Raw genomic sequence first — 268,484 nt, forward strand, 5'->3', positions numbered from 1 at the left:
AACAAAATTATCAAAATAGTTTTTACCCTTATTTTATCCCTTGTGCAAAGTGACAACTACTGTGTCAGAAGAGGAACTGTACTAAAGGGTTCCCATGAACTTGAGATCTTTTTGTCAGTTTCTGGGCTGTAACCTGTGAGTGAAGATGGTGACGCAGATTGCAAAGATGTATTGTGTCTTTAGCCTTTCAGCTACTCAAAGCCTTAGAAGAAAGAGTTTTTGCAGGCCACAACCGTTCAAAGTGGGTTTTTCCATCACCACCATCTTTCTGTGATTTTTCTTTAAAGGTTTGTACAAGGAAAGCTGCTTGGAGGATCTGCATCAAAGTATTTTAAGATATTTTTTGTTCTTGGCCTACTCTTGTTGCGTTTCTCTCAAACATGGTTTTCTTTCTTCTTTCTTTCTTTCTTCTATGTCTGCAGCCAAATGAAACGATTTGAATTCAGCTGTGTCATTTAATGTCAGCCAGAATTGTGTTAAATGGCAAAGTAAACATAACAGGAATGAAAATTCAGACACTGATGTCTATGAAGAGGTGCTACATATACACATTTGTCTTATGAGAAACAAGTGACTCAATGGTGAAAAATGCCTTTGCTGACTCCACAACTATTTGCATAAAAAATGAAATAGCAAGATGAAAACCTACCCAATTACACCACATAATTCATCCTATGTACATAATACTCAGACATTTAATTTTAGGTGAAAAGAAGAATTTGAGTGGGTTGGTTGTTCGTGGGAACTCCAGTGAAATGTCATGCCGCATATGAAACTTTCAAATAAGCTTGTCTCTGCAGGCAATTCAAATGAACTCCCCTCGCTGAGAGTTGTGTTTATGTTACCGTCCTCTAGTCTGATTTTTCCCAAAATGACCTGCTGTGAAAAAGCAGGTCCCCGTTTTAGTTTTCCCATACATCCTGAAACACCACAATCTCCATTTGTACACACAACTGGTTGAAACTTATTTGGACAGTTGTTGGTACTTAACCTTTCTAATCCATCTTGCAGTTGTTGTCTAGCATTCACAGATGTAAAGTGAGCAAATCACCAGGAGAAACGGCTCACTGCTCCCCACCGCTTCTAAAACAGAATTAATGAAATTCATAGAAACGCTGCGAACACAGAAACACGTTGAAAGACTCACAGCACACTATGAATGTTAAACTCTCACTGTACCTAAAAACAAAGTCAGGAAACTTGTGGAGGAAAAAAAAAAAAAAAAGTCTATGAAGAGTTGTTAAACCTAAAACACTAGGTCCAGCGGGGATAGGTCCTGAGCCGAGGCACAGTACGAGCAGAGGCAGCGGCGTGTTTACCCCGTGGTTACGCTCCCTCAGCAGCTGCCAGCAGCCGCCAGTCGATGCACGGCACTGGAGTGTACGTGTGTTTAGCCAAGTCCTGCTTCGGGAGGGAGGCGAGGATGTTCCCGAGGAGATGGCCGTGCTGCCGGTGATCCCTGCTATGGGGACGGACGGGCGTCCAGGGCCGCAGGAGAACGCAAGGACCGCCGAGAGCAGACGGCAGCAAGAGGAAGGGAAGGCGGCCGCCGCAGCACGCCTCGGGAGAGCGGCGGGAGCACAGGCGCGGTGAGCGGCCGCGCACGGCCGGCGCCCGGGCGGCTCGGCGGGGAGGGCAGTGCCGGGGCCGGGCCGCCCCCCGCAGCCCGTGCCCGGGGCGCCGCGGGGCCGGGCCGGGCCCGCTTCCTGTGCGTGTCACTCACGCGGGGGGAGGGGAAGCGCCGGGCGGCGGCGGCGGCGGCGGCGGCGGCGGATCCTCCGCGAGAGGCCGCGTTGGGCGTTCGCGGCCGCCCGCCCGTGCACCGCCCGGCCGCCGGCCGAGGCGCCGGGGGAGCCCGGGGGCGGCGCGGCGGGGCGGCCGGCGGAGGGAGGCGCTGCCGGGGCCGGGCCCGCGCGTCCCGCGGGAGGCGGCCATGTCTACCGGCGAGGCGGAGCGGCTGTCGGCGGACGCCGATGGGGCCGCCGGGGACGAGGAGGAGGAGTGGCTCTATGGCGGTACGGACCTTCCCCGACCCCCGTGCCCAGCCCGCCTCCCCGGCGGGCCGGCCCGGCGCCGCCGCGGCGGGGGGGCCGCGCGGGGGTGCGCAGGCCGCGCCGTGAGCCGCCTCGCCGGGCCGCTGAACGAGGCTCGCCGGTCCCGCCGCCCCCGTGGCTGCTCAGCCCCCTCTCTCCTCCCGACCGGCCCCCCGGTGGCGACGGCTCCCGGCCCCTTCCCTTCCCCGGCCTCCGCTGCCGGTGCCGCGGGCCCTCAGCCCGGGCCGCGCAGGCCGAGGCGGGCTGGGCCTCAGCGGCGAGAGCCCCGCGTGGTGTCCCTGCCCCACAGGCATCCCTGCGGGCGCCGAGCTCTCCCTGATGCTCTCCTGCCCGAGTTCCCGGCGTTGAAATACTGAAAGAGGCTTAACCTTTTGTTTATTAACTTTTTATACAACTTTAGGGGCTATCTTTACCTTCAGATATTAATGAAGCATATAAACTAAACCTTGTCCATGTGGTGGACCTGTCAGTGCAGAGCACTGTGAGCGCTCAGGGGTCTGCTCGACTGATTTCACAGCTGAAATGTTAATAACATATCTCAGTAGTCAATGTGTCTCTGAAGACTTGCCTAATATTCTGCATGCCAGGATAATCTGTTACAGTTGATACCCTAGGGATTTTATTCTCAGATATTGTGTTTCTTTTCTCTTATGGTAGATGAAAATGAAGCAGAGAGACCAGAGGAAGAAAAATCTAGGTGAGTATCCTGACAACTGGAAGCCATGACTGCACAAAACATGTGTTCACTACATTCTTCTTCCCAGCTCCTTGAAAGTTGGTAGGACCTGAACACGCTCTGGTGTCTTAGAAAATGTCCTTAAGATAGTATGTTTGGACTTTGCTTTTCTGTGAAATGACTGTACCTGTGAAATTGGGCCAGTTAAGTATGAAAGCTAGTTTAACTGTATGTAGCAATAACCCCTTACAAGGTGCCAACAGGTCTTTTATTTTTGTAATCATTCCCCTTTGTGGTCTTAATGATGGATCAGGACTCGTTTGAGATAATTTAGCAACTAAAAAACAGTTTGTCTCCCAAAGAGTTTGCAGTGTAGTTGCAGAAACAGGAATACAGGGAAGCAGTGGAAGATTACCAGGTAGTTTGATATACAGATCACATCTGCTTAGGCTTTCAGGGTTGGTTTGGGATGTGTTTACCAGTGAGACAATATTTGAAAGAAAGTTAGGAAAGCTTTGGAACTATTTGAGGGCAACCTGCTTGAGTTACAAAGAGCTGTATGAGGGCACAAAGATGCTCCCTTGAAAATCTAACAAAGATAATGGAGATTAGTAATGAAGACTGACTGGAAAAGGCAATCAGTCACTCGTGCTAATGAAGGAAATTCTCATAATTGGTAAAATACGAAAATTATTGATTGTCAAGGTATATTAAACAAAGGGAAAATCAGTATATAAAAATATACATTGTTATTTTCTGTAGATGTTTTCGATTTTTTCAGTAAGAACTCTTGCATTTGGTTAGCCTTGGTGGACTGCTTGCTCATAAGCTTGCTCAGTTGCTTTTTGAACTCATGTCAACTTCGAGAAGCACAGAATGACAAAACAGTAATGACCTCCATCACATGACTGTATATGATATCGTTGTGAAGCAGCTACTAGGTGTGATTGTTTGATTCCCATTATTTCTGTAGTAGAAGCAGCAGAGTTGTTTTCTTTCACTTTTTCCATGTCACTTAACAGGTTTTTAGACCTCTGTTGCATTTGACTTGAATCCCATCTCTCCCAGAACAAAGTAGTTGTTATATTTTTGCTCTTTATTTAGAAGCTATTCCATATCAGTTTATTCCTTATGTTCAGTTACCTTTTCTGGACCTGTCATGTTTGTCACTACTACTATTACTTAGGAAAATTACTTGCATGGAGGCCAAAATGATCTTTAGAAACAGTGTACTCCAGTTTTTGGTCAGTAGTGTCTAGCTTGGCATTTGGCTCTTGCAATGCATCGTTTTGGACAAAAAGCATAACAAATACTAACTTACCCATCTTAGGAGTTGTGTTTGGAACTGTGGAAGTATGGGGACAGTTCAGGTGTTACAAGTTTTGGTCTCTGGCCTCTCCGTTCTGGCATTGTTTGTATATACAGAAATGGTGATGTGTTATTCAGGTTCTCTACCTGGTCTGTCATTTTACCAGGTGATGAAGTGAAATGATCAAGCTTCAGTCCTGAGGCAATAGCTGGGCTGTACTGGGTGCAGCACTCATGGGTGTGTTGCCACCAGAGTATGGGGTTAGATTCATTCTACTCAATAAAAATTGGCAATTGCACACTCTGTTTCAATAAAAATTGGCAATTGCACACACTGTTTCAATAAAAAATGGCAATTGCACACTCTGTTTCAATAAAAATTGGCAATTGCACACTCTGTTTCAATAAAAATTGGCAATTGCACACTCTGTTTCAGAAATAGGATGCTTCAGTGTTGCAGCATCCTAACAGCTAATGGGGCTGTGGAAATTAAAATATGATTGTGTAGGAAACAGCTGTAGATAGGCTTAGTGAGACAGCTCATTTGCATGGATGTCACAGTACTCATCCTTTTAGATGTACCAGTAGTTTTAAAATTTTTATGGTTCTCAGTCTACAGTTAAAATATAATTGAATTAGTCATTGCATTGTAACTATTCCATATGGTAGAAGAAAATTTCACAATGCTGATGTGGGAATTCTGTTTCAGTGAAACTTTACCTGTGGGTGTTTAAATGTGGTTTTTTTTCTGTTATGTCTTTGAAAAGTGTCAGTCAGCAGGGGAAAAAAAACCAAACAACTTATTCTCCCTTCATATGTTACAAAGTATTTCAGTTTGATTTCAAAGGAAGGTCCAAGCATAATGCTTCATTGCTTCCAACTATTCTACAAACATCCAGTTAGTATGATTTATGATAGCTAAATATTGCTAATATAAAGTTATATTCCTCTAGTTGTTTTTTTTTTAATAAGTTGACTTTGGTTTTTAATTAATGCAGAAGACAACTGGAGCTTTGGCTTTTCATCTGGAATGATGTAGCAAAGCTTTTTTTCATCATTAGCTGATACCTGTGAAATAACGTGCATAAATACCTAGTTTCACCTTTTCCTATTTGTTTTTGTTCAAGTGCTCCACCCCCACCTGGAAGTGAAGAGGAAGCTGCAGAAAATGGCGTTGTGAAAACGGTAGTTTTAAACGTGTTTTTGAAATACTATTTTAATCTGTTTTGATTTAATGACTTAACGGAGAATTCATAATTTGACTAGGACTTATATTTAAATGAATTAATGCCTAAGTGTGCACCTTTTTTTTTTCTAAAATGTGTCTGTGATCTGCAGACATTACTAAATTAGGAAATCAAATTTCCAGCTAAGTCTACTTTTAAAATCTAATTTACAGAAAATAAATAAATAGTACTCCCAGGTTTTCTGGGGAGGACAGAAAGACGGTGCTTGAAGACACCTCTCTTTTCTCAGAGACATCCTTTGCAAAATGGTAGTTTGTTTTTTCTTAGTGATAAGAAAATAAAGTCCTCTGATAATTTTTCTTATTTTGCATATGACAGACAAGCAGGATTTGCAGAACTATGTGAAAATGTGAACCAAGAGATGAATCACATGTGCCTTTCAGAGGCAACATAACACTTGTTTTGTAGTAGTCAATGTTTAGTATGTCTGATAACATCAGTGTTCTTGCGATGAAGGAAAGGATGAAAAAATTAAATTTATAGTTGCTGTGTTGGTTAAAGGATTCAGGTTACTGTGAATAGAAAAAATTTAAGTATGAGAAGTTCTATAAGAAAACTGTAGTTTTATTTCAGTGGGACTTTTTAACATATCTTCCAAGAAATAACTTTAAGTGATGTAGAAACCATTATTGAGCTATTTCTGCGGGTTTCAAGAACTGGCCTCTTAGTGAAGTACTTTTGTTACAGTAACTCTAACACTTTATTTATTCATTGCATTTCAGTTTATTTAAAATTGGGGAAAAAGTTATTAAAACTTTAAAACTTATTTCAGTTGTTTAAACTGAAAAGCTACTTAAAGTTCATCAAAGGTTTTTGTATTTCTGGAAATCCTTATAGGCTCTGTTTTCTTGTACTTGTCTATTTTTTTTTTTGTCTATATAAAGCCTGGCATTGTTAGATTATCGTTAGAATATCTCCATAAAATTGAGAACTTAATGGTAAATGGTGTCTGTGAACGTTCAGCAGCAGCTTAGAAAAATGGGTGTTGTTCAAGTTGTTTGAATAGGAACAGGTGAATATTTCTGTGAGGAGGGAACTAAAAAAATCATTGATTATAAGTGAAGTGGGTTTTGATTGAAAAGGTACATTGTCCAGACAAAATTTTATTTCCTTTTTGATGCCTTTTTAATGGCATCTGTGGGTGTTGCCTGATGAATGATGAATTTGCACTTTTCAGCCATGTGGAACTGAAATACTGTTTTCAGCTGTCATTTACAGAATATCCATACTGATCTAGACTTGCCCCATCTTCACTACCCCAAGAATAGACTCTTCATCATTATGGAATTGTATTAATGTTGTGTAGCAAGGATGAACTGCACTCCAACATCTTATCTTCTAAGGAGCTGTTGATTTTTGTTGATTTTTTTATGTACAGGGCAACTTAATGGATGGTATAGTAGACAAGGGCTGGATCTCAGCTGTGCATGGATAACTGCAGGCTGCTAAGGCAGAATCAGCTTGGCTTCGATGAGTTCAGCCTCTTGCTGAAGGATTCCAATATGTGAATAAGGGTGATTTGGTTGGAAAAGTTCATTTGAATTCCACAAAGTTTTTGAAGAAGTTCCTCACCAAAGGATTTTTAAAAGCTATGCAGTAATAGAATGAGGCCTATGTGGATAACTGATTTCAGCTGGTTTGTAATAGATAGAAAACACTGGGTAGAAGTCAAGGTTCTGTTTTCACAGTAAAAGAAAGTCACCTCCAGGGAGGATTCCCTGGAATTTTATGCTTAACCTGTGCTGTTTAATGTATTTACTTGGAAAAGAGCTAAGTTGTGAAATCACAAGTTTTCTGAAGATACAAAGTTAATCAAGATAGTAAGATCAAGGTCTAACTGTGAAGAACTGACTGGTTAATACATGGTTACTGAATTCTGCAGAGGAAAAGGAGAGTGATGTTCATTGGGAGGAAAAAACCCAGATCTACAAATAAAATGGTCTGAAATGATCATTACTACTTAGGAGGGACAAGTTTAAATGCTTCTCCGGAGTCTAAAAATCTCAGTGTATCATACAGCATACCGTGTGCTCTTGTATCTGATCAGTCTGTTTGCTAAAATGTGTCAAGTATTTTATGTAGCTTACTTACGTTAGGAACTAAATAGTTTTCTCCAGTGTTCATCATCAACTGGAAAAACATTTACTTGAGTTATGCTGAATATATAATTGGTGATGGCAAGAAGCTAGTCTCCCATATCTTTTAGTCCTTTCCTGAATGACAAGGTAAGCATAGAACCAGTGTGTATGAGCTAGATAGAGGGAAGGAGGATATTAGATAGTGGAAACTCTTTTATGCTTGAGAAATTTAACCTAGTGTTAAAGACACTTCTCTACTTCGATCCAGATGTTTCAGATACTTGCTACCTCCTAAATTTGCTGTTAATGCTACTCAGTTCTAAAGTCTAGGAAGAGGAGAATTTTCTTCTTTCAAAAATTTCTAGAATGGATGGTTTTGTCTGGATTGTGTTTCCATTGTGAAGGTAAGTGACTGCTTTTTGTCTAAGCAATGACTTTTTCTTTTATAGAAGGTGGCAGAGGCTGAGGATGACAGTGATAGTGATAGTGATGATGATGAAGATGATGTTCAAGTCACCATAGGGGATATTAAGACAGGAGCTCCACAGTTTAGGTAAGCTATTTACAAACATTAACTGGGGAAGCTTTTGAGATTATATTTAATTATTAATGCAGTTTCTCTAATGCTTGCCATTTATTTGCCTTTTTTATATTTATTTTTTTAATATATTTTTTATCTTTGCCACATATTTGCCATTTAATACTTGCCAAAAATGTCAGATTGTGTGCACAATTACTGTCTATTAAGAACTTTATCAGCTCTTTAACAATGTTTATAATGATACAGTGGCTTGAAAACAAGTGAAACAAAATCAGTGGAGTACAAGGAAGAGTTCTATATGAGTTTAAGTTGTGTTTTCAGAGTTTCATTGTATTAAGTTTGTAAAGGAGTGAGTTGGTTTTTATTAGGGAATGGCTATGGTGTATAGCATTTTTGGGATTATTACTGTGACAGTGACATTTTGGTTGCAAAGGATAGAATGGCAAAAAGATGAGAAGTGTTTGTCCCTCTTCCTGTTTGTAGTGGATACACTTCTAATTACACCTCTGTCGTTTCAATCCCCATTGATGTTCTCAAATAAGATTTTAATGTACTTAAGGATGAAGCTGTGAGTCTCTGGAGATTATTTCTCAAGATCATTGTTTAGGTATTTATACTGACCTTGCTACTTTTATTGCCCCGTTTCCCTTCTGGTCTTGAAAAAGGACTTGTTTTCCCTGAACACTTTTGTACAGTGCTAATTTTACCCAAAATTATGAAATAATATTTTTCATTGCATGGAAGTTTTCTGAGGGACTTGGTTTGCTTGTTTTTCTTGGCAATCCTAATATTTTTATGCTTATTAGAACCAAAGTTACTAGGGTGCTATTTCTTAATTGAATTATGTCAGGTCTGGAGGTAGGTCTGACTCATGTATATCGTCTTTTTAACTTCAGAATGCAGATGATTTACTCTTGTTTGAAACATGGTATTTTTAAACTTTCAGTATTTCATGTTCTAAAATAATATGCAAACGAATGTCATAGAAAAAGAGCCAAGTCTTTCAGTTCTTTATTTTTCTGCTTTCAGTAACTTGCAGTATTCTTGGGATCTAGGCAGAGGCTTCAAACTTTGTGGCACTAAAGCAAAACTAGATTTATATTCTCAGTGAATTTGCTGATGCTCTTTCCATGTATGCAGCAAACAATGAGCAGATGATCCGAAATCTAATTAGAGTAGAAAGTTTTATATAGAAATGCCTGTCTTCTGAAAAATCTTATTTTCTGGGTGAATTAGACAGAAAGTTCACAGAAGGGCAGAAATCTAAAACAAACCGAACATTGTTGTACATTTTAACTGCAGTAGAACAGGTCTGTTTTATAGGATTAAACAGTTTTTCATATAGTAGTCAACTGCAATTAAAAAAACCTGACAGATTTATTTCACAAAATGATGCACAAATACAGCGTGGCAGATCAGAAGGTTAAATGTTTGTGTCAGTTTTATGCTGTTGTAGCACTTGAAAGAAAACTAGCACTGCATGGAAGTGAATACTGTAAACTATACCCTGACCTTCTAATTATATGCCAATCTCAGGAGGTATATGGGTTACCTGTGAGGATAAGTTACATTACACACAAATGGTAGGGAGAGCTAGCTCTTAATGTTACAAATGAACAATACTGTAATTCCTAAGGTAGTTAAATCTATTCAGTAGTTAGGTTTCCAAGTGCATTTTTATGAAGAAAGCTCTAAATTATTTTAGAAAGTGAAAAATTTCATACTTTTCTGTTGTTCCCAAGGATGGATGATTACTAGAAGTACATTGAAACAGCACTTCAGTAATTTTAGAGAAATGCTTGTATTTTCCACATCTGTACAGATAAAATGGAATGATTATGTAAAGAGAAAATGATCCATCTAAACACTTCATTTTTTAAATTTTGTTTTTACTCTAATCCCCACATTGTCATCTGTATCTCTAAATGAACTACATTTTTCCTTTCTCTCTCTTCTTCTGGTTCTGTCCATTCTTGTTTCTATCAAGGTCTTTATCCTTTCAACTCAGGAAGAGTGACTGGGACTTGCTTCACTACTGTTTATTAGTTGGAGAAGTTGCTACTGAGCATAGAAAGGTACTCTCTCTTCCTCCTAGGCTGATCTCTTTACTTTTACAGTTACCAGCTTGGAAAGCTAGAGATTCAGGATGGTGATTGAGCCTGGGTCCAATACGTTTCTGGATCTAGCTATTTCTTGTTTATTGTTTTCTTCTGGTTTAAAAGTTTTCTTTTTCTAATTCATTTTTTATTAATTTCTTGAAGTTATGGAGCAGCACCTGTGAATCTCAATATTAAGGCAGGAGGACGAGCTTATGGATCTTCTGGTAAGAAAATTTACACAGTAATATTAGTAAAAAAAAAAGCAAACTGGATTGTTTTGGATTAAGGAAATAATTGTTTCTTTTAAAACTTCTTGATAAATTTGTCTGGCTTTTAATTTGTTTTTTATTATTCTAAGTGTAATGCTACTGATAACATTCCATTTGGTAGAGACAGAAGGCTCTAACAAACTTTTCTTCACAGGTGCAAAGGTTAAAGGACTGGATCTAGATGCACCAGGGAGTATTAATGGTGTGCCACTTCTGGAAGTAGATTTAGATTCATTTGAAGATAAACCTTGGAGAAAGCCAGGTAATGTCTGGTTTATGTTAACGGCTTCATAGGTGTTCAGTAGATTATTTTAATAATGATTCCTGTTGACTGCATGCAGATGTCACCTTACCTATCCCACAGAGGTACTGTACAGCATAATTGGAAAAGCAACTATGTTACTTGTTGCCTTCCTGCTGTGCCACAGAGTGCTTGGGTGTGCTCTGTTTGTTAGTATACATCCCCATCACATGTCAGGAGAAAGAGATAGGCCATTTTTTTAATTCATATGTATCCAGAGCCCTCCTTGGAAATCTGTGTTCCTGTGGAGATTACTGCCATTGCTCTGTACCATGGAACACAAGATAAAGCAAAATGGAAAATAGTTCTGGCAGGTTTTAGCATGAGGAATGGTGAAACATAACTGCCTGTGCTAGGTTGTGTTCGTGCACAGACATCCATGAGGTTTGAATAAGAAACTGGGACTTTCCACGTGGACTTTCCATAAGTCTTCTCTGTATTGTCTCGTTGGCTCAAGTGATTTGTCCAGACTTTTCTAATTTTACCAGCATTGATTTGGTTTTTTAGTACCAGTAAATCTTGCTGCTGCATATAGGTTTTTTCTAGTGTTTGTATATTGCTGTGGTACAAATAGTGTCTGCAAAAATGGGAAAAAAAAGAAGCCTTTGATGATTATCTGGTGTTTGAAATGTTAGCTATATTACATATATTCTATGGATGTGAGTTACAACTGTTCTCTCTTACCCTAAAACTACTTCATGGCATCAAACGAAACCAGGAGCCAAAACAAGGTGAGAAGTCAAATACAGACCAAGCAAAACAAAAGGGACCGGTTCTTCACTGAACACAAAGCAAATCTATAGATCTTATATTTATCTTGTAAGGATATGGGAGATTATAATACCACATGATATTCTCTACTCTTGGTCCCCACTTCATGATGCTAGGCAAGTTACTGTTTCTGGCTAAATTTTAATGGGTTTACTATCTTAGCAATGAATACTCTGTCTGTTGATGAATTGTACATTTCAGTTATGCTTTTTAGATCAGTTATGCTTTTTAATCAGTTTTGATGCTCTAAGCAGAGGAGTATATATGTTTAGTGGAGGAAAGATGAACTTTGTAATGTCCTAAAATCCTATGCTTCTCTACTTAAAGGGGCTGATCTCTCAGATTATTTTAACTATGGCTTCAATGAAGATACCTGGAAAGCTTACTGTGAAAAACAAAAGAGGATACGAATGGGTCTTGAAATCTTGCCAGTTACCTCAACCACAAATAAAATTACGGTAAATAGTGCTTTTTTTGTATTGTACATGTTTTTTTCCCTGTAAAGCTGCTTGTGTGTCATAAGCTTGTTCTGCCCAGTTCTGTACATTTGTTAGTTTGCACCCGTCTCCCTTCCCTGAACCTTGAGTGTTACTGTGTTGCTTCACTGGCAGTTTGTGTGGATAGTGTGACAGACAGCTACAGCTAGACTGCATTTGTACTTTTATTGAGACTGTGGCCCATCATTTAAGAATTGTGTGGTATCTTAATGGGCAATGTGTTATTTAACTTAGGCTGAAGACAAAGCTATGGAAGTAAGACCAAGTGCAGAGATTCTCGATGGCAGATACCATCTTTTAAAGGTGAATTTTAGTAAAATTTTGTTGGTTGCTCTCATTTTTCTTGGGTATTGCTTCCCATGCCAGCGCAGACTGATAGAAGAACAACTGATATGGACACAGCCATTATTTCATACTCTCATCCTACATCAGTGACTTTCTGTTTATGTCACAAAATGTGGATTGAAAAGTGTTGCTTTGTTCATCACTTCTGCAAACATGTGAGTTAGTGGCTTGGTGAACTAACAAATTTCCCAATGAAATTAATTTTTCTTGATGTAATGGTTTATTTGTAGTTGTAGTGAGTTCGTTTGTGCGGATTAAAGAATTTGTGCAGATGTGGTGGGGAAGTTTCGTAGATTATGGCATGTTTGTTTTTCCTCTGGCATTGTAGCTCTTACTACAATGTTTTGTAACAGTTATCCTTGACAACTCTGATATGAAAATCAATCTTCCATATTTTTGTGTTGCCCTTCTGGGGTTAGATGACAATAAATCAAGTTATGTATAATAATTTTTTCCATTCAGAAATGCTGATTTTCAGGGACTAGAAAGACCTACATGACAGCATTTATTTTAAGATTGAGCTTTTTTCATCTTCTCAGTTTCTCATTTACTTGTTTGATACTAAGCTTAAAATTATAATACAAAGTTTATTTATTTTACCTATTCTTAATATGTAGTAATTTTTGTTCTTGAACTGTCTTTGAAGTGACTTGGAACGGTTTCTTTCTTCTGTGTTCTGTCAATTGTGGATACAGAACTGTCAGTTGCAGATGGGTGCTTTTCTCTTACGTGCTGCTTGAGGATATTCGGTTATTTTGATTTTACTTTAGCAAGAATGGATCAGAAGGTTTCTGGGGCTTTATACCTTTCTCAGTTATCATTTTAATAGTGCTGTGGGACAGTAGATATAGTGGACAGTAGGAGTTACAGTTTGCAACTGACTGTAATCTCAATCTTTTCTGAAATGTTCTGAAGGAAAAGAGGTAAATCGTCCAACCCAAAACTTCCCCTATTTCTAGCTCAGTACTGACCCTGGTGATCAAACAGTACAGGTAATAATGTTGTTGTAAGAGTTTGTCATGTTTTAAAAGGAGTTTACATGTAATTATTAATTTCATTAACTTCTTTTCCTTGTCTTCTGGAGCAGTCTCATGTAATTTCTGTTATATTTACTTGTAATTTATATTAATCTCCTGTAACTGGCAAGAATGTCTCCTACATTTCCCAATTGCTCATTAATTTGTAGAAGTCTTTTTCAGATAAATACTTTGACCTTTTCCCCTCATATTTCTGGATAGGAAACATTAATTCAATTTTTAATGAATTTTAACTACTTGCGTACATTTTTGTGGGTTTGGGAAACATGTGCCCATGTTTAAAAGTGAGGTTCTGCAGAAACATAGTAGTTCATTTACTTACAAGCTGTGAGATCACAGCTTATACAATGTTATAGTATGAGTAAACTATCTACATAGAGTGATGTAGCTGGTACAGTGGGAGTGAGTTTAAAACTGGAATCACTATATATTTGTCTTTAATACTAACCCATGCAGCTTTTTCTTTCACATATAACTGCTGCTGAAGTAAAACAATACTTGATGTACTTGCACCAAAGGTTTTGCATAGCTTTAATAAAAGAAGTGTCTGGAATTTTGCAGTACTTCAGCAACAGCAGGGTGTTTCTGAAGTATTCAGTCTGAACTATTGAAAAGTCTTTTGCAGTTTGCATAACCCCCAGAGTATGAGATGACTTACTGGTATGACTCAGAAATTAAGTGGTTACTAGATCTCATAATCAATGAGGCAGATGGAGAATCCATTCAAGTTTATTGTCTCCTGGTTTGCTGGTAGTTGATAGCAGGCTTGTTAGATATCTCTCTGAAGATTATGAAATTTTTTTAAGTGTCCTTCTTTTAAAAATCAAGATGTAATTTGGTTCATACAGGAAATTCTTCAAGAAAATCAGTTTGGTCTGTTCACATACAAATGAAATGCTTGGAAAATAAATATTTAAGCTGTCTAATCTTCTGTAAAAATGCATTCTCTGGCATATTGATTCTTATATATCTATCAAACACAGTACTTTAATAATACATCAGTACAAAATACATAATTTGCTAGCTGTGCAGAGGTGACAGTTTTTGAAATTCTGAATAGAGTTGGACTTACTTTCTTTTTGTGTTGGCTGTGTGTTTGTTGAGTGTTGGAGCTACTGCACTTGTGAGGGTAAACTAATCATGAAACATTATTTTGAAGGTACAGCAAGGCAGAACTGGAAATTTGGAGAAAGAGTTGGCAGTGCAGTCGACCAAACCTGATTTCACATCTCCTCCTGCCTTATTCAAATCAGGAATTCCAACAAGCAGGTCAGTTAGCTGTAACTCATGACCAGAAAACTCTTTTACTGTTACCTCTATGTCTTTGAAGTTTACGATTTTTGTAGGAAAAAAAAAGAAAATATGTTTCTGTAACAGGTAAAAAAGAAGGGTAGAGATATCCTAATCACATTTAGCATAATCACACATGAATACTGTGCTACCTTCTTGGCTATTTGGGAAAAAGTAGAAGAAAAGGGAAGAAGAACCAGCAGGACCAAGTAATAAGACAGTTACAAAAATTCAGCTGTTGATTTATGACACTGTGCTTTCAGTGTATAATTAAATTTGCCATAATAATATTTCTGGTTAGGGTCCTTATGAGTCTTAGGTAACTTATTTTTCTAGTTAAACAAGATGGAATCTGACAGCTACAACTTTAACAACTGGAGGAATTCCTGGAATTCCTAGTCTCTTTTCTGCAAGGCAGCTTTGGTTTCCCCATATTTGAGTATTTTATTATATTTTCTTCGAAATGAGAGAAACTATTTCCTTACTGAGTTCCTTCTCCCAGCCCCAGGCTTTAATAAGTTCTGTCTTCTGTATCTAAGCCACTGCTGTTTGGTATCTGGCTCTTGGCTTAGGGTGAATCCATGCTTCTGCTTTACTTTAATCATTTAATGATCCTGTTTAGAAGTTTTGGTTCTGTGCAAATTAAAAGCCCATCTATTACAAACAATGGTAAGAAAGGTAGAACAGGTTGTACGTTGGATACTTCTGTTGTCAGCCATTAAAGATGAGGGGCTGTGACCCATCTCTAGCGCTGCATCCCTAAGTACCTTGACTAATTTAGAGGCACTTGTGTTCAATTATTCCATCCTGTAAGAGTCAGTTCATCACCCAAAAGTATTTTTCTTGGGGGCAGGGTTGTGGGGACAGGAGAAAATCAATCATACCCTTGCCTGCACTTTTCTTTCACTTCTAGAATATTCCTTCTGGTATTTTTCTCTGAGCTATCAGTTTATGCTGCTCTGTGTTTAGTAGATTTTAGTTCTGTTTTTCTATTTTTCTTTTTCAAAGAAACGAGAAGAGTTTTCCAAACTTTGTGCTAACCTTGTAGCTGTTTTTAAAATTTTCTTTTCTGAATTGCTTTTAATGTATGATGTTCTTGTAACAGAGTTCTCAAACTGGAATGTATTTTTCACAGGGTAAGGATTCCAAATCTATATCTAGCATAGGTTTTGTTACAAGATTTCAATTCTTTGCTCATCTCAGTGGTGGACAGAAAACCCCTAAACTGCTTCCGGAAGTAGTGAATGACCAGGTTATTAAAATGTAGTGAAGTGTAAAGTTGTAGAAAAAATGTAGATTGTGTAGATTACGTGTGAAATTTGTAGATTATGTGTGAAATTTGCAGTTGTGGTGACTGTGTCACTTTGTGACATGTATTTTGATGTATCACTTTGTGACATATCACTTTGACAATTGTATCACTTGTGCATTCCAGTGGGTAGAATAGGTTTTGTATATATTTAGTGTGAATACTGTAAATGTAAGTTGTTACAATGACAAAACTGACATCTTCCATAATACATCTAGTATTTTGTGTTTCTAAGTGCCTGTATTAGTAACTTCTGTATAACCAGACAGGGTTTTATGGGGTTGGACTATTTTCTTTCTTTAGTTAAAGAGTTTATTTTAGGTAGACAGAAAATTTTCAGCAATGTAGCTCTTCAGTAATTTAAAATAATTGCCTTTATGCCATGTGGCATTTGCAATAGCCTTGTTGAGAAATTGCTGGAAGCATTTCTCATGTAGCAGTAAAACTCTGAACTTCTAGCAGTAGTTGATAGATTTTGTGAAAGGGAGAGAAAGCTGATACAATCTGATATAGCATCACGGAGGTGAGGATCAGTAAGAAAACAGAAAGACCTAGGCAGTTTACCTCACCAGAAGAAGCAGCAGCTCTTCTCAGTCACAGACAAACACTGCCTCCCAAAAAGCCAGTTCAGGCATCAGAAAGTGGTAGAAACAATACAGTAGCGACCACTCACGGGAATTAAGGTAAAGGGGGAAAACAATTCAGGACATGATGCTCATTTAACATTTTAGTTCCTCACTTACGAGTCAGGGCTTTAATATTGCTTCATGGATGATTTTACACATGGACATTACATACCGCTCTTCAGTTGCCAGGTTGGGGACAGATAGTGGTGTTTACTTCTTATTTCATTTGTTTGTAAACAAGCATTGAAGTAATTTTGTGCTTAGGTTTTTACCTTTTTGATGTGAGTCCGGTATGTGTTTGCATGTGATTGCAAATTGTCTCAAAAAAACCCAAAAAACCTCTGAGGTCTTGCAATAATATTGCTTGATACCGATGTGGAAGTTGTAGATGGTGGAATAGGAAGAGTATTACTGCTCACCAGCAAGTAATTGTTGCTAATTCGCTACAATTGCACCCTAAATGTGCTTGTTCATACAGTGTATCTCTGTGAAATTTTGCTTGAACAGTGACTGTCTTAATCATAGCTGAGCTATTAGTTGTTTAGAAATTACATTAGAATTTCTTGTCTTGATTCTGTGATATTTAGGGTTGTTGAGTAGCATAAAGTGTTGCGTTATCCTGAAGGAGGAGTTAGATCAAAATGGAAATAATTAAGTAAATGGACATTGTATACAAATAGTACGGTATAAAATAAAATCTTTATTCTCCAGAGAGAGTTAAAGGCTTACTGTGTGCATAGTCATAATTATGGTAAAAACCTGAAGGAACCTGTTTTGACTACAATGCTTTCCAGGCCATGAAGAGGACTTTGACATATTTCAAATGTGACCTTCCTAACCAACTATTTCATAAAAGTGTCTTGTTTCCAGACCAGTGTTTCCCTTATGTCATTTTTCAAGGACAATGAGATAGTTTTTCTTTAGTAATAGAGAAATAAGCATAGGTTTCATTTATAATCTGGCTGAAAAAGCTTGTATTTTCTCATTCAAGTAATACCTATTACAGCTTTCCATCACAATTTTTTTTTCTGTCAGAAGTTTTTTGGTTTTTAACCTCCATTTATGCTTTTACAGTTACTGAAGTGTACATTACCTTTAAATGGGCTTTTCTTTCAGAGAAATGTAATGGAAGTAATGGAAACTCAGATGTTATTTTGAAAAAAGTGGGTTTTTATAAAAATGGTTTCATTTTGCTATTTGGTTCTTATGCATATCAGTTAGTGGTGAGCTCAGCAAAGTTGAGGCTGTCCTCAAGAGGAGGAAAATAAAACATAAAATACATAAGCAAAACAAGAAAGAACAGAAAAATATTGAAGCATATTATAATTCCATATATATTAGACTATACAATAAGTCTACTGCACAAATGTGGCATCCCATAGTTAGTCTGATTCTGAAGAGTCATTTGGGGGTGTTCAAAAAACAGCTTATTTATTTTATCTGTGGTAAGGATAAGGATTTTTGAAGCTATAAACTTGGAAAATAACTGGGTTTCCCTTCTTTTTTCTTCTTTTTTCCCCCTCTTTCTCTTTGCTCTGTAGAATCTAAGCTGAGCTTGCCAAATGAGATTGAGTTATCTTTCTAAATTACTCTCCATGGAAGTGGTATTCTTAGTGCAAGTAGCTCATAAATAACCATTCTCTAATTAGAGTGAGATAACTCGGAGTTGCTGGAATGTTCCTTTCAAGCTACACTTTGTATGAACTCTGCTGTGGGCTCATGTGCATCCCACACGTGTGGATTGCCTTTTTATGTTTCACAGGATCCATTGAGAATGCATCTGTATCCCGCGTGCCTCGATCACGTAAGGGACAAACCACGCCCTTCTGTTCTTTGCTTAGGGCACTGAGACAGAAACTGAGTCTTGCCTGCTACTTACCGCGTGTCTAGATAATGTCTAGGGACTTGTGGAAATTTCTCCTTGTGCCAGCTTGCTGTGACTTAACGTGTGATTTAAAGTGTCATCTGCTGCTTCATTTGCAGCTGAATCTATGCTTTCTTTTGTTCAATTTTAAGCTCTTCTAGTGAAATTCTCAATGAAATCATTATTGCAATCTTGGAAATAGAGAATTTGTCAAGTGCAAGGTATGATGGCAAAATCCATCATTATGAAAAAATAATCTCTTGGCAGTTGTTGTGAAGAACAGTGGGCATAACACTATACAGCATTATTTAAATAGTAAGTACAAAGTATAATCTCAGTGAGATTGAGTGAGCATAGGTATACTCTTCAGAATCTAAAAAAAAAAATAAGTGAAAATGTTTATTTCAGTAAAATTGATGTCTAGGAACCAACTAATTGGTAGTCTGCATTTGCTTCATTTGATATTGCAGTGGTGTGTTTGGGCTGCTTCCCAAGCCAGAATTAATATTATTGTAATATAGTTGAGGCATGTATTGCTTTGATGCCTGGTACTCTTGCATTGGTGTCACTGTATGTGTTTTCAGTGCTGATTCTAAGAGTTGCTGGCAGTGTGCAAACAGTACAAGAGAGGAAGAGTCTTAATTCTGCTGTGTACATCATTCCCAAGTGGAAGCCCTGTAAATCAGTGGTGTGAGCCAGGCAGGGACCTTTTGTTGTAGAAGAGTGTCATCTGTTACACACAAGGACTAAAGCTAGGTAGAATGAGTTTTCTAGGGTATGGTTTAGATAATTAAGAGAAGATACCAGTGATAGAGGAGAATAAGCGTCCTAGAATTTTCAAACCACATGCACTGTCAGTGAAAACTGAGATAGTGAGAACAATTGTTTTAACAACTGTTTTATAATACCTATGTTCTCAATTCAGTTACTTAAAGGAAAATAATAATCCAGTGTAGCAATGCTGGAAGGCCATGCAAGACCACTGGGGAAGTTTAGAAAAGCAGGTGTTGATTATTGGAACAATCTAACTTCTAGAGTGGGGTATTAGAAGACCAGAAAATTTCTTAAACTTCTGTTATCATTGTATAGTATCTACTCTTTAATTGAAGGTATGTTCTCTACTCTTGTACCATTGCACTGGTTTTGTTCATTTTTTTTTAAACTCTAAACTGTAGTCTTTAATAAGCTTGCTTTTTAACATCCGGGAGGAAGCTCTAAACCCAGATACTGAAAAGCTCAGAGGACAGGCATTTGTATCACCCTCAGTATGCAGTCTGCTATGAAACTTCAGATTATCTCTGAGAGATCTAAGTGTTACTTCATGCTCTAGTGTCTGCTGTGTCTTTTTCAGTTGCATTGGAATCTAGGTATCTGAGCAATTGGAGTTCAAGTTATCAGTCTGGCAGAACTCTGAGCCTATAATTCCAATTTACAGTTGTTCTCCCTAATATTTGTATTTATGCGGTTAGTAGTACACTAGATGGAAAAAAGGCAAGAACCTGTCTTCTGAAACTAGACATATTTTTTTCTTTCTATGGATTTGTTTCTGGAAATTTCAGGAAGGTTTTTTTCCAATCTTTTACTGTTACATATCATGCTCTTGGTAAATATTATCAGTTTCATCTACTGTGGTTTCCCTTATAGGTGAAACCACAGATGAAAATGTATGTCTCTTTTAGGTGAGACACAGATTTTGTACCTTTGTTTTTCTTAGCCATTAGCACTGCAGTTTTATACCTCATTTTCTAACAAAGTTGACCTAGGTGAATCCTACTTTTTAACCTATTTTAGAAATCAACAGTGGCCTGCAGAGCAGGTAGAATCATAGAAGGTCAAGGGGTTGAATTGGACCTTAAGGATCATTTAGCCCAACCTCCCCTGCCATGTGCAGGGACATCTCCCCCTAGATCAGGTTGCTCAAGGCCTTAGTCCAAGGTGATTTTTATAACTCTTATGCAGATAGATTTTGTTATATCTGCATAAGAGTTATACATTTCTATAAACCTTGGTTTCTGGCATTTTACGGCTGCAAACAAAAAAGGTCACTATACTAGATTATTCCTCTCCTGAAAATAATGATTCCTGTTGTCACAAACATCAGGCTTTAGTTTTACTAGGTGACAGTCAGATACTTGCCATATTTTCTGGTCTGGTACCTGGAGTACTTCTTTTGTGTCAGTATATTCCTCTAAGGTTAATTTCCTGAAGATTTTGAGAGATTGATTATACTTCAAATTTTAGTGTTTATGTTTTATGCTAATGTTTTTCTTCTGCCTTACCTTTGTTTGATCTTCCATGGAATCCTTCATTATGGTTTCATACAATTTAGAAATTACTTCTAATTAATAGTTAATAGCTGGTGTATGTTAGATTTTTGAGAAAGTTCTGCATAATATATTCTTTTCTTACTGAAGTTTTTTGATCTTTTTGTTTGGGTTTTTTTTTGTAACAGAAAAGCAGACGTACTGTCTTTTATGAGGGGGAAGGAGACTGCCGTAGAGTCAGCTTTTGTCTTTGCTTTTCAAAGAAGTCTTTTTTGCTGCATTGTTTAGTTCTATACTCTTGCATAGTTCAGCAAATGCATCACCTTTAATGTTCTTCAGAAAGAGTCTTTTATGTTTTCTACAGAAGAAAGGATTTTTGCCATTTAGAATGAGAGCAGTCCATAAGGCTTTCTTCTCTCACTTTTTCTTTTTTTTCCCCTCCTTTTCTGATTCTGCTTGTTGATCCTGGTTTGTCCTGTGTTGCAGGCGGATATCTGGCACAATAGATGTGATTGGACAGACCATCACTATCAGCAGGGTGGAAGGACGACGGCGTGCTAATGAAAACAGCAACATACAGGTTTTACACTGCAGTTTTGCATTCTGTTTTTGACTAAAAGACATTTGTGCTTTCCCCATAGCTTCTGACTAAAGCATCGGTGTATATGAATGAGTAACACATAAGTAACTTTAAGTCCAGGAATAAAATTCTGGCAGTTTCCAAAATATATTAAGATGAAATATTTGATAAATTTCAAAAGAGAAATGTTTTGGTGTACCTCTTACTGAAAAGAAATGAGTGATGTTGCAGACGTACAATCCAGGAGACAGCATTGGCTCTGCTAGATCTGTGTGGGATTGTTTTGTTTATGGAGTGAAAAGATAAATATTTGAACTTTTGTCCCCCGTTTGTCCCCCTATTCCTGCCAGACACTAATGCTGTAAGTGAAAGCCCTCTTGTATGCAGTTTGAGAAATGCAGTCTTTTAAAAATAAGGTGTCAAGGAATAAACAGTTGGTTGTAGCTTGTTTTTAATTATATTGTAGTACTTTACCATAAATTGCAAGATTAGTCTTTATGGTTTTAATCAAGACTTTTATTATCCTGAGAAGGCAACTACATCTACACAGATGGAAAACACTTCTCTCCTGAAGAATCAGAGAGAAGAATCAGGGTTGCTTGGTACTCCAGTTGCATTTCCTTGCCAACTTAGATTGAGGTTAAATAGTGAATCGTAAGGGATTGTAGTGCTAATATTGAAAACACTACCATGTGTTTTTCATCTGATCTCAGAGTATTTAAGTAATTTATAGTCAAGGGTTGTTTTCTTGCTTTTCGTATTGATTTTAAAATGTTTTCCATTATACAAATTTAAGGTGCTCTTAGGCCTTGAAAGGTACTTGGCAAATATGGGACACTGAACATAGGTATGCAGGTGCAACTTACACCGTCTGAATATGGGTGAAGTAATGCTTTCCTGTTTTAGTAACTGAAAGAGAGGAAACCTGTCTTCTACTCTTTTCACATAGCAATTGTAACTAGAGTTTGATATTTTACAGGTTCTTTCAGAACGCTCTAATCCTGAAGTAGACAGTTTTACCAAGCCACCTCCATTTTTCCCTCCAGGAGCTCCACCTACTCACCTTCCACCACCTCCTTTCCTCCCACCCCCTCCAACTGTCAGTACTGCTCCACCTCTGATTCCCCCACCAGGTAAATATCCTGCACTACATAGGATGTGAATAATTAGAGATTTATTAACATCAAATTCTTGAGGTGTACTGTGCAGAATTTCAGAATTTTTTGTTCTGCTCTTTTCTTAAGTGCATCTGCAAGGCAAACCCAGAAACTTTTATTTTTACTCTCTCAGTAAGCATAATCCCAAGTAGTAATTAATTTCTTAAAGACTAACTGCTGGTTCTTTTGTTCTTGAAAATGTTTGAAGTGAGAAGCTGTATTCTGTAATTCAGTTACTGTTAATGCAATTGAGAGGTATATGTTAACACATCATTCTACAAACTTTTGAACTTATGTATGGCTTACCATGAACTTGTGTCACAAGTTGGATTCTCTGATGTCTAAGGTCAAGGCAGCAAGAGAAGTTCTAATTCTCCTTCTCTCACAGCATGTATAAATTCCCAAAAGTCTGATAAGTATTGTGTTTGCTCTGTGTCCTTTCTTCCAGTTAGAAGTCTTTTTAGTCCCTGATGTGTTTTTCCAGTGTTCTGTGTCAGTGAATCTTAGAGGAATCAAAGCTCTTTGAGAACTCACCCCACTATTAATCTGTTTCAAAATGTACTGATATTTACTGAACATTTATTGAAATGTGACATATATGGAAATTTCCTGGCAGAAGTCTCATGGGCTTTTACACAAATGGTACAGTGACCTGTACTTGTCATTTTAAGACATGAAGTTCAAAAGGATTTGACAAGAAACTAAGAAGAACTGTCTGTGAGAAATTAAAATTGATGGAGAACCTTTGTGGTGTATTTGAGTAGGAAAGTGAGGCATTTGTCTGCAGAGGAGACTGATTTAAAGTGGAGCCTCTTTCCTTATTTTCTCCTGTTCCTTGAATTCTTTGCTTAACTTGTTCTGAAAATCATGCTGAGCAGCTATTTTGCTTGCAGAGGGAATCTTTTAAAAGTTTCTCTGTTAATATTCTTATGTAGAAGCAAAGAAGTCACATTATTTGAGTGCAACTAGTATGAGCTTTTATAGAGTTTAAATCATCATAGAAGAAGTTGCTTCTTCAATTGCCCTTCCTAATTTTAAAACTTAACTCATTCTGCCTGGCAAGCTCTGGCTTACCTCTGTGATGGTCATACACAAAAATCACAACACATAGAAAATGAAGTAATTCTCTGCCTTTTTCCTTTTTTTTTTTCTTTTTCTTTTTAATATAAATAAAAAAAATCGAGTCTCTGAAGTGAGATTATGGTAATGCTCTGGTGATTTTGTGATGTTTCCTTACTGGGGAGGGGGAAGGACAGAAAGGGGAAAATAATGCTTCCTGTGGTTTCAAGCTTCATTTAAACCTTTATGATAAAACAATATATGTAATGCATTGCAACTTTATAAAAGTAATTATTTTAATTGCAGTTGGGTTCGGAAAAGGTGTTCTAAGTTGTGTATTTTCAAAAACATGAGAACCACCCCCAGAGACACCCCAGACACACTTGGTACAGGGATGTCACATACAGGTACTGGAGGGTTCTTATGAAACCCCTCACCCGTTGAGATTTTAAAGGTGAAGGAAGTCCACATGTGTTGCAGATCAAGCCAGCAGGTTTGGCTTTAGTCTCATGGTTTACAGGCAGGTTTATGACACGGGCTTGTTCAGAAGGTCTTCTGGAACATCCTTCAGTACTTCAAGTAGATTCGAAAATAATGATTAAGATCTGTGGATTTAGTTTCCTCAGGTCTGTGTTTTAATTGTGCTGTTGCCAGCTCTTTATCATCAAAGCTGTTCCAAAAATAGGTTCTGCCATCCCTCCTTGGTTCACTGGAGGAAAAGTTAAAAAACTACACTTACCCAATATTAAACTGGGACTACTTGCCAGAAAATTTAAGTATTCCAAATATAAAACATCCTCCAAAAGCGCCTTTGAAAAAGGATCTTGCTTTGAAGTTAGGTCTCTTGTTCTGTATTCATTCACTCTCGTGATTGAAATCTTTTTTGAGGACCAAGTCCTGGAACAATTCAGAGCACCAAATGTAGAAAATTCTCAAATAGTCCTTAGGAGATGATTGGCAGTGGCAAAATATGTGCTAGTTTCTGTTTGCTAGGTTTATTGCTATGTTGGTGTAATTTTCATCTAAAGCAAAATATGTATGCTTGTTACCAAGGCTTTAAAAGTTGGTTTATGTGCTTTGGTTTAAGTCTGTCGTTAAAAAATGTGACATGTATTTATGATTTAAGAAAAAAGAAATTTCTCTGAACTACTAAACTTCTGTTGCATAACTTCGCAATGTATACCAGGGTTTGGTGAGACTGCTCAGGCTCAGCATCCTAAGTGTGTACTTTTTATCTTTAGATACAGAGAATTTGACCTAATTTAGCCAGTGGCAAGAGAACCAAGTTGAGATACATTACATTTCTGAGGGCTGTGATGCAGTTCAGCTAATTCACAGTATGTTGTTAAACTCTGGCTGTGTTGTTCATGTTTGATTCCTTATTCCACAAGCAGAACATGTGTGGCATTGCTTTCCTTTAGTAAAACATACTTGATTTTCTGTAAATACTTACCAGCCCTGAGCAAGTAAGATGGTATACAATGTTCTGGAGGCAGTTTTGAGTGTGGTAGGTAAAATGGTGCACTAAAGACATTTGGGTTGCTTTTGACACACTAGTCTGAGTATTTAGGTTTATGCTGGATGTATTTTTATGGGAGTACAACAGTATTGTAGGGACATGACAAGGTCGATGCTAAGCCACAGTCTTGCACTGGTCCGATGTAGTCTCTTCTTCATTGCAAGAAAGGACAAAATATTTCCGTGTCCTTTCTCAGAAGTAGTAATTGGCTGGTGACACTACAAGTATATTTTCATACACTTAGAAGGCAAAGGAGTGAAGAGTTAAGAAATTATTTATTTTCCATTAACTGAAGCTTATGATTTTTTGTCTTGTTTTCTGTCATATTTGTGAATTAGTGAGGAAGGTGAGGAAGAACATTTGTTTAGATCTTTTTAGATTTTTTTGTCAATTTGGCACATAGAATCTTTCTTCCTTTGTGATGCCATCAAGTAAATTAGGTTCTCTTTTCAAATTATATAAGCATTAATCATGACTCTTTAAAAGTTCTTAAAGATTTTTGTGGGAAAGAATGCTTATGTGTTTTTTTTGTGTAATACCCTACATGAACAAATTCATTAAAACTATTTGGACATTTGGTCTCTAGATATTAGTTGTATTCAGTCTGTCTTAATTTAGTTTGAATGGTTCTTAAGTGAAATTTTTCATTTGGCTTTTAGTGGTATTTTAGTGATATTTTTACTTCTAATTCTGCACAAGATAACATTCTTGTAAATGAGGAATATTGATTAATACAAAATTTGTATTGCTTAATACAAAATTTTTCCTTTTTGTAAAGAGGAGTTAGGTGATGCATTTCCAGGCAGTTCTCTGCGTAGTGCTGAGTGCCATTTGCAGTGCTAACAATATACTGGTTTTAGTGCAGCAACTGAAATCTTTTTTAGTATAAGGTGGAGATAATAAATCACCTTGAGAGAATTTCTGGTATTTTTCTAGCTTATGTTCTTAACACTGCTATATTATAACAGTTATGTTATATATAATATATAACATATAATACATAATATATAATAGAACATAACATAATATATATATTATATTTATTATACTATATCATATATAATATATTGTATATAAAATATAAAAGATAAAATATATAATATGTTTTATATTATATATTATATAATATATAATATTATATATTATAATATTGTGTTTTATAATATATATATTATAATTATATAATATATATAATATATACTATATTATATATATGCTTACCATTTATTTATTGGTTTTTTTTCTATGTTTTAGGCTCATGAAGGATCTATTAAATAGAACAGTTAACCAAAAAAGATGAATAGTAAACACTTTGGCTGTGCAACAGTTTGAGTTCTTAGTCTTGATTTTCTTTCAGGAATTTTCATCTGGAGTGTTTGGTCTTTTAAATGTTACACTGTCAGAAATTTTATGGTGTGACACCCAGTGTTCTTAACAGTTGTAGTGCACATTGAAAGCTTGCGTGCTGTTGAAGAGAAAATGGCTCACGCAGTTCAGAAATTTGGCTGTTGGAGTTCACTGTCTCCTGATTTACATTTTGGCTAAGAGATCAGATTTTAAATCTTCTGGATTGGACAGAAACCTCAATTATATTTCACCATGTGTTTAATCCTATAGGATGAATGCTGTTAGGAATTAATGTCAGATAAATTGACAACAATTAGTGAACTGTGATATTGATCTCTGTTCCTCTGCTTGCATATTCCTTCATTCTGTCTTCTACCAAGGCAGTCTGGAAGCAGTTTGCATTTATAGATGTTACAAATATGTAGATTTATTAAGAGGTTGCTGCCATACAGTGGTCTTTTAATTTTAGTGTTGAACTAATGAGATAGATGTAAACTTTGTCATGCAGTGGCCACTAGTACTGTTCTGTGTGAATGTTTTTGCAGTTAAGTCACCACTGATGAAAGCACTTGCCAGAGTTTTCTGTACTCTCCCTCCCCAAAGTTTTGCCATGAGCTGTCAGATTTAACATACATACTTTTTAATGGAAGCAGAATTACTGATAACTAAAAGTGCTTTATGCCTGATGAAGTAGTGTATTTTCTGCCAGTATTGTTTTAGCCCAGTTTATTATATAGCAGTGTTATGTGTTTGGTTCAGGTAAAGCTAGTTCTTTACAAAGCATGGGAAGATAAGAACCTTTGAAGTGTGCAAATTATTTTTATCTTGTAATCATTCCTTTCATAATCAGTAAGATAGGTTTATATATTGATGGAGTATATTTTGTTAGGCTAGCTAATTTACTTGGGAACAAGTTTCTCAGCTTTTAGTTAGATTCATAACAGCTTAGCTAGATCTGAAAATCAGGTTAGAGTAATTCTTACACGTTTCTGTTAAAGGATGCTCCTTTCTCAGATAGTTACAACAAAATAGAGAAAAAAACAATTTTTTTCCCTCCATGTGGCAAATGAATGATGAACTGCAGTGTCATAGCATTGACTCATACATCTGTATTGCTTAATGCTGTCTGAATTCTTTGTTCATGTGGACCTACTGTTTCCTGTGCCAAGCTATTGAAGGTCAGAGGCCAATTGCATTCCTGTCCATCCAGCCATGGAATGTAAAGTAAAGATACTAAGCATTTTAGAATTATGAATTTAATTCTAACCTTGAGACCCAGAGTCACTCTTCACTGTTTTTGCCTCTAAATAAATAAGATCTTAAAGAATAGGAATTTAAATCAAAAGCTAGACTTCACAAGGCTTGTATAAAATTTTAACAATCAGTATTAATGTGAGATCTGAACCTGAGGACACAGAAAATATGTTGTCATTCTTCTTGATCATGTACGTAGTGAAAGCTCAATGTGGTTTTAGATCTACAGGTAATAAACTGTTACTATAACTGATATTTGTTGTCTTTTAGGTATACCAATAACAGTGCCACCACCAGGTAAATTTGCTTAGATTTTTTTTCCACATTTGGTTAAGAGATGAAAACTTTAACTGATGTGCAACTTACCAACTTCTTTCAGTTATACAGATAAAGGGTTATGTGTACTAAACTTTATGTGTATACGTAGGCTCAGTTATTTTGATGCTGGACAGAAGACAAATTGTATGAAAATGCTGTTGATTAGTGGACCTAATCAGCCAGTTTTCTAGATGAATAGTTTCTTATTTTCTTTAAAATCTTTTTTTTTTAGCTATGCAGTAAATAGTTTTGATTGTTGTTAATTAAGTATTGTTGGAATTTGCCCATGCCATTGTATTACCATATTTTTAAGAATGATAAAGTTTTTAATTTGAAGCACTGATAATACATGTTTAATGTTTTGTCTTTGTCAAGCTGAAAAGTAGTTCTTAGTCTTACAAAATGAGAACCCATTTACATGGAAACAATTTTTCATTGTTCTCTCTGGGATTTGTTTGCCATTGTATGCTTAGCCTAGTTCTTTCATGTGTTTATGGGTGATAGATTTTTATTTTCTCCCCTCCTTACCCCATTTCTTGTTACAGGTTTTCCACCACCACCTGGCGGTCCTCCACCTTCCCTCATACCCACAATAGACAGGTGATTATCTGGTTGAAATCTTACTAAGCAATCTATCAGTATTCTGTAACTGAAATAAATGAATAATACTCTTGCATTGCCCATTGTTTTATAGATTTACATCTGAGAAAGGGGAGACAGCTTCAGATTTTTACAGTAATTTTACAGAAATGTTACTAGTCTCACCTTTCAACATATTCTTTGAGTAGGTTACTTGGCCACTTACTAGTTTAGTTATGACACATTATCAAAATACCAAATTAGGTACGGTTTTGATAGTAAATCAATGCCAAAACCTAAGGGAATTATTATTAAAGTATTCTTTAGTAGTCTGAAGGCTTATTTATGTGATCTGTATACTTTTCAGCTATCATAGATGTACACAAGAACTTGAGCACCGATTCAAGCCCTCATAAACTATAAGTGCCAGAGTTCCACAGAATCCAAATTTGTATTTAAATTCTGTTCTAAGTGTCCAGCTGTAACAGGCCTAACCTGTTAGGATAGGAATTTTTCAATATCATTTTTATATGCATTTATATGTATACACATACATATATTTGTACATATAGATATAAATATATAAAAGTAGGAAAAAGGTTGGCCAGCACAGTCCTTGAAAAATATTTGTATTTTGCTGGAGGCCAAAACCAGGGTCATATGCAAAACTCGCCTAAGATGGTACAAGCCTCTTGTCAGTCCTCTGGATCTCACTGAAGGAAGATGCACACATCTGTTCCTTTGAAATTGAAAATTCTGTTAAAATACATGGTACAGGAGGATGATGGAAAATCTCCGAGAAAATCTTCATATGATTTAATTGAGAAGAAATCCTAACTTAAAACAGCATATGTGCATTTAAGTAAATTTATTGCTTTGTGCTGACAGTTGCTGTGAATGAGTGCTACTTCTGATTGTATATATTGTATATAATATATATTATATATATGCAGCTATTTATTGAAGGAGGTAGCTTTGTTGCTGAAGCTGAGTTTTAACGTGTATCTTCAACACGCTGAAACTGGTTTTGCATCTGTGTTCCACAGTGGACATTCTTCTGGCTATGATGGTCGTCCTGTTCGTGCATTTTCATATGGCAGTGGTAAGTAAGCAAGCTTGCTGGCTTTGGATTTGACCAGTGTTATATCAAATTGTTTGATACACTTACGAGGATTTTAGCTAGAAAACTAAACAGGTCCTGTCAGTATTTCATTATGAAAGCTCATTGTTGACCATTGTAAATAGATACATACTGGTGCAAATTTAACTACTATTAGTGAATACTATTATTTTACTTATTGATTTATAAACTGGATATCTTTTCCTGCTGCATTTGCAGAGCTGTGATTTTTGAAGCAATATATACCATAATATGGACTGCAAGTCAGGGAGAATTTTTCAAGGATTTAAAAGCAGGAGAACAAGTACTGCGGAGATAGCATCAGAATTTTAATTACTAAGAGCAATCATTCAGAAATCTTGATGATGCACCTCTCCTTTGAAAAAACCATTTGTCTAAGACACTATAACCTTCAGCTATCCTACTGCAAACTCTGTCTTTTCTTTTTCTAATTATTGTTATGGGAAAAAATCTGATGCTGGAAAACTTGACTTTGTGGGGTTTTTTTCAGTGAAAGCGAAATAAGAATGAACTAAAATAAAAACTTCACCATGTGCCACCAAATGGGCATCCACAGAATGTATGCTGAGTTTAGAACTGCTAGCACTGCTCTGCTTCTTGACCCAAAGGAGAAAATTAGAAGATAACGTAGATATAATTATAAAATTATTTGAGTTGGAAGGAATCGTCAAAGATTATCTATTTCAAGCCTCCCTGCCCTGGGCAAGGATACCTTTCACTAGATGAGTTTGCTCAAAGTCCTGTCCAACTGGGCCTTGAACACTTCTCTGGGCAACCCATGCCCCACCACCATCATCATAAAGAATTTCTCCCTTAGGTCCAATCTAAACCTACCATTTCTCAGAGTAAAACCATAGTCCCTTTTCCTGTCACTACAGGCCCTGGCCAAAGGTCTCTCTCCATCTTTCTTTCTTATAAGTCCCTTTGCAGTATTGAAAAGCCACAATAAGGTGTGCCTAGACCCTTCTCTCCTCCACGATGAGCAACCTGAACAACATAGGAGAGATGTTCCAGCTCCGATAACTTTTCATGTCCCTCCTCTGGACCTGCTCTTACATATCTTTGTTGTAGTGGGGTCCTAAGAGCTGGATGCAGTGCTCCAGGTGGTGTCTCACGAGGGCACATAAAGAATCACCTCCCTCAACCTGCTGGCCTCTCTTCCTTTTGATGCAGCCAGGATACAAGTGGCTTCCTGGGCTGCAAACTCACACTGCTGGCACGTGTTTAATTTTTGTCCCCCAGTATCCCCAGGTCCTTCTCTGCAGGGTTGCTTTGAATCAGTTCATCGCCGGTTTGTACCGACATTGAGGATTGCCCTCACCCAGATGCAGGACCTTGCATGTTGGCAGTCACTACCTCTGCCTTCAGTACATCTGCCATCCTGCCCTATGCCTAGTGCCTTTTCTTTCAGCTAAATTCTGTTGCCTTGCTCCTTGTTCCTTTGAACCCTAGCTGGTGAGAGGAGAAATTGTAGGGAAAGTTTTGTCTCTTTCTGAGGATGTGTGATGTTCAGCACAGATCAAATGTTCAGCAAATCTCTCTCCCAAATCTTCCGAAGTTTAAGCATGGGTATACAAAATGACATTTTGTAATGGCTCGCAATTTCTTGAATTTGTAGCAGTTCATGGAGTAACAAGCAGTACTTTGTTGACATTGTAAAGATCCTCATCAGTTATCAAATGTTTGCTTTCATGCATTGGAAGCTTGTTATGTTTTCAAGAATTCTTGAAAAAGAATTCATAAACATCGACTTTACACAGACTTGGTTTTTAGAAGTAATTTAATTGTGTTTTAGCAAAAAGGTAAAATCTGAGATGTACAACTAAAGCCATGCAGAGCATCATAAGGAAAGTAGTCTTACTAACACATACTAACATATGTATGTGGCAGTGTAGAATGTTTTTCACTTCGATGTCTCTTGTTAGAATTTTCTATTCTGGCAAATGTTGTCAGGGACATAAGAATATTTCCAAGTTTTATGTTGACCTTTAGAGATGATGGCATGCTTGTGTTGCAGCACTAGTTCTAGAGGATGACTGTTACCATGATCATGCCAACATTGAATTTGAACTTCTTCAGCAGGATTAAAATACTGTTTGCCTTTATATGATTATGGAGACCAAGGAGCACAGTCCACTCCTATCTTCCCAGTGTGCTTCCAGTGTATCTGGTATCCCTGTTGCAGCAAAAGCTTTCATATTTGCTGCCAAAGCAATTGTCTGTCTCAAAGCTGTCTGTGTCATAGGGATTTTTTGAATCCATAGAGACTCAGTGGCATTTTATCACCGTTGCTCATCTCTAAGTAAAAAATTTTTTCCTAGTCAGCATCATACCGTCACAGTCCTGGCTGTGCAGTGTGATCGCTGGTCAGTGTTTAGCAGTGTTCTCTGTGAATCGGAACTTGGGGACATCACGAGCTGCACAGCAGGATATGGATATTGCTGCGATTTACAGTCACTAAGTATATTTATTTAATAGTGGTTTGGATGATAGCACTGAGTCTCCAACCTGTTGTCTTCTTTGACAGTCTGTGCACTTCCTAGCTTTGTCAAAATTGCAGGGGAAGATGTGCAAATGGAACACGTTGTAAAAAGTACCAGTCTTGATTAAGGTACTAGCCCTTCTTCTGCCTGTTTAAATTCCTTAGCTCATGCTTTGGTGTCTCTTCTCTTGTGGTCAGTTGGGTTTTCCATTGCAGACCTTTAGGAAGGTTACATAGTAAAGTAATAACTTACAGCTTTAAGAATGTCTGTTTTGTTTTTGTGCTCTTCCACCACATCAATGTGGTTTAGTCAACTTGCACTTAAATCCTTTCACAATTCAGTGCTACCTCTGCCATCATATCTTTGGCTTTGCTTGAGGTGCATTTGATCAGCCACTGAAGTGCCTTCTGTCATAATGCTTTTTTGCTTTTTCCTCAAGTAGTTCTCTAGTCTGTGCTCTAAGTGTTCTTTAAATCTTAGGAACTTGCAAGACATTTAACATTACAGAAACAGTTTAAGAGTCAGTATTTTTTGAGGTACAAGGACGAAGCAATAAATAGTTTGCTTTATGCCGTGAAGCTTTAAGTTTTTAAAGTATCTCCAAAACTGGGCTCATGTCTCCAAAACAAGTAATTATTCAAAGCTCTCTTCCTGTTTTAAAAATAAAATCAGAGTTAAATTTTTGAAGTGTCTTCCTTCTTGTAGAAATTACTGGAATAATCCATGTAGAAATAACAGAAGTGACAAATTATTTCATTCAATGTAGTAAAAGCAGAACACCAGCTCATAATAGAAAGTAAGCTTCTTCTGTGTTGTGAATAATTCCTGGTGAAAATCTAGGTATAAAAATGTGCAGTGAGTTAAATTACTGTTTTATCTCATGTTACTGGGGAGAAATACTTCTGTCTGATGAGAATTACTCAAGATCTGATGGACTATCTCAAAAATTATTGTAAAAGTTGTACTACCATTAATAATTGGTTTGTAGTACACATTTAAAGTTAAGTTTAAGTTTAAACTTTAGATCAGAATACACTGACAGCCAATGTCTCATGTACCTTACATGTATTGTTGACATAGTGGCAAGTCAAGGAAATTAGCAGTCTTTTAAGTCCAGCTGGTTTTTTTGCTATTTCTGGCTGCTTTCCTTCTATGAATTTCAGGTCTTGGCAGCATAATGAGCAGCAGAATATTGTATTAGGACATTTTTATCTGTTAACCCTTCATTTTGCTTGTAGACCTGAAGTTAAACTGTGTCAAGCATTTTATTAGAGGCAAAATCTTGTATAAATGCTTTTTTTAGGAATTATAATACTTTTCATTGTAAATGTATTTTAACAATGAAGTGTTTTTTCCTGCTCCACTGCCTGCTCTTTTGTATTCCTCCTCTGGACGCTTGGCAAGCTGCTCTCTTAAGCTTCTGCCAAAGCTTTCTGAGGCAGGCATACCCCAGACGTTACAGGCAAGGCAGTCTGAACATAGCTATCAGCAGGAGCCACTGGTTTTATAAGTCAACAGTATTAAATACAGCACCAGTAACACACTTTGCATTGTTCAGTGGATATTTATGTTAATTGTACTGTTAATCTCTTTGTGACTCCATGAATTCGAGTAAATATTGTTCTCGTATTATAGATGATGAAGTGGAGCTCAAAACAAACGATTTATTGAAAGTTAGGAAAGCTAGCAAGGCAGATAAGCAGAAAGGGAGAAGTCCTCAGTACTGTAAGTCCGCTAGAGAGTGCTGTTTCCAGCTAAATACTCAGCCCTTGTTTTTCCTTTACAGGATGCGTTCACGGGACTTCTGGTGAGGGAGGGCAGGACAGAACAACTGGGGCATTAAAAGTAGCAGTTCTGTATTGCACTGAACTTGGCAAAAGCAGTGGAGAAGCATTCCTTCTCCCCATTGCTAGCTATCAAAAAAAGGTTGGGAGACAGTGTTAAAACTTCCTTCTCAACATCTTAACATGTCACTTCTAGATTAAGAGTATGCTTGCTTTTCTTAAACTGTTACATTTTAGTGGTATTAGCATTTGTGCTGAGTATTCATAAATTTTATCTTGCAGAGCACAAGTGGGAGCATTATTTCTTCTCCCCAGAGTGAATTTATTTCTTAAGCTCCTTTTACATCTGTAATCAGAAAAGTATGACAAAGTATAGTATAGAATATAAATCAGTGAATGAGAACTTCATAGCTAACATTGTATTTTAAATACAATGATTTTTAAGTACAAGAGATAAAAATAATAGCATTTAAATATAAGGCTGGAAGTGTCCTTTTTCTGAACTGTATTTTCAGAGCACCTGAGTTTCAAAGGCAGTTTTGTTTTCTGGTTGTTTTTGTTTTGTTGTTCCCCTAAAATAAAGGCATTTGACCACAAAGAATCAGATTATTTAAGTAATTATTTGCACATCTTTTTTTTTTCCCCATAAGTATTTAGACAGTCTTTGGGGTATGTACCCTGGTTCTGTACATCCTCATAAGAAGTATTTAAATGAGTGCCAGAAGCTTTTGTAATAATCATGGGAAAAATGCAGTGTTTGCGTAGCATTAAGTGAAAGGGGAAGCTTAAAAATGTCATTGGAGGAAACTGACAAATGTTTTTTCGTGCATTAGTTGCCATATGATATTTGAGTTTTGTTCTTTCTAATAAGTACATCTCTTTCTTTAGTCACCTTTCCACACCCTGCAGGTTCTGCACCCTCCTGGTCTAGTCTTTTGGACACCAGCAAACAGTGGGATTACTATGCACGAAGAGAGAAGGATAGGGAACGTGAGAGAGAGAGATCCCGAGATCGGGATCGTGACCGGGACCGAGACAGAGATCGAGACCGTACCAGAGACAGGGAAAGGGACCGAGATCACAGTCCGTCTTCAAGTGCGTTCAACAGGTCAGTGAAATGTCCTAAACGTGCTGTAACTCTGCTCAAAACCCTCGTCTCTGTTAAACAGTGTACTTCAGCATTGAAATGTAGTGTTTTGCTGATGTTCCAGAGGGCTGGGTGGTGTGGCTTCCTCGCCTTTGCCCTTTTATCTTGGAAACTAAAATTCTAAATTTCTACATGTAAAACAGGAGCAGAAAAAAAGGACAGTATACATCCAAATTGGTCATAATGCTTTAGAGGTTAAAGGTGATTTAAGTCTTAAGAGTGTCTGAAATATCTATCTCTTTTTGACATCAGTACGTCTAGAAAAAATCTACAGAAAAAATCTATAGAAGTATCAAATTAATATTAGTTGCCAATTCAGTTCTAAGAGCAACATGTTGCAATGTTTCATCTTAATTAATGGTATTAAATACCTGCTAAAATGGTTACTATGGTTATTAAAAATGGCTGGATAATAATCTCTCCTCTCTTATTTAAAACTATTATTTCAAGGTCAAGAACTTTAATTTTGATGTAGATGATGAAAATCATGTCAGAAAAATGTATTCAGCTTTCTAATTGCTTTTAAAAAAAAAGCTGTTCTGTGTTTCATGTGCTCAAGTACAAAGCACTTAATGTTGAGCTCACTATGGCTCCATAGAACACAGGTCTACTGGTTAGCCAGATTTTTCTAAATTTCCTCTGCTTGTTATCTGCTTTTTGGGGTAAATATCTGACACTTTTCTCAGTGTTCATTGTTAAGTTTAAATTTTTGCAGAATATATATGTTAGCTATTAGGCAGATTGCTTTTGCTAACGGTTTTAAGCTAAAGGCAGAGTACTGAGAGTCAACATTACTGGGATTGATTGAGAGATGACATTTTTGCATGCCGACTGTTAGCTGAAGACCCAAACTGGATGCAGGCTGGGGGATTTTCCATGTGTGCTGGTGTGGTGATGTCCTCTCCTGTGGGCATGTGCTTCGTTCCAGGGTCAGTTTCTGAGGACTGAAGACCTGTCTAAACATCTGTTTCTCAGACAGCTTGATTGAAGGCCAGAAAGAGCCCTGGTCATTCAAGGGTGCTTGAAATGAACCTTAATAGCTTCCAGGCCTCAAGAAATCTCTGTGCTGCTGCCAGAGTTATCTGTAAAGGAGGGGGAAGAGCAGGCCTCAACTTTTTTATGTGACTAAATTATCCACCATCTGTAGCAAAGCTGTTGCCACATGGCTGTATAAGAAAATGGGAGGCCCTTAACTGGGATAAGTTGGTTTGGGAATCACAGAAGATGTGAGAGAGGCTTAAGAAAGACCATGCAGATATAATATTTCTTAAGAAGGTTTATTTTCAATTCTGTGCACTTAGGAAAATAAAATGAATGGAACTGTGAGGAAGAGAACGTGAACTATTTTAAAGACTGCACAGATTTATAGCTTTTATTTATATTCCCTTTGTTTAAACTTTGATCAAGTGGTACTTTGGTGGGGTTTGTAGTAAGCATCAGGTTTAGTGTTTTACTGCTCAGAAATTACAGCTTTCAATGCTTTTAGCAGTGGTTTTCCAGATGGATAGCCTGTGTTTTTGCTACAACATTTCTTAAAAGTATAGGAAAATAGGATTATTTTTATTCTATTATAACCAAAATGTGGTTTAAAAATGAACTTTCAGCTGTCTTTATATTCTGTTCTGCGTTTACCCTGCTATCCTCAGAGAAAAGTGTGCATTTTTACAATGCATCTCACTCTGCCCCTTTGAGAAGATGCCATTATTTTTGGACTGTTTCCCATTTGCAAAGGCTGGGGCTTTATTTTGTTTGTTTGGGTGCATTTGTTTTGTTTTGTTTTGTTTTTATTTTGGTAGTTTCAAATCAATTAGTTACCACTAAAAATGTAGACATTGGAATTTGATTGATATGTTACTCTATTGTGGTTCTTCCTCAGCAATTTGAAAAATTAAAATAAAAAAACCCTCCAAAAAAAAAAAAAAAAACCAAACCCCAGCAACTGTATTTCTAAGGTCCTGGAACTTAATAATCTCATGCAGAAGAGCAGATGAGGGTCTGCCTGGCTGGATTGCAGCTTTACAGGGTTGGTGTCCTGGTGGTCAACAAACTGAATGAGCCTCCACGATCAGTGTGCGATAAAGGTCAAAAACATTGAGCAGCATTAGAGTGTTCCTGAAAGCTCCCAACACACTGGTCTTGGCAAACGGATTTTTTGCTTTACTTAGAGAAGCTGTTTATTTTCATCAGACACACTTACAAGCTGTCATGGTTCTTTAGTAGTTTGCCAAAATAAGGTTTAAAAGGGAGTATCAGTAATATTTTAACCTTTTCTAGAGTGTTATAAAATAACTGGGTGACAGAACAAATGCAGAGTGTGAGTTACCATTAAGGGCTTTGGATCTCATCTTTGAAACCAAGCTTTAAGTCTACAAGTAACCATCCTATTTGGCATGCAAGATTATCAGAAGCTAGTGGTAGGCATTCAAATTTTAACTTTTTAATTAGATACTGATCATCAAAATACTAGTTTTGTGAAGCAATATCAGTTATGACAGGAAACTACAGCTGCACAGAGAGGCTGAGGAGTCTCCATATCCATGGAGATACCCTGAAGCTGTCTGGACATGCTACTGGTCAGCTGGTCCTGATGGCCCTGTTTTAGCTGAGGTTTGGTCCTGATGACCTCCACTTGCACCTTCCAACCTCAGTTTTTGTGCCATTCGATCACAAATGTGCTTTTCAGGATTTGATCAGCTTACTCTCAGGTCTGAGGTTATAAATGCATTAGAAAATCAATGAAGTTGTATTACTCAGTGGCAAATCAGAATTTTGAGTTCAGTAGTTGCAGCTGTAGTTTTCCTGGTTTTGATGTGTGAATATTTTTTGTATCCCTTAGAAAAGCAGAATTTTCTATTGGGTGGCTAATGTTTCTCTACAGTGTCTTAATTACTAATTTCTGGCATTTTCTTAGTGATGTAATCATATGGGGTTTCATAAAAAGACTAGTGCTGTTGCTTCAGGTGTTCCCCCTTCTCACTGAGTTTTCATGCATAGCTGTAATAATCATTAATGTAATATCCTCACTTGGGAAATGGCCAGAGGATCCACGTTGTGGCAGATAAAATGGGTTTGATCTCAATTCTCACTGCTCCAGGACATGAGAAATCTCTTTAGGCTGGGGCTGTTCTCCCTCTGTGATCTGTCTGATCCATCCTGCTGCTGCAGGGGCCTCAGGAAGATACTTCTTTCGTGGTGAATGTCGGCAGAGACAGAAACACTTGCCTGTCATTAGGTCAACAGTATCTAACTTGTTACTGATTTTACTTCTATAGAACGACTGGTTACATGGTGCCTTTCTTTAGGACTTGGTGGGGGTCTCCCAAACTATGGTTAGAGAAGGCTTCATGTGATACATAAATAATTACACTAAGTTTATTTGTATTGAAGTTGCACTGTTAAATGATGCTGGGTAGCATTTTCTTAGTAGAGAAATGATGAAATGATCGTGTCTTTTTAAGCTATGCTAATGCACCATTTGAGTTGTGTCGGCTAACAATGAGTGTTCTTCTTATTTTCTTTTTTTTCTTTAGATTTCAGCAAACTCTAAGAACTGCCCTTTTTATCAAGTCAAAATATGAAAATATGTTTTTAATTAGAGCCTTTGAATTCTTGTCTAACCTGTGATATTTAGGGGTTTTTACCAACATTGTGGCAGGGCAGCATTTCATGGCAATCCAAGAGATAAGTGGAAGTAGAGTTAGCACCAGCGTTGGAGAAAAATTCATTTCAAAAGCAGCCCAAAACATTTAGTATATTTTACACTTTGTACTTAGTGTTTCCTTTTCTTGAAGCAAGTATAAGAAAATAGCTAACTGTACCAAAATCTAATTTTAATTTGCCTAAATTGTATAATAGTCCAAAAGTGTGCTGATAAGTGTTGAATATTTCAAACACTGATCCAAAAACATTACTGAAGTTTATGTAGGATTGTATTTCCTTCACAGTTAGATACAGGTTCAAGCTAACAGCTTGATAACTCCTATAAAAACTTAGTTGGGCACTGTTGTATTCTCTTTAATTTTTAATGAACAATTTCCTTTCAAAACTGCATTAACTGCACAAGTCTAGTGTATAACATGAAGAACTTTATTATCCTTTAAGCACTGGAACTCTTGTAGATACCAGAAGGAATATTAAGATTTTCCTGTCATTTAGCTTATTATTGTTGTACTCCTTGGTCTTACTGTCCTGAAAATCTCTTCTTTCTGCATCAGTGATGAAGAACGCTACAGATACAGAGACTATGCAGAGAGGGGCTACGACCGCCATAGGACAAGCAGAGAGAAAGAAGACAGACACAGAGACAGGAGACACAGAGAGAAAGAAGAGACTCGACACAAGTCATCTCGAAGGTTTGATTTCTCTTTTTTTAATAGGATATGAAAGACTTGCCCAGTTTAAAAAAAAAAAGTAAACTTTTGAAAGAACCCCAAACAAACAGGAGTTTTGTGGAAAGACTGTAAATACTTGAATGTGCTACTTGGAACAAGTCTGCCATATAAAATGTAGACAGATATGAAGCAATACTGACCCTGGGTAACCTTGTATTGAGTGATGTATGTGACAATCAGTATGTGAACAGAAATTAGGACATCGGGGAAAGAAGGGTAAAAATGTTGAGTCAGAAAGGGGTGGAATGAAGCTGACATTCAGCAGCATGAACAGAACAACTCAACAGTCATTCTCAGTAAGTAAAATAATCCTCACAGTCACTTGATAGAAATTGTTCTACCTGATTCATTTTAAGTTAGAAATAAAATTTAAGTCCAGAAAATGGGGTTAACAAGAATGTCAAATCATTAAGGAATGCCAACAGGTGCATGACATTGTTAAAAGTATTGCTATTAGAATATGTGTTACAAATGTGAAAAATCATTCCATTTTTCCCCCCAGAAGTACAGGATGGATAGATGTTTGTTCCATTCCAGGAAAAATTCAGTTCTGCACTGACATCCAAAAACCCTGAGTTGGGAGCAGATGCCAGTTTTCAAATACGAATGCAGAAGCTGGTTTTTTTTGGTACTTTGTAATGAAATAGGCCCTGAAGTGTCAAGTGTTTGAAGCATGTTTTCTCTCTGTTTAGTAACAGCAGACGTCGTCATGACAGTGAAGAAGGGGATAGCCACAGAAGGCACAAACACAAGAAGTCCAAAAGAAGCAAAGAAGGAAAGGAAGCCAGTGGTGAACCTGCTCCTGAACAGGAAAACACTGAAGCTGCCCCTGTGGAATAGGCTTGTGTGATTTTTTTGCCTACTTGCATATATATTAGTGCCAGAAATAGATTACTATAAATCTTGTTATTTTTCTGGGAATTATAATAATTTGCTCTTAATCTTGTTCTGGTAGTTTGAAATCAAAGGTTACTTTGGTTTTTTTTTGAAAATAAAAGAACGAATTTTTCATGTTAAGGTTCTTGGACTGACTTTGTCTTTTAAGAAACAGTGAAAAAAAATCTTACAGCTAGAGGCTTATGCTCTTACAATATAAGTAGGGCTTAAATTGTTTGTATTAATTTGTCTCCTTTTTTCATAAGCCAACGGGAAGGTCATTCTTTGACTGACTTTAGAAACAGTGTGCATTCATTTTATTATATACCCAACATCTGGAACAGTGTGGGTTTAGCATAGCTTTTGGAGTCATATTTGGAAAGGTCATCCTTTACTACAGGGACACACAAGAACTGCAGGCTCTTCAAAAACCTTGTAATAATGTGAAGCAAAAGAAACCTAGGGAAAGTGGGAAAGGTGCCGATTGTTCTTAGTTGAATGGAACACTGCTCATGGTGATGATACACTTGGTAATTACGTCGGGTTTGTGTGGGTGCATAAGGATGAATTAAGCTGGATAATCGTCCCTGCTGCTTTTCAGTGGCTTAAGAGAGAGTTCATTTTAGTCTTTGTTCTAGGGGAACAGCTGCCCTTAACATGATAAAGATTAACAAACATATCCTCTTCCCACTGCAAGCTTGTGAGTTAAAAACAAGACTGTGGAACATGAGTAATTTGCAGAGAAAGACAAAGGACTATTTTAAGAGACATATAAGACCATCATCACTTTCAGATTTACTTCATGCTGAACAGTATCAAGTGTGATTGATAAAGCAGTCCCACAAAAATTTTACTGCTATTCAAAAGACTTACTTGATGGTGTTAGCAGGGTGCAGTGTACTTCCTTAAAAGTAATATGCTATATAAAAATCCCAGATTTAATAGTATTAATCAGAACAAACCAGGGAAACGAGGTAATTTGGTTTTGGATAAAAATAATGTCTGTACAAGTACACAGTTACAATTATTTTTAATTATTTTAGAAATTTCATTCACAGTTTAACAGACTAACAAACAGTACTTGAAAGTCTCGAAAATACCAGCTTCATGCTGACCATGAAAAGGTACACATAAGCAAAGTGCTATTAACGTGTTGGATAAAAACCTTCACCTGATTATTGCAACTAGAAAAATTGCAAGAAATATTTCCATAAGTTATTCAAGGTTTTCTTCTTGTAAATCAAAATAAAGTGGGTGAGCAGAAGCTGTTGCTCCTTAAATTTCATTATTATTATTATAATGCATTAAATAGATATACAGGTATGTATAAAAAAACAACAAAAAACCCTTAAGAACACAGGGGAGGAAGGACTTAAGTCTGTAGCTTGGATCACTCTGAAGTGATTTTCTGACAGGTGTCACTGCTTTGCCTAAACTTGACTTTTCTTGACATGCAGGTTGAAATTTCACAAACCTTTTCTTTATAAATACATACTCTACTCCCCAAAAGAGCACTCTGGTGTTCCTTTTCTAAAATTTTTTTCTGCATGTTAAGATAGTTGTCATACTTTCTATGAAGACTTGTTTTATAAAAATGTGCCAGGCCAGGACACAATTGTGAGAGTAATTTTTCCTTTTAGTTCTTTGAGCATCCTTGCCAAGCAGGCATGCATCATTCCTGATGTGTTCCTGCCATTGACAGCAAGGAGGATGTCACCGCATCTGAAAAAATAAATGCAAAACAGCAATTAAACAAGGTGACTTTTGTGACTGTTTTCAAATGCCAAAGCGCATCCTTAAGCTGGGGAAAAGGGTAGAAATGAGTATTATGGTTCCCTCTCTGGCTACTGTTCTTGAATAAGGGAATAAAGCAGGTGAAAATACTTATCTTGATTGGGTTTGTTACAAATTTATAATTAATTAGACATATTTGAAAGAAAACATGATATAGTTCTTCTGACATTAATGCTGATGAATCATCATCACAGAATCATAGAAGGGCTTCAGTTGAAGGGACTTCAAAGCTAATCCAGTTCCAATCCTTGCTCTGGCCAGGGACACCTTCTACTAGACCAGGTTGATCAAAGCCCCAGTAAACCTGTCCTTGAATAAGGAGGAGGCATCCACAACTTCTCTGGGCAACCTGTTCCAGTGCCTCACCACCCTAACATTAAATAATTTGTTTGTAATATCTGGTCTAAAACTACTGCCTTTCAGTTTAAAGCCATTGTCCCTTATCCTAGCACGACATAGCCTTGTAAAAAGTCCCTTTCCAGCTTTCTTGTAGACCCTCTTTACATACTAGAATGATCTGTGTTCTGAACAACTGTACCTTTTAAGCCTTGTTAATTGATGTAAGTTTATGCCATGATTGTGCATTTACTGTTTTCAAGTGTATTGGTGTTTGCAGGGAAGGTGTTTGCTTGGGGTGTTTAGAACTATGTGGGAAACCTCTGTGCTGGCATGCTTTGAACCAGCCCAGAGATCAAATTGACTCTTAACTTACATACTGGTAGAGTGCTAGACATCTGAAAACATTCTGCTATGAAGGCAGATCTGTTAAACTTCAGGATACTTATGTCCTGTTTCCATATCTCCCAGAGTTAGTTCTGGATCAGTAAGTCCTTCCCCCGTCCCTGCCACTGCCTTAAAGAAAACATGTTTTTTAAAAACTCCCACAAGTTAGCCAGAAGAAGAACTTATTTAAATGCAACTTTTTTTAGATAGTAATCATTACCTGATTCTGCCATCATTATATGCTGGTGTTCCCCCAACAATGGATTTGATAAAGAATGGTTTGTTCCCAGTATGTTCTTCATAACCTCCTACGATGCTGAAGCCAAGACTTCCAGATGTATTTCTTCGTAATACAATTTCTTTGCAGCTGTACAAATACCTGAAATAAACCAGTTTAATTAAATGTCTTATAGTAACTTTAGATTCTGATGAACCACTAACAATGAATCGGCCTTTTCATGCACCCATAGAGTGTTTTTAAGAGTTAAAGTAGTGCCATATTTCCACTGTATTAAGCCCCCACACTTCTGTTCCTGTAGTACTGCTTTCCTGTTATAACCAGATAACCTGTTATCCCAAAAGTAAAATTAGTCTTGGACTTAGGTATTAAATAAGGTTTTTTAACAGGGTAGGAGTCTATGCAATTGATCTAGTTGGTGTGATGGAGAAAAGCACTTAAGCCTGGATTAAATGTTTGTAAATTAGCAATTCAAAAAGCTTTATTTATTCTACCTTGTACACCCCAATGACTTATCTTCCAGATATGAGCCTGTATGTGATTAATTATATCAAATTGCTCAGGCACTTACTACTGTGGTGCATGTCAAAGTGAAATAATTTTAAGGCCAATGGAATGAACTACAAAAATGACAGATGACACAAAGACAGGTATTGGTGTAATTAGGGATCCTGAGCTTTTCTTGTTGAGTAACCTGATAAGTTAGAGCATGGAAGATGAGAGAAACTTATCCATGTGAGCCAATGCTTTGGAGTACTGAGTCTGCTCTGAAGAAGATAGCTTGTCCTTATTGTAATGATTAACACAAGATTTTGTAGTAAGAGACCTGAAATCTGCTTCTCCCTCCATTTGTCTTCTTAATGTATTTTATGACACTGTATGTTATGCTCTTCAAAGATTAGGTTCCAAAAGTAGGGAGAGGGGAAAACAAGAATAGTGTTATTAGAGTCTTAAATGTTGCCTAATGCTCTGAGTACATTAATTTCTGTTTCCTTTTTTTAAAGGAAAAAAGAGAGTGAGTGATAAAAATTTCTGTCCATAGTACTTGACCATCTTACCATTAGTGGTGTCCCCAGGAATTACTGAAATTTCTGAATGACTAAAAATATATTTGCTACTCCAAATATTAAATTATAGGCTGACCTACAGCAGGCAACTGTTACAAGCTCTATTCAGAGACTTTTTAGGTTTCTAAGAAGCACCTGACACTTCTATAGGATGACAAATAGCCTTTATCTTAAAGACTGATATACCTAGTGTTTTAAAAAGTGTGTTTGCTGTCTTTCACAGCAGTAATACTAGATTAGTCCCCCAAGGCCTACAAATACTCACCTGCTGCCAGGATGGCACAAATGTAATATTTGCACAAGAATTCACTGGTTGCTAATGTAAGAAACAGGTGACATTTGCTTCTTCCTCAGCAGCCAGGCATTATTACTTTACCGTCTGTGGGCTTCAACAACGTGCAAAATCACTTAAACCCTTTGTGTTTAATGGTACTTATCAAGGTTATGACCAAGCAGTGCCAGGATTCAGCCATTAGTGCTATAATTCAGCATTGATTTTGGGGCAGAGGTCTCTGCTGCCCAGTGCTACACTCACTGCTCCTTCAGGAGCACATTCCTGAAATTGAAAGGTAATCAGCTAAATGCTAATGCCTTAGAAAAGTAGCAGGCAAGCAGGGAAAGACAGGAGGATAAAAGGCAGTGAAGCCAAACACACCGTGTGTGCATTCTATACATGCAGTCTGTAAGGTTATTAGTTGCATGGTCTCCCTCAGTCCAGAAAGCATAAATACATATGTGTTGTCAAAATGTATGACAAATTTGAGTAAAACAGACTCCGCACATTAGCATTAGGATTGTTCTGTCTGCGAGCAGAGAAAACACATGGAAACCAAGGAACAGCAGAGGGCAACCACTCTTGGGACTCCAAGCCCTGCGCTGCCCGTTGCCTCACCAAAGGGATTGGGCGTAACCTGCTGTGACAAGAAGACAGTGGAGACATGGAAGTCACGAGAAGTGTTGGTGAGATTGTCACTTTGGGAAACCCCCTTTTTCTCCCCTTTTCACAAAGTGTTTACAAGCTTGTGTTCTTTGGTTCCCAATACCCAAATCGGTAATTAAACGGTTTCAGTTCTGAAAGTCAAGTCTGCTTTGGTCACAACAATAACGAGTGAGGGATTTGCCTGTCTTTTGACCAATGAGTTTACTCGCTCTACCCCTTTTCACTCACCCTGCTGTGGGTGTTGGTGCAGGCAGGTCCGACCCATCACAACAGCCATAGCTAGAGACTGACTCTTAAAAGAATAGGAGTGTCTAAAATGCCTTTAATTCAATATTTTCTAATCTCCATCCTATGGGATAGAGCTATAAGCATGGCAGTGCATGAGTGCTGTTTGTCAGCACTGTCACAACTGTGAAAAGGATGCTGGCGGGCAAAGCTGAGCTGTATGTAATGCAGGTACTGCTTGTTCCAAAGAGTTCAGTGCCTAAGCAGAGATGCCTGCTCTGCCTAAGCCAAGAGCAGCCCAAAGGGAGTCCATTCTTTTAAGGGCTGTTTCATCATAAAGACAAGCTACAAAGTACCATAGAGAAATAATAAAATCATACGAAGATGGTGTTTAAGTAGCTCATATTTCTGTGATAATGAAAGCCCCAGTCTGGGTGTTTTGACCCAGTCAAGCTGCCATAACCCACTAAACTGCAACCAGTCTAAAGAGAACCACCTCCTTAAAAAGAGAGCTGTTCACAGTCTTCAGCCTTTATCACTAAATACTCCAGAAGATGAGGATAAGGAATAACTTACGTGTGAACCTGCCTCAGATACAAGATTTGGAGATATACAGTGTCTAGCCACAGGGTCCTATCCTGAGCAATACTACAACTAAGCATCAGTTACTGATGCATGAGGAATTTAAAAGTGCCTGTTTCCAAGCAGTGAAATGTACAATTCCCTGCTGATTTTCATAAAGCACAAGTAGCCTTATGCTCTAGGAATGATAACCAGCCCAACTGCAGGAGGATTTCAGCACTAAGCTATGAAAAGGATAACTCCCTCCTCCCTCACATTACAGTACACAAATGGCAGCCAAGTAAGCAATATTTGAGAATTGTTTCCACCAGTGTCCTACAGCCCAGACTGAGTTACTTTGGAGATGTTTCTGTCCTAATTTCATGTTTTACATCTTGTTCTACCCCAGGTTTGCAGAATGACTTTGGCCACCTTGTCTCTTTCTCATCTCACTTTACAGATGAAGAAAAGCACTTGTGTGAAGTACTAATGTTTGTAAATGTTATGACAGGACGATTTAAAAAGTTTTCTAAGTACTAGCTGAGGGAAGGAAATGTGAGGAGAGCAAAGAAAGGAGAGAAGGAAAACAAGCAAGGGTAGAAGCAGCATCACAGAGCTGGGGAAATGCTTTTCGCCAGCTGTTCCCCGTTATTTCCTTTGTGCATGCTTCACAACAACATGTCCCTCTACCAATAAAGAAGTTCTGTCTTCCTAAACAACAAACAATTAAATTAGCTACCCTGAAATAAGTCTTCGGGCGAGAATGCTTAAGGTCCTGCATCACTGTTTCCTCCCGCCGCCCAGCCCGCAGCCCCTCCACTTGCGTGCAGGCCAAGTTTTGACAGATGTCAGATGCACATGTGCACATATTTTATAGCCACCACATATTGGATCGTACTACAGAAAGAACAGAAGAGCTGTTTATGTATTATTAAGCCGTGCAAAAGTGGGAAAAACCAATTCTAAGATCTCACAAGAAAAGGACAAAATTTAAGTGAGATCCACAAATGTTAAATTAGCAAGATGGCTTTTCCAAGTCTTTGAGCTTTGCTGCAAGTGATCAGATAACTTGTCTCATTCTGCTGCTACCAGCTTCATCCAGGAAAATTATATAATTCCCTAATTCTCAATATTTGTGTCTCTTGTCTGTACCATCTCCACAATACGCATGCAGTTTCTGTGAAAGGAAGAGTTCTGTTCTAGTATTGAAAATCAGGCATTTACAGTAAGCTACTTTGAATCTTGTAGCTATTATTAATGTTAGCCTGTTTTCTACTTCATTGGTCATGGACAGAAGTCTGTAGACATGCTCTAGTGTTTAGTTCAATTCAGCACATTTTATGGTACCATTCACACGATTTTCCTCAAAATGTCATGGATTTGGAACAAAGAAGGAAAGACTCTCCTGCCCCCTCAGTTTCCTGAGCCTGAACATCCCACTCTAAGTTGTGTGGTGAAACTGCCTCTGAACACCACCCTTGCTTGCTGTGAAGAGACACACACTGCACTGCCAGGGCTTGTCTTGAGCCACATCTTTCCTTTCTCAAAAGAATTTAAATAATCTACTATCCAGCTTCCTCTTTTTTCAAACCATGCCTGTTCCTGGCCTACCAGTTTTACTGCCTTTTCTATTTGTTCAATTTTTCTTACATAGGTGTGCCCCTTCCTGCCCATCTTCCCCAGTACTTTGCATGATCCTGCATAATAATGATTTTGACATTTCTACTTTTCCATTAGTTATACCAAACATTCTTAGACTCACATATCTTGGAGCAGTCCTTCTAGTAAATTGTTGTAATTAAAGTAGGTAATTCTTCAACATTTTTCCCCATAACTGCACTTCAGGCACTTTTTCCAAGATGGACCTGTCAGACATCTATTTAGACAGAGTATCATTTTCTCTAACAGCCTGGAAAATGTCATGAGACTGATGACAATATCTTGGGACCTAGTGAGATGTGATCCTTGCCAAAAGCAAACTGAAAGTCAGAGAAAGGTTAAATGCTCAACCTGGAGCACAATGAGTTAACATGATACACATCCTTGTGAGAGAACTTGTTGAAGAACTTTCAGATATCTGATGCGGAGATCAGAACAGTAAGTGAGTGAGCACAGTTATGCTGGGGAAGACTGAGGGGTCTGCTAATGCCTAGTGAGCAATCCCAAACCTGATCCTCTTGTGCCCCTGCTCAGCCAGTCAGCTGCTAATAAGAAAACAGAGCACCTTTGTTGCTGTCACATCTGATGCGCAGGTCCCTGTCCCAGGCACTAGTCTGATGTCCAGAGCAGTGTCCCCACTCAGCATACCAATGTCCCCACGTCTCTTTGAAGGAGAAGGGCCGTGCTGTGCTCTGTGCACGGCCTCGCAGCTGGGGATAGAGTTACAATGAACTCTTGTCTTCAGCCTTGCCAACACTGGGGCTGATTTTCCTTCAGACGAAAAGAGCTGGAAAGCCTTCACACATGCAGCCTTCAGAGGAGGAAGGCTAAAGTGAGCTCAGAAACTGTTTCTAAAATGGGAAAACTCATTTTATTGCCAAACTGCAAAGTGGAACTGACTGATGTGGACTCTGAGTGCAAACCTGCAGTACTGTGGAGCTCTGTCCTTCATGTCCTCTACCATGCTCGGGTGGTGGGAACTTCAGGCAGCTGTGAGTAGAAGATGATGACCAGGCAGCTCAGGTTTTCTACACTGCCCAATGAAGGTGGCATAGGCAGGGTGTGATTGTTTCAGTCCATCTAGCAATGGATGGTGATAGAAGGCAAGACTCAGCACTGCAGATTGCAGCATCTGTGAGGCCTCTGGTCTGTTGCTGTCTCTTCACTGAGAGCATTACCCATGCTCTAGTACCCTCACCGTGGTGCTGGTCAAGCTCAGGAGTGCAGAAGAAGTTAGCAGGAATGAGGATCTCCCTGGGCCTGCCTGTCTTCAGAGACTGAGTGAGGAAAATTTACCATTGCCTGGGGTAGCAAGTTAAGGGGCATCCATTTACTGCATTTTCTTTTTACTGCTTTTCTTTCACAGGTATAAAGATCTAGTCCTCCCCACTGGAGGAGGAGAGGAGAGGACATTTTGCCTGCGGGTTACAGACGCACAGGCTGCCCTCTGCTCTTGCAGTGCTTCAGCACACGTCATTAGCATCAGACCAAGCCCTGAAAAACATCTGGCCCTCACAGCAGACCTTGCTGCAAGGTGAACGACCTCAAAATGGCTCCAGCTAGAAAGAGGGAAACCCTTTACGCAAGAGTGGCAAATGAAGAGTAGTCCTGAAACTGTGCCTAGAGAAAAGCCCACCTGTTCTGCAGACCATCTTTTCCTGCCGTCTTGAAAAAGAGACCCTGGACTGCTGTCAGAGTTAGGAGTACACTCAAGAGGAACTTATAAATTCTTCATTCCTTCAAACTGAGTATCAGTTTCAAGTCTGTGATCCCAGCTTTGCATATTGACAGATTCACAATGTGTCCTCATTTCATATTTTCTGGAATGTCATGGAAGCTGTAGGTATTATACCGTGCACACTGAGAGCTTAGTGACAGGCGATGTGGCTTTCATTATCCCTGCTGAAATGACAACACAGCTGCTTCCTGTGTGTGACAAATGGACTTCTTTCAGGCGGGGGTGGGGTTAAAAGAGGTGATTTGGAGATACTGGCCAACTGCACAAACTTTACAACATCTGGGTAAAGTCAAGCAAATCAGCTGGATTTGGCTAAGGAGAAGGGCTGTGCAGCTTGAATGTTGCAGCAGGGGTATCTGCCTTCTGCAGGGTGGTTGAGCCTAAACTACAGTTCAGCAAGCTCCTGTATCCCTTTAAGATTTTCCTTTCACTCCCTAAGTGCCAGATATGTTTTCAAGATTGAAACAATTCAGTATCCTATCCTCCCTCGCAGGGGGAACTGCGTGTCTATTTTGCCATGCACACATACCCATTTACTAAAGGGAGGTATTTTGAGTCAAGTCAGTGACAGAGCCTGGATTTAATTAAGATGTCAGTGCAATGAATCAATCCAAAAGAAAGCATTGCCAGAAAATACAAATCTTTCCTCCCACTCCCCCTCAGCAAGAGGTTGCAATATGTGGACTTACCGTGGCAGCCCCAGCCACATAACCCAGGATGGTGACCACTCACTGCTCTCGGAGGTCACCGGTGTGTCCTCAGGGGGTGGTAGGTGACCCCGCTCCTCCTGGGCTTCACATGCTCTCATCTCCAGGGCTTTGAGCACCACTGAGGTGTTGGTGTTCTTCAGCAGGGCGACGGCCTCACTCCGGCTGACTCCCGTCAGATCAATGCCGTTCACGTTCAGGAGGATGTCACCTGGGACCAATAAAGCGGATGATAAAAAACCCTGCAAGTGTTTCCAGGATCCCCTCCCCACCTCCACAAACAAGTGAGTCAAATCCATGGCCAAGAACCGGCTGCCTGACGAGGCTTTTTGTTATTCCTATCGTTTAACGAAGCATATGCTAGTAAACATGCCACAGGCAGGAGGGAAGATTCCTGTACACAGAAACTTTGCGTGGCTGGACAGAGGATTTGTCCTGGTTTCTTTCCACGTCATGTCCTGCATCAGGAGCTGAACAAACAGCTGGGGTCCTGCTGTACCAACAAGCTGGTGGTTGGTACTGGTGCCTACTACTGGTCTGTGTCTCTCGAGTCCACTTCCAGCTAACAACATTTGTACTCAACCCAAGCTTAAAACCCGACAGCTCAGTGATGTTTTTTCTCCCAGCTCTCCCTTAGCTGAGGACTACCACTCCAACTGACTTTTCCTAGTTTGCTTTGTGGAATAACATTATTTTCACATCAATGCCTGTTTGAATGGCTGCAAGCCAAACCATTTTTCTGTGTGCCTTATTTATAATATAGGCACAGCAGCCAGAGAGAAAAAATGCAAAGATGACCTCAATTACTACAGGAAGAACAATAAAGACATCACTAATGTCATGCAAGCAGCCACATTGCCAAGTGCTCTGCAACCCTTCATAGCAGGCTCCCATGCCAGGGCTTTCCTGGGCACCCTCAGTGCTTAGCCTGGATGCCTCTGTAGGCAGGGATGTATCAGTGGCAGTCCAGGCACTGCAAATGAACATTAACCTCTTCTTGTTGTCTGTCCCCCCAGTGAGAAGGACAACAGCCTAAGAGCTGCTCTAAATCAGAGGCCTGCGGTGCTATATAACATCACATATTCATTTATTTCTAATTTTATCAAAATAACTAGCCTGAGTTTTCGATGCTGGTGCATGATGAATATTTTCTATAAAGTGTATCCCACTGAGAGGCAGTCATCTCCCAGCAGAAGGAAAGGAGAAACCTGCTGTTTTGCTCCTGTTGTGTTCTCACATGGATTTCATTGAGCAGACTCAAAGAGGAAGTTCCCATGTGTGCCAATGCTGGGCACTGAGACCCAGGTTCCTGGGGGCTGACTTGATTGCAGCTATTCTGCCCCATTTTTGGGTGCCTTCACTTCCCTCAAACTCAGGATTTCCCTCTAGCTTCCAGGCAGTGACTGGACTCAAGGAGAATATAGGGGATGAAGGGTAGGTGAGCTGTGTCGTTGCTGGATGCAGGCTACTGAGGGACTTGGCTCTTGAGGATGTAACATCCTGAAACCTGAGAGTTTCATCTTTCTTTGCTGCCCAGCTATTACTACAACACCAACTGATAAAATATGGTCCTCATGTTGCTCTGAAAGCTTATTCATGCAGAAGGGGAGAAGCTATTATCTTTATTCTGTTACATCAGCAGCTAAATGGGGTTAGGAAGCCAATATTTCCAGACACGAGGTTGAGCCACAAGGCACTAATATGGCTTCATATATAATGGGAATTTTGATCCTGTGTATTTCATTCAAATTCATGAATGCAATGACAAATATGCAAAAAAATTACTTTGAAAACACATGAAGGTCGCACAATGAATATATCAGGAATTAGGAGATGGTGGGGCAAGCAAATTTTTCTGTGAAAAGCTATTTATCTTTTTTTTCTACCAGAATATTCCTATATCCTACTTCACAGAGATATGCATATTATGCCTGCATAATTATGCCTTTTCTGGTAGCTGACTTGAGGCTCTCTAATCCGACACATCCCAAAATCTATAGGACTGCTGAAGATGTCAGTGTGAAGCTCTTTCACTATTCCACAGTTTTCAAAAGAAGCTCTTGATTTAAAGCAGGCTTTCAAAATGCCCCCTTTTTACCTGTTTTTATCCTGCTGTCTCTGCTGATCACTCCTCCAGGTTCCACACTTATCACATAGATAGGCAAATCCCATTCCCGGTTAGATGCTCCACCTGCCACAGTCATTCCCAGTGATTCTGTGTGATCTTTCCGGACAGCCACCACCTTCTCATGACAAGTGACAGTGTGAAGGGTGCTCTGTGATGGAGAAAATAGCAACAAGAAACACATTTTGTGGGCATGGTAGCCTCCCTGACAGCTTTGGCATTCTCCATCAAAACAAATATCCATGGAAGTAACACCAAGACACTTCCCAGCCATCTGGCCTGATGGCTGGCAGGACTCCCTCAGGAGCTTAAGCATCTGCAGTCAGAGCTACTACCAAGATAACTGTGCTTTAATAGTCAAAGTCAGACACTGCTCCCATGAAAACCAGAGTTGTTTCAGTGCTGAGGCTAATAGAATCAGGTCCTTGAAATGCAAATGAGGAATTTGATTTTAAAAGAAAAAAAGTTCTTGATAATGATATCACTAGTGGTCATCATATCTTTGACTATCAGGTTATGCTTCTAGCTTGCTGCTTGCAGTCTGAGTATCCTCTGTATAGTTAGTGAGAAGTAGTCTTCTTGGGTTTGAGGAATGAAACCATTGGGGACATATTAGAAGAGACATATTTCATTTGATCTTCCAGATATCTGTGTTTCTGTGTAAGTTATGGGTGGAAATACACTTGAATAATAAGTGTTTCAGTTCAGGAAAAGAGAAGGACATTTACAGTGAAAAGACAGCAGTTTCCAGAGTGCTCTTAGTGCTTCTGTTTGAAGGGTCAATTTGGGACAGTCATCCTTATATTTCTGCCCCTGTACAGGAAAAATTAAATACACACAGCTGGACATGCAATAACTAGTGCATGAGTGAGGGTGCAACAAATTCACAGGTGCCTTCAGGATGGAGAACCACTGCAATGCAAGCTCCAACAAAACCTGTGAACTGAATGTCATGTTTACCATGCACTCAGTTCTTGCAGAGGAGTTTGACAGGCAAATAAATCTGGACTTAAATGTTAATTGCTTTGCTTTCCTTAAGTATTTCATGAGCAATGCTCCTGACATTAACTCCTGACAACCCCAACCCCTCTTGCAGGAACAGCATTATCCACTCAGGCTCATATACAACACCACGCTCCTAAATACATTTCAAACGTGTATTTAAAACACTCCTTCACAAATGTGACCTCACATTCTTAATATGCAAAAATAATCTATAAAACTCATTTAAAGCCACATTAATCTCTTTTTTAGAAATCTGACATCTCACAAAGACATTTCACATTGGTTCCTGGGCCAGCAGCATGGAAAGTGGAGCAGATGAATCCACAACATCTCCCTAGGTGACAATGATGGGACAAAGGGAGACTTTGGCAAGAATTTTTTCCATGGGAGTAGGGCAGACTATATCTTTGATTTGTGCTTTTTTTTAAAGGTATGTTTGGTGGAACTAACTCCACAACAAGATTTCTGTGATGCAATGTTAACAAAACACAGGAAGCTTAGCAAAGTACTTCTCTGTGCTTGAGCAGATGAACAGTAGCTGCCACAGAGCTCCAGAAGCAAAAAGGTAAAGAGCTTGGTGGAAAGAAGAATTGTCTCAGTCTCTGAGAGAAAACCAAACAACACAGTTGTTTGGACATGTTAGATGTGGTCCATGCAGAACATAGGCACTATGTCAGAGAAATTTGGCTTAGGGCTTGCAAACAAACTTATGAATTTCTGAAGATTTTAAAACCTTCAGTAAACATTCTGTTCCAGATACATTTTATGTTCTGATCCAGATAATTTTAACCTTTCGCCTTTGCCTTTAAGGTATAAATATTTTAAACATAGTAGTTCTATCTTTAAACTTAATGTTTCATCCATGTTTTCCAAAAATATCCTTTTTCCCTTCAAAAGGAATGGTTTTCCATCAGGAAAAGGCCACTTTTTGAAACATGTGGGCACTACTAATATTCCAAAAATTGGGATCTGAAATTTTGTAGCAAAACATGAAATTGGGATTCTATTTGTCGCTCTGAGTGAGAGAGCAGTCCTGTTATTTATGCAGCATACATCCCGTCTCAGACAACAAAAGCATCAGAGCATTAGCCGGTTTATCAGTATTTTTTTGAGGAATCAGCACAGAGAGAAAAGATTTCAAAGTACTGCTTGGGAGCAAATTGTCCTGCTACATTTCAGTGAAGAATTATAGAAGTACCAGTACTTGTATGCTGAACCACAAAGGACCAATTTTCTTTTGAAGCTACTCTTTCCCATGTCATTTTTTATATGGCTGCAGACAGAAAGGATTTGGGGTGACTTGACTGAGACAAAGGCAGTGATGAAAGGAAAGTAAAACCTTTTTTAGTAAACACATGTAGAACTTGCTTGGAGGTATAATCGATAGCAAGTAAACCAGTTAAAAGGCAGTGTTTATCAGTGACTGCATTTCAGTGCATTCTCTTCTAAACAATTGTCCTTCTCTGTCATTTTGAAGTGACCTTGGAGGTCAGGAAAAGAAAAACATAACAGTTCATCTCCTCCTCTTTTTATTTTTTCCTCCTTTTCTGTATATTTACTGGAAAATAAATATTTACAGCAGATTATCACAACATCAAAGCCATGACACGTGTCTTGCAGGCAAAAAACATTGCTGTGTCTGTTTGGAAAATGTACTTCACCTGAAGGTTAACCTGCTCATATGGTCAGGAAACATTGCCTGCTCCAGCAACATTTTCTTTGCTCTAAGTACTAGACAATTAATTTGAAAGAAATAAGAAAACAGTTCCAATTAAAAACAAGTGCTATTTAATTAATGGCAAAGCTCCTAGTGAGTTCAAAGGAATTTAATCAGGCCTGTTTATGCACTGCAGCCTGGCTTCACAACCTCAGCTGCACAAAAAGTGTTTGTGACATCTCTTCTCTGAATGCAGGCAGCAGCCAGAACAGTTTGGGCTGTGCTTCCCCAATCTCTGTACAAAGGAAAACAGATCCATGAGACCCTGGGCAGGACCAACCTCTTGGCACACCATACACCTGGCACTGCTGCCACCAGAGGAGGACACGGTCACAAGAGATCATCCTCTTCTTATCCAGAGCCTTGTGGGCAACATGGCTGGTTGCCACTGGCCTGAAAGAGGGACACCTCCCCACGCTGAACAGACGGAGGTTGGCTGTCCTGAGGCCAAGAGCTTGGCCCAAAGTGGCTCCTGAGCCACTGCACGAGCCAGATGGCTGCTGGGAGCTAGAGTTTATTCTTAATGCTGAATACAGCCATGGTTGAGAGCAGATTTCAGCCCATGTATACATACATGCTCTAGAGTGAGAGCAGTTTCACTCAAAGAGAGCACTCCTGACCATCTAATATCACTTTCCTCAGTAAGCTTAGGGGACAAAAAAAAGCCTTAAAATTAGCCAGAAATCAAGGCAGCTAGCAATCCTCTATTAATCAGATATAATAAAGCAATCCCAGAGATAGCAGTAGGTAGCAGACTCATCAGACCACACACATAGGAGGCTCCCCTGACAGTGAGGTCCAGCCAACAAGCATTACCTTGGTTTTTGGGCAGGAGCATGTGCTGCATTGGGACACTGTACAGGCCCTAGGCTTGCAAGCAGTACTCCTGCAGTAACGCCTACTTAAAATAAATAATATTGTTAAATCTTTCAAAGCCTGTTTAAAAATCTTGAATTGCAAATTATGTTCAGTTAAACCTTCAGCAAAATATCATGAAATATTTAAACTGACACAATCATGCCCTGTAAAAGGGCAACTAACACTCCAGTAATGTTTGCATCAGACCAAAAGTCTACAGGGCCTGAAGCTCATGGTGTCTACTGGCTGTACTGATCTGCTGATCTACTGCCAGAGCATTTTCTCTGATAGAAGCCCTCTACTATGTACACACAAAGCTAAAGGCAGGTAGGAACAGCTCCGAATTTTCTTCTTTTGGCTGTGATCTCCCCTAGAAAGTACCCAAATGGTGGCATTGGACAGAAGCCCACAGCAGTACACCCACTCATGTGCTTATGCAGTACTCCTCTCTTGCAGAAAACTGGAAATCCCCCCAAAAGCTGTGGCCTATGCAACAAGAGATGATTCATTAGTCTTTATAGCACTTGCTCATTAAAGGACTGTTATGAAGCCAACACTGTGCTTTCAATCTCACAGCTACCCAAAATATTGTGAGACTTACCAAGAACTCCCATCCGACATCTCTTGGTACAGGAAGAGAAAAGGAGGATCTCAGGGCAGAGAGAGACAAGCTGTATTCCCAAATAATCCCATGTGGTATCAATTAATTATTCAGACCAACATGGTAGAGTTAGCAGGTGCTTGAATCTTCCCCAGGAAGCATTTAGTAGCAACACAAGCTAATTGCTGTCCTACACATATCTTCCTAAGGAAATCATTGCTTCAGTAGAAAGTCGTGCCTTGCAGATGCATGATTCATTGGGCACTATTGCTACTTGGTATTAGCTACTGAACACTGACCGTTTGCTGCTTTAACTCCTGCTAATCTGATCCCACCTAATAAGAGCTGTGATTGTGACTTTGTGGAAAAGGAAAACTAAAAATACGTAAATATATACTAGCATTTTTAACACATAAAACCACTGAATAATGTACTTTTAAAAGACCTGCAAAAATGGGTGTATTTTAACATTTGTAAAATCCAGAGGTAGACTTGTCTCCTGGCTGACAGCTGTGCACCAGATATTTGGTCCAGAGGTCCCTTTAAGGACACAACTGGCTATCCATCAAGCAGGATGAACTTAAGCCCTGCCTGCACACCTCCCTGATACACCCCTGGCACCAGTGGCCAGGGTCAAACTTGCATGGGTTTGCATAAGTAGTGACACTCAGGGTGATTAAGGTAAATTATCCACACATGTGGCTTCAAATTTAGCGAAATAAACAAATTCAGTTCCTGCAAGGGCATGCCTTGCTCTGTCTAAAGTGGAAAGAATAACACTAAGCAAGGTCAGAAAACATATTTTCAAAACTCTAGCTGCATTGGTTCCTACTTAAAACCTCGTACGTTTGAGCATCAGCACCTCTCTGCCTTATGCAAAGAGAACACTGCGAGTCTAGATGCACTAAACACACACTCTGACCAGGTAGACAGGGACAGCTGGGGCACAGTTTGGTAACCACAGCCTTATCTGGGCCAGATGGCTGCTGTGTGCTGTGTCCCTGGGCTGGGTGCTGCACACCAGCAGCCCTTGCAGACCCCACACCATGCAAGTTCCAGGTGCTGCCAGAGCAGACCAAGCATGCTTCGGGTCTAAAGCTCCACAGAAAGTCCTTGTGCTCTCAGCAGCCAGGGCATTTTAATAAATGAGCAACAGCCTAATGATGACCATAATTTTAAGTAGGTTATGGGAATCTTTCAGGCCAGCATGTGAAAGCTTTTTGTCTGAAGATTATGCTACAGGTGGAAAAACTTCAGAAATTTTTTATTTTTTGTTGGAGCACATTGTCCTCTGCAGATTCCCACTGCTGGTCAGATCTGTGGCCATGGCCAGGATACTGTGTGCACATCAGCACCCTCCCCAGCACTGTCCATTGCCTTCTCTTTCCCTCCCCATGCCAGGCAGAGTCAGGGCAGAACCAGTGGATAAATAATAACGAGCAGCACAGCTTCTGTGTTTCCATTGCCAAGTAAGACATGCTTTTTCTGGTGACAGAAGCCAGAGATAACACCCTTAGACACGAAACACTAGGTGCCCTCCCATTCCCCTGTCCCATGGATGGCAGAGAAACTACACAAGTGCCCTCACCTTGCCAGGGTTGCATCTCTCGGCGGGACAAGGCTGCGAGCTGCCAGCACTGGAACTCCAGCCCGTCTCCTGCAGGAGGTCGGGGGGCTGCTGCCTGGTCTGCCGCGACACCACGAAGTGAACCTGCTTCTCGCTGGCCTGTGGGAGGAGGTACAGTGTGAATCCCACGGCCCCAGTGCAACAAACCCCTGCACCTCAGCCCCAGAGTGTCTGTGAGATGCAGGAACCACTTAAACATTGCTTGGATTTCCCATTAATGAGGTTGCTATGACATAAAGCAGTAGCATCAGTTCAGGTCAATGAAATCCATAAAAGTTTACTGCCAGCTACTTAATATTCCTCTTCAAAATTTGGTGTTAACTCTAAAAAATCCTTTCTACCTGCCTCAAATTTCTGGAGGCAGTGATCCACCACAGTGAGTTCTGATCAGCTCTCATCTACACCTATGTATACCACTGCAAAGCAGCAATTTGCCTACCACGGTAGAGAGACAGGCAGACTGCCAGAGCTGTTGCTGCCCAATGGATGGGAAAGCTGAAAAAGACACAATTAACCCTGAAACCAGGGATGTGCTTAGGCCTTGCCCAATGAAAGTGGGGAATAAACAATGTAATTAAGTCCACCTGCATGCAATGAGCATGACAAATGTAAGGAAGCTTAAAGAAAGGGAGAAAAGGTATTTTCTTTAGTGAAATAAAATCCTAACTGCAGCAGAGCGCAGAGAAAGAGGGTAGGCACAAGAAAGCACACAGGGTAATGCATTTTAGGATGGGAAAGCAGCTCACAAACTCTCGCTCTAGGAAGAGCAGCTTCAAAGCAAATAAGCTCAAAGAATTTCTAGGCCTTTTTTCATAGTGCAGTCAGAATATCTGTGTGCCTGAGAGATGCTGCAATGCTTCTACTGAGGTTATGTTTGTTTGTTATTTTCAAGGGGCTCCGTGTGTGTTTGCCTGATATTAGCATTAATTCTGTGTACAGGTGGGGTTTTTTTCTGTTTTATTGAATGAGCACAGTTTCCCTAGAAGCAAATAGCTTCATTTGCCCCTCAGTGAGGCTCATATGAATCTGTTCAAGACAACAGTGATGCAAAGATAAAGCTGAGAGGGAGTGGAGTTTACCTGGATAAATCATAGATGCCTGCCATAAACCAACATACTGAACTGAAATGAAGAACAGTGTAGCAATAACCTCAGTGCTGTAGAAGCATACTCAGAAGATGTAAAAATTAATCCTCTAATCTCCTTCTCACTAGGCTAAAGACCTTGCTGTTGTGCTAGGAAGGAGGGGCTCTTGATGCCCAGTCTGCAGAGGCACTCCTGCCTGCCTGCTCTCAGGTTATACCGGAGGAACTGCTCAGTGTCTAGCGTGAAGCCCCCCACAAACACATCTGGAGCCTGATGCCCTGGGCTGCTGTTGCGATGCTTGGTGGTACCACAGCCCCTGGGGCTGCCGACGTCCTGGCTCACTTGCTGGCACTGCTCACTGGGGAGAAGCTCCAAGGAGAGCTGGCATTGACAAAGCAACTGAAAACCAAACCCAGACCCAGTTGCGCTATTGAAATCAAAACTTCCACAGACAATTAACAGAAGCCACAGGAAGCTTCTGGGAATTTTGTTTTTATAGCTTGGTTTGTCCTTTCTGGAGCTGAATTCAATAGCTGTAGCTGAGAGTTTTAAAAAAGCTTTGGAAAAATGTCATTTTAGTTAAGAAAAAGCAACTTACCTCTCCTAAACCTCCAACTTCAAGCTTGAAATATACATGTTCAAGCCATGCTATTTTCAGTGAAGTAAAAAAAGTGCATATCTTTGTTACTTTCCCAATATCTTGGGGTATGCTATTTTTTTGATAGAAACTCAAATCTTCACAGCTTCATAATATATAATTTAGTGCATACACACATATTTCAAAATAACTTTCTAGGCATTTTTAACAGATCTAGTTTTATGGAATATTAATTCATGGGCTCTGGACTCAACTGGTACCCAAAAGCTGAATTCTGTGTGTTGGGAGATAGGAAACCACCCTGGTCCCTAGTTTGTAATATGACTGAGGTGGAACTGAACAACATGAGATTAAACCTCCCAAGGGCATGTGGCCCTATAAAAATACAGTTTTCTCTAAAATGAACAGTTTCAACTTAACACAACTTCTTTTTGAAATTTATCTGTTGCCACATGGTAAGCCTCAAAGCTGGTTATTTAGAGAAAGGTTGTAAAGCATGATTAATTCTCACAGAACAACTAGCAAAAGTTCAACAAGAGTCTCTGTTGCAATGGCACATTTGTCTACGGGCCAGTCAAGCTGACTAGTTTCTCAGAAGTCAGAGTGGTTTAGAAAGTTATCCAAACAAGAAGAACAGCTTTTGTATTTACATACGTATGAAAACCCATTAATGTTTCTACCGATCAGATTATTTACTGCTGATTTGTTCTAATCTCTCCCTCCCTCTTACCGGTGGCTTTTCCCACAATTCTTTCTCTATTTTATGCTGAAGTGAAAATTAAAGAAAGGAGGTGAGCTTTGATACCAAGTGCAAGTAAGAGCTGAAACGCTCTTTTTTTTTTTTTAAGAATTAAAATCTGTTACAGCCAAGGCAAATCAAGCAGGAAGGCAGAGACACAGTGGCAACTTCTGAGCATCTAGTAGGTAATTGCATCTTAGAAAGGGGCAGCAAGGCTGCTCCTGGCAGAAGCTGCCCCATGTCTCACCGGGATGATGGAGCATGGATATGCTGCACACCACAACCTGCTTGTCAGAGGCAGTTGTTGGGTAGGAGAGCTGCTCATCTGTTCCTAGCAGCTGCTCCGAACTATGGGAGTGGGAGGTGGAGAAGGAGGTGAGGAGGAGGGTGAACATCTGGGGTCAGTAAAGTCTGACTCAGCCCATGTAGCTTGGCTTGATGTGCTCACATGGGCACCTCATAGCTGTTACCTTGCTCCTTTTCTTGTCACTCTCATGGAAAACAGATGTGGAATGTCTTGTTATTTAGATTCAAAGTGCCACTTCTGACACAAGGCCGTGGCTTAAGATGATGTGACAAACAGGAGGCAGCAAATTCCCAAGTGTTATGATGTGTGCACGTTCCTAATTAGCACTTACACGTTTTCTTCATTTCAATTCTTGTGACAGAGCTTAGAGCTTATAAACAGCCAGACACCTAATCTACTGATTAGCAACTGCTTCACATATGCTAGTGTATAGTTTCTATAGGCCTCAATTGTCTCAATTATTCATTATTTAAAAGTCAAAAATAATCAGATTACACAGAAATCTGACAGTCTTCCTGCTGTGCTTGGTTTAACAAGCCACCGCACCTTTTACTGAATGTTCTCTTTTTAAAGAAACTGGTGGTGTATTTGCAGCTTTCACCATCATAAATTAGAAGACCTCAATGCACTGCAAGTGGCATGCTGAGCTCTCCACAGGCAGGAAGGATGCTGTTGAGAAATCAGGGGACACAGTGAAATAGCCCTTCGTGTAAGAAGCAAATGCAAAACACCTGTGGCTTCAGTAGAAAGGTTTTTCTCTGGCATAACATGGAAACAGGAAAGGCAAATGGTAATTGATGAAAAACATAACAAAAAAGACACAGGTTCCAGGAATTTTGCATTAGACAAATGTGATTCATAGAGCTCACATCAATGTAATATAATCCTGGCTGTTTGGAAACTTGAGTTTCCCCTTTGATGGACTTGTTTAAATTTCCAGGGATTGTTGTGCAGTTCAAGCATTATTACAATTAACATCCACACTCTGGAGACCAGTAAGGGCTTCAGTTGCATTTTTAAACACTTGTATGTGAATACTCTTCTTAGTAATTTTTTCCGTTTCATCTCGTGTTTTTTGCTTATGAAGCACTCACTGATGCCTTATTTTGTAGCCATAAAGAACTGTTCCAAGAATAATAGCTTTTTAGAAAATTTTTCATTCCAGACTTGTTGCCCTCAGAGAATTTAAACCTTCCCCCTTCTGTTCTCAGTTAGTGAGCTACATAAGGTAATCCAGAAAGATGCTGGACAGGAATTTCAACAACTGGCATTATGTAAGGGGATGACATTTTCTTTGCCTATGCTATAAACGTCGCAAAAAAAGTTGGCTGCAACCAACCAACTGTGAATCTATGCTAACACAGGAATCCTTCCCACAAAATGCATGGATTTGACTGTTTGTTTCAGTCTGACTGATATTACTCTGATTATATCTGTCAGAAAGAAGAAGAAGCTGGTTCTTTGACATCTTGTTATTGAAGCCCATGAAATTCTTCAATATGTGAACAGTCTACATGCCTCCAAACGAAATTCAAAATTGTACAAGTATAATAACAGTTATAAAAATGAGATAAAAGCAACAAAACATACTTGGCTTTGCTTTTTTTTTTTTTTTTTTGTTGTTGTTGAAGTTTTCTAAAAACATAGTCTGTAAACAAAAAAACCCAAATTGATTCTGGAGGGAAAGTTAGGCAGAAGCTGACCAGTTTTGCAGCTGAGAAAGGTATGGGATTTTTTTCATCTGGCAGGTCTGTATTAGCACTCATTTAGTACTCCACATGAGTCTAAACAGAGATTAATAACTCCAGATCAATTTTTCCAAAACACTTGGATTTCCATATACTGGATTTAGGTAAGAAATATCTACAAGGAGTGGACTACCTTATACTGGAAGTCCACTGCCTTAGGCTACTCTGGTTTGCCCCAGGGCTGAAGCAGAGAGCACTGTGACTCCTGAGCCAGAGGAGTCAGGATTCTGCTGGAACCAGTGCTGCCAGGGTGCAGGCTGGCATGCTGTCTGGCAGCTGGCATCTCTCTGGTGTTGATCAGAGTATACGAATGTTTGCACTGATCTATATTTTCCAAAACCTGATGGTAGCAGGCACCTCTGTGAGAGCCCACGCCCATGTTCACACTTGTCCCCACAGTAAAACCAAGGAGCTTTCAGAGGAGTAAATTCCCATTCAACCTTGACTCCTTCCCTCTTCCGAATACAGAGACTCAGTGTTTGCAATGGATGGTGAAAAAACACTGCTTGGTTTTTTGCACAGTTCGAACCCCGTGGTTAAAGCGGGGATGACAAACCTGTATCAGTTGGGCTGCGCTCTCTGGACTGCCGTAGCGATGGTCGTGTCCATTGATGGCCAGCACCCGGTCATTCTCCTGCAGCTGTCCATCACGGGCAGCCATGCCACCTTCCAGCAGGTTGAAAATAAATACCCCTGGCTCGTCAGCCTTGCGGACCAGCTTTATTCCCAGCTGCTCATCTGGACTGCTCTTGTTCAGCACAACATGGAAGCTGTCATCCCTATTGCAGTGAGCATCAAGGGAAAGTCCGCTGTTTCGGCATCGGTACCTCTGCTCTCGGAGCACCGTCAGTCGCAGCACGTGGCAGGGTTGCTTCAGGATTGACAGGGCATAGTTGTGAGGCACATTTTTGATGTCCATGCCATTTACCTGGAACAGAGAAGTGTAAATCAGCAGCAGGAAGACAGTGTATTCTGAGCTGGCACTGAGGAGGGCAGATCTAGATACACAGATGTCTTCATATGAAGTGACATGTGCTATTTCAAACTGTGTCACACAGGGGGCCAAGTTTGCGGTGCAGAACAATCTTCCCCGCAAGAAAAGGATGCGCTGCACAGACAGTTTCTGTCCTTTTTCTTCCCCTCTCCCCCTGATAGTCTCCAGACATACATCTTAGTTTTCATCTTTCCTATTGCTCTTTCCCAAGCTTCAATATCCTTTCATATATCTTAGTTTTATTCCACAGGCTTCTGATTTCAAATTGCCTTGCCAGCCTTTCCTTTCACTCCCACTGTTTTCCTGCTGTTTCTTTTCTTCTTTATCTCCCAGCTGTTCTAGGTACAGTAATTTTTATTTTTTTTTCACTAATGAATCTCCAATTACAAAGAAGGAAAGAGCCTCAAGTAGAACTTTAAATGCCTTGGATATTTACTAACAATTATGCTGATTTACCACACTAGAGAATCAGACTTTCCTTTTTTTCCTCAGTGTTTTCCAGGTAAGATTTAATTCAGATGAGAGTAAAATTGTATAACTACCATTTTTAAAATTTGGCTGAGGAAAACAAAGAGGAAAAAAGAGTTTCCAGTCAATCCCATCATGTTCATATGCGTAAGAGTAACTAGGCATTGCACTTTATATTGCTAAATGAAAACCAGTTGCAAGATTGTTTTTCATCGCTGGCTAGAAAGCCTGAATCAGACAAGATATTTCCATGTAGCTTTGCATTGCACAGGTTGAACCATTTAAATATTAAGAAACATCCCCAAAATGTAAGATAACTACTCCCCAGCATGGACAAAAGTACTTGGCTGGTGTTTGCTTTTGCAGGTTTCCTATGTAGGAACGACAGGGCTGTTCTGCTGAAGTCTGGTGGGGAGGACTGCACCCAGGGCGACACAGCTCAACTAGCTTTAGGTTGCTACCTTGGGTACCACAAACAGCATGAGCTGCACCAGGATGGGGCTGAAATTCACAGGAATCCTTGGAAAATCCCGGGCAGTCAGCCATGACTGGGAAGAGCTAGGCTGGGCCCATCCGCGCTACAGTCACAGCTTCACTGTGCAGTTTGGATATGCCCTGCAGGAACATCTTTGTTTTAGTGGTGCCATTAACTCTGCTGCTCTCTGTGCTGGCACCAGGACAAAAAGGCTCCCTGAAACACGTAGCTGGGTGGTGGATGCTTATTCAGCTGCTGCTGGGAACCACCATCCAGAAGCATTTTTATTCACTGCTAGAGTGAAGTGTGCCCACATTGTGATCCTGGGAAATCCCTTTGGCCAAGTCTGTCTGGCACAAAGCAGAAGGCATGGCACAATCTTGGCATGCCTCAAGTGTCCTCAGCTACCACTGGGGTCAGCAAAAGCTAGGAAATCATAGTGCCTTACAGGTGGTGCTCTGAACTTTAGAATGGCTTTCTGCAATGCATGCAACATTGCAAATCTCATTGTGATCTCATCTCATCTTATTCTTTGTCAGGATACTTTTATCTCGTACCTCCACAGTACTGTACCTTTAGTATCATGTCTCCAGGCAGCAATCTTCCATCTCTGGCAATTACCCCATCTCGATAAATATGCTGTATAATAATGTGAACCAAAGGGGTCTCACTGCCTCCCACAATCCTAATGGCCAGATTTTCATGGGGATCGGTACGGCTGATCTTAATGCAGGTAATTTCCCCATCTGGAATCAGGTGATACAACCTGGGAAAACCTGGAAATGCATATTGTAAGGTATTTATTTGACAACGCAGCTTTGCTTTGTTGAAACATGCACGGCACAACCTCAAGTCCCTGCCAGTTAGTCAAGCTAGGTTTTATGCATGGATGTGATTTATACCAAGAGGGAAGAAAAGGATAGGTAAGCTTGCTGAGTGGACTTGAAGGGAACTTTCTACAAATAATATATTCAAACTTCCTTTTCCCCCACAAAATACAGCCTTAAACCTTTGATGTAATCTGAACAGATGAAATGTACTTACAGCCATACACATCAATATTTTAAGGGAATCAAATATATTTTTGGTCACCAGAGACACCTCAGAACCAGGCCACAGTTTCTTGCTGGCCCTAGAACAGATGGTCATGGGCACCTCAACAAACATCCATCCCTGCTGTGCTGGGTTGTAAACCCTATCTCACTGGTAGCATCCCAGGCTGCCCTGTTTTCCCAATTTTTAGTGTCACAGTAGAGGACAGGGCTCTTGTCTCGTGACATCCAAGGTAGCCTTTTATTTATCTTTAGCTACCAGAAAGACAACAAATCAAAGGTTTGGACCAACTAAAGCACACAGTAGTTTTCCTACCAGACTGCTCTCCTTTTATCACTGCTTGAACTCTAGGAAATAGGAATGAGGGGCTCTGACCGTGATGTGTCTATTAAAATCACACTATGTTCAAAGTACCTGGAAAGATCTCTGCTGGCCCTGGCAATCTGGCTGTGGGGAGGAGGGACTAATGGTGGGTCGAGGTCCTTTTTTGTATTTATAATGCACTGGATTAGAGTATCATCTTCCTAACCCTACTTTTCAACTGGCATGTTTGATTTCATAGCATGTCATTAACACTTTCTTTCCTTCTAGGTCAATTGAAAATTTTAATCCATATTCAGCAGTGAGCAAAGTTGAAGTAAAAGCAGCAGTGAATTTTCCAGCACAGGCATAGCAGCCTTCAATTATTCTGAATTCCCCCAAAGCTGAGAGAAAGCATTTAAACTTTTTGCATGTGAATCCAATCCAGTATGACAAACCTGGAAGTAAAAAAATTAACTGCTAATATTTTTTCAAGAACCTATTTTAGAAATTGAAGTACAGTGAATGTTAATGAACAGTGGTTAGTGAAAAATGAAACCTTATAGACCAGAATCTGAGATAGAATAAATATTTTCTACTACAGAATTAGCAGGCAACAAACCAGCAAGGCACCGAAACCTTTTGAGAGAGGGCAAGGGGAAAGAAAGAACAGGAAAAAAAATTAAGAAACACCATATTGCATCCCTTACCACTTCTTTGATCATATGCTCTTCAGGGTGGGAAGCTGTCCTCCTCCACGTCTGTAAAAAGCACCTACCAGTAGCACAGACTTCGACTTTGTGATTTTACACAGACTTGACAGGCAATAAAAGTCTGTCTAGATAACTACACAGCCTTCACCAACCTAATACTCAACCATTTATTCTTGTAATAGCAGTTTCTGTGCTGATACAGGTTTACTTCAGTTTTGCAGGCAACTTTAATGTTTCAGGAATGGAAGGTGCTTCATTTCCCCCGTGCTTCTCTATTTTCTAAATGCTATTTGCTCAGCTTGTAATTTGCTCAATTCTCTCTAGCCTGAAGAGTGGATTCACTTGATCTAAATCCAGGCCTCAAATGCACAATTTGGTGATCTACGTGCTCTGACTTCCTTTGCAGTCCACAGGCACCCAAAGAGAGTGATTCCCATGCTAAATCACCCCTGGAGGTGCCAAATGCTCTCCACTGCTGTGTAAGAAAAGAGGCAATCAACTCTGGCATCTCAGTGGGGTGCTTAAAGTCAGACAATGCAAATACTCCCCAAAAATCACCAATGGCCTGATCCCTGCATTGGAATACGCATGCACATTTCACACTCTCAGTGTGGCTGTAAGCGTAGTTATTTGTAATATAGATGAAAATCAGGATATCTAGATCTTCTCTGCATGCAAATAAATTAATATACATGAATATATTGAAGACTACCAAAACAGTGCTATGTTAGACCTATTATGATGACTCACTTCACATCCTAACAAACCACACTTTTTGACACTGATGTTCATTTTAGCATAGCTCATTCTAAAAGCCCTTCTAAAGGAATTATCCAGTTGCATTTCCTGTCCATGGAGAATTGTGGCCTTAACAAGCTGTTGACACTCTCATGTTATTTCAACCTGTAATTATCCCAGAGCAAAGGCAGGGCAATGTGGCAGTGAACAAGTCTCTATACTTACAAGACTTACCTGCATCTTTACATACGCATAAACATAAATAGGTTTCTTTGCATTTTGAACAATGCCTTACCTGGTTTGTTAAGACTTGCAGTGGTACTTGGCTGACTTTCAATATGACTTTACGTGGATTTTTTTGAGGAATTTTTAGTGTCTAATTTCCTTCTGAAATGTGCAACCACACATTTCAGCAACCCAAATCTACAGCAACCCAAATTTTTGCAAGATGTTTTTATTTTGCCAGTCTGCAAGTCTCTAATGCCACCTTTTCATAGTTAGCAGGCTGCACTGCCTCACTTCCTGTCTTCATTCGATTTATGTTCTTTATCAAATATACATAATAAACAAATATTTTCTCCACAGATGGGCTAAGCAACCAAAGTAACTCCTCTATGATCCATTAATTTCTGCTCTCTTACTTGAAGACTTGCGTCTTCTTTTCATGCCAGACATTTACATGGAGATTTGGATTCTCAACAACCTAGACTGTCCTAAGTAAAAGGCCAATGCCTATTTTGATAAACTAAGAGTGTGTCAATGTAAATATATAAAGTACACAAATACACTTTTTAAAAATAAGAAAATTCATAATTGCTTTTTCACCAAAAAGTCTGCATACATTGTGTGCAGTTTGATGAAAAATTACTATGCATATTTTATGATGATGCCATGTCTAGAAAGCAATGTCTTCAAATTGAATTTTTAATGTATAGACCATACCCAGAAAAGGTGGACCCTGCTTCAGCACCTGGTTGCATACAATGACTGGGGCCTCAGGAGCCCAATTAAGGAACTCAAACCGAGTTGAGGGCTTGTACCTTTCAGACATATATACGTTCTGTTGTAAGGCTGGAGTAACAATTTCCACAGACTCCATTTTCCAGCCCTTACACTCTTATTTAAAATTCTCCATTCTCTTTGGTCAGGTTTTCCAGAGCAGGAAAACCCAGGAGTATTGCATACCTTTCTTTACCATTTTATATTTCCAGTCCTTAAATATCGAAGAGCTGCTGAATCTAGAAAGAAGGAAACTTTCTGTCTTGTTTTTGGTGATTCTTCCAGGTTTTCCCACAGAGTGTTGTGTTTTTGTCACGGTGGGTTGTGTGGAGCATTCTGAATCTGTCAATATAATAAAATGTCACCTGCATTCAGAAAGACTGTGTGGGCTTTTTTCTCAAGCAGTATTCTCTTAATGTTAGTGCGCAATGTTATCAATATTTTCACACATTACTTTATGGTAAACAATATAGGAGAGACCAGCTTTGCACAGCAAACTCCATTTATCTGGCACAGTGTGGGACACTGAGAATTCATTAGTATAGTCGCCATGACAGAGTATTTACAAACTTTTAAGTATGCTTACTACTTTTCCCCACAGTTTATAATATTTAATGGTAGCGTTCCTTCAGCGCTCAGGTTTCTGCTGACTTCTGTGCGTATCATGCTCCTTCCAACAGTGCTGCCACGAGGGTAGCTTCTGCCTTCACTCCCAGGACTCAGTGTGACAATGTGCAATGTTTGCAGTGACTCTTGAGTCCAGATTAATCAAAGGTCACTGTAAACAAAACTTGTATCTGTGGTTGCAAGTCCGCATTTAGATCAGGCAGCTTGGCTAATGTGCCAGCTCACCCCCACAAATAGAACCATCTGCAGGAGCACACATTCATCCTTCCCAGCATCTGGACACCAGAATCTAAATTAAGTTTGTGTAACCTAGTCTTGGAACATTAATGTGTCTGTAAGTGTCACATGCCCTTGTATTGGTGGGGAACTTTATTCTGCGAATTTTCCTTCCCAACAGATTTTCATGTATCATGCCATTCTCCCAAAGGTTTGCCATCATTTTGATTTAATGCCTTCCATTAATTCTCCAGTGATGCTTCTCCAGTGGAGGGGCAGGTAGAAGGTGATGCCAGTTCTAATCTCTCTTCTTGCTTCTGGACATTGCTCTCACCAAAGGAGTCCCAAAAGGACTGAAATGAAACTGTTGTGGAGTTGACTGTGTATCTAAAGAGTTGTGACTCTCATATACAGCAGGCAAATTCATCAGTCTGCAGTAGAGGAAATGCTATAGAGACAATCTCTTTCTTCGGGAAATTGCCTGGCTCATCGTTCCAGAGAGGAGTACTTTGAACCAGTTCTGTAACGGCTGTTTTGGGGAATCAGAATGGTAACTGAATCAAATGTGAGAAAAATAGGAAAAGTGTGGGATTTCTGTGGGGTGCAGCCTTCCTGAGACAGAGGTTGGGCTACACTGTCTTGTCCTGGGGCTGGAAAAACCACTTTTTTTTCTGTACACAGAAAGCTTTAATGCCATGAAGTGGTTGATGCCATCTGTGTTTCACTTACCTTCTTTTTCTTCACATATCTTTCCAAACACTGAAGTATTTATATTATCTATCTATCTATCTATTTATTATATATATGTATGTGAATATATGTCTCTCAAAAATACAACAGGGTTCACACTGAAGAGTACAAGAGGGAAGCCTGTTCTGTGGTTCTGCCAGTGCCTGCTGGGGCTGCCTTGGTCTTGACTGCTGCAAAGCAATAACAGATGGTAGAACCACATCCACTTTGAGACTGAGTTGACTTTGAAAAACATTGGCCATCCTCAAGCGATCCTAAATTAAATTTCTTTTACAATGTCTTGACTGCAAAATGACATTAGTGAATGTTTTTGAAAGTCAAAAACACAGCTCTTTTACTCTAAAACTGTAAGGAAGTTTTTCAATTGTACCTGCAAATTCTTTGCTCCTAGAACGTTAGCTGGTTCACAACTTGTATTTGTAGATCAGTTTGAGTAAAGAGTATATGTATCTATAGTCCTTCTTGGAACTGATTTTAAGGTGTAAAGCCAACCTAAGAGCACAGTGATACAAATAAGCATAGCAAAGCTGGACACTCTGCTTGGAGATATTTTATCATTTAAGTAGATTGTCAAGGTCATTTACACTAGTAGATCTAGTCAGAAGATATTACATCTTAAATGCATCAGTGCCTTAAGCATGTCTCTGTCACCTTCCCTCACATCTCAGAATGAAATTCTTTCTTTTAAACTTTCTAAATTTCTACTTCAGACCTGGAAGCTATTTGTAGCTGTAAATGCTGTTAATGAAATTGCTCTCAGATAAATATCACAGGCTTGGGTGCTGCCTACAGACAAATATTTCTTTGCATGGGATTTTACAAATAAAATAGTATTAAAAATGAGAAAATTTTAACAGCTCCTTCCCCCAGAATATTTTCTCATTAGTATTTGTACTTTTCATTCACCTCTAACGTTTTCTTTGGTTTGGACATTTAACAACTCTCTACTGAAAATGCCACAAAAACAGAGGAACAAAGAAAGCCTGAATAATTTAAATCCAAAATGAGCACCTATAACATTGTTAGACAAATCAAACCACAGGATATAAACATAAATCATGAAGTAATCTCTGCAGTTCGGGATGGCTACCAGCTCCAGGTATAAGATAGCATTAGACTGTAACTGTTTCTCTGCTCTAGTTATAACAGAAACACATTTGATATTAAACATCATGTTTTACAATGTCCCTGGGCGTCAAAGAATTTTCCAAAACCAGCACTAGATTCAGCTTCAAGTTAACAAGAATTTGAATGTTTTTTCTCCCTCATCAGAAACCATTATGTTGTCTTGTACCCTTACAGTCATATTGCAACTGAGCACTGGCTCAACAAATATAGCAACTTCAGATTAAAGGCACCTACTTACTTTTAATGAAAGGTTGCTGAAGGCTAATACTTGTTATGGAGTTCATTCTCAGAGCTCCTTTGACCAAAATACAGGCAAAATAGATTAAACAGAGACATATGGATTAAGATTGGGGTATTCTGAAAACTGGAGTCAGACGAATTGCACATTGAGCTTTGCCAGATGATCTTACCTCTCCTTTATCAAGAAGAGGTTATCAGCAAGAAGGGGCTTATATCACTCTGTGAGGCTGATATAGTTTCAGCTTTATTCTGCTCATGCACTGACTAAACCTGGTGAGGAAAATGGTCACCAGTGAGTTGGTGAAGTGCTGCTCAATCTCCTGAGGGAATGAGTCATGGCTGAGTTCTGTTCTCATGGTCCCAGACACAAACCTGTGAAACTTTGGGCAAGGCAGCAGCACCTTTCCCACTGGGTGTGGGGACCTCTGAAGTGAGGAACCACCTCGTTCACCCCCACAGGAGCACCTCCATTCCCAGGAGAGTGGCATGGCAATGGTGAGACAGATATGCAGGGCTCCCTTTTCTTCAATATGCAAGACTTTTAGTGAGCACCAGGCAGAGCATACAGCAGCTGTCCCTAAAGACTGACCAACAGCTCTAATCAGAAGTCTAGCTGCAGAGTGCTCAGAGCAGCTGAGGTTTAAAAAAAAAAATAAATAAAAGAAGAAAACATACAGAACTGGAGAAGAAAACCAGCCCCCAGCTGGCAGGATGAGGATAACTGCTACAGAAAGAAGTACATTCATTTACTCCTCCAAGAAGAGGAAACAGAGAAAGCCTTTGAGATGCCATTACACAAAGCACCTGTTGCAAAGGACTGAATTGCAATCTTTGTTTCAAGTTGTATTTGTATTGCTTCAAAAACTTTGAATTTATTTGTAAAGTTACTTGCTTGTGTTTTTTAAAGATCTAGATTCAGAACTATGTAATCAAAATGCATTCTTTGCTAATGTAATTAATAAAGTAATTTAGGTACCAGCTTCTGTGATCTCATACTTAAGAGTAACTGCTTATTAAGTAATTATATGCCTACCTGGTTTTTCCAGTGCAGCAGAATACATTTGGGAGTTTACAGGCGTGCTGGGTGCAGAGGAATGAAACCACAAGCAGAGCCAAGGAGAGAATGACAATCCTGACACTGTCAGTGGGGCCCTGGAGTGATTGCCACTATACATCCTTTACAGAGACAGCAATGCTTTTCATTTGCTGGTAATGCAAAGGCCAGTGACATCTTCACACGTTTCTGCTAACTTCTGCTAACATCTGGACTGCGCTGGGCTACTGGGTAGGTGCTCTTGACATCCAGATTATTTGCACACCCTGGACATGAAGCCAAGATTTCAGTGGAACTATTACTAATGTCAGCTATATGTCTAATAGGAAATGGTCCGTATCTCATCCTGAAGGGATGTCTTTTGAAAAATATGAACTTGAGGCATGGAGAATTTCACTCATTCTAAAAAAAGGCAAGCGTTTGCTCACAGTGGATTGAAGAGTTGCTATGGAACAAGAAATCTATCTGCCTGCTCAGAGATATAAACAACTTACTTGTAAAATTTTACTTGGGGAAAAAAACCATTATTTTTAATAATAAAAATTATTAAAAATATTTTAAAATATAGTAAAATTATTCATGATGTTTCCAGGTCAAGGAGTATATTCCCATCCCTTTTATCAAGGAGGATCATGATTTTGAATTACCAGATTTATTTTGGCTCTATCAGCAAGTATGTGAAGTAGGAGAGTAAGTACCAAGAACGCAGTAACACTGTGAAACTCTCCTGAAAGAATGAACAAATAAAGCAGAAGAATATTGAAGGTGGCCCTCCAATTCTCCACAATTCATAATGGCATCACAATGACACCTGAAAGTAGCATTTGGCAGCCTTTTGTGCTTATTTTGTGTGTGTTTCAATGAGAACCTGAATACAGAGCAAAAGGAAGTTGGATATTTTGTATTCTTAAAGCCTGCATCCTGAACATTTGAACTGGGAAGAGACATGAGGTGCTGAGGCATCAAGCAAAGGAATAATAAGCTGAGTGAAGACCTTGATTAAGACATTGATTCCCACTCTATCATCACTTCCTCTTGATGCATGAATGCCATTGTTGGTTTCATAATTATGGTCCAAACTGATTAGTAACATTTGCTTATTGCTTTGAGAATGCCAAATGTTAAGTGTTACTACCTGCCAGACCCCTAGTCCCTGACATACATCAGACAAACTTGCCTCTCCCTGCTGTTTAAGAGCAGAGCATTCTTACCTCATCACCTGCCTGGCTGAGGTAATAAAGGAGCCCATAGAAATGCAGAATAATTACAGTACTTCACACTTCCATACCATCCTCCCACTGGGAATTTCCAGTGCTTCATAAACATTAGCCAAAACTCATTAAGTTCTTCTAGAGTATGATTATTGTGATCCATTTGTTTTAGAGGGACAGGCACACGCTGATGAAGAGACTTGAACAAAATTACAGAGCAAATCAATGACAGCTCCACTAATAGATCCCAGATGCCCAGATCCCACATCCCATGGGCTAGATCCTGGGCTGGCTATAGCATACAGGCTGTTACCAGAACAGCCCTACATGAGGTCCCACACACCCCAGCAATATTCTTGCTTGCCAGTCAGTAACATCTTTTGAAAGAAGAAAATAAGGAAAGATTGCGTTTTCTGGTTTGTTTGTATTAATCACGCACAGCCCACCACATGAAAGGCCCGTCAGTCATGGGTATCCAGCTCCCATGTGAATAGGGCTCCCTACCCCATTTTGAGTATAACACAAGATGAACAAAACATTACCTTCCTCTCCAGCAGCAGAGTTTCCAACAGTCTCCCTTTCCCGGTCAGTCTGGTTGGAAACGGCACTTCCACTTTTTGTCCTTCGAAGAACACTGAACGCCTTGTTTATTTTTTTAAAAGATCTGCTTCTTATAGTGGAACGTTCAAAGTGTCGAGCTGCAACAGCAGGAAAAAAACCAAATCAGTACAGTTCAGCAGTTCTGGTCTAGAACCACAGCATTTCTGCAGCCCTCCGCATATGATGGGATGTAGCATCAACACCAGGGCTGCCTGTACTTCAGCTTTGCCCCCGAGTCCTGCTGATGCCTCAAGGCTGCACCCACCTGAATCTGGGTACAATCACCCTACCTCAGTCCCACACCCTCGATTTGCCACCTTCCTGTCTGTTTTGCCAACCACATGGAGAAATCTTCTGTGAGTGTGGTAGCTTTTGAAAGAATAATCCTCCATCAAGACAGAATCAGCAGCAATTCTGTGAAAAATATGTATAAAAGGAAGAAGCATTGCCCTTCCCAAGCTATACATGTTTGAAGGAAAAAAGCTGGAAGTCATTAAAAATTCTTCTTGAAAAAATCCCCACTACCACTACTGCCTCAAAACTTTGCAATGCTTCTAAAGCTACCAATGATTGCCAACTGTTTCATGTCAAAAATTTCAAATATTATCAGGTAGGAGGGATCAAAACCTCACATATTCTTACTCAGGTACTGCAACACAAAAGAAAAGTCATAATGCTTTCAAAACATGCTACTCTTTTCCATCCTGCTAAAGATATCTTCATGGCTGTTGCTGCTCTGTTCCAGCTCTGCATGCTAGCCAAATATTGTAATCTAATAATACAACATTCCCTCAAACCAGAGTGTGGCCTCTACACTCAATAAAACTGACAGAATTTATTGAGATTATAGTGCTCTCTTCTTGCACCCTTCCTTTCCTCACCTCTCCAAACCCTGGCACAACAAAAGGATAATGCTTCTCATTTCCTAGTGTTTCTTCATACCTTCATCCATTTTCCCAATACGCAACTGGCAGCCCACAAGGTGGGCTTTCCATTTTAGCTTAAAAATCCTCAAATGCATGCTTTGAACTCACCATTAACACTTCTGACTCTGGCTTTGGCCAGGCCATGTTTTTCAAACATGACACTCATCAGACACAGGTGAAGTATCACAAGGTGAAAGATCAAGGCAAAGTTTCCTGATGCAGCTTGTCCTTGACTGTTATTTCAGCAGGACCAGCTCCTCCAAGTGCACCTTCCCAAGAAGCTGGCAGATGTCCCTAAGTTCCTAAGGCAATTCTTAAGGGATTTTTTTCCTGAAAATACTTGGCAAATGTGAAGCACAGTTCCCATCAGGGTTTTGGGTAGGTGCCCATGTCTGTGGGTGTTACTTGAACCACTAAGATTTAGTGGAGACACGTTACCCAGCTACACCATCTCCACCATCTCCACCGCCCATCACACATATCATTTAATCTTCCAACTGAGCTGATTTACCTAAATAATCTTTCTAAAGATTTGTAGTTTACATGTGTGCAGCTAGTCCATTTTCAGCTTTACGCTGCCCCTGGCCAAGCCATTTTTTTTCACCTCAAATCTATTGTTCCACTGAGTGCACAATTTGATAAACCATGAAAAATGAAAGCTTTCACTTCCCCCACCCCTTTTTCTTTTTCTTAACTTTTTTAATCCTCCAGTGACTAATACTTAACAGAAAAATGAATGTTGCAAGGGGCTAGCAGGCTCTGAAGCCACCATTTTTGACTCTTACTTCTGTTCCGGTTGCTGCGGTGCAGGTCTCCGGGGCTGCTACCCAGCTGGCTGTCCTCTGAGGTGGGGCTGAAGGCTGGGTTCACCAGCCCTGGCTCATCTGTCATTAAGGCGATGGCCGCAGCTGCTGAGAGCTCAGGGCCCAGGGCAGCTACTGCTAAGCTGGAGCCAAGGTCTGGAGAGCAGTCCTGGGAACGCCTCTTCCGTTCCTTGGTAAGGCCATAGTGGGATGCTCCTTTACATCTAAGGAGAAGAGAGGGAAAGAGAGACATGATAGCAAATCGTGTTTAAATGCCGCATACTTATGGAAATTCTCTGGTTCCAAGGAATCACTAGGAGTACAACCTGCGATGATCATGGTGACCAGTGAAATACGGATGATTAACAAGAGGGAAAAATGCCAGTGTGTGCTTCAAAGGAGGTGAGTTACCACCTTACATGGGAAGAGTACTGCTGGTCAAGGAAAAACAGAAAGCCTCAGCCTTGAGTGTAGTCTTATGTGTATAAATAGTTACTGTGGATGCAAGAGGACAAGAATAGCAGGTAGCCAATTAAGCCAGAGGCTACAATCTGTAATTTCCTACTTGCCTCTGATCGACGAAGGAGAGCAGGGTGCGGCCTGACAGTTTCTCTGGGTCTGCTAGTGAAATAAAAGGCACCTTACCTGGTCCTGCCTCCTGAAAAACCCTCCTGGTCACCAGCACGCTCACGTGTGGAGCACGGCACTGTGTCTGCAGAGACCAGAGCAAACAATAAAGGGAGGGCTGCAGGTGGGAGCTGAACACCTGGGAGCTGCAGGAATCGAGGCCCCACGCGGTGCCTGTACAGACCTGCATCTGATCAACTGAGCTGCATCTGATGAATTGTTTTCAAATTCAGCCACAGAGATGAAGTTGCCAACTCTGCTATTCCAGCTCAGCTGAGACACTAAAATAGGCAGGTCATTGCCTTGACAGAGGAAGAGGTGCAAGTTGGGGGTAGGGGGTCCCACTGACCCTGCAACTCTCCAGAGTCAAGGACGAAGTGCAGAGCTCCCACCAAGGGGCTGGGGCCACGTCCTCATGCTTAAGTCCTTGGGCCAGCCTGGGACTTCACCAGCTTGGGGGCCTCAAAGCAGGTTCTAAACTACTTCTGGGGGAAAATCCTCTGTTTCTAGTGGAGAAATACATGTTCCCAAAAGAGCTGAAGATATAGCATTATAAGGGGCAAGTTACAAGCCTGCCTTGACATACACTTAGTTATGCTTCCAACTATCTGCTCTAGATTCATTCTAGAGAGCAAGGGCAGGACCATGCATGGCATTTCTTTTTTAAGACTCATGACAGAAAGTCACTAGAATAAAATTAAAGGTCACTGTAGTCTTCATGATTCAGTATTCAATTAAAGCTATAAAATAACTGAAAAGACAGAGTGACCAAGGACACAGCACCTGTGACTTCACCAGCACCATTTCTGCCCAATGCCCACCCATTAGAACCACATTCAGTGCATTAAAAAAAAAAAAAAAATCTGCCTTTTAATCATAATCTAATGGGCTTGACCTACTTTCAGTTACTATTATCCATTTCTTCATGGCAAAGGGTAGCTGATGACTTTCATGAAAGTGCCCTGTAGGACAAACTCACAGAAATAACTGCAGAACCCTTAGGGATTGAAAGCTCTTCGTAATATATGGCATGCACAAAAGGCAATGCATAATACATACAGTACACAAGACTAGTGGGTTAAGTGTCATGAAAAGAAGTAGTACACTGAACAGAAGACTTGGAAGAGAAATGATTATGGAAGCAGTTCCTGGGACAGAAAGATGATATGAGGAGATGTCATAGAGCTCTCTGTATCAGCTTCAGAGTAGCAGTTTAATTTCTATCATGGTAGTGATTTTGATGAGACAATTGAATTAGAACCTTTTTTTGGCATTAGATTATGGTTGGCCATCATTTACTTCATGCTGCTTCTGACAACTTTTTTCTTAAAGAGGGGAAAAACACCCAAACCAAACTCTGTCGTATTGATGCAACTGTGTAAGGGTCATGTATATGCTTTAAGGCTTGGATAGGAATGGCTGTAACGGAAGTTATTTCTGAAGCTTTTCATGAGCAAAATGAGGCATCTCAGAAGAAAATACACTTATAGAAGAGAAGATTAGTCAACTATTTCAAAAGACCAATGAACAGCTATTTGAGGCACCCATTGCAAGGCAAGACTGCAACAGTAGTCATCTAAAGAAAAGAAGAGCTCTCCTGCCTCCATTGTAGCAGATATTTTTCTGTTTCTTTCCAGATTTTCTCACTTCCCCAGAACCCTAAACTCTCCTTTAGATTTCATGGGAAGCAGAAGCACAAAGGCCTTTCCCTCTTGCTACTCACCTAAATGTCTTCATCACAGCGTTTTGGAAACCCATCTTTGAAAACTCCCTCTTGCAATAAAGTCACATTTGCTAATCCAGCCTATGAATGCTTGACAAAATAGTTTTAAAATAGTCTAAAAACCCAACACAAAGAAGTGGCTTTGGGGAGAACTGTCTGCTGTTCTCAGGAGACAGTCCCCGCTTTACAACAATCTTGCAAATATTCAGAATATAAGAGATATTCCTACTCCTCCTCATTTTATTTCATTTAACTGTGGTTTTTCCATGTCAGTGAAATTTCAGTGGCTGATACTAGAACACCAGCCTTGTGAATGGGTTCTCAAATGCAGATTTTTTTTTTGTTTATTTGGAAAGCTCTATGAAGATCAATATGAAGATCAGAAGAGGCTCAGCCCAAAGATTCCTAGCTATTTGGATTCAACCACTGCCTGGTGCCCATCTGCAGTTCACTGCTACAGCCTTCCCTTTCTGAGGAAATCTTCACTTGCTGCTGCTGGCTGCACTGCAGACACACAGTCAACAGCTTCATTCCAACAGCAATGAACAGAAGACAGCTACTTTGAATGTAGAGAGGACTGACACAGTTTAAGATGTGGCTTATTGGAGAAGACAAGTTGTCATGATACAAAGCACAAAGCATATCTTTCTAGCGCTGCCAGAAATAGTTAAAGAAGAACCAGAGCTCTTCAAGTATGATCACTGAAGCCATTTCTTAAATAATTGTGGCAGGCATAAATGAACACAAATCAAGACCTCTTTCTTCAGATTAACACAGTGTCCTTGAAGAAGGAAAAAAAATCCCAAGACCTCGAACTTGTAATAAAATTTGCAACAGCATCTCTTCACTTTCATTGTTTTGCTTATGCTGACACTGCTGTGATAACAGAAAACAGAAGAGATGACTGTCTAAGTGGAATCATATTTATAGTGTTTAAGCTACATTTTTCCATATGGTTGGATTTGGCTCCCAGAAAAGAGAGAAACATAAAACAGCTACATGCCAGCAGTAATTAGCTCTCTCATTGTGAGTATTAATCACAATGTCTGATTTGCAGCTGGAAGAGTGGGATACCTGATTAACATAGGCAGTCAGAAAGTGAACTCAACACGGTCTGCAGGCCAAGGTGAACTACAGATTTATGTTCCTTCTCAGTTGTGCCGGACAGTGAGTACATCCATGCAGCCGTACGATACTGAAATAATTTGAAGGCCAAACCCCAGAGAGATAAACATACATGAATAATGTGTGTTGTACAGTTCGTGCCATTAAAGTAGTGTCACTATGTGCATAGAGGAAACTGATAAAATAGTTTCTTCTGTTTGCACAGCCACTTTTATGAAGCAGATATCTACTGTTTGATATTCTGGTATGAGCTAACCACTGGGCGGTATGAGAGCAGTGGTGGCTGCTAAAATTTCACCCAGGGCTGCAATTCTGGCTGGTATCAACACTGGCAGCCACAGGGCAATCTCTTTGCCCTGCACCCTGTTCCACCCTTGAGGGACACTCTGCACTCCAGGCTTCAGGAGCAGCACATCCCAAGAGCTGGAACAAGGAGATCCAAAACCCTGTGGCAGACTTAACTTGGTCCTACCATTCATAAAAACAGCCTTCAGTTAAACTCAAGGCCAACAGAAACAAATCCACATCATTTGAAATTCGAATTAAAACAGTGGTTTGAAAAGACAGTTCTTGTAGCATCCTTGACTTGCCCAGCAAAGGAGGAATTGAAAGTAAGATTGACCTCAAGGATTTCAATTACCCAAGATGACATAGGAAAGAAATGTTAAGCCAAAACATAAGCAAGGACAACTGCATGGATTTTTTTCACCTCTCTTCTAGTGATCTAAATAAAACAATTTCAGAGGTAAAAAAAAAAAAAAAAAAAAAAAAAAATAAAATGTTTGCCCATGGCAGAGAGACTGGGAGTAGATGATCTTTATGGTTCCTTCCAACACAAACCATCCTATGATTTATAATGCATGTGTTCTTAAAAATGCCCTCTCTTCTGTGTCACTTCACAATCTCTGCCTGGGCATGAAACAGGGGGAAAGAGGGAATCTGAAGAGTCACGGTGGTTGTGACCCAGGCCCGACACAAATAAACAGAGCAGGACCCCTCCCCTGCCCAGTTCCCATAGTGTTTTCTCAACCTCACTTCTAGCACTCCTCATATTTTGCACTGTTTTGCTTTAGTGCAGAAGCAGCGGACACATTGTTGGAATGCAACTAAGAATAATATATAATATTTGTATATAACACAAAGCACTTAAGACTGCCCATCAGAAGAAAATCCTGCATAATTGGCTGTCATTGCTGTTGCATAGCTAAACCCTCTTCAGGGTAGACAAGTATGTTTCAGCTATGGTCTCACTGCAAGAAGCCTCATTCCTGTATAATTTGGTCTTGACACAAGCTGGGGTCCAAAGTATCAACAGCGTGTGCCATAGCTCTGTTACACAAACTCCCTGAATGCTCTAGTACCCATAAACTAATCTAGTGGAAAGGATGATGGAGAAACCAAAGCTGATCAACCAGGAGCATCCTGGATAACCTGTTGCTGATAACCTCGCTTGTGAGACCCTGGTGAGAGGCTCCTGCTGTGCCTGGGAAGAAAGGAGACACGGGGTTTAATTGGAGAGGTTGACTCACAAGAAGGTATTGACAATTCCTGCCCCACAGGAGCCATTCACACCATGTGTGCTTTAGCAGGGATAGTAGTCCAAACATAACCCAAACACCAACCACAAGGATTTCAGGCCAACCACTTAAACTCTAAAGTTTTCTGAAACTCCATCACAAGGGAGTGAAGTGACTTGATCAGTTCTCAGACAGAGTTAACACCAACTCTTCTGATCTCACTTCTGCCAGGAAATACACCAAGAAAATGGAGTCAAATACAAAAAAAAAAAGCAATGCACCTGAACTCCCACTATATGCCATGTTACAGATACAAGCTAAAATGCAGCAAATACGTGGTCTCCCATCCAGTTCAACCGCACTGGTGCTTAAGAAATCAGAGACACCAATATCTTTGGCAGTGAAGGTGATCACTACCCTACTCCTCTTTGAACCTGATGACATTGTAACATCCTTGCTCAGAAAATTAGCTTCTGTGAATCCTGGTCCTATGTACAAAATTTCTCTCTCTCTCTTTTTTTTCTTTTTTTTCTTTTTTTTTTTTTTTTTTTGCTTTTGCTTTATAGGGAAATTAATTCTGGAACAGAGCACTTCACAGAAATTATTTTTCCTTGGTAATTCTGAGTTCCTGCAAGGATTAACTTGCACTCATCCAATACTGATAATTGTGTGAATGTTGCACATGGAAAAAAGTACCTGATTTTTTTTTTTTTTAATGCATATGTCTTTTCCACTTTTTATAAAGAACTGTCTCATGTCAAGAACAATCCTCAAGCTACTGTAATCATCCGCTATGGCTAGAAGGCCCTGCCTACATTAAACCTTACTCAATACTGATGAAGAGGAGAATGAGCCATATAAAAAGGAAAGCTTAGACTTCTGGATTACAGTTTCCAGTGAACATTTGCTGAAAGACAGGCTGCAAAACCCATATCGAAGCAGGCAACTACAAATAGGCTGATCTGCACCTGCACTTGAATTTCATAATGCCAGCAATATTTCCAGGTGCTTGCCACTGCTGTTCTGTGCACTCTGTACCCTGGCATTGATGCACTTGGGTATTCTCTCCCTGATGATCCCTCAGTGTCAGAGATTTGCCACCTTGTTTGGAGAAAAAAATGCATATTTTTCATTTAAGTTGGAAATTGTCCCACTTACTACTGCTTTTTCTCTTCAATAACCCTGTAAACAAAAGCCTTTTAGAGACAGCTTCCTGACACCTGGGGCATCAGGGCTGGCTGGGAGAGCAGCATGGGCCTGTGGCATGATCCCTGCTGCCTCTGGAGGGCTGAGGATCAGCAATTCCTTCCTATGGTTCCATAAACACCGCTCTTCTCGGTGTCAGCTCAGAAATAGCTATGATAGAAACTAAGATGAGGCAAATGGCTTCTCTGTCTAGCTGTCAGAGAGATTTTCTCATGTTATTTGCTCTCTATTGTCAGCCAGAGGCCTTTGCTGTACTAAAGCACGTAATAGATTTAGTGGTTCTCTATTTCTGCATTACTAGTCTCTAAATATTTATAACGGTCCTCATAATATTTATTGTATTAGGCTAAAGTTATTTAGCTTAAATACTTTCCCACCAGATAGGAAAACCACTCACATATTTATCTGTTTCAGTTTAATTTCTGCATATTCCCATTATGGTTTCCTAAGGGTTTTTTCCACAATGTTTGTGTTAATGAAGACATCACAACTCAATAAATTCTGGAAAACTACCTTACTAGCAAAGCCTAAAATTGTGCTTTTTCCTATCTGTAAAGATCTGACCCCAGGAAAGGGCTGTCATTTTCACAATGCTTTTGCACTAAGGTGCTGTCAAACAAAATATATTTGTGCATTATATAAGGAATGTGTGCAGGAGTATCTGTATACTTATATTTCCACATCAACTACTCTGTATGAATTTGGGTCCACCAGTAGAAAAAGGAGTTGTAGTTCTCATAGGTTAAAAAGGTAAGGCTTTCCAAGCATATAAGGAAAAAATATTGAGCATTCTTGATAATTACAATTTAGTCTTCAGCTATAGTGACACATTCCCATTTCTGGGATTTGTCTGCTGAGAAGGAGGAGCAAGCATGGCTCCTCATCATGTTTGAGGCCCTTAAAAGTATTTTACATCGATGAAGAACAGAATTGCAGTTCAGATTTCAGACCTCACAGTTCCCAAAACTAACTACAAAGACTTAGTGTCAGACACAAACTGAACAAGCATTCAATGAAAACCAAATACTTTTCCCACTGCTCGTATAAGGCATAGCCTTGAGTTGCTTCTAGAGCCTCTACCTTTTCCAATACTGCCTTTAAATGTAGTGCTTGTAGAGCACAAGTAGACCCGGAGTCAAAAAACTGAGGAGTTAAGCAGGGTGGAAGACTGCAGTCAGTCTCTTATTCATTATTTACTCCTAGATTACAGACAAACTAATTTGCCTACATTACTCCTAAACAAACATTTGTCATCACCGACAAGATACTGGCCAGAGGTACAGTACCAGAGTGATCTTGTGTGATACAAAACAACAGCAATATTTATTTATACTGAACTTAATTAAAGACTGAAGCTCCCAAAGAGTGATCTACGTATCTCATGCAATCTACTCACACCAGCTGACACAAGCAAGAAAAACAGAGGTAGCACACTATCTCTAATTCCTGGTAGGTGCTCAGGTATTGACACAGCAAAGGACCTGTGAGTACTTGGTTAGGAGATTCAGAGCAAAATAAGAGTGAAAAACAAGACACATGGGACTAGCAGTTTTGAGCTGGTAAGAACCTGTAAACCTTGCTGATGGCTTGTAATACTTATAACATTCAACAAATAATACATTATTTAAACCCACTAATCCTGTCCAAGTGCTATATTAAAGTACTGAAGTACTAAAAACTCCTTTTGACTTCAGTAGAAGTGGAGCTTGATGAAAACTTTACCAAGAGTTTTAATCACTTTTCAGAATTGTATCATTACCTGCAAAACATACTTAAAAGATTCAGCTTTTACTACTTCAAGAATAGTCAAACTTGAACATTTTTCCAAAAGAAAATGAGAAAACACAAACTAGAAAGGGAGCTTTCCTCATGAAAAATGTAGGCACTTAGCAATATTTGTACATTCTTCCATCTACACAAGTTGTGCATGAGGGAGCGATCACAGGTAATGTGTATCAGTTGGGTATTTAGAAAGCAACATAAGACCTGCCACGAGCAGCTCTGAACTTCGTATCCGCTTTTCACGTCCATCCAAGAGCACTCAAAGAACCAGCACTCAGCCAGTAATCTTGACCACTGATTTTGCCTCATACCAATAAAATAATGATAATACAACCTTTTTACATTAGGAATTGAGATAGCATATAATGAAGATGCAGCAGGATCACTAAAAATATTCCATATCTAGAACATTAACTAAAACATGAGCCTAAGGAAAATCACAGCATATATACACAAAGGCTCAAAAATTGCTGCTAAAATCAGGTTATCTGTGACAAAAATAACAAGTGCAAAGACAAAGGAATTCTTGGGGCATTGCAATGCTCTTTCTCATATCCAATACACTCATCCAATACTCATAATCCAATACTCTCAATCCAATACACTACATTTTTCAAATTATGTAGGTACACTTATAATTAATATTAAGAATAAGCAGTCAATCTGTTGATTCATATGCTTTTCACATTTATTGTTCAGATGTTTTTCATGTTTATTGTTCGGTCTTTTGATCGCTGGATTATTTTCAACAGCTATAACTAGTGTCCTGGAACTTAATATCTCAACATTGTCTTCCGCTCCTACTATCCCCACCTATGCTGTAAAAACTGTATGATGCAGTGAGCAAAATATGTTTGCAATGGGACAAATGGGGTTGGCTTTTAACAAGGCTGACAGAATCAGCTTAACCCAAATTCTTGCAGCTACAGACACAAAAGCCTGACTGACAGAAACTTTGTATTTACACATACTTAGCATGCATTGATTTTTAAAAGAAAACTAATTACAATATCTGCTGTGTCAGAGACTCAGCAAGCCAGCCCTACTGAGAGCAGGTGTGAGGCTTCTGTTGGCAAAGAGAAGTAACACATGCCCATAAGCCTCTAGATACAATAAAAAAGAGAACACTGTGTTCAGTTTCAGGATGTTTTCAACCCAAAGCTCGGGGTTACTACTATGCTCTCCACTACAATTTGAAATTATAAGAAATAATGGAGCTACATCCAGCAAATAACAAATGCTGTCTTTATACAATCTTATTCACAGAACGTGCTGTGGACAGCCATCCACAGGTCTAGCTCTGGTGGCATTTGTCCCTGACCACTTTGACCCAAAAGTCACATAGATCCCTTCTAGGTCAGCATGGATATCTGCTAACACAGATAATTATACTGCTAACACGTCTTGGTACATATCACTCTCTAAACACATTTTTGCTTCCTCATAGGGAAGGTCACAACAAAAGGAGGTTTCAGCACACCTCAGCAGTTGAAAAACCACAGAGATCCCTGTCAGATGCCTGTCTGAGTCTTAAGCAAACATCTCTGCCAGTACAACTCAGTAGCTTCTTGAAATGTCACAAAAATTTCCCATATTCTTATAAAATCTGATGTCTAATATTCAACAAGGAGCCCAAATCAGCCCTATAAGTAAACTGCATTGCAGTCTTCTCTTTTGCACATATGATTAGAAGAGGGTGGATCAGAGGAACATCACAAGCCAGTTTTCAGAACAAATCCCCCCAGACCCATTTGGCATGCAAAAATCATCACTGCTTGTGTTTTATGGGTTCCAACCACTTGAATATGAGATATTTCAGTGAGATATTTCACCCATCCATCAAAATAAACACACATTGTAAAAACATTTGAGGGCTTCAGAAAGTCCAAATCCAGCCACAGCACAAGTATGGCTGGAATGCTGTTTATAGTCTCCTGAAATCTCACATAGTAGGCAATGCTCACTTATGCTGTAAAAATTGTAAAAATTTCTTTTTTTTTTTTGGAACATACTTTTATAACAGAACTATAAGAAATACTTTTAACCTGTATTCCTTTACCCAAACCTGAAAAAAAAAAAAAAGCCCAATCCACTCACCCTTCTCCCCAGATAGGCACCTGGAGGCAGTGCTGTGCTCAATATCATGGAAAGCACCCAAGAGAGCAATGGTGTGGCTTCCCCCCTGCTGGACGCAGATCACTGTCAGTTCTCACTTGGCAGGGAGGCTGAGGAACTCACACTCTCCCACCTCCGTTTTCAGGAGTGCTCTAACCACTAAAGCTCGGGTTGGGATAAGGCTGATTTCTGCTCCTCACGCTGAAGCTTATTCTGAGAGGTGAATTAAGTAAGTAGGAGACCAATGCTGCATCCAAATTAAAAGCTTGCACATATGGAGGGAGAAACTGAGTCCTGCTTCAGAGCCTGCTGTGGCGTTTCAGTTGAATTTGAGAGAGGTTCACAGGAAAGGCACTCCCCTTTTAGTCCAGTCAGTATCTTGGGGAAAGTCTGGCAATACCATCAAGGCACACAAACCTGTCTTCAGTCTGAAGCTGAAGAATTGACCTTAGAGGCTTCAGATATGGGCTAAGAACCTCTCTGGAAAACTGTGTATTGTTTTTTCAGACCACCAGGATATAACTGGTAGATCAAGGAATAAAACGCAAAAATTAGAGTGCAAGCAATAATTCAACCTTAAGGACAAGAGATGCCTTCAGAAGTGGGTACCATATTACCAACAACACAAAATGCTCTGACAAAAAAAGTGCCATAAAATCATAGAAGAGCCTAAGCTGGAAGAGACCCCAACAGATCATGTTGTCCAACCTTTCATAGGAGAGGAAGCCTAGATGAGATTATCTAGCATCCTCTCCAAAACTTTCAGTGATAAAACTTTTATCTGAGGTGATTAACCTTAAGCATCTTGAAAACCTTAAATGATGGGAACTCTACTATATCCCTGGGGATGCTGTTCCAGTGAACAATTGTACTCACTGTAAAAAAAAAGTAGGAGGAATAAACAAGTTTTGCTCTGTACCTTCCTTTAAACCAGTTTTTCTCAGTCTGTTGCTCCTTCATATTCCTTAGTTTACAGGTGTTTTATTTTTCTTTAGGTTTTCTTAGTCACTTTTAGTTGCTCAGATTTCATGCTATTTTTGCATTGTATAAATAAGAGAAGATCATAAAATGGTTTAGGTTGGAATGAACCTAAAAGACCATCTAGTTCCAACCCACCTTCCATGGACAAGGACACATTTCACTAGACCAGGCTGTTCAAGGCCTTACCCAACCTGTCCTTGAACACTGCTTGCATCCACAACTTCCCTGGGCAAGTGTCTTACCATCCTCAAAGTAAAGAATTTCTTCCTTACACCTAACCTAAGATTTCCTTCTATCAATTTGTTCCCATTACTCCATGTCCTGTCACAAGAGTCCCTGGCAGAGTCCCTCTCTGGCTTCCCTGTAGGCTCCATTCAGATACTGGATGTTTTCTCTCTGCTTTTTTTTTCTTTAATTATTCAAATTTTTTAAAAAGCCTCTTCAGGATAAAAGGCAGCCCTTTCATCCTGTCCTGTTACAAAACACATTAACTTTTGTATTCATCCAACTAAAGTACTGGAAACAGAATAAAAAAATACATCTTCTTCAGGAAGCTGCAGTTTCCTTTGCCTTTTACAACACTACAGCCTTGGAAATTTCAATATTCAAGCTCTAATGACTAGTCTTGCTTTCAGTTTTAAAATATAAACATCATGTGTACAGCTGGGCACCTAGAACACGGTGGGAAAATCTGAGCAGCAGGTTTGGAGTACTGAACCTTGAGCATGGGTTAAAATTCTATTTCCCTGGGTAATACAGGACAGTGGCCTTGCTCTTGCTGTCCTAGAAGGAACATCCTGCCTGACCTTGCTGCTCCCACAAAGTGGGTTGAGGCTGCTGTGCGACAGCCTGTCCTGAAATGAATTCAAACTGTGAATCCTGTGTGACAGTTTGTGACATCTGGGTGACTCAGACAGCCTCTGTGCCTGAGGCTGTTCCAGCCCAGGCTGTGATTTTGTTAACGTCACAATTTAAGTAGACTTGGGTCTTGTTAGCAGTAATGATGGACTCCCTGAAGGAAAACCAAGGTGGCATTGGAAATGATGTCATTTCATTATCAGCTCTGAGATGGGGATAATTACATCTGTCTTCTTCAGACTGAGATGACCCTGGTCCTTCAGAAGGCAGCTGGCAATCTAACTTCCAGCAGCATGCTTATGCCATGCCTCATCATCTGCTAATTGGCACATCAAAGGCATCCCTCAAGGTGACCCAAACCATCATCAAAAGGCAGGATCTCCAGCTGGACATGCATACTAGTGTCCAGTGGACAGCACCATGCATTGGACATGTTTGCAGCCCTGACTGGACATACATAAAACAAATCCTACTTGCTTCATGTAAACATAAACACAGCACGCTGTTAATGCAGATGGCTTGACAAGCCATATAATAGAGCACAGTCTAACAGATAAAATGAGTAATTTCCCACTGGTTACAAAATATCCACCTCAGCCTGACATGGACACCGAGGATTAAAAAAAAGGGGTAGGCAGACTAAACAAAATTTGTAGTGCATTTAAATATTTATATTAGAAATTGAGACATGCGTTTCTGTAGCAATTTTTCACAATGTCTTAGACCAGTGGTTGGCAGTTTGTCTATCTTCAACTTCTGAGGAACTTCCTTAACTGCCCTGAAGCAAGTTTGCTTCCTGAAGGGCAAAGCCAGATACTCAGCACTGTGTGTTTATAAGAGTGCAATGCAGAGAGAAAAGAAGGAAGAAGAAAAGTAAATAAATACCTAACAATCAGCAATTGTAAACAGATTAGCCTCATGGAAAATTATTTTATTTTTCTTTAAAAGCTAATTGAAGATGCTACAGCACCATCTTGCACGGTTTTCTGAGTACTTAAGATACTGGCATTAAGATGACCTTCCAAAATGGAGCACAAAGTATTCTGCAAAGGTTAACCACATTCAGTTTACAGAGGTGGTGCTGCTTCCTAGGGGCTGTCTGCAACAGGGAAGTACGTCACGACCGTGGTGCCTGTGGAATGATACCTCAGGCACACTATGTATATTATATGTGTAGACACACACACCAGAGAATAGCTTCCCTGCAGACATACCCATTCCAGAGTAAGATTAAGCTATCCTAGAATGAGAACAGCATTGTCACTTCACACCCAGCTTTATTATGGATTCCCTGCGTGGACAAACCACCTTTTTAGAGTAATTCCTGCCCTTTCTTCACTACGCTTTCTTCTGGACACCAAATGCCTCATTGGTCAAGCCTGAGTCTCTTTGAGAGACAGGGTCTACTCCTCAGTATGCCACATCTTGAAAACTAGTTGCTAAGTTTGCTTTGTTTGATATGTAATAAAAAGTCCTTTTTGCTTACTATGTTTTTTTTTTTTCAATATCTCCCACAACACAGGATTTGGCTCTTAAAACTACCGTAGCACAAAAAGCAGTTAGAGTTAAAGCATTGCCACAAAGTCCTAACTGTAGGAACAGCACTTTATTCCCTCAGCATTTCTATCAAAAAGGAGAGAGGGGAATTAAAGTAACACTCATTTACCTTCTAAAAGCACCAAAGAGTTTGGGACTTTAGTAACATGTGTTACTAAATATGTCACTGCATCCACATGTTGCTAAAGATGCAGAATCATGAGTCACCTGAACTTCTGCGCTCAGCCCTGGACCTGACAACTCACCAATGGCTCCAAAGGGTGAGGACCATTTCTCTGCAATGTGACTATTTTAGAAGACCTGGAAGAAGCACTCTGCAAAGCAGCCAGAAGGGAGGGGAGGATTACATCAGCAACTGCTTCCCTGGCACAGGGGACTGTTAGAAGCACAGCTGTTCTCTGTGGAAATGTCAGAGAGGTGGAAAAAAGGTGCCAAGAGAGCTGTCATCATCAGAAAGCACAATAGGTGGTTCCAGAATGATGCTTCGCATGGTTTCAAGCCTTTCTTGAAAACTTTGTTCAGGAAGCCCAGGCCCAACTAACTTTCCAAATAGCAAACACTACTTGAAAGACAGACACGTAAATTATGAAATTGCTTAGCATCCAGTTTCTCTGTTTCTTTCTAACAGAGAGCACAGCTGTGTCTCAGTGTAGATGCAGGAGCTGAGATTATGAGCCCTCTCCTGCTCAGTCACAGTCACATCTACAGAATGTCCCAGGAGGATTTCAGGTAATACCCATGACTCTACCTCTCTTCTTGTGTCTGCCCCCTTGGGCCAGTTGTCCCAGAGAAACGGCAAAATTCTTTTTTTCCTGGGTTCTGCAGGAAGCCACATGCCTTCAGAGGCAAAACACTAACTCAAGGCTGTTTTGAAGTACTGCCAGTGCATGCCCATGCAGCAAGCCAAAGCAGGTCTCAGATGGACGTGTGCTATCTCCTGTCCTTTGTGTCCACAGCCTCCTCAGGAAGGAGGACAGACAGAGGAAGGAAGGTGTGTCACATGGTGCCAGACACCACCAGGAGATGAGGGAAAAAATCACACAGAAGATTCTGAATGAAGAAACTGTAAGCCCAGACTTTCCCTTCAGTCAATAGGAAAAGAACATCAAACCTGAACTCTCTGCTTCCTTATGCCTGGCACACTGAGGTGAAATGGATATGTCAAACGGATTCCTACTTCATCCCCATCACTATGGTCAATGAGAGGTGGTGAGGGGACCAGGATTAATCCTCACTCTATAGCTATGCCATAGAGCCTCCTCAGTAATTTGTAAGATAGGCAGCAAGTCTGTTCACCCCTAAACCCCTAGAAGCCTTCTGTGGTGGCATACATGGGCCTTACAAGGACTTACAGACTTCACAGCTGGACACAAACAGGGACCTTTCTATACCCTGGCCCTTCAGCAGCAGATGTGACTGCTCAGCAGTGGGTCAGTTTTATCCCGAGTCCTGCTACTCTCCTGAAAACATGCTTCTCCAAAGGGACTTTCTGGTCAACGTTAAAGTAATGGAATTTGTGTTTGCCAATGCAGGGAGATAAATTTCACCAAAAAATAAAAACCGTGAGAAAAGTCACTGCTTTATAAGATCTGTTGCCATACAACTACCATTGTGTCACAAGGGACAGGAGAAGTGAAGTCTGAGGTTTTACAAATCTCCCACACAGGGGTGTGTGTTTTTTGAGGGAGGGAGAGGTTGTCATAAAGATTGCAGAAGCTGCAGTCCATGACATTTTATTCATATTGTTTCAACTCATTCACCCACATGCTCTCAAGGGATGTTCTGTTTTTTAAAATTGATGTTTCTGCTAAAAACCACATGGTGTAAATTAGAGTGGTTAGACGCTCCTTTCTCAAAAATATTATTTTGGATCTCTACTATTCTATCCCTCTGCTCTTTAGGTGTGAAAAGCAGAGGTTTTCCCGTGTATGCAAAACCTTTTTTTCTTCCAAATAAATTCAAATTAAATTCAAGAGAGTAATTTGTTGAAGTCAGTGAAGTAATACCTGTATAGAACTAAGTGAGGCAAAAATCAAGCACTTTGATATGGCTGTTTTCATAACTTCTTCTGGTTATGGCATCCTCTGTTTGGGTACTGGAATAGCAGACAGAGCAACTAGAGCAAGGTTCTGGAACTAAACAAATCAACTAAGCAAGAGGAATTGAATTACACTGGGAGAGAACTTATGACCCCTATTTTTTTTGGCTTGTTTTATTCTCACCATTTGTAGGGGGTTTTGTAGGACAATTTGCAACTCTTTTAAGAATTTCAGTCCAGATGGTAATTTAACAAGGCAGAGGATCAGTTGATAAAACTCTGATTAGATTTCAGCTCTTCGACTGAGCTATTTCCATGGCCTGCCTTAACCTATGTTTAGTCTAACAGACAAATGTCTAGAATTCACCAAGACCGCTGAAGCGAAAGTAGTATGAAGGGAGTCTTAGCAAATCTGGTCAACTCATAAAGATTTCCTTGCTTTTAGCCTTCAGCTCCACATGTTTCGCTGAAGTTAAGTTCTACAGCTTAAATTCACAATACATTACTCATACATTAATCCATAAATTTAAAGTAAGAAACATAATCAGCTCAGAGTTTTGCGGTGCTGCAACAGTGCAAGGTAATAGAGAGCTCATGGCTTGGTGTCTTCAGCACCATTGGAGTCAACCACAAGGGTCCTTGGCAGATCAAGTCAGCCAGTTTCTCTCTTTTTTTCTTCCTATCCTTTAACAAGACATTCAAGTGAATTGTCCTTTCACTGACTCTTTCACTGCTACACAGTCCTCTTGGTGTTGTAAAGCACCACAGGGCACAAAATCACGATGGTATTTTTTGTGTTGGTTGTCAACCTCTGTTTGCTGGAGATTTTAAAAACAGAGGAGACATGTAGCACAGGAAGATCTGAGCAACAATTAGCAGCCCTTAAAAAAAAGAAAATCTGTGAAATGAATTTCCTCTCTGAGAAAGAGACTGTTAACCTCTCTGCAAATACTGAGTTAGCAAAAATATGAAGGATGCAACTTAGCATCTGCTGGCGAGGAGAGGCGAGAAGAGGAGACAAGAGGACAGGACATTTTGTTGTGAGGTAAATGGAGCAGGAGCAAATGTTGTTTTTTTTTTTAAATATCTGGTATGGATTACAGTTCATCAGCTCCAGAAGAAGGTCACTCGGTCTTGGCCTCCCCTCATGAATTTCTTTTGTTCACTTGGGTCACTTCACTATTATTTGAGCCTAGATAATATAAAAGGCAGATCTGCAAGGCTGAATTTGTTTGCTTTCACAGCTCAACATATTAAGTGCAAGTTTATATGTATACAATACATCTTATTAGATGCTGTGTCCTGTTTTGGTCTGTTCTCTTCTGATTTCTTTTGAACTCAAAGACCATAACTATAAGTGCCTTCAATCTTACAGATACTTAGGCTACTGGGGAAAGAGCAGAAAAAAAGTGAAATGTAGCAACCATTACTGTCCAACTTCATTACACTCATGCCTTGGAAGAATAAAAAATGTACTGGAATTTAATCTCCTTTGAGGAAAGAAACTGAAAGCAGCACGTTTGCTAGAAACTGCGCACATTCAATCCACTAAAATTCATCAAGATATGCAAAACTTAAATGCCATCTAAAAATGGACACTGAGAAAATTGACAGATATGGCACCAAGGAAAGTACATTTATTTGGCCATATCTTTGACCCATGACAGCACAACGCAGGTAGAAAGCAGATGTTGAGAGCACAGCACGCTCTCAGCACTGGGGGCTGTGTGGGGTGCACAAGATTCTGCCAGTCTAATGGCAGGGTCCATGCTGCAGAAGATACTACCGGGCATCCTCAGCAAAACCTTATCAGCATAGCTAAACTGATTTACTAATATTATTAGTAAATATTATTAGTAGTAATATTATTTGTATCAAAATTTCCATCACAGCCTGGGTTGGAGCAAAGTAGTAGCCTCTGGCACGTTCAATTCCGCATCCCCTCAACAGATCCCAATGACAACCTCAGGCACAGCAGCACCAAGAACATAAAAAAAAAAAACAAACCACCACTATGTACACACTGCATTTGAAAAAGAATCTTATGCATCCTTACTCCAGCAGTGCCATCTTCCTGCTGTAGAAACAAACCAGGTAGTAATGATTGAAGGAGAGATGTGCCAAGTGTTTAAATCAGAACTAGAGGTGATGCTCCTTTGGGAGCTGACAAGGGCAAGCCACAACAAACTCCTGGGATTTCTGCTCCCACTGCAAAACCTGCCTGGCAAAGGGCTGAGTTGCAACATGTGCTTTTCATACAGAGCACTTATTTCTGACTGTAATTTAGCCTCTTGGCAGAAGATGTTCATACATATCAAGAGAAACAGCCTTGCTCATCCATATCAACCTACACATCCTCATATAATAGCAGCAGCACAGTACACCCTCTGCTTCCAGCGGTCTCCCATGGATCACAGGACAGATTTGGTTAATCACGCCCATCTCCTCTCCATCCACAAGGGATGTTTTCTGACCTTTCATACTGTTGAATTATAAAATCTACAAGTGAAGACGTCTCTGTGGATGTTTCTATGAAACCATCCCACTACTCCTTTTACATGGGAAGGAAAGTTAAAACCAGTGGAATATCACCAGTGCTTACTGGATGTTAAAAATAACATATAACAGTAATGCTTATCACATATGGGAGAAGAATAGAAAATACCTGAATTATACTTTCAAAATTAGTACTGTCTGTTCTTAATAAAACACAAAAAAGCCAGGCCATGAGTCTACTAATCTTATCCATTCACTAAGTTCTGCAGAGGAGAAAGGAGAACACAACCCTTGGAGCAGATTTCCCTTGCCTTCTATTTAAGAGGTTGCTAAATTATTGAAATTCTGCATTAAAAATATATTGCACCCCGTCTAGTGAATGATGGGACTGCAATGCGTAAGACAGAGCATAAGCTTCACAATACATGCACATGAAATGACTTGCTGATCTAAAACACTTGCTAACTGCCAGCATGATTTCAAGAGATCTGAGCAGAAAAAAACAAGTTACAAAGTAACACACTAATGATTGAATTTTGCAGCTGAAATTTATAGCTCTAAAGGCATTTTATTCCCTTATTTTACATTATTCAGATAAATAACATGCTGTAAGTTAGTAGAAGAGCAAATTAAAATTAGGATGGTTCCAGAAACTGAAAATATCTTGTCTTAGCCTACTTCATACCATGTGTCACAGCAATGTTATGGAGCAAGACAACTCCATTAAAACAGAGGAGCCAATGGTGATTTCTTACTCCTCACCCAGGTATCTTCTATGCTCAGCCCAGTGCCTTGATTAAAAGAGAGAATGGGAGCAGGTACAGCCAATGGCAATGTGTCATTGTTACAAATCTGGTTGTCTGCCTGCACTGCTGAGAAGAACAAGACTTTGTCAATAAAATTTGAGAATGCTGCCAGCAAAAATCCAACCAAAATGACAAAGAAACGCTCTGACTATATGATTTGACTTGCCCGCTGTTACAGTCAGCCTACTTTCTTTCATCTGTGGAGGAGATATTGCACACCACGTAAAAGTTATGATTTACAGAATTTTTTCTTTGTGCAAAAGTTGTACATCTGTTGAAATCTCTAGCCGTTTCACTGGGCTGCTGCTGAACTTGCCTTGCTCAGTATTCAAAATCTGTTGTCAATCAATACATTAAATGAATAGATAAAGCATGTTCTAGGGAGAGCCCAAGGATTCACCGGAGAAATGCAGCCTTTACCAGCTGCAACTTGGCTGAGGCCAAGGGGTTCATTCAGATTTTTAAGATGTTACAAAAACAGTTCACTTTCTCAATCCCAAAACACAGTTCAGATCCAAACCAGGAATTCTGTGGTGGTAGTGGGGGTTTAGTCATGACATGTGACATGTCACTGACTAGCAGATACCTCCGCTGAGGTACCAGTTCAACACAGAGGGGCCAGCCTGGACCCTGCTTTTGAAAGGGGAAGCCCCAGGCAGTCACCTGCACGCTGCCACACAGGATGTTATCGGTCCAACATTGCCACTGCAGTTACTACAAAACCTCTGGGTTTTTGTCCTGTGCTTGCTGGCATCCTTGTGCACCCAGTTACTGCATGGCTCCAGGAGACATGCTGTCACGTGCCAAGATGCAGAATATCAGTTCTAGTTCCTGAACAATAGCTCTTATCACGAAGAAGGTCATGAAATACAGTTAGCTACTCTGTGGACTGGGGACCTTAAGGGCAGATTCCCCCAAAAGGTCAAGAGGGTTAAAGGTATCCAAGACCCTCAGACCTGCCAGTCTGCTTCCCTACAGTGTAACAAGCCGCGTTGTGGCTGATCTCAGAACCAGTATTCAGAGCAGGATTTAAGCTACGACAGGCATAACCTCTGCAAGAGCAGTGCTTATCCTCACGTTGCAGGACAGCCCAGTTCTGGCAGATTTGTCAGAGAAATAGCTCAAGGAAAAATATCCTTGTCATGCTGCCAGTGCCAGTGTTAAACTAGGTTAATTGTCAGAGAGCTGCGGAGGTCGGCCAAACTTGCAGCATACAGCCTGTGTGGCTTCATGTCAGGCAGGAAACGAGAGTCTGCTGCTTGTGAGTGAGCACCGACCTCCTGCAGCTCCCACCACCTCATTCCTGCCTCCTACCCCACCAGACCTCCGGTGCTTTGCCCTCTTTGGTGCCCATTCCAAAGCGGATTGCCTGTTGTGAGGGGGCTTCCAAGTGGGGTAAATGTTTGACCCCTCTGTGCTCCTGTTACATGGGCCAGGCATGTAAGCGCCATTTTTTTGAGCTACTTACAGAAAAATCAAACATAATTGAGACATAAGTAATTCATAAAAAGAAACCTTTCTGCCAACTGTAATTGTTGCATTGCTTTTCTATCTTGGCAGGGTTTTAGTGTTTTTTTGGCTGGCTGAGGTTTTACTTTTGCCAACAAAATATGTTTGTTGAGATTTACACCGGCCAATGTCAGCCTTTTCCAAAGGTGTGAGAAGCCTTGAGAAAACAACCCGGAAGAATAAAAGGCCTAATTATGATCTCAAGAGTGTGTAGGTAGCTGTGATTGGAGTAAAGGTAACATTCTTGCATGAATAGAAGGGAATGAAGCAGGATCTTTCTCAGTCTATAACTAAAATGCCAATTTTCCTTATACACAAAGTTCCCAGGCAGAGCCAACAAATTCTTAATGCTCTCATGGGGTTTTTGGTTTCTGGAGCTGTCCTAGACAAATTTATTTCTGCACCTAGAATCACAACACTGGGGAAAAACATGCTAACCAGTAACAGTTAATCATACCAGGAAAACTCAGCACTCTCTAACCGATGCAGAGAAGCCAGGAGGGATGTGCTGGTGGGGAAAGGCACCCTCTCTGTGAGAGGGTGGCAGAAGGTGGGGCAGAAACCCAGACCCCACTGTGCTGCTAAAGGGGTGCAATTAATCTTTGGCTGAAGAGTGACCAGACCCAGACATTTACAGTCAATTAAATGACAGCTTTCTGCTGCACTCCTCAGCTAACATAAAACACTCTTGAATGCAACACAATATATTTAGAAAATTCTGTTTGGCACTTCAAAACTAAGAGTTCATATTGCAACTATTTTTGTACTTTCAACAATAATACAGCGTATTTTCAGTTCACCTACATGAGATTCTGCTTAGGGGCTTTCTGGCCTTATTTGTACCAACATTTCAAGCTTTCCTGTGCAAATCTAAAGGCTGGAAATAAAAAGGAGCACAATAGAGGCAGGACCAAGGCATGAAAGAGGAGGGGAATAAACAAAGCTAAGGACCAGAAGAGGTATAAGGCAGAGGACAGAAGTAGAAGGGCAAGGGAGAGAGATGGTGGAGAGAGGTGAGACTAACTGCAGTGAGGGACTAGGCTGAGAGTAGATCTTTGCTGGAGATTTTAGGGGAGAACTCAGAATTCTGAAGGAAAACCAACTCCGTGTTTGGCCCCTTTGTGAAGCTGTAGCATGGGGATGAAGCTAATGGTAGCCCTTGACACGCTCATGCCTTTCTGTTTTAATTCACCTCAGTTCTGCTTTCCAAGAGACATCCAATTCTAATATCTTGGAAAAGACCCTCTGAATCTTTTTTATCTCAGTGTGCTTTGTCCTGGCTATTTAATGCAGATATCCTAAACACTTCATTTATATTATCATTCAAGAATACTTCCATTCAAGCCTTGATTTCCAGCACTTTCAGCTTTAATTAACCTCACAGTTCATCTTTGACACAGATTTCCATAAACACAGCTTTGCACAGAATAAGAAGGCCAACATGTGGCTTTTGCAATGGACTAACACATGAGCCCAAAAGGTGCTCCAGGCTTATCAATTTCGTCATGAGTATTGCATGCGCTGTGCTCCCCAGCCTCTGTGTGGGGAGGATGTTTTACAAGGATAGACTTGAAGCCAGACACAAGTTTCCCCGCTGAGTTGAAGAGAAATTAAAGAAGTTGGCTGCAAAGTTCAGTGCTGTAAGGGGGCTGGGAGAGTGCACCTCACTGTTTTTACTGTAAAAAAGATGTGCCCAACGGCACTAGAAGACAGCTGGCACCTGCATCTCTTCTTTTTAAATTTAATAAACAGAGAAACTAAATTTTACTGGTTATTCCAGCCCAAAGTGCTGATTTGAAATTTAAGAGAGTAGTTATTGTATAAAAGTTATATGGGAAAACTCAATCCAGTTAATTTGGTGAGATTTCTTTGACTGTTTCACGCAAAACTCGAGAAAGGTAAGAAAAAAAATGTACTTTTTTCACACGAGGGAGTAGGTTGTGCATTTCCACCTAACAAACAAAAGATTTTAAAAAACAGTGGCTTGATTCAGATTAATGGGGTAGATCTAGCTGATGTATTACCAGCAGGGACTAAGGCCAGGAGCTGTTTAATCCTTTGAGGGAAAGATTGCCAGCAAGGGTGGCTGCCAAGGACTCCCCAGTGCTCGACCTGTGCTGAGCACACGCAATGCCCAGCACCATCCCGGGCACTCGCCCAGTCAACATGGCCACGTGCTGAATTGGGATAAGGCTGAAAAGCACCCCACGCTGTCACATGATTGATGTCCTTAGGGAGACAAGGTGAGGTCATTTACTGCCTTGTCTTGCAACCTCCTTCCCCTCAGTTTTATTTCTAAGTGGCTCTTTGAGCTAAAGGTGCAGAAAATCCTGCTATTGAGGAATAAACTGCTGTATAGCTTGTCCTATGATGTGAGAGGGATAGCAATGGTGTGAGCAGTGCCACCAGGTCATCACACTTAGGAAAGTTTCCTAAGAGTGACCACAGGCTGCCTCTCCATCCACATACCATGTTTTTAACTGGAGGGAATAACATACGTCAACCCAAAAAATGCTGGGGCAAGTATTTCCTCTATGAAGATATGTTAGAAGATATGTCTGAAGATATGTAAGAAAGAAAGCAAGCAGATGCCTTTCAAAGTCTTCACAGGTATATAAAGAAGAAGGCATGGACCCTTGGGTAGGTTTTCCTCAACACCCATGTAGACCCTTACAATGGTGCAAGACGTGGGGCAGGTGTGGCTACATCCCCCCATGTCCCAGAGACCCCTCAAGGTAGATCTCACAGGTTTCTCTAGTTCTTCTGTCAGATGTTTCCATCTTCTCCTCAAGAGGGAGAACCCTGGCTTACCACATGCTGCTCTTCACGATTTGGCAAAGAGCAAGGACAGGAACAACAACTGTGTAGAGATCTGTGCTCAGGGAAGGACAGCAAACAACAGCCAGGGAAGTGGTTTTAGTGCAGGTGACAACATCAGGGGACATGTGTATGTATTTGCTTCCTGGGAATACCTGTAATTATCAGGCAGCTAATAGAAAACTAAAAAGAGTGGCACCCAACATCTATCCCATGAAGTGCCACTACAACACATCCACACACCTCCCTTTTCTACTTGTGTGGCACCTAGCTTAACTGCAAAGGTCTGACACGACCTTTCCCCAGCTTCATTTCTCCTCTTCAAATCTCCTAAAATCTCTTTATTTCTTAGCTGGATTCCAGGGCCCACCTCTCCAGATGGGTTTTGTGCTATGCTGTAATCCCTATTCTCCAAGTAGCCTATTCCACATTTAGGAACAAAAATGCCCTGGAGCTAAAGCAAACCTCAGCAATGCAATACAAATAACATAACCTTTGGACAGAGTAGAAGGGAAGAGATGGATTGTGTGAGAGAGAGGGCAGTGTAAATCCTTGCAGCACCCTTATTCTTCCTCTTGTGCCAGCACCGGTGATGGTAACTGCATCCTCCACTATGCTCCAGCTCTTTCCCTGTTGCTAGCAAACCCATCATCCCACTCTTCCTCCTCAACTGGTATTTCTGGTGGCTGACAGCCAAGAAAATAATGAGTCCTGACTGAGGCCAGTATGAGTACTTGCCAGCAACCAAGGATAGTATGGTAATGAAAAAATGCTTTCTGCCTACTACGATCTAATTTTGAACCATGGTGCAAGTCATCAGACACACTACACACAGCAGGGGCTCTCCAGTCGGCTGTGGGGAAAGATTTACAAAGCTGCTGGTTTGGGGTATGAAAGTTCTGTGGCAGTTAACCCGTGCCCCTGGGTGTCAGGCTGTCCTGGACATCAGTGGCTTATCTGTTTCACTCATAAAACTGCATTTAAAATGTCCAAGTGCCCAAGCAACTGAAGAATCAACCTGTAGGTCATAACATTTGTATAAACTGATTAAACAGGACCGAAAACAGTATTTCTCTTTTTCTTTCTACTGATCTTATTAGAAAGGACCTTGAATCCATCCCACTGATTAATATATCAACGCCTTGTGTGGCATCCAGCAGCAGCCAGAGGCACTACATACACGTGGAGGAGAAGGAGAAATTCCTGAAAGGAGGTCAAACTGCCTGGTGCCAATTGGATCGTGTCAGCCACAGTAAATCCTACTTTCTGTTGCCCTGGCCAGAGGCAGAGTGAGGTGGGAGGCCTTGAGCACTGGCTCCTGGCAGCAGGATGCCAGAGAGCATCCAGGGCTGGAGAGGGGATGTGCACCTCCCATTGCTGACAACTGAAGATGCACGTCCAAGCCCCAGTCCACACCCACTCCATTAGAACAAGTGCAGACACTCAGCACAACTAACATCTCTGTGGGTTAGAAGGCTAAATAAAGAAGAGATGAATAGCTACCGTACATCTTAGCCCTTTATCCTCGGAGAATCAGTGAACCTGAATTCCCCAAGAAAAGCAAGTAGGCTGCATCTGTGCCTGTGCTCTGATTAATCCCATTGGTTTGTTTTCCTGGAAACTAGATGTCCCAGATGCCATTGTTTCCATTATAAGTGTTCATCTGCCCTGTTTTGAGCTTGATTGCTCCTGTAGCCTGCTTGGCTTAACTGTTTTTTGTTTGGTTGTTGTTTGTGTTTTGTTTTTTTTTCTTTTTTTAATTAACATCCTTAAACAAAATGTCAGTAAATCAAAATGAGGACATAGCTGCAACCCTCAACACCAGATTTGTTAAATGCTTAAAAACACCTACAGCATACAGAAATCATAAGCTGTTGTACGCAGTGTGACTAAATTATTAATAGTTGCCATGCACATCACAAAAGGATTTCAAAAGGGGACTTTGTGTTTCTGCAAAACACTGCTATATTTGTCTGACAGTTGAGACAAAATAATTTGAAAATTAGTCTCTTTGGTATCATCACAACTGTTACTAAAGTATTCCCACACTAGGCATAATACAGTAATTTTTCATTTTTGAGAGAATTACATATTTCATTCATTATCTCAAGGAAGATCTTGAAACTTTACAGTTTGTTAAAATACAAACAACACATAATTAATGAAAACATAGTGAAACAAATGTCTATTTCTAGTCATAAAAACTCCACTAACTAGTACCACAACATTCAAATTAAAGCAGTAACATTTACAGAAGATACCATAGAATATTTGTTTTATGGCTTGGAAAGACCAGCTATGGGGTCGTTTGAGGTGGGTTTTTTAAAAACATGAAGATATATAAATGGATTGCTACAGTTAAATTTGCTTCACAGGAAAAATAACATTCTGCTGTGGGCAAAAACAGAAATACGGGAAAATTCTCTTCTGTCTCAAGTGAATTATTTCTGGTGAAAGGCTTCTCAGCGTTTTGCTACAGGCATGCAGCTTTACACACAGAACATTATGCATGTACACAGACAGTGCTCTACTGGGGGTGTCTATCCTGATGCCCTCCTCTATACCCAGATCTCCAGAAGGCTATTTGCAGAAAATAAAGGAAAAACACGGATTCAGAAATGGAAATAAACCCCAAACCAACAAACACCTAAAACATCGGCACAGAAAAACAAGTTGATAAGGAAGAAAGCAGCTTCACTCTGTACGTCTCAGCTGCTTCCAAAGCAGAAAGCAATGGGGACGTACTGCTATTATTAGCCCTCCGGATGGGAAGCAGCACAGTGTGAAGCTGTTGGCAAGACGTTGCAGGATTTTCTTCACGTGTATGCACAGGCACAGACACACAGGCAGACAGACCCCCCAAAAGGCTCATGGCGAGCCCCTTCCCGCCACTCGGGTCAGACAGACAGACAGACAGAGAGCACGATGCCAGCGCGACTGTGCGTACTCACAGCTCGGAGTACAAGAAGTGCAGGTTGCCCACATTGTCTATGTAGTTTGCAGGACTTAGCCAAGGTAGGACCAGTAACAGGAGAGCCTTCATTTTCAGTGCAGTGCTGGCACTGCTTCTAGGTTTCCTCCTTCCCACCGTCTCTCTGTGCTGGTGGGACACACAACGAGAAGCTTTCGTGCCAGCCAAGCCCCTTCTAAGCAAGCCTTTCCATTTCAACGCAATGGTAGCACATTATGAATCGAGCTTAAATCCCTTAAACGAAGCTACACTGCAAAAATCATTGACCTGTAAGAGGATTACTCAATCTGACTCTCAGATGGGTAGATGTGAGGGTTTAGGGACAGCACAGCGTGGTTGGCGAGACAGTGACTTATGCTGCAGAGAGCGATGCTCGGGGAAGAGACCTGCCTCCTGCAGGATTCAGAGTGGTTCTTCAGAGGCAGCTGGTATGTTTACATCACTGCCCACAAGCAGATGGGTTACGAGCTAAACTGCATCACGGAAGGGTGTAGCTGTCTGACAAGGGAGGGAAAAAAATGCCCCCTGTGGAGTTTTGTAGCAGGCGATATCAGAAGACCACACCTTTTTAAAGTAAAACACTGCAAAAGATTACAGCCAACTGCTGGCTGTTTGCATCTCAATCTGAATTCCCCAAATCCAGTCAGATGTTTTTGTACAAACATAAATCTTGTAATAATCCAAGGACATGTCTCTTCTCAGGGTTTTTTTGAAGGATGCAAGAGCAAACATTTTAAATAAGGATGCTTTCAGTGGACTGCTCCATGGTAACCAGTGTTTAAAAAAATGGTAAAGTTCTCTCATCAATTACAGAGCATAAAACAGCAAGCTCACCTTGTCCCATCAGTGACCTCATCTCTGATAAGGGCAAACTTTTGTTTTCTTTCTGAGAACCAGGATTGGTCTGAACCTGAATAATACAAGTAATGTGAGGACTGCTGACCACCCTGGTGACCCTAGCGGAGTCAACTTTAATTTATTCACTGAGAACACAATAGTGTTCTGTGGAGATGTCAGGTGGGCTCTGAACTGTTCTCAATGCAGACACCAAATATTTGTGATTATTACTGTATTTTTTTAATTAGCAAAATAACATATTTTCCCTTCCTTCTATTGATTCACCAGAATTAAAGAGAACAGCATCAGCTCAGTCTCTTTAATCTGTCCCTGGGCATGACAGAGCACAACATTCTTCTCTTTGCTCTTAATGGGAGATGGGGTGGCAAGAGAGGTTTCTGCATTTCCAAGAATTAAAGGCATAAGATACTTCAGGTGATAATGAATTAATGCTGTGCTTAAAAAAATAAAGGTACTGTGCAGTGTCTGCAAGTGCAAGGATGCAGAAGTCCACCTTCAGGGATGACTCAGAATATTCCTTCCTATTTCTTCCCTCAAGTGGGAATGCTAGTGGGGTTGCAGTACCTATCCCCTATGAAGTTGAAACCCCCAACAGCAGAAGTTCCCTGTGGTTTCCTATTCTCCCTGTGGACTTAAGGTAACTCAGCACTCCCAACCATTCCGAGGGAAGAAAATCCATGTCATGAGTAGCAGAGAAGAAAAATGTGTAGCCTATGTACAATGCTTTGTATTTCACTACATTATAGGCTTTAGGGTAGGAAGACCCAACTCCATGTCTCTGGTCTTCTGCTCCTGGGGTTTGCAAACCTGGGGCCTCATGCAGGGAACGTGACATAGGGAAGAGGGAACAGCAAGAGATGGTGGGAGTATGTTACTGAGACAATTCTTTCTATCCCTGCTTGGGCTCAGGCCAAGCAAGCCAGAAGCACAGGATCCTGAAGATCCTGAGGGGAAGATCCAGGCCAAGCCACCGACATTCGACAGGAAGTGCTAGAATAAAACTTGCCAGGCCTTTACAGGACCAAATCATTGTTTATAGCACTGCAATTCTGTAAGATATGTAGTGAAGGATACCTTTACTACCACCTTAAGGAAAAGAAGCTAAGACACAGGAGCGACTTGCACATTTCCACGTAGGAAAATCAACACTAGAGATCAGAAGCTGTGCTGGCTGTGTCGCTTCCATGCAAAAACCAATATTCCAATTTGCTTATTTATTGGGGGTTGGGGGTAAATTGGGAATGAGTGTCCTGCTAATTTTATGGCCACAGCATCATCATGTCAAAAAAATGAAGACAAACAGGAAGGTCTAAATCACATTAAATTCAGCTATATATATAGCAAAGGGAAAGGGCATTTGCACTAGGGGTTCAAGATTTTGTGGTTGGAATCTGTAGAGAAGCATAATTTCAGTGACAGCAGCTCACAGAAGACTGACAGTCCCCTTACCTGCATTTCTGTTGAAATTAACATTTGAGGCCTGTTAGAGAAGTACTGACCTAAGACGGAAAATCATGAGTAACTGCTATTTTGTCCCCTTAGCCACACACATTGGAACTCCAGAGAGCGCTGCAGCCACTGCCTCTTGCACCATGAGCCAGAAGCACCCTCAAGGGAAAGCCAGGTCCAGAAATGTGGGGACAAGAGCACCCAAATCTACAAAAACCAAACCTCCAGCATGTGAAAAGTGGTCTCATGACCTTCGCAAGGGATTAATAAACCCATCCCTAAAATTTATGTGTCTTTTTTTTTTTTGTTTTGTTTTTTGTTTTAGTAATGCAAAATCATCACAATTTTGGTTGAGAATCCTGGTGCTTCAGGAAATGAGGTCTCCGGTGCAAATGAGGACACGTTGAATGGCAGGCTGCAGAGCCACTGCCGGCTGTGGGCTCGCAGACTGCGAGGTGTGCAGTATGTGAACACGCCTCCACCCTCTGGCTCACCAGCCTGCTCACCAGCCATGCTCCGGTCCTCTGTACTGCCAAGTCTGTGCAGGACAGTCTGGAGCCCTGTGCTGGCTGCTCAAGGCTTCCTTCACATTTCCCATGTAGAAGTACACACCTAGCAACGTGATTTACACCTGCAAACTTCAGGGGAAGTAATTTCACTGGGTAACAGATACAGCTCACAGAAAAGGGCACATCTTAGACCCTATCGCTCCTCAGACCTGAGGTGCTGTTATGCAGGCTATAGCAAAGTGTTAGTCTGCTGTCAGAAATCACAGCCCTGAAAGTACCTCTTTACCCTTCTACTTTCCTTACAAAAGGCAGAACATGCAAGACAAAAGCAGCAGCACATGCTTTCACTCTGCAAAACAGAGAATCATTCAGTTCTCTCATTGCAGAGGAACCAAAGTGCTCTCTGGAGGGGTCTCTCCCAGAAGCAGGATTGAGGGTGTCCTGGCTACCAGGAGGGATAAGGCTGAAGAGGGAATCCAGCCAGACTTCCAGACTCTGTCTCCCTGTGAGCCCCATGGTGCCCTGGGTAAGTGTACACCTGGAAGAAAGGAGCACTCAGGTTCAAAGACCAATACCAAACTGGAATATTTTCTGCTCTACTTCTCATATAGGTCATTTGTGATTCAAAAAAGGTTTGAAGAAAGGGCAATTATAAAACCCTTAATGTGCTATTAAAATATTTATAATAGCTCAGCTTCCCAAAACATGCAGATCTCTTCGGACTACATACACACTGTCATTGTGCCACTAACCACAAAGTATTCACCCAGAACTGCTAATGATGGCATGAAGTACCTTAAATGCATTGATGCATTTGATTCTGAAAAAAGAGTAAGTAAGATACAGCCTATATCTTGGACTATAAATGGACTAAATTGAGCTCTAAATTAATGATACTGTGTTCATCGGGAGTTAAATCAACAACTCTTTCTTTACGTTAACTGTGTATTTTGCTCAGTATTAATTAAAGATATTTTTTGCTCTACTCAAAAATAAGAGTCAAAAAAGGTCTATCAACAACAACTTACTGGGTTTGGAAATGCTGTTCAAGGTGACCACGTTGCACAACCTCTGAGCAGTGTTCTGTGAAAGGGCAGCTAACCATTAGCTTATCCAGGAGGTTATTCACTAGTATGCTGGACTTCCTGCATGTCTGGAGAATCACAAGCTTGCGGTCCATGGGGCAGAAGTCTTTTTCCACAAGGAAGTTTGTAAGGCAGGCTGTGCAGAAGGTGTGACCACAGAGCGTGTCTAATGGCTCCAGCAAAGGTTGCAGGCAAATGTGGCATATCAGATCATCATCTACTTCTTCGGTGTAGCTGTACAAGTGGTTTTCTTCCGGTAAATGCGCTTGGCCGCAGGTGACACAGAGTGGTGGGGAGCTGTCCTCCATTTCTTCTTCTTTCTGGCTCATAATCAGAATTGATGCAATTCAAAAGGGGGCAGGTGGGAATACCCAACCAGTTTTCTAATTGTGAGAGCTGTAGCAAGGCTTGCGTGCCGTCAGATCTGTGGGGAGGAAAGCCGAAGGATTATGTTCTGGGTTGTGTTTTCTTACTATACTTGCAGCATGTATCTAGATATGAAGTACTGTATCAGGTACTAGGAAAGGATTGTGTCTTTGGGATAGGAGAGTAAAGCAAAGAAGGGGGCAGGAAAAAAGAGAGAATTAATTCCAGAGACTTATTTTCTCATAAATCTAGCTTAATTTACACAGACACTCTCATTGTAAAGAAAGATATCAAGACAGGGAGAAATACTACAGGTTTTTGTGGCCACATTACTTCTGCCAGAAAGGTAGCACTGTGTGTGGGCAAACAGTGCAAGACTGCGTGCAGAGATACAGGTAAGAATAAAGGTTGCTGGCCAAGTTGCCCATTCAGCACAGCAAGGGAGAGCAGCAGCTTCACCTAATGCACACAAGCATACAAACACGGTATTGTAGCCAGAGGGAGGATAATTTGGGTCATGAGAATTTAGAGCTTGGGGCCCTGGAGACCATTCTCATACTACAGCAGCAATGGACCTGGACCCCTGCATTCAAAGTTTGCCTGCCTGCAGTCAAACAGTTATAACCATCTGCAGCAGCATAATCCGTTCAAAACTTCATTTGCTCTGCAAAGAACCAAGCACCTCACAAACTGAAGTCCATAGCACAATGCTAAATAGTGTACTGCTCAAAAGAAGGCCTATTCCCTTATAATTTGTTGTACAGAAACCCAGTATATCCCTAGCTAAAAACCCAATTAGCTCTGGCCACAACACCTGCCTGCTGGTATTTTAAAGATGTAAACTCTGTGGGTGGCAGTAAAACCAAAGAGTAATTTGTAGTTTTTACTTGATGAACCCCAACTGCTTCTTGGAGCACTTATGTCTCATTACTTCTATGCTTATTTTGATATAACACTCTGAAAATAAACATGGAGATATAAAATATGCAATGGCCTGATTACTGCTCTTGCTTGAAAATGTAAATCTTATTTGCTGCTCTGCCTTAACACTGTACCCTTGCTTTTAGCTTGACTTAATTTGCTGAGACAATGTGTCAGCCACAGACACCCATGTCTGAGGGCAAATGAGGGAAAGAATAATAAGAAAAATATGACTATGACAGAGCATATTTTCATATAAATAAACTCTTTTTATATGCAAAGCTCATGGGTTCTAAACCTGAGAAATTAAACTTTAACATGGCAGGTTTTTCTGACATGAAGGTAAAATAATAGCACCACTAACACTAACCAGATGTTTAAATGTCAAACATTCTCTTCAATGTTTTGCTAGATCTTATTGTTATGAAGCAATTATGTTAAGTGCCTGGTTTTGCTTGCAAGAGAGAGTTCTGCATAAGCTCTGCCTCCTGATTAGCAGTAGCTTCACTGGAATTAAAATCATTACCTCTTAGAACCCTTGCAAATATTTAAAATATGCCAAACTGGGTCAAATGTTCCCTTTTGTAAAAAAATTCACCAGAGCTTTATGAAAGGCTATTTGTGAAGAAACAAATGTCTCTCCATAGTGCAGGTAGCAGCTCCACCTATTATCTTAATATAGGAATTATTATCTAATTCTACTAAGGTGACACACAGCAAAATAAAATGAGATAAAAAATTATCAGGGGCTGTGGTGGAGGCTATCTGGGCACTGTAAGTGGCTCCTGCAGGAAGCTCTTGGATAACTTCTAGATGAAGTGGGGTGGCTGTGAGCGAGTGTCCATGCTCTCCACATCCCTTGCTCATGGAGGGATCTCAAGTCAACAGGACTGCTTTCAAGAATGGCAACACACGGCTTGGGAAATTGCATGATTCTTAAAAGATGCAAAATTAATTAGAAACTAATAAAGCATGACAAAAATAGCACTGTGCTATAAACTTTGTTGTCTTTTACTTTTTCAGAATGGCTTGCACCTGGGGCAACCAGGGGTGTGGGCAACATCATGCTGTTTCTCCACTCCCCCGCGGTGTCCTCTCGCACCACCACGCACAGGTACATCCATGTGGGTGCTCGCCCTATGCACCACACACCAGAACACAGCCAACTCCAGCCTTTTGTTGCTTCATGGATGTTCTCAAGGACAGAATTCTTGCTTCTTGCTGGCAGGAGACCCAATACACAGCTCTCCCACCAGCCAACCTGAAAGCTAAAGCCAAAGCCTGCTCTGAGGAAAGAGCAGCCCCCAGAACAGGTACATGGGCATCTGACCCACCCCTTCCCAATCTCATGCCCTAACCCTGAAAGTACCTCTCCTCCACTTCCACATGTTCAGCACAGCAAGACCCCTGATACAAATTAGCTACAGCTGGAAACAGTACTACAGCTCCAAAGTTACTGCAATTATTTTCGCAATGACAACAGAGAAAGAGAGGCACCACTGCCCTCAGGCCATGTTCTGCTGCAGCAAAAATGATGAGAGAAGCCCCAGAGGAGGCAAAGTCTGACTGTCCTGGCCATGTTACAGATATTCTTTATCAATCTGACATACTAATAATGCAATGCTAGTGAAAAAGGGCAGGTGTGGGGAGCTGTACCTGAATTTTACAATGTTTGCATAAATTACAAATACTTGCTACAGCACAGGGAGACAAAACTATCCACATTTATTAGTAACAGGCACTGAGTTTTTAGAACAGGAAATTCAAGTACTATGAGGTCTATTATTTAGAAAATTTTGTCTACATACCAATATAAATTCTGAAAAAAAAAATCTCAGTTCCTTCTGGCTAACGTGGTCCACATTCACTCATGAACCTTCATAAACTACTGGACATATCAAGCAATGCCATCTGTGGGAAGTGATTAGCAAAAGAGTTAGCATGGAGGACATGTGATGGAACTGTTACACAGATTCAGTCAGAGGCAGATGCTCTTGGCAATGTTTGCAGTCATTTGTATTTATAACATTTATGTGCTGTCATACAATAGCTACATAATTAGTATCACGTCCTTTTAGGAAGCTTAAGGTCTTCATTCCTCTTGAACATTGTACAAGACGGGGGAGAATTAAAATTAAAATTAAATATTGATTACTAGTGCATATTTCTACTCCTTCCATAATCTATGAATAAAAAACAAAAATACGCTTTGAGCAATAAAACCTGCACAGGGAGATAGTAAACCACAGTGAAACAGGAAAGGTAATAATTTCCTCACTGAACCACTATTCTTCAAGCCCTGTCCTTGAGAGGGGAAGAGATGGGAAAACAGAGGGGAGGAATCCCAAGCTCCTTTGAGTTGGTGTCAGCCACCACTGGCAGCCTCAGCGGAACATGGATGTCACCTTGGCACTCTCACGCTTCTTGTAGTCAGAGCCATATTGACAGAGGGTGGCTCCAAGATTGGCAGGAGAAGCTTTTAGAGGAGGTGGTGGTCCCATGCCTAAGCAGATAGCACCAGCATTTGCCACCTCCCTGCTGTGCAGGAAGTTTTTAACAACTCAGGTCCCAGATTTAGCATCGTTTTACAGCACCTAGCGCAGATTGGCTTGGATAAAAAAAATCAAGCACTGATTTGTAAGAATGCCACAGTGTTGTGACACTGTGGTGAACCAAGCTTCAGTCCAAGGCAGAGACCTGAAGCACAAGAATACAGTGCAAATTATGAAGGAAGAATATTGTTATCTGGATATCCATATTGCCAAGTTTTCAGCCACAAGCTGTAATGACAATGGTCACATCAGGGCATAAAATAACCCCAGGGCTGTGACCACAGTGAAACCCACTGTCATGATAACATATTTTTTAAAAAGTTACCCAACAGCCTTCACTGATTTGAAGAAGTTTGCATCTTACTGGTCTTTACTTCTTAGGAGTTTGCAGCCACCAGAAGCACTTACAAGAATAACAGAAAAAAGCCTGGACAGTAAACATGAAAAGTAGGTAGAGAGAATGCCTTTCATCTCCTTGCAATAACAAATCCATAGTTATCCCATCCCAGTAAAGCATTTAACCAATCTTAAGCTTAAATTCTGACTTACCACCACAGTTACACTGTCAGAAGTGTAGCTAGAAGAGGGCTTGCCAAGCAGAGTGGCAGAACCTCACTGCCTCTGCCCAGCCACTGTCAAATATTAACCCAGCAGTTCAAGAGGCTGCACTTGGAAGTGGCATGGCACAAAATGGGAGAAACTTCAGGTAGCAAAAAATGAGTAACAACAGCTAAAGGAAAAATAATTAAGTGATGAAAGATATTGTGGAAATGGCTATCACAGAAAGAATAAAGCAGATGCCTAAAGGTCAGAGAAAAAGTGATATGGGGCCTGGAGGAGTAGCTACTGTCTTAAATCACAAATGGAGAAAGATAAGCCACTGAGCAGGCATCACTGGAAAACAGAGGAGCAAAACAGATGAGCTGCAGAACAGTAAGAGGAGTTCAGCTGCAGTAGTTCATTCTGAAGTAGTACGGCTTGGTGGTAATGAAATCTTCAGTCAGCGGTAAGAGCGGCCAGCATGTATAAAGAAAATGGATTCTAAATAACACAGTGAGATTGACAAATATTAGTTGGCTTGGTAGCTTGGTTTTCTCTCTGTGTTTAAGGGACACTTTTTTTAAATGTTCCTGTTTTATACACACTCAGAGCATGTGTATAGCAAATCCTGTATCTGCAGATTAAAACAGATGCCTTTTCACACCCTGTTTCTCTGCTGTACAACCCGTGGGAGATGGAGGTTCTACTGACAGAGATGTTGTGCTCTGCTTAGCTAAATTATGATAGCAAAGACATTTTGCCTCCTTCCCTCCGTCCCAGCATGGGCTGTTATCTCCTACAAATGTGCATCTCTGAGTGACCCACAGCCATGCATTTATGTGGGTCAGCAAGGCAGTTTATGGCCAAAGGGGCCCATTCACAGGCATGTAAGGAGACCACTCTGCCACAGCAGCATTCACAGCTGCCAGGTAAGGGTAGGAGCTCCTTATTCTTCCAGAGATGCTTTTACCTGGCCTTCCTGTCACCACACTAGTCGTGAGCATGCTTTCTTGATAATCAGCTTCTTTGCTGAGGGTTTGGAGACTGCCATCTTGCCTGTTCGTGTCAAAAAATACCCACATCAAATTGCTAGGAGGCTTGACAGCTTTCACAGATACAGAATCAGCTCTTTAATGAAGCCTCAGCCCAGCTGCCACTGGCTAGATGTGGGCAGGTTAGATGTGGGCATTGTCCCCATCTAGTGGCTCACCCTCACTGGGGAGAAGAGTGGCTCATGGCCAGGAGGGAGCAGAGGTCCTCCTCCACCCTCTCAAGCCAAAGCACAACAGTCTTCCAGTTATGCAGGGTTAGCTGTGTCCTTACTGCTCCTGCCAGAATCTGGGTTGCAAGATCACATAACTTATTTAATATTCAGGGGTTTGTAATGAAGTATGAGGTTGGATGCTTTTAGAAAACTATTTGCCATTAGTAAAATGGCAACTGACTTCCTACCTTTCATCAAACTGTCTTCCCTGGTAACAGCCTCCCAGGTTTCCTATTACCGTGGTTTGTACCAACTGCTTCTCTCCAACTGAGGTTTTTTTATAGATTACACTGATTTTACTGTTCAAGGTGGTACTATACAACAGTTGTGGAAAACGTTATAGAGTGATCTACACTTTAATAATATGTATTATACAATAACTTATATTTAAAAAAACAGTGATTTGCATTTCAAAGACCTGGCTATAAAATGTCATGTAATAATTTGCACCAATCCTGGTATAGCTGCACTAAAGGCCAAAGGAGTGGGTCAGTTTGCTTAGACTTGAAACTCTGAAGGAAGTTTATAAAACGTTAAGGTGCCCAAAATCTTATCATCATGCCTTCTGGCCAGAATTCCTCCTATGTATATACTACTGTCTCTTTTTTCCCCACCTTTCCACTTATTTTTAAATCTATTCTGACTAAAGAAGAATCACAACATTTTCTTTCTTCCTGATGTGTAATTAGATGGAAATTTGTTATGGGCAGAGGCAAGCTGCATACCTCCAGGTAAAAAGCCAGCAGCTGGAGGAGAGTTGTGGATCCCAGAGATACCAATTTAGCAGGTAAGAATTCATCTTGACTTTTAAGATGATAGGAAAGACTGTTAGAACTGGCTCTTAGAGGAAAATAATTGTATTTAAAAGTTCAGCATATCAGTACAGAACATCTCTGAGACAACAAACAGGATCTTCAAAACCTGTCCTCTGCCCGGTCCCAGTTTTAAGACAGCTGGTTTTTCAAAGTTATTAATAGTCAAAAAGTCTTTCTTGGAGCTTATAACAATCAAAGTACTTTGCAGAGCCTTTAGTGATGAAAGGCATTTCCAACTGAATAGAAAAATCCAACGGTACAGTACAGTAGGTGAATAACCCCAACTTTTTAAGTTGTAGCTCAAGCTGTGAGACCCAACAGCAAGGTCATACTGCGCCTGCACGCAAAGTAACTTCTAAAACCAGAACCAGACTCTTTGAAAAGAATTTTTTTCTCTGTGGCTCATACTGGAATTTACAGAATAAACCAATATTGGAAAGAGTTTTTTGTTGTGGAATTATGTAGCTGAAATGCCTGTTAGGAATGTATGGAAATATATTCTTCTTTTTCGTCTGTCTCTCACACGCCCACATAAACCTAGATTACTCTTTCTGATGATTTCATGGACACAAAACTTTACTCAGCATGTTAAAATGAAAAAAAAAAATCAGCCCAGAAGTACTGACAATATTAGGAACAGCTGGACAAGATCTGAGTGAAGAGAAGATCTGAGTAAGACAGTGCATATCTGTCAGGTTAAGTATTCCTTACTATAAGGAAAATGTCCTAGGAATGAACTCACCTCAGTAGAAAGTAGTACTTCCAAGAAGACTTATTGCTGGCATGCCTCTAGTTGCCAAATACTGATGGTTATGGTAGTAACTTCTGTTTCTTGCTTTTTTCAAAGCTAAGTAAACCCAGACTTGGACCAACAGCTTATGCCAGATCTAAAAGCTCAGGCTCCAAGTGCGAAGATGAGTTGTAGCAAAATGGGCAGGCTGTGGGTAACTGCTTCCCAAAGGCACACAGTCTACCTGCTCAAAGGAAGTCAATCATGTGGTCAAAGCAAGGCTATGTGAGCAATTATGATTGACTCCTCAAGGGCTTCCTAAACATATGCTCATCCTAATTGACATAATAAATGCCATCGGCATTTCACATACTAAATTATAAAATGACATGGCTACTTATGTAACAAAAGGTGCACTACCACTCCGATTTGGCTGATTGCTCCGTCTGACTTAGCCAAGACTGGCAGCCTCACAAATACCACAAGCTTGCTTTCAGCCATTTGAGCAGATGACAGAACTGTATTTTTGTGGCTGCACAACCACGTGCCCCAGCTGCCTTTTAAGATGCTGGTAAGCTGGGAACAGATACAACATGCAGCCTGCATGAGGGAGAGCATCCCTGGTCCCTGCTGCAGGTGTGTCTGCTGTGTCTCTGTAATGGGGACTGCAGAGCACGTGTGCTCTGTGCAGGCTGCCCTATTTAACTTTAAAATAAAAATACAATAGGCAGAGTAAATTGCATGGGATTGTGAAAATCTTGATTTAATACAGCTTCACAGTAAATCTTAATCTGTTTTTGCAATCCTCTCCCAGGGCCCCAAGTGGGTCAGCAGGGAAGGTGGGTGATGCTACTTCTCTGTCCTCCCAGAGAGGGGAGGGAAGAGGGAGCTGATGAAGAGGGAGCAAAAAAGAAGCGGAGGATTTCTTCCCCTCAGGACACTGAAACCTTACACCTCAACCTGGATCTCATGGCCTTGGTAGCTGCCACCTCCAGACCACACAGCATCTTCTCACATGTGACCACGAGATAACATTTAATAACTACAAAGCACAGAACATGTGATGGATAACCCTGCTAATAACACATAATAAAGTAAACTGTGCTTTAATTACACTCTGCCTTTACAACTGCTTCTCTGATCCAGGAGTTTCTTAATACTTGGCAAACTACTTAATGAGTTCTCACAACACCCTGTGGGGACCTTTTTTTAGAAGCAACCCATATGGTTAGAAGCACCTACTTGGTTAGATGAGCAGGGGAAGGGGCAGCTGGCTGCTCCCATGCCAGTGGGGCCAGTGCCCAGATCCTGTCACAGGAATCCTTGTGCAGCAAGGTGACCACAGAGATGCTCTTAGACCTGATCTGAGGGAAAGCCCTCACAAATTCCTGACTTCTAGGATTGCATCCTCTGCTTTATGGACCTGCATCTGCAGGAGGGACAGGAGCAACTTGCAGCAATTGGCTCCCCAGAGTAACTTGTCTAAACAATAGAAACAAATGCTTGAGTTAAAACCTCTGGCCCATTGCGCTCAAAGGAAAAATTAAGCAAATTCAGTGGAGCAAGGATTTAGTCATCTGTATCTCAAGTTTATTTATGTTGCACATAAATCCCATACGATGATTTAGGTGTAATTATTAAATTATACATTATAAAACAATGAAAATTATTGTTAAATATTATATACTATATACAAGTAAAATTATAGGTCTGTAAAGGTCTATAACTTAAATTATACTTGTATCTTATTCTTTCCTCCTCCTGCTACTTGGGTCCACAAAAATGACTGAATAAACAAATGCTAAGCAGAAAAAATGGTCCCTATTGAAGAACTGCATGGTACAGTGACACTCTGCTGTTTAAAATAGCACAATCTGAAAGCATGCCTTGCCACTCAGTCCCAGAGTCACAACTGCTGGGGCTCACTCCCATTCAGGCCCCTGGAAAAAGGAGGGCCCAAGACCTGGTAAGGTAGTCAGGACCTGGTAAGGTAAATTGGAGCAACTTAGGGGAGTGGTACAGCCTAGGGGCAGCCTCCAAAAAGATGGGAAGACACACAATATGAAGCCATAAATAGAAATTTCGGTGTGCGGGGGCTAGAAATTTTGATGACCATACAATTTTCTGCACAACTGAGTACTGAATATCACATTTAAGAAAAATGTACTCTTGGAAAGAGGGAGATACACTGGACACTGAAGAGGATGAACCCAGCAGCCCAGTTACTGTGGTCTATCAGTTTTCTGGGGCTGACACAAGTCAGATTTTGGCTCTTGAACAGACCTCTCATGAAGTAGTGCTGACAGTGCCCATTTATATCTGCTGATAGCCCCTATTGCTCATTTGGGAGGTGTGCAGTAGAGCTTACTGAAAATGTTTAAAATGGAAAGGGCTAGGTAAACCTAAAGTAATCAAGCAGGAGAAGAAGCAGATCTCTCATGATGAGGCTGTGCAATAGTTTCTGTTCCAGGGCATCTTTTTTTTTTGTAGCAGGATAATGACTAAGGTCCCTGCCCAACAAAAGTCTCAGCAAGTAAATTTTGTTTATTATAGTGACCAAGCCCTCAGCCACCAAAACACATCCTGTAGAGCCTGGTTCTGCCTTCATCTGCTCAGTGCTGGGAAGCAACATCCTGAGTATGGTAGTACTCACTGGACTTGATTCATCACTGCTTTAATTAGGGCTTCATGGGAACTCCCCCAAAGCCCATTGCTAATTAACATGCATGTGTTGCTGATGGCCTTGTAATATTCCCCTTAACAACAAGAGGCTTACTAAAGTGTTGTCAGCCAGGACACACGAGTGACACCAGCCTGGGAAAGATAGTTAAGTCTGTGGCTGAATTAATATCTGCTTCAGAACCGGTTCTGTGGGTGTGAAGACCAATTGTGTGCTGCTTAGTCCCGTGATGAGAAACCAATTAGGAATTACATGCTCAAACCGTCCTGCTTCCTGCATCCTTTCTCACAATCAGATGTCATCTGCTCTGTGCAGGCAGGCAAGGGGATTTTTTAATTATTTGAAGTTCCTTCTACAAGTCATATTAATTTCAGACCCTTTTTGACTGGCTCTAAACTGAGATATTCTTTTAAATAGCAGTAGTGTAATTAGATGAGTTCTCAGACTGAAACTATGAGACCCCAAAACTATACTTTCCAGCACTGGGTTCTACTTGTAAAATCCTGTGAGAACTGACACTGTTAAATATATACTACAAAATAAGCTTTGTAGCAGAAAATTAAATAAGATAATAGCATCACCTATACTTTTTTAACACCAGCATTTCAACACAATTTATACCATGTAGCTATAAGCATGGAAAGCAAAGAGTTAGGGAAAAAACAAGCAAAAAGTTGACAGAAATTATATCCAAAATCAATCAAAATTTATCTGCTTTCAAACAAGCCATTTTCTGAAAGATATGCCAATCCAGACAGAGAAATAGGAAGCAATCCTTAATAAGAAATTACTGGCAGATAAAACCCATTTATTTTATTAAGACTCTTTGTTTCAGTAAGAATGTTTCTGGTGTATTAAAGTGAAATTGGAGGACCAATGAGAGGATTCCATGAGCAGCTAGACCGGTAGAAAGTTTGAGTGTTTAGCTCCTTGTAAAGGAGGAATTGATTTTTACTCAGAGGGATGAGAGCAGTACACAGTGGGAAGCACTTATACACAACAGGAGCTGCCAACTAACCATTCCCTGAACATGTATTGAAGGTGAAAGTTTGTCTTCTGTGCTGAATCCTTTTGAATCCCATGATTCAGATAATGATTACTTTTGCAGATTCAGGTTGAGCCTTTAGGGAAAGCCTTGGAAAGATCAACTGCATATGTGTCCATCCCAGCTTCTAATGTCTGTGAAAGAGCTGGACATGCACAGCAAACAAGTGCTCAGTCAGGCAGCATTGCAGGACACCAGTGCCCACCCATTTAACAAGAGTGGGGTCTCATTACCTCCTCAAAAGGCTCTGGCCACAGAGTCCCTCGGAATCAACCACAGGTCTCCATCTGCCCCGACAGGGAGAGGAGCCAGGTGGCAGCACCCAGCCCTGCAGACAAGGCTGACATCTCCAGAAATACTAGACTGCTTCCCTCCGGCAGCCAGTCTTGAGGAGACTCTCTACATTTGAAAGCCTGTATTAATTTACTTTCCTTCTGGAAACAATGCTGCTTGATTTCCTGGTTTGCAGTGAAATGGAGTTAATCTATCATCTCATCCTGCGTGCAAAATTTATTTCCATTTTACTAAAGAAAATCTATGCTAGGGAAGATGCCAGCACATTCAAACTTCTTCCAAAAGACAATTCAATTTTCTTTTCTAGTAGATGATCACAACTCAGAGCCAGGAACATTCCTCTTTCCAACTCTATGCTACAACAAAGTCCTGATGCAGTTAATGTCCAAACACATGGGCTTGGAATACCCTTACGAAAGCAGAACCCATGTGAGCAAAAGGGAGGACACTTCTACAGGACCACAAACAAGTAAGAGAAATTAGCAGTGGGAGAGTATTTTCAGGGGGCAATGATAAGACAATGATGAGACAAGCTTTCCCAGATTGATTCAATTTAAAACTTTGGAAAATACACGTAGGCTCTGAGGTTTGGGGTGGAAGAATAAAATACCAAATTAGTAACAGATCACTTCTTTAAGAGGAATTTTCAATCTTAGGAAAGTAGATGGGAGTATTGAGGATACGACTTCTCACACATCAGCAGCTTTCCAAATTCCTGACAGTGATTTCTGGTTTTTATTTGCAAATCAGCATTTGTGCTTTTCCAACAACAGCAGATAAGAGACACTGCTGTTTCAATGAAGTGATGGAATTGCCTTGATGTTGTTCTGCATGAACCTGAATGAGGAAATGAAAAGTGTTTTGGGCAGTGGAAGCTCCATTTCTACAAAAGATTGTGGGAAAGCAAGTGCCTTGCTTAGTGCCCAGTACAGTCACTGAAGGTTATCTTGCTTTTCCTGCTGTTGAAGGAACCCTTTCCTAGTTATCAGGCATCATAGAAAAACATGACATACAAGTCTAATATGCACCTTTTTGGGTTTTGTGTTTTTCTTTGGCAGATGTAAAAGTGGCTGAGAGCTTGATGCAAGCAGTCCATCCCTGGACATTAACAACCAAAACATTAAGAAGTTTCAACACGTGAACAGGTCCTTCTGATTTATGTACTTGAACCTCTTGCCTACTGAATACTCCTAAGTATATATTTTGGTGAGTGAGGATGCCCACATACCCTCATTGCTGTTCCGGGTTCTGTGCTGGCACTGTGAATATGCACGTTCTCACATGAACAATCAATCTTATGGATAGAAATAAAACTTATAAGCAGTTATGCTTATTCATGTATATTCACAGGTTTGCAGCTGCTGCATATACCGGTACTGAATTACAAGATGTTTTGAGTAAAGAACTGAGTGGAAGCTTAAGTGTGAAGAACATGAGCTAAAGATAAAAACTAAATCAAGTTCTCTTTTTCCCCCACCTCAGCTGCAGTTTTCCGTGTAAAATCAAGCAGGAAGATACAGCAGTGGTAAATGTAGCCTCAATTTACCTCCTACAGCTGCAACGAGACTTTGTGGGTTTTAACCTGGGGGAGGGGAAGAAATGGGTTTCCAGAGGATTAATAAAGCGATGGGCTAAAGCAGCTGCAGTACAAATGGCACCTCTCCACAAATAATAGTTTGGATTTCAACACACTTTACTGAAGAAATAGACCTTCTTAGCAACGGGGAAGACAGAAACCCAAGGACGTCTAGCTAACAAGAAGGATATGAACTAAGCAGTGTTTTTGCATACCAGCATGTATGTGTGTGAGTAGTATTTTAACACTGCCTACCAAGAAGCGCAGCAACCTACAGGTATGTTACATAGCCATTACTGTTAGTTTATGGAAACAAGCTCTACATTAGGCTACGGGGAAGCTGAATCGCTAATGACAGACACAGTAGATATTTATCACTGCCTGGTTGCATGGCACGCTAGAGTGTGCAGGCTGAGGTTTGAGGTTTGAGCCCACTCCCCTGCCACTAAATAGGGCTGGTTTGTTTGCCAGAGAATTTTTTCCACCTTTGCTCCTCTGGAACAACTCACACCAAGCTCAAGGGGAAAAGAAGGAACAGCACAAAGATACAAGTCTTTCGACTCACCTGCGTGGCTTTGCCGTGTCTCTGATCCAATGCAGGGAGTCGTGCAGGTGTAAAATCACCAGGCTGGGGCTGGCGCGGCGGGGCAGGGCCTGTGCTCAGCCCTCAGCTGCAGGCAGACAGCGGCTGGTGCCCACGTCACATGGAGAAGCCTATGGCATGACAGAAGATACAGAAAAGCTGAATTGCATAAACCTGAGCAATTTAAGGTTTAAAAGACCACACCCTCCCGGTCATGTCTCCCACAGGCAGATAAGCATGTGCAGGCTGCTCGTTCAATAGTGTAACTTGAAGCTTTTACTTTTCTTTCCGGCATATACCAAAGTTCATTTTCAGTCAGGCTCCTCCTTGCTTTTCTTTTCTTTTCTTCTTTTAACCTGACAATCAATATGGTTCAAATTTAACAAATACAAGTGGACCATCCCAAAAATCCCTTCAAGACACAAGGTTCATGTTAGCTTTCCCCTTTGAAAAGGAAGACGGGTCCACAAGTTCTAACCCAGAATTAATAGTCTGGAATCTGAAAATCTTCACCTTGTTCCCTTATACTTGGTGGTGAACACTTGAACCACATAAGAGCAATTTGTAAATTCCAGAATCAGCTGTCTGAAAATACAAACTCTGTTAATTTTCTGAACATTGCAAAATTAAGCCTGCAATAAACCCTCTTACCCAGTAAAGTTCAGTTTAAAAAGCAGCCAAGAAGGGGATAAAATGTTGTACTGTAGGTAAGGTGTCATGCTCCTGCACTGTGATGCAACAGCTGGGAGTGAATGTTAATAGCAAAAAAGGGCAGCAGCAAAAAAGATATTTTTTTCAAAAAATATTTTCAATACATTAAAAGAAACCCTCATCTTCCAACTACATGAATCACTAATAAATGCAATGACTTCAGCCATCTTAAGCATTTGCTCCTAAGGAAGGAAGTGTTATTCCGGAAGGAAGGCAGCTTTGGAGATGGACTTGAATCAAGCAATTGCAGTAAATGCTGAAAGCAGGCAGGAGGAAATCCCCAGCCTTTGATGTAAACATCTACGGCTACCAGGTCTTGGCCTCCAATTTATTCTTATGCAAGTTTGTTTCCCTTCAAACATTTTAAAAGCATGCGTGTTATTTGCGACTATAAAATCTCTTGTTAAATATTTATTTTAAGAAGTCATCAAGGGACACATCAAGTCCTACCAGCAAGTGTGACCGTCATACCCTTAGCTGGATGGATGTATTTGAATGCAGTATTTGGATTTTGTATTTGTAGGTACTGTATTTGGATGCAGTAGTATTTGCCTTTTCTGCCCTGACAGCATAGCACCTCAGCTCCAAGCTGCTTAAGAAAACCTGGGATGGGTTCCTGCCAAGCCAGTCTGCCAGTGCTCAGTGTAGAGTTGTTCAAAACCCAGGCAGTGCTGTGCTGGATCTGGGGCACTGTGCAGCTGCTGCTCTTCCCCCAGGATGGGTGCAGAGCGGAGAGACACAGCCCGCACGGGACCAGATGTCCATGGCAGTCACAAGGCCAGATATGCAAGCCTCATGCGTCAGCCGTCTGCAAAATTGAACTATGCATATGAAATGTACTTTTAAAAACATGCTTAAGCTACAGAAGCTTAAACATTAGCAAATACATCCCCACAGAGCAAAGCCTGTGTTTAAATCCTTCCTCGCATGGGAGGCCTATCTGAGGCTGCTCGCCCCAGATTAGGAAGCCCAGAGCCCTGTTGTCACAGGTGACCACATCAGACACTCAGTTACACACTTAATTTCCATCCTAGCAATTGGCCAAGTTTGCCCTCCCTCCCACTGCTGGGAGGCTTTTCTAAGTTTCCAGACTAAGGGCCAGCTCAAACTCATTTGTTCTCATGCTAATGTTACTGAATTGCTTAAATTGCCTTTCCTATCTCATGATATGCTTTCCTGTTTTCCTTTCCACTCAAATTCTGTAAGTCTCCGCTCAGACAAAACGCTCTCTGCTCTCCTGCTCACGCAAACAGCCCTCTTGGGAACTCATTCCTGTCCAAATTCTTCACTCTGGAATGGCACTTATACTTCTTTATACATGTCAGGCAAATTATTTTCCTAGAAGGTGAGTTATTTATTGGCTCCGAACCAAATTGCTGGTGAGCTCTTTGGTGTCTGTTGATGGAAGATCCTAGCTGAACCTGTCTTTCATCTGCTGGAAAGGAGCATAGAAGAACTTCCTTTAAACTACTGTGTACTGTATTATTTATCACTTCCCTCCTTTGCCTACGGCAGATTTTCTACACCAACATCACAAAAAAAGTGAGAGCATTTTCCTACTACAATTCATTAATTTGCACCAAAATGACTGGGTATCATAGATCTGACTGGTGCATTGACACCTGTTTGATAAACTTCTAATTTCCTGGTGTAGATTCATACATTGGAGGCAAAAAAAATTACATATTTAGCAGTTTAATTTTAAAATAAATTTGTACATGTGACTCAAGCTGTGCAAATACAGGTTTAAGGACAGACATTTCAAGTTGCAGATATTCCATACTTCACTACTGCTGCAATTATTTCCAGGAGGAGATGTCATAAACTCTATTGTATTAGACTTACTCATTTATTTACTTCAACTAAATTATTTCAGCATACATTGAAAACATTGGCAGTACACACTGTGCAAGCTACATTAAAAGATTAAGTCATATTAGAGGAAACTGTAGTAATCAATGTTAGTTGATAATCTTGTAATAGATGCCATCTGTGTTGGGTTGAAAAGATCACTGTGTCCTGCAAACACAGAGGCCTGTGCATCCTCCTGTGAAGCCCCATGAAACTGGCGCAGAAGAGGCAGGGGTCAGGTCAGCTCTTTGCCTGCCACTGGCCACTCTCTCCCAGCCCCTGGTCCAGGCCAGGCAGCACACTGCTTACAAAAAAGGAAAGAAAAGAGCTTTCTCCAGTGCATGTTACATTCCTGTGCACACAGCTCTGGCGGGGGACTGAGCCATAATGTGTCTTTCAAGTACTCAACAGCACCAGAGATTCCTTGGGGATTTCTATGACATACCCACAATGGTAAAATACACCCTTGTCCCCGACCCCCATGGATGGACTGTGGGATGCGGACCAGAACAAAGGAGACAGGTAGGCCTGGCCCTCTGACTCAGTGGGGGAGCAGTGAGAAGGAATGATGCCACAAAAAGAGCATCAAGAGCTGTGGGTCACAACTCAGAGTGGTGGGGACAGATGATACAGGAGGCGTTTGGAGTCCTCCAGATGCAACTGTCTCTCCTGACCTCCAAATGGCAGACCACATGCACATCTGGCACAAACATTCAATGCTCTCCCCTGGGATTGCACCTCAGCTTGTAGAGGCATACAGAAGAATAGGAAAAAACTCTAGGAGGGGAATAATCAGGTGTAGACACAACTCCAGCATGCAGGCCAGCATTTTCGTATCAGTTCCCTCTCTTGTTTCCTCTTTGTGGAAAATGAGCAACCTGAATTGGATGACAAAACATAAAAGGATTGCCAAGCACTTGTACTATGGACTCTGCTGACTGCCGAGTGCCACTGACAGTCTGCTTGGAAATTAGACTGACTCTCTAGTCATTAATCACCAATATTAAATAGCAATTCTGTACAGTGTGACAGTTTAACTAAGATGTTGACTTCCAAAATTGACCCACTTGGTATAATTTACAGTTGGCAAAGCTCTTACAAAGTGTATGTTACTCTGGGAAGTCATGTTTCATTTGTCATAAGCATTGACTGGATCTTCTTGTATCCAGTATTGTTACATTTTCTAGATGGCTCCTGAGAGGGAGAACAAGAGCATAATGAGGAAATTAAAATCTCAAGATTAAAATAATCTCTTGACCTCAATTAATGAACCAACAATAGTACCAGACTACTATTTTTCTGAAATTGACTGCTTTCAGAGACTAAGAGAGCACAGGATTAAATATGGCCCTACTGGGAAAAATCCCAAACCAGCAACTTGTACCATACCAGAAACTATAATCATCCCACCAAAGAGCCTATACGGCATTCCTCAGAAATGGCCTTGACTTGGAAAGCCCACAGACACAGCTGTAAAATCTCAAGGGAATCTTGGAGTCCTTCTACCTCTTCCAGAAAAAAATCTGTGAATACTTGAGCTTTACATACATAAGCAAAACAAACATTCAAGCGGCCAAATCACTCTGGCTGTAGGGAGAGGATAATATTACAGATAGGCAGGCACTGTATGTTTTCCACTGGGAGAAATTCTTGAAGTTAGAAGATTATTCTGGTCTCTTAACACATTCATTAGTTAAATTGCGAAGCAAGCTCGTTACATAACCAACTCTAGGACAATTATATTTATCTCATCAAGGTTCACAGTACCGATGGATTGCTGACTAAGGTAACATGAGTACCTTCTGCAGGATGAAAGCTCTCTGATCTGTTGAAACATCAGTCCTGTGCCCTACCTGAAATTTCAGATTATTTGTGTCTTTTTGGAAGAATACATTTATGCAGTTCCTCCCAGAGGTCTCTCCAGCATGAAGAGAGGAACTGAAGAAAGCTGGGATTCATGCTCTAGAAGTGGGCAAATCAAGGCACAGAAATTAAGTGATTTGCTCCTAATTACCAAAGAAGTCTCTGGCATAAAGAGCATCTCACTAATTCTCCCATACTTTGTTAGACCCAGTAAAGGAAATGTTTTAAAGTGGAGAGAAATTTCTATACTTAAAACATGTATAAATACATAGTTTGCTCAGTCCACTCTTGAATTAATTTTTACATTCAGGCTTATACCTGAAGAGTTCAATATTTGTTGAGAGATGAGGTCATCTTGTCTGACTCCTTACGTGTCACAAGCTGCACATCCCCTGCTCTGTCCCTCTGTGGAACCCACTGCCTGGGTTTAACCCTATAAGGAGTCTTTCTAAAGAGACATTCCTCTCTGGTTTGAAGAACCAAAAGGTGGGGAGTCCACTGGTCTCTTTGGTATCTTATTCTGGGAATTAATTGTGCATACATGTAAAAACGCATGGATAATTTATTGCTAATTTGATGACAATACCTAAGATTATTGTCATCAATTCATGCTATGCATTTCCTGGGAAGATGAAAGAGCTGGAATCTGTATCTGGTACCTCTTCATGTTACACTAACATCTGTATCTGGGACCTCTATTTGTACTAACATCCTCATCTGTTTTTCATGTGAAACAAAAAGGCTGTGGTAGGGACCTTGCAATATAGCAGATGTATTAGCTAGCCCTCCTGTAACATTTTTGCTATTCCCTGCATTCTCATGCAATTTAAAATCCTCCTTTAAAATGCTGCCTGTGACGGGACTGATGTTACTCCATGAGTCTCTCCATATGCACACAAACGATAGACACAGACAAAATCAGACCTTTGCACATGTACTTAAGGATCACACAGTTACTTTGCCCTCCCACTGGTTTATGACTACATTCTAAGGTTGTCCATTAAGGTCTCCACAGTCTTTCCAAAGTCTCAATGTTTTTTCTGAAGCTGTCTCCACCATATGTTACATGTTCCCAGTTTCCAGGTTTATAATTTTACATTTGACCATGTTAAAGCACACTTTTTTCACTCTGAACTCCACTTTTGAGATGACTCAGATTCCCTTTTCTCTAGTGCAATGCATAATCAGTGAGTAGTTCAGTATTTTTCCTGCAAGACTAAGAAGTGAACATTGCCAGAAGAAGCCTCAGTCCTGATCTGGCTATGGAATCTCACAAAAAAAATTCTTCTTAGAGTGATTTTGCAAAAACTCCTTTGATCCACCAGCTCTTAGCCACTTGACAGGTTCTTAAACAAGAATGCAAAATACTACATTTTTTGTCAAATTATAGTAGGATATCAAACTGAAAACTTCCTGTTTCTATTAGGCCTATAGTTACTTTTTTAACCAACTAGGTAATCTTACATTAAAGAAGCAAGCCAAGCCTACCTGACAAGACCTGAATTCAATGAAAACATCATTGGCTGTCATTAACAATAGTTCTGTTCTTTATACTTGAATTCCCATATCTGCTTCTCTATTATTTTGCGGGAAGTGAGGTCAGGCTGACTGCCATGCTGTTATCAGAATTACCCTGTTTGTGCCACTGGGGCAGTGGCAAAAAAAAAAAAAGAGCATGCTTTCAGTCTTTGCAGATTGCTCCAATGTTCCCAAATTTATCAAAAGTTCTTATCAGTGGGCCAGAAAATTTCTCAGCCAATTTAAGAAAAAAAAAAAAAAAACAGGATGCATAGCTGCTCACAAAACAGGGGCTACTGCCTTAAAGCTGATTCCTCAAAGTAGGAATTGTCTAACATTCTTTTAGTTGCAGATGGGCTGGAAAAGAATTCATCCTCCTCACATGATATATACATACCATATTCTTTCTTTAAAAATATAAACCAGAAATATTTTTTGAACATTTTAGCCATCTATACATTTCTTATTAATAGTTTCAGTACCTACAATGCTCGCTTGGCCCACATCATTGCTACTTTTTTTCCTCGTGTAAATATAAACTCTTTCAGAACACCATTTGCTTGCCAACAGTAGATTTTGGTTTAGGAGTTACTAGTAATTTCCATATTTAATAACATATATATATATATATATATATATAAATGGATAATTATCTTCCTTTTACAGCCTATTTTTCCAATATACAGCCACAGGGTTTATTTAAATATGTAACTACAGTGTGTTTGCATCCACACAAGTGTCTATAGATATGTATACCTATGCAGTCCCGTATGTAGATAAGTGTGGACAAATTCATGTCTGTTTAAACACATGTATACAGATGAGTAAGTAAGTCCATTTCTACTGTCTGTCTTCTTTTGCCATACATGTTGTCTTAACAATGTTTTGCCCATTTAGTAAGCTCTTGAAAAACTTTCAGTATTGTTCATGCCTCCATGCCTCTGCTTATTCAGTTTTGTTAAGGGCGGTCCTTAGCTTTGGGATATCGGCCTTTTCAAATTGGCATGTGTGGATACTATGATTTGGGACTATATTCTCTTCAAGTATATTAAGTGTTACCAGGTCATGATCAGTTTTTCCTGAGACAACACCTGATTTCCAGTCTAGTGGATAAATTAACTTTTATCTATCAGGCTACCTAAAAGGGGAATTCTTCCACTCAATATCCAGTATTTAAAGCTATTCTGCTGATGTTTCACCAGTACCTAAATGAAAACTTCAGCAGGTGTGCCACATAAAGTTCCCCATAATTACATAGTTGCTTCCCCACATGCAATAGTAGCTCGAGCTGTCTTCAGATTCATTTCAGTGACTTACAATGTCACATCTGCCCACCCCTGCTCACTGCTGAGTCATGATAATCAGCATATTTATTGTGCTGCATTTCCTAAGATCCTGCACTTCCCTGTTCTAAGGCAGATATATGTCACCAGACCATAGACAAAGTCATTCCCCTCACACTCTTTTGTCACCCTTGGTCTGTTTAAACAACTTATACAATATTTTAACACATTGAGCCCTCTAGCACTGTAACCTGATGAGACAATTAAGTTGACTTTCTCTTGATAATTAATAAATTCTAGTTGCTCTTACTTATCACCCAGATTCCCAGCTTCAGCATATAAACTTTCCAAATGTATTTCTCTTAGGATCCTCTACCATGCTGATTTAATTTGTTCCTGACAAGGAAAATTTGAACCACATTTACTTTCTTAACCCCCTTCTTCATGCAGTTGCTTTAAATACAGTTGTGGCAGTTCCCAAGAGCCAGGATATTTTGTCCCAGCCACACCTATTCAATCTCTCCATCTTTTAGTACTGTATATATTACAAGCCAGTACAGGGTTTAGCTCCATGGTATGTAGTCAGTCCAAAACCAACATGGATATTTTGTGCTGACCTGTGGAATGCTGACACGGGCTGGCTGGAATACAATCTCTGCAGCACTGTTTAAAAAATGGCACTCAGCATCATTCTTTCTGTGTCAGTGTCATGTTTTTGCAGGTGGCCTTGCAAAATAATTCAGCAAGTAAAATTTTTAATATCAGTATAAGTACTCCACGTAGGCCACACAGGCACAACTTATCGAGGAACTGCAGTCCTCTGCAATACTTGCAACACCTTGCAGCCAAAAGGCTCAGTGCTGGCTTGAGCCAGTCGTGGAAACTCTCTGAAGAGACCCAGATGTGCTCCACACAGGAGAAAAAAACGTCTTAATAGCTGCACATGTCTCACAGTTACCCACTTATAACTGTCTTTTTTTCCACACGGCACAAACTAGAATGTTCTGCAGAAAGCCTTCTGGGACAGGCAGGGGCCCACGGACCTCTCGGATCTGCCTGGTTACTGTGCTGGTACCTGCCTTCTCATAAGAGGGCAAAACTCAGCACTGAGCCCTGGAAGGGTTTAAAGCCTGTGCAATCTAGCTAAGAAAAACAGGGCATGCTTTACAAAGCATGTCACTTCCATGAATACAATAAGGACTTCCAAAGACATAAATTTGAGTCAGGATGCTGTGGGCACTGTGGGCACTCTGCTCTTACCTCGAAGAAGTAAGGGATCTTCTCCGTAAGTGGAAGAGTTGTATCTTTTACTGGACTAATTGGTACAACTGGAGGAACGGTATGCCTTCAGGAATGCAAGTGTTCCTTTGGTCACACACACTTCAAGTTCTAGTATATCCACACAGCAAACCATGAAAGGTTTCTGCTGGGAAAGAGCACACAGAAAGGGGCCACCTCAAAGGCAGTGAGAATTTTTCAACCCACTGGTTCCTGAGCAGCCCAGCCCGTTCAATCTAAAGACATTGTTGCCTGGAGATTGCGGCGCTGTATACTGATCCAGCAAGCTCAGCCAACAGGGAACAGTGCACATCTTGCAGATAACCTCTCTTTCACCAAGTGAGTTAGGCATCAGTCTAAGCACGCTCCTTTCACATGCTAACTGCTAAATTGCTAATTTATTTACTGAAAGGAGAGTGCAATGCGTACAGTATAGATTACACCAGAAACAAAAGTTGTAAGGAGCATGGCCACACAGGACACACAGGCCAATGAAGAGTATAAAATGTCATACATATACAGAGCTTTGTTAGCAGTGCCTGTTGCAAACTGAGATGGTGATAATTGAAGGTCTTTAGCTCAGAAATGTAACCTAAAACTCAAATGAGCAAGTGCTACTCTGTCCTTAACTGTTCTACTTACAAAGCCAAAGGCATGAAAATAGTAGATAGAGGAGCAACTGTGTTGTTGACCTTTCCCATGTAGAGCAAGCCCTCCCTCCTTTCATGGGTTTCTGCCCTCCTATGACACAGAAATTGCATTTTAAGCAGCTCATGTAACTGTGCTTGTGTACCTGTCAATCTCCAAGAACCCACAATGACTTTTGGATTTGAGGAACAATTTCAACCACTTCTGACAGATGACAGGGGCTTTCAACAGCAATTAAACAAGTTTGGTGAAAGCAGGTAAGCTTTCACATGGAGATGAAAGACTGATAGCATTACACTGGGAGAAAACTCTCACTGAGAATGTCTTTTTAAAATGCTCCTATCATGATAAAGTGGTCTCAAATATCTTAAATATCCAAAAAGCAGGAAAATCTTCTCCTGAAGCTCACAGCAGTCATGAATCTAGAGTAAGATTCCTTGACTTTGGTGGTCATGGATCTGTTTGTTTAACTACAGTTGTTTTCTACACTGTAGTAAAGGATTTGTTTAACTATTGTTATATTCTACACTGTGTATTCAGATGCTGTGTATTTTCAAAAATCATAACAAATGAATATGTAACTGTATAACACATTATATATAATGCATACATATATAAAATTCAACAGAAGATTGAATGACATTTCAGCAGTTCATAAAGGAAATAGTAGTACTAGTAGTAGTAGTAGTATTGAATTTGTTTGTGGTCTACAATGTGAATGTTTAGTATCATTTCAAATATCATTTCTCCTAGAGAAAACTTTTGTTTTATATACATTGGAAACACTTTAGAAGTGGCAACTCCAACAAAGCTATTAAAAAAAAAAAAAAAGTCCATTTAGCTGACTTATTATCTCAGGTCAGAGCATGGTGTTAATAACACCAAGGTTGTGGGTTTGATACCTCTATGGGCCATTCACTTAAGGGCTGGACTTGATAATCCTTATGGGTCCCTTTCAATTCAGAATACTCTGTGATTCTAGGAATCTCCTGTTATTGGGTCATTCTCATAGTGCACTTCCCCTTCCAGTGTATTCTGAGCTGCAGCAAAACCACAGAAAGCTCTTCAAAGAAATAGAGAAAAGAAGGATTATTTCCTAACTCATTACAAAACTATAAACTCACCTTTCAGTGTCTGGTGATATTCTAAATATTTTGTGTGTTTTTTTTTTTTTTTTCCTAGCATAATTATTTCCAAAGAATAGCTATTTAGTGTGTTTAACTTCTGAAAATGTAAAAATTAAGGTCTAATCCAGGCATACAAAGCAGAAATTTTGGAAAAAGCATTTGTACCACAGCTCATCTATTGGAATCTCAGTTGATAATGTTGACATAACATTTGCTGTTGTACTTTTAGGCCTCTGAAGACCACATATGCTGAAATATTCCAGACGTGGGACAGCAAAGGCATCAAGCTATTTCTATGTATGATATGATGGCAGCAGTTGAACCCAAATCTCCACAGGTACAATGATGACATACCTGTGCTTCCTGCTACTGACCTCTCATGCTGCTTTGCTAGGGAACTGGTGCTGAAACTTTACTTTGTGTGAGATACCACTAAGGGTAAATGAAGGGCATTACTATTATCTTTCAAAGGCTTCAGACTGGAGCAGTTGTTCAGAGCATCCCTGGTGCTGACAGAACAAGTCTGTATTGATGCCCCGAGGACAAAATCACCATTCGTATTTAGATTTGCACCACGTTCACAAAGTTCCTTGGAAGAGCTGTTCACTTTGTATGTGGGGAAATGGATCAGAAAATACTGACAATTTTCAAAATGCTTGCTTTGAATTTCAATGTCTCCTTCTTGCACTGGCTAACAGTGAGCTACTGTTGGTACACACTGAGTCCCTCACACTGCACGTAAAGTGAGTTGACTTGACGAGTGTGTAGAGACTGCAAACTCCCTTGCTTACCCCTCCCTTCCCAAAACACCAGCAATGGACCATTATCTTTGATTTTGACATCTGAAGATAGAATGCAAATGCCAGGAAGGAAGTTTTCAGATTCTGTAAAAAAATACTCTCTAAAAGACCTTCCAAAGGGACTATTACAACAGGATACAGTAAAGAAAACAGGAGAAGAATTTGAGGGGGAGATGCTCACGCTATAAATGAAAAATACTTCTGAGAATAAACACAAACAAAAGCACATCCAAACTCACCTCTGCTTAACAGACAATTACTGAATTTTCTACTGAAAATATACTCAGTACATTAGTCAAATACTTGAATATGTCTAATTTATACCTTCCGGACTGTGCAAGGAAGATGAAAGTGCACTCAGAATTGATGTTGGGGCTGTCCCCCGCCCCCCGGACCACCAAGGCAGAAGGTGAAATCCAGAGGTTACAAGCTGAGTACTAGGATGCAAATTCACTGAAAAATTTCCTTTATAGCACCAGGGTATCTCCTCAAGAATCAGGAAAAAATTATCTCTAAGGTCACTGAACTGAAGATTAGGAAATACCAGCTTTTCTGAGCATCTTGGTAATAGATGGTCACTATAAAAATTGCCATTACTTTTTATGTTTTGGGGACAATTACTAGATTAGGGCTATCTATACTCTACACTACGACAGCATGCAATATAATAGCATTACCCTAATTGCAGCCCTTCTTCTCTGCCAGTTTCTCCTACTAAAAACAGTCAGAGTAGACTGTGCTGTGCAAACCACACAGACAGTCTGCACATCAAAGACTTTGCAAGCTGAGCAGCTGAGATCAGGAGACTAGATCTGCACAAGAAATTCCAGAACAGCTCAACATTACATGGATCTGTACAGGACTTTGTGCACAACATGAAAGACATTCTTAAAAGATGGACTTTCAAAAAAGATAGGGGATGGTGACTTACTGAAAAAAGCTTAAAAGTTCTGAACAGTTGCGAAGCATGGCTGACTTTCAAAAAAATTCCTGAGCAGCTGAGAAGCTGTCTTAGGAAAGAACAGGACAGAGCACAACAAGGCAGCAGCACTGACTTGGTTTATGGTTTCTCTGGTGTTATCAAGCAGCAGGTTTTTGTCAAAATGCTTTCCAGGCCTAAGAACTTTATGAAGAAGCCTGAGCAGACTCTTAGTGGTCGACATGAGAACATGCAGTTTCATTACAAAATAAAATTTGCTGGTTTGAACTGGAATTGCAATGAATGATCATGGAGGAGTAAATTAAAGGAAAGGTATTAAACTTACGGCTGAAGTGATGCTGCAGTCTGAAAAGAAAAATGTAGAGCATCCTTTGCTGGTATTTTCATAAGCTAGGGGGTGTTGCACTGATCTGTAGGTGCTGAGCACAGGCAGCAGAGCTTGAGTGACCCTCACAAGGCTCTGAATGAGTGACAGGACTGTTCTGTAACCCAATTAGTCAAAAGTTATCTTGGGAAGAAAAAGGTGTCATGGCAAGGGGAAAGAGTAGAGAGAAGAACAATTCTTGCAAGAGGAAGTTTTCTGCGTGTCTGCCTTTAATTAAGAAAGTAGAAAATGTTCAGAATCACAGCTTTAAATTCATCTTCTCCCTAATTAAGAATTTATCCTTAACTCAATTTCTTAGGGAAACAAAGTTGAGGCAATCACACCTTTTTCTGTCTGTGTCTGTCTATGCATCCTTCCTCTGTATCTTCAGAGTCCAGTGGCCTTTTCCACTACTTTATCTTTGACCAAGGATAGTGATTTCAAAGATATTATGTGCCCATAGATGTAAAGAAAGTAAAGTAGAGTAATAGAGGAAAGAGACCCCACTAAGCATTCATATGGAGAGAAAGACTGAAGCATAAATACATTGAGAAATCAACAAAAGGCTTGAAATTCCTGAATGCCTCATGGGAAACACTTAAATTAAAGTCACACCTTTCTAAACATCAGGAAATACAGCTGCCAAATACAAAACTGTAAGATACTAGGCTTCACTGGCTCAGCTGCTCACCCAGCAACTTCACTTCAGCAAGCAAACCCATTACTACAATTGGAAAATACCTGTATTTCGTCGGATGGAAAGCGCAGCACACAGGCTCTTGGTGAATAATCTAGGCATGAAAAATGCCAAGGAAGCCGTTTCCAATTAGCAGTCCTCACCAAAAGACAGTTTCCCCTCTACCCCCCCTCCAGGGCATCATTTTCGGGAGCCCATGGGAAGGGGCCCGCGGTGGCCGGGGGCACACAGGGCTGGGGCTGCTGTGCGGGAAGGGCTCCCTCGCTCAAGGGGAAGCGCAGTCGCGAACCCAAGAACAACAAAACAGCATTACACTTAATCCACTGCCATCTGGCTTCATTTTGACAATCCACAAAATCAGACACAACATTCTTCCACAAAATCCCTGAAAAACAGCACAGAACTAGTGTCAAACCCAGCGTCCCCTCCCCCCCGGCCTCTCTGAGGGCTTGAAAGAGAGGTTTCTCATAAAATGAAGAGCGATTTCCCCAAGTGGCATTTCTGCAGGAGCATTCAAGCTGCAGATGTTTCCACTGTGGAAGAAGAGTTTGTATAATGCAGCACTGCTTGTCATATTTATGGAGGTAGGGAGGGGGAAGGGGGTGAGAAGCAGAAAACAGGAGAGGCTGCAAGCAGCGGTGTTGATCCGTAGGTGATGAACTGCCTGAGGCTATCAGCTCTGTGTGTTTGCTCAGCTCTTGACCTGACCAAGGGAGAACAAGGACCATCCATCTTCCCCGGCAGAAACCAAGCAGCTATTCCTGAGAGGACAAGGCAAACCACACAGCCTTTAAACTTGATGGGAACACAGTATCTCTGCAACACAGCAAAACAAATCCCATTATTCTGATTCTTGTTAATTCAAGTATGTGTTGCAGGAAGCCTTGATTTGCAACATTTGCATTGTTACTGAGGCATTAAGGCAGTCTGCATGGCCTGCTAACTGAGCCCAAAAATCACCTCATAGCTGACAGCTTTCAAAACTTCTTAATGGAGGTGTGTCTTTCCACAACAGAAGGCAGAAACACAAACAGAAACATTGAAATAATGCCTGCTTCATGCTGAATTGTGTTCCCAAATGCTGAATTGTGTTGACAAACACTGATTATCCACAGAAAACCAGTTGCTAAGAATTGAACCATGTTTTTATTGACAACCCATGACTTAGGGCTTCTCATGCCCTTTCAGGCAGTCAAACGCTGAGCATGCCTGGCCTCCATCATGACATGGACCTTCTGAAGCTCCCCACAGGAACTACCAACTCTGTGTGGATATCTCAGATATTCTGGGGTCTCTCATCTAACACCAGCTGCCTAAATTCAGGCACCTGCATGAGATTTCAAGAGTTATCCCATAAAGGGTATATCCTCCCTTACAGCAGCCTCCTGTGGCCCATGTTGTGATACATCTGCTTGCATTTTCTGGTACCTATGATAGGAGCAAGTGTGTATGCCTTCGCAGTTGCCAAAATTAGTGGACTAGCAAGCAAAGCATCCTCTCACTAAAATAGTTAATTCACTAGTTATACTTTGCTCACTTCCCATATAAAAGCTGTCAGGACAGAAAACAAGGCAGAGTCCATTTGCACATCTGTCTTAGGGGTGAACACCACAGGAATGTCCTCAGGCATGGCCTGTGCTCTGTTTCTTAGCATGACTGAACATCCTGCCTTTCAGAAAGCACACTACTGACAGCAGCATTAATGTTAACAGGCACATCTCTGTGGAGGGCTGCATGTGCACATGCATTAATCAGGCATCTTTCTTAAAGTTCAAGATAAATGTGCCAGGGAACTGCCTTGTCTGGCCTTCACACAGGGATTAGAAGATTTGAGGGTAAGTGGAAAGAGTAAGTTCCCTGAGCAACAGCAGCATCACCTGCAAGGGACACGTAATGTCATAAAGTTTATCCTATTGAAACTCCCAAATGTTTCCAGTTGTAGCATACAAAAACCCACATTCATATCACAGACTGAGAGAAGGAAATGGCACACTTGTGCTAAATACTGGGGGATTGTCTTTACAGCACAGGCAGTGTCTGCATGAGCTTCAGCATTGTAGATACAAAAGCTATGTGATCACATTCCAGCAGCTCAAGCAAGTACACACCTGGAAGGACGGGAAGGGAGAACATAATCTCCTGTAAAACCAGAATTGTAAGCAATAGAAAAGAAATACTGGTGAATACAGTAAAGAAACAACAAGCAAATAAGATATTTGTATCCCTAATATAAAAAAAAAAAATAGCAAGAAAACTTGCTTATGACCCAGAATAAAAGAACTGAGAAACCTGGAGAAACCTGCACTATGATGAATAATGCTGACCCATGATTTCTGATGTTAACAGATTTTTAGAGTGGTTAGGGAAATAGTGTGACTAGTAACAGGTTTCATGCTAAAATTACTAGCTGCTGAGATGTTGCTGTTTACTCACAGCTATACATATAGCTATACTTATAGCTCATAGCTTTACATATAGCTATATATTTTGTGAAACAGTTTATTTTGCAGGTTCAGTTTGTGGGTTTGATAATTTCAAGCTGTAGGCTTCTGTCACTTCTCACAATGTTCATCCTCCAACTATGTTACAGCAGCAGAACAGATGGAAAGTTACAAGTGCAGCTTCACTTCACAGCCAACAAAACTCTAAAAGGACAGGGGAATTTTAATTGCAGTTTTTTACTGATAGCAGCAGACTCCAGGTTAGAGTTCCTTTTTGCACAGATGTGCCTGGTACCTCCCTCTCTCTCTGTCCTTTAAGTCCTTCCTGTACACCATGACTAAGCAGTCACACACCTTAGAGGTAGGCTGAGTTCCTGATGGCTTTACAATGTTTTTTCTCAGGGACTGAGAAGAAATGTATATAAGATCAGGATGATGGAATTACCGGATTTTTAAAGGGTATTTTTGTTTGTTTGTTTTGTTTTGTTTTTTTTTTTTTTTAAGAATAAACTTCATTTTGTTCTGCTTTCATACAGGGTCTGTTCAAATCTTCATAGTGATCGCAAGAGGATTTGACTTGGCTCTTTGTCAAAGCTATGTTCTCTGTATAATCAAGTGAGAGATCTGCTTGTCAAATGTTTACAGGGCCTTATTCTACATGAAAGTAGAAAAGTTCTGCACCACCCATTCCAAAGAAGCCCCTTTTTCTACTTCAGGAGGTTATGAGGACTTAACAAAAACAGAGGTTTACATCCTCTTATGCTCATATAGCAACACCTGGAGCAACAACTACCTGTTCAATATCACTCTTAAAATGAAAACAGCAGAAATCTGACAATCTTTGTTATGCCTGCAGTGGGAAGGAACTGTTTTCTCTGTGTATTTTTGAGCATCTTAACTGTATCTGTTGAGGAAATTAAGGCTGAATACTACAACAATTCAATAACTTTTTAAAATAAAAAAAATGCATGCCCCTGAAGTATGTCCCTCTATATTCAGGTCACCATTATATCTCTTATTTACACCTTTCCTTAATCATATTAGACGTGAGTTTCCCTGTGCCACTGGTATTATCACAAGCCTACCAGTGGTTTGTCAGCAGGGGTTGGAATATCAGTCTGGAGTTACTAAACTTACATATTGAGAATCAGGTACTTTGAGTACATCCTGCTTCCTGTTCATCCTGCTGTTCTCTGCCTTCTCATTTACTGTACTAGAGCTTCTCCAGGCAATTGGAACCAATAATTATTTTCAGTTGATGCTAATTGATACCTGACAGGAGTCTGCAGCATTAATCATGCCCAAATCTATGTAATTTCAAAATTGTCTCACTGTACCCTAACTTCATTCCTTTACTGGGGTACTGTCAGAACATTAAGTGGAAAGAGGGGCTTTGTTTTAAAGACATAGCTTTTGCTTAAGTATTATCATTCCCTGTACTGCAAATTGGCAATATTGATGGAAATCTTTGCTGAGAGAGGGCATCCTACAGCAATTAAGGTGTCTCACAAAGCTGCATAAAACATTTGAGGAAAATGGAGTTAAAATAGTGAAGGACTGAAATAGTCATCTCTTGTCATCTGCTACACAGGATATATGCTATTTTAATTTGTTTCAATGCCTGTAATCTCTCTATCTACAGCAGTTTAAAGCTTTGCTCTGTTTTAAAATAGAAAGGTAAAGCTTTTTGTCACACTTCATTTACTGGCCAGCTGGAACTGCACTGCCTGTTCCTGCTCATTTATGAGAGTTCAGAGCTGAGTGTTGTGGGCAGCACCCCAGTTTAGCTTCTCTAGGAAAAAAATTACAGGAAACAAGGGGAAAACTGACTATAAAGGTCTTCCTTAAAAGGCAAGAGAGGTCTTATGAACGAGAATTGCTCTCCTTAACTTCATCTCACAAATAACAAATAACATTCTCAAGGCCAAAATCACTCATTCAGAAAGGATCTCAGAGACCAACCAGAGTATGCTGTATGGCCTCACAGTGTCTGTTGTTGCAGACTCAAAACATGTGCCAAAATATTAGAATGCAATTGTAGGTCACAGCACAACAATTGTGGAAAAGGAAAGTGCGTAACAGCAGAAAATAAATCATAGCTAATTGAAACATCATTTTAGAAACTATTGTGGCTCTCATACTAAAACACCCCACAAAATTATTGTTGCTCTTTTTCAATGGAAAGGTTTTTTTTTTTTTCATTTTAAAAGGGTACTCTTACACAGTGCTTTACTGGGCAGTGTTATTTTATCATCTGTTTGTTTCATCTTCCTTCCACCACTCTCTTTCAGTCACTTCACAGAGTGCTAGTTCAATACCAACAAGAGGTCAATTGAGTGGATATTAAATGTTTCTGTCAGATTATCATTAGCATTGCCAAAATCCTGTTCAAAATAGTCCCTTCTCAACTCCCTCCAGGTTTCTAACCCAAAGTCTTAGCAGTAAATGGCTGGTTTTTGGCTCATTTGCCAGTCATAATAATATCTTAGGAGACACTCTTATCTGGATAGCAATTTCTATAACCAACTTTGTGCTTTAGGTTTTTTACCCCTCTCTCTCAGATCATGGGAAGACTTGCTCTAGTTTGATGTATGTAACAACCTGTTTTAAATAAGACAAGATTTTCCTCAGATCTTTTCCAGCCTATACTGCAGTTCGCATGGCTGCAGTTGACAAGAGGTTTCACGCTCTGGACTTGGTCCTGGAGCTGCTCAAACAGGACTGCTGGCCTATGTTACTTCAACAGAGAATACACCTTCCCATGGGAGAGGCTCAGCAGTAACCCTGTCATCCTTTCTCTCTTCCAGCTGGTTGAACTTCAGCTGTGCCTTGGCTGAACCAGGGCCAGAGGCTCTGCTCCCTGCTGTTCCCTGCATGTTGAGATGGAGAACTATCTCCACCTTAGCAAATTGCACTCATGAAAATGTAGGTACATGGGCAACCATTGACAAAATATTGCAGACTGTGAAACCCACGGCACCTCAAATTGTTGTAGATGAGGTATCAGAGAGAAAAGAAATACATGAAACTGAAACCTCCCAATGAAAAAGCTTTTATAAAAGAGCGGGAAGTTGCTTTACATTAACCTTGTAGAGAGAGGAAGGATAGGATTTGCCACAGTGCTCTCCCATCTGCTCTGCAGCTTTGGTGAGCTGGAGCACAAGTGCTCAGGCAGTGATGTCTGCCAGTGTCCTTTGTGCCTACAAGAGCTGCCTGGGCTGCAGTGAGTGAGGGGCAGGGACAGACCTCCCAATGACCCTTGCTCTCTACAGAAGTACACTCATGCAGAATAAGAAACAGAGGTGACAAAAATTTCCTTCATATGACAGGGAAAATACAGTTGATGAAACATCTGGGTTGCTGCCATTCTTCAGAGAAGAAAGTCTATAAAGTGACAATCTTCTCCTCTAAGAGGTGTCTGATGTGCTTCAAACCCAGTGTTTTGATTTACCTGTTCACTGCTGTCATGAAACACAGCTAAAATCCTCTTCAGAATACATGCTGAAGATAATAATTTAAAACCAAGTTACTACATGTCCAGAAGGAAAAGGAAAGTACTTGTGGAACATGTTCCACAAGCTCATAAAAATAGAGTTTTTAACAAAGATAAAGTAAGAGTTAAAGTGTGACAGTTACAACAAGAAAGAAAACACAGCACCTGCTCAGATCTGGAAAACAAGAAAATAACATGTAAGAGTAGAGAGAAAATTAAGAATATTTCTTTCATCTTTCTGCAGAAAAATCCTAAAATATCTGCTACTTGAAAAGTCTGTAATTTAATAAAAGTAGGAAGTATCCTGAAAGCAGCTGAATGCATCTACTGTACTCCTGCAAGGTGGTGTAGAGCAGCCTCCTTTATAAGCCCCCAGCACACGGAGCTTCAGAGGAGAGCCCAAATGAGTTACAGTTGTATCTTACTAATTTCATTTCAATTATTGAAAGGGAAGGCTTGACTTTGACCTATGCATGAATAACATCAGCTTACCAGGATATTTTCCTCATTGGATGTTGTGGTTTGGGTTTTTTTTTTTTTTTTCCAAAAATCCATATTCTAAGTCTCTAATGAAAAATGGAGATTTGATACCCTGCTGGTAGCATAATCATTTCAGTTTGCCTGGATCTGTTAGGGTCCACAAGTATTACTAGGGAAAGAGAGGACAAGATCTCTGTAAAGACACAAAAAAGGCAGCAGAGTCCTGCTGGAGGCAGGGATACTTCAAGAGTTAAATCAGTTGGAAGCTGCAGGCCAAACAGCCCAACCTCACCCCTCTGAAGGGACCTGCATTTCCACTCCATGTCCGAAGCGCCAGCTGCATCGCACACAGAGGCATGCTGTGAGACCAGCGGTGGGACACAGCCTGCGCGGCTCTGCTCCCAGCACGCTCCCACGTCAGCCAAGCAGCGGTGGGGACCAGATGTGCAAAACCTGCAGGTGGGCTGTGCTTTGCACAGACCAAATGAAGGCCAGCAAGGCAATGGAGCAGGGGTTTACATGAGAAAATCATCAGAGCTTGTTTCAGTTTGGTCACTCTGTCTGTGCTTCTCTCTCATGAGGTTGATACAGTTTAGATATCTCTTTCCCTGGCTGGGGGCTACTATGCTATAATTTCCCTATCCCAAGTTGGCATTGCTTGGCTTTTCTTACAGCAAGTCTCTGAACAACCACCACACCTAGGAGAGTCTTAAAGCACTTGCAATAAAAGCTCCCGGGTTCTTCGGTGTCTTTGGCACCTTTACAGAGCAACTAATAAAAGCATTGGCAAACAGCAGCTGGCAAGTTTAGGAGGGAACATTGGCTATGGTTTTCAAAAGTGGAATGACTTTTCCTTCTTACTGCATTTCCTGTGAGATTCTGCACTCTAACCTGCCACTAAATCTCAGTGTAGTTACATCATTAATTTTCTCTCCCTACCATGGCAAAACTTAGCCTAAACTGGCTTGGATAGCATAACCCAAATTCATTCTGCATCGCCCAAGTTAGCTCAAATGCTATTTGGGATAAGAAAAAGACATATGCAATAGTGAAAACCATGATAAGGTGTTACAGACTTTCCTGTAAGAGGGGGTTTATTCAGACAGCCAATATGTGAAGCTCATGCTGGGGGTAGGGGGGGACACAACAACAACCTAGAGAAAACATCTTAACGACACAATGATCTTCCTCTAAAAAAACCCAGAAATCTAGAGTTGAGGTCAATTTGCAAAGCTATATGCATTTTGAATCACAAGATCAACTTGCTCCACATGAAGAACAGTAGATCTCATAAAAACCCTTTTTCCCAAGTTGAATCAAAGGAGGTGGTGCAACTGATAAGAAATTTGAGTGTAGGTGCTGGTGTCACTCACATTCCTCTCCCACAGCCGCACAGTGGGCAACTGGAATTTATAATTTACAGCTAGCAGACTGCAGACATGTTCTCTCAATATGTTAACTCTTGTCTTGATTTGTGTTGTTTATTCCTAACATCACAAGTCCTTTACTAGGCTTTGTTGTGGACAAGGCTATGTACATGGCTATGTACATGGCAAAACTTCCCATATGGAATGGTTTAATTGTTCTGGGATATCAATGCAACTGCTGTGGTTTGCAGCAGATGGGGCTTGGATAGCCAAGGAGCCAGTTACCAAGGGAGTTTCTACAATTGTTCTACGCAGGTCTCCTATCACCCCTTGGTGGTAAAGCAGACGAGACATTTTCAGGGATGGAGAGAGAGGCTAGAAGAGACATTATGCCAAAAGACAGAAGGAACCAAGGAAAGCAGAAGGGCAAAGCATAATGTTCATGGCTGCATCAGCAGTTCAATTTGTTACCAGTCCTGTAAGTGCCACTTAGCCACAGATATTGTCAGCTATGAAGTGGCCATTAATTCTCCTCTGGGTTATGACTGATCCAACCAGTCTGGCCAACAGCCAGTGCAGAGACAGCAACCTCATCTCCTTCAGCTGTTTTACCCCTACTTTCATTTTCTCCATCCACCTCCACCCCCCCAAGAACAGGACATGTGCAACAACACACGCATTAATGTCACCGTGTGGGCAGGGAAATGTATCTACAACCTCAGCACAAAATCCTGAGCTGAAACGTCACAACCCAAGTAACACATCACAGTCCTGAAAGGCAGATGTTTTTCATGGGAACCCAAGTTCGGTTCAGGTTTAGGCTGGGACTACATTCCACAGAATAAAGGTGATGTGTATGTCCTCAGCTCGGGATTTCCCTCTGGGTTTCTCCATTTGCAAAGCAATGCCGCATGACCCCACTGCTTGCACATGCTGGTCAGCACTTGTAATTTGTATTTCCTCCTTCAAAACCACCCTGAGAGAGGCAGAAGGTAGTGAAAATGAATCTGATGAGGTCTGAATGCACCCTTGCACATTTGCTAATTTCTGAAACAGGCTGCTGAGAAGTGCCAAGAATCTACAGGCTCATCAAGGGCTTGTGGAGCAGGTGAGGGGCAATATGCTCGGAATGGCTTGGGAGACAGTGTGGAGACGGAAAAAATTTAGCCCTCCTCAGCTTGGTTCAGAGGAGAAACTACCTTTGGCCCTTCCACAGACTCAGCTAATCTCAAATATAATGGAGGCACAGATCTCCTTCTCTCAGGGTTCAGGGAGCAAAGTAGAGGGCAGTGTCTGAGCAAGTAAGGAAACAAAAATCAACTGCAACAAAGAAGGGCATTTAGATGAGGAGAAGAAGAAAGAGTTGTGTAAAAGCAATGACATTTCTAATAGAACAAAAAGCATATTAGCTGAAAGCCAAGTATTGGGTCCAGGGAGAAGATTTGAATCATCCCCTTGGAACTATTCCACCCTTAATAAAACATTAACTATTCATTGAGAGAGAACACACATGTGTGCATGAATCAGTAGCCTGGTGGGTCTTCGTGTGAGAGGTTAGACTTCCTGAGCACCAGTCCCTCTTCTAGTAAATGCTAATTGTTTATCCAAAGTGGAACAACTTCAAAAGGAGAGGTTGAGGTCCTCCTGATTGCCTCCGCCTTGGGCAAGTCAGTGATAGGAGAAGTGGACCAATTCCTTAACTGCTCCACCATTCAGTAAAGGTGACACTCAAAAACCTCTTGATTTGTTTTCCAAAAAACAGAAATATTCTGGGGTTTGATCGGAAAAAGGCCCAGAACCCAGAATCTCTCTCAGTACCATCTGACTTGGATTTAGCCTTGCATTTTTTCAGCTGCAGAGCAGCCCCAGTGTTGACCCAGGGGAAAGAGCCCTTTCCAGGCCCAACTCTCACTGTCATCCCCAGCCTTGTAACTGCAACCACAGACCTGCCAGAAGATTTGTGCTTTCATTCAAAAATAAGCTGACTAGATACCTCACAGGGGCAATGTAATTTCTGCATGCACTGCCAAAGGCAGCCCCTCTGATAGTAGCTAGGAATGGCTCCTCTGTAACAGCCAGCCACCTGTCTTAGGCTTTGCCATGTTCAAGAACAGTAGTAAGTCTGTTTTAACTAAACAGTATTTAAAACCATAAATCAGCTAGTCTCACTTAACTATATTCACTAGTCACAATCAGCTCTTAGCCATTATGTTTTCAAAACTTATTTATGCTTGACATCAACTATTTCCCAGAGGATAAATTCCTGCTAGCAGGCTGAATGCTCGAAGGCAGTGTTTTCTAGGCATTTTTGAATCAAGGAGTAATCTACCACTGTAGGGGAAGGGAAGCCACTATCCTTGTATTTTTTTTTGTAAGTTGCACACTTTCTCTTGAGCATTGCCAGTGATAAAAGCTATTTTCCCATTGCTACTACCAGAAGGCAGTGTGCTTTTTAGCCATCATGTCTCCTTTCATCTTCCTATGTTTATGAATCAACCACAGACTGCAAATCACAGGCTGCACAGGACTGCTGTGTGGCAAATATTGCCTGTCATTGTTTACTTGTTCTTCTGTCTGGGGAAAGCAGATGTTTCGCTCAGTCTACAACGGGACTGCAATCCTCATCCTGATTTACACCTCAAGATGCAATGCACACGTGTGGAAAGAGGGATCTGCCTTGTCATGCACATACTGAGTGGCAGAAGCCCCAGTGCTGAGGCATTTTCAAGACAGAGGAAATGCAGCAGAGCAGAGGGACAAGAAGGAAGCAAGAGTGACAGCCCCAGGAGCAAAGGACCTGGACCTGAGAGGCACAGACCACTGCCAGAGCTCCCACAAGATGCTTGGCTTCTAGTGCATAGGATGGTCTGGGAGTCCTGTTTTCTCCTGCAGAGATCCCTTGTTGCCTCCTGCTGCTGGGATGAGAAGAAAATTCCTTTACACTTGGGCGTTACTTCTTGTTTTGTAACTCAAATTTATATATAGAACTCAAAGGGGAAAGTTGCACTGAAACAGTTGGAATAAGAGTATGAGGATCCCAGGTTCTAAGGAGCAGGCATGGGCAATCTGACCATGCAAATTGTTTGCAGATCAAGATGAAAAGCACTAGATGGATTGTTTTCCTGACACAGTGGAGCTCTTCCTTTTTCACTGTGCAGTGCCAATGTCAGCTGGGTGCTTTTCATTCCTTTCCAATTCAGACAACTCAACTGTGTGAGCCATCCAAGTGGATGGCTGAGCTAGATCAAATACAGGGCACGCTTTGCTAAGTTAAATAAGAAGTTAGTAGAAAATAGATTACACCAAGCCCTAGGAATTGCCTGGCACATCTCTGCTAGACAGAAAGCAGCAGGAACTTCCACATGAATAATCCTCTTCTTAGAAGGCCTGCCATTAGTTCTGAGCAAATTAAATCTAGGCAGCAGAAGCACAGAAGATACACCAGACTGAAGTATCTTGAGATTTCAGATCATCCTAGAAAAAAATGTCATTTCTTTAGTTACTTCTTCTTAAGGGAAAGATAGATGGGCTTAAAATGAAGGGGGAGATTTTAAGTCTTGCTAAACATGAACAGGTACAAAACAGCTCCAATGTGGAGCAGAATCACAGAACCACAGAATATTTGAGGTTGAAAGGGGCCTCTGGAACCCTCCTGCTCAAGCAGAGCCACCTGGAGCTAGCTGCCTATGGCCATGTACAGATGACTTTTGAGCATCTCCAAGGATGAAGATCCACATCTCTGAGCAACCTGTGCCAGTGCTTGGTTAATAAAAACCTCGTTTCTTGATGTTCAAGGAACATTTTGCTGAGGTTTATTTGAAAGCTAAAAATGGTAGCAGTAAGAATGACCTACCATTGTGAATTTCCTTGAATATCCCTAAATTTCAGAGGTAATCTTGGAACACTTGCATGAGTTGCCTAGAAAGTACCAGTCTGGCCACAACACCAAGTGCAGGCTGGGCCTGCATGGTATAGCAGATACTTGAATATATCTACTATAAACACGTACTACCTGTCACCAAATTACATGAATGAGAACAGAAATTTTACCCATACTCCAAATATGCATCATTATACCCATGTTCTATTATTATGTATGCAGAAAACCACATTTTTCATAGAATCATGTGTATATGGGACATATCCACATTGACACGCATCCTCCCCCAGCTCTCTCAACCACACTGGAAACCAAGGCAGTCAGTTCATGCCTTCACCAAAGGCATGAAACCAAAGCAAGAAACCTCTTTCACAGGAAATGAAGCAGACTTTGTAGTCTGGCTTTCAGGCACTTTTATAAAATTACACTAAAAATCTCTTAATGATTAAGGAAAAGAGCTCTATTTGTAATTAAGCAAGAGATTGCACTGGCGTAAAAAAAAGAAAAAAGAGATCAAATCAAATCTAAAGCATCATAGCAAAGTGAATATAAACTATTTATGGCACCCCAGGAAACTTGTTATCACAGTAAAGAAAAATAAAAAAAATCTAGGTTCCTTGCAAGCCAACTGCTAAAATCATTAAAGCTTTCTGGAATAACAGTGTATTCCCTCATGCTTTAGCTAGACCTGTCAACAACAGGAGCCCTGAGGAATCTGCCGTGTTTTCTGGTAACTTCTCTCCTCCTTGTGGTCCTTCAATCATGTCATGATGTTCGTCTCAAGGGCAGAGCACAGCTGTCTAACTTCCTCTGGAGGCTACCAGGACCATTCCTGGAATAACCCCTCAGCTGCAGAGGGGCCAACCAGCCAATGTGCTATGTGAGATGGCTACCTTGGACATCTGGGGCTCTCCACAGGACATGGTCATCCCACCCTGCCTCCTCCTTCTCCTCTTGGGAAACACTCATTTCTTCTCTCCCTAATATACCCTCCTCCCTCTTCTGAGGCACCCTTTGCATTTATTTATTGTCACTGCATCTCCTTTATCTCCTGTTCATCCATAGCCACCCAATCACCTCACCCAGAGAGGAGCAGCTCTGCTCGGAGGGAGTGGAGAAGCACAAGCAAACTACTGGGCACGGCTGGCTCATCTTCAGCTGCTGTCAGTCAGCACCCCCAGGTCCTGCTCAGCTGGGCAACTTGGCAGCCACTCTGCCCCCAGCCTGTAGCACTGCCTGGGTTGTTGTGACCCAAGGGCAGGACACAGCACTTCACCTTATGGAACCTCCTAAAAGCGTCCTCATTAACCCAGCCTATGCAGTTCCCTCTGCAGACCCTTCTTGCCATCCAGCAGATCAGCACTCCTACTCAACTTTGTGTCATCTGTGAACTCACTGAGGGGGCACTTGATCCCCTCTTCTCTCAACCAGTCTCCTAAACAGGCCAAAGTCTGCCCTCTGGAAGTCCAAGGTAGCATTTCTGCTGAGTCCCTTCTTACTTCTCCATGGATCAAAACTATCATTTTGTGACTGCTGTGCCCAAGAGGCCTCCAAACACCAGCAGTTCTCTAGTCACAAGCACCAGGTTCAGTGGTGGGCCTGGCTCCTTCACCAGCTATCGGGCAGTTTTCTGCCACACACTCCAGGAAGCTCCCTAGGCTGTGTCTTCTGCTGTGTTCTATTGCCAGCAGACATCTGGTCAGCTGAAGTCCCCCCCAAGGGCCAGCACCTGCCAGACTTCTCCCAGCTGCTTATGAAATATTTCAGCTGCCTCTTTGCCCAGGTTGGGTGGCCTGTAACAGACTCCCACCAGGATACCTGCCTTGTTGGCCTTCCTCCAAATTCTGACCCATAAACATGCAACTCTATCATCACCATCATTAAGCTCTAGACAATCAAAACTCTCCCTAACTTATAGGGCTACCCCACCACCTCTCCTTCTTTGCCTGCCCCTTCTGAAGTGCTTCTAGCCATCCACCGCAGCATTCCACTTGGAGGAGTCTTCCCCTCATGTCTCTGTGATGGTAACTGAATCAGTTTTCCTGCTCCTTCTGCTTGCTGCTCTTGCTGTATGCACTGGTGTAGATCCACCTCAGCTGGGCTTTTGATCCCACGCCTTTTTAGAAGGAAGCAGCTCTAATTCCCACATGACCTACATTATAGTTGTTAGTAAACAATCAATCACAGGGATAGTGATCACATTGCTTTTGGGGTGAAGCTACTCCCTGTACCAGATCTCTTAGGGGGGATAAAATAATCATAACAAGCCTTTCCATAGGCCTCATTATTATTTAACTGATACTAAGCAGATGAGGATACAGTGGTGATGCATTACTCTCCTGAAGCACAAACCATGGGTGAAGCTATGAAAGAATAGCGATTCCAACCTTGCAAACACCATTTGGGATAACTTGGATCCATGGCTAAATTTAAGCTTAAAAGACAACTCTTACCTCTACAGTGAGCAAAGCCATACGAAGACAAGGGAATCTTTATTCTTGAGCATATTTGAAACAAGGACTGTTGAACCAGACTAAGACACTCAGTTTTGCTTTCCAGACTTCTCTCCAGATCATCTGGTTCTAGAGAATTAAACAGGGTGTCCTGCATCCAGCTTTGCCTGTCCATAGTGTAACAATGAAAAGGTCTTAGAAATGAGAACTCTTGTCCAATGGTTTGAAAACCTAGCAGCAATGTCTGAGCAAATTTGCCATGTAATCTATTTCAAAGGGTTTGGCTTTGCTCAGATAATTTTGGCTTGTAAGTATGGAGGATAAGAACCAAACTCTTGTTTACATTTTTGTAACTTTACATATCAAGTAGTGACATAAATGTAGAGTGAAAAAAGATTAGAAATTATGTGCTATTTGAGAATTTACATATCTTTAGTTTTTCTGTCAGGATAGCATCATATTTTAATGGAAGCTCTTCACTGTCTAGGCACTTAGATAATATGCATAATTAAACCTGTAGTATGTCTGTGTTGACCATAAACAACCACAGTGTGCAAGCAAAGTGCAAACATATGGTAAGACAAAGAATAGAAAAAGAAAGAAAGAAAGTCTTCTGCTACAAATAAGAAGCTTGTTACAGGAAAATACTTGGCCTGTCCACCAACAAATGGAGAATGTGCTCCATACAGAACTGTATCAAACCAGAACCACAGGCACACACCTCCTTTCAAAGGCAGATATAAAATGCTTTACTTGTTACTTCCAGGCAGGTTTTAGACACTGACAGGCAAAGCACCACTGGCTTGTTTGGACACCTAAAAGAAGAGCACATTGCTGTCACCTGAGTGGCTCCGTTTAGCTCGGCTCACCCAGGCAGCCCAGGACAGAGCAGCTCCTTCCTGCTCTCATTCAGAAATCTCTACTCAAAATTTCTGCAACACAAAGAGCTAAGATCCAACCTGCAAAAACAGGAGCAAAAAGAAACTGTTTCCATGAAGCTTTAGCAGGATCTACAGTGACAGCTAGTAAAGACTTTTGCCAATGGGAAACAGCAGAGGGAACTGATTTAACAAGTAAATTAAGTATTTTCCACACCTTGTATATGCAAGTCTCTTACCCTCGGGCACACTGTCAATGAATGCAACTGCAGCTCCCTCATGACAGGCCGGCATTCAATACCACTTTGGTCAGGGGAAAAGTGTCTGGGCTTTCAGGCAAACTGTAATAGCAGGTCATTGCTTGCAGGTCTAATTATTGGCAAAACAGCACTTGAAGATTTAGCTTTAGTTTGCAGTGCACTTGTTCTCTGGCCATTAGCAAGGATTTAAATAGAATTAATTGGCTACTTGCAAGGTCATTTCAATAATTTTTTTTAACAAAGCCTTGGGAGTTCTTGCACGTGCAAGGTGAGTGGTACACAGAGCTCAACCTGCCAGCAACAAAGTGTGCAATACACAGCCTCAGTGACAGAGCTACTTCAGTCCTCAGATTAGTGACTCTCTTGTCTATGCAGCACTACACATAAGCAGACCCTGTGTATAGTTATCCTAATCCCTGTATATTTAGGGCTCACACCATTGAGAGAAATGGCAACAAGAATGAGCAAGGTGGAGGAAGGCTGGAGAGAAAGGAGTTAAATGTTGCTGATAGTGACAAACTGATCTTTTCCCCCCTCCACCCAAAACCATGCATTTACCTGTGAAGGGAGGCATGATTCAGCAACATAGCCATATCCGAAGAGATTCCCTTTTAAAAACACTCAAATATTCCCATTCTAAAGGCAGCATTTCCCTCAGGAGCACACTTCTTTGTCAGGAGAGACCTTAAACTCCATGTTTCTTTTGTGGTTAACAGCTGCATTAAACAATTAAATTAGCAACATATATTTTACAATTAGGAATCTATTGTGCTTGAGCCAGTCCCTAATTAAGAGTCAATGTGTAGCTTGATTGCTTAGTTTGCATAATTAACACAACTCATGTGTAAATCCTATCTTTGATCATGAAGTTGCCAACAGCCTGCAAATCAATAGCTATCTACTGCAGATCATGAACTTCTTAAATCCATTTATTTAACTATTGGCAGCAAATTCAACAAAAAAAAATGTCAGGGGAAAAAAGATCAGAGAAAAACCCAAGAACAGGCATGGAAGTCCTTTAAATGTTCACACAGTTCTAATAATACTACAGCAAAATGAAAAATATTACATATTTAAGTGTTTCTGAAGAGAGTACTGTATGTGTGTCCTAGGAGATAAGCTGCAGCTTGTAATAGCTGACTCAAAATGGATAATCAGAGTTATGATATATTGACAATTAAAACTAAGAAAACAAAGCCATGCCTTATTGTGGACGTACGCATTTTTTTTCAGAACTAGCATAGGCTAGTTTTGAGTTTTGATTATGCAACATTTTCATGTTGCAACTGGATCGGTACAGTAAAAGTAGGGTACTATGGAAAAATTATTTTAACTGTACCTGTAGTAGGCTCTAAAATAGCCATTACCATGTGGAAAACAGATGTCAGTATCACTGGGAAAATGTCAACATGCTGCTCTGAAGACACTGTATGAAATACCAGAAATGATTTAAAGAAGAAAATGTTTCCTCACTGCATTAATCTGTGGATATATTCAGAGATTTTTTTTTTCCCTGAAGGCAATAGTAGAACTGCAACAGATCAAGACAATACAGGCCATGCAATGAAGATCTATTAAATCATGAAAGACCCAGGGAAAATAAACAGGGAATGATTATTCCCTTTTCCTTGATACAGAGGAAATAGGCAGCAATCAATCAGGTTATCAAACAGCAGGCTTAAAACCAACAAAAGGAAATACATTTCCAACCTCTGCTAAAGGTCCAAAGTACATCTTGATCAAAACCTAAACTGATCAGAGCTACAGAGCATTATTCTTATATATATATATATATTAAACATAGTAGCTTAGATTCAAATTATAACTCACGATTTCCGAACCTGTAAAGGTTCCTCAAGGTGCCTTCAGGTACTCTGCACAATATCTTTTATCTCTTCCACTGATTTTTGTTACTGCCCATTTCTGAATACAGGGTACCTGGCTATATGGGCCACTTTGGAGAGCTCTTGTGAAGTAATTAGCCCTGGTGTAGGCACAGATCAGCTATAAACAATATTCTTAGCAGTAGAACTTACCCTGGTGTGGAGAAGAAAAAGAAGCCAAGTTAATGTAAGGACCCCGAAGCTGCATCTTCAGCAGAGAGCTTCTCCTAACAGTGCTGGTGAAAGTATTTCATAAGCTATTTCATAAGCTTTGTCTATGTTTCCATGATCATGGAGAATATGAGAAAGTTACAAATTAATTTGTGCTGGCACCAGGACATTCAGAGACCTACAAATCTGTCCTTTGCTTAATACAAAGTTCACCCAAAATCAGAACAGAGACAGCATTATGTATTTCTAATTGGTCATAAACAACATTTCGTATGTAGAACTCAGCATTCCCAAACTATTTGATCAGACTTTTAAAAGAGATTAGGCTAAAATAAAAATCCACTGAACCCATTTGTTCTGCAGAACAAGACAGTGAGTTTTCTTAATTAATGTTACCATTGTGAGTTCTGTGCTGAAGTCCCTTAAATAAGAAAGCAATTTAGCTAGTTCCCAAAACCAGGCATGATTTCACACAGGAATCAGAACTGAAAAGTTCCATTTTTTTGTTCAAAAACAAACACAGCGACAAAATGCACAAAACCATGTACCAATTTAAAAATACCTCAGAAACAAGGTAAGCAGCCCTTGAGCGCTAAGCACTGCCATATACAATGCGGTGTGGTGGTTTACAGAGATGTACGTGCATCTGCTAATCTCAGGAGTGCAGCATCAAGGAAAAGGTGTCTGGGTGCTGCCTGGTACAGAGGGCAGCAGCCAGAGGCCGGGCATCCCCACTGCTGCAGTCATCACTGACTCAGTCCCCATCACAGCTGGCTGGTGGCAGCAGCTCTGCCAGGGTGGCCAGGAGCCAGGCAGGGCCAGTGCCTGCGGATTTGCCACAGGAACCTGCCTGTGGGAGGCTGCGCAGAGGAGGGGGCTATATTTTATGACATGCACTGGCTTAAGCTGAGAGTCAATGACCTGTGCATTCTCCAAGCAGGTGTTTAAGTTAGCTCACAGCTGTCCCAGCCATGTGGGCAAATCCCAGGCAGAGAGTCTCCAGCATGGGGCTGTCCTGCCACTTGCAGACTGCTGCAGCTGGGGCTGCAATTCTGCAATTTGCCTTGCACATGATTTCTTCCATGAGTTAGGCAAAGCTGAATCAATACAATTTTTTTTTCTTTTGTATTCAAGGATTATTTACATAACTAAAAGAAAATAAATCTCATAAGGAGGAATCTTATTGCAAAGGGTGAAATCTTTGACTTGTTCAGAGCAGTAAATTCCATGGAACTAAGCCAATGTAAGCCAGCTGAGTTTCTGTCCTTTCATGTTTAATGATGGAGGTAAAGACCTGGTTCAGAGCTTTATGATACAAAAATGATTTATGATGTAAAACAGACCAACTCCATTCAAATATTCCCAATATTGAACTTATTTTTATAGTAGACATTAAGGACAGAGCAGCACAATATTGGGACTTGAGAAACCTTTATGAGAATTAGACCAAGGAAAAAAAAAACAAACAGAAAACAGCCATTAATGTCCAGGGCAATTTTCAAAAACCTCTTTCCCAGTTTTCTCTTCCCTCCTTTTTACAAATGTGGGAACAGTTAACCACTCAGGAAGAGCACTTTGTAAATTTGGAAGCCTAAAGAATTCCCCTTTTAGACTCAGCCCACATTAAAACAGAGAGTTTAGATTTTTCTTTTTTAATCTAGTGAAGAATAAACATAATATTTTGTGTGACAAAATACAAAACAGGCTTTCCGCCCAACATTTCAGTCAGCTGAGATTTTAAATAGCTCTTAAAAAGTGTCACGTAACAACCAGGCTAGCAGTACTGCAGTGCAAAAAGGAAGTCTTTCTGACTTTTACACAGCATACCAAGAGAAGAAACCCAGCCCACCAGAGACCAGATCTTACATCCCCTCTGCGGGATGAAAGGACTTTGTTACAGCTACAGGCAGTCTGCACAGTAGTGATTCTGTCAGACAGAGTAAGAATAATCAGAAATGTCTTCTCCCTTCCAGCCAGCGAGGCTCCCCATCCAGCCAGGAAGACTTTGCATGGCTCACAGGGTGAGCCCTGCTGCCTGATGGGAAAGAATGTCTATGAAACTTGGAGTCAGCCTGGTCAGAAACTTGTGACTCAGCTCCATTCTCAGCTTTCCTAGCAGCTTGGATAATGTCCCCCCTCCTTCTCCATCTCCCTGTGGTACCCACCTCCAGACTTCTGACACTGGGCCCTTCTGGTTCAGACTTTTTTGTGCATATATTTCAAAACCCATCTACTTTTTGATGGAGTGACACACTCACCATCATAATATCTTCAGAGGATAAAGCAAGCCTGAGTTGAAAGAGCCCAGCCTTGACTGTTAATAGCTGGTGTTTTCTGCAGAAAATGCAGTAAGAACACAGATACTGTGCAATCTCCAAGTATTTTTAAAGGTGTCGAGAAAAGCAGAAGAGACCAGCATCTCCATCCTAGAAAAAGGCATCTGGTAGCTCAGATAGTAAGTGTCTTAGACTTTTGTCCAAATATGTTCATAGATAAAGAAGCAACAAGGTGCCTGCCATGCTGCACACACTATTCATAGTGTTGTCTGTGCCTGAGAAGCTCTTCAGACTCTTCAGACACAAAAATCTCTGCAAGGTTTGAGAAATGCTTCTCAAACCAACAGACGTTTTGCCTAGTAAAGTGTTTGCCCAGTATAGTGTTAACAAGGGTGGGAGTTTTGTGAGTATTATTTAAGTTTATCATGTTAGAATGTGGGCTGATGAAGAGCAGAGGAACAAAAAGAAGTTTTAAAATTACCAAAACAAACAAACAAAACCCAAAAGCAGCTCTCTCTCTGAACTGCACGCATTTTTTCCTACCTAAGCCCAGCATGGAATAATTTTTTGTTCACATGTCTGCACATCTTAACAACCAGAAGAATGTTGCAAGGATGAAAAGATCTTTTTTGACCAGTTAAGTCCATGAGCAACATAATCACAAATGCGGGCAATTTCATGCTGTCCTGTATCCACACATAAACTAGCTTGCTCTTACCTGTACCTCAGTTGTATGTTGGGAAGCTCAAAAAACCAGACCCGTGGTCTGGATTTAAATCTAACATCCTTACAAACCTAAGCACTCTTTCCCTATTAAAATTCAACAGGAGCGATACATCACAAACTTTGCAGATTGTTGTGAAAATTTAGCTTCAGGGAAGCTGACCTCTTTTATAGACACAAGGAAGATTTTTCACTAAAAGCTCGCTTGAATTATTGTTACAACTGTTATTATTACAACTGAAAATCTTCCCATATTCCCAGGAGATGACTGCATTGCATATTATCCCAGAGAAAAAGATTGCAGGACAGACTTGACAAATCCAGACAACATTAAAAGTAAGCGGATGACGATTTTTCTGCTGGGAGAAATCCAGCAAGTTCTAGACTTGTTTACTAGCCCCAGACCAGAACAGCTCATCAAACTGCAGTACTTAAAACCAGAGCTGAAGCTCTAATATTTAAAAGTGTGTTTTGGAAACAGTCTGTGTACACTGAAAACGTTGGACTGGATTCAAAAGTAACATTTGAAACTGCCATCTCCTAATTAAAACAATATACTCCTAGATTCTTGCTTCAATTGATACCTTAAGCACATCATGTTGATTGAATTTGTTTAGTGAAAGGAGATAGAAAACTTTCCTCAAAATTAATTTTCACTTATTTGAACATCTAAACAGTTTTATAGTCTCTTGTTTCCTCCTGATTAATCTGACTTACAAATGCTGAAGATTGGGGTACAGTTTATGTTAATGTCTTCCAGATTTTTGGCTGCATGATTCTATAATTTCTGCATTGATACTGAATGGAAACTTCAGTGTTTGAATCACTTTAATTTGGTGAAATTTTTAATAGAAGCTTGTGGAGAGAAAAAAGAAATATCCATACCTTATTTAAAGATGTTGAAGATTTTTATAATGACTTGACTTTAAAAACCAACATCCCAGTTCCCTATGGAAAATGCAGAGTTTCAAAACTTTGAAAGGAAATTCATAAAGGAGTATCCAATGGCTTTTGAACCTAAACTTGTTAAGAATATTCTCCTGGTAAGGAAAATATAATTGAAAATAAAATTAAATGCAAAGTTATATGTTCATGAAGTCCATATGCAATGGCTCTAAAGACACTGATGACCATCTGACACAATGTATGTAGGATCTCAGGCAAGCCACCACTTTTTTCTTGCAGACTAACTGAAGGTCAGTGTACTATGGAAAGTGAGCAGATTTATTCTAAAAGATTATGATATTGTCCCCAGTGCTGTCTTAGTTAATCAGTGATATCATTTTTATCTCTCATAAGTGATACAATGTTGTTTGCTCATTTCTTTTCTATTTCAGGGTGGTTTTGGGCACTGTTTAAAAGTACTATGGCATTTTCCTTCAGTAGAAGAAAAAATACTTATCAGCTAAAACTAATTTGATTAAGGGCTTTTTGCTCTGCTGAGAATACCACAGCGGCTGAATAGAGTGATCTGGAAAACTCCTCACATTATTCTAGAGACTGTGTCCAGAGCCAAGAATGGCCATGCTTTCAGAAACAGCCTCTGTCTGCAGAACTGGGTAGGCACCACATTAGAAATCACCAGCTACAAGGTCTAGTTGTGGTTCATGACAGATAAGCAACATTCGCCTTTCAAACTACAGCAAGAAAAGCTGGAAAGTTTTGCAGATAGGAGAAAGCAAGGCTCTGAACAAGACATTATTAAAACCAGTAACAGTTTTCTACATATAGTCTGGTACACACAGTTTAGGTTTTGAAAAATCTGCCGAGGGTAAAAGGGAAAGACAAGAAGACACAGAGGACTTGAGAGCAGAAGAAAATGTAATTTACTGAGAAGCTTAATAAGTGAAAACCAATTAATTATATAAAAAAAGAAAATGTTCTATGAACAGCAAATTTCCTGATGCCTAAATTCATATCAATTTTTGGTGTAAAGGGGTTTGATGTAAACAAAACTTGAGGAAAAATCTTCCCAGTTTGGTGTCTCTTCTGACTCCTCTAATGTATGCTGCAGGTGGTCTGTAAATACCTTCCCCCTGACTGGCTGGCCATGTGCTGCCAAACAGTGTGTGGCAGCTGAGCTCCCCATTGTCTGAATCTCTCTCCTCTGCCCAGGACAATTTTTCATCAAGCCTGCAAGAAGTCTCTTTGAGATTTCTACACTCTTCCAAACTTTTTTTGAAATCAGCAAAGTATTCCAAATGTGTTGGATAAGAGAAGGTAGCGGACAAAAGAAAATCACAAATCTTAACACTGCACGATCCAGACAAAAAACAAGGCTGACTTGGTGACCATGTGGACATGTGTATACCTTCACTAAGAAAAGGACTGCTTTTTAGTCTGAAAAAAGCACAACATCTTTGTAACCTGAGACACTTTGCCAAATTCAAGGCAGAAAGGTTGACTTAACAAATGAATGCAATAATTTGCCATGTGAGCGAGTCGCTGAAGAGGTGATTCTACATCTCTCTCATATTCAACACCAGATGCTGATTTGAAAAAAACATATTTTACCCAAAGTGGATGAAATATGATGGTATTATAAAGGCGGGGCAGACAGTGGACCCTAAGGTCTTAAGATCTGTGAACCATTCTGCTTTAGTTATGGATGCTGTCATGCAAAAGGTTGGTGTTAGCAAGAACTCTGTGAGTAGTCCCAAATGCTGGGTTGGGTGGGCCTGCTGTGAACATGGGCCTTCAAACAGCAGAGACTGCAAACTCTCTGAAACAATTTTCTTTGCAGCAGCAGCAGACCAAGCAACACCCTGCTTGGGCTCTTTATCTAAAAATCCCTATAATCCATCAATTTACACGAGTAAGCACAGCTCACAGTTTGCCACTGGAAGCCACAGTATGCCACGTTGCTGTTCCTATCCATAACTGCTGCCTTCCACTTTTTGTTCTGGAGTGCTGCAGCACTTCACAACTGCTCAGCACCGTGGTGAGGCAGGTTAGAGCTGCAAGGACTAGACACAGCAAAGCTCTGCGTGGCAGCCTGTGCCAGCCACGGCGCAGGACCACCCTGCATCCTCAAACAAGCGCCGCCTCGGCAGGAACACTGAGAGAGTGAGCACTTAGTCCATTTGGAGTGATCTGGCTATTTCAGACAACACTTGCCCCTTTTTGAGCAGCTGTGAGTCTGCAAAGTGTTCAAGACCTCGTTCTGTGTTGTTGTTAGACATGGTGCCTGATTCCCATTGCCCACACTGCCTGGGGACACTTCTGAAATTCCAACTCAGATGGACAATTCCAGCCTCCAAGCCTCCATCTTCTCCACCACATGCTTTCTCAAGATCCAACAAACGCCTGACCGTACTTGGCTGGGGAGCATTTACTGCAGCAGACACAAACAGAGCTGTCTGTAAGTGGAACACTTCCTCTGGGATTGCGTCCTCCCTCCGTGCTGAGTCTCACGGGCCAGGCTCAGTCACTGCTTGCTTGGGCAGGCTGACAGCGAGGAGCGTCCCACCATAACCATTTACAGAGCGAGGCTGGTGGAGGAACCTCATGCTCTGCAGCGACAGTATTGCAGCAAAATGCATCTGGCAGAAGGAGACAACTTGGAAAAAACCAAGGTGAGAAGAATTGAGTGTTGGCAACCTTAATAAGCTGGATTCCCAAAATGAACTGGAAGGATTTGGCAGAACTCAAATTACATTTTTAAACAGTTACTGTAAGTGTAAATGTTATTTTATCCGCCCCCTTGAACTGGATCATCCTGGCCAGCCACCAGGCAACCACACCCATGCTGTTACTTTTACAGCTGCAGAGATGGGGGTCAAGACTGTCTATATTCTGTGTAACTCTAAACCTATTATTAAAGTAATTCATTTGCAAATAAATCATCCTCATTATGAAGCTCCAAGTAAAAGGAATAAAATAAGAGCTTGTGAGCTTGAGATAGTTTGCTGAGTGCAAATCCTCTTCCCTTCCCCGAGCACATTTAAACCGTTAACAAGAATTTGGTCACCAAGGGAGCTCCTTATTTCATTCAGTCTGGGGAAGCTGACACGGGAATCATTACAGAAAAAGAAACAACAACAAAAATACCCCAAAACGAATCATGAGGTTTATCAGGTAATGGATGTTCACAGGAAAACAGAAAAGGTATTGCATCACTCAAAGGTCTGACACTGAGCCAGAACATCACCGAGAACATGATTTTTAATTAAATTCAGCATTAATTTTATCGGATCGTGAGAATGTAAGCCTGGTCCTAGGTGAGTCAGTTTAAAGCCCCACTAACTTCGATGGAGGCAGGATCTCACCTACTGTGGAAGGTTTGAAAACTGTCACAGGATTCCTGAGAGGAAACAAGTAGTTTGTTGTCTGTAGCCCTTTCCATGATCCTGCTCTAAACACTTAGGGGTCCAGCTCTGCATTTGTCCAGCACCTCACACCAGCCTGCTCAAAAGTTGTCTTTTTCTGGTGGTACTTTTTGGGTTTTTAAAATTGTGCCCTTTTGTTTTCTTACAGGGCCAGGTTTGAAAGTTTTTCTGTATTTTTAGGAATGTCACCAAAACTTTTGAATGATAGGCCAGAGGTATAACACATTTTCTTTTAGTCTTAAGGTAAAAATTTTAGGTTTGTTTACTTCTGCAAGTCTGCACTTGGTTATTCTTCCGCTACTTTCTTCCATGATTCTGTAAGATACTGGATATGCATGAGAACCACAAACAAATTTAATGTTAATCAAACCTAGCCTTCAAGATTCATGATATCTTTAAACAAAACAAATAAAGGAATAAGTTGTTATTAAGCATAATGTTATTTTGTGCTTGCCAAAATATCCACATATATACATAAAGATTAGTCAGCTTTCATGTGATGAATTAAAGCCACAGGATGAGCTTTAAAGTGATACCACAGCCATAAAAATATTATGCTGAAACTGAAACAGCCAGAGCCAGGCTTTTGTCTTACTTTATGCTATAGAGAATTCTGAAAGAAATTTCCACAGGACATATTCCCTGATTTTAAGTAACTATTCTTTATGTAGTGTGTGCCTTCTCTGGCCCTGTATTTTAGGGCCTCTAGCACTAAAATACAGGGCCAGAGATCTAGCCACTCACTTGCTGCTGTGGCTATAGACCGGACCTTGACCAATATCTAAGCTCAAATATTTTGTATATTTTGTTTTTATTTCCACAACTATTATATACTTATATTTAGACACACTTTTTGTAATAACTAGAAAATACTAGAAAATAATTAATTTAATTTGCTTACATTCTTTACCATCTACAAAAGCATTATGGATGTTTCTAAAGATGCTGTGCTTCTTCTCAATATGTAAACTTAAGCTGATTTTTTTCTACAGTAAGATTATATTTTCAGTACTTTCCATTCCTTTCAACTAACATTTTAATACCAAAAAATTGGTTTTTTTATATATTAACATTGGCAATATCTGGAAGTCATTATGTTTTCTGAATCTCAGACTAAAGAGGATCTAGTACAAGCAGCAAATGTATTTTTGAATGCTACATATTAAGCTACATATTAAGACCACTTTTTTGCTGCCCGTGGTCTACGTGACTTAGATCTCAGGTCCCTTGAGGCAGCGCCCAGATCTTGCAAAGTGCCTTTCCCAAAGGAACACTGTGAGTTCCTGCTCAGAAATCTTTTAGCAGCTTATAGGAGAGAAACAATAAGCCATCTGTCATGAAAAGTCTGTGCTGTTACAACCAAAGGGAAAGCTGAATGAAAAAAAATATGTACGCACACAGAGCGAACTGTCAGTAACGCACTGTTTTCCTCCACCTTCCCTTCTCCTTCCTCTGTGGGACCTACCTCAGGCATCTATGGAGCACAACTGTGGGAGCCACCTGTGAGGACACCATTCCCACCACCAGCTGTCCTGCCACCGTTACTCTTGCAGCTCTGTCCACCCTTCATCTGGAAATTACCTCATCCTTCATCAGCACGTGGCCAGTTGTTAGAGGCTTGGGAACCCAGCAGTGATGCTCTGTGGTTTTGCCAGGGAATAGCCTCACTTGATGAGTCTCAGGATAAAATAATCCAGGAGTACCTGCAGAGTTGGTACTCACTGCTCCTCCCCCATTTTTAGGTCTTCAGATATGTAAAAATCAAGGTGACACACTAGTGTTACACTTCAGAGAGCGACATGCCAGGCAAAGAACACACATGAGGTTTTGTAGGGGGGAAAAGTATCAATGGTCTCTTATTCACTCATCTTCCAAAAGACAGCACCACCAAAACAAAGGCACAACTGTTCCCACAGGATAAAGGGAGCATTGATTGTGCTCCTAAAAACAAGCTAGTGCACTCTTGACATTCCTGTCTTGTTGAATCTTCACTAAACTGTTACAACTGCTCGATTTCAATTTATCATGATCACCAACAACTTAAATTGCCATAAAAGCAAAGGAAGTGAATGCTTGTGAAATGCATGTCTCCCTGAGCAAGCAAAAGTGCCTAATGAGGTATTAGAAGAACAGCAGGACAAATATAAAGCAGAAATTCCAAGAAAATTATCTATTATATCTGACTAATATTTTTTCAATAATATTACTTTTTTGGCCTTAACAAAAGTCCAAAGCACTGTGTCCAACATTTAAGTTACTGATGCACACAGAAAGGCAGAAGTGTCACAAGAAGTCACATGGGAGCAAGTAGCAGACAGGACACACCCTGGCCAGGAAAAGTTAGAAACAAAAGTTAAAAAATATTTTAACAATATTTGCTATTATATACCTTCCTGTAATTTTGAGAAGGCACTAATATGAGGCCAAGGGGTGACATATGCGGCTGAATATCTGGGTGGTTACAATTCTGCTAAAAAAAATTATAGTCATTTTTCAAAGTTTTCAGTAAACCAAAAGAAATTATTTCATTCAGGAATATGAAATATTTATGATGAAATTCGTAAAGCATTTTGAAACGGAGTAATCTTTAGTTATAAAAATTATATAAATCTTCAGTTATATTTTTGATACAGAGGCTTCTACAACTATAACCTGTCTTCCCCCAATAGAAATAATTTGCTGTAAGGATAAATCGTTTTTTCCAAAGCATATTAAACTTCTGCCTAGGTTCATTAAGGAATTCTGAACTAAAACATTTCACTCAACCCTTACTCTCTCAATCTTGTTTAGACTGAGATTTGTTAATCTAAGGGAAGAGCACCGGTAGAGTCTTGTTGTGTTATCAGCCAACATTGTACAGAAAAATGCATGTTGTTTTCCAAAAAAATAACTGTAACAAGCACTCAGGGAAAGCACTATCACTATATAAAATATGAAGGGTGAAAAAAGAGAGATAGTTTTTTTCCTAATCTACTGGAATGCTGCAAGCTGAGCTTTCCAATAGGGCTGCTTTCCAAGTACTCAGAGCAAGAACACTGCCAAGTTTATCCCAGGGAGCTGAAACACCCCAGCATGATAAATGTGACAGTAATTTTGTTGTCTTTATTGAGAGGACTGCCTGTGAGCTTATAGAAAAAATTGTATCGAGCTCAGGTTCATCCTGCCTGCAGTTCTTAGAGCAAAATTAATTGGGTTTTCTTTAAACTAACCTACGAGAAGTATACTTCCAATTTCAGCTTTCAGGCCTGGCAGCAGTTTTCCATACAGTTACTCTGAAGCTGCTCTGCATGAAAAATGTGAACAGAAGGGAAGGATGTGTCCCTCTGAACAGATACAGTCCCAAAGAAGGGCTCAAAGAACAACACAGCAATAAAACATTTTGAAAGAAAAAATCACTTCTAAAATACGGAATTGGAGTCAATATTTAAAAACACAACATCAAGCTTCAACAAAGATGAAAAATTGCAACTGATTTCAGACCCTGAAAGATGATAATAGCATTCCACATTGACACAGGTCATGGTCACAAGACAAATAGGGGTGACCCCTAAAGAGATGCAGAATATTAAACATCAAGATTTATTATTAGTAAATAATGTTTAGTGATTTGCTTTTTTTTAATAAACTCCAGATTGTGCTTCCAAGTGGCTCTTTTTATTTCACTTGTGCATCACCTTGTACTACCTATAATAGTTTGTACTTATAACATTTCTTTTCAATGAATTAAAAAAAAAGGACAGATGTTTCTTATTTTGCTCTATATGCATGACAACACAGAAATCTGGCACTGACTCATTCTTGAAGTAGATTTACCACATGTCCCAGTCACAAAACAGCAACACATAGTATAATGTTTCTGGAAAGAATCTTGCTGCAATAAAGTGGATCACAGAAAGTTTGCAATCTCTGAATTCTACCCAGAATATAAAACACCAAAAATTCCCATGATTAAGTATTTGAAACTGGAACCAACTCACAAGCCAGGGTGGAGACGAAGAGGAGGGGGTGGAAGTTAGTTGTACTTTACAGGAAAATGCATTCCTGTTCAAAAATTACTACAAACTGCTGACCACAACAAGTTTTTACAATCACACAGAACATCTTTTGCAATCTGTGATATACATCCAGTGAACACACTATTTGGAGAAAATGTTAATAAGTTCATAAATCAAAAGGACTAGCACAAGTATCCAATTTGATATGCCTTACTACACAGGTGAGAAAGCTTCCCTGAATTAATGCCAGTTTGAACTAAACACATCTATTTTAGTTAAAAATCAACTCGTGGTTTCAAAAACTCTCAGTGCTTGGTCAGAGTCTTTCTGGACACTCACACACCTTCACTCCCAGACTGAAATTTCTCTCACACCAATGTCATCCTTGACCTGGACTGAAACCCCCAGAGCATTTCCTGAATCCACATTCAAAAAGCCCCATTAGTGCTTCTGGCCACACTGCCCCTTTGGGAGCACATGAGTAAATAAATAAAACAGAAGTATCCTTGCCTTTTTTTGTTCATAAGGTCCAGCATGTTTCCTGCACATTCACAGGCCACTTTTCCCAAGGGATAAGGAGCTGAGGAGCACACCAGCCTGTCCAGGGCAGCATGTGTGCTGACAAAACAACATCTGCTCCCACCTTGCTTGACCAAATGACCCATCAAGGTACCCTGGAAAAGTCACCCTAAGCCTTGGCAACTCATTTTATCTCCCTTTAAAGATTAAACTTGTGGATCCACAGCAGGGACAAGGACAGTGGAGTGACTTGTGCAGACAAGCTCAGGAAGCTGAGGGCAAATTTCAACCTGTCCCTCTGTCCAATTAAGTGACCAAGTCAAGGCAGTGTGAAGTGTTCAGGATGCCGCTGCCTGGAGGGGTGACTGGCTAACAGCTGGTGCTGACTAGCAGGATGCTGCCCCACCTGTAAGGCTTCGGGGAGATGCTTCTGGTTCTTCCTTCAGGGGAAAAATCTAGCAATTCAGGAGTGGGGCACTACCTCCTGTGGCTGCTCCAAGCACAGCTCTGCCCACGAAGCAGGAGCACCAAGTGTCACAGGCTACTGGGAAGTTTCACGTGCTGCGTCACTAAACAGAAACTTTCTTCTGAATCAGATTTTACCCTCAACCCAGTAACAAGACTTTCAGGAAACTCGTGTTAGGAATGGGAAAGAAATTATCAAACAGTTAAAAAAATCAGAAATGTACAGAAACCGAATAGTGATAGAGGGAGAGGAAGACAGTATTTTTACATGGTTTCTGGATGGTGGATCTGCTGCAGGGAAGCTGCCAGGCATGTTTAATTTTCCCTTTTTTTAACACATCTTCCCTTTTGTCTTTCTCATGTAAAGTGACAGCTTTTTGGTAATTTGTAATGATAGATATCTATATATTCTGTAATTAAATGTACGTTTGTAATTTGTTTTATATAAAGCTATTTTGCATATTACAGCCAAAGTCCGCTAAGATACAAATTAATAGAAGCACTTTAGACACACTTCAATTCCCCCAGACTTCCTACTACAGAAATAAAGGAAACCAGTGATATCAACAACCACAACAAAGCTACAACAGGATGTAGGATGACATTTCCTAAAAGTCAACAGTCATCCTTAGGATCAGTGCAACACTTTGTCCATTCCTCATCTGTGGCAGGCTCCAGAGGAGATGGTGAGAGCAAATGCATGTCTGTGGGGCTGTTCATTATCAAATGCTAATGTGAACACCTTGCATTTATCCATACTTTGCCTTTAAAGACTTTTGCCAGCATTAATAATAATGCTACTACTCATAGAGCTTTTGTAAGGATTAATCTGCTGTGATCATTAGAGACCACTGCTCTTTACCACAGTCACGTAATAACATACTTGCTGTACTCACCAAAACAAACAAACAAAAAAGCAAATCATGAAAAAGAAGCCAGCTTCGGTGCATTAACATCTTCTTACGGAAATCCAGTGATTTTTTTCTCTTCGTGTTCTGGTGATGACCTGTAGCCACATACTACAGAGTCTTAAATACCACATCTGCTCTAATCTTCATATGCCCACCATCACAACATCTGCCAATCTATTTCTTCTCTTTCATGAGGGCACTTTCTGTGTAAGCTGATGCACCAGGCAGTACTGCTACTGGTAACCCTGTGAACACTTCTTTCCCCTGAGTATGGCTCACACCATCCTCTCAGCCTCTTCCAGAGGTCTATGGAAAGACAGCAGCTTGCCTGTCACTTTGTTTTCTAACTGTAACAGAGAATTCAAGCTTTGGCCTGACAAGTCCATAAGGAAAGGCTAGCTTTTTCAAATCCTCTTGAGTTACTTGGTATGCAGCACTGGTGCATAAAGAAACAGGCTGGGATTGGTCTCTAAGTTAAAGTTCCCTGCCCTTCTCCCCATTACTGTCTCATCAACATGCCTCACTATGCTCTGCATATTTCTCCTCCTCACCCATTTTTTTAATATAAAGTCCATATCCCCTACTTCAGGGATGAAAATTGATGGCTTTTACCTGAGAGTTAGTCCTTCACTTCAGTGCTTGGTAGTAGTCCCTCTTCTTTTCCGTCTCTTTATATTTTCCCAGCCCTTCCCCAATGTCCTCAGCTCCCTCCCCAGCTTCTAAGAAATACAAGGCATAGAGAAACCACAGCCCAGCATCATCCCTGGCTCCCCTCGAAAGGAGGCAAAGCTCCTACTTCAGGCAGTTCCTAAATTTAGCTGGGATGAATCTGGGATTAGACCATCAAAGAAGGGAATAAAACCGAGGCGTCTCAAGTATTAGGCCGGAGTCTTAACACCATCCGCTACATGGTGCTGGGGATCGCTGCTATTCAGCGGTCCAAGTGTGCAACGTTAAAAATGACACTGATAAAGACCAGCACAGAAATCAAAGCAAGGAGAGATCAGCCCTGTAAAAAGGACAGTATTTAGCATACATCATCCCTTCCACTCTACTTTTTAGGGTGGTTTTTTTTTGTGTTTTTTTTTTTCTTTTTCTTTTTTAAGGGAGAGCAATATTTGTATTAAGCCCGGTGTTGTCAGTATAGTGCTGGAGCAATACCTAGCTTCCCATGTGCATATGCAGGGGAGGGCCACCCCCTTCCCCTCATAGTTCTGACCTGGCACCTTTACAAGGTAACTTCATGCACCAGGCTGCCATGGCATGCTGCAGCGCAAATGGAGCCTGTGTTTTTCTCCATGATGGTGTTTAATTGAGTCTGGAGCAGCTGGACAGGTAGACAGCCCTCCATGAGTCATGGATGCTTGTGCTCAGAGAGCTATGCCTAATAGAGATAATTGTACAACTCTGGAAAGAGCAGAGGAGCCAAGGCACACCCCTGCCTGATGGTATGCTTAATTATAGGTAACATGCCTGGCAGGTTGTGTATGATCTCAGAAAGAGAGATGGAAAAGACCTGCTACATAACCTAACCACTACCATGGCGAGGAATGTCTCCCTTCCTGCTGGAGGCAGTGAGCCTTTCACTGCTTTCCTTTGCAGGAATAGTCCACATTATTTACCACACTCCTACTTCTTGCTGTCTGTTATTATTTTTCATTATTTTCTGAGTCAGCCCATTTGCAGCAGTTAAGGGCTCCTTACAAACTCCACCTCCCACCTGCTTAGTGCATTACTGAGCACACTGACTTGTACCCATCCTTCAAAACAGGGAGTGGAGGTGGCTGCAGAGAGCCCTGACCTCCCCACGGCCACAGGAGGCTCCTGCTCCCCACAGCAGGTTTGGGGTGCTCATCCACAAGGCCATGGCCAAGGACAGGAGGCTTAACCCTGGCACCACAGACATTCAAATTCTTTCTCCCCTTCCGCTGCCTGTGCCACTCATATCTACCCATCTAAAGCACCTTTCTACTTGTTTGCTGATGTCTTTCTGCTCTGCTTGCTGTGTGACAGATATCCTGATGAAAATGAATAGGAAATATAAAAGGATTGCTTTCCTTCCATTTTTTTTTCTTTTTCTTCTCACTGATGTTTACACATTTTGGTGGTGCTCGCTCTGGGCTCCTTAAATTTATGCAGCATCACTGGTGCAGGAAGTCCCAAACAGGACCCTGCATGCACAATGCTAATCCCAAGTCACAGCCTTGTTACCTGTTATTATCTGCTGAGTGCTGATGTGAGGTGCGTCACCACAGGAAGTTCTTCCAAAATTTTCTGTCGGTAAGTGAGGAAACACCTCATGCATACAACAGGGAGTTCAGATGTGCATTTCTCCACACCAGAGTCAACATATTCTGCTATTTATTTATTTTGTTTTTAACCTTGAGATGGCTTCTGTGCACTTTTGACCTGCTCTCAGTTTGAGCAGCAATCATCTTTTCACAAAATGGAAGTACATACAGCATCAGTGATGCATTTATAGAAGTATGAAATACCAGCAATTGCAGTGGTTTATCTCCCCTTCTATGCACTCAGCACTGGGGATAAAGAAAGGAATGGGTCTGAAACTCAGAAAAGAGCCTCCTGTGTTCTGGTAACAGGTTCCTAAACAAGCTGGGGCTGCCAGCCACCGCAGGAGCAATGCAAGTTTTCAGACTTGTAGCCATAGTCTGTTAGTGGAGCTCTTCGTGCATTTTTCAGGAATGCAACGTTTTTACAAAGAAGTTAAGAAAAGAAAACAACACAATTTCTTTGTTAAATGCAGAAAAACTCCAGATAAGAAAGTATTTGAATGAAGCCTAAACTTCTGTAGAACACTGCAGAAACTCCTTGGTGATTTGATTTGGGACCACCCCATTGCTCTCTGACAGGGTTCCTTGGAAGTGATGCCCGTGTCACCCCATCACATTTTTTCATTACTTATTGCTATTCTGTGGTTGTTGGCACAAGATATGCTGAGAGGTGCCTGGTTCCCCAAAGAAGGGCTTGGTGTACCCTGGTGGAACATATCACTGGCTATCAGGCTGGAGGCAGCAACACAGAAAAAGGTCTAGGGGTTTCCAGGGATGGTAACAAGATGTTAATGGACTAAATGAGAGCCTGGTTTTCCCAGAAGTCCTGATATCTAAAAGATAACACTTAAAGCTGTGAACCAAATGAAAATAACCTTTTTTCCCAAGAGTAGATCGGGAAAAAAAAGGAAGACCAATAATCCAGAACAAGTCAGAGACATCCAAAGATCCAAAGTAAAGCTTTAAAAAAATGAAAAATCACTGCATAATTTAGACCAATTAGTCTCATTGCATTTTTATTCTGCAGCCCAAAACAAGGTCCTGGCTGCCTAGCAAGAAATAGCTATTTTGCTTCTGAAATTCATAATCCTATCAGAATTTAATAGAAACTGAAATTTTATAAATCAAACAGAGGCATATTTGGGTAAAAATTATCTGACAATCTGCTATGTCACTGTGATATGACTGTTCATTCCAAGGGACAAAAAGTGATACCAAAAAAAAACCCTGAATGATGTTTTAAAAAGACAGTAAGAAGCAAACTTGTGAGCATCTGCTCTGGACTGACACCAAAGAAGCAGCAGCAGCTAAATAAAATATTTATGAAATGTGGTTCAAAAATTTAATTCAGAACTCAACTGGAAAAGGTTATTCATCCCTTCTGCTCTTGAAAATTTTTCACCTAAAATGGCCAAAGTTTTTGCAGTTGAAGAAATAAGAGATATTTTTAATCTGAACTGAATGAGAAGAGGGATGCTGTCATTCTTGCACATCATTTAGGTTTCAGAGAAAAGTCATACTCCTCACACAAGAGAGTGCTTTCTTTTCTTTGTGAAGAAGATATGGTAATTCCTCATGGCAGTGCACCACATAAACCAAAGATCTGCTGGAGATCATCTTTTTCAGGGAAACACAGATCTCAGGTATCCAAAGAGAAATTTCCACTAATGTTGGTGGCATTTTTACAGCCAAAATATTTACGCTTCAGTCAAATGCTTTAGCCTTTGGATGGATGAATAAATAAACAGCACTTCTGAATATGAGATGAACATTCACTTTTTTCTAAAAGAAAAAAAAATCCACACAAATAACATACTTTTACAAAGTAAGCAAACCCTTAATCTAGCAACTTAGAAAATATATCTATCAAAGAAGAGTTTGTGTGAAAATACATTTTCTAGAAAAACACATCTCTGAGCAGCAGACCAGTTCCTTCTAAAATGTAGCCCCGACTGCATGAATCTGTGCTTGGAAGTGCTGCTCTGATTTAGGACTTCACAAAACAAAGGGAAGAGAAGTTCCTCAGAGGGAGCTTTGGCAAACTGATGCAAGATTTCTGCCCTCCTCCTGTGTCCCCAGTTTGCTGGGAGGTGCAGACAGCAGCCTGTGCTTTATTCTGATAAACACCTTGGAGACTCATTTCCCAATACTGAACTTCTGGGGATTGTTATTTAATTAAATCCCATTCATTTAGATATGAAAAGCCACTGCAGCTGCTCTTCAACTTCACAGGGGTATCTAAAATTTCCATGTAAAACGTTTTGTCTCCAAAGCCATGGAATTCCCATTATGAGTTATCCAATGCCAGAGTCAGTCTAAACGGAAACTATAACTATCAAATGCAGTTGAAAAAAAAAGATAAAAGGAAAATGTTTTGTGCTGATGCTCTTTCCAGGATCGTCAAGAAAAATGAATGAAATTCATAGTCTTCTGGCACTTGCAGCAGGTCTAACCTGAAACAATCATGCTTATTAAAGCCTTGCCAGGAATATTTTCAGGTTTTGGCTATTTCATCTGAAAAAAATGCTGAATTCTCCTGGACACTGACTCCAGTGCTTTACCATTTCTACGTGCTGTGAACGCATACATTATATTCTGACCCAGGGCTGCATCTTGACATATGGAAGCTCTTAACTTCCCAAGCTCTAAAGTAGATTAACATAGTTTATGCTTCTGCAAAATTCCTTTAAATGACACATTTTAACATTTTTGTGTTTCTGAACAAAAACCAAAACACACTGAGCAAAAATTGGGTTATTAACTGGAGTCATTAAAATGCCAGGCATAATACACCTCAAAGGGGAAAAAGACACAATCTGGAATTGCAACACTGACATTAATTTGTTTTGAACCTTTGTAATGTCCAGCATTGCCCAAGAATAAATCTGCAAAGAAATTATAAGAAGTTTCCCTTTTAGACAAAATGCAACACACAACTCCTTCAGGAAGAACAAAATCTGCACTGAAAAGTTGAGGTCAGTACAGATAGAAGTCGAGTGGCTGCTTTCTGCCAGGGGGTTGGTACAGTCTTGGGTGGGCAGGAAGGTGCCTGGCACACATCCTGTGCCCTGGGGAAGGGGAGGGCAGGGAAGAGTGACCAGGCTCCCTGCTGCTTCCCAGTCCCCCTAAGATGGATGCCAATGTTGGCGCTCAGCCCGTGACTTTGCAGCTTTGTCACAGAATTTATACCCGGGAGCTATTTCCCTCCTCCCCAAAGAGAAACTTTTTCTCAGCATTTAACCTGGATTTTATTGGCTGAAATTAAAGTCACTAATTTATATCCTTTCCACAGATGCCACGGAGAACAGAGTAGGCCTAGTAACATTTATGCATTCTTTAAGACTGCAGCCTGGTCCATTGCCCTTTTTAGTACAACAGTATGTTTAATTCTTCCATCCTTCCTTCAATGATCACAGGCCTCAGAAGCACAACCTCTCCCACTACTGCCCTCTGGACTAACTCCACTTTCTCCAGACCCTCTGGAAATGCGTCATCTGCCGTACTCCAGCTGCGCTATCCATGTGGAGCCAGACGGAAGGATTACTTCACATTTCTTGCAGACTATGTGCCTGTTTATGAAGGCAGTGGAAGTTTGCTTTTTTTGTGGCAATGCCACTCTACTGACTCACAGGCAGCTTGTGACCCCCTCCAGAGCCCCACTCTCTGGGTGCATCACCTCTCACCCCACATCTGAATGTGCCTCTACTGACTGCAGCCATGGGCAATTCTTTCCTCATCATGATCACACTAAATGAAAGAGTCTAGGGGTACCCCCGAAAGTATATTCAATTGCACTTCATTACATTATTTTTCTTTAAAGACATAGTTGTCAGCAGATGACAGCCCAGCAGATGGCATGGGCATTGTTCAGAGCCCATGCCACCAAGGTGTCCATCTTCTCTGTCTGCTTTTTAGGGACAGAGGAATGTTGATCCAGAGATGGTTTTCTGGGTGAGCTGCTGCAGAGCAGAGGACAATTCTGGGACAGAGCTTTGCAGAGAGTGGCTCACCAGCTCACACATCTTCTCCCCTGATTCCAGGGGGAAACTGGGCTCAGCACGCCTGCAGCAAGGCTACCCAAGCAGAAAGTCCATTTCTAGCATCACCCCCTTTGCAAACAGTCTTTCCTCTGAAGTTGTCTCTGCTCATCTGGAATCAATCTAAGGCCGTGATGGAATACATGCCCTCCACACGAGGAGGTGGGAATTTTGCCTGGGGGTCGTTGCACATACACAGACACACAGACACACACACACAGACACACACCCACCCCCCTCTGCCGTGGGAGTCACTGGCTGGGGTCAGGCTCCCAGCTGACCCCAGGACCATGCTGCAGAGAGGGCAGCAGCACAACCCCCTGCACAGACTTGCCATCCTTCCCAGCCTTACAGGGATGATGAGATATGGGGAGCAATAAGCCTCCTTTCTCCAAGTGTTGTTGCTCAAACAAACACCACACAAGACGGGACTTTCTGTTCTTGTTTGCTACATCCTTTCACAGTACATGGGAGATGCTTGAGCAGTGAATCTGATTCAATCATGTATTTGTTTATCATACACTCCAGAAGGAGCCTAGGCTCCTGAATAAACATGCATTGGTCTAAGTGGGGCTGTTTTTTCAAAATGCCTCTATATCTTTTCTTTCCCTGTGATCTGTTCAAAAAGGCATGTTTATAAACAAATTGCTAGATCTATTTATACTATAGCTCAAGACATTTAGACAGTAGCATCTCAGAGACTTTTGATGGAGGCGGCAAATGGGGCTGGAAGTTGATCTGAAAGGAAATAAAAGCTAAAAATGTTTCTCTAAAAACCAGCAGATAACATTAACAAGCTGGAATAAATAAGAGCATGGAATCCAGATCAAGCCGTTGGATGCAGCAATCTATGTGCTAAAAAATCCTCTGTCAACTGAAAGAGATTCACATTTATAGAAGAAAAACAACAGCATATTTCAATCGTACAAGAACAGAAGTGGAGCAGAGCTACCAAAATCCCCAGCAGGATCTCATGTTTAGCAAGAGAAAATTTCATAGTGAGCAATATACAAAATAATAAAATAAAAGCCAAGACTAATAAATTACTTGAATTCATAGACATATTTTCTGGATGACTGGTTGGAAAGGTCAGCATGATCTCCATAGTTTTTTCTAGAAGAAATCTTGATTAGATCTGTTCATACAGATCTTTATCACACATGTGAACTTCAAGTTTTACCATGACTCTAAAAGTAAATAGCAGATGCAGGATGGAAATAATCCAAATTAAAGATGGAAACAAATACTCTTGCAGCAGTACAGTTGTTAATGCCTCTGGAGGGGTACAGCTACATTGAAAAAAAAAAAATAGAAATGTAGCAAGTTTTTATCCTGGTAATGTAAGTGTCAGATAAACAGTTCCTAACAAGTTCATGCAACCAGGACAACTGGGGGAGGGAAAGCCCGCAGCACCTGGATGACTAGTATTAGACATAATGAGAAGGAAAAAACAGCCATAAAATGTTAGCAAGCTGCAGCTCCTGAGCTGCCTGCGTGCACAATCCGTTTACAGCCCAAGCAGCTCTGGCAGAGCCTCTGGAGGAAGCAGCGCTCAGCAGACGGCTTTGCAACGCCTGTTCCAGGAAGTCATCAATCAACCGGGGGAGAGTTATGCTGAGATTCTGCCCAGATGAGAGGTTATCAGCAAAAATAATGCTCCTGCTGACAAAAATAGAAGCTTGAATACCTAATCAAACCGCAACCTTGCTATGCTCAGCAGGGAATCTCAACACCCTGTGCAAGCTGGATGTCCCAGACCTCCTTCTGAAGGTCCTGGGGACACAGCAGTGTTGGTGGTAGTGTTTGAGCATGTCGAGATGACACATCGGAAAGAAGTAAGTGAGGTCTTACATAAGCTAGGCAGTTTTGACTGGAAATGAAGTGGCTCACACCCAAGTAATAAGCAAAGACAGCCCCATAGGGTCAGAGTGAGGATCTGCTCTGGCCCCACAGGAGGTGTCTAGGAATGAGCAAAAGAGCAAAAAACCTGCAGAGAGATGCTTTGCTGCTTCCTTCTCCAAATTACCTGTAAATGAAGAACCTTGACCAAAGATTCCCATCCTCCTCGATAAAGAATCTATGCAATTGAACTGTCAATTCAAAGAAATGAAGGCACTGTAAGTAATACTACTCTCAGTGAGGGAATACACATCTGGATACAGGGGAGCAAATAAAATAATAGACAGCTGAGGTGTGAAGTAAAAAAGTGTGAACCCCTTCAGTCCACCTCAAACCATAGGGGAGTTATAAAGCACATAGATAATGGGGCTCCAGGCTCCTGTTGCCTACAGTATCTGACAGCTAGGAATGTTGGCAAGAAAATGGAAGACTTTATTCTCTGGCATAATCACAGTGTCTGGATCAGGGTTTCAAAGTCAAATACAGTTTCATATGACAAGCTCAATATTTTCTCCAGTCATGAGTGTCGTGCTCATTGTTTTCACGGATGTCAAGTCCAGGGATGAACTGTGGGGATCATATCTACGTGGGGTTCCTAGCTAGGAAGAGTCCTCCCCTTCCCTCAGAATGGCTAGCTGCCACCTAACAATTCTATGGTTAGAAAAACAGCCCCCTGTGGGGTTGAGGTAAGGGGAATATTTTTCCTTTTGCCACCATCAACTGTTACATGCAGAAACTGACAATCTTCGGAGTCATAAAAGTATACATGGAAATCTGTACTTCAGTAAATAAACCAGTAAATGATGTGCACTTACAACAACAAAAAAAGAAGTCTACATCAAATTCCTATGAATTTAGAACGATTAAAAACATAAAAACCCATTAGCATTTACTATTGCCCAAATCTTTATAATAGAGATATTTCTCGTTCTCATGTATGTCATATTCTTCAGGAATGTTGCCATGTAGTGGACTTTTATTTTTCATATATTCTTACTACAGGTTTAGTTACTAAACAAGGAGAGGTCTATTAAGTTTCCATGTGGAAAAAATATGTAGCTCTTCTGATGACAAAGACTGCTTTCTACTTCCATAGTCTGAAAGATGAATGATAAAACACTTTTTCCTTTTCAAAATAATAATAGTAGCTTAAGTTAGCCCTTTTGTTCCTAGCAAATCATAAAAATACCCTACAGTGCATTTTATACCTCTGCCATCCCTTAAGAGCTAAGTATATTCTAACTGTGACGGATAAGAACACAAAATGAGCGGTTCTGTTGGAAATCTATCTTCAGAGGATGAGCACAGGTGCTGCACATCTGGTTGTTCACCTAGTGGTAAATATTTGAAAGTGCTCAGTAAAATAAAGGAAGCTGAGATCTTAAACAGGAAGGGAAAGTATAAAAGGGGTCAGCAAGGGGTTAACAAGGAATCCTGCTTGCAGTGTAAATGTGAAAAGACCACCAAAAAAAAATCCACACTGAAAAATGGAAATGCATCAAATTAATTCCCCTGAAAGGAAATTAGACGTCTATGCCATCCCAGGAAGCTGGAGGCTCTGTGGCTTCAAGTCACAGTGTCTCATTAGATAAGCTTTTCTAATTCTTACCTCTGTTTCAGTGTTCTCACCACTTCTCCTACTTGTACTATGATGTATGATACCATCTGCAAGGTCATTGACCAGACATTATGGACCAATTTCCTTACAAGCTGACTTCAGATCAGTTGCAGATGACTAGTTTGTTTGTGCCAATGATGCTGAGCATTTGAAATTGTTTTATCATGCAGACAATATCTTCAATTCTGTGGAAGGAAAAACTTCATCTACTACTTTTCATCAGAAATCAGGAACCCTTTAGAATATTTTTGTCAATATAAACATTGTAAATTTATATATCTATGAAAATTTCAATGCACTATAGCATTTCTAGGCCATTTGTGGAGCTTGACAATGCTGCAAAAATATTAATGTTAACTGTAATACATAATCCCAGAGAGAGATCATAAAATCATCTCTCTGTTGTAATAATAGTTTGATAAAATACCACATTTTTTTTCACTGCTGATCAACTGTTTTCAACGCTAAGAGGTTACCCAGCTGATTCTTATGCCATCACCATAGCAAGACTGGAAGATGCTATGTTTTCTCTTCTTAGATCTGAGCTGCAGGTTGTGTGTCTTCTATAGGAAACCTGTTCCCAGAAAAATGCTGTACAAGCATACATTTTCTTTCGAATATGTGCTTGGAATATTTTGTCTCCTTATTTGTTGCCTATTTTCATTTTGTGGAGTTTCACTGAATGCCACAATCTTTAGTGTTTTTAGTAGGGATTGTTATACTCTTACTTTGATTGCTCAACATAAATCTTTTCAGATTTACTGTGTTTGAGACTAGATTTTAACAGCAATACTAGAACTGTTTTCACCTCAGGCAGAGTTTTTAACTATTCAGCATAGAAAATCTCACCTTCTTTCTCTCTTTCTTTTTTCTTCCTTTTTTTCTGAAAAGAAAAAAGGATATTTCTACTGTGTACATAGCACAGATTTGCCCTTATCCAGAGCACTATTTCTTAAAATGAGTTATCCATGAAAACAGATAGGTTTAAATTACAAAGAAAATGCTCTACAAACCAATCAGTGTTGCACAAGCAGAAATAGCTCAGGAGACTGGGAAGGACTCCAGTTCCACAGCATTCATCCGTTCCCCCAGTCCTCAACCATTCAGTCTTCCTGTCATCCTCCCTCCTTTTGGGAAATTGTTACATTTTGGTTTAATGCAAGACTAAAAATCTGTCCAGAAATGGATGTGTTAATAGGGAGTAAGAAACAAGCCATTCTTTAATGATTTCCAGTAGGAGAATCACACTTTAGAGGCTGTACTGTTTTTTCTTGTAGTTCCTATCATGAATTTTGTTACACACATAAATTTGGGACAGCATATTTAAGTAACAGATAACCACAGAGCATATCATCCAATGCATTCCCTTGCCTGTTCATGAAAAGAGTTGACAACACAGCACAGTGTTTGTCTGTCATTTTCATGAGCTGAATCCAAACCCAACCATTTTCTGTTCCATCTGGGGCCATAAAACTCAGAGCCTGTCCTGGAAGTACAGGCATTTCAGATGCAAAAGGAAACTTCTTCAGCAATTGTAGAAGAGCCTGGATTACTCTGCAGCACATAAGGTTTAGGCCGTTCATTTTTCAAAACCTTTCCTGCCATGAAACATTGCAACATAGACTTATTTATTTCAAGCACAGATTTCCGTCTGTGTCCTGTTTGCAGAGGTCTGCTCGGGGACAGAAGATGAAGCAGAGCTAAATTCCTGCCCCTCCTGTCCTCACCAGCCAATGCAGCCAGCCAGGGCCACAGGAGACAGCTCATCTTGGCCACCACCCAGGCCCAATACTTTATTTCAGGCTGCATATAATTATTTGGAGAAGTAGTTTTCACAAAACGGGGTAGTCCTGTGACTTCAGAAATATTTGCAGAGAAAGCTCTGTGCTGTGTGTACTTCTTGTAGAGTGGTGAATCCTGAATCACATTTATCAGGAGTCAACATCAATAACACTGCTGATGGCCTGAAGATTGTGCTAGAAGGAGTGCTACGTTGGGCATGTCCTGATCCACCTGTCCCTGAAAAGTTTCTTCTGGCTACCATTTAACCACAGAATGGTTTGGGTTTGAAGGCACGTGAAACATCATCTAGTTCCAAACCCCTGCCGTGAGGAGGGACACCTTTCACAAGACCAAAGTTACTCAGAAGTTCAACCTGGTCTTGAAGACCTCCATGGATAAGGAGTTCACAGCCTCTCTGGGCAACCTGTTCCAATGCCTCACCACCCTCACAGTAAAGAATTTATTTCTAATATCTAATCTAAACCTACCCCCCTTCAGCTTAAGGCCATTCCCCCTTGTTATATCACTACATGCCTTTGTGAAAAGCTCCTCTACAGCCTTGTTGCAATCCCTGTTAACTACTAGAAGGTGCTATAAGGTCTCAATAAGCCTTTTCCTCTCCTGGCTGAGAAGTCCCGATTCCCTCAGCCTGTTTTTATAGAAGTGGTGCTTCAGCCCTGTGCTCAACATAGTGGCCTTCCTCTGGACTCATTCCAACAACAAGCCAATGGCTTCCTTGTGCTGGAGCCCCGGATCTGAACGCACTGCCCCAGATGGGGTCTCACAAGCACAGAGTAGAGGGGGAGAATTGCCTCCCTCGACCTGTTGGTTTCCCTAGTCCTCTCCTTACACACAGGTCTCAGGCCAGTGGTACCCGAAGTGCACTCCTCGGAAGGGTAAGACAGAAAACACGGGGAAAGCTAGCATGACAGTAAAAGAGAGCTCAGATGGTGACTTCCCTCCTGACCTTCCTAGGTCAGTCTATGCTGTGTTGTGGTAGAGGCTGGCAGAACTGCACAAATCTGATCTTCTGAGGCTTCTCTTGCCTTCCGCTCCCAGTGACATTAAAGTAGCTCTAACTCAACAGCTCCTCCCCTCTTCCCCTCCTCTCTGTGACTGTGTTTGGCAGCAAGGTTCAGTACAGAGGTGCTCAGTACAGAAGTGCTCAGTACAGTCCTGTCTTGCAATCTATTATGAAGGATTCCTCCGCTGCAAGTAGGCATGGAGAGCCACACAACAACACTTCCAGACTTCAGCTTTTACAGATGAATGTCTGTGTGTCTTTCAGACATCTTCATGAGTGTCTAGCGCTTCAAAACGCTGAAAACATCTGGTCTTGGAATTCATACTTTGTGGGAATTTTGCAGAAGGATGTAAATAGTAATAATATGAAATATACAGGTAGGTTTGGGTGGAGATTTTTAACATCTTCAAGGTAAACCTGATAAATCTTTTTCAAGTATTTTAATGAATCAAGTACACATTTAAAAAAATAGTTTGTCCATCTTGCTTTGTTCAGCTCATAAAACTCCCACCAAAACTGCAATATTTTATTTCAACAGAATTAGAGGACACATGGGAAGAAGATCTGTAAACATTTTTATGTCAAATTAAGTGCATTACCTGTCAGATATCTGTATTTGCATTTCTGTTCTCCTAACACAGTTTGTTTACACCTACACAAATTCACAACATTTCTCCATGCCATTGAACACAGATTCATTGTTTAGATCTACCACCTCTTCTTCCTCTCTCCCTTTCTCCTTCCCTCTACTTGTGTCCAAAGAGGTTTGACCCAAAAATTGCTTCCAGCTCAACTACTGTCAGCTTTTTCAAGCATTTGGCTGCCTATGTGCAAAGGCTGAGGACAGACCCCCAGCTTTGAAATCAGACTGTATACCAATATTTGAAGTTTCCAATGCAAACATCTTGCTTCTGCTCTTCTTTCCCCTCATTATTTTTCCTTTCTTCTTTCCATACTCTCACGCTCATGGTTGAGGGAGGTATAAAGAGAGTCTCACCATAGTCCAAAATACATAGCAGCACTTTGAGAAGTTTGACAAACTGCAATACATGTTTAGATTTCCTGGCTCAGAGACAATGCAGAGAAGAGGGTTCTGGCAAGCTTCCTGGAGATGGGAGCAATTGCTCTGCTCTGCAATATACAGTATGGGTTACAGGCACTTTGAACATTTACTGAGCACCAGTTCAAGAGGAACAAATAATTTTTTAATCTTTAGGTTGTAATTAAATGCAACTTAGTAGATTTTCTGCACATGAGAAAGCGGACTGGAAAGAAATGAGATTGCTATGAGCTAAAAAGAAATTATACATGACACTGCACAGAATAATAGTATGGCACAGTTCCTTTCAAAGTGCCTCTCAAATTTTGTCATCTCTTCCTCCCCTGACTTCTTTAGGAAATATGTACCCCTTCATCACTTCCTTATCTGTATGACTACTCATTTCCTGCACACATGGCATTTGGGACAGTTCACAAAATTTCACCAGATCCATGGAGCCTAGGGAAAACAGACTGGAACTTGCAGGTGATATTTGTGCACATTGCTATAGAAAAGATCTGGTCTAACTTCACAGCCCCACAAATAACCTGGTTTGTATTTCCAACCTTGATAACAGATACCTAAACATATTTGAACCTTTCCTGCCTTGTTTGGTCCTTATCTTGCCTTCTCTACAGTGTGCTCCCTTTAGAGAATCCATGGCTTCCTCACCAACAGCTTTCTCTGAACTCCTTCTCCTCCACTGTGGAACTGCCTTCTCTTCCCCTTCAGTGCCCACAAATCCCCTGACAGGCAGATCCCATCATCCCCAGATCTCTGGGTCAGCTCCCTGCATTCCTCCATGTGGCTGTCCCCAAGGCAAGAAGCAGTTGAAAATTATGCAAAGAAATTCCAAATTCTTCCCATATTTTTAAATTGGATTTTTCATTTCAAAATTTGGATAATTTTTTTCTGCAATGAGTTTGTACTTGTAGAAAGCATCGTTATTTATAATGCACTTTAACTCCAGTGATCAGTTTTAGTCTTCATCAATTTGCTTTTTTATTAGTGTGATTCTACAGACCCAGATTTTCAGAACTAGGAAGCTAATGTTTTCTGAAAAGCTGAACAAGTAGTACAAGAGGTCAAGCACACTGAAACTGATCTCTCAAATTCAAAGACGCTCTCATGCAAAAGCAATACTTTCTTGCTTTCTTTAAAAAGAAAAAAGAGCAGATCACAGAAACTTTAAATGAAGCCGGGAAAACTCTTCATAAAGATATTCTTGTCTCACAGCACTTATCAATAGTTTGTATAGAAAACTCAATGCACAAAACACACTCCAGCCCCTAAGGCAGTCAGCTCCTCCTTTCTCTGTGGGGAGATTGCTTAGAAGCACAAGTGATTCACTCTTCGAATATCAGTATAATAATCATAATCACATAAAAATATTCTGGCTGGTCTTTGCTTTTTTTGTCTCACAGTCAAAAAAACCCAACCTTAAACTGCTACAAGAATACTGAATGGGTTTCTTTCCCTTCCATGAAAAATCACATATATTTTTCCTAACAACAATTGCAAAAACATTGATAATGGATAAAATCTTAAGAAAAAACAAACCTATTTCATATAGACCTCAGCTAAAGAAAAGATAGCCTCCAAACCAAGGTCCACCATCCTGCAGTGGCACTAAGATTTTTATTATTTAAAGGCAATCTTTCTCAGTATAAGAAACCTTCAAGGGAATAATGAGGCAATTTAAATATATGTAAGAAGAAAAATAGGACATACAGAATTTGAGACAGCTTACTGCATTGTTCTGAAGTGATCTGTTCAAGCAGGCATGTTTTAACTCACATCACAGGCACTTTTAAGTGATCTTGCTGCATTCTGCCAGACTCTGTTATCTGTACAAATTCAGGTAGACAAATATTTTAATTCATAAAGTCACAGCATTGGTTGGGCTCATGAAGGATGTGCAAATAAAATTCACAATGAAAAAAAATCAATCTCTTCTTAAATGTAACAACAACAACAACAACAACAAAGAGAGGACCTTTAGGGAAGAGATTTTAGGAAGCAGTCATTACATCTGAGAGAGGCAAGGTTATCTGGGGTTTATAAATTTTTCCAAATATTTATGCCAGGTGCTAAAAAGCAGCATTGCCCTTGCTTAAAACTATTTGGACAAGCAGACTTACAGCTTTCCTCTCTGTGTAAACAGTATAGCAGCATTCTAAACAGATTAATAGCAGTATCAGTTCAAGTCAAATATTTGGGTAAGCTAGATGAGTGGAAAAGGTAGTCCATGGGGAATATTTTAACCACAAATTCTAAAAGGTACAGAAGTATCCTGCCTGCATTCAAACTGCCCACCTTGGCAAATAATTCTGTTTAAAATTAAAAGTTTTCATGACCTAATCCATTACTTCTGGTGACCTAAGAAGGATTTTCTCTCCCTTCAGCACTATCAGAGATATTTATGTTTGGGCTAACCATCACAGCAGAGAGGTACCAGTACAGGACCCTTCAACAACCAGACTCAATGACCATGCTCTAGACTGAGAAGGGATCACTGATTCTCTCTGATCTTACTGTTGTTTTATGCTACAGTTGTGAATGAATAACTCATGCTCAAGTTGTTACCGCTGCACCCAGACAGAAGGGAAAGCAGTGGAAGGGAGATGGGGACCGCACTGCTATGCCATGTCACAGCACAGCAGAGTCCCTGGGCCTCAGGGCAGGCTGCCTGGACACAAGCTGTTCCCATACAAAGTTATTGCTGCCGCTCTTTGGGCAGTCAGGGTCTCATCCTACTGTCAGTCTGTAACAGAGGGCAGTCTGCAATAACTCCTATAAAGCTCCTATAGCTTCTATAGTCCATAAAACCTGTTGGAGAAACACAAATTTTATGGTGGTGTTCTGAGTCAGGCAAAATTGACAGACACTAAACCAGGTTGAATTTATGAAGACTGAAAAAGCTGAGGTGATATTTGTCTCTTTCTCATACCCATCATCAATGGGTTTGAAGAAAAACTTAAACATCCCCTTGCATATGAATCAACATCGCTTGTTCATTTCTGTCTTGATGTTTTTAATTTTTGAATTCAAGTAAGAATTCATTTCAAACAATGAACAGCTATGGAATTAGAGCAGCACATCACAGAGGCTGAACTATTTTATAGCTTGAACCTGATGATGGGTCATTTTTCACCATTGTTTTCAACATCTGCAGTTTTCTCTTGTATTGTGGAAGGCAGAAGCAAAGGTCTTGCAGGAGATTTAAGTGGCACAGCTGTACTGCCTCAAGAGCTGGAGGGAAAGCAGAAAGCACTCCCTGAGAGCAAGCAGAGAGAGGAAGCCTGACGCAGCTACATGCACTCACCACTGCTTTGTTACACTGGGCACTGGTCTTCTTCTGCACGTGAAGCCAAACAGCAATGGCTGATTGACCCACATCACGGACAGCCTGCTGGGAGCAGTCAATGAAAGGGGAAACCCCCTTCCCCTGAAGTCCAGCCTCTAACCAGCAGCACTTAGTGGGCTCTAGGGAGGCTACAAGTCCAGGACTTGCCCATTTCTGCGCCACAGTGCATGGCAGTGCAGCCCTAAATCTGTTCTTTTGGGAACCTCAAGCACAGTTTGAAAGAGCAGAAGGGGAAGAGGCACTGCTGGGTGCATCAGCAGCAAGAAAGGGGTACACTCTGAGGCAGACAGCACCAGTGAAAGTAAGCAGGGTGCCTGTTAAGTCAGTGGTTAGTGACTTTTTCTGCTTGGCACAGTAAGGGGCACTTGTGTGGCCCCAGCACTATGTGGGAGGTGATGCACCTGGTGTGCAGCTCTACCAGGTCATCATCTCCTCTCCAGCCTCCATGTGTGGTCTGAATTTGTCTCTGTGTTAAGCTGGCGATCCAAACTGTGACAGCAGAGATCTATTAATACAGGGGAGAAAAGGAACTGAATGCTCGGTGTACAACAGCTGCAAACAAACAAACAAACAATCAAACAAATAAACAAACAATGGTTTCTGCAAAGGAGCAGCAGTGTGTCTGGGCAGAGTAGTTTTTTTTCCCCATCATTTTTTAACTTCATGCAAAGGTGTACAAGCAGGTGAGAAAAGCTTTTGAGACACTGCCTAACCAAGGATGCAGGAGCACCTTCGCTTGCTGCAGGTGACTGCCCTTGGAGAAGGGAGGAGGGAGATGCTTCCACAGCCAGAGGGATGAGGAGGGAGGAGGACACAAGCCCTGATGTGGATGCGGGAGCACCAGGCGCCCCCAGAGGAGAAGGCTGTGAGCTTCAAAGCTGCCACACCCAGGAGTCCCACCCTGAGTGCAAGAGTTTCTGACCAAGGGCAGCCAGCACAGCACTTCCCAAATGGTGGCACATCCTTACCAAGAGCCAGAGGCTTTTGCAGAGACACCTCAGATACATGCTGGCCAGAAATTTTACTCCCTTGCTTCACACCCTGTCTTCATTTGCAGGGACAAGGGAGTCAGCCCACGTCAGTCTTGCATGAGGTCCCTGACCAAGCACCTTGTGCTGTCTCTGGTTTGGAAAAGCCTGCAGGATCAGCAGCTCGCACTGCTGAACTCCCTCTGACTTCTTTTTGCCGCACAGGCTCCAGTGAAGAAGCCTTGTGTAGGACCTGGTTTTCCAGCTGGTTTTCAGCATTCCCAGCTGAGCTTTCTTGCAGGAAATGTGCACCTTGGAGCACAGCCATCTGCATCGGCTCTAATCCCAGAGGCCTTCCTGTCTCGCTGGGGCTGAGGCTAGGAGCTGTGGAGCCTGGCACAGGAACTGTTCTGTCCTGTTCCATCCTCAGAAAGGCAAAAAGTTAAAAAGAAAACACAAAACAACCCAAAATACATGACCACAATCCACTGTTGCTCAGCAGTTACACTGGTCTGATTGCTGCTGTTCACATGAAGTTTAGAAAGGCTTTGTCCAGCCTCAAAACTGTCTTCCCATCTGAGCCTCAGCTTGCAAGGAATGCTCACAGTAAGAAAACTCACAACTGTCAAATATTAACTTTGGTGTGATTACAGACAGGGGCTATAAATCCTGGGCTCAAATCTGAGAGATAAATGGGTTTGGATTAAATACTTTATCTTCAGAGGCTTGAGTGCTAAATTTCAGCTATTTTGTTCAAGTACAGAGGTGGTGCTCTAAGCTGCTATACATGTTTCCTGGAGATGCCATTGCCAAAGAAAAATTGCTGAGGACAAGTGGAACTAGATTAGAGTTTATTCTAGAAGATCAGGAAATGGAAATTATGTTTTAAATTAAATTTAGATGTCTGGTTTTCAGAGGATTCTCCTCAAAAGCGATGCTTCCACCGAGTTACATTTGCAAATAAGTGGATTGCTTTTTCAGAGGATGATGATTGCTGGTAGTCATGGCCCTGTCTCTCATGCAGCAAATATTTTCTTTCAAAGATTCGTAATCATAATTAGTCTTCCAGGCACATTTCTCCAGAATGCTGGGTTGTTTCCAGAGCACAGACCAGGATCTTTGTCTTGGATGATGATGCCTCTTCTCCTTTCAGGAGTTACTGGACTGGCAATTCAGCTAGAATCATCTAACTGGTCAGACAAACTGAATCATGCAAAATCTGGTCTCACTCATCAGAGGAAATTTCACATTCTTGCATACACAGGAACACAGGAAAGACTCCCACATTTTTAAATGACTAATCAAAGATACAGCTATTTGTGAAAGACACTGAAAGTATGGCTGTGTCCTCACACTGGTGTCAGAAGTGCTATAGACACAGCACACACTTCTACTTTGCACCGATGGATTAGTACAAATCTACCAAACATGTTACCATCTACTCTAACTTACTGACAAACACATTTTACTTGAAGAGTGTTGAGAGAAAACATTTTTCCATCTCAAATAAAAGTAAGAATAATAGCTCAATTGCATACAGGAAGTATGAAATGCTCTTCAAAACAGGAAAGAGAGGATGCTTTCTGGATGAACAATGCATCTAGATGCACATTATTTTCTAGTCCAAGTGGATTTCGTTCCAGATGAGCATCTTTTTTGTACTGCTGCTTGTGTAGGTGGGATACATTACATGTTTGTCTTTCATTAGTAGGCTTTAGTTTACTCAATTAACAAATATTTAAAGTACAAAAGCTCACAGAAGTCTGGTCTTTTAGATATAGTTCTTGAATATAAAGCACTGCATAGAAAAATAAAGTCACTTGAAATGTAGTTTGCATTCCAGTAACTTTTCTTTAAACATCTTGATGTTGTATGGCAATATTATACCATAAGGGGGGGAGAAGTCCATGTCTGGGGGGTGCGGGGGAGTGTAAAACAAGGATTTTGAGACTGAAACAATTTTTAGAGAAGTTACAGGAAACCCAGTTAAATGGATGCCAAAAAATTTCCGACAAGACGAGCCAAATTCAATGTAATCTAAGGAACATCAGAGGAACACTCAGAGCCTTGCTATGATTATCTGTGTCTGTGCCTCAACACAGTCCAATTTTCAGTGCAGTGTGACTTAGCAGGGTGCTCATAAACCTAACCTTCTACTTAAGCCACACTAAAACTAAATTAAGCATCCCACTGAAGTGCCATACCATATGCTCAAGTACCATGCAAGGTATTGATTGAAGGGGAAGTGCAATTATTCCAAACTCAGAAATGCCTAAAGCATTCTTGCCTTCCAGCAAATCACGTGCTACAGTTGAGCTGGCAATGGCTTTCATCCAGCTAACAATACAATAATTTCTTATACTCTACGGAGATGGGATTATCTCATTTCCTCCCTCCCTTCCATCCTTCTCACAATTTAATGGCAATTAATACGCAAACACACTAAAGAGGTTTATTGTTAAATGTATTGATTTGTAATTTAATACACAGAAGATCCAGAGCTAGCCTTTGCCACGTCAGCAGAGATACACCACTCTGGATGGATGCAATCTTTCTCACAGCACCCTCTGAATTCAGAGACTGGCAGAAACCAGACCTTGCTGAGCTGTCATGATGAATCAGTTACACTTAGGAGTCTCACACACCTCCACTGGGACAGAAATAAACTGCACTTAAAATAGGGTTTTTCTTTTCTCAATCCTCCCCCTGCTTTCTCATCTTTTAGATAGATGTATTCTTTGGCTTATCCCTACTCACAAGAAGAAAACAGAGGACTCATTAGGCTGGTAGTTCAATGTACAAAGATGAAAGGCTAAAAATCAAGCCAAAGAATCATAAAACTTCCAAGGCTAACTGATGAAACCTTCTGGATGCTGTCTGAGCATATATATTTGTGTGCCTTTACAGATTATTATGCAGACAAGAAAGGTCCCTTCATTTTTTTTTCCTACCACCTCAGCCAGTTCAAGCAAAAGAGCAAGCCTTGATGGCAAATGCTTGCACCCAGCCTCACAGTGCAGGATGCCAAAGGACCCCTCTTGCTGGGGATGGTCATGAAGAACATGGACTTTCAGTTCAAGCTGCCCTATTACAAGATACCAAAGTAAAAATCAAGTAGACCTGTGGCTGTGCAGAAGTCAATGCAATGAGCAGAGAGCTGTGGCGATCCTCCCTCAGTAATCCAGATTGCTGGAGGCCAAATGAGAGAGTCTGGGACAGTCACAGCCAAATTTAGATCTGGAAGAAAAATTCTTGATTGGACACAACATCTGTTGTCCAGCCCAGAAATTGCAGATGTGGATCTCAGTGGCTTATCCAACAACTGACAGTAGAGAATACAAACTGGCAGCTTGCTGCGGGTGAAAGGAGGTGCCTTGAGGAGCTGCTTGACTGTGCAGAAGCAGCAAGGCGCCTGGAGGGGCCCTGTACACCTCGTGGGGTGCCCTGCCAACACCATCACTACAGAACCTGAAAAACTCGTTAAGGCATCTGTGTTACACTAACAGGTGACCCCCTGCTCAGGCCAAGGGGACAGTCATTCACCCTGTAGAAAGAGCAGTACAAAGTGCTTTATGTTCATTATGCACATCATAAACATCAATCCTTCCATGGCACCAAGTAAAGCTGTCCCAGTGTTGTTCTTTCAATCTCTACCTTTTCACTCATCAGACAGTGATGAGCTGTGATCACCTGCCATCCTAACCAAGGACAAACCTCACACACCTAATCACAAGCAGTCTGGGTCTTTGAAACAGATGGTGAAAGAAACACCCTGTATAAATCAGAAAATTCTGCTAACAGCTTACAGGCAAAAAAAAAAAAAAAAAAAAAAAAAAGTTCTCTTTCTCTCAACAAAATACACTTCTGAACAGCTCAGAAAAGCTGTACTTTTCATAAGCAGAGACTTCTATGGTGCTGGTTATTTTCCAATGAATTCCCTGGTATTAAAGGAGTGCTTCCTTGGCCAGAGCAAGAACTGAATTTGAATTTCAAATCTCACAGTCTACACAGTGCAGACTTCCCTTTCAGGAAGCACTTTAGTCTTCAAAATTTCAAATTCCAGATTGTAACAGACTTGGCAAAAGACTAGGATCTATAATTGTGCGTGCAAAATATTGAAAGTATGAGTGGATGCCAGCAATTCCATCCTGTGCAAGCAGGGCAGCTATGTTTGCAAAAAATCCTCACCTGAGAAGGACTTCTGATCCAGAAAAGTATTATAACTGTTGCAGTTATGTATCATAACAAAAGTTATGTATTACAACTTTTGCTTCTCTAGTACAGTCAATGCAATTAAGATCTGAAATAAGACTGACTGCTGGTCTGGTACAGGAAAATAGTGGCAGAGAAGAGACCATAAAATTTATGTATTTCTTCTGGTTTTCTTTGCTTGGGTATCCACAGCTGGGCAGCAGGCAGCATCAAAGCAGTAGGAGGGTGACTAAAGGAGCCTGGCTTGCCCAGGGATCTCCTCACTGTAGAAGGCACAAACCATTTGCCATGACATTTCAGCAGCTGAGCAGCAGGTTCTCCCAGAGCCTTTGATCTGGGCCAAAATACAGCCTGGTCCCTTCTCTGCAAGACCATCGCCTCCTACAGAGAAGGATATAGTCTCTTGAACTCATTGTGGCTCAGCATGATACCCAAACACCCCAGATTTTGGTGCCCTAGATGTATAGCTTAGTCTAAAATTTCACAAGAGATGCAGCTGAACAATTTCAGGAAAATGGAAAATGGATTTTAGCTGCTACTTTTTTCTCATGTGCTGATTGCTTATCTTGATGCACTGTTACAGTTCCCTCGCCACACAAATAATCAGGAAGAGTAAATACACATGGACCTGAGGCAGCAGCCTGCTGATAAGTCTGCTCTGCCACTCACTGGTACAATCTAATGCTGTGTGTGACAAAATCAGACCAACCACCTTCCACAACACACAGTCTGCTGTAGCTGTTGTTTTTTGTTTTCTACAGCGACAAGAAAGTTCATAAAAAAATATGTGCTCCTCCTTTACATACATATATAAACATATACATACATATGAATTCCAGTACTGTGCGTAGCCATGAATGGAAACAAGTCAACTTGACAATTAGCCAATATAAAGAGAGCTAAAAGAAATTTTAGCTCATACACCTATTCCTACTTCCCCTGCCAAAACATGGTTTAGCCATCACTTTTTCCTATGAACAAGGAAAAAAAAAAAAAAAGAGAAGTGTAAATGTTTCCTCTGCTCCTGTGTTAAGACATATAGAAATAGGAAAAGTTACTAACACCGTGACTGTACGGACAAAACTTCATAACTTCTGTACCCAAAGGGTAACATTGTGGTATTATTGCGGTTGACAATACTCAGAATCAGCAGAGCCAAGATTCCTCCCCCAAGCAATTTGAATGCATAAATTAAATAAAATATAGAAAAAGAGAAAGACTATAGCATGTTTGATCTTATGCAGTCATTAACCTCAAGTATGGCTGCCTTCAGCACAACACCTCTAAAGTCCTGTAGTTCCTCATTAGAAATTTCAGTCTTAGGAGAGAAGGATCTCAATCTGAAAAAAGCTTTAGGTCATGCAGCAGTGAAGCTGCAGAAGGGTTTATGTGACTTGTTGAAACTCAAGAGAAAAGAGAGAATCAGCACCAGAGCTGAGAGCAGCACAGCCTGATCCTGTTGTAAACCCTTTCAGTCACTCTGCAGCCTTGATCCTTCAAAAACTCAAAATGCTGCTCAGGTTAGGAGCATCTTTTTCAGGAACCTACTGTTTGCAGCATAAATTCCCTGAAAAAAAATAGGTAAACCAAAAAGTAACAAATAAAAAGTAGCCTAGCTCAGAAAGCAGCTTCATACCTTTAAGTGTTTTGACAGTTCTAAGTGTTTTCTTCCTTCTCAGGAGGTTTGTTGGCAGCCTTAGCCGACCTGCAGCCTGCTATGTCTTTAATCATGGGCTTCTGGCCATGGTTCATCTGGGAGCTGCTTCTACGTTCCTGGTTAATTTTAGCCTTCCCCATTAGCATTAGGGGATGTCTGGCATGGAGGTAGAGGGAGCACTGGCCTTCAGGTTCGGGGCTAGGGTAGAAATCTTACTGTGGTTGTGACAGGCTTCAGCTTATGCAGAGAGAGGGGCAGTTCTTTCACCAACACACCGAGCCAGGTGACACGAGGCCAAGGCTCCCACTGCCAAGAGGGCAAGGGCTGCCTTGCTGCTCACTTCCCCCTCCTCAATAGTATTTAAAGATAGAGCAAAGGGAAGAGCTTTGCTGCACTTTTTGGGGCTGCCTGCTTCCTGTGGCCTAAGGAGAGAGGTGTACATGGATATATGTTCCTCACAAACGTCCCCAGACAAGTCACACAGCCCAAAGAGCTGCCAGCAACTCTTTTCTTGCCCCAGGCAGAAAGCTGAGCAGACTTTGGCCAAGAATCATGGGAAGAAAAGTCAGAAGGACTTTAACTTTTGAAACCTTGCATAAATGGCAAAGGCAAGAGGTTCCATAAAGGAAAAGGTTCTGGATGTCTCTGTGGTTACTTTAAGAAGACACCAATATCTTCAGAGGTTTTTTTCCTCTGGGCATCAAAATTCAAGAGACATGGCCCATATTTATGGGCAGCAAATGCATGAACCATTTCCCAGGACCATCATAGTAGGAGCAGGATCTTTATGGTGCACTAATTACAGGGAATGGTAAGGATGAAAAAAGTGCACTCCAAAACTCCTTGTAGATGCATTAAAGATGACATCTCTGCTCAGAGGCTCTCCCAGAGCATCCCGTCAGATTCTCCTAGTCATGTCACTTCATATTATTTGATGTGATGCCATACACAGCTGATAAAACCAGACAGACATACACAACAATAATGTAATCATGCCTCCAGAAAATGGCAAAATTAGTCCCCGGTGACATTGTGACCAAGTAAATTAAAGCCAGAGTGGAAAAAATATGTTTCACATACTTTTTTTTTTGTGTTATAGTATGAAATTTTTAATTTAGTTTTGCTCTCCAAAACTTCTTGTAAGCAGCTGGCCCAATAAAATAGGGACAGTCCTACAGAGGGAATATAAACTGTCCTTTTGTATGTGTAAACAAAGAGCAGCCACAAAATACATCCTGTTGACAAAAAGATATAAAAACCACTGGAGTGGAGTGGAAGGAGTAAGTCAGGTATGCTGCAACAAAGCATTAGTTACTTCATCACATCTTTCTGGAAAAATGATGATGCTTGCCATCACATCAAATTAGAAGGCACATTCCTTTCAATTTAACACTGTGCTCCCAGTCCAGGCCTCTGGCCTCCAGGATTTGAGGTCCTGAGCTGTGAGTCAGCAGAGCTACTGCATTGCTTGACTGATTCAAGCATCACTCACTGAGCCTTTATCAAAAGGATTGTAGTGCCACTACCTCCCTCCTTGGCTATCACCCCACCTTCAAGGAGCTGAAGCTTTCTGTCTCTCCTTCTTTGCTTCATCAAAATCTCTCTTTTGTTCAAGCTGCCATACTGGATCAGACAAAAAGTCCAGTTCTCCTGAAATTCTGGGGTCTAACAGCGCTCCATGGCCCCTGGTATGCTCGCAAGGGAAACACTGTCCTAACTTCTCTCACCAACTGTACTTTCTCTGCTATCCTTGATTAATACATAGGTTGTAGCAATCAGAGAGTATAAATATTTTTGGCATGAAATGGAACTATTATTGATGTTAAATCATCCTATAAAAGCACTTTGGTAGATTTCACAGATACTGGATAGCATATAAATGCTTTCTGCTGTCAAGCACTGTTTGGGGAAATATAAACACCTTAAGTTCTTTACGTATATAGAACACACACTGCATGATTAGCCTGACCTGTCTGTAGTGCTTCTCAATCTTTTCCCAGTTCTACTACAATTGCCCATTTTCCCCTCCAAGACAGTAACAACAAACACCAGAAGCAGGACTGAAGGAAACCAAGCCTAAATTCTTCTTCAAACGCATTTTTAAAGTTTGGGCCCATATATTTCAGTTCTTTCCGAGAACAAAGCCTGAGGAAAATTCAGGGTTTTTTGCTCACATTAAAAAAACACCGTATACTTACAAGAAAAACACTCAAGCCTTCTTGCTGTGAGGGTGGGACATGAGATGTGGCTGCAGGAGCACAGGAGCACAGGGACTGTGACAGCCAAGGCATGGCTGCAAGATGGGAAGCCTCAGAGGGGAGATAGCAGAGGGACAGCAAAGAATGCAGCAAATGGGCAGAAGTGGCAGGAATCAGTGGGCAGAGGTGAGAAACGCCCACATACAAAGGCAGTGCTTACCAGAGCATCTCCCCATCCCGAGGCCAAGACCGAGCCCGGCTGGCCTGATGCTCACCATCCCTCTGTGCAAGGAGGAGGTGACCAATGGCCTCTCTCTGCCCTTGCCTCGGTCCTTATGGATAAGCAGCAATTATGGATGGCCAGTAACCACGTTATTTAAAGTGCCAGAGGTCTGTGTAATACTTTTTAAGGCCTCAGGTGCAGTTCAGGTGACAAATACATACTTTAACAATGTTCTGTTGCAAAATATTTGGGGGCAGAAACAGTCTTTTTGAAAGCAAACTGGGAAGTTATACACAGGGAAATAGCAAAGACCAGTACTTATAAAACTAAGTTTGTTAATATCAGCTAAAGCCCGAAGCAAGGCTGTCTCTACAAGATTAAAGCAGTTCCTTTTATGCTTGTTTGTTGGGATACTGTCTTGCAATTCCACAAGTAGTTAGAATTTTTTCCATACAATCCCATACCAGAGTTAGTGAAAAAGGAAGAGAAGCTTCAGAAATACAATAGACTTAGACACATTATAAAACTGTTGATATAATCCAGATTCTGTAGAAAACAACTTATCTTAGGAGATGAGGCTGGGGACCGCAGATGAAAAAAGTAGTTTCCCATGTAATGCAGCAGAATATGGGCCAGCAAATAAGATTTACTATTCGCTTATTCCTCGATAATACTAGAGTAGATGAACTAAACTCTTCACTGGCCTTCTGCATATTCCTCTTTTTTTAGTAACCTGAGCTAATCTGCTTTGAGTTGTTTGCTGAATTGCATGAGCATTCATAGAGTGGACCCCTCTACCAGAAGATTCCCAAATCCCTGGCTTTTCTCTTCTACCTTTATTTGACTAACTTCCCATGCACAAAGTCATCATAATGTACACTTATTTCAATGAAGCGCCAGAAAAATAACTGTGGTAATGTTTGTGAAACACCAAGTTACCATAATGGCAAGCGTCAGACTAAGCCAGGAACAAACAGCTTTATCTTCAATATCACAAGTAAATAAGACAGAATGCTAAGTACTGAATAAGAAAAAGCTTTCATATTACTTGAGAAACAATCATCAACTCTGAACAAGCAGGAGGAGAGACTGCATTCATGTGGTTAAACACTACCATTAAAGCAGTGGAGACGAGTCAAGAGTGCACTGCAATTTGACTCTGGTATTTCTTGAGTGTCTAATTTTACAAGCTTTATGACATTCTTCTAATGTTTCTCCTGGGTAAGCATTTGGTACAAATATCATGGCTTTTAAAACAGAACCAAAACAAAGCAAAACTCAAACAGGCAAATTCTTTGGTGTTAGGAACATGAAGCCCATCGCTTGATAAACTTCTGTCTTTGAAAAATGCCTGGTAGAGTCTTAAAGTAATTCCCTGAACCAGTCCAATTACCTTCCTGTAAGTAAGCACTGCTTAACACTGAACTAGCACATCGCTCTTGCCCTGCTTTCTCAAACTGCTGGGCTATAATGCCTGCTTAGACCTGATCAGACACAATCATGCAGCAAGTCTGGGAAATGCACCCACTTGGGCAGGAAGAGCAGACTACTTCTTTTTGCTCCTAGAGGATCTAGCACAGCCCTGAGACATGCTGATAGGAAAGTGGCTGGCTCAGAGCACAGCTGTGTAACATATGCATTTTACTAGGGGTGATGATTCATGATTTCTATCTAGCAGTTTCATCTGGTTATTGTATCAGGCAGAGTAAGGAGATTCCATAATGTGTCTCTGGAGCCAAGGCAACAGCCTCTCATTTCTTCCCAGCACCCTCATACGGGAATGCACCAACACCTGAGCTCACCCACTGGCACCACTCGCTGCAGAGCTGGGATTTTTCTCTCCTCTTTTCCAGAAGCAGCCTATATAAGCATGGATGTGTGTGTGTGGGATTTACTCCACAGCACCCCCCAAATTTCCTTGAGTGCTGCTTTGCTGAGAGTTGGCTGATTCCCTGGTTTACTCCTGACCTCAGTGGGAGCCACCTTCCCCACGCATGTCCTGTCCTGAGCCAGGAGACCAGCCCCGGTGCCAGAGCTACCTCCTTCCTCCCAGCTGCCACGGGGCAGGCAGGATGGTGGGTAATGCTGCCTGCCCAAGCAGCTGGCTGAATCTCTTCTCCTTCTTCTTTGGGGGCTGATTCCTCTGCACTGGTTGACTTAGAGAACAGAGCAGCTTCTTGTCTGTACGTATAACCAGTTTGCATCAGTGCAAAAAAGTCCCCTCTGGCATGCAATTGCTCCCCTGCCTGTGGGAAACCTAGCAGAAAAAGTGGGAACAATAAGATTTTTCAAAAAAAGCTGCCTAAATCTCTACTGAGAGGGTCCCTATCTGGGCTGTGAGAGTAGTTCACAGTCTCTCCAGTTCCTCAGTGGTATTGGATTGTCAAATATCTAAACTGCAGAAATGCCTTCTTCCTTTTGTGTGTGGCCATGAAAGGAGCCCTACTCTGACAGAGGCTGGGATCCCATCAGATACAGGTTTGGCAATAGTCATCCAAGCAGTGGAAGTGCCCTGCCCTTCCTTTTCTGCATGGAAGTAGCCACAACACCAACACACAAGGATTTATTAACTGTGCCTATTCAGCAGCACTGGCCTGCTACAAAACTACAGCAGGGTAAACACAACACTTTTGAGTCAGAATAGCAGTGCAAAGATTCTTTCTTGTCTTAGACCACCCAATTTCCAAACACTGGTCAAGGAAGACTCACCCACTTAGGAGCTTCTAGATTTGACAGAGTTGCTTACACTAGGCTGTATGCATTTTGTCTCCGTAAAAAGACAATTTGACTTGGCAATAGTTTACTAAAGGCTGTTACTTGAAAATACAAATGGAAATAATATTTCTATTCCTTGTTCGTTTGAATGATTTTCCATTTCATAGCTTAAGGGAAACCATCATTTAGAAGACATACTCATCAGTTATGAAGAATTCACAACCTCCTTTGTGGTAACAAAGCTAAGCATGACTGTAAATCAGCCTTGCATGGAGTTTTTACTTTTGGATGCTAGTACTCTTTAAAGTATTGTGTCAATGAAAAGTTTTGAGAAAATCCAAGTCATAGATGATAAGCCTAACAGAGTTACTTTATGGTCCAGGCTGCAAGCCAGCAGACATGTAACCCTGGAATGGACCTCAAGTCTAGTCCATCCTCCTAAACTATACACAGAGAAAGGATGATCCGCAACAGACCTAAGCTAACCTGTTTTTAAAAAAATACTCCAGAGAAGGTGATTCTTCTCAACTTGCAGTTATGCTGAGAACACATTAATCTTTGCAAAATTATAATCAGGAGAAATTAAATATTTTCCTGAAGGTCATTAAAGACCTGTGACATTAAAGATCTGCTTCTGTGACACCACAGAAGCAACCCTGGTCTATTTATTTACATCTCTCTTTTGATGACCTCATTTGGAGATGTCAGCTAGCCGTACCTTAAGCCACTTTTTAAGTGTCTTGCTAGACACACAAAAGCACTGCTTTATTATCAGGATGCTACGTGTTGTTAGTGCACCACAGAAGTCACCACTTGTGCCAGCTACCTGCCCCAGTCACCCTTGCCTCTAGAGCTCTGACGTCAGGAGCATTCAGCCAGTCCCGTTTTCTTTTCTGAAACCACATTGACTTATCTGTAAGTATAGTCCTTTTGTGTCTTTGTCTCTTACTTAAGCTCATAAATGGGCAGCTGACACAAGCAATATCAAATTAACCAATCTACAATTAGTTACCAAGCATGACAGAACTCTACTGTGATGGGATTTCAAAAATACAGTAGAAATTGCATTCAGTGGGATTTAAATCCCTGCAGACATTTCTTTATGAAGCCTAGTCTGCAAGTGAAACAAGACAATAGCAGTGGAAGGGATGAAACCAAATTTGTGTCCAGCTTCACCTTTCCACCCCAGGCTCCTTTTTCTGAAGCACAAGTGTGTGAATCTGGCTGGCCAAGTGAAAACCCGAGGACAAAGGCCATGGGCATCTGGCCAAGATATACCTGGCAGGCTTGGCAACAGCTGTCTGCAGTCAAACAGCACGGAGAGCAGTTTTCCTTCACGGACTGAAGCGTTAATGGCGCCTTTCTCCTCTGCCCAGATGTTGATTTTCACAAAGTTTGCGGGGGCTGATATCTATGAAATATCTCCTCTGCTAAATTGGTAAGAATTAGTCTGTGGGTTTGGAATTATTTGGACAGGATCTCGCAGACTGAGATCCTTTTTGCCTCATTTCTGTAGGAAACCAAACTGAAAACTCTTCTTCTGCATAAATGGTCTTTTTTTTTGTATCCGCTGAGGCACTGAGAAAACAGAAAGCACTTCATTCTCATGAGGTGTAGGGACAGCCTGTCACTACTTTTAAAATAAGGCAAATACTTATTGAATCCCTTTTCATATCATTAGCACTTAGCCATCATGAGTGATTCTGGACAAAAATAATGTCTTTGTATTTCTTCAATTCAAAATCACTTTATGCCCAGGCTCTCATTAAGTGGTTGTCTTCTGGGGCTTATCTCTTGAGGAGAGCTTGGGATTAATAAATTTGATGGCAAGTGAAGCACTTAGATCATTCAGAGGTAAGACTTTAAGCCCTGCTCCTCTCCTCAGAACTGCCAGGTGCTCAGCACCCGACTCCATGTGTTTACCTCTGTCTCTCCACATAAGCACCAACTTTCCCATTCCATTTGTGGGCAGCCCAGCCAACACACATGGACATCCAGGGAGATGCCTTAATGAGGGGCACAGCAGAGGCCCTGTCCTTTGTAGATTTACTGTGTGGCATCTTAGAAAAGTTGGCCCCAAATACGAACAATGGCAAGCAGTTTATTGCAACAAAATGCTTTTTAATGAGTCATGATGGGGCTTTGGGAGAGCGAGGAATACAAAAGACATTTGCTGACGGCATAAATATGTGAAATCCTGGCGATAAATGAAGATTTCCTTTCTTGTGCAATAGAATTAGTCTTTTAAACAAGACCTTTCAAAATATTGTGAACTCTCCTCCCAACCTGCTGTGCTGCTGCAATTACAGCAGAATGTAACTGGGGAGAAAATTACTGGGGCATTGTTGATACTGCCACTTTCTTAGCATGATTTTCTGACTTAGTTTCCCTAATAGCAGCAACAGCTAAAAATGTTAGGTACATAACCTTGAAGACTCTTTTCCCATAGTAAATTAAAGACATATCATTCTCACATGAAATGTGTATTGCCATGTGACAATCAGACCCTGGTGTGGCAGCACCAAAAGATTTTTTCTGAAAGAGATGTGGCTTCCACAAAGAAACCCCTTAAGGAAAACGGGTGGTTTAATGTAGTTTTGGTAGGGAGAAAAGCCATTACATTCTCGACTTTGCAGAAAGGCAAACATGCATAAATCCATATTGTCCCTACATGATGGACTGCCCTGCCTGAAAGAACTCTGAACCAAAGCACACCTCAACTTTGGAAACCACCTTTTTAACCTTTTTATTTAGAAAGATCTTTTTACAGCCTGAAGTCTGGAAGCCTAGGATTCAGGGAATGAAGATCATGCAACCTGAATGTTTAAGACAAGGCAGAAACCTGCACGTCGCCAAGTATATGCTGTGTCTTACCTGTGAATTTTCAGCCCTTTTGAATAGTAAGATGGAGGGAGGACTTGTACTACCTTTAGACATTAAAATCTCTTTAAAAGTCACATGATGCAGAGACATAATGGCTTCTTTTCTAAGCAACTATGCAAATCCCGCTTTGCATGATGGATAACATATCTTCTGATTGTACAAAAAGTGCATATTGACATTTTAGTGATGTAAAACATGTGCTCTTGAAGTGTTACAGATATCACCACACATGAAATTACAGGACCATTATATTCAAACACTGGTCAAGAATGTTAAGCTTCTAAATTAACGTTTGTGCTCCTAGATATGAATTACAGAAAGATCAATTTATAATCCTACCTCTGCACTCAACAAAATTATTTGTACACATTATTAAATTCTAAAAGCAATTATTTTTAGGTAAGAAAATGGAAAGTTCTTTACTAGTATTAACAGCCATAGCACCCTTCACAGTGAGAAGGGTCAGCAGAATACCAAGGAACTTCTTTCTGCATTTGCAGAGGAAGAAATTAATGTACTATCCAACTCAGCTGATAGAATTCATTACACCCATTGCCTCCTACTAGGAGTTCTGTGACATGGAGATCAGAGCTGTGCTGGAAAAGATGTGGTGCAACTGACTATTAAAATATGCATCCTGAACCCATTCTCGAAACCCACTTCAGGAAGCATTGCTGCTCTTTCCCCTGCCAACCTATTGGCTTGTTCTCAGGTCATCAAAAGATGGTCCTTCTCTCTCTGCTTGCTTAGATTTGACCCAGTTAACTACAGTCCTCAATCCCTCTTTCAGACCAGCACCATTGATTTAATTTCATATTTTCCAAAAATAAAAAATAGAAAATTGAGGAAGTATGAAGCAAAGAGAGTAATCAGAAGGAACATGAAATCTTTGTGATGGTCTCAGCACTGAATTAAAGGGCAGAGACTCTCCTGTCACAATGTCCTACCAAGCACAGTTAAAATAAATGTTGCTGCTTGATGTAAAATTGAGAAAAATTTTACAAACATTGGGATTATTAGACATCTGCTCTAGTGGAGTCCAAATGAGAGCTTGGAGGCTGTTTCTTTTACAGAGAGATATCAGAGAACTCAAAACGTTTTACAAGAAGAGGCAACTCCCTTTCTTTCCATCTCCAAATATGAACACCATGTCAGAGATGATGGTTGTCTACCACCCCAGGGGCACAGCTGAAGGAGAAGGAGCAGGGGCCACACCAGCTGCCCCTCCAAGACACTCGACCACTGGGCTGAGGGAGAAAAAGGCTGTGGGAGATTTGGGATATGACTAGAGGAAGTAGTTTAACATGTTCAGAAAAACAAGATCAGAGCTTCATTAAAGATAAGTGGCACTTTCAAACCTTCAAGTCAAAATACATATTAAACTAATTGATTAGTGTTGGGGCTGGTAAGGATTTTTTTTACTAACAAGATTATAACATCTGATCAAAGTTGAGTGTGAGGAAATGGCAATGACCAGTTTCTCCTCCTTTCACTGGTTTGAAGCACAGCAACTTCTCTTCTAACCCAGATTCAGGAGAGAAGAAGAAAAAAGAAAAGACCACCTGATCTGAGATACCAAACCCCATCTCACTGACCTGAGACCTCTATCCATGAGTCTGTCCCATGCCAGCAAGTTGGAGGGCATAATTTTTTTGTCAGTATGATTCAAGGCAGGACATCATGTGAGGATTTTATGCTATGATACAACCACTTAGAGATACATACAGACCTTGCTCGTTCCCCTGGAGTATTTTCTGCACACACATAATGGTAGTAATAATAGTAAAAATCTCCAGCATCTGTTGGGTCCAAAAGAAATCACTTCTAACACTCCCAGTCTTCAATTATCCTCTTATTGTTAGGCATAAACCACTCTGTGCTGGTGGGAAAAACAGGACATTTCAATAATAGTGTGCCCTGCCAAGGCTGATATAAATTCTCATTCACATATTATCTTGTTTCTGTGTAAACCCATGGGCTTTTTTCCATTATGGGCTGCCTTCCAACATCAGGCTGTTGCACTAGCTAGCAAGGAGCTGAATTCCTAAAAATATTGACAAGGAACATGTCAATGCCCGTGTGTAGTGATACCAAGCAGATCTCACTCCAGAGGCATAACCTTTTTAAACAGAACATCCTTGCTGGAAAGCCTGTTGGAACAGATGGGGCCGTTCGCTATCCAGTGCTGGGCACTGGGGCCAAGGACCTGAACCCCTTCATCCCCAAGCTAATCATCCAACAATCTAATGACTTCAGCAGATACAAAATGGCTCCAGAGGCCATATATCTACTCGTGGACACACATAAGCAATCCCTGATGATTTCCATGGCATATTGCTATTTTTTACATCCGCTTCATTTTTCAAGTGTGAAGAGAAGTTATCTAAGAGGCCAACAAAGTGTGACTAAAGGATCAATTTCACACAGATTTTTGCAGCATGAGATGTATTTGTATGAAGACCTGGCATTATATCCTGACATCTCCCTGGAGACTCATCTACAAATGCTCCTGAGTAGCACCTTTTCCTAAAACATTTTGTAGAGTTTTATTGTACAGCTAAAAACTGCCTGGAACAAATCATATTCTGTCCTTTCCCTATAACTGTGACTGGACTCAGCAGTTTATAGAACCACACAGAATTTCTATGTCTCACTTTTGAACCTTTTAAATCTACACCAACCCACCCCAGTTTTGCTGGTCCTGACAGCTTAAGTATCCCTGGATTTTTTCTGTCCCCTTTCTCACTTTCTTGTCTGCTCTTTGTGCATGAGTGCTTCTCTCACATACCCTGTGGCTACAGCTGCATTTGCCTGTGTCATCCCTCACCGAGTACCCTCAGGACACAGCTATTATTAATTGTTTGCCATGCCTTGTACAAGGAACCCTTCTTTGAGGACAAACCTATACTGAACCTGGATGAGACAAAGGAGGACATCAACTCCTCCCTGAGTTAGTGTCTTAAAGACAAAGAGTGGGCTTCTGCAAAGAGGTTCCTCTGTACATCAGTAAAAGAGTGAAAATATCTGGGAAGGTTTTGCAAGATGTGAAGTAATTTGGAATGGCTCAAACAATAAAATAGAAATGCAGCTAGTATTTTGGATTTCGGTCCTTGTGTTTGAATTATTTAATGTTTTCATCCATCATATGATGACTTTGTCAAAACAAGAAAAAATATGTAAGTGTAACATCCATGGTAGTAAAACAGAATATATTTCAATGTGGTCTAATGCCAAGGAGGGAATTAATCAACAAGCAAAAAGTTATGCTGTCGCCAAATGGCTGATCCTATAGGTTGACCCAATTAAACTAACATGAAAGGCTCTTTTTACACTCTTTTCTCCAATGTAAAAATAACCTAGTATTGTTTGAAATACATTTTTTCCAAATGTTTCTAAAAGGCTGAATGTATGGCAGGATCCACAGCATTTACTGGCAGCAAGAGTGATAACTGCTAAAAGCTGTGTAACCCTTTACTTCCTGAGCTTTGAGGCCAAATTCTGCCACAAAATGAAGTGAAATGGCATGCCAGGCACTAGAGAATCAAACAGTACTTGGACTGACACAGACATCATACTCTGCAGGAAAACCTCAAAACAACTCCCCTAGCTCAGTATCCTGCTTTGCTCATAAGTTATAATTCATACAATTAACAATTCTGCTGTTGCTGCTTTAAAAAAAAAACCCAGACTGCACTTCTGATTATTATACCTGGGCTTTGGCAAAATAAAGTATTATTCACTCTTAGGTTTATAAATTCTCTGAGATAATTTCGATGTGCAAAAGCAAAACCTTTTTTCAATACAGACATTTATTCTATTTACATTTCTGTCAGCTCTAGAATTCTGCAAAGCAGAATACAGTTTCCCTGGAGTACAGCCCAGTAAAGAATTGGTGAATAGTTTCTAACAGTGACTTAAGTCTCTGTTATTAGCTATGCATTTGGAAGAGGACATTTCCTTAGTCCTCATTTACTGCCATGGTAATATAACATTAAATCAAGATTTAAGTTTTTGTTTGCTTGTTGCTTTGGGGATGTTACTCATTTAAAGGTATATTGCTTTTCTACATGGAGAAGAGAAAAGAACAAAAGTCTCTTGTTTTGAAAAAAGAATTAGGGTATTAGATGTTGCATTACATGTACACGTGTAATAGAAAAAATACATATAATAAGTACCACCTTGCATGTGTAATTTAATTTGTATGAGGATTTTCTATTCTCAAAAATTAATACTATTATTCCCTTAAGTGTTCTATTAAAGAATCAACAGTAATTTGAAATCATTAAAATCACTATTACTGTAGATGCGCATGCAGAAAGAGAATTGCACAGGACCTATATAGCAGAAATAAATACTGTGTCAATCAAAGTAAATTTCTCCCTTGATATTTTAAATTAAACACAACATTTGGGAGGGTTTGGATTTAAGCATGTTGGATTTCTTTTACTTTGGATGCATTAATTTTTTTTTCTTCCTTTTTCTGTAGCCTGCATTCTTTTGGAGTGTCAGGAGCTGCAATTTGTTTCACTAAAGCCAAAAATGTGGTTTTGCTTTGTATACTTAGCACTAGTTTCTATGTAAGATACACACTGGACAAATCTCAAGTAAAGGTGTCTTCCAGCAGAAGGTCAGACTCTTGGTGCCTTTTCCATATGTTCTGAACTGTGTTGCTGGCTGGCTGTGTGTTGAAAAGGAGCTTTGAGAAAGAAATCAGTCCTCCTTGCACATCTGGAAATGTTGATGGTCAGTTAGATTTTAAAGCATTATGGTCATTCTCCACAGCAAAGATTCAACATACCTTCAAGGCAAAAGCAGAGATTACCAAATGCTCATGACATTCCGGTGGTCATTTGAAATGAATAGAGAATGGATTTTAGAAACCTAACAAGTGACCCTACACCCCTCAGGGTGCTCCTGCCAGTGTCTAAACTTTTACACTGCTATTGCAGTAAGACAAAACACTTCTGTTGTTGTTTTTTAGAGTGAATTCAAATTGTCAGTATTACTTCCATCACAAGGCTCATCCTGTAAAAGATTAAGGAAAAAAGAAGACAGGAAATCATTCTCAGGCAAGAAGCGAGCCCTGTTTTCCTTAAGAAAAGGAACAAACAAATTGTCCTCTATGTTCCTAGCTAAATAGAAAGATACCATGTTTTTAAAAATAAGACTATCTATGGAGACAAAACATCTCTTATTCATGAGTTTTATGTATATGGCTCTCACAAAATCTTTCTTCTCAAGAAAGCATTGTATGTTTATCTGGTCTCCCGGAATGCAGAGAAGGGACATATGGTGAGAGCATTTTTGGACCATCAATCAAATTCTAGTTCATCAGTCAAATTTGTGCGACGGAAACACCTAAAGAGCAAGGTTGTTTCCTTATATTTTATAACTGTAATTTGTAAAATCATTTGTAATATTATTCACTTTACTATTATTTACTTTTTACTACTACACTGGAAGTATTTTAAATTTCACAGCGTGAAAGTTTTACCATCTGACATCTCTGCAAGACTCATTTTCCTGAAAAGAATGGATAAACACCTCGAGAAATCAAGCTCCCCTACATCTGAATGCATAATTGCAGAGATAGCCAAAACAACTTGTCACCTTAGTTAACTGTTTGTTGACTAAAGACCCTCTATACTTTCCCAAAGACTTTGTACTTCACACCAGGATTGTGATTCTCACTTTCTTTTGCTTGGCCTGCTTGTTGGGTTCTTTTGTGTTTGACATCTAAGTGATATTCCTGAAAAGATTTTGTCTTAGTCTGAATCTACTTGCAGCAATTTTGTTAATCTGATTTTTCAGTATCAAGAGACCTACAAACGAGTATAGAGCTGTCCTGTTACAGGAGATCAATGGCTATAATTTGCAGTCAAATTAAGTGAGATAACTGCAACACAACCAGGTGGCTTGAGAGTGGGCTGAACCCCACAGCCTGGGAGATGTGAGGTGTTTGCTCACACTGCCTCTGCTTGGCACCAGTATTATATTCCCTGTATGTAAGATAAATTCTCTTAAACCCTCTTACAATTTAGATATGGGCAGGTCTTGCTGGCTGGAGGTCAGATTCAGAATCTGACTTATGAAAATCTTGATGTATTGGATCAAGTGCTGCTGACTTGCCACACTGTGGAGAAGTTTATAAGGCTTATCTTCCCCTGTAAGTTTAACAGGTAGCATGAAACTGGAGACGTGGAGGCTCTGCTACCTGGGCCATAGCTGCAAACAGTAGAACCCTACTGTGTAGGCAATCTCTTTGGCTTCAGCACTACACATGAAAAGTTGGCTTGAAAAGAATCAGAACTCTACAGTCTTCCATTTGTGCCTCTTCCAGTGGACTTAAATTCCAGGTGTTTGTTTTGGATCTTGGAGCAGAAAGGTAATGTCAGCTCCAGACTTTAAAGAGTAACTCCCTCCTCTTTTTTAAAGGCCCTGGTTTAAGGGTCAGGCTTTTTGTTCCTCTCTCCATTTCCATTTTTATATATGAAGCAATTACCTATTTTTTAAAAAAAGTTTATGAAATGTTTAATAATCTCTAAAGATAACCCTTAATTTATGAAATAAACTGTTCAAACACTGTGTAAACTATATTTTAAAGTTACCAGTTGTGGTAAATAATTTGGAAAACAGATAAACAAGATGGTTATTTTTTCAGCATGCTAGGCTAATTGTTTGTGAAACATTCTTCAAAACCTCTTGAGAAAATGCTGAGGGACATCATGGAGCAGCAAAGAAGCATGAGGCTCCACAGGGCAGGCAGAGTGGAAGATGACACCAGCAAGATTCTCTTGAGCAGTGGCTTTGGGGTCTGAGCCCAGACCGCAGATTGCAAAAGAAACCTCTGGCAAATCAAGGGGGAAAAGTCCAGTAAATTCATCTGAGAGCAGATCTTTCCCAATGCTAAAACTAGCTGTGTAGGGTATGGCTTGGGTGGTGGTGAGGTAGCAAGAAGCTCACTCTGAGCCCCAGTGAGCAGCTTCGGCCTGTATGACACTCAGAGCTGGTGTGTCCAGTCTAGATGTGCCTACAACAGAAGCTATGGAGTAGGGATGGTCATGGCATCCTGTAGATATTCCCAGAGGCTTGTATTTCAGGTGAGCTCTTCCTTTACAAGCTATGGATTGATTTTGAGGGGCTTTAGTGTAATAGGCTTAGCTCTGGCCATGTTTAATCCATTAATCTTTTCGACTTGCTAAGAGGCAAGGTAAATTCAGGACGACAGTGGAAAGGAGACCGCATTGAAGTAATAATTGTTTCCATGTCACACACCGAGCATGAAGCTAATCTGCACAAAGCTAAGGGATTCCTTTCCTTTTAATTCCTTTTAAGTTTAGCATAACCAGGAACACTGTTAATATCTCAGGCATTACTTTATTTCAGATATGGCACATAGATCTGAGCTAAATTAAAAGCAATTAATTTTCAGCTCTGATTCACCTCTGGGATTTCCTGAGTGTCCAGCATCTCCAGCCAGTCTAGCCTCGTCACTGGCCACCCTGGTGCCAAAGCCATTGCTACTGCCACACAAGGTGAAGGGCCAGCAGGTAAATTCTTGAGAGATGGATGGGATTTCCAAATATAACTCTGGGAAATTTCCTATTATTAAGGATCTAACCATTTAACAAAGAGCAGCTGATTGATATTAATCACAGTGAAGTAAACAGGCGATGTTCTTGATTACAGTGCAGCGCCTGTGCTGACTCAGGGCTTGTAAATGTGTTTTGCTCAGACCTTGTTCCTTCAGCTGTACTTTACACTTCTCCTGCTGCCAGTAAAGCCCAGTTCCCTTGAGTGACATCAGCATGTATGCTAGTAAAATTGATTTTAAATTAAATTTTGTGACACAAACAGACAAAAGCAAAAGCATGAGAAGACAGAGGGCAATACTGTGAATTCTTTATCCTGGAGGTGACTGTTGGGCACTTGTGACTTCTAGTCCCATGCCTCCATAGCAGGGATTACGTGTAGGACGGGTTGGCTTCTTCATCAGGCTGTGCTCCATGCTGCCCAGGACATGCCTGCCACACCACCATGAACCCCATCCCATGCACAAGCTCTCATCAGAGCCTTGATCGCTTTGGTGCTTGCGCATCAGTGTGACAAGGTGGGTATGTGCTGAAAAGTGAGACAGGAGTCAGCTTTCTCAGTACGGCAGAATGAAGGTAGGACTCTCTTCAGCTGACAAGACCAGAGGATTTGAGTTCCTTCAAACTGAGGAGACAGCCAGATCTCGAGGGAAAGGAGGAACAGAAAGTACTTTTTGCTTCTTTGTCTCTTGCTATCCTTGAAAAGAGGGAAGCAGCTTCCAGTGCTTTGCAAAGGGTTGTCATGCCCATGGTGGTCAGGTGCACAATGTGAGCCTCAGCATACTTGGTATCCCGGGGGACTTCAGCAGAGGAACTTTTAGTCTTGGGCCTAAGTTCAGCCAAAGCCCTGGGCACTACTGGAAAGCACAGTAGCCCTAAGTGCAGGGAGAACCTAAAGAAAAGGCCTGTGTCATTTGGGTGCTTCTAGGCTGTGAGACGAGCTGAGCAGGATCTTTGTCGTATTGGACTTGGGCTTCCCATAAATGTCCCACATCCTACTCAAGCTGTAAGAGTTCTTCCTGGTCTGATCATAAAAGACTTGTCTAAGACAGAACAAGCAGCTCTGGGCTGAGTGGGACAAGTTGCTGTGGCTGGGTATTGTAAGAGGCACACTACTCACTCATGGAGGCATCACACAAAATCCCCAGCACCACACTGAGGGGCAGAAAAAGCTAAGTCCAGCTCAAGAACATGCAACAACGTCCCAGCAAACCAACGGAAAGAAGCATTATCACCTCACACCTGAGGCCCATTCCTGTATCCTGACTATAGTACAGTCCATAGTTGCAGAAAACCACCCTTGCATTCCAGAGCATAAGAAAAAGACACTACATAGCTAATTGTTATGTTTCTACTTTGACAGGAGAACAAACACCTCCAAAGTATGGTAAAAACTACAGGATCAACACTGCTTCTTTCTGTGAGCTGGGAAGAAGACTGCATGCCTCACACTCAATCCTTGTCAAACAAAACTTCATGTACAGCAATGCAGCATCATTTCTTGTTTCTCCCAGTGCAAGAAGGTTCCTATTTGCTTCATTATCAGATGTTATTTCTTTGCTTTGATACTGTTTCCAGTTCAGTTAAAAGGATTTTTTTCTTTAACTCTGATGTAGCAGCATTATACCCATTTCACACTTTCTTGCAACTCTTAGGGGATAATATGCCTGCAGAATTGTGGCTGCTCCAATTTTTGGTTTGTCAGTGTTATATATCCATTTAGTTTAGCTATGTTTCAGACACCTCATACAAAACCCACAGGCATTTGATAATTGAAACACTTACAGAATTCAAAAGTTGTAATACCTTCTTGAAAAAATGCATCACTGAATTTTGTCAGTGCTTGACTATTAGCCATTATCTTTCCAGATGAATGCCAAAAATTTTAAAGAATATATCATATCAACAAATTAATCTGGCAGTAATTTTAATAGTCATTAGTTCAATGTTTCATAGACAAAGCACTGAAAAAATGACGAGACATTCCATCAGTAGTTACAAAAACATTCATCCTTTAAAAAGGACACATTAGTTAGCCAGCCAGCTTTGAAAATAGATTGACTGTAGCTGTTTTTTAAAACAGTTCTGAAAAGACTGTGAGCACATCTGCTGCATGTTAAACTGGAAAAATCTGGCACCTGAAGAACTGTTACATACAACATAAGAACTGTCAGACCCTGCAATATATCCCACACCAAGAACTCTGTGCGATGTAAAGCAGGTTATGTCAGGCTCAAGAAGCAATGTTGGGCTCTGGATACAGCATACAGTAGAAATGTGACATGCTGTTTAGAGGGAGCACAGGCAAAGCAGCTTGCTCAAGCCGTGACTTGTGATGCAGGAATTAAGATTTAGAAACAATCTGTGACCCATTAACTTATGCCAATGGAAAAAGGGCCTACTGTCCCCTGTTCCTGCTTTGCACTGACTGCTGTATAAAGCCTCTGCACCTCCTTCTGTAGGCAGTGTGGGTGGGGAGCTGGCTCCTGGGTGGGAAGCAGGACCAGCAAGCCGGCAGGTCCTCCTTTCCTTCCAGTCATGCAGGGAGTTGGCAGGGCTGCCTTCCCCTAGAGGGGGGGATCTGGGAAGCAGATATGATTCAGCTGCTAATGATTGAGCTGTACCTAAAACAGAGCTTGTAGCAGAGCTGCATTTTAACCCTTGGATTGCTGGTATCCTAAAACATTCATGTGCATCACCTGCTTCTCCCTGTAAGGAGAGAACAGTCTGTGCTGTCCACTAGGACACTGGAGGCAGGGAGCAGTTCAACAAAAGCAGGGAGCTTTTTAGCCTGCTCTGACCAGTAGCAGCCCAGAGCAGCTCCAGATGCCCTGCCTCTGCACCCCAGGGACAGAGCTTCCCATCTAATATCTGGGCAGCTGGTGTTGGAGCAGACCCTACCTCTTGCTGGCTTCTCACCCAGTGCACACACTTTGAGACACTGTAGAGGACAGCCCTGAGCATCTCAGACTGTGCATTCCCCTCCAGCAGGCAGGCAGGCAGGCAGCAGAGGAGCAGAGCCCTCTCTCTGGATGGCATAGAAGGAACAAAGAGATGTGCATGGCAAGGGGTGAGCCTCAGGTTGCAATAGCAAGACAAGAGCGGTGGGAGAGAAATAGGATGGAGGTCCGGGTGTTTCCCAGAATGGGCGCCAGAAAATCCAGGTTTCCCTTGCTGATTTCTATGCTGCAGCTGCTCATCACCAACAAATCCTGCAGCATTCAATAAAATGGGCTTTTGAGTTCCCATAAGAAATTTAGGAGAGAGAGAAGAAAGGAAATGGAGTCTTCTGAGGGTAGCCCAACTTTGTTCTGGGTTTACTGAAGTGCATTTTGGGACAAGCAGGCTGAACAGAGGACAGAGCCTTGACCACAAAATAGCTAAAAGCCCTTTCACAGATTTTACAAAGGGAGTGGTCTGGGAAAGTTTTAGAAAATGAGAAAATTATGCAAGTTTGTCTTAGAGCTGGAAAATACTAAAATATATGTATAATGTGTATTGACTATAATGATTGCTGTTTGTGACTCATCAGCCACACAAACTTCTGTTACCTCAAATCTTCCATGAAATGGGGGGGAAGACAAACAGGGGAAGTCATCAACAAAGATTTGTTTTCTGTGTATTTTATTTCTTCTGTCTTTTCTAGTCTTTCTGCTCTAGGTCCTGTACACAGACCTGTATAATTAAATGGAAATACTTGTCCTGAAAATACTACAGCGAGCTAGAAGTCTACTGCAATGTCTAAAGACCTCTTAGAGGATTAAAGATAGGGCAGGGAATCATAGCTTTGTTTAGCTCTGTTTTCATTGTATGCAAATTATAATTTGGTTCCGTATTTTTTTCTTGATTGCATTATTTGGGTGGTTTGTTCCTACTACATCCTGGGGCTTTTTGCTTCCCCTAAGTAGCACCTGCTGTTGAGAAATCTCTGCAACATACATGCTACACTCCTGTGTTTAAGTACTCGTGAAGTCTAATGGAAATCATTTGCTTTGGGTGGTCCTCACTGCATACACTAATTTCCACACAGTACTCGACAGGAAGCCAAGAACAGAGCAGGCCCCACAAAATGTGCTCTGCCAAGCAAGCCTGTTAACAGGGTTTTGAACAAGCCAATGCTCTGCTAAGATCAATGGCTTGGTTCACAGGGATATCCTATGTATGTTCCTGCCAGTCACAGATTGCTATGTGTAGATCTTACCCCAGTAAGAAAGTGTGCGCTCTGCCAGGGTATTGGATGCAGGAAAGCTATTGTGGGGTTGTGCTGCTCTGGCACCAGGAAATGGTGAGGAGCCCACACCAAGCTAAGTGGGTTGGAACATGCAGATGGCACAAGTGCCAAACCTCTTTACAGAGAGAAACTCTGGGGAAGCTGAGCCTTTCCAACATAGCTTTCTTCCCTCCTCAATGTTACCTTCAGTCTTATCTGGCTCAGATTCAGGAACTGGTTTTCATCCAGTTATTATTTCAAGTAGGCCCAAGAGAACTTCTCAGGCATCTTAGTAATTTGTAAGTAAGCGCCCTGGGAAGGCGGTGCAGAACCAAAGCACCACGGGCACAGTGCTGTGCAGCACCCCCAACTCAGGAGCTTTCCTGGAAGAGTCCTGCACCACAGGAGCTGGATCAGGCAGGGGAGGAGCTCCCTGCAAACGTGCTGAGTGTCAGCAAACCCCTTCCCATCAGGGGGCTGAGGGAAAGGGCTGACACTGCCTCAACATTATCTCACTGATCAGCCGGCCCACGAGCTGCGTGGGATTTACCAGCACACAGAGCTGAGGAAAATCAGACCACGCTTAGCCAACTCAGCAAGAACACAGGAAGTTTTCAAGAGCAGAAGCCTTTTCTAAAATAGTATCATAGTATGAAATATTAGAAATTGGAAATTACTATACATGATAGCGCTTGGGACACAGTTACCCCTAGAATTTCCTGTCTAAGCTCAGCTCCACCAAGGACATGAAAAACCTGTCCTGTTCGGTGATTTGTGCTGAACTGAAGCACTCCCCCTTCACAATACCCTGTGGATTTGATGTAGGTATTTGCATTTTCTCAACAGGCTGCCTGTCACTAGTGCTGCCTTGCTGCCATCCCCCAGCCAAAACAGGGAAGCCATGGTCTCTTTGTGGTCACGCTCTCTCACCAGCAAGGCTTGGGAAGTAGATGTGACCTTGTAATTTTCTTCTGCTCTTGCCATCATGGAAAATAATTGTACCAGAATTGTGGCCACACCGAACCCCTCCTCATTTCTGATTTCTCTTCCCTGAGCAGATAAGAATGACCTAGGGCCTCTTAGTGTGTTTTACATCAAAGACTGATGAAGAGTCCTGACAGCCTTGATGTCACTGCTGTAAATAAACCATTAATCACACTGCCATTCCAGGGAACAGCCTTCTCCCAGAGGGCATGAACCTCCTTCAGGTCACTAATATAAACCACATCTCCACTAATCCAGTGGGGTGGAGGTAATGTCAGGGCTTTCAAGGTGGGCTGGCTCTGTGTCAGGGGGACACTCCATTACTCTCATTGCAGTGCACAGGTCATTGTTATGGTTCCAGTGAATTGTAAATGGTCAATTAATGGAGAAAAAGCTATCATAAATCGAATAATGTGTATTGCAGAAGGAGTTACAGCAAGAAGTGGAAAGAAGAGAAGGCTGGGTGTACAGTTAAAACTTCAGTGCTGCATAAAAACTTAATACAGAGGTGCAAGAGAAACAAGGGTCAGTGATCTAGCAGACAACCAGAGCAGTGTGGGTCTAGTACATACTGCAGAGCCTAATATCATGAATAACAAAAATTATTAAAAATTGATCTAATTTAAAAATCCATGCCAGACCACTGCCTTGTCAGCATTATTCTTCAGTAAGATTGCCAGTGGAAATAGCATATTTTACACGTATAAACAAGCATCAAAAGTATATAAAATGCATGTTACTATATATAATACATTATAGGTATTATATATTTACACACACATATACATATATACCAAAATAACATATTAACGAGGTTTAAAAATACAACTAAAACCAAAGTCACTCAAACCTGTATTCTGCAGCTGAATTTTTCAGCTATCATGGGTGAACTGCAAACAGAAATTTGGCCTTCTGGCAGAGTGGCTTTTGCAGTGGGAACTGCCTCATTAAGCATGGCCATCTACATGTCCCAGTGAAAAAGCAGCATAAAAATAATGATACAACAGAGCTGATTGCTGCCTCCCTGCTTTAGAGACTCCTTAGAACAGTCTGTAATTCCCAGAAATTATTCAAAATAGCCCTAAATCAGAGACCTCAGGGCTACTTTAAACTACAGTAATACATTTTTTCATACAATAAATTATATTTCTAAAAAGTAGTCCCAAGTGCATGTGAGCCAGATAGCACTGGCCACTTTCACACACTCCCTCCACACCACAGCCTGGCACAGAGACTGCTAACACAGCTTTCTGTGGCCAGAAGAAACCCCCACACTTTCCCTCTGGAGGCTGAGCCTAAGCTTTAGGGTTGTGCACTGTGGTTTACGTGTTCGGTCCAGACAGCACAGCTTTGAAGCCACACTCAAAAAGCCTCTGCAGAGCAGTGATAGCAGTGAGTGGCTGCAGGGAGTTCAGGCACATCACACCCCTCCTCTTGGAAGGAGCTCTGTGGTACAGCCAAGAGGGGGTTCACATCATCTCCCAGGCCTCCCCAGCTTCACCAGCTGTGCTGGTTTTAGGACTCCCAAATGAAATGCAGTATCTCACAACCTGACTTCTCTAAATACCTTAAAACCTGACACTTGCTAACCCAGGTGGATATAAAGCTGGATCTTCACAACACAGGTTACTCTCCAAAAGCAGATTCCTTACAAGGAAACCCCCCCACTGGTCTGCTCTGCATGGCAGACAAGGTGCCACAAAAGCCCGAGCTCTCATCAGCGCCACAAATACAGCTAATAAACTACTAACACCTCAGGCAACTAAATCACAGCTCTGCTGGGCTCCATCTATTTAAAACACAGTCAGGGTCAGGACTCAAATTGTGAACTTCCCCTGCTAAAAATCTGGGTGATCCTCACTTGCCTTTTAGCAAAACAAACCAGGGTGTGTAGGGGTGTCTGTGTTAGCATAAGCCTGTCTGTAAAAGCCTGGCTCCCTTGCTTGATGCCTTAACCAGGACCAGAAGATGAGACTGCCGACTTGGAGTGGAGTTTCTTAAGAGAAAAATGAACTAAAGAAATGTTTTACTCTGCCGAAGCACGGATTGTCTTCGCAGTCCAAAACACTGCTATTTAAAAATGCCTTTTGCAAACCAAGGGTCGTGAGTTTCCAAGCCGTCAAAAGAATGCCTCTCATTATAACCATACATAGGTCAGGATTCAGCACTGTCCAACACGAGATTCGTGAGCTGGGCCTCCCACAAGCATCCTCGGGGAGATGAGCACAAGGTAAGCCACCCTCCACTTCTGTCAACAGAAGCTCAGCTGCGTTCTCCCAAGCCTCATGCCACAGTCTGCATATGTAGTTTTTCAATACAATATTCATTTCAATTTTCATTTGTAAGTTTGTTTATATACCTACTTTGAGTCTTTTCTATGCACCTCCAGCATGATCTTCTGTACTTAAACTCAAGTTACAGGCCTGAACCCCTCTTCAGCAACATTTTTAAGTAGCAACAGTAAGATAAAAGTATACAATTTTGAATTTTGCCTTTTTGCACTTTCTTAAGGAATATTTTTTTGAAGGATATAGTTTATAAAATAAGGAAAAAAATATGTATTTAAACCATGTTTCATCTAATTAAGAAGACTTCAGAAGTCAATTTGTTTTAAATAAAAACACCTGGCTGATCTGCCCAATACACAGATTTAAAGCTATTCTGACAGCCTGGGACAATAAAAGAGTATTAGTTTTACTACCACCTACATTAGACTGAAATAAAGTTTCAGAATGTACCTGTGAGCTGGACAGAAGTCACCCATGAAGTCTTGAGAAGAAGAGATAAGCACGTATGAGTGCTTCTTCTGAAGAGACTGATATTCATGTGTGCGTTTCTGGAGTTGCCAATGAGCACTTTGGTAAAAATGAACCTAGAAAATGCACACGTGGTCCATACACAAAAGTCCTCACTCCTGTGTGGAGTGAGACCCTCTGTGTCTCACCACACCTACCAGCACAGGCTTGCCACCACCCCTCCTGTCATGCCCACCCCCCTGCCCCTGTCACAGCCCTCCAGAGAGGCACCAGTGGGGTCTGCAGCGAAGGGGAGGCTGGGTTTGCTCCCCGGCTGTCCTGCACATCCTTCCTCATTGCTGGGCCTGGACACAAGCAGCTGCTTCCCTTTTACCTCTTCCCTTTCCTGAAGAAAATGCAACAGCTCAGCATGGGAAAAATAGGCAGCAGGACCTACTGGTGATCCTAAGCTGCTACCAGCAGCCTGATACTCCCCACACCCTGGTGATCTTTCATGGTGCCTAAACTGGTCCCAGCACACCTGGCTTTCCTCTCCAAGCTACCAAATAGAGTTTACAGCTCTGAAGTAGCCTGAAATTGAAGAGGCTATTTCAGATGATGTAGCCATCCATGGTCACCAGGAAGGCTCCACAGTTCCCTTCCAGTCCAGGGAAGAGCAATTGCTTGTCAACAAATGACTAGTGTTTAGCATTAACTAAGAATGCCTCAGTCTGATGTGTATTCTACAGTGTATCAGAAAAAAAAAAAATCTTTATTTTAAACAAAAGGGAAACTAAGTATAACCAATAAATTGCAATACCTTTAAAATGTAACACTGTTTTGTGAAGGCTACTTGGGGTACTCAGCATTCAAGATTAACATTACCTTATTAACAGGATTTCTTATGTGATATGCAAGGAAATATGTATTTCTCAAAATTATACTTTACTTCCAATCTACATTCTACATAATGTGGGAAAATGCTGCATTTAAAGCATAGGGGTAAGGGAAAACCCCATGTGGAAGTACACAGGACTGAAGCCTAAGCCTGCAAAATTTCAGCGACACAAAAGCAGCACATGATGACATAATTTTTTTTTCTGATGCTTGCAAGTGTAATAGATCTTTAGCTTTGCTCATAAGCAAAACTGTACACAGAAACTTGAAACTGTTTCAGAATTATTGTTAATTACAAAGCCCTTAAAAATGCTTGTGAGCAAACCAGGTCCATTTTATTTCATTTTCTTTTGTCATACAATGTGTGTTATCAGGAACAGTAATTGTTCCCCCAAAACAGAATTTCTGCTAGTTGAAACACACAGCCTCTCTTTCCAACCTACAATTTGTATTAAAGAACTGACATATTTAAAATTAATCAGGCCACTTTTTGCATATATTTGTGTAAGTGCTGCTGGCTATTGCACTGCTGTAACACATCATCAAGGAAACGGCCGGTGGGAACAAGAATTCTGCAGATTGACAAGACAAGCAACTTTTATTAAATGCAAACTGTCAACTTTTGTACTTTAGATAAACACTTAGATTTAGGAGGGTCAGAGACAGGCAGAAGGTGTCAGCAGACAGATTGGAAGGTCTCTGGGACTTTTCAAGAAATTTATAAGTTGACTTTTGTTTAACTGCTTGGTTTTTAAGCATTTTGGTTTCTTTGAGGTATTCAAAACCAAGCTGACATTCTTTCTAATTTTGCTGTGTGCTGACTATGAAAGTTTAATAAAAACACCGCAAATTTTCACTGTTCTCAGTGATTTAGCAGGAAATCTCAATAATCTTATTGGTAAAATGACCTAGAAATAGCCTTTGATCTGCAGTCTATGTATGCATCATAAAAACACAGAAACACAGCACAAAATGCTGCAACACAGACCTGGGGCTTTTCAGTCAGCAGGCTGCAGTACATTTTGTGTGTAATGAAATGATCATTGCTCTTCCGCACCGATAAAGCGGTTGGATCAAACTTCTCCTCACCTATGGGTAGGGGGAGAGGCTGCTGCTCTCTACTCAAACACATTTACGCCGTCCGCCCACAACTGGTTCTGGCTCTAGGGAGAGCCTGTGGCAACAAAGCAGCTCTTACTTTGCCACCCATGTGAGAGACGTGGTCAGCCAACAGCTGCTGAGGGGAAGGCAGATGCATGGGTTGCAGAAACACCTCTGTCTATCCACACTCAGCCTTCCTTGTCCTTCCTCCTGCAGAGTCTCCTGTGCAAGGGGGTAGGTGCCAGGGCTCATCCAGAGGCAGGGAAAATCATCTCTCCTCGCATTGCTCAGAAGCCTTAGGGCAGTGTGGGAACACTGCTGCCAAACAGCCTCCCTACAAATGGGAACTGGTGGCTGAAGCCAGGGGCTTCAGCCTTTCATGTACTTCATGGAGGATCTGCTGGTAAGTAAGGAGCCCTGTTCCCAAGGGCACCATCAGCATTTCTGATCTGGGCTCTGTGCATGTCCCCACCACTGCTGTTAGACCACTTGTGATGGGAGAGTCATGGTGGAATTTTCTCTTGAAAGCTCACTTTTTAAAACAGCAGCAGGGAAAGTAGTTCTTTGCCTTATTATGGAAAATGCATATGAGTAGAAGGTAGTGGAACCCACCTCCCAGAATATCGTGCCCAGTGCAATATCCTATCCTTTGCTGTTGAAAGTAATTTAAAAGAACATTTTCAACTTTTCCAAGCTGCTAGCCAGTTATAAAGGCGATTGCTAGTGGTGTTATAATAGCTGCTTACTTTTATTCATGGTATCTGCTTTGCTGTATGTGTTTTCCTGCTGTTTTTGCAGAAGTTATATCCTTGACCTTCACATGGTCAAGAGAAACCTTGAGAAAAAGGTTTGCATTTAGATTTTCATTTTAATTTTGTTCTGGTGTTTAAAGAACAAAAATGAGATTGTAAGCTCCCTAGAGGACGTTTAAGGTACGAGCTGTGAGCCAGATGCAGACTATAAAACTCCTCAGTTGAGACTCCTTGCAGGCAGCTGTAGTTTCCAACCCTTGGAGAATTCAGGTCTCATTGTGCATTGAAGCCAAGACACTGGGATCAAGGGCGAATATTTAATGCTCTGACCCAGGGCCTCCTTGGTGGTCATGCTTTCCTTAAAAGCACAGATTGTTATCCATTTGATTTTTATGCAAATTAATTTTCCCCTCCAGAACTCCTGGCCAGAGAAGACATTCATGAGATACCATAGGCTTCTACACATAAAATAATTATGATCAAGTCGTTCTTCAAATAAATGCAGCACAGAGGTGAATATGCAGATTTACTAATATGGTTGCTTTCCACCTTGCATGGACTGAAATGATGGGTTTTTTCTGCATTAATCCCATGATCCATGAAAGAGATAAACCTGCTGTAATATTACTGGAAAGTTCCCAGCCACCCCAGTATATCTAAACCACAGACAAATCCAGCAAACTCCCCATTGCAAAGTTAACATTGCTGGGTAAATGCTTTAAGTACCCAAGGACTATAAACAAAGTCCTTGGCCCAAAATGCAAACCTTAACTGGGCTTACACATATCATTAACTGTGCAACACATACACTAAAAGAATTAGAATCTGGGTATGCTCACTACTGTGAACCAGTTTGACAGAGAGCCTCCCTGGGTTACTAACAGCCTCATCCAGAGCTCTCAAGCTGCAGGAATTCATCACCACCCCAATCAAAGGTGAGTCACACATCTTACATCTGCCCAGGAACCGAGAAGAAGCATGATGGAGCCCTGATATGTTTTGTGTGAGGGTAGGTGATTAAGAAAACAATAAAAAGAAGTAGCAAGAAATGTAAAGAGGAACACAAAGAGAGAGTGAAGACTCTCAGATACAAAAAAGGATTGATAGGACAGCCCTTGGTTTTGGGTCAGGTGCTAGGTCAATAAAGTTTGGGCTGTTTCACCCCATGTGTGTCTGCGGGACTTCTGTGAATGCCTTGGAAATCAAAAGGACTGTGGATAAGACATCCATGTCCATCATCACCACTGTGACCCACAACCTGGAATACCCTGCATTTTTGGTTACCAACTGAGATTGAGACAAAGCTAATTTATGATGGGTCATTTTCATAGTTCCAGAAGTCTGCAATAACTACTAGATACATTAAAAAATTATTTCTTCATTCAGGATACTTTTGTACATGTTAGAGATGTGTAACTTAAGTGTTACAAGGAGTCATGGCTTGCATTTTAAATTGAAGCACTGGAGCCATCTCAGCTCACAATTATTTTCAAAGAATATTGGCATAAAATAACATTTTAAGTTAGTTCATAGGTAATTTCAAAGCTCTGTGCTGCACAGAAATAGAAATTAGTGGGCTTTGGATGTCTAATTCATTTAACTGCTTTTCTTGCAAGTCTATTGATGCCAGTCCTATTAGGCCTTTTGCTGAGGAAAAATTATCTGTGTTCGTTTAAATGTTAAGAGATGCTCAGGGCTGAAAACTGTTTAATTGCATTAGACAGCTGATATAATTAGAATTTATAACATAAATCAGAGGCAGAGTTAAATTCAAAAATTAACAGATTTTGTTTAGATGGCTGAGACCATGTTTCTGCTTACTACAAGAAGAGGTTTTTTTTCCTAAATAATTTTATTTGTTTGTACTGGCACAATGTGTTCGGCACAGGATCCATCACTATATCCAAGTCATCTATTAACTTCATCCACTTTCGCAGATGTTTATAGTTCCCTATCCTATATTTAGTGAAAAATGGACACCAAAGCCACAGGGTGACCTGAGCAGACCTAATGTTTGATTGCCTCCATCCCAATTTGTGAGTGAGAGCTGGTGTTGACTTCCAAAGTCTAATACACAGCTTGTAATTGATTTCCATTTGACCTGCAGCGTTTAATTTTGTTCATCAATGACTTTCTGGATCATCTTTGTTGTTTGTTTGTTATTGGGTGAGGTCAGTGCACCATATGTAGGCCTGGGTCCACAGGAGGTCACTGGCAACTGTCACCACTGGGAAACACCACAAAATTCAAAAGATGCCAAAATGAAAAAAAAAAAATTCCTAATAAAAACAAATAAATTTGTCTTCACTGTTTTATTTGACAAGTATTTTTGAACATACAGAGACTTTAGATTTCAGAGAGAAATCTGGGAAGACTTTGTGCTGGTGATATAGCAGCTCTGGTGTCCATATGTGTCCTTAAATAATGGCACAAACATAGTATTGACTACAGATATAATTATGCCTTTAGTAAGCACCCTAGGAATAAAGATTTCTGAGCAAGCACAACAGCATGCTCACAGGAGCCTGTTCTGTCACCTACATTGTCCTCCCCAGCGCATAGCTCTGAGTTCATTCATATGGTCAAGGTAAATAATATCAAGGGGAAATTATCTCAGTCTGTCAGGCAAAGCAATGGTCAACTCTCCCAAAGGTATGACAGTGTCAGTAACCCAAAGAAATTTCCTACTCTCCACTTCAGAACTCACCTTTTTGTGTCTATGCGTGCAAACATGGCCATCTCATATGTTGCTTAGTCCAGTAATAGAAGAAATACTTCTATTTCCAAACAAGCACTGCTAAACTGGTTGCATCCTGCAGGAAGATGTAGTTACTGGATGCTGTGGAACATCACCCTTATTTACATGAAGGTGCTTCCTGTTAGCATGGTGTCCTCCTGTTAGCATGGTATCCTCCATTCCCTGGCCTCATATTTTGTCTGGTGCATGTGGCCAATCACTCTATAAACAGGAAGGACACTTGAAAGATCATCTAAATAAACCCTGCTGTGTATAATTCTCTGCTAGGTTAATGAGGAAGAAGTTGGCCAAAAAAAGAAAATTGTTATATGCAAGAGAGCAGTTCTTATGAAAGTAAAAATGTCTTTGCATATGAGAGCTCCATACTGACTAAAACCACTCTATGAGCAAAAGTCTAAACAAAAGGAAAACCTAAACTTGGCTGTAATGCGTGTTTTCTCACAAGTAAAAGCACACACATATGTTCAGTCCCCGTGTGGCCCCAAGCGAAGCCAGAGGAGTCACACGGAAGGGATTATCTTGCCACCTCTGCTCCCTTGTCAGCTGGCTTTATGACTCCTTCTGCGGACTTTACACCTCCAAGATGCCCAAAGCTGACAGACAGTGTGGTCCAGCACTGGGCACATCCTAAGCAAATGCTAAAAAACTATCTAGCTTCAGATGGACAGTAAAGCAGCTGAAAACTCTGCATCATTTGTCAACTTTTTGTCCCTCTTCCAAAAACTCCCTGAGATTCTTGTTCTTCATATTAACTTCTATTTTCTAACACTGAAATTGTTCAAATAAGCAACACTATTTTACTTGAGTTCTCAGATTGGTCTTTATTCCATCCAGATGTTACTGCTCATACTCCTGTCTTCATTTAGAGCAACACTTTGTAGAATACCTAATCTTTAAGTCACTTTTACTTTAATTCACCGCTATATTTTTTAAATGACTGTGTTTGACATAAACCACTGGCTGGTTTCACAACTGTGGTGTCTCCACCTTTGGCAAACCGTTCACTTAGTTGTTCCATCTATGTTTAATGGAATTGCTGGAACCACTTAAAATCCATGAATATACTACAAATTATAAGCACAAATCATAGTTGGTGAATTAGTGCCATTGAGAAGACTGAATAATTTCTACTCATAAGAAATCAAGTCCCTTGCAAATGGGTAACTGTGGTTTCCAAAAATGTTAAAAATTTTCCACAAATATTCAGAATTAAATCTATATTTTGAAATATTTATCCACTTTTGAGTCTCTCTTTTCTCCTTTTTAGTTTTCATTTGCTAACACATTCTATGGCTTTATGCAGCAAATTTATTGTCACTAACTCTCAGCTACAAATGCATCTTTACACACTATATTAAGCAGTTATAATGCTTTTTTTGTGTACACTTGCCTACGTATTATTCCTATCCCTTCCACATAATAAAACATTCCTCAGGGACTAGATTGCCTGCTTGCTTATGCCCTTTATTGAATTCCATGTTGATGTGCCAGATAAGAACCATTTCTTGGCTTTAGCCAGCCAAAGAAAAATGAGCATCACCTCACAGCCAGTGCCAGAAGTTCAGCTGCTCAAAATGAAACTCTCTTGAAACAACCTCAAAGTTTTCAGTTAGTGTCTTCATATGCATTTTTTTGAGAACTTAAAGGATTTAAGAATGTAGACTCTTGAATTAGACTAAGTCAACAAATTTAAGTAGCAAGGAAGGCTTGGACAGAAATGCTTTGGAAGCCAATTTTAAATTTATAGAAATTGTAATTTTATCATGAAAACACATCATAATTTTCAAAAATAACACAAACACTTAAAGAGAAAGTAAATAGTTGGTACCCCTGCTTATAGAGCCAAGTCACAGTAGGGTTTATACCCATACTAAGCAAGGGGGAGTGCCTTGGTGTGGCATTAAATGAACTGCCTGTCGGGACTGTTGCAGCAGTCTCCTAATGCATTCCACAGCTCTGGCCAAAATCTGACCCTGATTATACTAGAAGGACTGTTCTGGAGTTTCTCTGAAGTAGCCAAGACAGGAATTTGTTCTGGTATATTCAGTTCTCTCAGTCTTTTTGCTGGTTTTGGGGAGGTGAAGGAAAAAGCAATATGGTCTGCCTCAACAATATAACCACCGTGCATCACTGAGACTTTCCATCCCATCTTAACATCCTTAACATATTTGCACATCTTCCACTCACCCTTTTTTTCCCAAGATAACAAGCAGTGCTGAAACCAAATGTGACAGCTGTAGCTACCTCAAAAATACACCCTGCCTTGAATTTTCCACCCCTTTCCTCCTCCCAAAACATAGCCTGCAGAGCATTTTGCTGTTGAAACACTTTGTAGTTGTATTATCTTTGCTCATTTTCTCCTCCATTTTCCCTTTTCTTGTGCCTCTTTCCTAGGAGAAAGTTACTTGCTGGAAAGCTGAATGTCTTTGGACTTGTGCTGGAAAGAAGTCAATTGCTGCAGGTGTCCAAACTTGCCAGAACCTGATACTTCCTTACAAGCCAGGGTGGGGAAGCAGTTTCAAATTTCACCTTTTCTGCTATTGCAATGGACTCATGCAAATAGTCATGCAACACAAAAAGGATCCAGAGAACTCCCAGAATCTCTTGCTGCTGTTTGGTTTGTGCTAAGAAGCACTGTTGCCTCAGACACCTTGAATCAGCTTCAGCTGCAGCACAAACACAGAGTAACACTACTTTTTTTTCTCCCTCCAGAAGAAGCACAAACTCCTTCTTGGAGCTTGCTCCCTGCTCCTCTCAGCCATCATTGCGGAGCCACACCATGCAACTCTCACATCCCAAGTCATAAAAAGTCCATGCAGGTCCTACCCTGTCCCAATTAATTGTACTGCTCAGTCTCTCAATCAGTCTTTGAGACTTACGGGACCAGAAAGAAGCCAAATATTCAGACCTCAGGACTCCCCTAAGAAGGATATGGTTTCCAGAGAGGAATATTGATTACAAGCAGCATTCAGGCAATGTGTTTTAGGTGTCTACTCTCAGGCCAGCATGGAACAGAAACAACAGCCCCAGCTTTGTCCCAGCAGCTTTATACTGTCTTGGCTTCTCCAGTGAGCTTTCCTGATTGATGCCGATGTGGAAGAGGGAGAGGAGAAAAAGAGAGATGTGTAAGGGCTCCAGGGTTTTGTAGCTGACACAGCCAAGAAGCGAGAAAGAAGAAATCCTTCAAAGATCTTCAAAATGCAGTGTAAGACTGAGTAAGGGATTTGATGGCACTGATTTATTGTCAGGGAAAGAGACAAGTATGCACCAGTAGAAACATCTATTTTCACTGCTGCTCTGATAGACAAGATTCAGTTTTAATGACTGGCCCAGACCTTCAACAGTTCTGGTTTGTCCCTGTCACGTTCAGCTCATCTGTCAGAGAGCGGCAGGCAGCGCTGTCTTTATCAAAAGAAAGAAAAATCACGCCAAAAATTCAAACTGAAAGATCTGATCTGCCATAATAACAAAACAATTAATTTTTTTCCTCCGACTTTTCCCAAATATGTGAAAGCTCTGCTGTCTCCAAATAAAAAAGATAAATGAGACTCAAATCTGCATTATGTTAGCAGAAACCACCTGGAGTTAATTACAACTAGATAAAGGGATGACTTGTCTTTTGATCCAAGTCTTCTGTCTTTGAGGCCCATGTCTCTTCCAAATCACACAAAAGAAAAATTTCAGCTCTGATTTATTCTGTGATAGGTAATGGAGGGCACTCATGCCCCTTCCACTCCTCACTGCTCCTGTGTGCTCCCATAGCTGCAGCCCTTGGTACTACATGATTTGCCTTACTTCATGATTTAATGGATTTTGGTGGGATTGAACTGCACAACTTAATTAAAATGTGTCCCCCAGTAAATGAAGTGTGTATGCTTAGGTATCCAGTTGTTCTATTTTTTATTCTTCAAGGGCTTCTTTCCTGCAGGAAATAATTTTTTAATCACTTTTCCCCTTGGCTACCAATGTCAGTATTTGTTGCATATTGAAGTATTTTAGGAGTCCAGAAATTATATTTTTTTTATATCAAACTCATCCTTGGAGATCCTCCCTTTCAGACAAATCTACTGTTCTGATTCACGTTAGAGATGGGACAACACAAAGAATGGTCTGACAGCACATTTTGAAAGGAAACTCTTCTCCTAGGGTGGCAGAAATCTTTAGGGTTTTATATCTGATGTATCCTAGCTTGTTGGCAATTTTTGTGTGTGCACACCAGACCTGATGGCTGCATTACTTGCCAGAAACATGTTACCCAGCTAAAGCAAAGTATATCACATCGATTGTACGCTATCTCCTAATGGTGTCTAAGCGCTGACTTCATCAGGGCTCTGACACACAGTTAGCGGTTCATGCAGACTAAATAACATTATGCAGAACTTCCTTTGTTCTAAAGCCTGCTTTTCATGTAGAGAAGGGATCCAAGGCTTATCCCAGACTAGGTCCCTTTGATTGAACACAATGTAATTCTATTTTTCTGCTGTGTGCCAACAACAATCACCATATCTATCAGTTCAGCCACATAGCTGTCAAATTTAGATGCTGCATTTACTTTTTCTAAAGCCATTATCAACCAGATTTGTTCACCTAATTTCAGGGTAGTTACAAGACAGGGCCATACTATGGACTTCTTGTGCTACTGTCACATCTAATTTAATCATTTTCTGCTAAGTTAAAGTCTAACCTGCCAGACTTTTCACAAATCAGAAAACCATTTCACTCTTTCTTTACCATCTCATCTCACACAAGGGTTTGTGAACAGACAGGTTCTCTGAGTGATCCACTCCATTACTGCTGTAACAGAGAGGGAAAAAATATATGGACCTGTGTCCTCCGGACAACAGTGTGAGAGCTGTGACCGCATACAGAGAGCCAAAAAACCGCATCCAAATGCTGTCAAATCACCTCAGTATTTAAGCATGCTGGTTTTATTCATAATCAAGCCCTTCCCTTGTCACTGGGTGTGTCTCCACAGCCTGAGGCGGAGAGCCACCAGGAAGTTTTCTTGGGGGGCATAGCACCCCACAGAAGAGCTTTGCTGCCAAGAACAGCTTCTTTGTTTTACTGTTTAAGTGTTGTTTAACAGTTTTCTGCTAATGTGCCTGAAAGTCTGAAACTGGCTTGTACTCAGCCACGCAGCCATAGACTTTGTTCATCTAAATTCTCCAAAGCTCTGCTCTCCCTGATTTCCATCATTTGCTCTTATATCCCCTCTGCTGCAGCTTCCTGGCCAGAACAGCAGCAAGGTCATGGTATGGCTGCAGGGACCCTGCAGCCACAATAAAAAGAGGCAGAGCAGCATCCCTGCAGCATGTGTTGGCAATCCACTGCTGCTCCTCCGGGCACAGGGAGCCAGGTGAGTTCCAGCCACTTCTCAGAGTACCCCAGAAGAGGATAGGAAGAGATGGCAGCAATGGTTTTGACAGAAGGTTTTGAGTAGTCTGAGGGTCAGCATGAGGAACTGTGCTTGCCTGTGGAGGAAATATTCAAAACGCAGAGATGTGCAAGTTGTGCAGGGACATGCTGGGAAAACACCCTGAGCATCAGCCTCGCGTGCACGTGAAACCCAGCAATCTTCACAGCATGATGAATATCTGCCATTTTGACAGGAAATGCCAAATGCCTTGAATTAATTATGTCTCTAACCTTTTCCTGCTGTAGAGAGTGCATTGGCCCATTTGAAATAATGAAGCCTGGACAAACAAACAAGAACTGAAAAGTCATTGCTGTTAATCAATCTTCAGTGGAATTAATGGAAATTTCCACTCTTTCTGCACCTTTACCCCTACTCCAGTTTGCTTCCACAGAGCAGAGCCCATATTTCAAATAATTTTGCAGTAGCCTCATCATGTAAAAGCCTCAGAAAATGAAAGAAATGGGAATTCAACAGCAATAGTCAATATTGCTGAATATTGTGAAGCAGCAGAATTGAAGGTGCCTTAGAAAACTGCAGCACGTAAGGAAGCAAGGCTGCTGCTGGGGAGGTCCTGTCAAAGTGGTACCACACAGGGACAAGCAAATCGTGGTGGTAATCCCAAACTGGCCTCTAAGGGGCAGTAATGTTGGAACAAATCACAGCAGCCAAATGGAAAGTTAATAAGTAAAAAAATTTTTAAGCAGAGAGAAGCTTACATGGGAGGGCCATGAAAGGCCAGAAAAAGCACAGAGGAAAACTAGTAGCAAAAGTCCAAATGGTTCATTGCCATTCAGAAATACTGGAAAATATTCACCAGATATTACTTTCCTGAAGGGAAAGAATATCTAGATTAGACATGCTTCATGAAGGAATTATCAGATGGACCTTCAAATCAAGTGCTGATATGTTCTTTACAGGCAGAATTTCCAGTGCAAAGACTGAGCATTGGCTCTAGTGGTGGGTTTGTCTCTTCTATAGACAGCAGGGAGAAAATAGCACTGCTGAAATCCTCAACTGTTATTTAAAAATACTGAGCTGAGCTGTGCAGAATGATCAGTAAAGCTTGAAAAGATTTAGAAATTTGGTGAGAGAATTAACTAATGCCAAGTCCACTGAGAGATACTACTCCATCCCAAATTACAGCTGATTTATAGAAGTAGCTTTGTCTAAGTACCTACCACTACGCTACTGGGCAGACTAGAAGAGTTTTAAAGGATTACCCTTTGAGAATGATCTCTATCCAAATATAAATCAAATTCTAAACTGAATAAATCAAGTGTTCCATTGAGGTGATTGTTTGAAGCACAATTTTGGCTGTGTTCTTGATAGCTGTATTTTCACTTTTTAATTTTTTTTTTTTCAGAATCCTTTTCAAAGTTTGGCTCGGGCTAAGTTTTGTATTTAAAAGAGCCTGTTTATATGATTTTGTGTAAATATTCAGAATGTCTTACATTTAACAGTTATTTGCACTGAACCACAAATTCCAGGGCAATACAGCTCTTCATTTAAGTAAGATATATATTCCCGGATTCAAATTTCTTTACAAGCTTCCAGTCAATATTCACTTTTCCAGCAAAGGGCAAAAGTGACACAGAATAAAGGATAAACTGGTAAATCCCCCTTTCTTTTATCTGTCCCCATCTTCATAGCAGAATCTGAGAAATTGTATTCACACTGGGACCTGTTGGGGCAGTGAAGAAAAGTAGAGTGATGTCTGGCTGTGCTGAAAATTACTTTGTGATATAGGAAAGCTTCCTGTGATGTTTCCCAGAAAATCTAACCCAAATTGCTCTTCTGAAAGATGTTTTCAGCACACAAACTGGCATTTGGGCAAAGCCTAGCTTTGCCCAGGAGACTCTCTGTCCTCGTTCTATCAAAATAGCAGGAAGGTTTTCAGAATGTATATTGTATAAGCACAGACATATGTTTAAACATGCTTGGTTTATTTATTCATCTGTAACCACAGATGCCACCAGCCAGGCAAGCACTGGGCTTATGTTAGTGTTGCTCCCTGATTTAAAAACGCTGATCACCAGCTTGCACGGGACACAAGCACACTGAGACAGCCCCACCGTATGGACTTCATTTTGATATCTGACAAGGATGCTAATGTTCATTAATTAATGCCAGAGCTCAGAGGAAAAGTTATTCAGTGAAGACATTTACTTTTAGGTTGTTTCCTAAAACTAAAAATCAGAGCAGAAAAAGGAAGGTGAAAAGTCCAAAGTCAAAAAAAAAATCCAAACGGTAACTTTTTCCCAGGAATAAAACTGACCATATCTTTGGGATATTGAACGGTTGTTTGTACAATCAGTGAAGAAATAGCTATCAATATTCACCTGTAAGAAGATCTTTACAGTTCAGGTCTAACACTCTTAAACAAACTGATTTCTAGAGTTTGGAGAATCCTTTATGGGTCACATCCATTCATGGACTCAAGATTTATTTTGCAATTAGATTTATACTTCTATTTTGGAGAAAGAAAGCTGGGATTTTTCAGAAACAGAGGGCTGACAAACTGTATTAATTATAGTAGTGAGTCCCTCAGATCAAGTCCTGCCAAAGGCCAGCAAAGTGGGTAAAATACTCCAGAAGCATAAAATAACATTTTCTGCAACAAGTCACTGCCCTTTCATCATAAATCTCAAAGATCTTTTAACCTTTGACATATATTACTTTAACAAAAAATAGGAATAGAGTTGCTTACTTAACTTCTCAGAGAATGAAGGGCGAGTATGGAGACAATTTTTTCCAAGAACTTCACAATAAGTATTTATGGATTAATTTTCCTAATTCCTATTCCTAAATTATTGCAAATACAGCAGCCTGTCAATTGCAACTACTGAGAGATGACCAGTAAGTCACTGTTACCAGATATCCTAAACATGTCAGGTTTTATTATTGTATCTTAATATCATCCCTTTTCCAATTGCTATTTGCATTCTACCACAAACTGGTGCCTGTTGCATTTCTGGGTGAAATTCCTAGTTATTGAGCAGGACTAATTTATAGCTAGGCATGAAAACACATTCTTGAAAGCAGTGGGGTGATTGGTAAAAGCTATTATTTAGGTTAAAGCATAACTGAATGTCTAAGCTACACTAGACTTGTCCCTTATTTCTCAAAGCCTTGATCTCTCCAGTCCCTCTCAGTGCTTCTATATGATTTGGGATCCAGTGCCAAAGCCTGATGTTGCATTGCTGCGTTCTTACAAAGTGGTACAGAAAGCAGAAGTACTCTGGCCCTTGGTTTTGGTGAAGTTTTCACAAAGAGATTATTCTTTCAGGAAGTGTGAATCCATGTGCCCAGTGGTGACCTCTCACTGCAGCTGCTGTGTGTCTTAGGGAGAACAGGAGTCAAATAAGGCAAACTTCTGTCCTTCTTCCTCTCCCTCCCAGAGCTCCCTGGCTCAGCACATTGCCAGGATGCACAGCTGGGGTCAGATAGGGAGAGCAACTGAGGTCCAAGGTCAGACTACAGGGCTAGTGGGAGACGTTTGCTGGGGCCTGGAGGGGAGAGGAGATGGGGAATGTAATGAGCTCAGAGAATGGGGATCTTGACAGAAAAATGGACTGAGGGCAAGGAGATGAATGAACATGGGGTCTCAAAGAACAGGGGAGTTTTCTTTTTTCTGCAGAAGTCAGACCCCATTTCTCTATCAAGCTATACAAACATTAGCTAGAAGTAGAGTGAAAATGCATTTACTTAGTGCAAGCAATTGAATTAGAGAATACAATGGAAACGAATTCACCAGCAGCTGTCCTAAAATCACCAGAAGTCAGTTTATCTTTGCCACAGGCCATCACATGGGAAAAACTTCCTGTCTGGTTTCTAAAATATTGTACTATGGAAAAAAAAAAAAAAAAAAAAGCTGCAACCACTGGGATTTTGTAGTTTCTGATGTTTTATACCAGACCAAGCTGTGACTACACCCAGTGTCCGCATTTCCCGTTAGTCAGCTTTGAGGGAATGCAGGTAAGTTGTTCCTTTCCTACCTCAGGATAGGAAAGCTGGCCAAAGAAGGCTCTGAACTGGGGAGAAAACTTCAAATATCTTCTGTGGCAGGAAAAGTATCCAGCAAGCATGGGTAAGAGCTATTTCTAATAAAAAATGTACCAGGAAGCATAAACAGAAAGGTTCTTTGGATTACTGCAAGACTTTAATTGATAACACAGTTAACAAAGAGACAACTCCACAGGGATGCTCAGATGCAGTCAAGATGAGCTTCTTACAGAGTTAAGTCAACATGGCACAGAAAAAAGCAGTCCTCAAGCCCTGGGGCCGAGGCCATTCCAGGCCACCGCACTCTCCACAGGGAATCTTTTTGCAGTGGCATTTTGCCATGTGTCAGCCCTTTGTTTCACCATCTTCCAGTAGCCTCTGCGCTCCTCAGTTGCTCTGCCTGGACATCTACCTACAGCAGTGTTTGCTAAGCAAAGGCCGGTGGTGAGAATGGCACTCGGGATGTGCACAGGGGAAAAGAAAAAGCATGGATACAGGGAAAGAGGAGCTAAGGGAGCTGCTGTGATCAAAAACCAGAGAAACCAAAGGAAGGGCAAGGCTCACTGCAAGAAAAAACTTAAAGTACATGCCTGAGTGAGACCTGTCCCTTGCTGAGAGAGGCCCAGGGACCTGACCAAGAGAAGAAAGAAAGCCTGAAAGACCGGAGGCAGGAAAAGGGACGTGTGAGCATGAGACTCAGCAGCACACACTGGGCAAGGCATCACCTCTGACACCTGTACCGAATAAGTTGAAGTAGCTGCCCACCCTTGGCCAGAGTAAGGTGCCGTGGTGTGGAGGGCACTACTGCTTGCAGTCTCTCGGGACACAGCGCGGTAGCTGCCTGCACCTTGATTGCCTGAGGGAGCCAAGAGGGGAGAACTGCACCTTAGACACCTTTCTGGGAAGTGCATTTGCTGTTATGAAAAGCAGCAGTTCTTGAAAAGCAGTATAACCCGCTATTTGCTACAAGGCATGAGAAGAACTGGCTTAGCACCACTCCCTGCTTAGCTTTGAGCTAACAGTGAAAAAGAAGGAATTCTCAAAAAGCAGCTTTGAAGCCTGTTTTTTTCCCACCTCTGGCCCCATATGGAGCAGTTCTGCATGTGCTGTGCAGTTGCAAGTGTGCCCTCCGTTTGCACAGCTGTGAGCCCTGCAGTTTAGTGCTCCCACAGAAAGATTTGCCTCACACAAACAAACAACATACCTTTGGTGTGTTATTAAGGAAGAAAGGCACTTTTGTTTGGTGTAAAGAAGAGTCAGGTTTCTTTACTACGTTTTTCTTATACGATTACATAGAGAGGCTGACAAAAATCATTTTACAGCAGAAAAAATCCCAGTTTCTCCAATTCTTTTGCAATTATTTTCTTTCAGGCAATCTCTTCCATATTAACAGTTTTCCTTTTGTGTCTACAGCTGCTGCCCCCAGCCCACACCTCTTTCTTTGGGTTTTGTAATGACTCAACCCCAGGAGGTGGCTCAGGCATGACCATAAGCTCAGTTGATATCTGAGCCGTGTTACTGAAAGCTGCTCCAGAAAGAGGAGGCTCAGAAGAGCAGATCCTCTGAGCCCTTACGTCACTAGGGAAATTACACATTCTGCACTCCTAAAAGCACAGGGGAGATGAGACTTTCAGATGTGTCAAAACAACCAACCTAGCCATCAATCTTTTCTTACAAGAAAAGCTGTACAACAGCCCATTTGCCACATATCCCTAAAGTGTGACTCCCCTGACATTGTAAAACCATCTGAGCTAAAATATGGCAAAGTTCGACAAAAAGTTACAAACAATAACATTCCTCATTTTTGCAAAATAAACATGTTTTATGAATATGGACATTTTACAGTGGTGTGCAAGGGAAGCTGCAACTCACTGCCTGCACTAGGCACTTGGAGCTTCTGGAATGCTTTCCCAGCAAAAGCAAGCTAATAACATACTATGAAGGACAAAACAGTGGTTGTGTAAGAAAATACTTTGACTTTGGAATTAAATGAAACCTGAGGCAAAACCAGCATTCAAGACACATCATGAATCAGTCACTCTGCTGTCTTTACGACTGAGGAGACCAGCACAAAGCCAGCCCCATGAGTGGCTTCACCAAGTCCTTTTGTACAGCCCACACGCACAAGGCCAGCTCTGTTGCTCAGTGTGGGGAGAGAAGGTCACAGCCCCCCTGCCTGTCCCTGCAGAAGTCCTAGTGTTGTTCTTAGCTGAGGCCTTCCAGGAGGCTGTTAGTCTGTTCAGCCTTGTTGCCTGAGCCTAGAAACTCCTCGTGTCCTCTTTTCCCTGTATGAGCTGCCTTACTCCATCTGAACTGGGCTGGCTCCTTGGCAAGTCTCTTCTCCTGGTACACACCACAGGCATTTCAGTAAACCTCTGTGCACGGGTAGCTCCTTCCTTTTGATATACTGAGCTTTACAATGTCAAACAGCACAGCACAGAGTTTCCCACACTTTGTAACCGGTCACACGCACAAATCTGGGCAGAGGAGGAAAAATGCAAAAAGCAAAAACCTGTCCCTCTTGAATGAAGAGAGCGCCATGATTCTATTTCCTACAGACACATAAGAAATGCAAATGGCAGCACAGGTCCTTGTCTGCAGCTCTGCATCCCTCCTAGCGCAAAATCACCTGGAAAACTCTGGGACCCTAAGAACTGACAAAGCCTGAAGGAATGGGAAGAGGAACAGCCCCCATCAGGTATTCCAACGGGCGTTTGCTCAGTGGACAACTCAGAGGTAGAAAATACGCACTTACACCACGTGGGACTGACCTAGTGAATCTCAGCCCAAGCACTGCCTGCTCTCCCTCTTGCTGGGGGCTCTGGGGCCTGGTTGACCAAGGGACCCCTGACCAGGGCTCGTACCCACGGATGAAGGCTCCTGGAGAGCCCAGTGCGGCGAGGCCCCTGCACAAGCAGGTCCTGCACATGCCCTGGGAGAGCAGCAGAGAAGGAGATTGGGGTACACCTATTCCCCACTGCACCTTCCATGTCCCACAGGACTGCCACACCACACTTGACTCTCTTCCTTTGGAAAAGGGATGCCATTGTCAATGTTAAGTCTTACAACATGGTGCAGAATTTGGTATTTGCCAAAACCAACCATGGCAGAGTCTAATTAGTTCTATTTCTTTGCTTGCACTCCGGGACATCAGACACATCACCTTGGTGCACCATCCTGCAGGTGAGAACACCCCAAAATAACAGTTGTCTCTACTGTGGGATTTGCTGGCATGCTAGCACCAGGTTTACACAAGGAATGCATGCAGGAAACAGAGCAGCCCTCAGACTGTGGGGGAAAACGGGGCCTGTTTTTCACAGGATGCAGGGAAGCATGACAAATCACTAAGTGTGGTTTTATGGGCTTGTGTACTTTATTGTGCTATTTTTCCCTAAGCTCCTGTCTTCAGATGTTGGCAGCAGGTGACAAGCTCTCTAGCCTGTTATAAAGAGACAACAGTGTGAGTGCCACCATGCAGGGTGAAACTAACCTCTCGCTCATCTTTAAACTGAAATGACAAGGAAGCGACATATGGGGGCAGAAAGCTCCAAGGTGGAAGGGCCAACATAAGAAATAAGAAATGGCAGTGGTTCAGTGGAGGATGCTAACAATTTGGAGTGTTTTCCTTTGGAAGCAGTGAAATGAAGAAGTGATGACAAACAGAGATAAGGGTAACCTATCAACATTCCTTGTAAAGCATATGGCCCTGTAAATGAGAGTTCACTGCCTGATAGGATCCATTATTGTACATTCTGTATGCTGTGGGACTTTTCAGCAGATGCTGCTGAATCGGCCTCTCCTACTCTGTGTTTTATTATATAGATTACAGCCTTCAAAGTTGTGAGCTGTCTTTCTTTAGATTTAAAAAAAGGAAAAAAAGGCAATTGTCTGAGCTGTTTTCAAGTTGACTTACAACCAGCGTGACCCTGAGATCTTCAGACAAAGCATCCTGCCATTTATTTACTTCTGAACTTCTCCCCAAGTTATTTAGGACCAAACAAGTATGGAAAAACTGAAAAAACACCACACTGGAAATCAACACCATGATAGTTTGAAAGCTGCGTAACACTTCCAGAAAATTCCTTTGCTATTAGCCGTGGTTTGCCGGAAAATACACAGCAAAGCCTGGCAGGGGCTGGGGGTGCCCACCTCACAGAGCCCTTTCCCCACACTTTTCTGCCTGTTGACATTAAGTTCAAAGGCAGGTCTCTGGGAGACCTGTTTTGTCAGATGGGGTGGGTGTCTGCTGGGAGACGTGGTTGATAACCGGTGTGTTGGCCCCGTGCACAGCATTATGGAATGCTCTGGAAAGGGACAGCACAGCCTTCTACTTATTTATTTACACAGTAGCTCACGGAGATTTAAATTTAAAAAAGAAAGCTTCAGGAGCCCAGAGCACAATGCCACCAAAAGTGCTCTGGTGCCAAAAAAGACTGAGTAGTTAAGCCTGTCAGATTCTGGATTTCTGCGTGCAGGTCAGCTAAATAAGTTTCTTTCTTTCCAGTTTGTAAAGTAGGCATCTGTTCTAGTTTTGTTATTATTTTTCACTTGATTTACCAGCAAGCTACCCAAGTGCCAAAACCTATACAAAACAGTAGCCAGCAGTCTGCCAAGGCCACCTTCAACATGCTAGGTGTCACTTTCAAAATAAATACCGTACTTTTGAAGTAAAACTGAGTTTCCTGGTAGTTAAGCCACATTTCCCAGCCATCTCTTGCTGTTCCCAGGAGGTAGTAATTGAGGTTTGGAGCAGCCATGCCCTGCTGGGGCTGAGATGTAGCCAAACAGTCGCAGAGGGGAAGATGGGGTAGAGAGGACAGGCAGAAGGGGTCCAGGAAGGATCCATCTCCCCTAATCACCTCTGGATGGCCCACAGCAGCACATGCCATCACCGAGGGGAGGGAAATGCATCCCATTTCAAGCTGAAGGTTTGCTTCCTCCTTGGGGGACCTAGCTCATTAAATTAACTAGTCTGTTTTCTGTAATTTATTCCTAGTCTGCTACAGAACATATCTCTATTATGTTACAGCCCACTTAAGATATACAACAAAATTTTGAGGCCCTAATTAGAAAAAATCAAATCAATTTGCTTTTAAGAACTTTTGAAATCAAGAGGTTCCCACTATTTTTTTTTTTTTGCAAGGCTAAAGTGTTTTTCTTTCTAGGAAAGACTTGCTTTTGCTACCTCTGCATACTCTGTGTTTGCTACAGTAAGAATTTTTCTATTAGCATACATACAGTTTCCCAAGTTGTACTTCTCTGTCTCCAATCAGTAAAAGAGTGCAGAACACTTAAAATCAAGGTAACAATACTCACCAAGTTATTTGAAAGCACTGTGAAAGTGCCATCAAAAAAATGTCTGATTATATGATGAAAAGACTGAATGAAATATATAATATGCAGAAAAAAATCCCATTGAAGTAACAAGAAATCTGAAATGCTAAATAACTTTTTCAAATAAGGCAATGAAAATAGCTTTCTGTTGAAGCTAATATTAAAGCTAAAAGCTAAATTAGCTTTTAGTTGAAATGAAATGTTTCTTTAAAAAGAGCAAGAAGCCAAGCTGGGTGGAAGATCTGTTTTGCCTCTTTAATTAATCCCCGTCTCAAACTTTGAAGACCTTTCTGCCCCCCTGTTTTAAAGCAACATAATTTATCTTGAGTACTAGGGATCCATTTAGTGGTATCCACAGTCATTCAACTCTTTCTGCAAAGTCCGTATCCCCCAAGCCTTGATAAGACTGGCAGATTTCAGTCCAGACTATCACTGTTAAATGTCTTCCCAAACATCAGCCTGGCCTTGAGTGAAGGGAAATCTGTAGGAGCTTTTAGGTAGGACAGCATGGAGCTTAAGAAAATATTGGAGGCAGATGTACATGCTGCTTGGTTTCTATCTTCTTGCAGGGCAGAATTTGCAAAGCTGTTGCAATGCTGCAATGGCTATGTCATCTCAGATGAATTATCAAAAGCACTTGGCTACTCCTAAGGCATCAGAGTCATTTTCAAAGTGTTTCAAAGAGTAATTTGCAGAGTGTTTAGATGCAAGCTTGTAAGAAAGTTATCTATTTATTTCAGTAGGAAAAAAATTACTGGAGTTGTAAAACTGGTTATGCAGTTAATCATGATATTAAATCATGAATATGTTTCATAAAAGAAAACATATTCCAAACACAGCAAAATTTACAGTTTAGAAGAAGCACTGTATCATTAAGAAGCCTTCTTAGTATAGCCATTTTCCCATTAAATGAAATATTTTCATTGGAAAACCAAGCAAACAAATGCAGCAACTTGACTTTACAAGGTATGGCACAAATTAAATGGAGCATTTAACACTGAACACGCAATTTTTATTGTAGTAGTGCCCAGAAAGTCCCATTTCATATATACAGGATTGTTAGAACTACCTTGGAAAAGTGACACTTCACAAGTTATCTGCTTCTAGCTTTCCACAGTAATTAACAATTAACAGCTCAATAGCAGCTGTTAAAACATCTTTTCCTTGGACTTACTCTACTACTGGATTAAGCCCAGCTGACCTGACTCTGAGAGTGAGGGTTAAAGAGATTTTTATTTTTACCCAGTGTAATGAAGTTTTACTGGTAACAAAAACTGATGAGAAAAATATAATCAAAACCAACTTTTGTTGAATATTTTATAGATATCATGAAAGACACATCTCCCACTGTGTTTTTAAGGACGTATTTCAGAAGTAGCATTTCAGTGCTTTATCAAAAACAGTTGGATGTTTCATTGGGTTTGGTTTCATTTTTTCAACTGGATGTTGAATGCCAACAATTTCTACTCAGCTTTTTCCAAACATTTGAATTAAATTGATATAAAGCAGAAAACTGCAGATAAACCCTGAATTCAATGTAATTTAATACCGGTTTCTCTCTGGTTTTAGCCTGATACTTTTACGTTGCAGCAAACGAGCCAAAACCTACAATGGACAAGAGAGGGAGCTCTTCTGCTGCGTCTTCTCTGCAGAAGTGTGCTTGCTTTCCTTAAAATTCAAAACTGTTTCCAAGATTTCATAACACAGGAAGCAGAAGTTATTTGTTCTGCAGAAGATTAAATATTGAGCAATGCTGTTACACAAAAAAAAGTCGAATAAAAAATCCTCACAACAACCCAAACCTAAACAAAAGCAAACAAACGAGTTCCATTTGCCTTCTTTTCCAAACTGTTACTCTTTCTAAAAGTCACCTTTTCATACTGAGCTGGAGGCCCTTCCCTCCCCCTTTATAAAGTGGGGAGACTGGGGGGAGAAAAAATCTTTTTTAAGGTTTCATTGCCCAAAAAAAAAGGAGAAACCTGACGGCTCCTCCTTTCGCGGAGCGTGCCTGCACTGCCGGCCGGAAGGTCAGCACGCTGCTGCTGCAGCGCACCGCGGCCCGGCTCTCCGCTCCCACCACCGAGGACCAAAGTGCGGGCAGGGCACGGCGGACCTTGGCGTGCCGGAGCCGAGGTGCTGCAGCGGCTCTGCCGCCGGCCGCTCGCATGCTCCGTGGGCTCCCCAGGCGAGCCACGCCAGCGCATCCCCTACCCCGACAGCCAGCCGGGACCGGGGCTCAGGCGTCCGCAGCATCCCGTGGGGACACGGCCAGTTCAGGCGCTGCTCAGCATCGCTGGTGTGCCAGAGCTCGCTTAAAACACTTCTGGCAAGCGTCGGCTGCTGCCTGTCCTTGGGAAGGCACAACACCGCTGCTGCTACCCAAGAGAGGGCAGAGCGGGAGCAGCGACACCCCGCATCTCCCCCTCAGCTCTGGGAAAGATGACGATAAATATAAAGAACACAACAAACAAATAAAGGATAGGCAGGGTCGGTGAGCAAGCAGAGGGCTGGGGAGGGTCTGAGGGGTCACACACTGGGCTTTCCCAAACCCAGCCACATCGCTCAATCGCAAACACAGAGCCCCCTCTCTCCCAGCGGCAGACTTCGGGCTGGATTGTGGTGAGGAAAGGACCAGGCTCTTGAAGAGACAGATGCAAGGTCCAAACCCAGCATTTTGCTGATGTTCAGTACAGCCAGCAGGCCATCTGAACATGAAATTCATGCTAGGTTTTAAGTTGAGACGTGCTTGCCTAACAGAGACAGACAGCAAACCCCAAGTTCTGAGGGTGGATAGGAATTTTAAAAACATCATTCCACTTTCAGGAAAACTGCAGCAGTTTCCTCACTCATGTCCGTGCCTACTTGAACTCCCTCCTCCAAAACAACCCCACCCAGAGATGGCTGCTATCCCAGGAAATGTTTTACCTCAGCACAGCTTGTATTTTGAAGAAGCAGACTGCAAGCTGTACTCACATTTTCTGGTTTTTCCTTTCTGTCCTAAGTGTACCATTTGACTCAGAACCAAGAGACACCTCTTCCTCAGGAATGAAAAACCCTGATCTATGCTGTAAACAAACTAGGTCTTTGCTGGACTCAAACTCTAATGATGCTTCTTGTGCGTCTGTCGAACACAAATGGATTGGTGACCATAATCTACCCTATTTTTCTTCCTGTGACATGAATAATGCTCAGATCCCATAAATACTGACTCTCCACTCTCTGACTAGAATTTGGCAGCTCCATTCCTCTGGAGCAAAGTCAGAGCCAGGAGAACACTGAGCAACTCATATTTGCAGGGTTACATTGTTCATCTGGGGACTGCTTGGTGGCCCAGACCCAGGCTCAGTCTTCTGGGGCATCTCTGCAACACCAAGAGATGGAGCGAGAGCAGCACATAGTTTAGCATTTAACCATCCTTTTGCATCAGGATTCTTGCAGGGTGGCAAGAGGCAAGAAGGTAGAGGTTTCCTCAGCTGTAAGGAGACCACAGGCTGAAGGATTAGAAAGAAGGAACTACAATAAAAGCAAGTTTTTAAAGGTGTCGGAATAATGAAGCCGTTGCTTTCACATAATCAAGATGCAATGCATACATTCACCATGGTCCTGATCTGCCCGGTACCAAAGCCCCAGTCCCAGCAATTTTAAGTGAACAATTCATGTAGCTGCACGTGTGTAATGCTATTTGGACATAGCAAGCACATGGGAGTATCCAAAATTCACTGCTCAAGAAGGAAAGCCCCTCCTTAAGAGTTGCTTTGGGCAAAATAGAAGAAAATTCCAGAGGCCTGGCAAAACCAAATATGCGTACAGAGAGGTGAGCCCAAACCAAACAACCAGGGATCATGAGCACCGATACAAAGGATATGTACCTCATCACAGCTATTCCCAAAGAGACATTTTCCTGTTCCTATTTGAGGTCAGTATGTGCACAAAAACAAACTGACAGATGTAACCGATTACAACAAACACAAGGGAAGGGTGTGGGCAGCTACCAAAAGCCAAGAAGTGTAGTATGTCACAAGCAAATGTACAGCCTGGTGGACCCACAGTGCTCTTCCAAGCAGAGGTAAAAACTTGCCTGTGCAGAGACAATGGTAATCTTGGACCATTTCTTAATGTTAGTCAAAGAACTTGGCATTGCATGAAACACAAGGGAAGTTCCTGCTCCCACAGACTTAACTCCTAAGTCTTGTGACATGTTTAGGAGGTCAATACAATACAGCACAGATTGGTTATTTATCCAGAATTCCATGGCTAGCTCTGGAGCAAAGCTAAATGTAGAGCTGAATCCAATAAAATTCTTGACTGACTGCAAACTTGGCCCAACCAACGTTGTTATGCAGATTTTAATCACAGTAGTGCAAAACGGTTCCATTCAGACGCAAATGCTGAACTGCACTGTCCTGGGGGTGGGAGGAAGTAGGAGATGAGGGATCGTGGGCGCTTCAGGCTGAGGACATATCTGAACACTGCATCCCTGGGCAAACTCTCTGATCATTAGACCTGTATATAACAACTGCCACCTCCTCCTCAGGCTTGTTCTCAAAGACAAATGGCTAGGTGGACAGGATTCGTACACCGAACAGAGAAAAGGAATTTTGAATTCTTGCCTCTTCTGGCAAGTTTCTCCCATCACCATTTTTTGCCACTTCTTTTCTCCAGCTGTTTTATTTTAAGCTAAGTCGTTCTCATTCTCCACAAGGACGAGCCCTAAAAAATGCCAAAGAGCATTTGAACACCAGGAAGTGCATAGGCTGGTAATGAACACATTATCCTTCCTTTTACCATCAGTCGGTGCAAGCCAAAGCAGGTCAAAGGGCAAGGCTTTTTCCACCACCTTCTCAGACTCCTGGACTGCTGTTCTGTAGAATGGACCATCTTCCACTGCCATGGAGGGAGGGAGAAAGGTGAAGAAGAGACCCAGTTCTACATGTTGCTGTCTGCAAAGCTCCTGTTCAGTACAGGACACAGCACATGTTCTTCAAGATGTTTGGAGTCTGTAGGTGCTATATTTTCAATTATTTTTATCAATGTTGAAACTGAGAGTCTGGTGTATTTACTTGTGTTTTGTGACTAGTTAAAGCTTATTTAATTCTCATATTCTTTGCAAATTCTTTTTGCATGGATTTTCTGAAGCCTAACAATGTAGTGCTGCAGTCAGAGCACTTGAAGAAAATTGTCCTTTTCCTCTTCCACTAACCTACTTTGGTGAAACCTCAAGAACACTGTTATCTTCAAGACCCCTGTGTCCATCAGGTATGGGAGGAGTTGGTACGGGGTCAAAAACACAGAGAGGCAGACTCGGGCAGAGGCTACTCTGCATCTCCCTGGAAGGACTACAAGAGTGCATGACACGTCCCTATAAAGAAAAAGGTCTCATAAAAACCGCTTCTCCCATCTCTGTTTCTCTCTGTCTCTTCAAAATCAGTTGCAACAAAGGCACTCACCATTGCCCATGAGGCTTCTCATAATCAGGTTTCTGTCTCTGGAAGGCATCAGCTTTCCAGAGAGCACTGGATGAAATCCAAAGCACAAATTATGAGATCCATATGAGGGAAACAGATGTTTCCAGGCAATGTTTATGGGGAACAGCAAATCTTTGGGGAGACATTGAATTACATTTTCTTTAAAGCAAATACTTAAACTGTACAATAAATATCTAAAATGTAAAGTGTAAGAATAGGGAGATAGACACAAAGGTGTAGGTATCTTTGTCAAAAAAGAAATTTAAAAGTGCTTGATTAGATCATGTGCATTTTAGTGATTCAATACATTGGACACGTGGAGCTCAGGAAGGCCCTTTGGTCAGCGAGACTGCAGTGGGAAGCACAGAGCCTTCAACCATCCTGGAGCTGCACAAGGCTGCCCCAAGTCCTTAGCTGATCATACAGACCCCACCACCTCATCCCTTCAGTTACTGACTAGTCATTCCCAGGCCAGAAGGGAGGAAACCTCTTACAAGCAGAGCAGCTTATTACCATTTCAGGGAAGGATTTCTTTCTTTGCAGCACTGGTTTGGTGCCATCACAAGCTACCTCTCAGACAGCCTTTGAAAAACCCTCAGGCAGGGTATCTCCTGAACTCTACCAGGATGGCTTTTTTTCTTGCAGTGCAATGCCTGACGACAGGAACTGAGCCAAGTGAAAGAAACTGAAGTTCCTTGGACTGTTTTGTAGTTCCCATTATTCTTCCCATTGTTTAAAATCAAACTCTACATCAGCATTTTCTGCCAGGGAAGAAATTAACTGCATGGGAAGAACATTCAGCTTCTGAAACACAATCAGCCTTTGCCAGCTGAGTAGCAGATGGATGGCACCCATTCGCACAGTAGCCCTGTAGTCTCATTTGAGAGGTCATGTTGGCTTATGAAGCCATTTCTGCCTTGGAGAACTTACTCCTTTATGTAGATATTGGGCCTACACTTCAAATCATGTACTCATCATTCTCCAGTCAAAAAAGATCATGCGAAGCACTGGCACAGCTTAATGGAAGCAAAGTCTTCGATGTGTTGCACTTGAGTCTTCATTTTCTAGTCTATTAAATGAATGCTACTTGTACTGGCCTCAGTCTCCTCCTAAGCCTTCTCAAAATAAATGGATGCCACTGCAGACTTGGTTAACTTCACAAATGATAGAGAAGAAATCACTCAGAAATTATTAACTTTTCTGCTCCACATACTGGAAAATATCTGTGTAATATGGGTATTGGAAAGGGACTCAAAACTGCCAGCTGACAACACAGGGCACTCTCTAGTCCATCCAGCCTTAGAAGCCCAAAAGCACGGTTGGTCACGCTGGAGAAGTGTTGCTCTCTTGCATATCTACTTCAGTGTCTCACTATCATTTTCATCTGTGCAAAGAGATGCGATAGTGCCTGAGGCTGGCTCTGAGCCAACTGTGTCCAAACCAGGCACAACAGAGTGAACCCACAACCTGGGTAAAATGCTGACAGTCACATCTGTGCCGAGTGGTTCTTAAATAAAGTGAGGGGATGACAGACCTTCAAAGTGGCTTGCTTTCTTTTCCAGAGTCAAAATGCTTCTTTTAAGAATTAGTGTGCGCCAAAATCATTCATAGATGTCACAAAATGAAAGTGCAGAAGTATTTATGGAATCTTAGATAGAAGACTAGTTAACAGGTCAGTGTGTCGGGTAATGCATTACATGTTAATAAGTCAAGACTGCCAAAATCAGGAAATTTGTTAACCAGAAATTATTCAGAATTCAAACAACCTAGATACTCCCAGAGACTATGGTAAGAATCTTTCTCAGAATAACCAAAAGATTTTCACTCTCTTCTATAAGCCCAGGTCAGAAGTCTTATTGCCTGATATCTGTAATGAAGCAGGATCCTTCTTGACCAGTGTTTCTAGCATTATTTCATTTCTTATAACTATTTCTTATAATTGATCTAATATATGGTCTTTCTACTCTGGTTAAGGAGAGCTTCATCTCTGCCTGTTGAGGTCTTGCTGGTGAAATATTCTGGTACTCTCCAGGGTCAGCACATTTTTCACAAGCAATTTTTATACTGCTGTTGCTTGAGACTCAGCTGACACAGGTAGGTAGTACCTATTTTGTACAGAGAGCTGTAAATGCAAGGGCAATAAAAGGCATGAGAGAAACTGAAATTATTTTGTAATGCACTATTTCACAGTACAAAGTAGCTATCTTTATTGTATTTAAGGCTAGAAGTATTTTCAGAAGAGTGTAGAAATTCCTCTAATTTATTTGACAAACAGTTTCTGAAAGAGGAAGATGTAACCCTGCCTTTTTACTTGCTTTCTTCACCCACCACTCCTCCATCTACCTTTATACTCAGCATTAGGAAGCGATCAATCTGTTCCTAGCATTACAATAGCAAATAATCTTTTCCCTACCTTCACAGAAGTCACCTGTTAACTCAGACTCTTAAGTCTTTCCATTCCTTATTGTTATGCCTTCCTTAACCCTCTGATTCAGCCCTGCTTGGAGAGCAGCATCCCTACACCCCCTTCCTCCTCTGCTTCACTTCACTATTCACTAGAGTGCCACCAATTTGTTTTTAAAATTATTCAAAGGGATTTAGCTTCAGATCTCCAGGCCCAGATTCTTACTCTGGGCACCATCTCAAGGGAGTGCTGTGAAACTTAATTTATCCATCACACCTGCAAAGCTGCAGCACACAGACACAGAGTCCATTAAAACTTCTGGGCTAGGATTGCATTTTGCATTCTTGTAGAAATCAGCTACCAGGGAAGCTGGTGTAAGCCCATGCTATCCCAGTAAATACTGTGTTTCTTAGTAAGCATAGTTCCTCCAACTGGTAAAGAATGATTATAAAATTCAAGTTCATATGTTTTTTTTTTTTTGAGAGCATGATTTTTTTTTCATTTGTGCACGTTAGGGATTCTCTTTTACCTTAAAAAAAAAATCCAATTTTCATAGGGAACTTCTAGTCTTCTTGGATGCAGAGACCATCTTAAAAGTCTAAATCAGGATCACTAAGATTCAAGGAATATCATCAACAAGAGATGGTATCCTTTGCACTGAGGACTAGAAGAGGATTAAACCTGTTTTTAGATAAATTCACTCCAACTGGTAGTTTTGAGAACAGTAAAAATGTGAAACATTTTTCTCCTTGGCTCCCTGTTAAGTTTACGGAGGGCTTTCCGTGAGGTCCAACAGCAAGACCAGGTGGGCCAAGGCAAAGAGAACAGATTCACAAACAAAAGTCCACTGAACCAAAATGAACTGCAGAGTCGTTAACTGAGAGACAAATACAAAGGTGTGGGACAAAATATGTTGTTATTTCTGGAGTAGGACTGGAAGCTGCGGTGGGAGATGGAGTTAGACAGCTGCCATTCACAAATGGACATCATCCTTTTCTCCAGGCCCCTGGTAGCAGAGGATTATTTCCACTACCAGCAAATCCTATCTTTGAACAAGGGTTGGCTTTCATGCACCAGGAGAGGTCAGAAAGGACACATATGAGCTCAGATGTCTTGTAGTTCATGCCCAAGATCTGCTCGCCAGCACCTCAGAGCACCAGGGCAAACCGCGTTAAAAGCTCTTTGCAGCAATGGCTCTAGCTTGCAGAGAGCTGGAAACAGCTTCACCAGCAGAGGATCACACAGGCACAGAAACACACTACCGAGCTGGAGAGCAGCTCGTGTGGGCTAGCAGCGGGGAGAGCCGGTAGCCCATTGCTGACAGTCACCCTGGGGGTCTGCTCTGCTCCCGTCTCCCCGGGCACTGCCTACTAAGGTTTTGTTTTCTGTTCTCGGAGAAAATGACTCCTGCTAGACTGCTGTAAACCTATCCTGCTCAAGGACATCTTGTTTGTGTTAATCCTGTAGATTAAGCACACAGCTCTTCAGTTGTGGCTTTGCGGCTATTGTTACCAGTAAACCCCTTACAAGGCTTGTGGGCCAACGCACATTAACTTCAAGGCTGTCACTGAGATAGCTCGAACAAGGAAGAGCCCCCAAGAATCATGAGAACTGACTCTCACACCAAATACTCTATGTTTTAAAAAAACAGTTTGGAAGAGAATCGCCTCCTGTGATCTCTGTGTTGAAAGGTCTCAGCTGTTACTGGCAGTAGGAGACACCAAAGCTGACGACTGCAGGCTTGTGCAAGTACAATGACCTGCTACACACTGCAAGAGCAGCTCAGCAAGAGCTGCAGCCTCCAGGGACTCTGAGCCAAGTCTGCTGCTTGGGCTCAAGCCCACAGAGCAGTCCACATGGGGTGGTCACACCAGCTGACATAGAAAAAAATCCAGATTTCCAATAGCAGGCAGACACACTCTTGCACAGCGTCCCCTCCTGCATTTGGCTTGGTCACACCAGGTCTTGGCTAAGCTTGCAAGTGTACATTAAGTCATCACTCAAGCACCAGGCATTTGTTGGCTTACTGTTAATTATGAATGGTGTTACCTGTAAAATATTCACAGAAAGTTCCAGGTGGGTAGGAAAGTATAAATAACTATGTATTAAGGGCTAATTTTATTTTTACAAATATACAAGAAATTAAGAACAGCTGGACCATAAAATACTTCTTTGTATACACTGTTTTTAATACGAGTTCCATCAATTGCCTGGACTTCTCCAGTACTGAGGCTTTGCTGAAGAAAGAACTGACTTTTAGGTGGTGTTTTCTTGGAATCAAAGCTAGCTAAAGCATTTAACATGATTTTTGCAGGCTTTGCTCATTTTAGTTTTCTTAGACAGGTAATTCACTTTACAAATCATGTGTTATGTTTTCAAAAGAGCAATAAACCATGCAACAGATGCATGCAGGAACTTGATTTTTATCCTTGATGTTTATCCTGTAGCTTGGACTTTTGTTGATCAAGATGCAGAAGGGTCTCACTTTAAATACAGTTAGGCTAACAAATAGAACCTGAAAACCTATTAGCTCAGAACCTCACATTTACTGATCTCGGTGGAACTGTGAGCATCTTTAACATGTCAGAGCACCCTGCCAGCTGGATGCACCTCTACCAAACCCTGCACAGAAACATGCAAAATGATCAAGCATTGTGTCTGGTACCAAAGGGGATTGCTTGCAGTTATGGTACTGAGGCATCTGCAGCTTTAGCAAGATCACATTGTGCACTTGGAGAGAATTTCTTTGTCTGTGTGTTTCAGATTGAAGAGTCTCCTGCAAATATTTCTGGACTTTAAGACAGAGAAATCCATGTTTTACTCACAGAAAAAGACAAACTTCACCTAAAGTGGAATTAATAGTACAGCTGCCATTCTGGGATCTTCAAACCAAGATTTGGCCACACTCCAAAAATTTGGGGAAAAAAAATGTTTGGATGCCATCAACACAGAGATGTTTTGGATTGTGCTAATATTTCCCAGCAGAAAGTGGCCAGGTTTGGCTCCCGGTGACTAATGAAGCTGTCATACACCATTCCTTCCTGCTGTTTAATAATGCTTTCAAAAAAGCCCTTTATGGAGATGAATAGTAGAGTAGTGCTGCAGCTGAGAAACTGGCATGCTGTCAAAGAAAACAGAGGCCAGTTTACTATGCATGGCACTGTATTTTTCATTATACTTCACAAAGACTTGTTATTAACTGAAAATGAATTCATCATTAGGGAATAGATATTATTTAGTACATAGTTCAGTATAATTTTCAGACTTGATACTAATAGTCAGATTTCATAGTAGCAGCAAAATTACTTGTTAGTCTAAATGTTGATACAATATGCACTGTTTTTTAGACCCCAGATTTCAGGAGATAGTATCAGTCCTACCAGAAAAATTACTTGCAATGGCAATGCAGTTCATTCTTTCCACTTTCTCCTCAGTAACATATACATGCATACAAGCCATATATCACATACACTTAATAAAGGTGGCAATTCAGCCAAGTCAGTAGTGTAACCAACACTGACGTGACAGTTCCTACATTCAGATCCAGATCTCGGCTTCTGCTCTGTTGGTGGAGTGATCTAGTCAAGTTACACGTGTGATTTTTATACTCCTTAATTGACTTGTCAGTAACCTCAGGTCATTGTGGGGCACAGCATTATTATTGCTGTGCAGAATACTCATCTGAAACATGAGTCCCAACCTGTAAAAACCTACACAAAACCACAAGATTTCTACCTCAGTGCTGTGTCCAGGGCTGTCTCAGGCAAGTTCACCTATTTATGGCCTCTTGGGGGCCTTTGGCAGCAGAGCTGAGAGGGTGTGAAACACCTCTACACCCTTTTACTCTTGCTGTGAAGCGCCAGGGAAAATCAAATGCTCTCCATAGCCATGCAAGCACTCTTCACCACATGTTTCTTTCAGATATAAAGCAGGGAGATAAGAGACTGACATATCTTATCAACTCTCCACACAGAGCTCCATCAGCATCAGCCAGATGAGCCCAAACTGGTTTGCGGTGCGTTTGTTTGAACACAGTTGGCTTTCAGAAGCTGCAATCAGAGATCACAAGCCTTATCTGTGCAGGGAAGTTCAGATAAATGGTGCAGTCAGCTTGCTATAGAGCACCTCGGGTTTGCGCAAAGTCTACTTCTAACCATTTTGAACATTTGCAAGTATCAGACGTGGTACTGCATAGATCTAGCTTGTCCTTAATTCTGTGGTGGAGGAAAACTCCTCTGACCACTTTCAGTCAGTATAATTCATGCATTTGGAGAGTTAACTATGGAGCAATGCAGAGAATAAATCCATCCTGCACAAAGCTTCACTCGACAATATTTCTTATTATGCATTCCCTTGTCCTTATTGAAAAGTGCAGGCGTAAAGGACTTAAATCAGTTGGAAGGCCCATCGTTGTCTTGCAACATACTCATTTTGTCACTGCCCTTCTTAAACTGCTGGCTTTGAGGTCCCAGCGTCAGATACCAGACAGCTGTATGTATTTGCAGTCACACAGGCAGATAAATTGGGTTTGGCATCTTCATACTTCTTTTGATACTGAAACCAGTGAATTGCAGAGGCATAGCAAGAGAACTGAAATCAATCAGTTACTTCTGTGAAGCATCTACCCAGCAGCTTCACTCAGCAAAGTGTTATTTCTGGCTTCCATCAACTGGCAAATGGCGATTTAGATAGTGGCAATTTAAATGACCTGGCCAACCATTCTGAAAACTGTAGAATGCTCACACAAGAACTAAGACCTAAAAAACCTTCAAAGGCCTCTTCTTCAAAAAAGCAGAAACCTAAATCCAGGCATAAGGGATCTTTGAACCTGTTAGAAAGGGGCAGGTCTGTGTTTTCTTCTTTTAAGTGGGCTTGAATGAGAACACAGGATAATTTTGCAAATTCCAGCACGTGCTGCAGTCTTTATGATTTGCAAAAGCCCAGAAAACAGAAAAATACAAATGTGTTGTTTATTGTAAGAAGACAAAATGCATTGTGCATTAGGGAAAACATTTGCAGAAGTAGCATTTTTAACCAAAAGGGCATTTGAGCAGTTCTGTAACTGGGTAATCCACAGAGTTGGCTCCTAAAAATCAGTGAGAGCCAGTAACAGCAAACACCGATGGCCAACCAACTGAATCTAGATATTATTCACCACCATTCCTGCACTACATTCCATTAAGCCCAGTTTATGTTATAATATGGCTATTCTCCAACATTACATATTGTTTAAACAACATCTTCATTTAAAAGAACCTGTTTTATGGAGTTCTCACATCCCATTTGCACATCTCTATTTAGTCGTGATCCCAGTACATCGTTTTGGCAACCAAAACCATGTCTTACATGGATAAGCAATATATGGAAGGCATCAGTAAATTTTCAATTGTTTCTAATACAACTAACATCTGGAAACATGCAGAGTAGTCAGTTCAAGAGAGACCACCAGCAAGTGCTGCCCCCCAGAATTTCAGGCCTGTTGACATAATGATCTCGGCACCCGCAAGCTGAGCAGGCTGCTGCAGGCGTGTGGGCACTGCCAAACACCACATTTCCCTGGATAAGCCTCCTTCCCTGGGTACTAGCACCAAGTCACCCAGTGCAACGGCTTGCGGCACTGCTGCTGAAGGTGCTGCCTTTGGACTGAAAATAACCCTTTGATTGCTGGAGGCTGTGACCCACTGGTGTTCAGGGCACTGAGCTAGGTTCTGTTCTGGCTGAATTTCAATTTCAGTAGTTTGATTTAAAGGGAAAGCTTTATGTTAGCAGTATCACAACTGTTCACAATGCTCATGCAATATTCTGATACACCACAGAAAGCTCCACTCTGTAACAAACCTTCACAGTAGCTGCAGCCAATTATTTTTATCTCAGCTTTCTCTTTTGGCGTTCACACCCAACTGATATCAAAATATTTGAATTTCATCTAGGGAAAGCACACTGAGGAATCACAGCATTACATATGTTTTAAGTGGATAGTCCGGAAAACATAATGGATAAAAGGAAATTTCTTCTAATGAAGCTTGGCTGGGTTATTTGAAACAAGATCCATGAACTTTAGAGCATTTGGATTTTTATGGATCTAACAATTCCGCTAGTAGTTGTGCAAACAAATTTTTTTTCATGAATTCCTAAGAGCCATTCAACATGGTATCAACAAATTAACAACCATATAGAGTCTTGATGGTGAGTTGAAGAAAATTTTAAAAATCAGAAGTAGATTTTGACCAGCATCTCTGCATGAATAGCCACAAGAAATTAAGAAGCAAGGAAATCCTTATTCTGTATTTCTGTCTCAAACCCACTGCCACCACTAGTGTCAGTTACTCTCCTGAGGAGAAAGACCCAAGAATTCCACGTAACCTGCTCCCCTGCTTGTCTCACAAATATTGGAGATTGTAACAGAAGCATCACACATTTCACTGAGAGGTTTCCAAGGATCTTGAACTGTACATTTGAAGACCAGAGAACTCAGATTCATGCAGAAGCAAGATTGAAGCACTGAGAGGTTTTAGCCCATGTTATTAAGGAAGTTTTTTACATGCAAGTTTGAGGTATCTGGAATCTTCTTGGCTTCATTTCATAGAGAGACCAAATTTCTGAAACTTTCAGGTAAAATTTTCCCTAAGTTGTTTTTCAGTTCCTCCAAGAGATTGATAAAACAAAATGGAAAGAAGCACTCAAAAAAAGTGAATTTCAACTTCACATTTGAGCCAGTTTGGGCAGAATTACGAGCAGAGTTCAAAAGTTGTCTGCATGATGGAAGGAGGCAATATATCCCTTGCTTTGAGAGCAACAAGAAGACACTACCCCCTTTCCTATCCAAGAATGAGTTATGTTGTCTTTCAGTCTCTCATCAAATGAGGATACTGTTAGCAAGGGTGGCCTGGTACAGAGCTATCAGAAAGATGAAACCTGCCCCCAGCCCTTGCCACACTTATTAGCAGGCCATGGACTGTGCCTTTCGGTGGCATAAATTGGTAGTGCAGCATAGAAGCCCAGAGAGTCCCCAAGGGTGACTCAGTGTAAGGGGATTGTGTGCACAGCCAGGGCTCAGCAGAGCAGCATACGCACTTTCTGCTGAGAGGATGCTTGTTATGTTTTCCTAGAAGATCATTGCTTTCAACTTTAGACCTTCCTAATCCCCTGACAGATGCTTTAACCACAAGTTTGCTTTCATGCCTCAAGACATGCAAGTGACCACCAAATTCAGTTTCATCCCCAGAGTTTACATTATGGGCTGTTTGCCCATGTTGGAAAGAGTGCCTGACATCAGGATTAAATCAACTTCAAGGACTTCAGTAGCTGGCAAGTCAGCTGTGCTTCCCTTCTCCACAGTTTTTCAGAAACTGAAAATTTCTGGCTGAAATCCCTCCCTCTTCCCCTTAGGAATCATATAATGCCCACACGTATGCTTACAAGGTGTTTATTTTTTAAACCTTGAGCACCACTTAGTTTTATATCAAGATAGTTCTTCATTTCCAAAGGACAGAACTGTGTTCCTACTGAACAGCCACAGGGATAACACCACTGCTTTACTGATTTCAGGTACCACACAACAGAAGGTTACAACAACACCGAACACCACCCTACCCTTCACACTTAGAGAAGAGCAGTAAATGGATAAAAGTGCAAGCATCAAAGAGCTGATAAAAGAATAAACACTGAGCAACAGTTCATCACATGGTTTCCATCCCAGTGACCCAAGATTACTCAAAGCAACAGTTTATCCATGTACAGACCTAAGAATGCAGCTGTTATGCTGCAGCTCTGGAGATAACCTGGATTCACATATAACTTTCCAAAGGTTACCAGCCCAGGGGATAATTCAACTTCAGTGCAAAAGAATATAGTTATATTTAGAGAGAAACATAACAGCTAGATGGACTGGGATGTGGAAATATGCTTTGCAAATAAATCGTAATTACTTCCCTTAGAAGACTTGTTCATGTCTGCAAGGGAAAATAAAAAAAGGAAGACTGTTTTTTTAATGAAAATATTTACTTGGGAAGAATTTTTGTGGTCAGGATTAGCCACTTAGCACCCATAAATTGAAGGACTGATTCCATGGAACATCAATCCCAGAATGGCTAACTTCAGAGTATTGAGCCTTTCTAAAAACTATCTCCTCATAACACATTGTCTAGACATATCAAAGCATTAAACTGCCCTAATTAGCCTAATTATCCTTAGGCACCTCCTACTTCACATGAGTGCTTCAAGCAGGGGTGCTCAACCCAGAATGCTGGCACGTGAAATATGTCCCAGCACAGTGCTCAATGCCACTGCGGGCATTAACTTTGACTTCCATTGCAGACTCAAAAAGCTGAATTCTCTCAGGGGTGGCTGAGGATGTTCAGCCTCTCAGAGGTGAGACCAAAGACTTCAGCAAGACACTAAGTCAAATGTTACCCAGAAAACGCAACACCTCATTAGATATGCCTTTTAGTTTAAATCCCCAGGTTGACAAGACAACTGGGACAGAGACGAAAATCCAGAATCCAGAAGGGGCTGTTCATCGCTGCACGGAGCTTTCTTGCAGATTAAAGTCTGTGGGAATATTCAGCTGTATTGAAATAGCCATTGCTCCATACAAACACATCAACTCCTTACAAGTGTTTTGATTGGAAACTACTGCACAATGCCTTCTCTGCAGCAGTTAATTTTTACTTTTGTTCCCAAGAAATCTATCCTTGTTCTACACAAACTACATCATCAACCAAGAGCAGTTACTTGAATCAGTTTAGGGAACTGTAAGAAATGGGTCTGGGGAAAAGCAAATGCTGTCTGCCAGATTATCTCCTTTTTCAGTGGAGCTGACAGGACAGCTGCCTGTTATTACAGTGCACCCCAGGAAATGTTTAGCTGCCAAAAAAGTCCAGAGCCAGCAAGGGATTAGCAGACAAACAGAATTCATGCACCTGGAATTCATGCAGCTAGATATGCCATCTTTGTAAGGTATACTTCAATTTCATTTGCAGGGAAACAAGAACAAACAGAAATGACTCAATGTCATCATAATTATGATAAATCTAAGAATTACTATAGTTTTGTGACTAGATTAAGTGGCAATAACTTTCCTTTAACTGCAGTAATCTGTTGAAGGACTTTATACAACTGCCATAAATATAATGCTCTCTCTTTTATGTTTAAGCTGTTCCTTATTAATGCAGCATTAATACCATGTTAAGTGACCAGAACACCAATGGCTCGAGAGATGAATAACACAGATGGTGCATGGGACGTAATGATTTCATGTAACCTGTGTAATACAAAACTTTCATTTCCCTCACCAATACCTTTTTAACAGCAAAAGTTCTGCTAGACAGCCCTTTCCTCCTCCCACCACCGTGTTTGTCATGCTCTCACAAGCTGCTGGATCTATGTGTGCTGGGTTCAGGTATTGCCTAGCGCCACCCCCACGTGCCCAGCCTGTGTGGGAAGGACTGGACAGCAGCTGCCACATGAAGCTGAACTGTGTTCTAAGCGACTCCTTCACCGCATTCCCATGGACCCTCATGCTCACTGCCAGCAGTTTTAAGTGGAATCAGCTTGTATCCTTACCTCCACAAAAACAGCAGCAGCCATACTGACAGCCTAAAGTGTCTTTTCGGACATCGAGGCGGATGACACATATCCAGCCCAGTGTCAATGAACTTCTAACAAAGCTGCTGCACAGTCCACTGAGAAGTATTATACAAGCCTCTGTGTGCACTGGGGCTCAGGCAACCCAGGACAGTTCAGATGGGGACTTTTCCTAGCAGTTATGCACATATTTGTCATGCCAACAGAAACAAGTTAGTAAAAGAGTCACTTAAATATTTAAGTCAATAAATTAATTCTGCCCTTTTTTTAGAAACACCTTCTCATCAGGCTTATGGACAGAAGTGAGAAATGCTTTAAGAAGTTTCAGGAATTAAAATTCAGAAGAGTTGTCACACCCTAGGAAACAGGAGCAGAGAATAGCCAGAGAGCACCAGAGTTATCCCCAGTTGTGGCTGGAGAGTGGCTTTCGAAAACGAGCCACCACCAACCTGTCACAGTGGTAGCTAATACACCATTTTTGAGATTATGCATTACAGAAATTCCTGGGAAGAAACCTGGAGAAGTAAGCATAGTGCATTTGAACAAAATACAAGCTTTTTCTAACAAAGGCTACCAATGTCTTCAGTCACTGACTTGAACATCAGAAGCAGAAAACAGATTCAGATGGATCTACCATAATTGTTTACTGGATTGTTTTGAGAGCAGTGCCTGTGCAATTGCAGTAATAGTTTAAGGTTTGGAAATGGAAGTTAAAGAACAATTCTTTCCTCTATTTTTCTCTATAAGTTAGCTGTAAAAGTTTTCTTCTATTTGTATAATTTCAAGCTTATTGTTGTTATAAACTAAGCACTGTATCTACTGGATCCAATTGCTCACTGCACAACTGAAAAGCTGAGGTTAGAAATAAAGGTCTGTACCTTCCTATATTCTGCTATCTGCTCTCTCAGCCTCTTTTTAATCCATAACCTGAAAGATGCCCCATCTGCTCCTATCTATTTTATATGATAGTTGAAAAGAGAAATCTGCCAGAGAACACTGTTCTGGAGTTGCATGGATCAGCTAGCTCAGAGGGAACCAACTCCCTGCTACAGGGGTGGGAGACCTTGAGGTCAAATGAACAGAGGGGGTAACAGCAGTGGAGAGCTGCAGCCAATTAAAAGTGCCTCCACATCTATTGACCTTCCCTGGAAACTCAAGCAAGTAAAATGAGTGGCAGCAATTTACAAACTTCATCGGTCCCATGAGGATGTTACAGGCAGCCTCTTCTCTTCATGAATCCCTAGTGTTCAATTCGTTTCCAGTCTTCTTGCCCAGACAAAATATTGAAAAAACAGAAAGCTTGAGTCTAAAAATAACTTTCCCAGTTCCTTAATTTCACTAAGCAACCTCCCAACTGCAACTTCCTCTTCCTTATGCAGTAGATGACTAATGTCATCCAATCTTCACAGATAAATGCACTCCAATCTTCACAGATAAAAAAGAACCCCCTAGTTTTATTCCTAAGTCAGACTTAGTTTCAATGTAACATAGTTTCAATAAAAGGTACCTATTGCTCTACTCTTTAAAAAAAAGAAACAACCACAAATCAGTGAAAATAATAATTGCCTCAATGTTCTATATAAGCAAATTTTTTTCCTAGCAAAATAATACTAAAAAGCCAAAGTAGGTGACAATTCTGGATGTAGACCATGTAACACAATCACTGTATCAGTTTTTCTTGTCACTATTTTCAAAGTGTAATCACAAGCCATACCATTAATCAATGGATAAAAGCCCTCACACATGTAGGTTTTTGGTGGTGACTTCTGCTCTGCCCTCCTCCTCTGGTTTCACTTTGTAAAATCTCTCTTTGGAAACATTGTGGAAGCAGAAGATTGACGGAAACTCACCAGAAATCAGCTCAAACAGTGATTATAGGGTGCTGATCTGCCCACTGTCTCTCTACTCATGTTTCCATTTCCAGCAACCAGCCTCCTGCATGATGCCTTCAGCAAAGAGCTCCAGACTGCATCAGTCACTCTGGATTTACCTCTTCTGAACCCATCACTCCTCTGCACTATTCTGACATAGAAATAATCTGGAGTAAAAACTCCCTCTGTGACAAAAAACAAAGCTACATAGGCTTCTTTGTTAAGTAGTAAATCAGATGCTAAATTAAAAAAAAAAAAAAAATACCTTTCTCAGATAACTAATGTAACAAAATACAGAAATAGTCATAAAAGTAGGCATGAAACACAAGCCTTTTGACAGTCCAAGACAAATGTATGGCTCCATGTCTTGCTGCCTCATGAACTTTGCCCGTATTGCCTGAGGAACACCGAATATTCTAAAAAGTTGTCAAGTGAATACATAGGGGGTGGCATATAGACAGGCATGTGTAGCACTCTCTGTGCAAGTGGGATACCCTGATTTCAACCTAGACTACGTATACAAGGTTTGAACCTTGGTTTCCAGACATTTATTCTAGCTTGTAAAATGAAATTGGGAAAATGGGATATTAACAGCAGTCCACAAGAAGCAAAAGTGTCCCTGGGCGGGGGGGAAAAAAGTAATCTACAAAGGGGAGCCATTATCCACAAGAAAAACATGTAGCCACAGAAGAAGCCACAGCTGCCTTGCATTTTGGAGAAACAGGAGGCCTTTGCATTATTTACATACACACTCTTCCTCTCCACCCCACACCCTTATCTTCTTTTATTGTTTCTGTGGCCATAAAATGCCTTGGTCTGGATTTTCGAAGACTCTCAGCATGCCTCCAATCAGGGAGAAACATGCAAGGCAGCCTACAGTAACTTCACTCGGGCACTGGCAGCTGATGAACCACCACAAGTGGTGCTTTAGTCCTGAGCCACTGTGTTTGAAGCTACAGTGCCACCCGAGAGCCCACAGCACTGTGTGGTGAGGTGGGCACCCTGAGGGACTGACACTGAGACCAAACCTTCATGGACTCAGTCACTTATTGCTGATTCCTGACCTAGTAATCCTGGTCTCCCCTCTCACATGCTGCTTTGGCAATTGCACCTACAGTGGATGCTGGCCCCCTCCTAAAGCTGCTGAAAACCAAAGTCTTTAGTCCTGAAGCTGCTTGGAGAGAATATCCTAGCAACTGCAATCCTGGATGTCCGTCCAACACACTAACTCACTCCATGCTACTAGGCAGGAAACATCTGTTTCTCTTTGCTCAACCAAGTTTTCCTTATAAAGTGGTCCTGAATGTGCATTTCTGGGTCAGTTTGGACATATACTAGCAAATGAGGTATTTTTACTCTATTACATAAGTTGGAAGTGAATTATACTGGAATAGCTTCAGGAGGTCCACCTAGAAATGGTACAACACACATGGAAGCAATTTATTGCAAAAATAGGAGAGGCTGAGTATATTCACACAGTTCATAGGGGTTTTTTTTTGAAAGACCTTCTTCTGCATTATTCCCAAATAGGCATTTACCTAAAAATTACTTGGTAGACAGATGTACACTGTGCTTGAGAGTATATCTACTGATGTTTTGGTATTAGAGTTTAATTCCCTTTTCTCCCCAGTGGTGAATTTGCATATGTCTAGAGAATGAAAGCCTTTTACTTCAAGCAGAGAGATTCACACAGATGCATGGACACTAAGTGACAAGTTGCACTAGATATCACTAGGAATTTACTTTACCCTGTGCTTATAAGTAAAACTAATACATAATCACTACTTCTTTCTAATATTGACACTCATTAGGTAAAGTTTCAAACAGTATAAACCTAGACTGTTGAAGCATTGTTTGAAAAGTAACTTTTAAGACCTGAAAGTAGCTGGAGTATTTAAAAATAATCAAATAGAAGGGAAACTTCATCACTAAATTATGCTGTGACTTAGATTTTTTCATATGTATAAAATTAAATTACCTTTTTTTTTTTTTTGCACCAAATTACACACATAAATTATGAAACTATTTTTAAATTACCTAAAATTGAATGTCATTTTTCACAGATTTACTTGACAGAACACACCCATTCACACACTGTAGAATTATTTTTCCTTTATCTGTTCAAGTATCCTAGAGCAGCACGCTCACAGACAGCGATTAAGACACTACCAGATTATGCTCCCAGCTACTGCAGGGGAAAAAAACAGTGAGGGATGTGAAAGTTAAAAAGATGTCATCCTATAACCACACAGTACATAAAGTCCTTTTTTCCCCTCAAATAATACTGGGTAAGGCACCAGCCAGCAATGCTAGTCAGACCATTTCTGGATCAATTAAAAAAATCAGGTAGTTGCTATCGTTTCCAGAAACGCTTAAACTGAGACAAGCATGGTTCCTGGAAAACCTTCCAGTACAAAAAGGTACCAATGAGTCAGTGCAGCAAATATCAGGAGTTCAATATCAATTTCATGCTCTATTGTGAAAAGACAACAAAATTGCACAGTCACAAGCCACTGAGACGTAAAGGATCTGCAGAAAATATTCCTTTACAAGGCCATAGAAGCCCATGCATAGAAAATTGGTAATAATAGTTTAAAGTCAATAGAAGTATTTAAGAGAAATTACATTTACAAACATGCATTTTACCCTTCTGTTTTCCAAAGCAGACAAACCAATACACAGAGCTATTAAAAGGGGAAAAAGAGATCACAAGGCAAAAGACTTATGTTTTAAAAGAGGAAAAAAAATCCACATCCTATTACCAGAATTTCTCACTAAACTCACTGCACTCCTCTATCAGGGTTTATTCTCAGACTGCTAGAATCAGCAGTCGGATGATCCTGTTGTGATATTTAAACTCATGCCCACCTTCATCCTGTCAGTGCCATAAAAACCGAGTATACCAAACACCTTTCAGTTAACACACAAAAGGGGGCAAGCAGGTCTTCAATGCACCTTTCTGACTTCCTCTGAGCCTTTGCATTTGTGACTGAGAATGGCATGTCAGTTTTTCCCAAAACCATCCGTGGTTACTCGTTATTTAAGTATTCAACCTCAAACCACTTCTCAGGGCATGCTTCCCTTACAGTTAACACCAACAATCAAACATGCCCTGCTTTTTTTTTTTTTTTTTTTTTTTTTTTTTGTTAATAACAAGGACAGAAGAGAGTCAGAACTGAACTAACAAAGGTACACAGCTGATTCTCCCTGTGTCAGACGAGTGAACCACGGGATCATTGCTCTTCATGGTTCTCCCCCTTCCCAGCAGACACCAGCCTGCACCTATGACTGGGCACACTTGTAGCTTTGCCAAGTAGTTGCACACTTGTAGTTTGCAAAAACTTGACAAAAGTTTTGTCTGACTGTGGCTCTTACCCTGTGACATCCCTGCCATCTAGACTTCAAGAACGAAAGACTCAGGAAAGGTCTTTCACATCTCTGCAGATGAAGGTTAACTTATCTTTATTTTTACAAGGCTAAACAGACAAAAACAGCAGCTGCAGATGTACACACAGTTCTGAGTAAGCAAAGCTTCTTCACACAGCCTGGCCTGCAGTATCCCTTGTCCTAGCCAAGATTTCTGCTGAAATACAGGGGCATACAACAGATCTGCCCGTATTCTAAATCAGCAGAGCACAAGCCATTTCTAATACAGAATCATTTAGAAGCTTTAATCCTCCTGTTGCAGTCAATCTATATTTGCAGACTTTATTTTTAATCCACAGGACCCTGTCCTTCCTCTAGTGCATGGGATGCACTTTCCAGCAGTGCCAGAGAGTCCTGTGGTAAAGTAGCTCTTAGAAGCAAGAAAAGTACAAGAGCAAAGACAGTCGTACAGTAGAAATTACTAAATATTTCTGGGAACACCAGAATTTGTCTCTAAAGTTCTGACATGAAACAAGATTTTATGCTAAACAGACTAAAGTATTTTTTAGCGTGTTCTGAGCAAGGATGAAGAAAAAGAAAGAAACAGTATGTAACAATAAATCACTAGAGACCACCAGAACAAGTATGCACTTAGAAGCTCTATTAGGCAATTTTAAATCCATCTTTGGATTGCTTGTCTTTGCAGTTTTGATGCAATTCTTCTAGTGTATTTTATGCAACTTAAACCACACAGTACACATTGATAATCAAGGAGCAATTTCCCCAGTGTAATTCAGGTAAAGTTTGACTGCTTCTCCTGTTTCCAGATGGTGACCAAAAGCCTGCTGAAATGCCTGCAAGTTAACTGGCTGAAGAAACATGGCCTGTGCGTCTGATTACAAGTCAGCATATACACCTCACAATAAAACCTTAACCTGTACCTTTTCTCCTGCAGATGTGATGAATCCTTTCCTGCTTTGTGCAAAATCTTGCTTAGGACCAAGGCACTTTCACATCATGGTGCTCATCAGGTGCTCATCTCTTTGCCAGTAGATACCAGCATACAAGGTCAGAAACGAAGCACAAAGGAAAAAGAAAAACCATGCCAGCCACTTAAAACCTCAACCCAGTCCTGAAGCAGCTGTGGAAATGTTGGCAATTACCTCAGAAACAAGAAGCAGCTGGGTTCAGTTCCTGATCTTTACAAAGCTAACAAGGAGAGGGAGGGTCTTATATAATGAAGTGGGTTGGGAGTGGTGGGAAAACAAGTGATACTTGGGGAAAGTGTAGGGTTAATAGCCTGTTAATGTGCAGTTGGACAAGCTGTTTGAAGTGCCTTGTGGTTAGTTACTGATGGTGTGGGGGAGAGTATAGCCTCAATTAAAAAAAAAAAAAAAAATGTTAGCTGAGTAGAGATCCTGGATGTAGATGGGTGGATTATTCAGGGTTTCTTTGGGAAACACCAGTAAGAGCCTGGTGGTAGTCATGACTGAGGAAAGACAATCTGGATGTGGATCTGTGTATTTTGTTTATTTCATCTGCTTCTTCCAGGGCACCATGCAGATGGAGGGAAAAAAAAAAGATCAGAGGAATTTTTTCTACCTGCCCTTTATCTTCCTTACACACGGTCATATATCTGTAGTTGCCATGTGTATGACTAAAAATGGAGCTTTGAAAAAAAAGGAAGGGGTTAAGATGAAAAGAAACTCTTTTCAAAGTATTATCTATGTTCATCTTGTTTTTCTTGGCTATTTGCAGGGACTGAGCTTGCCTGTATAATGATATATTTGTAAGTTTGTCACTGGAAATACCATTTGTCCAGAGAACAAATATATTTGCAGGTATAGGGTTCTGCAGGGTGGCTGACTAGGTAGTTGTAAAACCTCTGTGAGCTCACAGCACTATGAGCTGTTCAGGGCCATATGATGCTGCAGTCATACACATGCTTGTAAATGGGATTCTCCTTTAAAAAGTGAGAGCATTTTTACCTTTGTTTCCAATATGACTATTCCTTAGTGGCCCTTATTACCTGTGACTGGTAATTACGTGTTCAGCATCTCTATACCCTACATTTTCATGAGAATTGTGGCATGCTGGGGTGCATCAGGAAGAACGCTGCCAGCAGGTCAGTTCCTTGTAGGAATTCAGATGCTCAGGTAACTCTATCCTTTCTGGTATACATTAGCTTCACAACAGGTAAACAGGAAGCAATGCAACATTTCGCATTGTTGAGGATGGGCTACATGCATGGTACTTGAAATACAAATATTCTATCCCACTGTCCTAAATTTTTTATAAAATGTTTTCAAAGTACACTTGCAAGAGGTTAAGGAGACAACTCCTTAAATAATGAGTTTCAGACAGCTTGCAGTAGTACTTCCCGAGAACAGAATGCTGAAGATGATGTGAATTGTTAATTGGGTAATTTTCCCTTTTTTTTTTTTTTTTTTTTTTAATTCTATAGAGTATTATTCATTTCCACAAGGCAAGTTAAAAATATTAACCTGCTAATATATACTGCAGATTCACACCATATTTGATGCTCTTTAACTACAACCACCTGTAGCACATTTTACAAAGACACAGGGAACATATAGGCAAATCTGACCAAGATTCTTCATCTTAAATAACACTGTCAACCCCAGGTCATTTGGTCTTTTATGGAAGAAGAGGAACTTGGGCGATCTATATTCCATTCTCTGGCTTGATACAGCTGTTAGGGCTGTGGCTAAAGCTGGCATTGGTCTTTGAAGATAAGCTGCCCACATGTGTCTGTGGGGCTAGCCAGATGGTTGGGGCATGCTGCTGATGCACAACTGCAGCGTTAGTACAGGCTGAGTGGAACTAATGGGCAGGAGCGTGGGTGGGATGCTCAATTACTTAAACATTTGTTTCTTTTTTCTCCTTTAGATGATACTGGTGGTCCATGCAGGCTAGCAAACCTTAGCAATCTTCAGTTAAGACTGTAGAATTTACACTTTTTTGTGATGTGTGAGTACAGAGAGCTTGCCTCGTTGCACATCACCATCAGATATGTTGTAATCTCAACTACCTAAACCACATGTAAATTCACATTTTGTACTTCCCACAAACATAAAAAGGGACTAAGGTTTCTCATTCACTTAATATGTTTCTTACACACCCTTTAGAGGGTACGTATGCAAAACGTCATTTAACAAGGATATACTGAATATTGATTAAAACAGCCCTGCACTTAAAAATTAAAAGCTATATTTTGTATCTTATTGGTTAGCTTGGCAATGCAGTTAGACAAGAACCCTGTACAACACACTACAAAATCCTATGTGATTTTTTTCTGCAGTTGATGCTTCTCTGCTCTTTTGTCTAAACCATGTTACAGCATTTAAGGATGATACCAAGATTCTGAGAGACAGGAATAGGGAAGAGAAAAAAAAATCTCCCAGGAGGACAAGAGCATAGAAACCCAGCACTGAAGTAAGCAAACAAGAGCTCAAGCAATCTGGTAGTTTTCTGTTGGATGAAGGCTGAAGCTGACTTCCGAAGAAAACAAACCAAACTGTTCTGTTCCTCCAGCATTCTGCCTCATCTATACAGAATCTGTTCACATTACACAAAGCTTCTTGAAGAGAAAGAAAGCTTTCTTTACCACTAAAAAAAGTCCATTAATTCTAGGGGAAAAAAAAACCTCTCCTTCTGGGTGTTGTTTAGACTTCTATAAATCACTATGTTAAGCACTTTACAACTTAGCACTTCAAAATGGCATCCTAGAAACTATCAGCTTAAATACAGGAATACTTACTTAGTAGGTACTTCACTGTCATTCCAATTTCATTTATTATACTAAAAATCAACCTATAACTAAAATCATATGCCCTTCACTTTCCTAGACATTTTATACTTTTTCACAATTTCTCTTTTCAACACTAAGGAAACATTAAAAGAGTTAGACTGATTTCTTAGAAAAATTATCTGTCTACAGTCACAGCAGATCTACATCAGCCTACAGCCTGAACCACAAAACTTATATTCTTCCTTGTCACTCATAACTTTCAGCTTATGTTTTCCAGAGTTAAATTCCTGAGTTGGACACTTCAGTCCAAGCAGAAAATAATGTAATACACTGTAGAGGGAGAACTAGGAGTACCTGAATGGGACTTGCAACTTTGAGCAGACTGACTGGAGAGAAGCTGAACACAACACCCTGGGAACACCAGAGAGAAAGAAGTATGGCTGTAATTCAGCCATCTCTGAGACACAGACTTCCTTGCAGCTTGAGTTAATCTCCTCTCTCTGAGGCTGAGTTTCACAGCCTAGAAATTCTCCCCAAGACACTGGCACCTGGGCAGCATTTCTCATTTAAAGTTTGGCAGAAGAAAAGCAACGAGTTATGGTTCTTCTTTCCTCCCCAAGACACAGTCTTACGGCTTAAGCTGATTTTTAAAAAGTAATTTTCTACTTTGATTCCACTCTTTCAACATGCATGCCTATCCCCTGTGTAGAAAACCTGATTTACCACATCTGAGACTGTCTCATAGCCCTCCTTTTGCCTTGCCACTACCCAAATACATGGGGCACAGAACACATTTGCCTTGGTTGCCTTTATTTTCTAGGGCAACAAGAAACCCCATAAGCATGTGTTCTCACCTTTGACTACTGTAGCAACGGCAGTATTCATTTTCTGTGCTGTTCATAAGTAAACCTCCAGTAATGTTAGTCTTCTGTCTGTTCTCACATTCTTTTATTAAATATGAAGAATGTGGCAAAAACCTGTCATAGTTACATGAGTTGCGATAACTTTTTACTCTTTGTTTTTCTATCACAAACAAAGTATCTTCCAAAGCATTCCTAACATTGACAGGAGGAGGAAAGTAACTCTTCAAATACTGAAATCCCAGTATTTTTCTAAAGTTTTCAGTTTCAGGTAAATAGCACTGAAATGCTTGGTATATATCAAAGCAATCAAAATTACAAAGACCAGCAGTTTTGAAAACATAAAAACTGTCCATATGATATGTTTTTGTCTTCGTTTGGATAATGCAAAATGACCACAAGTCATTGCAGGGAATTGCTGATTTTTCAAATTCTCTGTAGGATGCCCATAAGGGAGAACACAGAAATCAAGGTGTCAGCATCCAGCAGGAAGACATCTGCCCCTGCCTCCTACTGGTAGAAAGTTTTCCAATGACCATGAAGGGTGGCAGGCCTGCTCCTGAAGGTGATGGCCTCAAAAGATGTAGACCCTGTGGTCAGTAAAAAACCTGAGATACAGCAGTAGCTCTTTACATAGTTTCATATAATATCGGTAGATTTTCCCGAATTTTAGGAGAAAACTTTCAGCAAACTCATCCTTCTGGGGTCATGCCAATGTCAGAGGTGTTACAGCATGAATAATTTCATATCTGAGAAGCTAAGTAGCATTGCATGTTAGTTATGCTAGGTACTGACATTATTTATTGTTTCCCTGACATACAGCTAGCTTAGAGTCTTACTCATAATTATATCTGTAACCAACACATATAATTATATGAGGCTTATCTGTAGTCTGTTAAGCAAAATTTGATGCCCATAAAAACCCACCGATGTGGTATGATGCTTCCAAGATAGATTACTTATGATAAACAGCAGCTGTGAAAGTGAAGTCCCTCCAAGTAAATGCAGAAGGCATCTTTCTTGGCAATTTGTCAGACTGGACTCTGGAGTCAGCAGAGGCTTGAATGTGAATAATGAACTGCACAGCAGCCTACTGTGTGTCTGTAGCCTTGGGAAGGGCAGGCACAGCTCTGACTTTTAAACAAGGACACATAAACAGAGCCAAAATGCTGAAAGCCATCATTATAAAGCCTGAGACAGAATGTAACAACAACAACAAACAGTTGGGTAACCTTTTTGAAGTGGATATACTCCTCTTTCTGTGTTTTCTGAATCTCCTTAAATTTTGATTGGCTTCAGATTTGAAAGCCATTGGCAGACAGTCAAAATTGAAAATTGATGAAGTACAATTGGTCTGTTCATGGGATGCTTGGAAAAGAAAATAATGGTCTTTCAGACAGAAATGTTCTGAGGAAGCTAAGCCTCCATGTCAACAGATAAGAAAGCAAACAGTAGTACTGAAATGACTGGAACAAAGAGTATTTAAAGAAGGTTTTGTCCTGGAGGAATTATAGAAAATTCACAGGGCTCTGTACTTGGTGATCTTTAGGATATTCTTTTATGCTTCCAGGACATGTTGGCAGTACAACAAAGTCCAGGGTTCGTACCTAATTTGTATAAATTGCATTAGTCCAGAGGGGAGACCTGAAAATCTGTTGCTCGTAGCATAGAAGAATGATATTGATCCAAAAATTTCAAAATGTCAGACATAATTAGCAGAGTCTTTTAGACCACACCCCTCCAAAAAAAGGGGAAAAAAACCCAACACCAAAACACCAGAACCCACCAAACTACTGTTGAGGTGACTTTGACTTGTGGACAAGTTCAAGAAGGCATATAAAATACATGTAAGTTAGCCTTCCCTTGGAAAGATGTGGGGTGGAGCTGAATCACTCTGTGTCTATCATTTACTGTCCTCCCTGAATGAAAAGCAGCGAGCTTAATGGGACAGCTCCTGGGTTCTGGCTCAGCAAAGTGCCTGGCTTCCTAATCTCCCCTGGTTCCTGAAGGCAGCCTGTGAGGTGCTAGGAGATTGAAGAAGCTCAGGGCTTCTGCAGTACTGAGGCTTGAATTTGTATATCAAATTTGATCTACTTTTGGATCCGAACAACATATCATTGTTGATGTTAGAGCAGAGAAAAGTGTCAGAGACAGAAAAACTAGAGGCGTGTAACACCACTCAAACTCTCAGGTATCTGAAGATTCAGAAGATTTGTCCTGTCTTCAATAACAAGGCCAACAAGATTTGGTGATCAGTGGGAGCAGTGTGAAAGAAGGTAAATATAAGGAAGAATTTGTTTTGTGAGAGTGGTGAGATCCTGGAACATGTTGCCCAAAGAAACTGTGGATGCCCCATTGCTGGAAATGTTCCATGTCATTTCACAGGGCTTTGAGCAATCTGATCCAGTGAAAACATGTCCCTGTCCATCCTGTAGAAGGGATGGATTTCTGAAGGTCCCTTACAACCCGAACCATTCTGTGATTTTTCTGTGTTGGAGGATGAACTCTGTCATACATTATGGTGAAGGGTTTGTGACACAGGGTTACACCTCTTTGGCAAATCCAAGCCACTTATTGGCATCTGTCAGACAATAAAGGAGTAATGCCTAGAGTAAAAATGGCAATAATCGCTTCCTTTCCCTTTCCTGACAAAACATGTTGTTAAAAAGAGAAGACTTCAGTTTATAAGCCTAGTCCAGGGGAATCAATGTCCCTTTTGATCGACCAAGTAACAGCTCACAGCGGCACCAGCCCGTATGCTGAGCCAAAGGCTGGCTTTTCTTCAGCAGGGATGGAGGAGCAGGGGCAGGATTAAGTGAAGGATCTATTTTTATGGATTTATTGGTTGTCTGCTGGAATCATTTGAACAGGTTGGGGCAGTAAAGGGAAGGCAGCCGGCAGCGTGTGTGTGGGGAGCTGGGGAGCAGATGGAAAATCTGCAGCTAATAGGCATCTTCATCTTTTACGCTGTTTTCTTTCCAGTGGTGCCCAGACAGGGGACAAATCTTCCCATAAACAGTAATCCTTTAGAAAGTGCTCAAGTATGGCTATTACTTAACTTCCTGATTAGTAGCAATCACCACCTGCTACTTCTGCTCCACATTGTCCAGCATAATGGAAGTGTTCATTTCCCTGGCTGTGAAAAAGTAATGAGAGGGGAGTCCCTTTTCCCTGTTTAGGAAAAAAGAGCAACAGTCCCTCCTTTTCTCCTGTAACTAATCCCAGACCATTTATCTAAGAAAATAAAATTTTATTCCTGATGACAAATAGCTGGATAAGGCAGATAATGTTCACTTTAAAAAAAACCCAAACAAACCAAAACCCAAACAACAAAAACCTCAAATCACAAAAGCAATCATTCTGATTTCTTTGAACTAATTAAGGGTTCTTGCTGCAGGGCTTTTTTATTGCCTGACTATGGCTTTGAGATCCCACAAAGCACCAAGCAAAGACAATATATTCAATATTTTTGACAATTCAAACATGTAAAGACTTTGCAAATACTTCTGCTTTCTTCGAACCTTAAAAGCTGAAGCTGCCAAGAGAGTTGCACATGTTGCCTTGAAACACAGCTGTTGAAACAGTCTCCTTTGATCAAAATTCTTCCATGTTTATAGCTAGAGCAAGAGAAAGTATTATAGGATTTTCTTAGCACAGACTGAAAATCATAAAAAGAATGCAAAACCTGAAAAGTGCATTTGTCATGAGCGGGCATAACTTTTGAAATGTCAGTTAAAAGGAGACAACCCATGAATAGACTATGAGGATTTTCAGACTTACTATTTCCCTAAAGTCCTCTTTTGTTTTACACTGGTAGTGGTGGTGTCCCTTCCTAGAGAAGTACAGGCAGGCAGTAGATTAGTTCTTATTTAGATGGTAAGTTCCAGCCTATTTGAATTGTATTAAGCATTCTCCTTACTTGTGTGGGATTTGTCATAAATCTTGAGTAAATATACTTAGCACAATCTCAAAGACTGAAGTTTTGATTTCTCAGAGGGCTCAAATCTTTCAGCCTTAAAACTTCTCTTGTTTAAGAGAGATAAAGCAAAAGAATCTACTTGTCAAAACAAACACGGGCTAAAAAACCCTCAGTACAGCCCTAGACTTTATCTCAATGGGAAGTGGCACTCATTCGGTGCTATTCCACAGCATTCTTTGCCCAGGAGTGAAATCCATTATAGGAATTAGTACTGCCCCTTAAAATGGTAGCATCACTAAGAAGCAAATGAATCCTACTCTCTTTCCCTCTCTTTTCCTATCCATTCTCCTCCTTCTAAACAGTATTCAAAGATCTGTTCAAAGGTCTTCATCCTATCTTTGTTGCCATGGTCTCTCACAGAGTTGAAACAACATTTTCAAAACTAATGCCTGCTCTAAATGCATTGTTGTTGGGATGCTGAGTCAGTTCTCTGCTGAAAGAAAGAGAATCTTTGAAAATCAGTTTTAACATTCAACTAACCTGAATGGGGAAAAGCAAGACATGTATATGCTACTAGACAGAAGTAAAACTTTTCAGGGGTGAGATGCCTTGTATTTTGGAAAGAAACCCAAACTGTCTCTAGGTGGGATTTTTTTCCTTTCTGTCAGCTATGCTGATTTTACTCTTTATTCATACCAGACCCGAGAAAGACAATTGCTCTTCAGAAGGGAAAAAAAAAAAACAAACCCACAGAAGAATCCTGTTGATTATCACACACCTCCCCCCCAACTAAATCCTTGCTGTGGGGGTGACAGAGGATGCTTGGTATGCAGTTGTGACAGGCAGGGCTAGTTTTGGCAAGGCTGAAATGAGTGGGGGGAAATGATGAAGAAGCACCACTATTTCTAAGGGAACTAACAAGATATTTTGCTTGTATTCAGCTTCTCTGTTTGCCTCTCTTGTTTAACTACTTGCACATTCTTTGAAATAAGGTCTATCTCTAGCACACATATTTGTACAGCACAAAGGAAAACAAGCTTACTTTTCTAATTCAAACTTTTAAGCTTTATTATATAAATGAGAACATCTATTTGCTATGTAAATTAAAGCACGGCACACTCTGTACACACATTTCACGGAAAGACAATCTTTGTCACGGCCTTGCTTACATCAACTTTAAATTGTTTTTATATGCCTGGCTTCAGTTTTTTGGAGATCTTTTGAACATCTGTCCTTAGCCCGTGGTCTGGCATGGCATTCTGTGTATTTGTTCATTATTCCCAGGGGAAGAACTTACATGAAAATTCTCTTGGTCTAATTATATGCCTCAGCTAGAAAAACAATTCATATGTCCACAGCAAATTTCACCTTTATGAAACAGATGATGATTCTGCCAGAAACTTTCTGGAGATTGTAACAACTGAAGGTTTTACAGCCTACATTTGTAATATGGGTAATAAACTGAATTGAAGTGGGGGAAAAAAACCCTTAGATCATTACAGTGCTTCTGAAAACAACCCTTCATCTTCAGGAAAAAAAAAAATCACAGTTTAATGGGGAAAGATGTTTGCAGCAGCTTATTAGGGCTAAAATGAAGCCTCCCCTGCTAGCTGTATCTCCTGGAGTCAGGGAATTCAGGTTGTGAATGACGAAAAGCTCAACCAAGATCTGAAACCAGACTGTTGTGGGTCTCAGTCTCTGAGATACATGTGGGACTGAATACTGGAAGTGTTTCAGGGTGACAGGATGCAGAAAGAATAAATGGGGTGAGAGTTCTTCCCATAACTTAAAAATCATGAGATCGAAAGTGCATTCACAAAATGGGAATGGTAAAGATCTTCCCAACTTTTCATCCTATAGGATGAAGATGGATACACCAAAGCAGAGCTGGTGATCTTGGGGTTTGCAGTTTTCAAAGCTGTCCACATTTTGGAAGGTTTAAAGGTATTTCTGAAGAGATGAACACAGACTGTGCGTTGTGTATACACTTCTCCTGTTCCTTTACCCCAGTTTTCTCTACGACCACGTCACTTTTTTTCCCCCCATGATTTTAATTCACACAACTCTCCCCTTTTCACTTCTAAAATATTTATTTTCTGGTCGTTCACATTTATTCTTTTACTTTTTCTTTCTGTGCTCCTTGCTCATAATTTTCTAATTTTCACTAAACTTTACTTTTCCATATTCTCCTAAATTCCATACTCCCAAAACTTTCATATTCCCCTTTTGTAGTCTGTTATTGGCTTTACAGTCTTTTTAAACACTGTTTATATACTGTTGCTGGGACTTCCATTGCCTTTTTAAGGCTTCCTCTATATATTTGCGTTCTCTGATCAGCCATAACCACCCATCAGTCCTACTGCCTAATTTACCATACACTCTTCTTCCTAATCCATATCATAACCTGAAATCCATTTCTCCAACTAATTTCCCTTTTGGATACCAGTGCTATACATCTGCATCAATCTTTTCACTTTCTGTGGCTTGGATCCTTCTAGGTTATTTATTTTATTTTACATTTATTTACTGCACAATAAGCTCCTCTTCTAATGAGTACATTCTCTGAGCTCCCCAGTAGTATTTCATTATCCTTATCTTCGTCCTCCATGGACTGCTCTTTTTTTTCCTCCCAACTTAACCAAAACATCCCCCTTTCAGTACCCATCACAATGGCATCAGAGAGCCTAATGACAAGAATGAAAGAGAGCGCACCCTCTGCTTGCCAGCCTGGGCTTCCCCCCATGTTACTTCCTCGCAGCTTGTGGACTTCCTGTGGAAATTGCATTTTCCCTAGCGATCCCTAGTGGGATTCACAGAGCCATGGGCAGAGGAGGGCAGTGCCTCTTCCCTCTTGCCCTGCCCAATGCGCTTCAGCTGTGGGCTTTCGCTCCTGCTGGGTTGCACCAGAAGAGGAAGAGTTATCCCGATCCCCATCCGTACAGCACAGCTGCCTCTGTCCTCTTCTCTTCTCTTCTCTTCCTCGGGGAGATTCACCGAGAGCAGCGGCACAACCTTTGGCACAAAGCGAGGCAGGGCTTGGCCCCACATCAAAGACCTCACCAATGTGTCATACGAGCTAGCACGAGTGTCTGTCTGCGCTGGGGAAGGGCTAAGAGCTAGAATAGCAAGGGTATTTCAGGTCAGGCCTGAGGCGAATTAGCAGACAAGTTGTGAAGCTTACACAACATGTGGCCACATTATGTGTGGCTCCAGTCAGCGCTAATAGCCTGTCATTGAGCTCCACGTTTAAACAATTTGAGCAAACAGCAAACAGAGGATGGGAGGAGGGAAAAAGACCTTCGAGGAATAAGCAAGATCAGGCTACTTAGTACACTTGACAAGCAAATATTGCAGCGGAGAGGACAACGGAGTATCTATCAGGTAGTTAGAGACACGACCCAGTCCCTACCATGCAAAAGTAACATAGTACAAAATCAAAAATATACAACTGTTCCAATTTTAAAATTCTCTTGGCCAGCAGTTTTTCAAGCTACATTGGAAACCAGTTATTGGTTTAGACTGTATCTGATCATGTGCAATATAAGAGAGAAAAAAATAAAACATACATGGTTTTGGATTAGCAGCAAGGAAACCAAAAATGGGGGGAACAGAAGGAAAAAACCAGTTTTAGTAAAGTTCAACCACATCCATAGAAATAACACCAATATTAGTTAGTAAATATAAAACATTTTATAACAGAATTTAGAAACCATACTGCACTATTTAATATGAAAATAATAGCCTTTTGAGCCAGTACTGTTAGAGTACTTATTGAATCCAGTGCAGAATTGGCTAAGAAACCATCCACTCTACCATGGGAATGCTTAGCTCAGTATCTGGTACGTTGCCAGCCATTTAAAATGTTTTTGTGTTGGTTTAATGATTGTTCCCATGAGCACTGACGGTAAGGGTTGACATTAATTAAAATACTAAGTCATCAGAGCTTGCATTGTGTGGAGAGAAAGAATGGGCTGGATCCAATTGTCTTCAAGGTTTCTTCACCCTTCCACATTTTTCTCTTAGCTGTATCATACACGCCAAATATCCTTTTAGCTGAGGTGTAACAATGTAAACAGTCTGTCTCCATAAATATGATATCTTTAAGTTTTTCACATACTTCCATTTAACTGATTAGAGGACAGTCATTAAAATCAGCTAATCGTGTAATGTGGCTGTGTTCTGAATGCTAAACAAAATGCCTAAATAGAAGAGGATTTTAAAACAGTGTCTGCTTCTCAATTTGTTTCTACTGTATATTCAGTGGCACACAATACATTACGAATTCTGGGCCTTATCCTCATTAACCTCAAAACTCATTATCTCATATAAAAACAGTCCCTTTCCATAGAGTGTGTTGCAAAAAGTATTAAAAAAACAAATGAGAGATGTATTTTTGCACACATTCTGGAAACATGATGAAGTATTTCACTTAGAACTGTGAAATTAAAACAGAATGGCATAAAATCCTGAGTAAGACTCACTGATAAAATAATTTTTGCATCATTCAGATAGAATAGTTATCCTTATTAATTTCTCTCATTTTATTAAACAATTACTCAAGATCCAGATCTTCAAAGGCACACAAACAAGAAGAAGTCATTTAACACCTGGAGTCCTCAAAAGCTCTCCTCAAAAAGGAGCAAAGAGGTCGAGTTCTTCTACACCCATCCATTCAGCAAGCCTCTGTTTTCATCTTCCTGGCAGGGGCTTAATACTGTAGAGAGCAAAAATGCAAGACAAAGTTTATTCTACATACAACATGATCAATACACTAAGAATAAAGACTTCTGGCTCGACCGGTGTGAAGAAGCAAGCTGAGCCTTCATAAATGCAATGGGACATTTTCACAGTAAGCAATATATATCATAAAGGAGACTGCTGGTCCTGACGCAAAAAAATATAGCAACCCTTTCTATATATAAATCACTTTTGCTCCTCTGGATCAGAAGCCAAGTGAATCTGCAACTTTGGGTCACCTCTGTCCTGGTGAAGACCGAAATCTAAATGAGGTGTGTGAAACCAGTTACCATCCCCGCTCATCGGCCAGCAGACAGCATAGTGCTCACACTGCCTCCCATCACACCAGGGCCTGCACAAGAGAAATCCTCATCTCAATATGTGCAACCACACTGTGCTTTGCACATATAAACACTGCTTCTTTACCTTGTTTGTGGACAGACACGGTCCTTCTCTGCTGTCTTGGCATCAAACAGGGGGAAGGGGTTTTAGACCAGCACAGGCAGGTTTCTCTGATAGCAAACCCTGGAATACGGGAACTCTCTTTGGCTTTTTGGTGTAAATGTTCTCTGAACAACCTTCTCATATAAATAAACTACCTGGACTTTGAGTCATTCAGGAGTTTATCTATGCAATGCAAAGGAGCCAGAGCAGGCAATGGAGGTCCTTGTCCTTGTACATGAGGGCAGGAGACCGACCGTCCTCCTGAGACTTGTCTTCAGTGGAGCCCTCTATGGACACGAGGTTAAAGGGCTTTGAGCGGATTACAATTAATCTTTTTATTTCCACTCTTGGGCTTGCTTTGGGGTTTTATTTGTTTTTTTCTGGTGGAGTTGTTTTTTCAGGGCGGGGGTGTTTTTCTGTTTGTTTCTTTTTAAAGGACGGGCAGGCTGGCAGGGAAGAGGCAATGCCCAGAGAGCGCCACCAGCGCCTCGCCAAGGCAGCCACAACGCCAGAGAGCCCGAGCGCAGGCTCTCGGCTCAGCCTGCCCGTGGTGGTGCATCGATAAAGCGGGGCCCGCTGCTTCCCTGTGGCCCATCCGGGGGCCGCGGGAGCCGCGGTACCGCGGGCAGGGTCGGGCCGGAGGGGCCCGCCGTGCCCCGCGGCGGCGGCAGCGGCGGCGGCAGCGGCAGCGGCAGCCCCGGGAAAGCCGCGGCGCCGGGGCGCGGCGAGTGGGTGGTCCGGGCGGCCGGAGGCGCGGGCCGTCCCCCTGCCCCGGCGCCGGGCCCGGCCCGCTCCCGCTGCCGCAGCTGGGCCGGAGGCGGCCCGCAGACCGCTCTCGGCACATTTCTTCATTTCTCACTTGAGTGCCCTTCTTTAGTTCCCTTTCAACTGCCCACTTTATATCGGCTTCATTACACCACCGCTCCGTTTGTGATGTAAATCGGGAAACTCAGGGAAGTTTTTCTTTTGGCCTTGTCTACGGAAGAATACCGAGAGGTATTCAAAACGTATTAACACAAATCAATGGCACCAATAAAAGCAAAATCTCCTTAGCAACATAATCTTGATTGCAAAAGGAGAACTGAGAGCATTTAGCAGAACAGTGGCCCACATGGAATACGCATTTGTCTAGAAGAATGCAGCACAAAGCCTAAAAGAGAGATGCTGAAAAAATCCAAAATTAACTCACACTGAACAGTTACTCTTTTTTTCAGAAGTACACAATTGGCTACATTAAATCCATCGTACGCTTTTCTGCTCAGCAACATTGTATCTACCGCTTTGCAAGCCCACATTACAACACCCGGAATGCTTCACAGCACCGGGCAGGAGCACCCTCCCCACCCGCACGCTGGGACATGGGCACCTCTAACACACCCCTCATCCATGCTAGAGACATTCTACACACACCACTGTCCAGACTTCTATACTGCAGGAACCGATGAGCTCAGAATGTTTCATGCAAGGAAAAGCTGCCGGCTGATGAGAACCAAGGCCATCCTCGGCATGGCAGAGAGCTCAGACTTAGCTTATGTTCATAAGGTTCAGGTTAAGCAGCATTTCATATGGAATGGTCTGAAAAACATGTGAATTGCATGCATGGGAATGATTCCTTTCTGAATAGGTGGCGTCTAATAGATGGAAAACCTATCTTGTTTGAGAGCACACGTGAATAAAACATAAAAGCATAGACACAACTCCAAAATCACCATTCAGCCATAATGATAGTACATTTAATAAATCCTACTATCATTAGCGCTTGAAAAGCTTAAAGAACTCCAGATGTGGACGTAATGAAAAA

At 41.0% G+C, this 268,484-nt stretch overlaps 2 protein-coding genes and 2 long non-coding RNA genes across 19 annotated transcripts; 2 read left to right on the forward strand and 2 right to left on the reverse strand.

The window, feature by feature from the left end:
- The first annotated feature begins 1,737 nt into the window (after positions 1-1,737).
- FIP1L1 (factor interacting with PAPOLA and CPSF1) lies at positions 1,738-40,352 on the forward strand. Of its 7 annotated transcripts, none has more exons than XM_068186718.1 (18): positions 1,738-2,015; positions 2,712-2,751; positions 5,166-5,223; positions 7,813-7,916; positions 10,166-10,227; positions 10,427-10,534; positions 11,672-11,802; positions 12,076-12,144; positions 14,383-14,492; positions 21,063-21,156; positions 22,136-22,289; positions 27,763-27,789; positions 28,356-28,410; positions 29,436-29,491; positions 33,649-33,738; positions 34,686-34,905; positions 39,159-39,296; positions 40,028-40,352. In XM_068186718.1, the coding sequence occupies exons 1-18, from the start codon at positions 1,934-1,936 to the stop codon at positions 40,173-40,175; spliced, it is 1,746 nt and encodes a 581-aa protein (XP_068042819.1). In that variant the 5' UTR covers positions 1,738-1,933; the 3' UTR covers positions 40,176-40,352. The 7 variants fall into 7 exon arrangements, with proteins under 7 accessions (XP_068042819.1, XP_068042813.1, XP_068042817.1 ...); XM_068186712.1 differs by having other exon boundaries at positions 7,816-7,916; XM_068186716.1 differs by lacking the exon at positions 33,649-33,738 and having other exon boundaries at positions 1,739-2,015.
- An 872-nt stretch (positions 40,353-41,224) lies between these two features.
- LNX1 (ligand of numb-protein X 1) lies at positions 41,225-158,162 on the reverse strand. 10 transcript variants are annotated; one of them, XM_068186702.1, is made up of 13 exons: positions 118,282-118,362; positions 112,798-113,029; positions 105,541-106,021; positions 75,551-75,792; positions 73,782-73,937; positions 68,200-68,355; positions 64,784-64,986; positions 62,830-63,201; positions 57,758-57,895; positions 51,962-52,139; positions 49,846-50,074; positions 42,949-43,107; positions 41,225-41,933 (listed from the first exon to the last, which is right to left on the reverse strand). In XM_068186702.1, exons 3-13 carry the CDS (start codon positions 105,924-105,926, stop codon positions 41,798-41,800), a joined length of 2,355 nt encoding a protein of 784 aa, XP_068042803.1. In that variant the 5' UTR covers positions 105,927-106,021; positions 112,798-113,029; positions 118,282-118,362; the 3' UTR covers positions 41,225-41,797. The 10 variants fall into 10 exon arrangements, with proteins under 10 accessions (XP_068042803.1, XP_068042804.1, XP_068042805.1 ...); XM_068186703.1 differs by lacking the exons at positions 112,798-113,029; positions 118,282-118,362 and adding an exon at positions 158,142-158,162; XM_068186704.1 differs by lacking the exons at positions 112,798-113,029; positions 118,282-118,362 and adding an exon at positions 149,332-149,353.
- Positions 58,456-59,424, forward strand: LOC137472072 (uncharacterized). The gene is made up of 2 exons (XR_010998002.1): positions 58,456-58,663; positions 59,010-59,424. It is a non-coding gene; the product is annotated as an uncharacterized lncRNA (long non-coding RNA).
- Positions 158,163-239,597: 81,435 nt separating the features above from the next.
- Positions 239,598-254,053, reverse strand: LOC137472064 (uncharacterized). Its single transcript, XR_010998001.1, has 2 exons — positions 253,893-254,053; positions 239,598-243,050 (listed from the first exon to the last, which is right to left on the reverse strand). It is a non-coding gene; the product is annotated as an uncharacterized lncRNA (long non-coding RNA).
- Positions 254,054-268,484: the final 14,431 nt, after the last annotated feature.

This window comes from Anomalospiza imberbis, chromosome 4 (assembly GCF_031753505.1).
Source record: "Anomalospiza imberbis isolate Cuckoo-Finch-1a 21T00152 chromosome 4, ASM3175350v1, whole genome shotgun sequence".
Classification (NCBI taxonomy): Eukaryota; Metazoa; Chordata; class Aves; order Passeriformes; family Viduidae; genus Anomalospiza; species Anomalospiza imberbis.

Excerpts from the sequence above, each read along its gene's own strand:
- FIP1L1 (XM_068186718.1), top strand. The coding sequence starts at position 1,934 with ATGTCTACCGGCGAGGCGGAGCGGCTGTCGGCGGACGCCGATGGGGCC. Across the intron at positions 2,016-2,711 it reads GGAGGAGTGGCTCTATGGCG|ATGAAAATGAAGCAGAGAGA; the intron begins GTACGGACCTTC and ends CTCTTATGGTAG. Across the intron at positions 11,803-12,075 it reads CAACCACAAATAAAATTACG|GCTGAAGACAAAGCTATGGA; the intron begins GTAAATAGTGCT and ends TATTTAACTTAG.
- LNX1 (XM_068186703.1), bottom strand. The coding sequence starts at position 105,926 with ATGAGCCAGAAAGAAGAAGAAATGGAGGACAGCTCCCCACCACTCTGT. Across the intron at positions 64,987-68,199 it reads ATATAAAATGGTAAAGAAAG|GTTTTCCCAGGTTGTATCAC; the intron begins GTATGCAATACT and ends ATGCATTTCCAG. Across the intron at positions 43,108-49,845 it reads ATGTGGCTGGGGCTGCCACG|GTATTTGTACAGCTGCAAAG; the intron begins GTAAGTCCACAT and ends GGTTTATTTCAG.